The following is a 249,996-nucleotide window of genomic DNA, read 5'->3' as shown; positions in this document are numbered from 1 at the left end:
GGTAGGGATTTTATCTGTCTTATTTAATCATAAATTAAAATGTGTTAGTATGTCCCAAATGAGATACATTTATATACTAAAAAGTTATTTGTGTTAATATGCAAATCAAATTTAACAAGGTGCCCTGTATTTTAGCTGGTAACCCTACTTGACCCCCATGGTCTCACATCTTGGGAACATGGTCCCATGAGAATGAAGCTGGCAGGTGAAGGGGAGAGAGAGAATGTACAGGGATTTGCCGAGGGCCACATAGATGTTAGGAACAGAGCAGGTTCTACACGTAGCTTCACCTGACTCCCAGTCCAGTCTCTGTCCCCTGTACTCGCCCTCTGACCTACTGAGAATCCCCATAGAGCACAGATCTCCCAAAGTCACCCGCTTTTCACCATCCCCACTGCCAGTGAACACCGTCACTTGGGGTTGCAGAAGCACTCACCTGCCATCTTGCAACAGCCTTGGACTGTGTCTCCTGCCTCCAGTTCCCCCTTCCTTCCCTCTCTTCTTCATGAGGCCACCGCCAGGGCCAGCTTTCAAAAACACAGATCTGATATCAGGCTTTGGGAAGTCCTTCCTGGGTGGATGCCTGACCTCAGCTTTGTGGTGTGGCCCTATTTATCCCTTCCCCTCCTTGACCTCCGCATTCTTGCTGGGCCTCTCTGGCCTCCTTTGCACTCGCTCTTTCATCAGGTGATGTACCCTTCCCCAGTCCCCTAAGTCACTCTTCTTTTTTTTTTTTTTTTTAAGATTTTATTTATTTATTCATAGACACAGAGAGAGAGGCAGAGACACAGGGAGAAGCAGGCTCCATGCAGGGAGCCCGACGCGGGACTCAATCCCAGGTATCCAGGATCACACCCCAGGCCGCAGGCAGCGCCAAACCGCTGCGCCACCGGGGCTGCCCCTAAGTCATTCTTCAAGTCCCAGTGACACTTCCTCCATGAAGCCTTCCTTGCTTGGTTCAGGTGCTCCTCCCTTGTGTACCTCCAGCTCGGGTCCTTCCCCCACTCTGTTGAAGTCGCATCTTCACTTGGGGGTCTCCTCCACTGAGTTAGCTCCATGAGGACAGGGGCTGTGTCTGCCTATTTGCGCTGCACCCCTAGAGCCTGCAGGGTGTCCTACATGGCTGGGGCTCAGTGAAAAGCCAGGGAGTCAGTGAGGGTGCCCCCAGGACATTACGTCTTATCACAGTAAGCGCCAAGCTCAATTTGCTGGCACACAGTAGGCCCCAGTACATAGCTGTTGAATGGATGCCGGATGAATGAATGAAGGAATAAACAACATAGCTCAACTCCTCTCCCCTTCTCCCCCCTACCAGACGCACACTGGATTGTTCACCTCTCTGCTTTGCAGTCTCTTGCAGAATAAAAGGGATCTCAACTCCTGGTTTGAATACCATGAGGTTTTGAGAAAAAAAAAAAATTGTGCTCTTTCAACAAGAAGAGTTGCAGGCATCGAAGCCTCTTTTCTTGGCAAAGGGAGGAGGGAGAGAAGGGGCCTCAGCCCAGTTTCTGGATGCCCTTAATTGGCCCTGAACTGACTAATAAAGTGTGAAATTGGCTTCATCCTGCACCACATCTCCCCAGCCAGCGTGTCCCCGCAGCATGTCCCTGCGCTCCGGCGGATGCGGCGCTGTCTCCGGCCCCTGCGTCCCCGGCAGGCAGGCAGGCGGGTCACGCCGCCCACGCCGCCCCACGGCCCAGCGCTCTGCAGAGCCCGAGGCTGCTTGGCCCCGGGCCCGGGGAGGCTTTCAAAGCCAGAAGCATTCGATGTGGCGCGTCTGACGCACCTTCCAAGCCAGCCCCCGGCCTCTCCTGTCCTGATTTGCTCCTCGGGCACTGGCTTCTAAGGCAGCTGCGGGGGCTGGAGGGGGGACACTGCATTAGGTGAGCTCCCCGTAACCCCCCTGCCCCCATTGCATCAAATGCAGGGCTGGAGAATCGCAGCCAAAGGGACCTCAGAGAGCAATGAAATTGGGGAGCTCAGGGGAGCCCCTGGGTGCCTTAGAGGCTGCTTGGGGGCATAACCCGAGGCTTCTAAACCCCCTCCTTCCGCTAGGACCCGGCTATTTTCGGGTCAATCTTGTTTATTGGCTCCTGTTTAAGAGTTCCTAGGAAGAAAGGGGTTCCATGGCTCTAATAAGTCCTAAAACCGACAATCTATCCAGCCGTCATTTGCAAACCTGCCTGTGAATCCAAATCAAGTGGGTGACTTGGTCAGAAATACAGATTCTGAGCCTTGTAGGGTGTTTGCTCATGCGGCATCCATCTGTCTTCCCCCTAGGAAAGCCCATGTGCCATCTTAGAGAGCCATCCCAGCCCCAACATGCAATCCTGTGTCATTTAGGTGGAGATCCCCCCTGGGTCTCCAGGGGTGAGCATGTTCCCCAAGCTTGGCCAATCACAGACAGTGGTCAGCCCAGGGCCAAAGCTTGGCTGCAGGGGCAGCATCAGGCTTTTGGCAGAGCTGCAGGGGAAGAGATGCTCTCTTTTCTCAGAGGCCCTAGGCTGTGGCTGTCAGCTTGGAACTGCTAGCTAAGAATAAAGCCAACACAGAGACAGACCATGATGACAAGGGTTCAGAGAGACATAGACACATCCACATTCCTTGTGACACGTTATGAGCACCTGGATCCAGCCATCTCTGAAGTTTATCTCCCTGGACTTTTCAGATACATGAGCCAATACCCCCCCCCCTTTTTTTTAAGATTTTATTTATTTATTCATGAGACACACACACACACACACACACACACACACACACACACACAGAGGCAGAGATACAGGCAGAGGGAGAAGCAGGCTCCATGCAGGGAGCCTAATATGGGACTCGATACCGGGACCCCAGGATCACACCCTGAGCTGAAGGCAGACACTCAACTGCTGAGCTACCCAGAGTTCCCCAATGCCCTTTTTTATTTTTTTTTGCTTTAGCCAGTTTGAGTTGGAGTTTCTGCTACTTGCAAGTGAGAGTCCTGACCGCTACATAGGTCCCCATCTCAGATATACTGAATCATGAGCTCCATGGATGGATTCCCAGAATCCAGATTTTTCAAAACACTTCTAAGGGAATTCTGATAAAGTGTCACCACCTTATAAATCATTGTTTGGACATCATTGAGATCCTGGTCCTGTGATGCACAGATAAAAGTGATCCTTCCATAAGTAGCCATTGTCATTGTATGTCAGAATGGTATATGTGGTCTCAACCTTCACCACAGCTCTGTGACGAACATGTCATTCTTCCCATTTTACAGATGAAAACACTGAGGCCAAGCGAGGTAAGTGTAAGTGTCCAAGGGCACACAGCTGGTCAGTAATGGATCTGGGAGTGTGAGTCTCTGAAGTTCATCCTCTTTCCAGGATTCTACTGAATAGTTATTCAGCTTGCCTAGAGCCTCAATAGCTGATGTTGAAAATGTCCTCTCTCTTCAGAGACTCTCTCAATAAGCAAAGCCTATTTGAGTCACTTAGTGTGCTATGGCTACAATAAGAGAGGACGCCAATGCGACTGACTTCAACAGTAAGGGAAATTTATTTAAAGATTTTACTTATTTATTCATAAGAGACTTAGAGAGAGAGGCAGACACATAGGCAGAGGGAGAAGCAGGCTCTGTGCAGGGAGCCCGACGTGGGACTCGATCCCAGGACCCTGGGATCACACTCTGAGGCAGACGCTCAACCACTGAGCCACCCAGGTGCCCAACAGTAAAAGAAATTTATACTACATTCTAAGATGTCCCAAAGTAGGATGTATCCAGGGTTGGTTAATTCAGGGACTCGGTGTCATAATTAAGAACTCGGTTCTTTGCATTTTTCTGCTCTGTCCTCTTTGGATATCAGCTGTCCTTCAGGCTGGCTTTCTTCTTGGTTATGAGATAGCTGCTACACTTCAAGACATGACAATGCCCAGGGCACCTGGGTGGCTCAGTCAGCTAAGCATCTGCCTTGGGTTCAGGTTATTATCTCAGAGTCTTGGAATCCAGCCTCACCTCCCGCTCCCTGCTCAGCAGGGAGTCTGATTGTCCCTCTGCCCCTTCCCAGCTTGTTCTCTCTCTCTCTCTCTCTCTCAAACAAATAAAGTGGTCAAAAAAAGAAAAATATATATGACAATGCCCAGCATAGGTAGATGGTCTGTTTCTTCCTGTTGTAGGTCCTTTCACCTGTGAAAAAACTGGTTCCCCATAGACCCCTTGTATCATTGGTCAGAATTCTATCACATGTTTATATCTAGTCCAGTGGGTGGCAAAAGGGGTAGGAGCATCATGATGGGTGTGGACCAATCACGATTCAACCTGAGGCTGGGCCCAGTGGACCCCTGAACAATAGGGGGCTCTTGAAGAAGGACGGAAAAAGACAAAGGGTATTGGGCATTGTCTGCCACACCAACACACACAATTCCTCTCCTGCTCCCTGAGTCTCCCTCCCTGATTCTAAGCCTGGAATACTCCAGGGTCCTCCAGAAGCGTCTCTCTTTTCATTAGGCGTGATCTTGCAGGAACATCCATTTTCAAAGTTCAAAATCCTCCATGTGGTTTCCTGGTCCATTTTCCAGTCATTTCCCACAGCCAATAAGATGTCCTGAGGAAACACAGGACTTTCCCTCCAACATCCAGAGCTGCTCTACCTGGCTTTACTTCCCTTGACTTCCACCAGTTGGCCCGGTTGCTGGGACCACGGATTTGGCATGCATGCTGGTGGGCAAGGGCTTTGGCCTGCCCATCCCTTATTTCCCCTGCTTCTCATTACATGCATATTGTTCCTTAGGGACCCACCCTCTCCCACTCTCAAACCATGGGGCATAGGCAACACTGATCCTCATGTCAACCCCAGCTCTTAGAAAGCCTCTTCCCTGCATCCCGGGGCAGGAGATTCAGGCCTGTCCAATCACTGTGTTCAATGCCTCCTGCCACAGGACTTGATTTAGGATGGACAATAGCCCCAGTCTGCCCCATGAGAGTCAACTCCTGGGCCTTGGGCTCCAACTCTTGAGGGGAGAGAGATTTTATTTCTACCAGGGTTGTTGAGCTGCAAGCTTTCAGCAACCATTATGCAACTTTCCAGGGAAAAGCTGATCTGAGAATGAAGCTAACACCAGGCCAAGAGACCCTGAGCTGCTGGATCCAGCTGGGCCTGGTGCCAGACAACCCTCCACATCTCACTTTCTTTTCTTGGTCAACCTGGTCTCAGTGGGCATTCTGTCCCTTGTAATAAAAAAACAACTAATATAGCATGTGTTTTTGAAAAGTTGAACTGTGCTCATCTTTGGCTGAGTCATGTGTGTGTAAAAGGGAGTAATGGGAGATGAAGTTGGGAAATTTGACCAGAGGTGCATGGGACGGCGCCTTGAAGACACTGTGATGGGCCACCCAGTCCCTGTGACTACTGGGGGATGCAGGATCTCCTGAGGCTAGGTGATCCCAGGATCACCCAGACTAAGCTTTGCCCTCGGGATTAGGTTAATATTTCTGCAGCTGCTGATAAAGTAGGATTCTTTTTTAAAAAATATTTTATTTATTTATTCATGAGAGACACACAGAGAAAGGCAGAGACACAGGCAGAGGGAGAAGCAGGCTCCATTCAAGTTGCCCAATGCAGGACTCGATCCCGGGTCTCCAGGATCGCACCTGGGCTGCAGGCGGCGCTAAACCACTGCGCCATCCCCGCCCCCAGGCTGCCCTAAAGTAGGATTCTTGATCCGCAGCAGGACTCATCCTCCAGGCACACTTTCACCAGGGGACACTTGGGAGAATTCTGTGTGTTTCTCATGAAGAAAGGAACTGCTGAGGATTATCAGCTGCTCCTGGGGGCCAGGGATGATGAGGGTAAGGAGAAAACCAGTTCAACTGATGAGAAGGTCTGGGGATGCCCCCAATTGTGTCCACATCTCTGTTAAATTCCCTGGAATAAGACATGGGCTGGTCAGGGTAGAGGAAAGGACATCTCCTTCCTCTTTCTACTAGACCTACTTCTATTAATTCAGCCTGAGATTGTATTCACTTTGGTGACAGCACATTATGCTTTGTATTTAAATGGACATCATATGCTGCTACTATGTTATATCCCATCAGTTACCTCAAGTCCTCCAAACTCTCCCACCTGTGGACAACTCCACCCTCAGCTCCAGGAATTGGGGCACCTGGGTGGCTCAGTCAGTTAAGCGTCTGCCTTCGACTCAGGTCATGATCTCAGGGTCTTGGGATCGAGCCCCATGTCCAGGCTTTCTGCTCAGCAGGAGTCTGCTTCTCCCTCTCCCCCTGCCTGCCACTCTGTCTGCTTGTGATCTCTCTCTGTCAAAAACATTTAAAAATCTTAAAAAAAAAAAAAAAGACTCCATGAATCAAAAATCTTGCCCTCCTGGTGAGGTGGGGTGCCAGTGCTCTATGACCATCTGCAGGAGCCTGGAAACACAGTCAATAGTACTATAGCCTCAGCCCCAGATGTGGTCCCTACTCCCTAAAGAAAGTACTTTCTTGGGACACCTGGGTCTCAGTGCTTGAGCGTCTGCCTTCAGCTCAGGGTGTGATCCCGGGGTCCTAGAATTGAGTCCCACCTCAGGCTCCCTGCAAGGAGCCTGCTTATCCCTCTGCCTGTGTCTCTGCCTCTCTCTGTGTGTCTCTCAAGGATAAATAAATAAAATCTTAAAAAGAAAGAAAGAAAAAAGAAAGCACTTGCTTGATCAAGGCACATTCCATTTGGCTGATCCTGCAACAGTTTCTCAGGGGGCTTTGGGGAAGGGAAAAGACATCTCTCACAGGGCTATGGCCCCTCTGTGACACACAGGCCTGGACATCCAGTGTTGGAACTCTTTGTTTATACAGAGATACTTAAATACAACTGGTTTATTTCCCCAGGTATACCAATAGTGTGCTTGGGTAGCTGGATTGGAGCCCATTTCCAGGCTCAGCTACACACTGTCCCTAGAGGCAGCAGCCCCAAGCTCTTGCCCTTTCTAGGCTCACTGGAGGGTAGCTCTTTGTTTGTAGCAGAGCCTGGAAACTAGGAAACCCTTTCCCTCCCCCGTTTCACTAAGGGAAGTTGCCTCTCCCCCTGACTGTTTTGGGCAGGTGTGATTCTTGGCTTCCTCCTCCTACCCTTGGCCTCCTCCAGTTAAAGACAAAGGGTTCACTCCCCTGGGCGAATCAGTGGGGAACATGTCATCTAAAATGCTTTTTCCAGGGATGCTGGAGTGGCTCAGTGGTTGAGTATCTGCCTTTAGCTCACGGTGTGATCCTCGAGTCCCACATCGGGCTCTCTGCATGGAGCCTGCTTCTCTCTCTGCCTATGTCTCTGCCTCTCTCTGTGTCTCTCATGAATAAATAAAATCTTAAAAAAAAATAATAATAATAAAATGCTTTTTCTGGGACGCCTGGGTGGCTCAGCAGTTGAGCATCTGCCTTTGGCTCAGGGCGTGATCCCAGAGTCTCAGGATCGAGTCTCCCATCGGGCTTCCTGCGTGGAGCCTGCTTCTCCCCCTGCCTGTGTCTCTGCCTCTCTTTCTGTGTGTCTTTCATGAATATATAAACTAAATCTATAAATAAATAAATAAATAAATAAATAAATTGCTCTTTCTATGGACTTTGGCTCTGATGGGGGCAGGGGAATAGTTTCTAGTCACTCTCTTAGGGCAGTGGCGATGCTGAGGTCACTGGTCGCATCCACTGTCCTGATGAAAGGCAATGGCTGCTTTTCCTACTTGCTGCTTCTTGGCCTTCGGAGTTCCCTGAATTTCTGCTAACCCAAATCTGCTCTTCTAGTCTCTCAACTGTGTACGCTTCCATTGGCCTGAGCCCCAAGAGCTCTTGTCCTCTAAATTCTGGTGCTTATGCTGAGAACCCCGTTTGATACAACCCCCAAGGATGGACTATCTCTTTCCCTCTCTCACTTCCAAGACTCGCCCCAATTCCTTCCTCAGAGGATAATCTGGGTCCTCCAGGGCAGGCCCCCACTTTGCCTCATATTTATCCTCGTAGAAAAAGTAAACAAACACAAAAGAATATGCTCCCCAAATGTTGTCGCTAGTAGTGCAGGGTGGTGATGACTGGAGGACTTCATTCTCCCCTTTCAGCTCATCTCCTGAAAGATTGCTTCCTATTTACATTTATGGTTTTCATCATAACAACAATACTCGTGTGTGTTTGTTCGATTGCAATTAGAGAACCCGAGACACTGAGCAAAGGGCAGTGAAGCCCTTCCTCGTGCTGAAGGAGTGAGCCCTGTCCCTGCATGGGTGCCCTTGAGTGGGGGACACAGTCATTGTTTGGCACTGCCACCTCTTATCACCCCACTGGTATGGGTGGATTTATGGACAGAGCCCAGGACTGATATTCCGTTGCCCTTGTTGTACACATGACTCAGGACTGGTCCTCGTCCGCTTTGGCCTCCAGGTCACCCCACATAAACAAGGAGAGATTGGGACTAAGTGACTAGCTGTGCTGTTCAGTTCTGGGGCCTTTTTAAAGGTCATTGCCTGGTGGAAGCAGCACCCAGGAGAGCCACTGGAATCCCACTCTGGGCAAGAAGGCACTTTAGATGTCCTGTCTCCTGTCCTTGAGCTGGCAAACACCCACCTCCAACTAGCTTAAGTGAAAAAGAATCGATTGGCTCATGTAGCTGAAGCATTTAGGTCCAGAGTTGGGCTTGGCTGGATCCAGAGGGGAAGAGGGTATCAGGGCAACTGGTCTCTATTGGTCTCTTCTTTTTTTTTTTTTTTAAAGATTTTTTTTAAGGATTTTATTTATGTATGTATGTATCTATTTATTTTAAAGATTTTATTTATTTATTCATGAGAGACACACAGGGAGAGGCAGAGACATAGGCAGAGGGAGAAGCAGGCTCCCTGCAAGGAGCCCAATGCGGGACTCGATCCATGGACCAGGAATCATGCCCTGAGCCAAAGGCAGATGCTCAACCACTGAGCCACCCAGATGTCCCTTAAGATTTTATTCAATTGTTTGTTTTAGAGAAAGAGCTCCAGCACCTAAGTGAGAGGGCGAGAGAGAGAGTCGGAAGCAGACCCCTGCTGAGTATAGAGCCAAACGTGGGGCTTGATCCCACAACCCTGGGATCTTGACCTGAGCCAAAGGCAGACACTCAATTGACTGAGCCACCCAGACACCCCTCTATCGGTCTTTTCTGCTGTTTCCTGCTTTGTCATCAGACAGTCTCTTCCCCTGCAAAAGCGAGATGCAAAAGCCCCAGGCTTACCTCTTGCCAGCCTAGTGCCTCTTCCCCAGCATTCCAGCAAAAGTCACAGGGCTAACTGTCACTGGACTCTATTAAGTGACATGCCCATAGCTGAACCACGATTCCCTGGAGCCAGGGCATAGATTCTGTTGATTGGCTGGATTTGGTCATGTTCCTGCTCCAAATGTTAGGTAGCAAGCAAGGTGAATACCATTCACATCTATGGTCTAAGCGGTGAAGAGTGGGAGGGTAATTCACTAAAGACAAGTCAGGGGAGGAAAGAATGCTGGGAAGGAAAAGACCTCCAGAGGCCCACTCAGGCTCATCTAGAGCAGCTGTTATCAAAGTGTGCCCCTTCCCTCCAAGACTGGCAGCATCAACAACACATGGAAACCTGCTAGAGATGCAAATTCTCCAGACCTATGGGACAGATGGCACCCAGCCCTCCAGGGGATTTGGAGGCATGCTGAAGTTTGAAGATCCCTCATATAGACCAGAAGATCTTGCACCTGATTTCAATTAGAATTACCTAGAGAGTTTTATTTTTTTTAAGATTTTATTTATTTATTCATGAGACACACACACAGAGATGCAGAGACACAGGCAGAGGGAGAAGCAGGCTCCATGCAAAGAGCCGGATGTGGGACTCGATCCCAGATCCTGGGATCATGCCCTGAGCCTAAGGCAGGTGCTCAACTGCGTCCCTCAAAGGAACTCTTGTTCTCAGCTCCTTCTAACTTCTGTAGCGGTGATAAAAGAGGATGTGGACAGTCCCTCTGCTATGAATGGTAGTTTATTAAAGCCGTGAGTCGGGCATGTGACAACTCAAGCCAAACCAAGTGAAACAACAATGTGCAGGAGACATGTGACCCAACCAACTGCATGGAGTCTGAACTGTGGCTTCCCTGTATGTGATAAATTAATCTCTACCATGGTCCCCCTCTTACCCAGATCTCCCCCTCCCCCAGGCGGACTGATTCACCCAAGAGGGAAAGAACTGGAAGGAAAAATGACAGGCACAGTTTACTGAGAGCTTATTGTATGCCAGCAATGAGTTTGGCTCATCGAAATCTGACATAACCCTGTGAGGTAGGTAATATTAACTGTCAGAGAAGAAGACACCGAGGATCAAAGGGTAGAGTAAGTAGACCTGAGAGGCTGAGCTGGGATTTGAATTCAGGACGGTCTGGTTTGACAACCAGGGCCCTAATCCCGACTCTGCTGCCTTCTAGGAGAAGCCATGGTGTCCAGTTAGGAATAGAGGAGCTTGGGACAGGGTTTAGAGGGGAACCCTCAGATTCCACAGGTTTTGAAGAAAGACCACTGAGCTGGAATGAAAATCTGAGTTGCACTCACAGTTCCCCCACTGATTAGCTGTGGAACCTGGAGCAAGCCACTTCCCTCCATCTCCTAGTCTGTACAGTGGGATGGCTTTAGCTGACCCCTGAGGGGTTTTTGTTGGTTGGATTTTTTTGTTTTTTTTTTTTTTTTTGGTTCCGTTTGGATGATGGTATCGGAAAGTATCCAGCAGAAGAACCTGCTTCCCAGGATCCTAAGACCTATTTTGAAACACACTCCTGTGCTCCAAGCTGGCCAGGTGTTCAAGTCATTCTGCTGGTTACTAAAGAATTTCTCCCTAGACCAGCCCAGGACTTCTGATTTCTTTAAGGCCTGGAGGACAACACAGCTCTGAGAGAAGCTCAGCATGCACAGTGAGATCTTGAAGAACTGAGACACTGTGAATTCTGTGGATCTCAGAACACACCTTAGGGGCCCCTGGGTAACTCAGTAGGTTAAGCATCTGCCTTCGGCTCAGACTGCGATCCTGGATCTGGGATGGAGTCCCGCATCGGGCTCCCTGCAGAGACCCTGCTTCTCCCTCTGCCTGTGTCTCTGCCTCTCTCTGTGTGTCTCTCATGAACAAATAAATAAATCTTAAAAAAAAAAAAACAGTTTCTGCCTTCAGCTCAGGTCATGATCCCGGGGTCCTGGGATCCAGTCCTACATTGGGCCACCCGCTCAGTGGGGAACCCGCTTCTCACTTTGCCACCCCCTGCTCGTGCTCTCTGTTGCTATCTCTGTCTCCATCTCTGTCTCTCTCAAATAAATAAATAAAATCTTTAAAAAAAAAAAAAAAAAAGAACACACTTTAGTCATGTAAAAACCACAGTGCCTAACTCGCATTTATCACCCGCTGCTGCTCTCAGCTCCATGCTGGGCAGCATGGAAGACACAGAGACAAAAGGGGTGGCCCCTAGCACCAAAGAGAACAGCCATGTGTTAGGATAAGGCGCCTAGTCAACTTGACACTGATGAAGGAACTGCAAATGTAAGGAAAAGGCTTTTGGCACCAATGAAAGGGCTAAAATCCAGGGCTGGCATGCGGTAGTGAAATGAATATTCTCATACACCATTGGTGGAGTGTAAATTGGTGGAGCTTTTGCAGAGGGTAATTCATAAAATCTTCAAGAATTTTAAATGTGTATAGCCCTTAATCCAGCAATTTGGCTTCTTTTCTTTAAAAGATTTTATTTATTTATTTATTTATTTATTTATTTATTTATTTGAGAGAGAGAAAGAGAGCATGAGCAAGGGGAGGGGCAGACAGAGAAGCAGACTCCTTGCTGAACAGGGAGCCCAACATGAGGCTTGATCCCAGTATGCAGATCTCAATCCCAGGACCCTGGGATCATGACCTAAGCCCAAGGCAGACGCTCAATCGACTAAGCCACCGAGGTGCCCCAACAATTTTACTTCTAAGACTGTCCTCAAGAAATGTGTCCTCTGTGCACAACAAGAATCTTCATTGCTTTGTTGTTTGTAATGGTAAAAAGTTAAAAACAGCCCAGTTAGCCATCAAAGGGAATGGCTGAACAGGACTCCAGCTGTGCTTAGCAATACTATGTAGCATTTAAAAAGCACAAGGATCTGTATGTAATCACATGGGGAAAAGTCCAAGATCTAGAAATGAATTTTTTAGAAAATATATTTGGCTAAAAACACATATGCCCCACAATGAGATCCTGCTTTACAACCATAATGGGGGGGGGGGGGGGAAACAGATAATGACAAATGTTAGCAAGGCTATGGAGAAATTAGAACCCTCATACATTGACCCTGGGAATATAAATGGCGCGACCACTTTGGAAAACATACTGACACTTCCTCCAATGGTTAAACATAGAGTTGCCATAAGACCCAGCGATTCCACTCCTAGATATATAACCAAGAGGAATGGAACGATGTGTTCACACAACAGCCCGTGCACAGATGTTCTTAGCAGCATTATTCACAATAGTCAAAAAAGTGGAAACCACCCAAATGTCCATGAGCTGATGGATACATGAGCCATACAGTAGAATGGCACTCTGCAGTAAGAAGCGATGAAGTCCTGACACCTGCTTAGGGCAGAGATGAACCTGGAAAACTTCATGCTGAGTGAAACAGGCTTTTCACAGAGACCACAGATTGTATGGTTCTCTATAAATATCCAAAATAGGCAGAGAGACAGAGAATAGATTAGTAGTTGCCTATAGCTCAGGGGAGTTATGAGGGATGGGGATGATCGCTAAGGAGTGAGGGGTTTCTCCCAAAGTAATGGCAGTGCTCTAAAATCGACCGTGTTGCCATGTCACAGCTCTGCAGATACCCCTTTTTAAATTTTTTTTTATTTTTTAATATATTTTTAAAGATTTTATTTATTTATTCATGAGAGACAGAGAGAGAGAGAGGCAGAGACACAGGCAGAGGGAGAAGCAGGCTCCATGCAGGGAGCCTGACATGGGACTCAATCCCAGGTCTCCAGGATCACACCCCAGGCTGAAGGCGGCACACCGGGGCTGCCCCCCCACCTTTTAAAAAAGATTTTATTCATTTATTTGACACACACACACACACACACACACAGAGAACACGAGTGAGCAGAAGTAGGCAGAGCAACAAGTAAAGGGAGAGGGAGAAACAGGCTCCCCACTGAGCAGAGAGCCTGACTTGGCGCTGGATCCCAGGACTGGGGGATCATGACCTGAGCTGAAGGCAGATGCTCAGCTGGCTGAGCCACCCAGGTGTCCCTAAAGGCTATTTAATTGTATACTTAAAAATGGATAAGTTGTATGGTATGTGAATTAGATCTCAATAGAGCTCAAAACGCACACACACACACACTCTCACACACACATGAACAAGTGATTGGCTAAGGAAACTGTGCTAAATACATTATCATGGAATAAAATGTAATATGCCAAAGGCAAAAGTGGATAAGTTCTGCATGGAGCACTGTATGACATGATCTCTAGGACATAGCACAAAATGAGAACATTAAGGTATAAGACAATGTGTATAGTGTGGTCTCCTCACATAAATAAGAAAGAGGGCAAAGAATGTTGGGGCATATTTGTTTTTTACGTGAGGAGGCCAGGGTTGGCATCCAACAGTCCAAGGGCCAAATCCAGCCTGCTTCCTGTCTTAGCATCCCCAGCGAGCTAAGACTGGTATTTAGATTCTTAAATGTTTGAAAAGCAACCAAAAGAAGAATAGTATTTCATCACATGTGAAGGTGATATAAAATTCACAATTTCCACGGCTTTAAATAAAGTTTTATTGGCACACAGCCACACTCATTCATTTACGTATTGTCTACGGCTGCATTCTCGGGTACAGTGGCAGAGTTGATTAGTTGTGACAGAGACCATAAGCCCACAGAGCCTAAAGTATTTATGATCCGGCCCTTCACAGACAAGTTTTACTGACTTCTCTCCCAGCTTATCTGGAAGCTGGTGACTTCGGCGACTGTTCTGGGAGGGCATGGAGCAGCTGGGAGATGGAGTAAAAGGGAGTCTTCACCGTGTACTCTTTGGGATTTATTGTTGTAATTGTCAACCAAGCAAAAGCTATACATTTCTGCATGTGAACATATTGGGAAGTGCGTATGTAGGACATATTTTACAGCTATGCACCAAATGAGTAACTGATGGTACTTTGAGGGAGGACCTGTCTGGGAAAAGTCAATTGGCCTCAGTAGTAAATATATTGTTGGAACATTTTACAAAGAGAATCACTTCGTGCATAACTTGTGCAATTAAAAATGAAGGATGCACACTTTTTAGAGCTGTGCACCCTGCGAGGTTGTGGGCTAGGCCTGTCTGGGGATTCACTATAGCTCCTGGTATGGGGTGGGGCCCATTCTAGGTGATAATCTAGTTACCAAATGAATACAATTGCCCCAGAGATGTGTATCTGGAGTGAAGGCGTACGCTTAGAGGAGGAATGCAGAGTTGAGAAGGTTCTAGGGTGGGGGTGGAGGTGGCCCAGGAAGAAGGGAGGGGAAAGTCCAGAGTAACTGAGCATAATCCCTGATGCCCTCCTAGCCCAAGGCCGTGGCTTCCCAGGGTCTTCAGCATGCTGGTTGAGGAGTCCTAGCCTCTGGAGAGCTGGGGGCATTTTAGCATCTCTCCTCTTCCCCCTCCTGATAAGGTCCCTCAATTGTTGTCCTTCACCACCTCTCTTGAAGGACATTGGAGAAATCCAGCTGGGGACTCGTGCATACCAGCTGCACCTGCTGCTCCCTAGAATTGCGTCTTCAGCAAGCACCATCTGTGGTGTAGCCACTCTGAGAGGCGAGGCTCCTCCTACCTGCCTTCCAGGGCTGCAAGAATCCCGGCCCAAGGACCAAGCCTGTGATGGCTGTGGCACCATGACAAGGATGCTCAGGTGCCCAGGTGCTTGGCTCCAGGGACAGCTGGTGACAGGGATGTCTCACACGGACTCTTGTACTTGTCCTCATGCCTTCCTCCAGAATCAAGGCCCCTTTTTTTTTTATTTTTATTTTTTTCAAATTTTTTTTTAAATTTTTATTTATTTATGATAGTCACACACACACAGAGAGAGAGAGAGAGAGAGAGAGAGAGAGAGGCAGAGACACAGGTAGAGGGAGAAGCAGGCTCCATGCACCGGGAGCCTGACATGGGATTCGATCCTGGGTCTCCAGGATCGTGCCCTGGGCCAAAGGCAGGCGCCAAACCGCTGCGCCACCCAGGGATCCCAAGGCCCCTATTTTATTATTTTTTTTAAAGATTTCATTTATTCATGAGAGACACAGAGAGAGAGAGAGAGAGAGAGAGAGGCAGAAACACAGGCTGAGGGAGGAGCAAGCTCCATGCATGGAGCCCGACGTGGGACTCGATCCTGGGTCTCCAGGATCATGCCCGGGCTAAAGGGTGCGCTAAACCTCTGAGCCACTGGGGCTGCCCAAGGCCCCTATTTTACTCCGAGGACTCCTTATGCTCAATCCAGGTAGTTTGGATACCTGATTGGATACATGATACAGGCCTGGCCAACCAGAACATCCCATTGCTCTGGTCACAGTGATTGGTTCACTGGTGTGCGTGTGATCCAAGGCAGGCCTCCGGATGTTTGCCGGAGCTGGAGCTGCCATAGAAGAGATGCTGTGTCTCTCTTGGGGTTGCCACTTGCACAGCGACGCTGGGAGCTGCTGGTTGACTTTTCTCCATGACCAGAGCATGTGTGCCTGAGAACAAAGCTAAGACAGAAAGGAGGCAAGCCGAGCACTGGAGACAGATTGATGACATTACTTAAAATGAATTCATTGACCTTCCATGCTTTTCAGTTGAATGAATCAAAAAATCCTTTTTTTCGCTTAGGCTGGTTTGTAGTGGCAAGGATCGAGACTGCTACCTGAAGTTGGCGGAGCCAAGATTCCTACCAGGTTCTCCGAACACTTAATGGAGAATTGCACTTACCCCCTGGCTGCCATGCGCTTGGACCCTCTGTCAAGGCTTCCCCAGCTGCCCCCAGGTTGTTGGCTCCTCTGGCCCCTGGCTCACCCTCCTCTCTGGGTAACATGTTGGTGTGCCTAGGCCTCTTGACTTTCCCTAGGCACCAGCCCGCTCCTGGGGGTGTGTTGAGTGCTAGATCCCAGCCCCTGATTACCCAGGCCTGCTGCCCTTCACCCCCACGCCCATTTGTGAGTGAAATGGGATCCAAGACAGGACGGTTTTTGTTCTTCAAGCATTTCCTGCATGCCAGACTCTGTGCCAAGTGCCTTGCACGCATAATCTCAACTACTCCTCTCGATAACCCTAATGGGTAGGTTTTATGATTATTGTTCTCCTTTTTTTTTTAAGTTTTTTTTTTTTTTTTAGTAATTTCTACACTCAATATGGGGCTCAAACTCATGACCCCAAGATCGAGCATGCAGAGCTGCATGCTGTTCTGACTGAGCGAGCCAGGCACCCTGTTACTCTCCTCTTTAAGAAGAGGAAGTAGTGGCTTAGGGAGATGATGGAAGTGACCTAAGGTCAAACAGCTGAGCCACATGAAGTGGAGGCAAGACCAGGACTGAACCATGGAGGGCACTGACCCCAGAGCTGCGCTCTTGACCACTGCACCTGTACTTCTAATCTGAGTGAGGCAGTGGGGTCACCTGGACACCGGTGCCCATCCCAGGGCCACCCTACCCTGAAAGAGGACGGTGCGGGCCTGGGATGGGATCTGGAGAGCACCTCTTTAACAAATGGCCCAGAGGACGCTGATGCATGAGGTACCCAGGACCTCACCCTGAGAGTAACCACCGTCTCCCCATCAAGGTCTTTGGCCCTAGAAAGAAGTTTGGCATTGCCAGGCCTATTCTGGCTGGAGCTAAAGCTCTGCCCTAGCTTAGGAATGATTACAATGTGAGACCAACTTCTTTGCTGACAGAAGGAAGAGAAAGATCAAGGGTGTGTGGGATGAGCAACTCATGCCCCGGAGGAAAACAAAAAATTAAAGAAAGCATCATGCTGCTCTTCAGGGGTGGGTGTGAGGCTATGGGCTTTAAGAAAGAGACAGATAAGCCACAGCCTGGAGAAAATTCAAATTCTATGGCTTTCTTAATTTCCCCCCGCAAAAGAAATGGCTCTCACTGCTCTTAGTGGTGACATTCAACGTTCTTAACAAAGCTTAAAGCCCTATATGAACTGGTCGTGTACTCTTGACACCCAGCTTTAGGCACACTGTTCCCTGTTCCTGGAAGGCTGTCTCTCCCTTCCTCTCCTTTGCTTAACAAGCTTCTACTCATCTTCAGGTCCCAAATTTGGTTGCATTTCCTCTGGGAAGTCTTCTCTGACCACCAAATCTAGCTTACATGTCTCCTTGACAGTTCTCTTGGCTCCCTATGGTATTTCATGATCTTACCCTCATATTGTATTTTATGTGTCATCTCCCCTCCACTAGACTATGTGGTTCCTGAAGGAAAGGCTATATCTATTGTTGTCTATCATGGCCTCAGCATCAGACACACAACGGTGCATTAAAGGAAAAAATAAGTGGATGAAGGTGTGGGTTCCTAGCTGGCTCAGTCGATAGAGCATGCAACTCTTGATCTCAGCGTTGTGAGTTCGAGCCCCACGTTGAGTGTAGAGATACTTAAAAACATAAAATCTTGGGACTCCAGGGTGGCTCAGTAGTTAAGTGCCTCCCTTTGGCCCAGGGCGTGATCCTGGAGTCTTCAGGCTCCCTGGTGGAGCCCGCTTCTCCCTTTGCCTGTGTCTCTGCCTCTCTCTCTGTATCTCTCATGAATAAATAAAATCTTAAAAAAAAACTTTAGAGAATGAAGGTGTAATGAAATCTAGAGAAAGCTCAAAGCAGTTACTGCAGTAATCATCTTGGCCACTAGATGGCAAGCCGCCATGACATCTCCATTGAGCTGGGCTGGGAGCGGGGGTAAGAGTGAAGGCTGAGCCAGTAGATCCGGTGAGGCCAGACCTCCCGGCGGGACCTCCAATCTCCTTCAGACTAACAGCTGGAGACCTTTGCAAGCCCTTTGTACCTTTGGTGGTCTTTGCTCAGGTATTTGCATTACTCCCCAATTCCATCAAGGGTTACGCTTCGAATGCCTTTTCCAATTCTCTCCAGTTTCTTCTCTTGCTTACCAAAGAGTTGTTTTTTCTTGTCAGTGTGGTTGCTGGTGATTTCTTAAAATAGTTTTGTAAATTGTTGTTTAAAGTTACCACTTAAAGAAGAAGGTGAACTTTCTCACTGTTAGGATCTGAGCCCCACCTGATCCAATCTTCCACTCAATAGTTTATCCACAACTTCTCTTTCCTGGCTTAAGGACCAGCATGAGCTTATATATTTCTCTTACTCTTCCCTTCTATCACCAGCACAAATTGGCTTATTTTTCAAGGAACCATATTTTACAGAAAGTCAAAGATTTGTTTGTTTGTTTGTTTGTTTGTTTGTTTGTTTTGGGTGGTGGGAGGATTACCTCCTGAGAATTGCAGGATACCTGGCAAGTGACAACAACAAAGCAATGTTGAAATGTAGCTGCTGGACAGCAGGCTCGGCTCATTTACTGGCTGTTAATATTTCCAGGATACCAGGCCCCGTTGCTGAGATTTAAATTTGGGCTCAGCAAAATGCCGCACCTGTACTTGCCATGAGCATTCTGGCTCACTCAAATAATTAAAACTAAGAATTTAAACTGAATGATATCAAGAATCCAGAGTACCAAGCTGATGAGTACCTGGTCTGACCATAAGCCCCAACAGTCCCACACTGTTATAATGGTGGCATCAGGGGAGCCCGGGTGGCTCAGTTGGTTGAGTATGTGCCTTCAGCTCAGGTCATGATCCCAGAGTCCCTGGATGGAGCCTGGCTTGGGGCTCCCTGCTCATTGGGGAGTCCAGAGGGGTGACTGCTCCTCCCTCTGCTCTCACCCTGCTCCTCTTTCTGCCCTCACCCTGCTCTTCTCTCTCCCTCTCTCAAATAAACAGAATCTTTATTCTTTTTTTAATTTTCATTTATTTATTTATTCATGAGAGACACACAGAGAGGCAGAGACACAGGCAGAGGGAGAAGCAGGCTCCATGCAGGGAGCACAATGTGGGACTTGTCTCCAGGATCACACCCCAGGCTGCAAGCAGCACTAAACTGCTGAGCCACCTGGGCCGCCCTAAACAGAATCTTTAAAAAACAAATAATGGTGGCATCCTTTGGAGAATTTTTTTCTTCTATAAGGTAATGAAAACCTCAAGTTGGCAGAAATTTGCTAACTTGGAGACTTGCAGAAGTCAGGAATTAGGTATTGGCATAATGGGGTTAATTCCAGACTAACCTATTGATGTTCACATGACTGTATTAACCTCTCTGTCTTTGCTTCCTTATCTCTCCAGTGGAGGCAGCAAGACGGCCAGGTCTGCCCCATGAGGTGGGGTTCGAGCCTCCTCTTTGTATGTGTATTTGACTTGGAGCTGGTTCCAGGCCTATAGCCGCAGTAAACAGTTACAGAGGCCTCCTGTAATCTTGCTTTGCCCTGCTCCCCGGCCAATGCCAGTCTCTGCCCATTACAAACTTCATATCTGAACAGTTTGGGAATTATTTGGAAACGGCCTTATTTGTACTTTCTACAATCCAGCTAGAATGACAGCCATAAAGATTGCTTTCTGGTTCCTTGAGTTGTTGATTGAAGGGTGTGGGAAACAAAAGCTGAGTTAGTCAAGGGCTTTTCCCCAAGGTTGCTGCAAGCAACATAGGGGTAGTGGGGGCCAGGTGAGGGCCCGGGACTCCTGGGAACCCAGATGATGCCTCTGCCCTCTCCTGGCTGTTTCCACGTAGTGTGTATGTGTGTGTGTGTGTGTGTGTGTGTGTGAGTGTGTGTGTACTGGGGGTAGATATGAATTATGCAGTCACAATCCTTGCTGAGTGATGTTGTCATAAGCTGCCACAAAAATGGATTCAGTGCTGGTGGGGAGAGGGGGATGGAACAGAACAAATGAGAGCCAGTCCCTGGCCTCAGACAGCCTATAGTCGAGAATGCAGAATGTTAGTAAACAAACAAAAGATGGTAATATAAAGCAAGGTTCCTTGTAATCCTAATGTTAACTAAGTTCCTGTGTCTTTTTTTAAAAATATTTTATTTATTTATTCATGAGAGATACAGAGAGAGAGAGAGGCAGAGACACAGGCAGAGGGAGAGGCAGGCCCCATGCAGGGAGCCCGATGTGGGACTCCATCCCAGGACCCCAGGATCACGCTCTGGGCCGAAGGCAGGCACCAAACCACTGAGCCACCAGGCATCCCTTTCCTGTGTCTTTTGAGATTAAATCAAATTAGCTGGAGTTCTAGCCCTCCTCTATGGGAAGTGTGATGCCCTCTCTGAGTTTCCACAAGCTCCCAGGGACCTCTATCCTCCCTATGTCCCCATGCCCTGGGTTCCTGCTCTTTCTGAGGCTGGCCTTTTTTATTTATTTATTTATTTATTTTGATATTTAAAAAAATTATTTATTGAGAGATAGAGAAAGTTTGAGAGAGAGCCAGCCAGAGCAGCGGGGAAGGGCAGAGGGGCAGAGGGAGAGGAGAAGCAGGCTCCCCACTGAGCAGGGAGCCTATGTGAGGCTCCATTCCAGGACTCTGAGATCATGACCTGAGCTGAAGGCAGATGCTTAACCGACTGAGCCACCCAGGTACCCCTCTGCAGCTGTTTTGGTTCCAGGCAATTAAAGCTGTCTTTCCTTGTTTTGCCCCCAGAACTCTCCCTCCAGAGGTTTGAGCGCAGCCCCATATACCGATGCCTTGGTGTGTGTGGTCAGTAAGGCAAGCAACAGTAATGTAGATGCTGGCCAGCTCTGGGCCTGGAGGCCTTTGGACCACAAAGCCCTAAGACCTCCTCTCCGGACACCACCTTCAGGACCTTGGAACTCCATTTGAGTGCTCTGCCCCTTTGCTCTTGGAGTCCACTTTTCTGCCCCTGTGGGCTCCCCCAGGAGTGCAGTTTTCCTCACCGTATCACTTGAGGCAAGGGGATTCCCCACTCTCACTTGTACCTACCTCCTTGCACATTCAAAGGTTCATTAACGTGGTGTGCCAAGGACACACCATCTGCCTTTTGGATTCTATACCATGTACAGCTAGTATTTATTCTCTCCAAGCCAAGTACTTTTTTGAAAGAGTCTTTCTTAGGATCTCACCTTTATTTCAAAGAAAAAACAGAAGAAAAGCTGTGCGATTTCAGCCTATTGTTTCTTCTCCCACCAGCCTCTCCAAAGAAGTAATCAGTTTATTTTTTTTTAATTTTATTTATTTATGAGAGACACAGAGAGAGAGAGAAAGAAAGGGAGGCAGAGACACAGGCAGAGGGAGAAGCAGGCTCCATGCAGGGAGCCCGACGTGGGACTCAATCCTGGGTCTCCAGGATCACACCCTGGGCTGAAGGCAGTGCTAAACCACTGAGCCACCCGGGCTGCCCGAAGTAAACAGTTTAAAGATTTATTTTTCCACTGTTGGGGGCCACGCTTCCCCCTTAGAAACACAGAAGCCATTACAGTGAGCTTGAGTCTTAAATTGTTTTCTCACTCAGTTCCATTTATAACATGTCCCATTCATTCATTCAACCATGACACAGATGTTGTAGGGGTTCAACTGGAGGGAGCTCTGCTGGGCTGGAGCAATCAGGGATGACTTCACGGAAGAGGCGGGAACCGATCTGGAACCTCAAAGCAGGGAGAGACAGAATTTGGTTAGAGGAGGACAGAGGGCGGGACAGGTGGAAAGTGGGAGCGGGGACTGGTGTGCAGGGAATCAATAAGCCTCCACGCAATCCACAGGCGCTTCTGAGGCTCCGCGCGGTTCTGGTCCCGTGCTGGGCCCTGCAGCAACAGACACGGACGATTCCAACCCAGTGTGAGGGATGGGAGAAACACAGGGCTGTCAAGGCCTGGGGTCGGGGTGGGGGTCAGGGTGCTACCTCAAGGGAGAGGAGGAGAGACTGCCCAGGGACAGTAGCATTTACCCGGAGACAGGAAGAATGAGTGGGTGACAGTGAGCGGCTGCAGCGGCTTCACGTACACTGTTTACGCTGCTGCAGTCAAGGGAGAGCCTGGTAAGAAAGTGAGGCAGCCCAACATGGTGAGACCCTAGGGCTGGAGCTGGAAGGAGTGAGGAGTGAGTCTGGGGGGGCGGGGGGCCGGGAGCCTGAGGGCTGTGTGGGGACAGCCCGGAAGTGGCAGGATCCAGATTGGATCTGGGCTCTGGAAGGCACCTGGGTGTGGAGGCTAGATAGAGGGGGGCCAAGTGGGAAGCGGGGGGAGTGCTCAGGAGGGGCTGCTGCACTGCATGGAGCTAAGGGTAGGCGCCTGTGAAGGCAGCCGGTGGGTGAGAGGAGGGACCCTGTGCTAGGGTCCAAGTGGGCAGCAGTGGAGCTCAGGACCTCATGCTGAGGAGGGACCCTGTGCTAGGGTCCAAGTGGGCAGCAGTGGAGCTCAGGACCTCATGCTGAGGAGGCCGAGACAAGAGGCCCTGCAAAGGAGGGCCTCTGAGACACATGGGGGGCTGCGGGGGTGGGGCTCTGGGGAACCGACCTGTGGGTGGCCCAGGGTGAGGCCTCTGCTCTGTACCCACAGGTTTGTTTGTTTTTTTTTCCCCAAGAGCAAAATAAGCCCTCCTGAGGGGCTGCTGCCTCCAAGAGAGGTGGGGCATGATTCTCACAGCCAGAAAGTTCACTTTCTCAGTTCTGCTTCAGTCCTTCCAGGAGAAAGCCTCGCTGGGAACTAGGCTGCCTTTACCACCTCTGCCGCTGCCACTCTCCCTTTTTACAAAGAGAGATCAGGCCTCAGGCGCAGAGCCTTCAGCGGGAGACGCGTCTAGCCGGGGTTTGAGAGCATTTCCTTGCCTTTATTTTCATGGCTGCTTTCCATTTATGGTAAGTGAAACCAGATTTCCAATTAGGGCAGTGAAACCAAGTTTCGCTTTCAAGCAGAAGCATTTAAGCTAAAGGGAAAAGATGGGCCACCTATAAAGTATCCTGCTAATGGTCTGGGTGGTATAGGCATCTGGCAGGACTCGGCAGGCGGGAGGTCGGGAAACTGTGATGGGCAAGAGAGCACTAGGGTTGGAGTCCTTCAGCTGTGCCCGAGTGCTGCCCAGCAAATGACCGGCTCTGCTCCCCAGAGTGGGGGGAACAGCCTCTGCCCTCCTGCCGGTCGTCGTCAGGACTGGTTGGCATCGTGGACGAGAAAGCAGCTTCGGGACTCTTGAGGTACAGCCAGTGAGGGACGAAGGCGGTCCCCGTCCCCATCCTCCTGCTGGGTCACGGCTGTGCAGGTACAGGTGGGATTAGAAGCCCAGCCCTGGGGAGACTAGTGTCATTTTATTCCAGGGACTTCTTTGGTTCTTCGAAGAAATTTTGCTCTTGAAAAACAAATCTCTCCGAAGATAAAATATTTAAGATAAGTTGCCCAAACACTACCAAGGTAGACTTTGCACTCCCGAAGTCATGTCAAAAATCAAGCCAAGCCATAGGGAGGTTTTGGACGTGAAGCGGTCGCCAGTGTCAACTCCGCACAGCTCCCGGGCACCGAGGGCAGGGTGACCTGGGCATGGGTCAGCAAGGGGAAGCGGTCCCTCTGCGGCTGGGGAATCGCCGTTGTTGCAAGACTCAGCACTCCGTGCCCCCTGGCTTGGGGGCTTCCTCTTACACACTTTCGGTCTTGGTGGCAGTGGGTGGTTTGTGGGTGTTCTCCTGCCCACCCCCCAAGCCCTGGTGGCCAGGAGCTGGACTGGGCACTGGGCGTCGCCAGATCCAAAAATGGGATTTCCCTCCGAGCACTTAGTCTCCATAATTTAATTCTCGGTGTTTCCTGGTTGAGTAGCGTCACTCACTAGGAGGTCAGCTGGAAGAGGACAGAGCCTTGTTCTCACCTGAGTTCCCAGTGCCTTTCAGGGCCCAGCACTGCCTAAGTAAGTGTCAGAGTAAATGGGAAGGGTCAGAAATGTGTGCTTCCTCACTAGGTCCCACAAAGACTAGTTAGAGCATCCTGAGTAATACAGAGCTGGGAGCAGATTAGGAATTGGTCTTTTCTTGCCCCAGTGACCTCATCATTTATAAAAGGGGTGGAAGAAAGAATTCGTTTAAAATGAAAACTTAAAAAAATAAATAAATAAAATGAAAACTTAGGGGCACCTGAGTGGCACAGTGGATTAAGCATCTACTTTTAGCTCAGGCCATGATCCCCGGGTCCTGGGATGGAGCCCCACTTCAGGCTCCCTGCTCAGTGGGGAATCTGCTTCTCCCCCTCCCTGTGCTGTTCCCCCTGCTTGTGCTCTCTGGCTCTCTCTCTATATATTGAATCAATAAATACAGTCTTTAAAAATAAAAAAATAAAATAAAATGAAATGAAAATTCAGGGGCCCCTGACTGGCTCAGTTGGAAGAGCATGCAATTCTTGATCTCGGGGCTGTGGGTTTGAGCCCCACAGTGGGTGTAGAGATGGCTAAAAAATAACTAGACTAAAAAAAAAGTCAAAATAAATAAAGTGAAAATGTAAAGAATTGACACTTGTTCTGAGTTCAGAATCTAAAGCCATATTTTAGGAGCACTGGTGTGCTTTTATGAACCACCTAAGTCACAGAAGTGTTCCTGTTGTAGTGGAATCTGGGAAGAAGAGGGTTTTGAGTGGTTCCATGGGACGATGGGGCTGGAGAGGGGGAGTTTGCCCTCTTTCACTTGGAGGAGGTAACTTGACTAAATGCTGGCTGACTGGAGCCTGACTGATTTTCATACCAAACCACCCACCGCTTTGCTCTCGACCTATGTTCAAATCCTGGTTCTGCCACTTGGTGGCCATGGGACCTTAGACGAGTCATTTTGCTTCCTTAAACTTTGGTTTTCTCATCTGTGAAATGGGGATAATGATAGTACCTATATTATGGGGCTGTTATTGGGATTAAATGAATGAATGAGTGTGAAGCCATTAGAACAGTGGCCAGCTCCCACATAGTAGGTGCTCAATACATGTCAGCTTTAATAATCAGTTCCCCGGTTTTCCCTTTCTGTGATAGAGTGAGCTCAGTTCCAAGAACCTAAAAGCCCTGTAAATTATTCTGAGGAACGCCACCCCCCCCTCCATGAACTACATTCACTAGGAAACAAAACACACACAATGATGAGAAAATTTTCAAGGGACAAATGTTGTCATCAGTGAGTTGGAGTCTTTCCTCCTACACAGTCTTGGCAACCTTTGTAAAAGATGCATGGTGTCTCTTCATCAGCCCCAAGCTCCATAACATTCGAGGCTTTCTTGACGTCAAGTGCAGGTGACTTCTGCTTCTCCTCAGCAGGCAAGCTGAAGAAGTTTCCAGAAACTTAGTAGCTATAGCTCTGTTTTTTTAAAAAAAAGTCGATGAATTAGAAGTAAATCACCGATTTATAATTATTGCCTGACAGCAAGGATCATACTTTTTAAAAAAGGATTTATTTATTTATTTATTTATTTATTTATTTATTTATTTATTTATGATAGAGAGAGAGAGAGAGAACGAGAGAGAGAGAGAGAGAGGCAGAAACACAGGCAGAGGGAGAAGCAAGCTCCATGCAGGGACCCCGACACGGGACTCGATCCCGGGACTCGATCCCGGGACTCCAGGATCGCGCCCTGGGCCAAAGGCAAGGGGCTAAACCGCTGAGCCACTCAGGGATCCCCAAGGATTATACTTTGAAATGTAATATGCTGATTGTGACCATTTGCAGTGAAATCAGCTTATACACCATACATTTTTATGTCCCTAAATTAATAAAATGATTTTTGACCTAAAAAGGGATGGTACATATTTTGGTTTCCCCTTTCATTTTCATCCATCCCACCCCATCTCTTACAAACGCAGCAGAATGCTTTCCCCACAGTGTCAGTATTAGAGGAAATTGTAATTTCTACACTAGAAGACTTCCCATTTCCCCTGAGATTTGTTCCCCACGACCACCCACACATAGGCCTGTCTCCCGTCTAAAACTCAGCTTCTGGCTGGGGAAACCAGGAGAAACCAAAGTCCCAGTATGTGAGGACATTGAGGATCTAGTTTGGGGATCTTCTAGGAATGAGCTCTAACTATGTCCCTGTTAGAGGCACTAGTTATTCTCCTGAACCTACCAACTGGTCTCTCTAGGAGAAGGGGAAAGGGCTTGGTACACATGCCTCCCTCCCTTTCTGCCTGTCTAAAAGACCAAGGCTTACTGTGAAAATGAGTTCTAGAATTTGAATTTCCTGTGTATATCCTACAATATCAATCTCTACTCTATAGCGGAGGAAACAGTAAGTGGCATCCTGCATGGGATTACACTGTAGAGGCCATTCCTTCAAAAGCATTTTACTTTCTTTTGTTCTCAGCACCTGCTCCATGCCAGGCACTGACAACATAATGGCAAGCAAGACCCATCTGTGTTTTTCTGGAGCATGGGCATCCTTATCTGTATAATGGGAATAACAATCATGTAATAATGACTCGGCCCTTCTGAGGGGGTTGTATGGGGATTAGAGGAGCTAATGGATGTGAAAGTGCTTTATAAAATATTAAAGCCTCCTATAAATACAAGAATGACCAGGTATAGCATGAAAGAAGGAGGCTCGGTTTTCTGCACTATTTCCTTCATGATAATAAAACAACCACCACCAATTTTGCAGCACCCACTATGTGCCAGCCGTTTTACTTCAAGACCACCCAGTCATCCCAACAACCCCACTGGCAGCTGAACAACTTCCTACAGGGGCAGCGCACCTTGCCCTAGGTCATAGGCAAGTATGTGGCGGAGCCAGGCTGGAGCCAGCTCAACCAGATGGTTTCCCTTTTGCCAGACCCTCCATGGGGCAGGGCCTGGGTATCCAGGAAAGAAGGGTCAACGGAAGACCAAAGGTTGAATAGAGAAAGAAGAGGTAGGTGCATTTCCCCGTGGATCACACAGACAAAGCTGAGGCCCAGGGGCTCCAGGGAAGTTCTCAGAAAAGAGACAGGAACTAGCAACCAGGGACAATGACTTAAGGGTTTTTTAAGTTTCTAAACCACTATGACTTCCCCTTATTAGTTCTTACATTATTCAGGCCTTTTGCCTATGGGAAAGAGCAATGAGATGTATCCTTCGGTCTATTCATATTTATTAAGCACCTACTCTGGTGCCAGGCAGGCCCAGGAGACGGGCCAGGGACATCTCTTTAGAGGCAGGAAGAAAGGGGTGCTGTTGACGAGTCCTGTTCCATACCAACTGTGGTTGAGGACGAGAAGCCCAACGGACCAAGAACGCAGGGGTAGCTGGAACAACAAAAAGTCTCTAGGGTCATCAGGAAAGAAGAAAAGGGGAACACAGGGACATGGGGCTGAGCTGGTCCTGAGATGGATTGGAGCAAGAAAGGAGAGGACTTGGCCCTGTCCCTACAGGAGGCGGTCACAGCGCTGAGTTCAGGGCCTGGGCTGGGCTGTGTCCTCCCTGGCCCTCCAGGCCCTGGAGTTCCTCTTCCTCCTCCCTCCTCCCTCCCCCTGCTTCAGAGAGGCCCACCCGCATTCTTGGGGAATCATAGGCTAAAAATAAAGTCACCACCAGACTCTGGGTCCAGGGAAAAGGTTCAACAGGAGTCCTGTGGACAGCAGGTTGGGGCTGGTCCAGCAGATGGAAGGGAGGACAGCTACAGGTCCTGAGACCCCCATCTGGTGATGCGAATAATCCCGCCCACCCCCAAGCTGGCCCTTTGGGAGCCAGGCCTTTTACCCTTCAGCTCCGTGACCTTCTATGGCTGGGGCTATTTGATCCCAAGCAATGTCACTGTGCCTGCCGGAGAGAGATAGAACATGAGGCAAAAAATAGCTTCACCCCCTTGCAATATTCCTACCCATAACGGGACAGGGTGAGTCTTTATCAGTCCAAAGGCACACTCCCACTGAAGCAAAGGTGCTTTTCTGGGAAGGCAAACCCCGTGACTCCTCAGCCCAGAGAGGACTCCGTGGGGTTCTCATTACTGACGGCATAGTTGGAATCCTTTGGATGGGAGTCTGGCTTTAGGGCAGACCGCAGAGATGGGAGTGGGCTGATGTCAACCAGCAACACCAATCTGTCATCTAAGGAGCCTTGGTGGGTCTTAGCTGTCCTTTACCCTCCAGCCTGTGTTACTAACAAATGTTAAGGCCACTCCCAAAATATACTTGATGTATTCAAGGAATGTCATTCCAACCAAGTCATTGCCTGGATTTTTGTGAACAGGAATCCAGAGGCTGGAAGACCCTCCCTGGCTCTGTGTTAATTTTATATGTGACTATAAAGAGACTACAGCTCCAGGGTCAGGCACCCTGGAGTCTCTAATGATATTAATAACAGCACAAGCTACCGTGAACCAAACACTGCTGCAGTGCCACGTATTGTGATCACAGCTTTACGTGGATTACCTTGTTAAACCCTTGTATGTTGCTGTTTCACACCCATTCGGCAAGTGGGAAAAATGAGACATGGAGAGATTAAGTTGTTTTCCCATTTTCGCACACATCATGAGCTCCTAGGAGCCCAGGTCTGGTGAGTCTACATCACTCTGACTTCAGAGAGTTCTGTTTCACATGCAGGGAGATGGAAAAGGAGGCCACAAAGCCAGTGGCAAAAGTCCCCAAAACATTTTGGAGAGCTGCCATCATGTCCTGTCCACTGTGGTGACCCCAGCACCACCAGTCCCCACAATACACGCGATTGGGGATGCCATTCCCTCTGCCTCAAATGCACTTCCCTCCCCACTGACTCTGGCCGGGCTCCTGCTCACCTGCAGGTCTCAGCTTCATCCCTGTTCTCAGGGAAGCTGGACTGGCCAGCTGTGTTCTCACCACACCATGTACCTCTGTTTACTAGGCTTCAGCACAGATGCTGAGGAATACGCACGCAATGGAGTCATTTGCGGCTAGTTGCTCTCTCTGACTAGAATGGAAGCTCCAGGAGGGCAGGAACTGTGTGGGTCTTGTTCACCAAGGTATTTCTATGACTCAGCACAGACCCTGGCTTAGGTGAGTTGCTCAGGAGGTATTTTGGAATGAGGAAGCAAGGAACAGGCCAATGAATGATTTATTGAGTGTTGACTAAATGACCCCAAACAGTGATTGCAAATGGAGCTAGCTGAGCTGGAAATAATGGCAGCCCAGACACACACACACACACACACACACACACACACACACACACGCACACACGGTGGGAGGGTGAGCTGTGGGCAACAGGCTGCCACGAGACACAGAGCTTCGTTGGGGGTGGTGTCAGAGAAGGACAGGGTGGGCCTGGAGGATCCTTAATGAACCAGATCACTGGAAGACTCTGTCCAGTTGTGAAATGCTTTGACTTGATGTGAGGATGGGCTGGCGTCCTGGATGTTAACCTTTCAAGGTCATTCTCCCCGAGGCCCTCCTTGTTTCCTTGAACAATCAATCAGAGTACATCCCACCATATGGGTTCTGAACCTTGTGAGGAAACAACTGTATAAAATTGCTTTGAAATGGTTCTGGTGGAAGCTTCTGTCAGTGGTTAATTCTGGAAGGTGGGATTCCTGAGGGCTTTTGCTTCTACACACATTTCTGTAATGATTGAATTCTTCCTCCCTCCGCCCCCCCTTCCTTCCTTCCTTTCCAACAGAAATGTGTTAGCTTTGTGTGCAGAGCAACAAAGCCAGGTTACTTAGGATGCTTTCAAATATTTAGGGGGTGGAAGGTGGCTCCTCTTTAAGAAGTTTTTGGTTGCAGAGAATGAGGAAAAAGGAGGGAGGAGGGACTGGCAGTGAGTGGCTGGGTTAGAATGACAGTATCATTGATCACTATTTTTTTCTCATTTTTAAAATTCACCTTAAGTAAAATTGACTTTCAGGTACATTTCTATGAATTTTAGCCTATGTGTAGATTGGTGTAACCACCAAGTCAATCAGGATACAAATCAGGTCCATGAGCCCAAAACCCACCTGGAGGTGCCCCTCTGTAGACCTACAACTCCTGCCCCCTACACACACACACACACACACACACATACACTGATCTGTTCTCCATTGCTCTGGCTTTGTCTTTTCAAGAATGGGAAATGGGATCCCGTAGCATGGAACCTGCTGAGACGGGCTAATTTCCCATTCATTCAGTTGTTGTGTGCATTGATCGTTTGCACCTTTTTCCTTTCTTCTGAGTAGCTTTCTAAGAGAATGGACTAACCACAGTTTGTTTACCCGTTCACCCCTTGAAGGACATCTGCGTTGCTTCTAGTTGGGGGGTGATTATAAATAGAGCTGCTACACACATTTGTGTGCAGGTTTCATATGAACCTAAGTTTTCATTTCTCTAGGGTAACCGCCTAGGAATGGGGTTGCTGGGGTTGCTGAGTCATATAGTGAGTGTAGGGTTAGCTTTTTTTTTTTTTTTTTTTTTATAGGCTTAGCTTTGTAAAAAACTGCCAAACTGTTTTCCAGAGTGCCTGTATCACTTCACATTCCCTCCAGCCATGCGTGAGGATTATGGTTTCTCCAAATCTTGCTAACACTTGGTACTGTCAGGTTTTTTTTAAGCCACTCTAATAAATGTGCAGTGGTGTCTCAGCATGGTTTTGTTTTCCATTTCTCTGATAGCTAATGCTGGTGAATATCTTCTTACGTGCTTATTTGCCATTGTATATCCTCTTTGGTGAAATATCTGGTCGAGTCTTTGGTCCATTTCCTAACTGGGTTGTTATTTTCTTACTGTTGAGTTTTGAGAGTTCTCTTTATATTCGGAATATAAGCCTTCTGTCAGATACGTGATTTGCAAATATTTTCTTCCAGACTGTAACTTGTCTGTTCATTCTCTTAACAGTGTTTCTCACAGAACAAACTTTTCCAATTAAAAACAAATTCTTCTTGGAGTAGGGTTAACATACAGTGCGATATTAACTTCAGGTGTACAACATCGTGTTTCAACAACTCTATACAATACTCAGTGCTCACCATTGCCACCATACGGCATTATTTCAATATTATTGGCTATATTCCCTGTGCTGTACTTTTTATCCTTGTGGCTTGTTTATATTATTTTTTAAAGATATTTATTTATTCATGAAAAACAGAGAGAGAGAGACAGAGGGAGAAGCAGGCTCCATGCAGGGAGCCCGATGTGGGACTCGATCCTGGGTCTCTAGGATCATGCCCTGGGGTGAAGGCGGTGCTAAACCGCTGAGCCACCCGGACTGCCTTGTTTGTATCATAAAAAAAAAGTTTGTACCTCTTAATTTCCTTTCTAATTTTGATGAAAATTTGACCAATTTTTTCTTTTATCGATTGTATGTTCGACTTTTCGCCTAACATTATCATATTTTCTTAACATTCTCATTTTCGGGATCACTCACTTTCTTTATGCCGGCCTGAGAAGCCCACATTGCTTAACCCACTTAATCCTCACTGTGATCCTATGAGGTTGGCACTATTTTTATATAACCTTATATTACAGATGAAGAAACTGAGGCAACAGAGAGCTTAAATAATTTGCCTAAGGGTCACCAGCAGAACTGGGATTCCGATGAAGGTTTCCAGGACTTCAGAACCCACCCTGCTCACCACTTGGATCAGATTGAAATTCTGCCTGTGGAATGTCTCATTGGAACATCATCAGAGCAAGGAAACCAGTAACATTTGCTCCTACTTGTCATTCAGTTCTTAGCTTAAATGTCACCTCCTGAGGGAGATCTTCCTTGGCCACTCCATCTAAAATAGGCTCTCTCCCCACGTGCCCTCTTCTCCCTCACTCTCTCTCTTAACTGAGAATGAGTATCTTCAAGGCACATCCCATTATCTCTAATGTGTTAATTTTCTTCAATTATGTGTTTTCCTCTACATAATTTGTTTCTTTCTCAATAGAAGGTCAGCTAGGTGAGAGCAAGGACCTTATCTTTTCTCTGTTATATCTCTAACTTTTAGCCTAGAGTCTGGCACAGAGTGAGTGCTCACCAAATACTTGCTAGAGGATGTTAGTGGATAGATAAATGGATGGATGGATGGATGGATGGATGGATGGATGGATGGATGGATAGATGGATGGATGGATGGACTATCTCAGTGGGGGAATTTGGTTTCTCAAGGAGAGAAATGCAACCTTGGAACAAATCAGGTTCTGACTAGAAGAAATCGAAAGGCATCTTCCGTATGAACACACTTGTTTGTGTGTATAGACAATATGTAGAGCATTTGCTTTAAAAAAAATAGAATATATATGTGTACATGCTAGTACATACCTAGATTATCTCCGGAAAGATACAAAAGAAACTGGTATAGGGCTGGGTGGTCAGGACACCAGAGACAGAACGAGGTTCACTTTTCACTAATATACTCTGTTTTTATTTTATTTTTTTACCATGTGCATGTATTCCATATCCAGAACATATGTCTCATTTTAGAATAATCACACAATCAGATTTCTTTCCCCTGGAAGTTCGGGCAGCAGAGCAAGTCAAGAGGTTAATCAGAGGAGGTTGTTCCGAAGACAATTAACACCTTTTCTCCAACCAGAAGCTTAATTGTAGGAGCTGAAGCAAGGTAAGTGTTAAAGCAGAAAAGATTTCATGAGAGTAGACAGGCAGGCAACATTTATTGAGTCATTATCAATGAGCAAGGCTTATTAATTAGTTTTTTTTTTTTTATAAAATATGTACCTATCATGGGGTGCTGGGCAGCTCAGTCAGTTAGCCATCTGACTCTTGAGCTCAGCTTAGGTCTTTTTTTTTTTTTTTTTTTTTTTTTTCAGCTTAGGTCTTGATCTCATGGTTGTGAGTTTGAGCCCTGCTGGGCATGGACCCTACTTATAAGAAAAAAAAATGTGTGGTCATTGAGACAACTCAAATTTAAAAACATATCTGAAGCAAAACTAACACCCCCCAGTCCAACTTCTTTGACACACTGTAATTAGAAATTTGATTTTCCTACTTTTCTTTGCTTAAACAAGTATTCAAGGTGATTTGGAGATGCTTATTCTGTTTTCCATGAAATTAGGCATTATTCATTCACATCCTTTTTTGGCTTCCCACGGTTTAGAGAGAATTGTAATTTGGCACACATGAACCTACTTCATTGATTTTAATAGCTACATAATATGCAACTATATTGGTGCAATCAGGGTGTTTCTAAGTTCTTGTTATACAAGAATGTTGTGGTGTCTATTCTTGTGTATTTCACTATGTATTATTGTTTTCATTTCTGAAAATTGTCGCTTTTTTTTGGGGGGAGGGTAGGCTCCATACCCAATGTGGGGCTTGAACTCACAACCCTGAGATCAAGAGTTGCATGCTCTACCAACTGAGCCAGCCAGGCACCCCACATGTTTATTTATTGTCATAAAATTTTTCAAATTTTTTCCTAAAAGGTGTAATTTTTTTTACAATGGGTATGGTAGTGTTGGTTTTCCTCTGCCTTCATCAGCCATGAATGTTACCAATATTTTTCCTGTTTGCTAGGATTAGGAGATCTATGGGGGCTGATTATTGAATTTTCATTTCCCTGCTTAGACATATGTGTGTTGACCATCTTAATTTCTTCTTCTGTGCACTGTTTGTGATCTTTGCCCATTTTCCCATTGGGTCATCTGTATTTTTCCAGTTTATTTGTTGGAGCATGTTCACGCTAGGGATGGTAAGTCTTTGTTATATGAAGTTTAAATATTTTCTCCCACACTCTCATTTATCTTTTGGCCTCATTTGTGATGGCTTTTGTTATACAGAAGTTAACATTTTTTCCTGTGATCAGATCTTTCTATTTTTTCCTTCCCAGTTATTAATAACCACAGATGTTTCCATAACCCAGTGGTTTTCGTACCGTACTCCTGACCTTCGGGGTCCGTGGGGATGAACGGATGTCAGGGGGTGGGGTGAGCAGGGCTGCTGGCCTTGAGGCGCTTGCCACTGTTCCTTCCCCTGTTGTCATTGATCGTTCACATGCTACCACCAATACTGCAGTAGAGAAGGGCTGGAGGTATTGGGCAAAATATTGAACTTCCCTGGGCCTGAGTTTAATATCCTGAGGATTTAAAAAAAATTTATTTATTCATGAGAGACACAGAGAAAGAAGTAGAGACATAGGGAGAGGGAGAAGCAGACTCTGTGGGGAGCCTATGTGGGACTTTCCCAGGACCACGGATCATGACCCGAGACAAAGACAGACGCTCAGCCACTGAGCCACCCAGGCATCCTAATATCCTGAGGATTTAAACAGTGCCTGCCCCCACCGTGGTGTTGAGACTCCAGTGAACTGACCCATGGAAAGCCACTGCTTAACTAGCACTTACCATGTGCCCACGAGTGTGCTAGGCAATGTACATACCTATGTTGTCACCCCATCCTTATGAGCCATCTGAGAGGCCAGCAGGATTATCTTGGTCTCGCAGAGGAGAAAACTGAGGCCCAGGAACTCAAGTTACTTGCCTAAAGGCACAAGAGTAGCAAGTAATTGAGCCAAGATTTGCACCTTGGTTTCTAGGAGACTTCAAGGTCCTGAGTCTTCTCTTACCTACTCTCTACCACATAGATGTTACCTACTCTGTTCCTGCCCAGTGCTGGGCATTGGGGAGTCCAGCGGTGAATATGACAGTATCATTCTCTTGTTGCTGGCAGTCTACTGGGTGAGGTAGTTGTGAACAACTAGACAACTTCAAATTGTGGGTCCCTGCACTTATGAGCTTTGCGGTGAGAGACAATATGGTGGTGGCTCTTCTTGACTGAGGGATCAGAAGAGGCCTTTCTGAGAGAACTCTACTTGCCCTAAGACATAAAGAATGAGGGATCCCTGGGTGGCGCAGCGGTTTGGCGCCTGCCTTTGGCCCAGGGCGCGATCCTGGAGACCCGGGATCGAGTCCCACGTCGGGCTCCCGGTGCATGGAGCCTGTTTCTCCCTCTGCCTGTGTCTCTGCCTCTCTCTCTCTCTCTCTGTGACTATCATGAATAAATAAATAAAATCTTTAAAAAAAAAAAAAGACATAAAGAATGAGTAAGAGCTGGCCAGTTGCAAACTGCACCCCATCAATTGGGTGGGCTCCTTGGCAGGCTCCAAGCATGAGTAGAAGGTCAATATGGTGGGAAAGCAATCTGTGCCAGGTCTGGGGTAGAAAGAGGGAGAGGTCAGGGCATGCCAGAGCATGTGAGGCCTCTGTGGGTTGAGATGAAAAGCTTGGAGTTTATTCTGAAGGCATTGGAAAGTCATGGAAGTTCTAAGAGAGGAAATGCTACAATGTGACTGTGCTTTAAAACACCGTTCTGTAGACATGTGTGCACTCTGTGATAAAGTAGGTCTACTCCTAGGTAGGTAGGTACCCAACAGAAGTGCATGCTTATAGGCACCGGAGACAAAAATATGGACAAGCGCACTCTTCGTCATAGCTGCAAATTATAAACCACTGAAATGCCTCCCATACTTGACTGAATAAATATTGATGTAGTTAGACGATGGAATATTATATGGCAACGAAAAGGAACACATTAGAACGGTACGTAATGAATGCTGTGGATGTGTCTGACAAAAGCAGTGATACAGGAATTGAGGCAGCTATAAAATAGTACACGTGGTATTAACCCATGTATATAGAGCTCAGAAGCAGGCAAAACTAATCTGGGGTTAGAAGTCAGAGGAGTGGTTATCCTGGAGAGGAAACAGGGGTTTCCAGGGTGCTGCTTGTGTTCTGCTTTCGAGCCGGGTACCGGTTACACAGGTGTGTTCAGTTCATCAAGCTTAACACTTAGGATTTGTGCGCGACTCTGCACGTATGTTCCACTCTGGCCAGTCTGTGGGTGTTGAACTTGGAAAGAGGCAGGTGCGGTCTGGGGGAGATGAGGTAGGCCTATTGCAGCAGGATCCAGGTGAGTGACAATTGGTCTGGAGGGGTGGTGGTGGCAATGGAGATTTGAGAATGGGTTGGAGACACACACTGGAGAGGAAGCCACGGCACTGGTGATACTAGAGATATATGGATGTACAGTACGATTTCTTTCTTTCTTTTTAAAGATTTTATTTATTTATTCATGAGAGAGAGAGGCAGAGACACAGGCAGAGGGAGAAGCAGGCCCCATGCAGGGAGCCCAACACGGGACTCTATCCTGGGTCCCCAGGATCAGGCCCTGGGCTGAAGGCGGCGCTAAACCGCTGAGCCACCCGGGCCGCCCTACAGTACGATTTCATTTGGACAAAGAAAAGATCTTCTGCTGCTTAGGAGAATGTCTTTTTTACAAAGCACATTCAGTTTCCTTATCTCATTCCACTTAACTTCATGACAAAAATTCTTCAAAAAAAATTTTTTATTTGAGTATAGTTGACACATAATGTTACATTAGTTGCAGATGTACAACACAGTGATTTAACTTCTCTATATGTTATGCTACGCTCACCACAAGTGTAGCTACCATCTGTCACCACAGGACGCTGTTACAATATCATTGACTGTATTCCCAATGCTGTGCCTTTTATTCCCCCTAAAGCCTTATCTGTATATGAGGCATGGCGGGGGGCTGGGTGGGCGGAATGTTTCTTTGTGTAGAAAGCAGAGATATATTCACGTGTATGCTGCTACATGAACGTGCTATGTTTATATATTATAAGAGTGGGCCCTGGACTATGAGGCTGGCTGACCCGCAGAGGGCATCCGCTGTGTTGGAATGGCTGGTTGAGGTTCTGGATTTGGCTCTCAGTGCAGGGGAACTGAGCTAAGAGGTCTAGGACCCAAGTGTGTGTAGAGAGAAGCTTTCAGAGAGCCTTTGGCCCCTGGGACAGGCCACAGTGCAGAAACATGGGCCCTGATACCATTTGATTCCATCTGTCCCTGCCTCCCCCTGAAGAACATGGATCACATCTTGCCCCTCCTGTACCTTCCAAAACTCCCCATTACGCTCAGGCTGGAGTTCTTGGGCTAGCCAGGCAGAAGCCCTTACCATTTCTGCAGCCTCATCTTTCACTTTTTTTTAAAATCAGATTCTCCATGTTCCAGACACAAGGGGCTCTCTTTCCTCCTGCTGAATGCTCTACGTTCTCTCCTATTTCCAGGTTTTAGTGCCATCTGTTTCCTCTGCCTGGGAAACTTGGTCCCTCTCGTTCACTCTTCATCAGGCTGAGCACTACACATCCTTCACGTATCAGCTTCATCGACTGTTTTCAGGAAGGCTTCCCCATTGTCTGAACAGGATGAACCCTGAACTGTTCACCTTAGGCAATCCAGCACTGCCGGATGCGACCTTCGCTGCCCCTCGTGGTAGGTCTCATTCAGTGTCTTGCCTTAGCCACCAGGCTGTGAGCTCCAGGAACTGAGTTCCGTGCTCAGCACAGGGACAGTTGAAGGACTTATCCCACGCCCTCCCAGACCGAGGACTGTGCCCTGCTCCCTGGCAGCAGATGTCAGACATGTCCTCACAGCCATGTTCTTCCCTTGCCTTCTGGGATAAACTCGAGACCCAGCCAATGACTGCGAAACTGGGCATCCTTCATTCATACCCCCAAACCCAGTGTCCACTGTGCACTCAGGGACTTATCCTTGTGCTTACAAAATCCTCTGAAAATGCTCATGACCATGACTGACCCACACCTACTTTTGTCAACAGAATGCTTGGACATAGTTTATAAGCAGATTAAAGCCCCAACCTGGACCCAACCCCTTGCAAGAAACATTTGAAGGTCAAACCCCCTGGGGCCAGCTCAAGCTGAAATAATGTAAAACCATGAAGGCATCCAACAACAAGTTGGATAATGACTCTGGAAGAGGCAATGGTCATAGAGCATGAAGGCAGTAAAACACTGTGTCACAAAGCCTTAAGGGTATGAGTACCCTTTGTTTTAGCAATTGCACCTCTAGGGGTTTATTATAATAAAATGCTGCATGGAACAGAGATGAATTTATGAGATATCTACTACAGTGTTGCTTATCATAGTGGAAAATGGAAATAATCTAGATAGCCAACAACAGGAGATTTGTTAAAAGCAAAAATTCAGACAGTTCCCTGCCACCATTAAAAATGATGTTGTACCTGTTACGTTACTGACATGGAATTATGTCTATGACACATGTGTGTGTCAAGAGCTCTTCAGTGACAAGTGACAGACTCTATCTCAAAATAGAAAAAAACAAAGGGAGGATTTATTGGTTTATGGAATCCAATGGAGAGTTGGACCATCGAGGTTCAGAAAGGACCATGGTGTGACCAAACCTTAAAAACAACTGGGAAAAAAAAAAAAACTGGAATGTAGGACTGAGACAGCTCCAGGATTCCCCCTCTGTCTGCTATGTTTGCCTCTCCCCATCTCCAGACTCACTTTCTCACTGCAGACCAGAGGGGGAAATAAGTTTGCAGCACAGGAAAGAGGCTGCTGGAAGCTGTCTTAGCCCCAAATTAATATATTTTTTTTAATTTTAAAAAGAGTTTATTTATTTATTCATGAGAGATACAGACACAGGCAGAGGGAGAAACAGGCTCCCTTTAGGGAGCCCGATGTGGGACTGGATCCCAGGACCCTGGGATCGTGACCTGAGCCAAAGGCAGACGCTCAACCACTGAGCCACCCAGGTGCCCCTCCACAAAGAAAGTATTTTTTAAAGATTTTATTTATTTATTTGAGAGAGAGAGATTAGGGGGAACAGCAGGTAGAGGGAAAAGGAGAGACAGACTCCTTGCTGACCAGAGAGCCCGACACAGGGCTTGAACCCAGGACCCTGAGATCATGACCCGAGCTGAAGGCAGACACTTAACCAACTGAGCCACCCAGGTGCCCCATAACTGTTTTTTTTCTTTTTAAGTAGTTCCATGTCCACTGTGGACCCCAACAGGGGACCCAAATTCATAGCCCTGAGATCAAGACCTGAGCCAAACCCAAAAAAATCTTAAGCAAGAAGTATATTGGCCACCTTATAGGTCGAGGATCCAAACCAGAACCAGCCAACTGTGGGCAGGGTACCTTGGCACTGTGGTTGACCCAGCTGGGGTCAAGACCTGCCTCTGGATCAATCAACTAAGACCAGGGAAGGGGGCTCCTTGATTTAACAGGAGAGCTCCAGAATTAAACAGGGGCTAGGAGTGGTTCCTAGGAAAGACAACTGGCCAATAATCTCAGTTATCCTCTACCTAGTGTTCAAGGAAATGAGTATACAGACTGGAAGCACAGTGAGGCCTCATTTCTGTAAAAATGATGGGGGGAGGCAATAGGAGAAAAATCCTGAAAGGTATTCTAAAGTATTGGAAGTGATTTTCTTGCAGCTGTGCTGTTTTCTACAACAGACTCAATGATTTGTGAGATTAAAAAACTTTTTTTCAATTTAAATTTAATTAGATTAAAATATTTTTAAGAGTTTTTATTTATTTATTTGAGTGAGAGTGAGAGACAGAGAGCATAGAGGGAGAGGGAGCATCAGACTCCCCAATCTGGGGCTAGATCCCAGGACCCTGAGATCATGACCCGAGGTGAAGGCAGATGCTTAACTGACTGAGCCACCCAGGTGCCCCTAAGATTAAAAATTTTAAGAGAGGAAAAACAATTTTTTTAAGAGATAAAAGCCATATTGACTCCATGAGTATTCAGAATGTTGACTCAATCTTCCCTTCGTTTCCCCTTCAGCCAGCCCATGTTGGATTTGAAACACAAACAGGTCTGTGACCTGCAGACCTCACTTGTTCTCCAGTCACCCATCCATCCAACTAATGGGTATTGACAGAGGCCCCCAGTAAGTGCCAGGCAGCAGTGCATCCTGGAGATTCAGTGACAAGTAAGGGCCAGACTCTGCCCTGGAGGAGCTCCCAGTCTGGAGGAAGAAACAGAAGAATGCATATCAGTTATGTTTTAAAGAAGCTCAAAACAGAAGTGTGAACAGCATGCCAGGAAAATATAGACCAAAGAGCAACACCTTCTGATTATGGGGATCTTGAAAGGTGGTTTGAGGCACTGAGGTCTTGGGGTGTATGCAAAGGTACAAGGTTCACCAGCAGTTGGCAGGTAGCCGGGTGTGGCAGGGAGTCTGAGGGGACAGGCAAGAACTCCATTCTCAAAGCATTTAGTGAGCATCTATCATGTGCCCGGCTTTTGCCTAAGGGCTTACTGATCAAATAGGAAAAGCATTTGGAATTCAATTCCAGAGGACCTTGAATTCTAACTTTTTTCCTATAAAACAAAACTGAAATTAAAATGTGGGTTTGGGCAGCTCGGGTGGCTCAGAGGTTTAGCGCCGCCTTCAGCCCAGGGCATGATCCTGGGGTCCTGGGATCGAGTCCCACGTCGGGCTCCCTGCATGGAGCCTGCTTCTCCCTCTGCCTGTGTCTCTGCCTCTCTCTGTGTCTCTCATGAATAAATAAATAAAATCTTTTAAAAATAATACAAATAAAAAATAAAATGTGGGCTTATTGGGGCGCCTGGGTGACTCAGTTTATTAAGCATCTGACTTCAGCTCAAGTTGTGATCCTGGGGATCCTGGGATTGAACCCCATGTGGTATCGAACTCCAAGCCTGCTGGTCCCTTTCCCTCTCCTGCTCCCCTCTCCCCATTTGTGTGCACTCTCTCTTTCTCTCTCAACTAAATAAAAATCTTAAAAATGTGGGCTTGTCACTTATCTCCCAGGAAGGACAAAGATCTCACACACCCTGGGCCCTCTTGAGTATCTTTAGCTTGTGCATCTCCACATTAGGAGAGGAACAATGCACCTCCACATGTTGGGGGTGATGTGGTGAGGGTTTCCCCACACCCTGCTTCCTGGATTTGTAATTACATCCAAGTGCCAGGGATGTTGGAACACAACATTTGGGGAATTCTCCCAGAAAATGTTACAGAAGCTGAGCTGTGTTCAGAAGGTCCTGGCTGGGCTTTGTGGTAGAGGCCTAGAGTCACCACCATGGCACTACTCTCCCAGCTTTGGGTCTCTGGAGGGGCTCTGGGAAAGGGGGATCACTGTCTCTGAAGTGTCTTTCATGCACTAAGCCGAATGACCTTGGCCTGAATCGCTGAGGGTTATGTAAGATTAGGTAGCCACTTAGTCAAAAATAGCTCTCATGCTGACTCCAGCCTACAGAACAGCATCCAAGTGAAGGGGGTACAGATGGGCCAGAGCTGGGTGAGCACAGGGAAAGTCCCTTCCTGATCCTTACCACTGGAAAATCGTTGGAGAGCGTCAGATGGAACCTCAGAGCTCTGATGGGTGATGCCCCACGCTTGTCTGTCTGGCAGCAGCCATGTGGCTGTTTTGCTGAAGCACAGAAACCAAGGGACCACACAGAAATTCAGTGCAAACATTAGAGTAATTTGAGTAAGAGAGTACAGTAGGTACAGTAGATAGAAGAGCAGTGAACTAAGAGTCTTCAGATCTGCTACGACCACCAGCACCCTAGAGGCATTTTTGTTTATTCATTCAACAAACAGTTACTGAGCAGTCCCTATGTGCCAGAGACGGTGCTGGCAGTGGAGACACAGAAGCAAGGACCGGGGTCGTTCCTACTCCCATGGAGCTTCAGTTTGCGGTTAAATCGTCTTGTCCCCCATCCTACTGAGAACTAGTATTTTCTGAGAGCTTCCCTGTGCCGGGTGCTACCCAAGGCATTGCCCTTCCCATGAACACAGTGCCTGGCTGCAGGTTGCTCATGGTCTAGAGGAATAAACAGACAAATAACAGACAAAACAACAACAATAAAACGCAAAGTATCTTTATGACAATTCTGAGAAAGATTGTCCTTCCAGATAAGAGCCCTTCCAGATCTAAGAGGAGGACCCCTCTGTTGAATGAATGGGACTGTTCTATCTTCTTTCAGGGTTCTTCCAATGAAGGAGCATGCCAGGACCCCCGTACTCTCCCCTGGAAGTGACACCAGGGCGCACGCTTGAGGTAGAGGCACCTCTTCCACTGCTATGCACAGTAGGTGTTGGTCTGATACTTTTTGGAGGACGATTTGGCAACAGTAATCACACATTTAGAGGTATGGCTCTCCTTCCACCTAATAAGTCCACTTCTGGGAACTTATCCAAAGGAAATAATTGAGTAAGTGCACAAAGATGTACATTATAATGAAGCTCACAACCTCCTTATTTATGATAGTTAAAAATTTGGAAAAACTATGATAGTCAATATTAAGGGATTATTGGAACAAATTGTAGTATAGCTGTAAAATGTGGTAAAATGAGTCGGTGGCCCTCTATGCCACAGACATGGAAATATGGCCATATGTGAAGTTTAAAAAGTTGGGTGCAAAGAAATCAGACCCTTGTGCACTGTTGGAGAGAATAGGAAATGGTACAGCCCCTGTGGAAGACAGTGTGGCATATCCTTAAAATATAAAAAATAGAATTGCCATGTGATCCAACAATCTCACTTCTAGGTGTATACCCAAAAGAAATACGACCAAGTTCTCAAAGAGATATTTGTATCCTCCAGTTTATAGCAGCATTATTTTTAATAGATGAAACATGGAAACAACATGTATCTGTTGACAGGTGAGTGGATAAGCAAATGTGGTGTGTATACAGAATAGAACATTATCTGGCCTTAAAAAGGAAGGAAATTGTGACATGTGTTACAACATGGATGAACCTTGAGGACATTACACTAAAAGAAATAAGTCAGTTACAAAAAGACAAGTACTGTGTGATTCCACTTATGCGAGTCACTTAGAATAGTCAAATCATAAAGATAGAAAATAGAATGGTGGTTGCCAGGGGCTGTGGGGAGGGGAGAATGAGGAGTTACTGTTTAATGGACCTAGAGCTCCAATTTAACAAGATGAAAAGAGTTCTGGAGATAAATTGCAGTGGTGGTAGCACATTATGAATGTATTTAAGGCCACTGAGCTGTACACTTAAAAATGGTTAACATGGTAAATTTTACATTATTTTACCATAATAAAAAGTTAGAAACAAATGGGTACAATAGCACTGAAAAAGAATAAAATACTTAGGAATAAATTTAACCGCGGAGATGCAATATACTAAAACTACAAAACATTACTGAAAGAAATTAAAGAAGATCTAAAATTGCAGACACACACGTTCATGGGCTTGAGACTTAATACTGTTAAGGTAAGGGACGCCTGGGTGGCTCAGTCAGTTAACTGTACAACTCCTAAAAACAAACAAACAAACAAACCTGTACAACTCTTGATTTTGGCTGAGGTCATGATCTTAGGGTCATTGAGATTGAGTCCCTGATCTCAGGGTCAGCTCCATACTCAACTTGGAGTCTGCCTGAGATTCCCTCTCCCTCTCCCTCTGTCCTTCCCACAGATCACGTGCAAATGCTCAATCTCTCTAAGATAAATACATAATAAAATAAAATCTAAAAAAAAATGTTAAGATGACAATAATTCCCGAAGCAATTGCATATTTAATGCAATCCCCACAAAAATCTCAAAACCCCACAAATTCCACTTTTCAGAAATAGGAAAACCAATTCTGAAATTTATGTGGAATTGCAAGAAATCCCAAATTGCCAAAACAATCTTGAAAAAGAAAACTAAGTGTGAATTCTCACACTTTCTGATTTCAAGGCTTGCCATACAACCACAGTAATCAAAATAGTGTGGTATTGCATAAGGATGGTCTTACATATAGATCAGTGGAATAGAGTAGAGAGCCCAGAAATAAACCTACGTATCTTTGACAATGGGTTTTCAATAAAGATGCTAAAGCCATTCAATAGGAAAAGAATAATCTCTTTAATAAGTGGTGCTGGGCCAACTGGATATCTTCCATGTAAAGAATGAAGTTAGACCCTTACCTCACACCACATGAAAAATAAACTCAAAACATATAAGTCCTGAATATAAGAGGTAAAACTATAAGAAGAAAACACATTAAAAAAAAAAAAAAGAAAACATAGGTGTAAGTCTATGACCTCGAGCACAAGTGACAAAAGAAAAACAACACAGATAAATTGGACTTCATCAAAATAAAAATCTTTTATGCATCAAAGGAGACAACCAAGAAAGTGAAAAGAAACCCACAGAATGGCAGAAAACATATGCAAATCATATATGTGATGAAGGTCTTGTATCCAGACTATATAAAGAAGTTGTACAAGTGAACAACAGAAAAGCAAACAACACAATTTTTTAAATTGGCAAAGGACTTGAATAGATATTTCTCCAAAGAATATATGCAAATGGCCAACAAACACATGGAAAATGCTCAGTGTCATTAGTCATTAAGAAAATGTAAATCAAGACCAAAATGAGATGCCACTTCATATACACTAGGATGGCTAGAAAACAAACAAGGAAACAAACAAGTGGAAAATAACAAATCTTAAGAAAGATGTGGGGAAATTGGATTTTTTATACATTGCTGGTAGGAATGTAAAACAATGCAGCCACTGTAGAAAGTAGTTCTGTATTTTCTCAATAAATTAAACATAGAATGACCATTCGACCCAGCAATTCTACTTTTAAGTGTAAACCTACAAAAAATCGAAAATAGATGTTCAAACAAAAATGTACACATGTGTGTTCATAGCAGCACTATTCACAATAGCCAAAGGAAGATATAACCTAAATGTCCCTCAACTGATCACTGGATAAACAAAGTATGGTATATCCATTCAATGGAATATTATTTGGCCATAAAAGGGAATGAAGGTACTGATAGAAGCTGCAACATGGATGAACCTTGGAAATATTATGCTAAATGAAAGAAGCCAGACACAAAAGACTACCTATTGGGATGCCTGGGTGGCTTAGCAGTTGAGCGTCTGCCTTTGGCTCAGGGCGTGATCCCGTGGTCCTGGGATTGAGTCCCACATTGGGCTCCCTGCAGGGAGCCTGCTTCTCCCTCTGCCTGTGTCCCGGCCTCTCTCTTTTTCTGTGTCTCTCATGAATAAATATATAAAATCTTTAAAAAAGACCACCTATTATATAATTTCATTTATATGAAATACCTAGAATAAGCAAATCCATAAAGATAGAAAGCAGATTAACAGTTATTAGAGGCCAGGAGAGGGGAATAAGGGGTGACTCCTTGATGGGTACAGAGTTTCCTTTTGGGGCAATGAAAATGTTCTGGAAATAGGTAGTGCTCATGGCTATACAATGCTGTGAATGTACTAGGTGCCACTGAATTGTACACTTGAAAATGGTTAAAATGGTAAAAAAAAAAAAAAAAAAAAAGGAAAAAAGAAAAAAAACAAAAAAAGGTGTGCCTTCCTGAAAAATAACTGGAAGAACAGACACTAAAATGTTCGCAATGATGATTTCCGGGTAATAGTTAAGAGTGACTTTTCTCTCTCTCTCTCTCTCTCTTTTTAAACTTACTGATCATTTTACAATTAAGCATGTTTTGTGTTAGTAATCAGAGTGAATAAAAGCCACAATAAATTGTTTCATTTTAGAAAGCAAGAAGACAAGGAAGGGAAAAAGGAGGAGTGGAAGAGAAGGACAGAGGAGAGGGAGAGAAGGAAGGAGGGAGAGAACAAAGAAGGAAGGAAGAAAGAAGGGGGAGGAGAGAAAGAAGGCAGGAGCCCTTGAACCACCTCCCTCCTTGTCTCTCCCATCTACCTGGGGCTGCAGGCCTTGCTAAAGGTGTTGGGAGTTGTCAGGCTTTCTGGTTAGACACCCAGAAGGACACTTCAGGTCAATAGGGGTGAGGTAACAGCTAGTAGAACTCTTTACGTGTGCTATAGAAAGATTCCCCCAGAGGAGCAATTGGGTGGCTCACTGGTTGAGCATCTATCTGCCTTTGGTTCAGGTCGTGATCCTGGGACCCTGGCCCGCATCAGCCTCCTGATGGAGAGCCTGCTTCTCCCTCTGCCTGTGTCTCTGCCTCTCTCTCTGTGTCTCTCACGAATAAATAAACAAAATCTTTAAAAAGAAAGAAAGAAAGAAGAAAGAAAGAAAGAAAGAAAGAAAGAAAGAAAGAAAGAAAGAAAGAAAGAAAGAAAGAAAGAAAGAAAGAATCCCCAAGATATATTGTGTAAGAAGCAAGGTTTAGAACATAGTACTCCAATTACTGTAAACACACACACACACACACAATCACTAAAGAATGTAAACACATATATTTGCAAATGCAAAGATACTCCCTGCCAAGATGAATTAAAACAAAACAAAACAAAACAAAACAGTAAAAACCAGTTTTTCTCAGAGAGGGGGACTGGGTGGGGCATATAGGTGGCTCAGTCACTGAAGCATCTGACTCTTGATTTCGGCTCAGGTCATGATCTCAAGCGTGGTGAAATCCAGCCCTGCGGGTGAGATCAAGCCCTACATTGGGCTCTGTGCTCAGCAGGGACTCTACTTGAGTTCTCTCCCTCTGCCCCTCGCTCTCCCTCCCCCCCCCCAGCTTGTGAGAGCTCTCTCTAGAAATAAATAAAATACTATAAAAAAGAGGGGAAGGGGATGGGGGCTGACTTTTTCACTATGTGTACCTTTCCATTGCTGTACCTTTTGAATTTGGTGGCATGTACTTTAAAAGATATATACTTATTATTTCTTGAATACTTGCTTTGCATCATAAAAACAGTTTCTGGGGCACCTGGATAGCACAGTTGGTTAAGCCCTGGACTCTTGGTTTCAGTGCAGGTAGTGATCTCAGGGCCAGGAGATCAAGTCCCACGTCTGGCTCTGGGCTCAGTGTGGAGTCTGCTTAAGTTTCTCTCTCCTAAAAAAAAAAAAAAAAAAAAAAAAAAGACTCTCCTTAGCCCAGATGTCCATCGACAGATGAATGGATAAAGAAGATGTGTATATCTACAATGGAATACTACTCAGCCATCAAAAAAACCCCTGAAATCTTGCCATTTGCCATGATGTGGATGGAACTAGAGGGTATTATACTAAGGGAAATAAGTCAATCAGAGAAAGATAATCACCATATGATCTCATTCATATGTGGAATTTAAGAAACAAAACAGAGGAGCATAGGGGAAGATAGGAAAAAATAAAACAAGATGAAATCAGAGAGGGAGACAAACCATAAGACTCTTAATTATAGGAAACAAACTGAGGGTTGCTAGAGGGGAGGGTGGGGAGGGTGGGGTAACTGGCTGACGGGCATTAAGGAGGACATGTGATGTAATGAGCACTGGGTATTATATAAGACTGATGAATTACTGACCTCTACTCTGAAACCAATAATACACTGTACATTAATTAATTGAATTTAAATAAAATTAAACAAAAAAGAAAACAGTAAAAAAAAGGCTCTCTCCTTCTCCCTCTGCCCCTCCCCCCATTTGGTCTTTCCCTCTCTCTAAAATAAATACATCTTTAAAAAAAATAAATAAAATAAAAAATAAAATAAAGTTTCTGACATAAAAAGATATTCAGGTAAGAAAAGGTTGTTTCTGCCTTATTTTGTATTTATCAAAGTAACAATTAAATTTACTTAACATAAGTAAGGCAGGTATTCCTAAACATTCAAACAACACAGGAAGGTTTAAGCAGAACACTCCTAGCTTACTTACAAAGGGAAAGTATATTTAAAAATAAAATGTATTTTAAAATAGATGTATCAGAAAAATAGTCATTTTCTTTCTTTTCTTTTTTTTTTTTACTTCTCTTTTTCTTTTTGTCCAGATTTTCTATAATGACATCTATTATTTTATTTTGGAACAGATCTGTAATTAACCAAGTTCTTGAACATAAAGCCATGGGCTTTAGGCAGCCAGTAAAGCAGAGCTGGCCTGACCTTGACCTCCTGGCAGCCCCAGACCCTTCCCTTTGGCCCTGCTCTCTGCAGTTTCCTTGGCCCAAACTCTGGGCCCTGCCTCTCCTGCTGCCCTCAGATGGCCTGTCCTGGCTGCCAAGCCGTTCACTCTGTCCCTCATCTTCATCTTCCTTAGCTCTCCGGACTTCCTGGTGGAACCAGGGCATGGCAGAGGGCAGGGTGCTTCTGGATTATTCTCTGGGTGGGGGGGGCGGGGCATGGGGGCTGTTTTGAAAGTGTTTTGTCCACCAAGCACAGTGTTTTCACTTTGATAGTATGTTAGAGTTTTCAAAAGAATTTTTTATTCTTCCTTATGATAGGTTGAGCAAAAATTGTCCATTTTTTAACAGTGGGTCAGTGGGTGTGCATATGTTGGGGGGAGAACTGATGGAGACGGAGAAGTGGGCGGGCCCTGGGACCATCCTCTCTGCCCCCCCACCCCCAGTGCTATGGCCATGATGGGGAAAACTTGATGTCTGCCTGCCCATTCCCACCTTGCAAAAGACAGAGGAAAGCAAATAGCCCCCAGCCTCCTTGTCCCCAGATATGTCATTGAAAAATCTTCCTGGGCTGCCCCATGGTCTGGACCAAAGGTTTCGAAGCTTTCTCCTGGGACTTGTTTTCTGAGCCTTACCCCTGCTTGGCTTTTCTGACCTACTGTTCCCTGCACACTTCTGAGGTAATGCTAGGTCAGACCAAAGTGGGCCAGTCAGAAACTTCCAGGCTTCTCTGGTGGCAGCTCTTGCAAGGTCTTTTTTACCCTGGATAACTCCTCTATTGCCTAAAATCCTTCCATTTGAGAACCACCTTCAGGCATTCTCAATTCTAAATACCTATTTAAGAACAAACAGAAGGTTCATTTTTCCTCTGAATTATAAAAATATGTAATTGTGTAAAATAGAAAAAGGTAGAACCTTCCCCACCAAAAGTCACAAAATAGCCACACACCCAGTACCTAAAGAGAACCACTGTAGTATTTTGGAGTACTTCTTTGAAGCCTTTAAAAATAAACCTCTGAGTCACAATTATTATTATTATTATTGCTTTATATAGTTGTGATCATTCCATATATAACTTTGATTCTTTTTAACACAAACCATTTCAACGGAAGCATTTTTTTTCATGTTGCTATAAATCCTGGCTCTACAGTGCTATTGGAAATATAATTTTGGACATATTATTAATCTGTCTGTGCCCCAATTTCTTTACCTGCAAAATGGGGATGATACCAATATTTACCTTGCAGGGCTCCTGCAAGGATTCAATGAGACAATGCAGGTTAAAAATCTCTGCTAACAGGGAAATGCAATAAATGTTAGCAATTCATCTATTGCTAGTGTAGATGGTTGATTTCACTTTTCAACGATCATGAATAATGCTATGATGAACACCTCTGTGTCTGGAGCCACGTCCACATTGAGGATTAATTCCTTAGGAAAGATTCCTAGAAATGGAATTGTTAGATCAAAGGGTGAAGACATTCTTAAAGTTCCTATACAGATTGTTATTGACACTCCTGCTGGAAGAGAAAGAATCCTGGTTTGATTTACTCTTCAATTATTTATTTGTTTGTTTATTTCCAGCTTTCTTGAGATACAATCGACCCATAAGTGTAAAGTTTACAATGCGATGCTTTGATACACTTATATATTGCAAAATATTTCCCGCAATATGGTTAGTTAACACATCATCTACCTCACTTAATTACCATTTTGTTGTTGTTATGGAGAATCCTGGTTTTAGGTGTGCATCTCTCCTATGCAGGAGAGGCCATAGAGCCCCCATCCTCTACCCCAGCACACACAGCTTTAGTGGGCGTGAGTTTAGAAGCCTTCTCTCTCTGAACAAACCTGCCTGCAAGTCTGATAAGACATCTTGGCATCATACAGGGACCTGGGAAGATAACCCTCAGTTGTACTCTTTGAAAAACTGGGGCAAGGATCTTGCCCAAGGTGTGGTGAGGAATAATCAATGGCTGATGGCTGGACTGGACTTTTGTCCTCCTGGTCATAAAAGACCTTTGATTTGCTTGGCCACTTTTGAGTTTCTCAGGAAAAGTGATAACACTAGGCCAAAGTTCATGCCAGTTGGTCAGACTGTCTCCCTCCAGCACCCACAAGGCTGGGGTGAGTGAGGAAGGAATGCAGTCCCATGAGAGCTGGGCCAGGTTCATTGGGGTAGGGGTCATCAGGGTTAGGAGACGCTTCCCCATTGATCCTCCCACACATCACACCACAGGAAATATCTCCATGCTTTGTCAGTCTACCACCTACCTCTGACACAACTGAAGGAGGTCGGTTTGATATACAGTAGACAGAAGACTTAGGATGAGATGAGGCTCAGCCCTGATATGAGGGGACTGGTCAAAGCCACATTTGTTCCTCCTTCCAATACCATCCAGTCACCCACCATTCTGCAGAATGACGGAATCAGCTGTGTGTAGGCACAGCTGGGAAGCCAGACTAGAGGAGAAGAGAGCTATCACACGGGACTTTTGATCGTGGTGAACAATGTAATTCTCCCCTCCATGGCCCACAAAGTCTTCAGTAAAATATACAGGGCCTGGCAGTGCTTTTGGGATCAAGTGTGTTTTTGAAGGGTGAAATGGAATACAGAAACTAGCTTTGATCTATACCCATGAGTATCCAGCCACATCTGAATGTCATAAGATAGGAGAAACAAAAAAAAATTTTTTAAAGATTTTATTTATTTATTCATGAGAGACACACAGAGAGAGGCAGAGACATAGGCAGAGGAAGAAGCAGGCTCCCTGCAGGGAGCTCAATGCAGAACTCAATCCTCAGACTTGGGATCATGCGCTAAGTAGAAGGAAGATGCTCAACCACTGAGCCACCAAGGTGCCCCAGAAGAAAATTTAACGACATAGAAAAATGTTTGCAATATGTTGTTAAAGAAAATTATTGGGTGCAGAAGGAAATGTGCAATTGCAATCCCATTTTGGTCAAAATAGAGAAACATCTGTTTTGTCAAAATGTGAGATTAAAGAATATTTATTTATACATATATATGTTTAATTATTCATGCTTTTAAAAATATTTATTTATTTATTCATTCATTCATTCATTCATGAGAGACAGAGAGAGAGAGAGGCAGAGACATAGGCAGAGGGAGAAGCAGGCTCCCCAGGAGGAGGCCGATGTGGGACTTGATCCGGATCCCAGGATCACGCACTGAGCCAAAGGCAGATGCTCAACCACTGAGCCACCTAGGCATCCCTAATTATTCATGTTTCATATTTTCTCTAATAAACATGTATTAGTTGTAATGTTGAAAATGTGAAATGTTTGATAATATGAGCTGTTCTTACTGTGTTTGGTTGGTAAAGAAACGCTAGAAGTGAAGTAACATTGTCAAGGTCAAGCCAAGACTGAGTGGCCCATTGATTCATGGCCAGTTCTGTGACCTTTCCATTTGACTGGAAGGAAACATCACCCCAGTAGTGCCTTGAGTGCTTTGGACACACAGCATCTGAAAGATCTGATAGACTGGACTATTCTCTCTCCCACTCACTCCCTTTTACTGGATTCCAGGGAAAGATCATTGTCTGGAGAGTGTCAGTGGCTATAAGTACATTCTTTCTCCCATTTCAAAGTATGCTCACCAGGTTTTCTTCTGCACTTCAGGTCAGTAACATGACCCTCAAGCTCTTCTGGGCAGAGAATCATGTCAGCAGGATGGGCTGTGAAGCCTCCTGCAGATTGAGCCAGTAATAATCTGTGACTCATATCTGCAGATAACAATTTTCTATAAAGGTGTCTGTTGAGTGAGAGGGACACACAGAGAGACAGAGACAGAGGGGCAGCAGGGCTACATGCCTAGACTTATAACCCTGGGATTGAAGGGACCCTTCCAGATCACCTGTCTCATTGCATGACCTGGAAATTGAGACTTGCATCACACAAGCCAGCAGTAGGGCCAGGGCCAGAAGTAGCTGGCTTTGTTTCCTGAACATGCCATCCTTTGCTGTCCCTGCTCCTCACCACAGTGCACAGGGATGCCACAACTCCTCCCTCGCTGATCTTCCTTCCACCTACAGCTATGTCACTCGGGGCCCTATGAACCATGCTGGGGGATTTGCACGTTAATCTGGTTCAATGAGACAGCACAGAAGGATATTTAGTCGGGAGACTAAAGTGTCAGGCACATGGCAGATGTTCAGTAAATGATGAGTGAATGAATGAAGGAATGAATGGCTCTTAACTCCTGGATTATTGTTCTTTCTACTGTGCATCAGGCGATCCTGACCATAAACCTAAATTCTATAACCCTAAGTACTCCAAGGCCATCTCTTCCGGGCTTGCACCCAACTCAGGAATCCCCTCTACAGCATGCCTGACAGATATCCATTTGGCCTATCTTTGGAATTCTCCAGGGATAGAGTACTTGCTGCTTCAAAAAGCAATCCATATTAACAAGCAACCACCCAAACAGTAGTTCAAAACTCAGCTATATTGAATTTAATTGATGTAAAATAAAATGCACCAACTTAAGTATATAATTTAATGAGTTTGACAAACATATAGTTATGTAACCACCACCACAATGCCTTTTAGAATATTTCTATCATGTGTGCTCGCTTCGGCAGCACATATACTAAAATTGGAATAATGCAGAGAAGATTAGCATGGCCCCTGCACAAGGATGACATGCAGATTCATGAAGAATATATCTATCATGCCAAAAAGTTTGCTTGTTTTCTTTTGTAGCCATTCCGCTCCCACTGCCACCCCTGGTTTCAGCTTCCTGTCATTATATTTTTGCCTTTTCTAGAATTTCATTTAAGTGGAATTACAGTTGACCCTTGAACAACATGGATTTAAAGCGTGAGGGTTCACTTTTTTTGCAGATTTTTTTTCAATAAATACAGCACAGCACCGTAAACATATTTTCTCTTTCGTATGATTTTCTTTTTTTTTTGTATGATTTTCTTAACACTTTCTTTTCTCTAGCTTACTTTGTGTAAGAATATGGTATACAATACACGTAACATATAAAAAATGTGTTAGTTGACTCTTCACGTTATCAGTAAGGCTTCTGATCAACAAAAAGTTGTTAGTAGTTAAGTTTTGGGAAAGTCCAAAGTCATATGCCGATTTTCAACTACACAAAGAATCGGTGTCCTTAACTTTTGCATTGTTCAAGCAACAGCTGTGCACACTGTTGAATCGTTGAGCCTGGCATATCTCACTTAGTACAATGTATTTGAGATTCATCTATGTTGTTGCATGCATCAGTAGTTTGTTCCTTTCTTTCGCTGAATACTATTCCATTGAATGGATGTCACCATCATTTGTTTATTCATTCAATCGGTTTACTCAACCCACCACTTGGGTTGTTTCCAGCCTTTGGTTGTTGTTAACAAAGGTTCTATGATAATTCACATGTGAATCCTTATGTGCACATATTTTGAAAAGTTTCTCTTGCATAAATACTTAGAATGTGATTTCTGGGTCACGCAGGAGGTGTGTGTTTAACTTTTTTTTTTAAGATTTTATTTATTTATTCATGAGAGACACACACACACACACAGAGAGAGAGAGGCAGAGAGAGAGGCAGAGACAGAGGGAGAAGCAGGCTCCATGCAAGGAGCCCGATGTGGGACTCAATCCAGGGTCTCCAGAATCAGGCCCTGGGCTGAAGGCGGCGCTAAACCACTGAGCCACCCGGGTTGCCCTATGTTTAACTTTAAAAAAAAACTGCCGAGCTATTTTCCAAAGTAGTGTCTTGCATCTGTATCATTTTGCACTCCTGTCAATATTGTACAGGGGTTCCAGTTGCTCCACATTGTGGCAAACACTTGGTCAGTTTTTAAAATTGTAGTCATGGGGCCAGCCCTGGTGGCTCAGCAGTTTAGCGCTGCCTTCAGCCCAGGGCCTGATCCTGGGGACCAGGGCTCGAGTCACACGTCAGGCTCCCTGCATGGAGTCTGCTTCTCCCTCTGCCTGTGTCTCTGCCTCTCTCTCTCTCTGTGTCTCTCATGAATAAATAAATAAAATCTTTAAAAAAAAATAAAATTGTAGTCACGGTAGGGAATGTGTAGTGGTATTGCATTGTAATTGCCACTTGTGGTACCCTGATGACTAGTGATACTGAGCATCTTTCCGTGTGCTTGTTTGCCATACGTAGGAAAACTACGCTAGAAAACTGGCCCAAAGTCACTCAAAAGTAGAGCCAGTCTTTGAACTCAAATCTTGGGACTTTAAGTCCCAATACTGGACAGCCTGGGTGGCTCAGTGGTTTAGTGCTGCCTTCAGCCCAGGATGTGATCCTGGGGTCCCGGGATAGAGTCCCGCGTCAGGCTCTCTGCATGGGGCCTGCTTCTCCCTCTGCCTGTGTCTCTGCCTCTCTCTCTCTCTCTCTCTGTGTGTCTCTCATGAATAAATAAATAAAGTCTTAAAAAAGGAAGTAGATGAGATAGGGAATTCAGGAGAACTTCCATCTCAGCTCTGAACTGTCTTCACAGAGATACAGGCATGTTGTCAATCATCCATCACACAATTATTGAGCACCTACTGTGGACCACATGCTGTGCTGGCTCAGGGGATGGGCATGAACCAGACAGACATGGTCTTTGTTTCACGGACCTTACAGAGTCAGGGCAACACATTCACTTCCTTTCTTCGTGGCAACTTATATAAAAAATATGTATCTACCTGTAAAAGAATTGCTGAGTGATTAGGAAACATCAAAACAGATATATGCAAATTGTATATGTTATAGAATTTTATGTTGATGTCTCATTAAGTTGTCTTTCGATTAAGATATATGAACTTATTAAATATTTGATTATTTCACATGGGTTACCTTGGAGGAATTCCAAGTGCTCATCAAGGGACATTAGGATTGCTATTGTCTTTGAAACTGAGAGCCAGAGCACTAGAAAACTGGCCCAAAGTCACTCAAAAGTAGAGCCAATCTTTGAACTCAAATCTTGGGACTTTTAAGTCCCAATACTGGGCAGCCCGGGTGGCTCGGCGGTTTAGCACCGCCTTCAGCCCAGGGTGTGATCCTGGAGTCCTGGAATCGAGTCCCACGTCAGACTCCCTGCATGGAGCCTGCTTCTCCCTCTGCCTGCGTCTCTGCTTCTCTCTCTGTATCTCTCATGAATAAATAAATAAAACCTTTAAAAGAAAAAAAAAGTCCTGATACTGCTTTGAATAGTATCTGAGTACCATTGACGTATTTTTAGTATCCTTTTAGAACTAACATACTAACTATAATCAGTTAAAATTAAGGTCCAAAGGGTTATGGTCTGGGTTATTTTCCAAAATTTTCTAAATATCTATTCGAATTCCTCATTTAGCCTGTGAGGCCACAGAGGTCCAGAGGGAACGGCCACAGAGTGAGTCAGAATCTAAGTCCAGGTCTCCTGACTCCGTATTGTTGTTTTATGTAAGTGCTGCCTCTCTGGGCTCACTTATTTGCTTGGTCTGTCTCTGTTTATTTTATTTACTTATTTTTAAAGATTTTATTTACTTATTTGAGAGAGAGAAAAAAAGAGAGAGACCTCCCCAGCAGAAGGAAGGGCAGAGGGAGAAGCAGGCTCCCACTGAGCAGAAAGCAGAAATGCTTTCTCAACAACATCTGATAGTGTCTTTTCTGTCATGATATTTTCACTCTTCTTTATAAAAAGTATAGACATTCGTTTATTTAAAATTTTACAAAGAACCATCACATGGAAAAAATAAGTAAAGGACCAATCCCAGGACCCCGAGATCATGACCTGAGCCAAAGGCAGATGCTTAACTGACTGAGCCACCCAGATGTCCCAGTCTCTGTTTATTTAGTCCATAAACATTTAAAGCAAAAAAAAAAAAAAAAAAAAAAAAACATTTAAAGCAGTCTGTGCCGCTGTGGGCAGAGGAGTGAGGGAGGGTGGGGAGAGAGCCTCGAGAAACCTAGATTCTAACCTCAACTCTGCCACTTCCAAGCTGAATGACTCTGGCAAGGAACCTAACCTCTGAGGCTCAGTTTCCTCATCTGTGAAATGGGAATAATAATAATAGCACTGACATTAGAGAGTTGCAGAGAGGCTTCAAACTTCACATGCATGGAAAGCCCTCCCTTAGAGCTATGGATTTTACTATTTGTTGAATAAATGAAGGAATACAAGCACTTAGCTCCCTGCTGAGCTCATAACAGCAATGGATAAATTACACAATGGCCAGCTTTTCTATTTAATAATTGCACTGAAATTATTTTTTATGAAGATTGAATTAAGGGAAATTTTAGTAGAGAACATTTTCACTAAAATCAAAATTCAAATACACTGTTTCATTTCTCCATGTTTTCTTCAAACCTTTATCCCCTTTTGGAACTTGCATTTAAAGTGATTTATTATGAAGAACCTGACAACAGCAAAAAAGAAATCCTTAAAGGTACATTTTTATATAAAACCATGACTCCAAACACTAACACTTTTCATTTCTCCACATTGCCTTCAACTTTTATTCAGAAAACGTTTACTTTGTTGGAATCAGAATGGCTCTGTGTCGCTCTTTTTATTACTTTATTTTTGTTTCAAATTACTTAATAAATAAAGTGGTTTGTGAAATTTATGCTGCTGCTTTCTAATGGTTCCATAAGACCCTGCCCGGTAGAGTTCATCTATCAACCTATCTCAACCCCTGTGGGAAATTTTATGATATTGTCATATCTTATATTTCTCAAAATCACTAAATGTGTACTATGTAATGTTTGAGCATCATCACAACCCTTAGATTAAGTATTAAAATTATCCCACTTTACAGATGAGGAAACTGAGGTTCATATAATTTTAATAATGTACCAAAATTCATACAGCTAGCATTTCAGGAATCAGTCACTGTGTAACAAATTGTCCCCAAATGCAGTGGCTAAGGCAACCATATCAGCTTATTTGTTCATGATTCTGCAATGTGGCCAGGGTTTGGTGAGGTTGGCTCATCTCTGCTCCACGTGGTACTGACTGAAGCAGTTTTACTGGAGCTGGAGGATCCAAGATGGGTTTATTCAAATGCCTGGTGTCTCTTCAGGGGAGATGGAAATGGAAGGGAGCTAGCTGGTTTCTCTCTTTGTGGTCACTAGTCCTCCCAGGTCTCTTTGTTTCCATGCGGTTTGTTTGGCAGGTTGGCTGGACTTCTTTATGGGTGTGTGGCTTCTTAGAGGCTGAAAGCAGAAGCTCCAAGGCGTCTTTTTCTTTTTTTATGTTTTATTATTATTTTTTAAAGATTTTATTTATGTATTCATGAGAGACACAGAGAGAGAGAGAAAGAGAAGCACAGACACAGGCAGAGGGAGAAGCAGACTCCACACAGGGAGCCTGACAGGGGCCTCGATCCCAAGTCTCCAGGATCACACCCTGGGCCGAAAGCAAAACTAAACTGCTGAGCCACCCAGGCTGCCCTCCAAGGCATCTTAATGGCTAGGCTGGGAATGGGCACAACACCCTCTCTCTGCTGCATTCTTTTGGTCAAGGCAAGTCACAATGTCAGTCCAGAATCAAGGAGAAGAAAACAGCTCCCACTCCTGCTTGGAGGAGCACCATGCATGCAGAATGGGGGCTGGGGGGGAGGGGGGGACTGCTGGCTGCCATCTTGATAGCTATATTTTATGCATACCCTATGTGCCACAAAAACTGGAGTAAGTAAATTCTCTCCTGAGCCTCAGCTTCCTTATCCATACAACAGGCCTAGCTACTAATTTCAAAGATGTGGATCATCCTTCATTTAACAGCATCCTCCATGTGCCAGGTGCTGTCCTAGGCTCTGGGGGACACTTACAAGTAGACAGGCAATATAATTTCAGAGACTGAATTTAAATCACACAGCGAGAAGGACTCCCTAAGAAAGTGATATTTGGGTCAAGGTGTGAAGAATGGGAGCAAGAGCATAAGGGGAAGTGAGGGTAGAGCATTCTAGGTCAAGGGAACAGCAAATACAAAGGTCTAGAGTCAGGAGATAACACATTACAAGGAATAAAATGGAGCTCATAAGTAGGGTCATGTTCTACAAACTGTGAAGAGCTCCAATAGTAATTATTTTACACAAGAGGGCTTTAAAAGATTCTCAACATTATTATGATCCTTAAGTGATCCTCAAAATGATTCCAAAAACGGTAAGGTGGGGCAGAAAAGTATTATTAATCCTGCTTTACGGAACAAAATATTCTCATGAACTATCTTTGCATATTTTCCCAAAATGGTCCCACTATACTTCTATGCTTAAATTTAATTTCATGTATCACCATTATGTCTTATTACTTTTGATGATGGGAATCTTCTGGGAACTAGAGACATCTTTATAAATTTCTTCCCATTATGATATTTAATTCTGTGGTTAAGTCCTTATGTGTACTGCTTTTGCATCTGTATTCATAAGAGTTATTGCTCAGTAGCTTTCTTATGATGTCTTTGTCTGGTCTTGGTATCAGAGTGATACTGCCCTCATAGAATGAGTTGAGAAGTATTCCTTCCTTTTCTATTTTTTGGAAGAGTTTGTGAAGATTTGGTATGGATTCTTCTTTAAATGTTCGGCAGAATTCACCAGTGAAACCATCTGGGCCTGGGCTTTTCTATGTGGGTAGTTTTTTTATTACTAATTCCAACTCTTTACTTGTTTCAGATCTGTTCAGATGTTTTATTTCTTCTTAAATTAGTTTTAATACTTTGTGTCTTTCCTGGAATTTGATCATTTCACCTGGGTTATAGAATTCCTTGGCGTACAGTTGTTCATAGCATTCACTATAACCCCTTTTATGTCTGTAAGGTAGTAATGTCCCTTCCTTCATATCTTATGTTAATAATTTGAATCTTCTCCCTTTTTTTTTCTAGGTCCATTTAGGTGAAGGTTTGTCTATTTTGTTGGTCTTTTCAAAGAACCAACTATTGGTTGTGATGATTTTCTCTATTGTTCTTTTATTTTGTTAATTTTGGCTCTAAACTTTATTATTTTTGTTTTTCTGCTGGCTTTCAGCTTAGTTTGATTTTCTTTTTCCAGTGTCACAAATCTAAGCCCAGAGGCTTAGATTATGGATTTGAGAACTTCTTTTCTGATAGAGGCATTTAGTGCTTTACATTTCCTTCTCTCTCATGTGCTGTTTTTAACTTCAGGAGTCTGAGGTTCACTCTCACCTTCTCCATTGACCCTGAGAGGTCTAGAGTTAGGAAACCTTTGCTGGGTCCAGATACTGCCACTTGCTAAGTAATCTTGGCAAGTCCTTGCTACTCTTGGGTCTTTGCTGCTGTTGTTTTAAAGACTTTATTTTTTAAGTAATCTCTACACCCAACGTGGGGCTTGAAGTCACAATCCTGACATCAAGAGTTGCATGGTCTACCGACTGAGCCAGCTGGGAGTCCCTGTTTTTCTCATCCTGGACCCACAGCATCTGCAGGGCTCTTCTAGCCTAAATGGTTTAGAGGGCAGGCTCACATTTAGCACATCTTTACAACTTTTTGGAGTGGATATCTGTCATTTCTGTCTACTTCTGACAAAGGCACCTCATTTTCCTTCAGGGAGACCTCTCTGCCCCATATTATATTTAGACCTTTTTGTGTGTGCCCTGGACCCTTCTGGCAGTCTACAGAAAGAAGTCCATGGATTCCTCTTCAGCTGGGTTTTTTTAAAAAAAGGTTTTATTTATTTATTTGAGTGAGTGAGAGAGAGAGAGAGAGTGCACATTAGTGGGGGGAGGGGCAAAGGGAGGGGAGAAGCAGACCCTCTGCTGAGCAGGGAGCCCAACAACCTTGGGATGACCTGGGGCTGAGTATCAGGACTGCGGGATCATGACCTGAGCCGAAGGCATATGCTTAACCAGCTGAGCCACATAGGCACCCCCAGATGGATTTTTTTTAATGCATACTGTAGACTGCTTATGATTTAAAAGAAGTCAATTATATATATTTTAAATTATTTTTTTAAGTAGGCGCCACACCCAGCATCCAATGTGAGGCTTGAACTCATGACCCTGAGATCAAGACCTGAGCTGAAATCAAGGGTTGGACGTTCAATTGATGGAGCCACCCAGTGCCCCTAAAGGAAGTCAATTATATTGAAATAGTTCTCAAAAAAAAAAAAAAAAAGTTCTCAAATGATTAGAAAAACAAACATTTGGCATAGTATTATTTATATATACTTATTTATTTGAGAAAGAGGGAGAGCACAAGCATGAGGTGGAAGGGGCAGAGGCAGAAGGAGAAACAGACTCCTTGGCTGAGCAGGAACCCCATGCAGGCCTCAGTCCCAGCACCCTGAGATTATGATCTGAGCCGAATGTAGAAACTTAACCAACTAAGCCACCCAGACACCCCTATATCCTTCTTTATTAGCACATTAAATAACAAGATCTAGTTGGTCTGATACCTATCATATTTGAAATAGTGATGAACATAAATGAAAGTTTGAGATACTAATGACAACTGTGATGTGGTGTGAAATATTCATACTGGTGACAAAGTTACAGGTACTTTTAATGCTACTGTGATTTGTTTGCTATATTCATAACAGAAGGAAATACTAAATTTCAGTTAGAGGTCAGTAAAACGAAAGATATAATTTTTTCCTATGCAAATTAATGGTCCCTTGTTAAGAAATCTTTGTTTAGAAACAGCTTGACTCCCAGATTCAGATGTAAGCATGTAACCCAGTACCGGCCAATCAGAACAGAGACTGGCTTAGCGATAGGCATTTAAGCCAAACTAATTGAATCAGAGTGAATCTTGGACCTTTGCTGGAAGACTGGGACAGTTTCTTCTGCTGGATTTGCTAAAGAAGATTGGGTCCAGGCCTGGATCAAACACACCTTGCCTTCATCGAGCAGATCCTGCTTTAGAATGAAGCCAACACAGAGAAAAGCAGAGCTGAGAAATGAACACTCACAACTTCCTGGCAACATTCCTCCCATGAATGTGTTAATTACGGAAGCCAATACATTATCTGTTAAAGCTGGTTTGAGTAGGGTTTTCTGTTCATTGAAATCAAAGCGGTCATAACTAATACAGTCCCATAAAGCTCAGCAGAGTGTCTGGCACAAAGTAGGTGGCTCATGAAGGAATGATGAATGAATTTCAAACAATGTGGCAACATGATTAATATTATTTACTAAATTCATCTATACAGATCTGTGTATTAAAAGATGAGGGATCTGGGCAGCCCAGGTGGCTCAGCGGTTTAGCGCCGCCTTCAGCCCAGGGAGTGGTCCTGGAGACCCAGGATCGAGTCCTGTCCCAGGTCAGCCTCCCTGCATGGAGCCTGCCTCCCCCTCTGCCTTTGTCTCTGCCTCTCTCTCTCTCTCTCTGTCTCTCACGAATAAATAAATAAAATCTTTAAAGAAAAAAAAAAAGATGAGGGATCTACTTAAAGTAAGCATTCTTACAGGCTTTAGTTGGCTGAATGAATGAAAGAACTCATCCTTTGCTGTTACTTCCTATTTTTAGTTATTCTTTTAGTTATTTTTATTTTTATTTATTTTTTATTTTTAGTTTTATATATTCTTCAGAGACATAACCAGGGCCATATACCGCCTGGAGAAGACAAATCTACAGTCATGATGGGCCACAGTGACAAATCAAGTCTGTGCCCCACTCACCCTGGGGAATACCATGCAGTGATATAAAGGAATAAGGCAGATCTACATATGCTGATATGGAAGCAGCTCTAGACACATTAAGAAGGAAATTACAAAACAGTAATTACAGGAAGATTCCATTTTCATTAAAAACAAAATCTCCCAAGCAAAACTTTGAGTTTCTCTGTGAACATAGTAAGTGTATAAATCAAAGAAAAAAGTCTCGAAGGCCACTCATGAAACACTAACAGTGGGCACCTCTGGGGAGAGAGTGGTATTGCGTGGGGGTAGTCATAGTCATAGAAATGTCCTTTCTGTTGTTTCCATTTTTTATACAGGGATAATAATTGTGTGTCACTTGTGTAATTTAATTTATAGGGGCTCCCGGGTAGCTCAGTTGGTTAGGCTTCTGACTCTTGATTTTGGCTCAGGTCATGATCTCACGGGGGTGGGGGGTGGGGGGATGGAGCCCGTTGTTGGGCTCTGCTCCCAGCATGGAGTCTGCTTAAGATTCTCTCTCTCCTTTTCCCTCTGCCCTTCCCCGTCCTTCTCTAAAAAAATAAAAAGTAAAAAAATAATAAGTTGTAGTGAAAAAATAATAAAACAACTCTGACAGAACCTGGAATATTCCCTTTTAATCTGTCCCCCACCCCCACCCCGAGATGTCTGTCAGTATTCTGAGGGAAACTGAAGATAGCAGGGCTGTGCCCGTGATACTCTGCTGTGCCCAGGACGCCCCGCTGCGCCCAGGACGCTGTGCCGGTGACGCCCCGCTGCGCCCAGGACGCTCTGCTGCGCCCAGGACGCTTTGCTGCACCCAGGATGCTGTGCCCAGGACGCCTCGCTGTGCCCAGGACGCTCTGCTGCGCCCAGGATGCTGTGCCCATGACACCATGCTCAGGACGCCCTGCTGCGCCCAGGACGCTGTGCCCAGGACGCCCCGCTGTGCCCAGGATGCTGTACCCAGGATGCTCAGCTGCGCCCAGGACGCTGTGCCCAGGATGCTGTACCCAGGATGCTCAGCTGCGCCCAGGACGCTGTGCCCAGGACGCTGTGCTGCGCTCAGGATGCCCCGCTGAGCCCAATATGCTGTGCCCATGACGCCCCACTGCGCCCAGGATGCTGTGCCCATGACGCCCCGCTGCGCCCAGGATGCTGTGCCCAGGACGTTCTGCTGCGCCCAGGACGCTGTGCCCAGGACGCTGTGCTGCGCTCAGGATGCCCCGCAGAGCCCAATATGCTGTGCCCATGACGCCCCACTGCGCCCAGGATGCTGTGCCCATGACGCCCCGCTTCGCCCAGGACGCTGTGCCCAGGACGTTCTGCTGAGCCCAGGACGCTGTGCCCGTGACGCCCCGCTGCGCCCAGGATGCTCTGCTGCGCCTAGGCTGCTGTGCCCATGACACCGTGCTCAGGATGCCCCGCTGTGCCCAGGATGCTGTACCCAGGACGCTCAGCTGCGCCCAGGTGCTGTGCCCATGACTCCTCGCTGCGCCCAGGACGTTCTGCTGCTCCCAGGATGCTGTGCCCATGACACCGCGCTCAGGACGCCCTGCTGCGCCCATGATGCTGTGCCCATGATGCTGTGCCCGTGACGCCCTGCTGTGCCCAGGATGCTGTACCCTGGGCGCTCAGCTGCGCCCAGGACGCCGTGTCCAGGACGCTCCGCTGCACCCAGGATGCTGTGCCCAGGACACCCGGCTGCGCCCAGGATGCTGTGCCCATGACACCGTGCCCAGGAAGCCCCGCTGCGCCCAGGACGCTGTCCCCATGATCTCTGCAGTGACCATGATGCTGTGCCCGTGATGCCACACTGTACCCTCTCTACCTTGTCATGCCTGTGAGGCCGTGCCCTTTCCCTGGAACTCTGTGGTTCTGGCTGCTCCAGGAGCCAAGGAGATTCCACCCATATAAAACCCTCCTGGGGTGGCCTACTGACCTGGATTCTCTTCTCAGTATCCTGACTCCAACTGCCTCTGCTGCCAAACTACACATGGCCCAGATGATTTCTCCCGCAAATGGGAGAGGGAATCCGAGCATCTCACAGTCAGGGCAAAGGCCTCGGGGGAGATGCCCATCCAATAAATGTTTGGGATGGCCAATGCAGTGCAGATGGCCCATTGTGCAGAATGGGAATCTGAGGCTTAGAGTAGGGAAGAGATTCATCCAAATGTGAGTTTAGTGCCAGAGTGAGACTGACCTGGCTCTCAGTGCAGAGCTCATTTTAGGGAGGGTGCTAAAAGTTCCACCATCATGGCTCTCCTTTAGGTAGAGACCTTGTCTCCAAAATGTCCTTGTCACAATGCACATTTGTTACTTAAAGAACACATTCAGCACTCGGCAACCTAGTTTCCCAGAGGAGCTGGTTTTTTAGCGTAGAAAGCAGATAGCAAGTTGCATTTTATTTATTATAAAAACAAAATTGTAGGGACGCCTGGGTGGCTCAGCGGTTTAGCGCCTGCCTTCCACCCAGGGCGTCATCCTGGAGTCCTGGGATTGAGTCTCACATTGGGCTCCCTGTATGGAGTCTGCTTCTCCCTCTGCCTGTGTCTCTGCTTCTCTCTCTGTGTGTCTCTGATGAATAAATAAATAAAGTCTTAAAACAAATAAAATTTTAAAAATTAAAAAAAACAAAATTGTAACAGCACAAATGAAAATGTTAAAATAAATTATTTCTGCCATCCTCATTCTGTTTCATGTGTTTGGATTTCTTATGTCACTCTAACATATGTACATTACATGTGCATTTATGCATAGAGCTATAATCATTTCATAAACATTTTTATAGCCTTGTGTCACTTAATATTATACATTTTCCCTATGTTTTCCACATAGCCTTCTTCTGCCTTCTACAGAGTATTTCATCACGTAAATAAACTGTATTTACATAAGGACATCTTCATTGCTCTTATAAAATATTTCAAACACACAGAAAAGCATAGGAACAATAAACTACACAAGTTAACAAAGATTGACACTTTAAAAATATTTTTGGGACTTTTTTCAAGAAAATAAACCATTTCAGGTACAGTCGGAGTGCTCTTCTGTACAATGGACCCTAATCTCCCAGGACAGGCTACATAACTTGCAAGGCCCAGGACAAAGTGAAAATTCAGGGACTTTTCTTGAAAAATCATGAGTTTTGAGACAGCGACAGCAGAGCATTCAACCAAACATAGGGTCTTTCTAAGCGAGTGGCCCAGTGTGACTGCATGTGTCGTACACCCTGAAGCCAGCCTCGATGCCTTCTCTCCTCTCACTTTCCTAAAAGTGATCTGTGTCTTTGCTGTCCCATGTTTATGCTTTTACTTAGTATACATATATGGACCGACATTATGGAGTATTACTTTCTGTATTTTAAAATATTATCTAGGGATCCCTGGGTGGCTCAGTGGTTTAGTGCTGCCTTCCGCCCAGGGCGTGATCCTGGAGTCCCGGGATCGAGTCCCACGTCAGGCTCCCAGCATGGAGCCTGCTTCTCCCTCTGCCTGTGTCTCTGCCTCTCTCTTCTTCTCTGTGTGTATCTCATGAATGGATAAATAAAATCTTTAAAAAAATATATTATCTAAGTGGCATCATACTACATCCCTAGGCTGCTTGTCTCACTTATTGTTTTTGTGATTAATCTGTGTGGATTCATGAAGGTGTTTTTGATTTTCACTATCGTCTAATACTCCACTATGTGATCTCACCACCATTCTTTTTTTTTTTTTAATTTTAGAGTCTTCTTTTTACCACAATTACCAATGCTGCAGTGAGCATCCTTGGACAGTTAGTTCTTTGTGTATGCGTGAGCTTTTGTCTACTCTCGGTGAGGGGTGTGGGATTGAATGTTCTGGCTTACTCCATGTTGAGGTTATTTCCAGTTTTTTGCTTGGCATCAATCTGTTCCCCTTTACATGTCTCCACTTGGATGACCCACAGACTTACGATACCCCCATTAGGAGACTTCCCTCTGAGTTGCTTCTCCTCTAAGACCCACCATCCACTGAAGTCAGAAACTGGGTGGCCTGTAATTTCCCCACCATTTCCTACCTATGACCAAAGCCTATTGACTCTCAGTCTACAGTCTGGTTTTAGCCCATCCACTCCTTCATATCCCTCTTGTTACTTTCATTGTCTTGGCTCAGGCCCCCAGCTCTGCCTGGGGTCTCCTCCCAGCCTATCCTGTCTCCAGCCTCCCGGTGTGTTAAAGAACTTATTAAACCCTAGTGAATTGCATGTTGACATCTCTTCCCTGCATGTTGTGGAGAGCAGAGGTGTGAGTTATACAAGAGCAAAGACTGTATCATGGTTTCCATTTGTGCAGCCATAGCACAGTGCCTGGCACCTGGCAGCTTCTAAAAATATTTGATAAATCAAAGTATGTAAACATCGTGCTCTAGTTTTCCCATCTTTTGAATCAGATCCCTAGGATAAATTCCCAGAAGGACTATTATTGATGACTTAAGATAATGAACCTAACACTCAAAGTCCTTCGTAAGTGAACTTGATCCACACAAAATTCTAGGTCAGGTAAGATAAGACAAGCCTCGCCAAGGAGTCATTTTCACAAGGTCCCAAAGCCAGTAAGTGACAGAGTGTAAAGAACAGGTCCTTGGGTCTTGCCATCTACTTGCCTTATTTGATAGGGTTCCTAAATTTAGATGGTGCCCTTTAATGTTGGGTGACTGTTGCTTTAAATGCTGCTGTTCTGGTACACACATAACAACCTGGTGGAATTTACACCTCTGCAAAAACAAAACAAATCAAAATAACCCTCACATTTATGAGCCTTTGTTTCAACATCTATCAAATGGGCACAAGGATCTTTTAGCTCTATGGGCAGATGAGGAGGAAGCACTTTTCTATCCCTCCTCTGATCCATCTTTCCCATGATCTGTGCATGGTCATTTACAAGACTAAGGAGGGTGAATGAAAGACAGCCTTTGGGATGCCTGGGCTGCTCAGTGGGTTAAGCGCCTGCTTTTGGCTCAGGTCATGATTCCATCCTCATCCAGTTTCATGTGTTTGGATTTCTCATGTCACTCTAACATATGTACATTACATGTGCATTTATGCATAGAGCTATAATCATTTCATAAACATGTTTATAGCCTTGTTTCACTTAATATACATTTTCCCTATATGTTTTCCACATAGCCTTCTTCTGCCTTCTACAGAGTCCTGGGATTCCAAGATCCTGGGATGGAACCTCATATTGGGCTCCCTGCTCAGTGGGGAGCCTGCTTCTTCCTCTCCCTCTACTCCCCCCACCCCAACTCTTGCTCTCTGTCTCTCTCTCAATAAATAAAAGTCTTAGAAAGAAAGGCAGGTAGCCCTTGCATGTGGGAGAGACAGCAGTAGCTGACAATACCTTGGCTGTTTAATGTCCCTCACCGGCTGACCTAGAAGCCCTTTCTTTAATCACTGTAGCATATGAAAGAGAGGTCTGCTAAATGTAGCCCCAAAATGTACTGCGGGTTCATAGGCTAACCCTTCAGGAAGAAGACGGCATTGACCAACACCAGAAATGCCTTGCTTATGAGGATATTTGAGTGTCAAAGACCCCTCACCCCCAACGCTGAGACCTGAGGATGACACCATCTAGGTGGGGTCTTTCCAAAGGCTCAGCCCTGAGGAGAAGCCACCTGAGCATGACACACACTGGAAGCCCTGGCTTCCAGTCCCAGCTCTGCCACTGAAGGGCTGGGTGGCCTTGGCCGCATTCTCCTACCTGTACAGTGAGGCGGGTAGATAACATGCTCTCTACTGCCCTGCCACCGTTCTAAAGTTCTGCGTTCAATGAAAGGTGGAGATGGCTGTCAGAATTAACAATACAAAGCAAGTGCCTTTTTAGTTCCTCTTGGCTCCAGTTTCTGCCTCCTGGACAGAAACTGGGGAATAGGTGTGTTTCTGACTCCTTGGCCTGGCTTATAGAATCACAGAGTTGTGGGTGGCAGGCAGGAAACCTCAGTGATTATCAAGACCTATGCCCTAGCGCCTTCACTCTTTCAATAAAAGTTCGCCAGGCACTGATCATGAATAGAATATAAGCCGGGATGGCAGCTATTGTGTTCACTGATTTATCCAAGGCACCTAGTGCGGTGGCTGGCTATTAGGTGCTCAGTAAACATTGGTTGAATGATAGGCAGTTTCTTGCAGGAGAGCCATCCAGGGGAGCCTCTTAAATGAAGATTCCTGGGTCCATTGCAGACCTACTGAATTATAATCTCTGGTAACAGAGCCCAGGTGACTGTCATGCTCTCCAGAATTTGAGACATGGTCATAGCATCTGAATAAAGCATTCTTCTATTATCAGAAGGGAGGAAATGCTCATGTTTTTAATTTTGAGCGTTTGTCAGTAGTGACTAATATTCAAATGAAAAAGGTTCATTTTACGGTAGCCATTTCTGTGGAGGCTGGAGGAGTCAGGGCTTTGCCTGGTGTATGCACAAGACAAACTTCCACTAATCTCGGGAGAGGCAGGGCCAATAAAAAGGCAGAGCAGATAGGAGAGAGCCACATGAAGTCCAAGTTTGGCATTATTATTGCCCTTCATTTAGAAGTCATAAAATAAGAAATGTGCCACCGTTCCAGCTTCTTGGGAGTGGTTGACTGGTGTGAGGTTTTTTTTAAAATTCCTTTCAAGATGGGATCCCTGGGTGGCACAGCGGTTTGGCGCCTGCCTTTGGCCCAGGGCGCGATCCTGGAGACCCGGGATCGGGTCCCACGTCGGGCTCCCTGCATGGAGCCTGCTTCTCCCTCTGCCTGTGTCTCTGCCTCTCTCTCTCTCTCTGTGTGTGTGACTATCATAAATAAATAAAAAATTAAAAAAAAAAATTCCTTCCAAGAGTCTATAGCTCGGACCAGGCAGGCTTGGGTTCAAATCTCAGCTGTGTCTCTAACTGCTTATTCTTGGGCTGATCACTCCAATCTCTCCTAAGCTTCAGTTTCCTCTGTTGTCAACTGGACATCAGAATGTCAACTCCTCAGGGCTGTTGGAAATGATCTGAGCTGATACACACTCAGGTGTCTGGCACATGTGCAGTATGGAAAAGCTCAGTTTTGGCTAATATCTATAAATTGCCATCCTATTTGGGCCGGAGGGTTCAGTAGAGGATCCTTTAGCTCTTTTGTTTTAAAGGTAGGGAAACAACCTGACAGAGGGCAAGCGAATTGCACAAGATCACCTAGTGCCTTAGGTCTCTGGAGAGCTTCCATTCTCAATGAAGTACCTCAACTTCCTCCTCAAACCAGAGAGGGTGAAGAGGCTGAGCTCTGTAGGTGGCCTGTGATGAAAGCATTTTGAAATGTGCTTTTGAAAAGAAAATGACATTATCTCAGGTGAGGTACCTTCTCCCGAGTTGCTTGCCAGCCAGAAGCCTATTCTGAGGAAGCGGTGGTGATTGGTGAGGAGGTCCTTGAAGCCGGTTAATTTGCAGCAATTCCTTCAACACTAGAGTTTTAAGGACTAAAGCTGCTTTGGGCGAGCACTGTTGAGGCCTTCCCTGAGAGGCCCTACCTGGTGCTGCAGCTCTGCAAGGCCAAAGCCGGGAGATGGCTGCCCTTGGGGACTCTTCAGGTCTGGCCTTTAAGCTATGAGGGCCTCAACACCAGTCACAGGCTATGTTGGATCTGGTAGGAACATCTCTGGAAAACTGTCCTGCTGGGGTCCATGGGCAGGAGGAGCAAAGCACTTTGTGCTAATGGTGATGACCTTGCTGATAGTGATGACGATGAGGGAGGAGGAACCCTCCTATCTGCCAGGTGCAGGGCCCAGCAATTTGTTTTATGTGCACAGATTCATGCAACCCTCACAAAAACCCTATGGGAAGGAAATGTGGCTCAGAGACATTAAATAAAGGACCAAGGGGCACATTATTTGTGAGCACCAAGATTCAAATCCAGATCTACTGGAATCCAAGGCAGCCAGAAGCCTGTGAGTGCTGGAAGAAAGGAAAAGAAAGTCCTTCAAGGAACATGTATGTTATCCTCATTTTTACAGATGAGGAAACAGAGGACCAGAGTTTAGCTATTTTTCTCATGAGGTCGGGCACTGTGCCAAGCACTTTACATATATTACCTCTTCCATCATCATAACATCTCTATGAAGTAAGTAATTCTATGATCCCCATGATGTAGATGAGGAAATTGAGGCCTGACACTACATGCAGGGGTTCACAATTGGGCAGTCCGACCAGGGGGCCCTTCCTCTGGACTTCTTGAGTTGCCCAATACTGAGACAAGATGTAGCACGGCTGGACCAGGACCCAGGACTCCTGACTCCCAGGCTAGTGCTCCAAGGCTAGATGTAGGCTCTCTGTTGGGATTCATTGTTCCTTAAAAGCGCTCTGGCCTACAGCCCAAAGAGTGAAATCACGCCCTGCGGTTCTGGGAACCTCAGACTGGAGAAGGAAGCTCTTGCTCTGGTGTTCAAGTCTGAGCAGGTGAGCTGAGGACTCTCCCTGTTTCCTCCTCTGGCTGGGAGGGAGCCCACGCAGGGTGGGCAGGGTGGGGCAGCCCTCCAGAGTGCCAGGGGGTGGGGGGGTGGGGGCAGGAGGCAGGCGTGCCCAATGAAACAGGTCTAAATCTTCCCGCCTTTTCGCCTTTATTCAGGCGGTGCCCTCATCTGCTGTCTGGCAAACAAACAGCAGGGCATGATGGTGAGAGTTCAAGGCTGCAGCCTGGGAAGTTTTCTTATGTGTGCAATGTGTGGTGGTGGTGGGGAATCCAAATCCTCTGGTTGGCACATTATTTATTAAGCATCTACTATGTGCCAGGCACCGGAGACATGGCAAATATGAAAAAAAAAAAAAAAGATTCAGCTCTTGGGTCTTAGAGTCTTAGAGTTAAGAAGACACACGAAGATCAAATCTTCCCTGGAACAAACGTAAAATGGCAGCTGTGGCCAGTGTTTTCAAGGAAAGGCCTGCAGAGCTAGGAGAGCCCATGACAGTGGGGCGAGGCGGGGAGAAGGAACCCCCTGACAGTCTGAGGGGCAGTGGGAAAGGACGCGCTGAAGATGTGGTTACTGGGTGAATGAATGGCCACTGGGTAGGAGACACCAGTCTGTGTGTGGAAGCTCCTTGTGAGATGGTTCATGGAAGGACCTGGGAAGCCACGGGGCCTGGGGAAGCCTGCATGAGCCTGGCCACCTTAAGCATTGTGGGCCATGGTAAGAGAAGTCATTCAAGTTTATGGGCAGCGGCGGTGGCGGCGGTGGCGGTGGCGGTGGCGGTGGTGGTAGGGGAGTGAAGGAAAGCTTGAGGGTGATGGCCAAACTTAACAGAATATCGGTCAACGCATCCTTCAAAGAAAAGAAAAACATGCCACCCCCTCCTTGAGCCTGCCCGGATTTCTCCACCTTTGCCCTAAGATATTCCTCTCTCTGGCCTTGGAGCTCAGGTACGGAACCTCGGAACCTCGGGGCCAGTCAGGCCTGAGCTTTGTCTTCCTGCTGCTGAAATGCACCGCGAATTCAAACCAAGTCCTCCGCCTTCCCGGGCCTCAGTTTCCCCAGCAGTGCAGAAGCAGGTTTTCTCAAAGGACCCGCCCAGCGCTAACGCAACGTGATTCGCTCGGGCAGGAGCGGGGGGCTGCCCGCATTGCTGCGCAGGCATCGGGCCCGGGGCTGGGGCAGCGTCACCCGGCCGCGGGCGCTTCCCTCCGGGCCGGGGGGCTGCAGGGGAGCTGCCGGGGAGCACCGCGCAGCCAGACGTGGCGCAGTGAGCGGGGGCGCGACCCCCGGCTCGCGCGGGCCCCGCGCGGCCCCGCCCCCGCAGCCAGCGGCCCTGCGGCAGCCCGGGCCCGAGCTCCGCCCTCCGCCTCCCGCCGGCCTCGCTCCCTCCTCCCGCCTCCCTCGCTCGCTCGCTCGCTCCCTCCCCCCGGCCGGCTCGGCGCTGACTCCGCCGCACGCTGCAGCCGCGGCTGGAAGATGGCGGGGAACGACTGCGGCGCGCTGCTGGACGAAGAGCTCTCCTCCTTCTTCCTCAACTATCTCGCCGACGCGCAGGTACGGCCGGCAGGGGCCGCGGGCCCGGGGCAGGGGTGCTGAGCTGCGGGGGCTGCCGCCGCAGCCGCGGAGGCCGGGAGGCGGCGGTGGGCGCAGCGGGGGGGACGGGGGCTCCGGCTGCAGAGCCCCCCTTCCTTGCGCCCTGCGATGCGCCCTGCCACGGAGGCAGGGGGCCCGAGGCGCCCCCCGTGCAAGCCGGGGCGTGGGGGCGCTACGGCCGCCGGGGAGGGTCTGGCCTCGGTCGCTGGGAGTCCGCACCCCCCTGCCGGCAGAGGTGGGGGTACCGCGTTTCCTCGGGGAGGTGGAGCGGCGCCAAGGTGTGGGGGACCCCTAGGCTGGCCCTGGGAGTCGGAGGCGCGCCCTCGGACTCCCGGCACTTGCTGCCGTACTTTCACGTGGACTTAGGGCCCCGGCTCCGGCGCCTGCCCCCGTCCCCGGAGCGCCTCGGTCCTCGGGTCTCCCGCGCCCCGCGTGCTGCTGCTGGCCCCCCGCGGCTCCCCGGCGGCGCCGGCGGCGCGGAGTTTCCTGCCAGTTGCCGGCTGAGGGCTTAGGGGGCTGCGGGGCACGTGGGCATGCGGGCGGGGACAGCACCTTCCTGGTTTCGCTACCGGCGGAGCCCCTCGGGAGGAAAGCACGGCAGGATGGGGGTGGAAAGACTGTCTGGGGGCGCCTGGGTCCCCCTGCGGCGCGCGGCCCCGGTGCGCGCTCGGCGATGCTGGGGGAAGGGAACGCGAGGCGGCGTCCCGGGCTCTGGCTGCGCCTGGGAGCCCCACCGGCGACACGCGCGTGACAGGAGAGGGTGCTCTGGTGTGCCGGGGCGGGGGGGGGGCTCGAGGGAGCTGGTGACTTGGAGACGGGGCGGGGGGGGGGGTGCTGCCGGGACGAGCCGCCACCGAAAATGCCTGCGCTAGGCGTGCGCGCCCCCCACCCTTCCCTGGCTTTCCCCACCCCATGCCTGTTGCAAGCGTAAAGTTTGGCCCCATAGTTAGGGCTTTCCCTCCCGGCGCCGCGCTGCGGGCAGCCGGGAGGCTGGGGATGCGGCGGAGGCCAGGAGGAGCCCCCGGATGCGGGCGCACGGCTGGGCGCGGAGAGGGGCCGCCGGGCGGAACCGGGCGCGGCTCGCGAGGGCTGGTTTGGTACCTGGAGTCGGAGCGCCGGTGCCGGCTCGCTTTGCATAACACTGGGAGGGAGGGGGGAGGCGGGGGGGCGGGCGGTGGGAGGAGAGAGAGGGAAACTTTGCTTCTCGTTCTAATCTGCCTGTCTTTGGGCGGCAGCAGCTGTCATGGGACCGGGTGGGCGGGGAGAGGCTTGCAAGCTGACTCCGAGCCGTGAGACCGCGACTCGGAGGGGACGCGCCGCCGAGACGCTGGGCTCCGGGCGGCGGCTCCCCAGGCGGCCGGGACGGCGCGGCGTGGCGGGTGCCGCGGAGAGGAGGCCGCCGCGCGCCGGGGAGGGCCGGCCCCGCTCGCCGCAGACAGCCCTGCGCGGGGAGCCGCGGGGCCTCGTGGTCGGTGGCGGGCGTGCCGGGGTGGCTTCGGGGCGGGGGCCGAAGGGCCGGTGGCGGCGTGTGACCGCGCGTTCTTCGGGCCGGGGGCGGGGGCGGGGAGGGTGTGATGAGCGGGCTGCGCGCGCGGGTGTGTGTGAGTGTGTGCACACGCCGCGCGCGCCGGGCGCGTACCTTTACCTCTGACGAAACTGCGGTGGAGCTCCCGCGGCGGTCACCGGCACCGTCGCCAGCCCCGCGCCCACGTCTGCTCGGAAGGCAGATCCCAGCCCCGGTGCCACGGCCGCCCGGCTCCATCCCCCCCGCGCGCCCTCCTCGCACCTCCCCCCTGCACCCCCACCCCCACCCCCATCCCCACCCCCTACCCGGGCCTGCGGGCAGCCCGGGACCCGGGGGACTGGGTGCAGGCGGGACCGAGGTGCCCCTGGGAAAGTTCTGTCCTCGCCCTGGTCTGGGGGTGCCTGAGATTGCCGGAGACTCGGTCAGGGACCCCCTGTAGCGAGAACCCGTCAGTCTGCACCCCGGTTCTTAACTCCATCACTGGGGGTTCTTGGGCTCACCGATAATTCATTATTTGTCCTTCGAGCCGCCCAGCGGGCCTCCCCTGCAGGGATATTTCACCCAGGGATACTAGAAAATTGGGTAATCAGGTGTCAGCAGAAGCAGCACAGTGAAAGTTAATCTGGGACGTTTGCTTTTTTTATTTAACCACGTGACGGGCCGAGGCTCCTGGTGATCTTCGCCGGCCCAACTTGGGAAATGTAATTGATAGGGAAGCTTTGCAGCCACCCCTAGAAGGTTCACAGAGCCCCGCCGGAAGAGGACCTGGGCGGGCCATCGCGTGCCTCCTCATTTTACAGCTGGGGAGAGAGGCTGCGAGGGGTGAGCGGCTTGTCCAGGACCACGCAGCCAGCGGGTGACAGAGCCACCCAGGGCTCCTGACTCCAGGTCCTGTGTGTTACCTCGAAATAGCACTGGACTTGGAGTCAGAAGGCCTGAGTGGAGTCGCCTTCCCCACTCTCTGGCTGGGTGACCCCAGAGCAAGCCATTTTAACTCTCCGAGCCTCCTTTCCTCCATCTGTCAAATGGGGCTGGTGCTGCCGCAAGAGGAGACCGGGTCGAGGTGGTGGGGGTGAGCACTGCTTGCATGCGAGATGTCTGCTTGTTCCTGTGACTACCTCTCCTCCTCCAGTCCCTCCCTGGTCCTCCCCTCCATTTCCCCCTTTGGAAGGGAAGGGGTGGGGAGAGTGAATAAAAAGGTAATTTATTGTCTTTATCCCAAGGACTTGTCTTTGGTGGCTAATCCAGAGTCAGATAGAGGGAGGACTTCTGTTTGGGAGAATTAACTTTTTACCCATTCGGGCCAAAGTTCAGAAATTCTGCAGACCAAAGATTGTGAAAGCTTCTTGGAAAGGTTTGGGGCATGTATTCCAGAGGACTTTGGGTTGGCTTCACCTTTGCCCAGCCTGTGCCCCTTGCCTCCATTGCCCTCACCCACCATTCCTGCATGGCCTTCTCTAGCAGGCCTTCCTTCCCTGGCTTGCCCTGCTTTCTCTCTCTCTCTTCTGGTTTTTGTAGTCGGTGTTATACAACCAAGCAAAAGCAGTTTTTCTGTGTGAGTCCTGTGGCCCAGTAGGATTCTAGAACTAGAGTTGTGCCTTTTATCTTTGTGCCCCCTTGGCACCTGCCACCATGCTGACTGAGTTCCTTTGCTCAGCCCTTGGTCTGGGGGTCCGAAGGTGAATTACAGGGGGGATGGGAGGGGGGGAGCCTCCTAGGCTGGCCCCCAGGACAGCTGGGCAGCAAGCATGGGTAGAGAGGAATGAAGAAAGCTACAGCTGTGGGCCATGACTTGAGCTCCAAAGGCCACACAGTAAGCCCACACTAAATATGGGTTGTTTGAAGTCACTTGGGACATCAATCATAGATGCCCCAAATGTCAGAGTTGGCAGGAACTTTACGGATCATGTGGTCCAATCTCTTATCATTGAAACATAGTTAGTAGTAGAGTTGTTAGAAAAATACTGGCAGGCATAAAGAAAAAATGGAAAGTATGTAATCTTACCCAAAGGTAACCACTGTTAATTTTTATGTATACTTCCAGGCTTTTCTTTCCTATCGATTCCTATGGATTATATCTGTTACACAAAAATGGAGTTTTTCATTATATATTCATTGTAACTTGGAATCATACTGTTGTAATTTGCTTTTCCCCCCCCTTCCAAACAATATGCTGTGATTGTCTTTCCACATCAATAAATATTCTACTTCATGTCTTAATATCCGAATGGTTATATAGTATTTCATTGTGGGTTGAACCAAAATGTATTTAATCAGCCCTTTGTTGTTAGTCATTTAATTTGTTTATAATTTTTGTTGTTGTTCTTGTAAGCCACGCTGAAATGAATGTCTCTGCATATGTCTTCTTTCGTTCATTTAAATTCCTAGAAGTGAAATTACTCTGACAAAGGAACTATGCAGGCGGTTGGTAAACACATTTCTGGAGTGCCTTCTAGGAGGATTGTGCTAATTTACACACTTACCAACATTGTGTGGGAATGCCTGGTTCCCCACAGTCAGATAACTCTTGGTATTTAATTGTTTTTCATTTTTACCAGTCTGTTCATCAATAAATTCTTTTACCCTTTTGTTTTAATGTGCATTTCTTTGATCACTTGGGATGCCCCTCCCCCCCTAATATGATCATGGGCCATTTGGGGTTCTGTTTTGTGAAATTTCATGCTTGTGAATTTGGCCCATTTCTCCATTGGTATCCTGTCCCCTCATTGTTCTAGACCTGGGTCTGAGTACATAGAGGGGGCCCCATCACGCAGAGAATCAGGAAATGGGTTGAACATCTAATGGGTTACTAGGTCTGCAGTGGTGCTGCTTCCACAGTCCGGGAAGCCAGGGCTAACTTCTTCTCCAAGCCAAAGTCCTAGGCATCTGGAGGGGCAGGTGTAGCACAGCCTTGGCTGGGTGCCTCTGTCCACCCTTCACCCGTGCGAGAATAGGGGGAATAACTTATTCACCTGAGCCCAGAAGGGGACAGGTTTGCTGGCTTCGTCTACCAGAGGCGGGGGCTCCGATTTCACTGGGGGCTCCCTGGCTGGTACTAATGATCAGGATGCCCTCGGAACCAGGAAAGGCAGTGGCCTAGCAATGGGGCCCCAGGGGCTCGTATTTCCCCTTCACCTTGGGGCTCTCCTCTCTGCAGCTGGTGCAGGCCAGCCAGAAGCTCCACCATTGCCAGGGGATGAGTCACCCTTTTCCCTCTCTCTCTGGGATAATAGAAGGAATACTGGTTTGAGTCAGAAGCAGCTTTGCAAATGGGGGTTTGGGCTTAGAAGTGAGGTCATAACATGAACATTGCAGTGTTAACAGCTAGCTTCCTCCTGCATCACCCATGACATTTGTGAGAGCATCCTTTAGATGCCATGCACTCTGCCAAGCCTTCTTTTGCATTGTTACATTTTATCCTTGTAAATAGTCTACAATGTGTAGGTGCCATGATTATTACCATTTAACAGATGAGGATTTCACAGTTTCAGAGAACCCACTGGCTTGCTAAACACAGTCTCCCTACTCCACTGCCTTGGACTGAGTAGAAGAACCAGGATCAGAGGCAAGGTTCTCAGACCACATGACTCCAAGTTCGCAAGGCAGGGACTACTCTCTACTTCTGTTCATTGTTTTTCTAGCACCTTGAGCAAATGAAGGCACGATGCATAGAGAGAAGACAACTCCTAAAGCCCTCAGTTTCTCAGTCTCTGAAATGGGGATTGTAGCCCTGACTCAGGATTGAGCGTAAAATAATAAAATGTCTGCAAAATGAGTAGCAGCTTACTGCTCAGGAAACTTGGAATTCTCTTTGGAAGCACTTCAGAAGGGCAGGATTAAGTGTAATGCAAACTCCCCTTCGTGCAGTCTTTTTTATGCAAAAAAAAAAAAAAAAAGGAAGCATAATTCCATGTAATCTTTTTTATGTAAAAAGGGGAAGCATAATTCTTTATGTGAAGGTGAAGGAAACCCAGATAAAGTCATTTGGAAGAGAATGAGCAGGGCCATTTCCTATTTCTCCTCTTAGGTACTCAACTGACACTCAGTTGTTGCAGAATCAATTGGATTGGATTGCCCTTTCTATGCATTTCCTCTTCTGGTCTAGATCTTTGTCCTTTCACTACCGTGGGATTCCTGTAGTTAGCAGATGTGAACGCGGGATTCCTGTAGTTAGCAGATGTCCGTATCTGATGTCACTCCCTTGCTTACACATCACCCATAGCTCCCCAGTACTTTCACATTAGAGCCTAAAGTTGATTCCCAATGTTCAAGAACCTTCAGGTACTTGAAGTCAGAGAGGTAGGCCCCTGACTTTTTTCTGATTTGTCTGCTTTCCCCTGGGGATATGTCCGCTGCAGTGTAGGTCATGAGTCTTCTTCCTGGAAGGGTAGGCTCCTCCTGCTGTTGTCTGTCTCCTTTGCCCCTGTTTCTTCCATTCCTACCACTCATCCTTCCTGACCCAGCTGCCGTGCCACTGTTGTCATGCTGGCTTCTCCCTGCCCTCTGGGCACAGCTGCTCCGTCCCTTGCGTGGGCCACTGCACTCACTTTGAAGGGGGCCTGTCCGCGTTTGCCGTGCTGGCTGTGAGACCTTTGGTGGATCCCATAACTTCTCCACTTGGATCATTTAAAACTGTTGTGAGAAGTCCACGAACACCTAATGACAAATGGATTTATTTATTTTTTTTTTTAAGATTTTATTTATTTATTCATGATAGTCACACAGAGAGAGAGAGAGGCAGAGACACAGGCAGAGGGAGAAGCAGGCTCCATGCAGGGAGCCCGATGTGGGATTCGATCCCGGGTCTCCAGGATCGCTCCCTGGGCCAAAGGCAGGCGCCAAACCGCTGCGCCACCCAGGGATCCCCTGACAAATGGATTTAAAGCGCCTAGCATAGGTGCACCTGGGTGGCTCAGTTGTTGGGCGTCTGCCTTCAGTTCAGATTGTGGGCCCAGGGTCCTGGGATCAAGTCCCGCATCTGGCTCCTTGCAGGGAGCCTGCTTCTCCCTCTGCCTATGTCTCTGCCTCTTTTTCCATGTCTCTCATAAATAGATAAATAAAAATCTTAAAATTAATAAAATGCCTAGCACAATGTGTGCTAGGTAATAAGGACCAAATAAAAGATATTTTAAGTTCCATTAAGTTTAACCACTTAAGAAATCACAGCCTGAAAATTCAGGCTCCATGAGGGCAAGGATCTTGGTCTGTTTCACTCTCCATTTTTCCCACGGGGAATAGACAAGTGCCTAGAACTCAGCCACTCTAAATCCTCACTGAGTGGATGAGTATGCTCGACTGTGAACCTTTTCAGGGCAGACACTGCTCCTCCTTTTGTTATCCGCAGTCTGTGTGTTCCTGAGAAGGGACAGAGTGATACATGCTTGTGAAATGGCCTTGGAATATGCTCCCACAACTCCACCCCCACCACCTAAATGCATTCACAGCCCCCCTGCACTTCAGGCTGCCCCTCAACCTCATCCCCACACCTGCCCTCCAGGGAAAGACTTTCAAGTCAGCTATTGTGCCTCTGCCACTCATGTGGAGGGTACTACCTACTGTCCCCCCCCCCCCCCCCCCCCACGTCTGCGTGCTGTTGTCCCTACCGCTAGGTTGACAATTCTGGGAGGGCAAGAATTGTTATCCTGAACTAGCTTTGTGGTTACCATTTAAGTAGATCTTTGAGCAAAAGAATGTTTTCTGTGATGAGGTGTCAGGGTCTCTGAAGAGGGGTTTGTATTTTAAACATTTTCCTGTGGCAAATGTCCAGCACCTACAGAAGGAGCCAGTCATAGAATGGTATCGTGAATCCCCAAGCTCCCATCACTCAGCTTCAGCCATTTCGGACCCATGCCACTCTTGTTCATCCATCCACACACCACATCATGTCATCCGTGACTATTTCAGTGTGTATTTGTGAAGAGACTTTTTAGTATTAGCACATGGTTTCTCCCAATAACTGTCAGGTTGGTTCTGTTGTCCCCATTTGGTAAGTGCAGAGGGTTAGGTTAGTCCTGTTGGGTCTTGCAGCGTGCGAGGGTCTAACCTGGGATTTGAATGACAACCCCTGAGCTGCTTCCTCTCCTACCATGCTTGAGAGGCTCATTGGAGAAGATCCACTCTCCCCCTCCCTTTTCCAGAAGAGGGTCACTGAGGCAGAGTTGGAGAAGCCATCTAGCTGGAGGAAGCCCAGGTGCCAGACTCTCAGACCCTTTCTTTTCCAGGATCAGGACTTGGGGTGGGGGTATCTCTGCTTTGGGGGATGAGAGACAATGTTGCCCAGGTGACTGGGCTTTGTGGTGGCTGTGGGGATGCTGGGGTGCAGTCCACTACCACTACCACTGGGCAGGCTGCATTTGCTTCCTGCTCTCACAGCTTCTAAACCCCAAAGGTCCCCCACTCCCCTTGCAGGGGAGTGTGTTTCTTCCTTCGGTGCTTTCATTGGGGTTTTCCAGTAAGCAAGTCAGGGGGACCATAGGGTCAGAAACCTGGGTTCACATGGCTGAGAGGAGGCATCTGACTTAAAGCGCAGAGCTGGGCCCGGCACAGGGTCTGTAGGCCCTTGATGGTAGCTAGACTCCTGGGCTCCCACCCTGCCCTTTCTTTCTTTGAAAAAAAATTTCCCCATCTTGCCCATTCTTCAGGGCAGAGACTGATTTGCTGCCCAGGGGTAGGGTAGACCAGAGAGACTTTTATAAATGGGAGGGTAAAGTCATTGATTAATTATCCCCCAAGGCCTGTAATTACTGCTCAGTCTTTTAGGTAAGAAAACAAACATTTGCTCTAATTATTTGTTTAGGTGGCTGAGAGGGCTTTGAGCCCTGGGGTTGGGCTCTGCTTGAGGCAGCCCTGTGGCCTTGGCATGAGGCTTCTTTGTACCTGGGGTGTTGCATTTGGGAAATGGGACTGACAATATAAGCTCCATGGGAAATGGGACTGACAAGATTCTGGTCCTAGCCTGTGATATAGAGGGTTGTAGGACAAGTTGAAATGATGCCTGTAAAGTGCTTAGGAATGTTCAGTCCGTGGGGACCATTGTTAGTAAGAAAACAGACACGTACCATGTAGAGCCTGCCACTTACCTTCCCATTGAGCTCTGGGTCCTTGATCCTGTTGAGGGCCTGTGGTTTCTCTCTCAGAGCATTATGTTTTCTTTTCCCCTGTACTTCTGGGGGAACTGAAGAGGAATCCCATCCAGCCTTAACAAGGACCGCAGTATTGACTTTGAGAAAACCAAATCCAGTTATAGACGCTGCTTGAAGAGAGAAGAAACAGATAGTGGTTAAGAGCTTTAGAGTTCCACCGCAGAGGGTTTAAACCCAGGGGCCTACCATTTACCAGTTGTGTGACCTTGAGCAAGCGGCTTAACCACTCTGACCTCAGTTGTAGAAGCAAGCTCCTGGTATGGCATCCAGGGCCTCGCATCCAATACTGGGCATGACAGTGTTGTGCCCTTCGGATGGCTGTAACAGAGGATGGATAATGCTTGGAGCATTGCCTGACACAGAGCACTCAATAAATAGTAGCCACTATGATGATGACAGTGACGAGGGTGTAAACACCAGCGTAAGACTGAGTTTTCAGGGAGTTGGGAGTGCCACGCAGACCGTCTGACTCAATGCCCTTACCTTGAAGTGAGGAAACAGGCTGGTTTTTAGCAGACCAGCCATTGGCTTCAGATCACCACCTAGCAGAGGCAGGACAGGACTCCTAGCCTCTGTCTGCGTGGGCAAGGCTGGCTCTGGATGGCAGACACTCCACTGTCTGGGACCCACTGTCTGGGAACTCAGCCGGGCGAGCCCTGCGTGTCTGAGATGGATGCTCCCCAGCAGCTCTGCAGCCGTGTTTTTCCCCTGTGCTTGCCTGGCAGAGCACAGCCATTTAGCAGAGGGAAAGCTAGGAGACGTGAGAAACCAGGCCCTGAGCAGTTGCAGCAGCCGGCCCACGAGTGGCTCCCTGAGGTTGCCATGGCAAACAGCCTTGGCAACGTGGCTGCTGGAGCCTTTATTTCTGATCCCAACCTCCTCACAGGAAGTGTGGTACCCGGGACACTGGGGAGGGCCCTGTCTTGGCTCCTTGACACCGAGGATGACCCGGTCTCCGTGCTCTTGGGGATCTCAGGCTGCAGCAGCCACAGCTGAAAACCTCTGCAGGCCTACCCTGCACAGCCTGCTGAAGGGAGCTCCTGGGTATGGCATTTGAGGCCTCAAATGCCTGTCCATCTGTCCGTCTGTATCAGTCTGTTCCTCAAATAGCCTGAGACCATGCAACACTGTATCCCTTGCTGCAGGAACAGAACAATATAATAATTTGAACATGGACTTGGTGCTAGGGGTTCCCAATCTGGCCCCCATTGACTGAGTCAGTCCCCGTGCTAAGTTAGTCACATAAATTATTCACAGTCACATCTAATCTCTGAGGAATCCCATGGAGTAGTCCCTACTCTTCTCTCCGTTTTACAGTTGGGTAGGTTGAGGCTGGCTCCAGAGTCTGTTGTGCTGGTGCCACTCTGCAGTCCTTGCTTCCCTGTACCAGGGAGGCTCTAGAACTGCCATGACGGATCTGCCCTCTCCCCATTCCCCAGCTGCATCCTTCAAAAGGCCCAGCACAAGTGCCACCTCTTCTTATTCCCCCTCTTCTAAGTGGGCCCTTTCTGCCCTGTGACCCCACAGTCCTTTAGAGACCTCTTGTGTGCCCTCCTTGTCTGTGTATTTTGTCACCCTGCTGAATTTATACCCAGACCTCTAACTGGCCCAAAACAAAACAGACAGGGAAGCTGGCTAAAGGGCAGAGCTTTGACCACCCTGTTCAGGACTTTGCACTTGGCAGGCAGTGAGGAGTCAGCAAAGGTTTTCATGAATATTGTTATTAATTACAGTAATCATAGAATTACATTAACAGTTAACATTCAATGACCACTTGGTAATCGTAGAAAACAGCTAACATTCGATGACCACTTACCAGGCACTAGGCTGGGACATTAGCTAGTTGGATCCTCTGCCATCCGGTGAGGTTGGGACAACAACAAACCCAAGGTCAGTGACTTGCCCCTCATCCCTCAGGCAGGTAGTGGCAAGGGCGGGACTTGAACCTAGGTTCTGCACTTGGCCTCAGCTGGAGGGGGGGTGAGTGGGAGTGAATGGGATGTGGGAGAGAAGCCACAGAGTGCAGGGGGCTCTGTGGCATCCCTATAGCTGAGATAAGGGGTGCAGAAGAGGAGTTGCTTTGGGGGAGGATTTGTGTGAGTAGACATCCATTTATTCGGGCGCACCGTGTGCCGGGTTTGTCCCTACCCTTGGCTTTCCCCAGAGCCTTGTTAAATGTAAAACTCTGGTCCCAGCCTGTGATAACTTTTGCTTACATTTTATTCTTTACTGTTCTCCTACCAATTCAGGACCAGAGGTCCCTAAGGAGAAGGACTTCATTGGTCTGGTTCACCATCAGGTCCCCCAGTGCCTTAAGGGTGGCAGGTACACCATAGGCCCCCAGGAAATATTTGTCCACTCACTGTCTGAATGAACAAGTGCTGTTTGATCTTTCAGGAAATTCACCAACCATTTGCTTGGCCCCAAAGGCCTTTTCCCTGCTTGGAACTGTGCTAGGACATGTAGGTGAGGGGAATTGGGAGAAGGGTTGTACCAGTCCCCACAAGGGGCCTATTGCCGTCGTCCCCAAGATAAGCCTTGCACACAAAGAAATCAACGACAAACATTTTTTGGAGCCTCCAGAACTCCCTATCAGAACATGCCTCCAGTGGACAGGTCTTTGTAGAATGTTAAACTACTGCTAGGAATCCAGTCTGTTACAGGGCATTGCTCTGGCCCAACTGGGAAGGGGCTCAGAGCTTTTAGGGTCTAGTGTCTGCAGGGAGGTGCCTGGTCAAATAATTCACACCTTCCAGGGAGATTGAAACCAGCACCTCACACCAGGATTTATGTCCTTTGCCCATCTGTTTATTCTGGAGGGACTGGGATGGCTAGCCTCACTCTAAAGGAAGGAGGAAATGCAGGGAGGTGAAGGACAGAGGACAGACGGAGCACCTGGGGACCAGTGACCACACTCTGTAGCCCAAGAGAATTAACTCGGTATCATATCAATCTTACCTTGCTCAGAATCCACTCAAGACCCTGTTCCACACAAGATCACCCCTTACCCTTCCTGCTTAGGGCCAACTGACTCTTCATTTACACACAATTCTTACAGGTGTGGCCTGTCCTGTCCACACCTCATGACTTGAGTAGCAGTAAGCCAGTTCTATTAGTGTATGTCCATGCAGGCATGGGACGGGGCGGGGGTGGGGTGGTGAGAATCTACCAGAGGCAGAAACACTTGGACCACAGCTCTGCAGGCCACGGGGTCCTTTTCGTCAGGGGCCAAGGAGGCTCCTTGTTGCTGAATATACTATATGCAAGTTACAGAGCTGAGTCATACAGACTGTGCTGTCCCCAAGGAAAGGTACATTTCTGCTCAGTGTTCTCTGTTGGAGGAAGCAAGGAAGAGGGAAATACACTTTGGTGTTACCACCTAAAACAGGAAGTCTATCAAAAGCAGGAAAAGTTCCAAAGTTACCTACAGACTTAACTGACTGTGAGCATCCGTTATTGCTCAGTAACACCAGGTGAGTAAGGAGTGAGTCTAGCCATAAAAGTTTCTTTAGTTTTTAAAAAAGATTTTATTTATTTATTTATTCATGAGAGACACAGACACACACACACACACACACACACAGAGAGAGGCACAGACATAGGCAGAGGGAGAAGCAGGCTCCATGCAGGGAGCCTGATGTGGGACTCGATCTTGGATTCCAGGATCACGCCCTGAGCCGAAGGCAGACACTCCACCACTGAGCCATCCAGGTGTCCCGCCATAAAAGTTTCTTTGAAAGTTAATGCTGTCTCTTATTATGAGATGTTTTTCATATTTTCAGGGCTGCACGGAGAATTAGGAGTATGTTTGGCCTCAAGAAATTGTATGGCCTTGGGGCGCCTGGCTGGTTCAGTCGGTGGGGTGTGCAACTTTTGATCTCAGGGTCGTGAGTTCGAGCCCCACATTGGGTGTAGAGATTACTTAAAAATAAAATCTTAGAAAACAGATTGTGTGGCCTCGTAATTAATGAGAGCAAACTGCCTGGTTCAGATCTTAGCTGTGTGATCCAGGAGTTACGTAGCCTCTCTGTGCTCTCGTTAGCCAGCTCCCAGATGGGAATATGAATGCATCCTGCCTTCCAGGGTTGGTAGAACTAATCAGTGGTTCTCAACCATGAGTGTGTATCAGAATCAACTGTGTAATTAAAAAAAATAATAATTATACGTCTGGGGCTGTCCCAGACTTAGTGAATGAGAATCTTTGAGAGCAAGCCCTTAAGTTTCTATGTTTTTAGAAGGCTCCCTCTCACGACACCCCTTCTTTGGTCCTAAACAATCAGATACTGTTTGTAGAGTGTCTGGCATCCACTCTGTCCTTCCCTCCCCTCTCTGTCCTTTCTGCCATTAGGCCCAGGCCACAGGGTAGCCCTTAGGATACAAATGACCCAAAAGCAGATAGAAACCCCTTTCTAATGGCTGTATAAAGCTGGGTGGCTTCCTTATCTTGCATTTCCACTTATCTTCACATCAATTCTGGGTTGGAGGCAGGAGGAGGGGAGTATTCCCATTTTACAGATCGGGGAGCCTCAGTGGTTCAATAGGATACTGCAGCAAATCAGTTTTCAAATATTGCCTTCATCCCCATATCTGTCTTCCTTGATCCTCAGTAACCTACTCACTCCTGGGCCACTCACGGGGTGGGGAGTTGGGGAGTGGGAAGAAATCATGATTACTTCAAGATGTGGGTAGGTTGAAAGAGGGGGAAAGGAAAGAGCTTGAGGGAATGGGAGCTACCTACAGACCCTCAGATCAGGAAACTTTTGATTTATCAGGATGCTTAAAGATCAGAGAATGTTGGTCATGGTCCCAGGCCTTATGGTAGTTTAGGAGAAGCAATGGGATTTGAACCTACTTCTGATGCCCAGTTCACTGTCCTCCCAGCTCTATGAGCTTCTTCTATAGAGTAGACAGAGTGTAGTTCGAGTGATAATAAAAGTAATCTTTGAGGTAGTGTAGTGAGGCCTTTGCAAGTATTGTTCGCTCTGCCAGGAATTCTCTTCCCAGGCATCATGGCTTGCTGTTCCCTCTCCTCTCCAGATCTGCTGAGACATCATGTCCTCAGAAAGGCCTTCCCTGATCCTCCAGCCCTGATTTCTATCTATCCTAGCACATGTTCTCTCTTCTTTAAGATATGCACCACTCCCAGCTACTTTTGTATTTATGATTTTGTACTCGTTGGTTGCCTGTTGTCCTGTGGGAATGGAAGGCTCCATAAGGCTGGACATCGCCTGTCTAGTTCCCACTGTATCCCCAGGACTTAGCCCAGGGCCCAGCACATGATTGGTACTCACTGAATGTGTCTTGAATGAATGAATAAATGAATGAATGAATGAATTTGCATTAAGCCCTTAATCTGTACCAGCCCCTGTGGTAAGCTCACTTTGATTCTCCCAACAACCCCTGGAGATGAAGCCTCATTCTTCAGGTGAGGGACCTGAGGCTCAGAGGGTGAGTGGTGGGGCTAGGGGATATAGCTCCTTTTTTTTTAAAAGATATTATTTATTTATTCATAAGAGACACACACACACACACACACAGAGGCAAAGACATAGGCAGAGGGAGAAGCAGGCTCCATGCAGGAAGCCTGATGGGGGACTTGATCCTGGGATTCCAGGATCATTCTCTAGGCTGAAGGCAGGCGCTAAACCGCTGAGCCACTCAGGGATCCCCAGGATATAGCTCCTTTGCTGATCAGGCCTCTCCATCTGGGGCCCCACAGATGGGTGTGACCAGCCCCCTGTCCCCTAGGAGTCCTACCCCAGTGTCCCAGTGACCTCCTACCACTTTCTCCCTAGGGTTGGGCAACAGCCCTTCTTTGTCCCGTGGGTACAGTTGAGAGTACCTGCTCAGCAGCACCCCGGGCCTCCACCTTCTCCAGCACTTGCTCTTTGTCCTAGTGGCTGAGGGAGCAGCTGCTTGACTTGAACTTTGTGGATCAGCCACCAGCAGGAGTGTGAGGGTCTCCTGCTTCTGGGTGTGGGTGTGGGCGTGGGGTGGTCTGCAGGCTGTGCAGTGTAGCCCGTGGACCTAGAGGACAGTGGTGGGATCTTGCCAGAGGCTTTTCTCCCTAGAGCCCCAGTTGGCCCAGATTAATGGACCAAGTCATGGGGGAGAGCAGAGTAGGCTCAAGGATGAGATGAAAAGCATGAGAGAGGGAGGAGGGAGATTTAGAATCCACCCCAGAATGAGGAGGAAGGCCTCCTTTGCTCAGATGGCCTCACAGTAAATTTTCAGCGATCTACCTGCAGGACAATAAGAGAGGAGCAGTATCAGCTGCTTCCAGGTGGTAGACTCAGCCTGGGGTTTGGATTTTGAGGGTCAGCAGAAGGCAGACTTGAACAGACGTTAGTTAAGATGAGAAATTTGAGTCAGTCTGGGTCTAGGATCTTTAGCAGCTGAGTGATTTAGAGCATGTTATTTAAACTGCCTGGGCCTCAGTTTCCTTATCTGCAAAATGGGATGAAAGTAAGTATCTCAGTGGGTGGTTGAAATGAGAAGGTAATAGTGTTTGAAGAGAGTGCTGTGCCTGGGTGGTATTATTAATAATAGCAATGACAACGCGACTGCTTGGTTTGATGACAGATTGGTGGAGGATACTGGACGACCCTATGAATTACAGACTGCAGGTTATCATTCGATGCCTCTTTTTCTCTCCATGCAGCAATCACTCCCTCTGTGTGGGAAGCTAGGATCACAGATTTGCATAAGTCCTGCTCCCTGGCCTGGGGAGAACCAAGCTGCAGATGGTCATGGAGGGTGGCCAGTGCAGAGGGAGTGTCCAGACAGTCTGTGTAGCAGACGGAGTGTGGAGGGGTGAGCTGGAGCTGACTGACATGGTGGGGAGGGGCATCCCAGGGAGAGACCAGCCTGTCATAAGGCCCTGGATGTCCTGTGGCTGGTGAATGATCAGTGAGTGACTCGGGGGAGACAGGAGCTCCCTTCCTACCGTTGGAAGATTTGAGCTGGCCAGAGGACTCTTGATGAGGACAAAGAACGTAAGGGATGGTCCAAGTGTCTGGAAGACACCCAATAGGAGCAAGTAGGAAGACACACAAGTAGGATATTTCCAGCCTGGAAAACTAGCGGGAGGCTGCTGGGGGGCATGGGGAGGCCTGAAGAAAGGTGGCTAGGTTTTCTCTGGGCCTCACAGGCAGGTGGACTAGTGGTATCACCCTGTGGTCTGTGCAGGCATGCAGGCCCTAGGCATGGAGCAGAGACACAAGGCTGGGGCATAGCTTCTCACCTGCAGTCCTGACCAGAGGCCTTTGCCTGATAAAGCAGCTATCCCTGTTGTGGTGGGGCCAGGCCCCACACACCCACCAGGTACTTGCGGGGCAGAGAGAAGGTTGGTAACTTTACAGAGTAGACCTTGAATAGATTTAATGATGATAATGATAGGTATTGCCATAGTAATAATTACTGTTACTCTTTTTACAACTTACTGTTATCCCTTTTAGCATACTACTGTGAAATTCTCAGGGTATTTCACATCCATAATCCATGTCCTCAGGAGGATTTTCTTGTCCATTTTACAGATTAAGAACCTGCGGCCAGGGATGTTGAAATGTCTTGCCCAATAAGGTCACCGTTGCAGGCACTTAGCAGGAATGTGGGACTTGTGCCCCCCTCCACCCTGAGGGGAAAGTGGATTTGGAGGGGGCCACAAGACCCACCTGGTCAGGAAAGGATGGTTTTGGAAAGGGCCTCTCAGCGCTTCCTGTCTGTGCCTTGTCTTAGACTGAGTTCCCAGGATTATTTTGAATTCTCCTTGGAGCGGTGATCCCCAGTCTTCTGGGAGTTGCAACATCCTTCCGTGTTAGGATTTTGCAATAGTTGCAACTCCCCCTCAGAAAAGTCTAATTTCCATTGATTCCTCTAAGTTAGAGTTAGGGAAGAGGTTTGTTTATAGAGAAGCTCGTACAGGCGCCTGGGTGGCTCAGTCGGTTGAGGGTCTGACTCTTGATCTCCGCTCAGGTCTTGATCTCAGGGTTGCAAGTTCAAGCCCCAGGTTGGGCTCTACTCTGAGTGTGGAGCCTACTTGGGGGGGGGGGAGAGAGAGAGAGAGAGAGAGAGAGAGAGAGAGAGAGAGAGAGAGAGAAGTTTGTAACTGTACTGGAGATCAGTGCCGTGATGATGGCATTGTACTTGGAACTCTGGGAAGAAGGTCTGGGTTCCATCCCTACCTGTCCCTCTTTGCTCTGTGACTTGGGGACAAGTCTGGCCCCCTTCTGGGCTCTGAGTTTCCCTATCTCTGCCATGCCGTGACTCATTTTCCTACTGTGGGGGCTGTCTTACCAATTCTGCTTGGGGCGGAACTGCCAGGTACTGGAGAGAGAGGGAGAAGGTTTGTTCCTGGAGACAGATGGAGCTAGGCAACCTGTCACATCTTAGGTGGGCAACACGATTTCCCTACATCCAGTGAGCAGAGCCTGTCGCAGGTTCTTAACTTCCCCGGTTGTGTCCCTTTTTCTGGTGACAGGTGCTGACTTCTCTTTGAACTGCAAGTTGGAAGAAATTTATCATGGGATCATGTGTCTTAAATGTGTGGGTTTGGAAGGAGGAGAAGGCAGAGGAGGAGGAGGAACTTTAGGCAAGAGAATCCCCGATTTCCAACCTCCCCAGTGAATCACGGAACACTGGGATAAGTCACTCACGGGGGTGGAAAGATTGGGCGAAAATTAGGAACTTTGGGCCAGGTTTTTTCAAAGGAGCAAATTATTCAAAATCCTCTACCAATAGATTATATCTAAAATTGATTTCTTCCCTTTTTTTTTTCTCTCCACAGTGCTGTTTTATCCATCTTGAATGCTTTTGTGATCTATAAAACTATCTTTGAGCTCTCTCGGTTTCAGTTAAGAAAGATTTTAGCTGGGGAGAGGGAAGGTGCCAGTGAGTTTTGAGATATTGTGGGGGCCGTGGGTGCTCTTTGAGGCTCAGATGGCCATCCTTGGGCCCTGGGCCCTGGGCCCTGGTGTCTTAGACGTAGAGCTCCTGCCGGCTCAACCACAAAGTCTGCAATTATTTAAGGAAAGCTCGCATCAAGTGGAAAAAGAGCGGACCACACTACCCGAACCATGTGGCCAATAGGCAATTCAACACCAGAGCTACCCAACCCCCTCAGGCCCTCACCAGCTGCTGGATTTTGCAGCCCCGTGGATTAGGTGACTGCCTGCCTGACAGGCAGGTCCATGTGCACAGGGTGGGTGCCCGCACAGGCGGCCTGGCTCTGCGTCAGCCCGGGAGACTGGATCTGCCTATATCCAGGGGAAGCTCTGTTCTGAGCCTCACAAAGCAAGTTAATTTAAACCCCCCCCTTTTTTTTAAATAATAAAGGAAACAAAAAGTGATGAGATTTAAAACGATTTACTGTAACTCGGACATTTGTTTAATTGCTCCATAATTTGCTGTTAACCCCAAAAGATTTTGGAGAGATACCTTCCTGCCTTAAATTCCTTTTTTCATTTTATATTTTGTTTGTTGGTTCAACAGATATTTTGTATATTTTAAATGAAAATTAAAATTTCTTCACCAAGAATTTTTTTTAAAGTAATATTTAAAAAATTTCCAATGTTTGGAATTAACTCGTCAGAAAAAAACGAGGTCACTCCCATCTTGTAATCTCTTATCCATAAGAAACAACCAATCTTAGCAGTTTGGTGTGTTTAAATGCCTTTCAACTGAATACGAGATTATCTGTTTTATTTTCATATAAGTTGTATTTTCTCGTTATGAATAGGTGGCAGGTATTAATTTATTGAAATTTGAGAGAATAGAAATAGGCAAAAAAAAAAAAAAAAAAAAGAAAAAGAAAAAGAAAAAGAAAAAGAAAAAGTTATCCCAGCACCCAGAAATAACCAGTCAAAAGCAGTGCTTTTTTTTTTTTTTTTTTCCCTTTAAAGTAACATTGTAGGTTCCACCTGCAGCCAAGCTGCCCTCCTTGGGCACACTTTCCCTGCCTTTCAGCTGGCATTTGTGAGCTGATTTCTGCCTGTGACCTTGAGAGGGAGAGAGCCTCAGCTCCAGGCCTGGTGTAAAACTGCCGCCCACCATGTGACCTCTTTCAGCCTTTCATAAATGGGAACAATCTGTGCATTGCTGTGAAAATGCACATATCATGGATTTCAAAGCTAATTGCAAGTCATAGAGTCATAAACAGATACAAGGCCACCACAGCGACTGCTATTGTTTTAACTCCAGACAGTATCAGGTTTGGACAATCTTTGATTACCTCCAAATATTTCATGTGACCAAGTGCTATTATACTCCAAGATTTGATCACTCTGAGGCTTGGCTCCTCGTTCACACAATGTGTGCGGCATCTGTCTATATATACATTTGTTAACATGAACAGAGCACGATTAACACCCTTGCCGGTAGGAAAGGTATTCCAGCACAGCCTTCCTGATTTAGAATCTATTACTCAGCTGGGCTGTTTGAAGGGTTCACTGATCCCTCTTGTGATTCAAGCTACACTTGGAGCCCACGCAAGGGGAGGAGATGGGTGGGGGTCCCTGGGAGCAGGGCCCCAGGAAGATGCAGCTGCTTGACAGGTTCATTTTGTACTTGACAAGTTTCATTTTCGTTTCAACATACAGCCCTGTTCAACGGGAAACAGACAATAGACCTACTTTTGCATTTCTTTTGAAGAGGTAATACGGGAGCCTCCTTGAGGAAATTGTCAAAGTTACAAATGGAAGTCATCTCTCCCATTTTTGTGTCCCTATCCCCCGAGGAACCCCACTACCAATTTCTAACATGTTCTTCCCAGAGATAAACCATGCAGACACCAGCATATACAGGGTCTTGCTTCCTACCTTCATTTTTTGCACCGATGGTAACAAGCTAAGAACACTGCCGTGCCCTTTGCTTTATTTCACTTCGTAATGTATCCTGATGGTCATTTCATATTAGTACATAAAAAAAAATCTACTTCATTTTTTTGGCTTGATTGAAGTGGTTTAACCAGTTCTCTGTTGAGCGTTTAAATTGTTCCTAATTTAGCGCTGCTGCTAGTCTGCAGTGAACATCTATCTTTGTGTGAGCGTCATTTTGCACACTTGTGTGATGGATGTATGGGAAAAATAACTCCCAGGGGCAGTTGCTCAGTTAAAGGGTGTGTGCGTTTAAAATTTTGATGGCAGTTGCCACATTCCCTTTCATGAAATTTTATCAGTTTTAGATTCCTACAGAGATGAATAAGACATACTTGTTTCCCCCACACCTTCTCCAACACAGCTTGGCTTTAAACTTTTTTGATCTTTGTTAATCTGGTGTGTCTTTGAGTTTTAATTGCAGACTTTCTCTCCTGGTTAAGAGTCACTCGTGTTTCCCCTCCAAAGAACTGCCTATTGTGTTGTTAATTTTTTCCTCCTTGATTTACATGGGTGTGCTTGTTTTCCCTTACTTACCTCACAATACCCCCGGCGTTGTCTTGGGCTCCAACCTCCCTCAGGCAGACTGTTTGGAGGAGAAAGCCCACAGTGCTAGAGTCACAATCCAGATCCTGGTGCTGCTGCCTTCCTGCTGTGTGACCTTGACTGAGTCACTTAAACTCTGAGTCACTGCTTCCCACCTCGTAAGTGAGGATGTTAGTTCAACAGCAGGATGTTGTTGGATGGATGAGATAATCAATGTAAAAGTGTTCTATAAACCGTGGAAAGCTTTAAAAACACAATCTTGCATTAATAGTGACTTAGTTGCAAGTGAGTGCTAGAGTTTAGATTCCTACAACTTTAGAGGCCAGTTGAGTCACCTGGTTAAACTGGTGCGGTAAGGGAGGCACAGAGAGAATGGACCTGCCAGAGTCATAAGGCAGTGGGGTCCTGGGTTGTCATGCGGTTTCCTCAAGAGCATTCTGATTTTTATATTAAATTATTCCAACTTCCACGTGGAAATGCAGTGTGGCCGAACCCCAGGAGGCCATACTTCAGAACTGAAAAATCTCTAGATTGGCTCCCATTTCTGCCAGCTGGGAGTTACTGCCCCTGCACCAGGTGACTTCACCTTTTGGGACCACAATAGCCTTCTCTGTGGAGGGCAGAGGGCTGTGTGTGGAGGGATTGCCGAGACCACAGTGGTGGGGCCCTGCCCGTCTAGCGCCTGATGGGACTTGGTAAATGGTGTCATTATTGTTGTTTGGCTTCGCAGGAGGTGTGGCCGCCGGGGAATCTGGGAGCCAGGCTCTGATGCCAGACACCTGGGGTTCAAGGCCTTGCTTTGCCCTGCCTTGCTGCTTGGGCATCTTACTTCACCTCTCTGAGGTAATCATAGGAGTCCCAGCTGCAACGCTTTGGTTTGAGGAATCAGTGGACTTTGAATACAAAGTGCTTATCACGTAGGAGGCGTTTATAAATAAGTAACGAAAAAAGTACTTTGCTGAAGTGCCTGGATGTGGTGGCAGTGGCCCAGATGTTGGGGTTTAGCAGAAAAGAAGAAGGGTTCCTGGCTTCGGGGAGCTTATGTCCTAGATTCTTATTTATGTTAATTGTTGTTCTCATCATAGTAACGGCAGCGTGGTCTGGTTGGTGTCCCTAGACTCTGCTTGGCCTCTGTCTAGAAGCTCTAGGACACACACTCTGAAGGGACTTGGGGGGTTTTCCCTGTTCCTGTAGACTCTGCAGATGACTTACTTCCTATGAGATGCTCTTTTTCCATAATTATAGGGAACTTGACCCAGCCTGCCACCCTCATCCCCTCACAAGGGCTGGGGGCTGAAGCCTTTTGGTCTAGTGGCTTGTTTGACCAAGACTAGACCTGGCTTCCTGACCCCTCAGCCTGGGTCTCTTTGCTTCATTCATTGTTTGGCCATGGGAAGCTTCCCTCTCATCCAGCCCATATTTAAGTCCATTTCCTTTGTGCCAAACACTGGATTTGGGCCTGGGGACACAGCAGTGAGTCCAGTCCTGCCCACTGGGAGCTGGCATAGGGCGGCAGGAAACAAGATGATTTCTGCTAGTGATGAGCCCTGAGAAGAGAATCAGTAAGAAAGACAAGAACATCCAATGGTGGTGTGTGAGCTACGGTAGAAAGGGTGGTCTGGAAGCCTGTCTGGAATGACATTCATGCTGAGGCTGAGAAATCAGAAAGAGAGCAGGTTTCTGGGAAAAGGTGTTCTAGGCAGTGGGAACAGCAAGAGCAGGGCCTTGTGTGGCAGGGCTTGTCACTCACAGAATGCGCCCACTGCCGGTGCAAACAGCATCCAAGGGGAGGCCCTATAAGCACAACTGGTGTGTTGGAGCATCTTTTCAGAGCAGGCGGTGAATTTGTTATCAATCAGAGTGGGCCCTGCCTGAGGGGATCACTGCGTCTGGTTGGGTGCTGGGTGCTTGAGTGAGCAAATGCATTTTCCACCGTGGCTTGAGCTTCAGTATTTGTTTGGAATGAATAGAATCCACCAGGCCTTCGGCAGGGGCAGAATCAAGGCATTCCTGGATTCCGAGCAGCCCTGGCAGGCCCTCCTAACAGATGAGGACTTCCTTGCCGGCTCACCACCTAATGGTGTCAGCACCCACAGTCACCGTCGGCAAAGTCAATTTCCACTCTTGGATCTGCGATTTAACGCCCGGCTGCACAGAGAGCTGCAGAGAGCTGAGGTCAGGGAGCTAATTGGGTTGCTTCATAAGAGGGAGGTTCTTAGGATTGGAATATCTGGGCCTGGGGCAGGGTCACAATGCAGAGAAACCAGCAAGGCTGGACTGGGGGGGCTGGGCTGGCTGGAGCCACTGGTAACAGAGCTGAAGTGACAGGGATTAATTAGCATGGAGGGTCTGGATGCCCAGGGACGGCACTCCTCTGGGGTTTATGTTCTAGAAAAAAGGCCATGTGGGCAGCCTGGGGTATTTTCTGTGCTGGATTAATCTTTCCTAGCAACAGCCTGGGCAGTGGGGACCTCTTCTTCTTCTCGCGCCCTGAGACCATGACCCCGTCCTGCATCCCACACATGTACTGTCTGTGGTCATCACCAGCTGCTGTTGGGCACAGAGCTACTGCATGATGGCCATGTGAGGGTGTAGCTCGTAAGACTGAAGAGTACTTGGCCAATTCCTATCTATATCTCTGTGGAGTGGACTCTGGCCAGGTAATCCTGCCCTTGTTCTGGGTTAGAATTCACTTATTCATCCATTCATTCATCCATTCGCTTATCCATCTAATCAGCCATACTTTTGTTTCTTTTGTTTATTTATTCCTTATGGAGCCATAGTCCATGGCAGGCTCTGTGTTGGGTGCTAGGGACACAGTCTCAACAGGAAAGCTCTCCACTGTCTTAGAGTTTAGAGTCCACAGGGATAAGAAGAAGGAAGCAGACCTGTGCATTGCACACATCATCATCATCATGGTTACACTTGTCACTGAAGCTGCGTGTCAGTTACTGTTGTGAAATATACCTCAAAAGATAAGCACCTGGCCAAGGGATCCGAATCCATGTGGGATCTCCTTGTGGTCATGTGCCAGGGTAGGTGCTGCCTTTGGGAGCTCATTGCCACAGGATTCAAAGATGACCGCAGGCCAGTTCTGCCCATGTACTCGGGCCTTCCTTCCCGGTTTAACGGTGTCTTGTGTTTCTACTATGAGTTTATATCCTGCTTTTAAAAAAAATTCACCAGATATTTAAGGATTACACATTTTTTTGCACTTGACTTCCAGTTTTTTTTTTTTTTTTTTTTTTTTAATTTTTATTTATTTATGATAGTCACAGAGAGAGAGAGAGAGAGGCAGAGACATAGGCAGAGGGAGAAGCAGGCTCCATGCACCGGCAGCCCGACGTGGGATTCGATCCCGGGTCTCCAGGATCGCGCCCTGGGCCAAAGGCAGGCGCCAAACCACTGCGCCACCCAGGGATCCCCAGTTTTTGTTTTAAAGCAGGTATAAATAAGGAATTGGCCATTAATTTTACGCATTCATAATTCCTTTCATTTACATAAGGGTAACTTCGGCTTTTTAAAATCAATTTTAATTTTATTATTTATTTATTTATTTATTAGAGAGGGAGAGAGAGCGCATGGGCACACATGAGCATGAGTTGGGGGAGGGGCAGAGGGAGAGGGACAAGCAGACTCCCCACTGAGCAAGGAATGGATGCTGGGCTTGAAGCAGGGCTCCATACCAGGGCCCCAGCATCATAACCTGAGCCGAAGGCGGATGCTTAACTAACTGTACCACCCAGGCGCCCTTCCTGCTTTGTTTTTAAAATATAAACCAAAAATGGATGTAAACATTTTTTATTACAAGATAATACAATCTTTATTAAAGAAAATTAAATAAGTAGACACACCCTCCAAAAGGAAATAGAAACCATACCAAATTTCACTATTTAGAAGGGACCACCATGAACCTTTCTTTTTTCTTTCTTCTCTGATACATTTTTCCTTTAAAAAAAAATCAGGGGATCCCTGGGTGGCGCAGCGGTTTGGCACCTGCCTTTGGCCCAGGGCGCGATCCTGGAGACCTGGGATCGAATCCCACATCGGGCATCCCGGTGCATGGAGCCTGCTTCTCCCTCTTCTCTGCCTCTCTCTCTCTCTCTCTCTACCATAAATAAATGAAAATTAAAAAAAAAAAGAAAAAACGTTTAAAAAAAAAATCAGATCCTATTATCTTTGTGACTTTTTCACTTGGTGGTATATTGGATAATGTATTTTTATTAAGGTCTTATTAATCTTTATGAAGGTTTTATAGAAGGTGTTTTCCATGGCCTTACACTTTTAAACTCACCGTTTTGATGACAGCGAGCAAGGTAATGTTCCTCATGGATGGAGCTTGAGATTCTGTTTTGTGGTTTGTTCTCTCATAGCCAGTTAGATTTTACTCACAACTTCAGGCAAGGAATTGAGTTCTGTTTGCCTCGTTATTTCTTTGTTAAAAGGAGAAACCACCGTCTCTCCCCATTGGAGTACATGCTCCGGTGCCTGGAATATGCCAGAACCACAGCTGCTACGGGGGAGCGGGTAAGGAGGGAGGAGGGCCAGGTGGCCAGGAGCTGGACACTGAGCATGAGGTCACCTGCCCTAGGCGGCTGAGCTGGGTTGAACTTGAGCAGCATATAAAGGGAAGTTTAGTGTAAGGATGGAACTCTTCCTCCTCCCCCCCTTTGTCCTCACAAACCAGACCGGGAGGAAGTGCATTTGGTTAAGAATAACCCACATCCGCCACCAGGCATGCTTCCAGCCATGCTTCCAGCCTCAGTGTGGGGCAGCTGCTAGGCTGCTCCTTGGGAATTGGTGAAGGACCTAGCCTCCCAGAGCCCCCCAAACCTCGGACCTCCCACACCTGCTCTGCCCATTGAGGCTCAGAGAGACCAAGCTATCCAAATTAAGCAGTGTGTTAGTGGCAGAGCTGGGATTTGAACCCAGGATTTTCCTACCATATCTTCCATTTTTGACTCCTTCACCCACTGGGATGGCACATCTGTTACATGCCAGGAACGGTCAGGGGACAAAGAATGGGTGCAGTCCTTGCCGAAATAGTGCACAGACCATGCTGGAGATACTGTGATGGTCAAGGACCCAGTAGGGATGTCCACTGGTTCATCCCTTCAGCTTAAGCTGGGCCAGGCCCTGTGCTCAGCTCCATGGACGTAGCTGTGAGCCAGCGGATGGCATCGACCGGCAAACAGCAAACTGTTGGCAGGTTGAGGCTGATGAGCCCAGTGTTGGAAAGAGCACTGTGTAGTTGGCAGAAGGCTCTGGGCTCCAGTCCATGGGAAGAATTGCTGGAGGTGGGACTTAAGCTTGGGGTGCCCTAATGGAGGTGCCCCAGCAGCCAGGGTAGGGCCTTGGCATTGAATGGTAGTCTGTAGTAGCTAGCTAGGTCTGAAGGTTCTGCTGATTGACATGCTGTGTGACTTTAGGCAAGTTGCTTGGCTTTTCTGAACCTTCTATCCTGTTTTAAAAAGGGTGCAGGTGGGCACCTGGGTGGCTCAGATGGTTAAGTATCTGCGTTTGGCTCAGGTCATGATCTCCAGGTCCTGGGATTGGGCCCGCATTGGGCTCTGGCTCAGTGGGGTGTCTGCTTCTCTGTCTGCCTCTGCCTCTCCACACACTTGTGCTCTCTCTCTCTCAAATGAATGAAACCCTTAATAAAAAGGGTGCAAGAATGCAATGATAATCAGTGGACCTCCTGTATCTGCAGCAGCCATGATCATCATCACCAGCTTCTTGGCCGCTGTCCTTCATGGCCGTGGCAGCAGGTGTGCAGAATCTGGGACACACCCGGGACTGCCACTGCTTGTACACTGCGGAGTAAAATCTAAGTAGAGCCCAAATACTATGCAAACATGATAGATGGTATCCTACTAATGATCTCATGTACCTGCTGTATTAATAAGAGCGGGACCGAGGCCTGCTCTGCTTGGCTGCTCCTTGCTATGAGCAGGAGTGGAGTCATTTCTGGAATTAGCCCCAAGGTATAACAGGATTCCATTTGACCTGGTCCCATCAAGCACCCTGAGCATTCCAGGAGAGCCTGCCCATCCTGAAAGTAAAGGTGAAAGAAAAGGCTCCTACCCTGAAGTGGGGAGGGGTTGGGGGCGGGGTAGGTAGGGAGAAGCAGGAAAGCTTCTGGAGTCAGCGTGCTTCCTGCTGCTCTGGTTATTAAAGCAGCAAGAGGTGTCTGGGTGAATTTGTTCAGGGACAGATGCTGGCTGGGCGTCCGGCCCTTTCTCACACTTCACAGCTCTGCTCTGGTCTTGCAGGTCTCAGAGGGGCTGCCTGGGGTCCAGTCTTGCTTCTGTGGCTTATCAGCTCACTGGGCTGTGGGTCCCCACTGTCCTGTCTCCTCATGCATAACCAGGGCAATGCTTGTTGTCCCCGGGGACATCGGTGGACACATGACAGTGGTGCCATCCTCATCAGAGATAACATATGCATAAAGAACAGAGCATAGCACCTTCCCCCATGAGCACTCATGTCTGCTCTCACAACTAGGGCTTTCTTCCTCTCCTCTGCTGTTCCCTCCCTAGCTTGGACTGCCCCGCTCCCCCATCCTCTTCTCTGGCAAGACCCTTGGCTTCCCTGGGTTCCTGTGAGGGGGCCAGGATAAAAGGCAGGGGAGTGACAAGCAGGAGGCAGTGGAGTCCCCTGTGGTGGCCTCTACATGCCTCCCTTCTGATCCTGGCCTGACTCAGACATGGAGGCCCCTCTGAGTGGCTTCCCTGCCTCTTGGGCCCCGGTCTTCACTTTTGTCCTGAGGAAGAATCCAAGGTTCAAAGGAATATTAGATGGTGATGTTAGAGGCATCTCACCCCACATCTTCCCAGGCAGGGTTTTTGGATCTTCTAGCTGCTGCTCGTACACATACAAGGACAAGGTAGGTGCTAACTGTCTCTGGAGGCCCCTTTTTTGTTTGGGGGACACTGTTGGTGATGTGTGGGTGGGTGCTAAGCCAAATGTGTTTCTTCTGTCTGCTTTCGCTCCCCATGGACTCTTTCCGATGCCCCTGGGGTCCCTCCATCTCCCTGGCTCTGTAGCCTCAATCCCTCTGGCGCTTGGCCCTGGTCCTACAGTTCCCACTCTGGGTTCTGGGGGGAGCCACAGTGGAGTAGAGTCGAGAGCTCACCATGCCCCAGGTCCTGGGGTGACTCTTGAACTTTACTTTTTTTCTTCTATTAAAGATAACTCGCTTTGGCTCTCGTGTAGAACAGAAGGTGTCAAACACTTGGTGTGATTTTCTTTTCTCGTTGCAGGGGATGTTGTTGGTCATGAGGGGTGGAGTTTAAGTGTCTTATTGGGGCCCATTGTGCTCTGGGTCCTGAGTGTGAGGATTCTGAGCATGTGAGTGGGAACCAGAAGGCTTTCAGAGACTGTCGATTCCTGGGGCTTTGGCCAGAGGTCCCCCTTCATTCTTCACATCAGAAAGTCAGAACATGAAAAGGTTTACATGTGATTTCATGAATCCTCAATGCCACATACAGACCTGAAATAAGAACTAATATTTGAGTCCTTTCACCTTCATTGTACAGACAGGGAATCTGAGGTCCAGAGGAGCACCCCTATACTTCCATTTACTGGTGGGCTGGAAGAGGGGAGGGAGGAAGGGTGGGAGGAAGCACCAGGGGCCAGGAGACTGGGGATCAGGAGCATAGCCGTGGTGGATCAGCCATGGGATCAGGAGCTCAGCCAGAGGTAGGGCCTGTGGGGTGGGTGCACACAGAGCAGGGTTGGGATGGAGAGGAGCCAGGAGGAAGACCCAGAGGGATGGAGGCTCTGCAGAGGAGGCTGGGACAAACATGGCAGCCAGAGGGAGGTCGGGTGGGAATTGGCTAGAGATGTGCAACCTTTGAATTCGTGGTGGAATCAAGACGGGCTCCAGTACAAAGATGACATGATCCTTAGCCAGTGGAGGTGCCAGACTCAGGGAGACCCAGGCGTTGGGTTGGAAAGGCCTCAGATGCTACTGTTTAGAATTTTCCAGGGGAGGAAGTGAGGCCAGCAAGAGCAGGAGGGTGGGAAGTACATGTGAAACAGGTGAACTCCAGAGTCTCAAAGTGTGGCATGGGTGGTCTGCTGGGTGATTTGGGGTGGCAAGTGCATCAAGTTATTTCATTTCATTTTATTTTATTATTATTTTTTAAGTTATTTCATTTTAATAGCTAAGTACATAAGTGCACATTTGAGAAAATATAGCTAGTACATATAACTTATTGCTAAGGGTAAATCTAAGGAGGAAAAAAAATGAGTGGATTTAAAGATATACCCGGTAAGAAGTAGTAGAGAGGTACAACTCAGGCAGCTGGCATGGGAACCTAGCTCTCTAGTCCCCACTACACTAATGACAGACAGATTTGATCCAGGCTGACCCTTGAGGCCTGAGGATGGGCGCCCCTTTGGACAGAAGGGGAGCCCATCTAAGCTCTCATGCCCCCTCCGTCCCTTCTAGGTGGGCTGCTTCCCAAGAAGAGAAAGAGAGGGAGAAGCAGGCTCCCCCGCTAAGCAGGGAGCTGGATGTGGGGCTCGATCCCAGAACCCTGAGATCATGACCTGAGCCAAAGGCAGATGCCTAACCAACTGGGACACCCAAGCACCCGCCAGCCCCCCGCCCCCCCCCCCCCGGCCTTTTTTTTTTTTTTTTTTTTTTTTTTGGGTGGTTTTTGTATTTTTAGTGACTGAAACAAAAGAGAAGGAGGGACCAGGCAGGTTGGAGCTACTTAGGGACTTTTCTCCAGAACTTGAGCTTAGGCCACTTCCAGCCTGATGGTGCACAATGGGTTCTGACCAAAGATGTGGGTCTTGTCTAGGTTGTCCTTAGCTCTGCGACTAAGAAGATGGGAAGGAGAGTGACACACCTCCTGCCAATCTGTGCCATATGGTGGCTGGAAGAGCTGCCTAGGGCCTGTCCAGTGATGGACTCAGGTCAGTCTCTGCTGTCTGGGCGTGGAAGGCACAGGCTGCCCTCCTGGTGGCGGAGGCACCTGTGGCTGCCACTGGAGAAATAGGAGAAGGTGGAGCTGCTCTGCCCTGGGAGGTCCAGTTGGTTCCCGGGGTGGGGGGGTTATTTTATTTTATTTTTTAAAGATTTCATTTATTTATTGGACAGAGAGAAAGAGAGCACACAAGCAGGGGGAGCAGTAGGCAGAAGGAGAGGAAGAAGCAGGCTCCCAGCCGAGCAGGGATCCCAATGTGGGGTTTGATCTCAGGACCCTGGGATCATGACATGAGCCGAAGGCAGTTGCCCAACTGACTGAGCCACCTAGGTGCCCTTACTTACTTACTTACTTACTTACTTATTTTAAAGATTTTATTTATTTGAGAGAGAATGAGAGCGAGAGATTGTGAGCCTGAGCATGCACATATGGAGGAAGAGGGAGAAGCAGACCTTCCCCCTACCCCCACCCCCAGCAGAGAGCCCGATACTGGGCTCCATCCCAGGACCCTGAGATCATGACCTGAGTGGAAGGCAGACGCTTCACCGACTGAGCCACCCAGGTGCCTGTCCCAGGTTTTTTTTTTTTTTTTTTTTTTAATTAAAAAGATACATTTAGGGCAGCCCCGGTGGCGCAGCGGTTTAGCGCCGCCTGCAGCCTGGGGTTTGATCCTGGGGACCCTGGATCGAGTCCCACATCAGGCTCCCAGCATGGAGCCTGCTTCTCCCTCTGCATGTGCCTCTGCCTCTCTCTCTCTCTCTGTGTGTTTCTCTGAATAAATAAATAAAATCTTAAAAAAAAAAAAAGATACATTTATTACTATTATTTTTTGTTTTTGGCTTGAAAGGGGTTGGTTGAAAGAAGGAGATCAGCTGGAAACTCTAAATCCGTAGGGTTACAGAGGAACCAAGAAGGATGGGCTAAGGTACCTTCACCCAGTTAACTACAGAATACCGAACCTGGCAGAGACTTAATGAATGATCCACTAATCTGTGCACTTAAAGGTGCCACTTATTAAGCTCCTTCTTAATAGGCCAGGCAATTTGATTTCAGTTTCCTTCAGACGTGGCTCTAACGCCCCCTCAGAGAGGCCTTCCTGGGCCGTCCCAGGCACCCCTGACTCAGACACATCACCCTGCTGATCTGCTCTGCTTTGGGATGATGTCTGACTCACTGATGCATTCACTGCTTATTATCTCTCCCCCCCCCCCAGAACAGCAGCTTCAGGGGGTGCTGGGGGAGGGGGCATGAGAAAGTGCGGGGCGGGGGGAGGAGGTGGGAGTGCTGAATGGTGGAATCACAGCTACTGATAGCCAGAATGCAGGCGAGGGAGTTTGCCTCTAGGATCTGATAGAAGGAAACCGAGTCACCTCTTGATTCAAGAGGTAGGGAGGTATTATGGGTGTGCCCTGAGATAATCCAGAAATTTATTTTTAAGGCAAATAAATCCTATGAACAGAAAGGAGGGACAAGCCCTCTTTTTCACCTCTATTTATTAAATAAGAGAAGAGCTCCCTTAGACTAGGGAAAGACAGGCACTCAGGGAGGCCTCACATCAGCCTGTGTCGCTTCCTTTCTGGAAGGCACTGAGGCAGCCTGCTGGCATCTTTGGTAAATAGTAAACCAAACTGCAGGCTGGTGGAGCTGCTTGCCTGGCATCACAGCCTGGAGCCACCCAGAACTGAGGGCAAACCTTCAGGAAAGAGGTGCTCTTTCCTACCTGAAGTCCTTTCTTTAGGAGATACAGGCTATGTGGCTTGTCACTGAACCCCTCTCAGCCTTTAGTTCTTTATTTGCAAAAGTGGCAATAGTAATGCCAGCCTCTATGGGATTATTTTTAGGATTAAACAAGATTAAGCACCTGGCAGTATCTGCCAAGAAATTACTGTATATATTTTAGGCTGTTTTTTTAATAAAGACTTTTAGTTAATGCATGAAGAAATTTAATGATTACTGATCTGAGAGAGAAGAGCAGAACTTTACCTCTGAATCAGACCTTTCCATGAGAGATCTGCCACCTTGTGGCCACTTGCCCAAATTGCAGGTTCAGCGTTTCTTTTTTTTTTTTTTTTTAATTTAAAAATATTTATTATTATTGTTATGATTGTATTTTGTTTTTGGCCTGAAAGGGGTTGGCTGAAAGAAGGAGATCAGCTGGAAAATGTACTTTCATAGGGTTTCAGAGTAACCAAAAAGGATGGGCTAGGGTATATTTGTCTATAGACTACCCGACTGGGCAGTGACTTAATGATCTATTAATCTATATACATAAAGGTACCACTTATCAGGCTGTTTCCTTTTTTTTTTTTTTAAAGATTTTATTTATTTATTCATGAGAGACAGAGCGAGAGAGAGGCACAAACACAGGCAGAGGGAGAAGCAGGCTCCATGCAGAGAACCTGACGTGGGACTCGATCCCGAGTCTCCAGGATCACACCCTGGGCTGAAGGCGGCACTAAACCGCTGAGCCACCCAGGCTGCCCTTAAGTTCTTTCCTTAATAGGCCAGGCAATTTGATTAACACTTTGCACACATCCTTTGTAGTCTGTTCTACATGGCAAGATCCATAGCAGTACCATATTTCAAAAGGGGAAACTGAGGCTCAGAAGTAACCGAGTATCTTGCTTGACGGCACATAGCCCATATATAGCAGAGCTGGTGTTTGAACCAGGCAGTTTGATTCCAAAGCCTGTGTGTGATCTCAACCTTTTTACCGTCTCTCAACCAAGGCCAGGCCAAATACCTGTCGTGCTCCTGGACCCTGGAGAGGTCAGTGGGTTGTGTTCTTGGTTTCTGCCTGCAGCTGACCTAAAGAAACACTGTATAACCCCAGCACCTGGGTGTATGCCCTGTAGTCCTGCCTGTTTGCTTTACAGAGCACCCATCATGAGTTCATTGTATCCCACTGAATGTAGATGATGGAATTCCCTGTTTGGCTACCCCTACCCCCCAATCAGGTGGCTGGTCTCTTTGGGAAGGTGGATTTTCTCTGAGTGCCTCTGAGAGAGAAGCAGGTCTTCTGCTTGTACTTTGAGAACCTGAGTGTAGAACCCACCCACAATCAGTGTGGAGGTGGCAGGAGTGTAAGGAGGAAACAGAACTGGTGTGTTTCTTTCCAAGTCCGTTTTGCTGGTGGTACAGGCCTGGCATAGCTGATGTGAAGATGGGGACCGGTCCCCGCATTGAGTGGGTGGAGAGCTGTCCTGGCAACACCCTGGCCCCCAGCAAGGATATCCTCCTGGGCCAGGGGAGGAAGTCTGCCCCACACTAGGAAACAACAGGCTTCTTTCTGTAAAGTTGGATGCCTCTGCCTGTTTCCCACGCTGGCTTGGCTGGCAGGGCAGGGTGTGGGCTGGGGTGTAAAGTTCATGGCAGTGGGCTGGGACCTGAGGGGGTGTTTGTGCTTAGAGGTTCAAAAGCCCAGGGATGCAATCTTGTACCTCCAGCCTTTCCCCCTGCTTCGGGAGATGTGTCTGGGTGAGGCTGGCTGGAAAGATTCCCTGATAATAAAATAATTGTTTAGAAATGATGGTTTACTCAGGACTCCCAGGGGAAGAGTCTTCTTCCTGCTTTTCCCTCTGAGTCCGTGGACACCAGAAAGCTTTGAGGATGTGTGGAGAGATGGTATGGGGTCTCAGACTTTATCGAGGAGAGAGTCAGATTTTACAACTTCAGGAGCATCTAGAACCTTGTTTTCAAGGTAAAACATCTGGAAATCTAGAACCATCTTAAATCATGAGTTGATGGATATCCTTTGGCCTAACATTCCTTCCCAAAGTAAGAAAGCTTCTCTTAGCATCCCTGGAAAATGCTGTACCCGCTCCTCTGTGCATCTCCAGGGATAGGACATTCATTCCTGTGGGGGGTATCCCATTCCTTTTGGACATCTGACAGCTTAACTGTTCCTTTCACTGAGCTGAACTCTGCTCCCTGGAACTTTCTAGCATTTGTTCACATTCTCCTACATAACAGCTTACATTTCCCCCTTACAAATGATAATCTGAGTGGCTAAAAGAAACTACAGGAGAGGTAAGTTCTCACTGGAACAGGAAGCCCATCGAGGATAGAGGAGTTCACCTTGCTTCTCACAGCTGAGGGACCCCCCCCCCCCCCCGGCCATTTCCTTCTTCTCCTGGGCTTCAGTTTCTGTACTTGCACACTGATTGGGGCACTTATTAGTGTTCTATTGCTGCTCTAACAATTTCTCACAAACCTAATGGCTTAATGCAATACAGATTTTCAGTTTTCCAGGTCTGGGGGTCAAGTCCAGATGGGGTCTCACTGGGCTAAAATCTGGCTGTTGGCAAGGCTATATTCCTTCCTGGAGGTTCGAGGACACAATATATTAGCTTCTAAAGGCTGTCTGAGTTCCTTGGCTTGTGGTCACACTGCTCCACTTGCATCATCACACCTCCCTTCTGTGGCTCTGACCCCTCTCATCTCCCTCTTATAAAGACCCTGTGATTACATCGGACCCACCAGATAATCTGGGATGATCTCCCATCTCAAGATCCTTACCTTAATTCTCTCTGCAAAATCCCTTTTACCATGTAAGGTAACACACTCACAGTTTCAGGAATGAGGATGTGGATGACTTTGAGGGGGATGTTGCTTGCCCTTGGGATGGACTCCATCCTCTCCAGAGCCCCCTCAGCTCTGCGACAGCTCAGCGTTACCACCCCCCGCCCCCCCCACCCCGCCACCGCTGCACCTTTGCTGCCTTCCTCCATCAGGGTTGTGGGAACCCCCTTTTGCAGAGTCTGGCTTCCTAACGGGGAGAAATGCTGAAGTCCAGAAGGTGCCTTCACCAGCTGTCTGATTCCATCCAGTTTCTTATGACTCGAGTGAAAAAAAAAAAGACTGGCTTCTTACCTTCCAGGAAGGCTATTTCCGTTGTCTGGTGGCCCCTCGAGGTACAAAGAAATATGACATTATCTCTGCAGTCCAAAAAAGCTGATCATCCAGTTAGGAGGAGATGTAGGCCCCCACACAAAGTCAAGGCCTTTACGAAGCAGTGTGACTTTGGCAAGGAACCTACTATCTCTGAGTCTCAGTTTCTCCATCTATGACCTGGGAACAGTAGCATCTTCCTTTTCCCCCAAGGGCTGGGTTAGGATAAACATCAGAAGATACTATGGAAATACAAGGGTTTATTGGAATGGCATGAGATCTTTGAATGATAGCAAAACAGTCATGATAAGGACTTAGTGGGTAAATGTGACACATAATTATTGTAGGAGAAGGCTGGCTATGGTTGGGGAGGATGAGGTCTGCTCTGGAAGACATGAGGACCCTGGGCTTTGAAAGATCATCATCATTACCAAATTTTGTGTTCTAGAACCTTGAAGAAATTGGATGACTGGTTTATTGAGGTGAAGGCAAGAGGACAAACAGAGGTCCTGGGCCTGCACTCAGTGTGGTGGCCCCAGCTGTGCGTCCAAGCTCTGTCTGCCTTTTCCCCTGCAGCTGACCACTGCTTAGTCACCCTTGGGGCTGAGAGGGGTTTGCCCACCACTCATGCTGTGAGTTGTACTATGGTTGGTGGACCTGGGGGAGATGTTTGCATGGAGCCGGGAAGCAGGCTCAGCACTATTTAGGCAGGGCATTTGGGGTCTGGAGTTGGGCCAGAGCGATGCCCTCTAAGAAGCAAAGCCCAGAGCGAGGGCCCTGATAGCTCTGGTCTGAAGAGCTATTTAGGGGGCAGGGTTGTGGGCCAAGGCGTGGAGGCAGGAACTAGCTGGGTGTGGTTTTGGGCCCCGAGAGGTCAGATTTTGGGGGTGGGGACGAACCGAGACAAAGGCATGGAGTAACCACCTATTATTATGTTGCACTGTGTACTACATAAATTATAGTAAGAAAAGTGTTTTCTTTCTCCTCTGCCAATTTTGCATAGAAAGACATAGTGAGCTGTATTTCTTTTTCCTTGTTCTTTCTGTTTGCCTATTTGGTAGTGCCATGTGGACAGCCCTGTGCTTACTCTACCTTACAGTCCCTGGTGTGCCAGAGAAAGAGGGACACCCGGCTCTGGGGTAGACTGGGGAGCCCTGGATTTTAGGATTTACCAGTTTCCATGATGTAAAATTTCCCTCCTGTGGCCAATTTCATACTACTGATGTGATGCCACTGACTATTTCTCCAAGCTGGCTCCAGCTTTCATCTGCTTTACATTTTGTTTTAATCTTTCAACAATCCTGTGGACAGGTGCCATCATCCTAGATTTGCAGACAGGCGATGGACTCAGGCGAAGATTTCCAGCCCAGGCCTGTGAGACTCCTAACCTGTGTGGATGCTATACTGAGCCTTTTCCCGTTATGGACTTCATTCTATTCCCCCTCCCTGCCCCCCGTAATTATACTGAAGCTGTAAGCCCCAATATGACTGTATTTGGGGACAGGCCTTTAGTGAGGTCATAACGGTGGGCTCTCTGATAGGGCTGGTATCCTGATAAGAACAGGAGGAGATGCCAGAGAAGAGCCACGCATATATACAGCAGGAAGGCAGCTGTCTGTAAACCAGCCTATTGGCTCTGTGGTCTTGGACTTCTGGCTTCTAGAATTGTGAGAAAAGAAATGTCTGTTGTTTAGGGTCTCCCTCTGCCCCATGCCGTCTGCGGCATTTTGTTATGGCAGCCCTAGCAAACGAATCTGTTCTAATAGTACGGCCCTGAGGCCCCAGGACCATAGCCTGTTATCATCCACTGACTCATCCTGCCAGCTTTTTTTGCAGGCGGCTTGGCCCTATGAGAGGTGCTACGGAATATCTATGCAGCAGGGACCCACTGGGGTTGGCAAGACAGGATGGCTGTCCCCATTCTACAGATAGGGAAACTGAGGTCATCCCTCTGGTCTCTTTCCTGGTAAGTGGTGCTGCCTCTGCCAGACGTCAGGGCAGACAGGGCTTCCCTATCCTAGCCCATCAAGGTCAACAGCAGCTACATAGCGCCCCAGAGGCACAGAGGGTTGCTGGGGCATTTCTCTCTCCCAGTCTACCACAGGGATTCTCAGGGGTTGCGATTCAGTGTCAGAGCCCCTGGGAGCTTTTTAAAAAGTCTACCCTTCTGGGACGCTTGGGTGGCTCAGAGGTTGAGCATCTGCTCAGGTGTGATCCTGGAGTCCCGGGATCAAGTCCCACATTGGGCATGGAGACTGCTTCTCTCTCTGCCTATGTCTCTGCCTCTCTCTCTCATGAATAAATAAATAAAATCTTGAAAAAAAAAAAAAGTCTACCCTTCTGGTCTACTAGTGACTCTGCGAGTTCATCCAGGGTGACTGATGGCCCTGTGTATCTGGAGAATGTGACCAAGAATTGGGGTGGGGGTGGGAATGGGGAGGAAGGGAGAAGGCAGGTCCCAAAGGGGCCAAGAGGAGTCCAGGGTGCGTAGCCTCTGACCCGTGGCCGTGGAGCATGGTCAGGGTGGACACTGTGCACTGGGAGCCAGGAGCCAGCACAGTCAAGGACCAGAGCGGGTGCACGCCAGCCCCACACTGAATGTGGGTGGAGAGCCCTTGGAGGGGCCTCTCTCATCTGCTCTGGCCTGAGGTTGCTACCAGACCCGTGATAAGCAGGCACAGCAGTAAGACTCGATGTTGGGTCAGAGTGTGTTTTAGCAGCTTCAGTGGTGAAGGCCTGTGCCGTGAGCTTGTTGGGCTGGCAAGTATGATAGGTCGCGAGAAGGGTGTTTGGCAGGGACATTGCTGTGATGTGTCGGTGGTGGGTTAGGTGTGGTGGGTCTGCGTCACACCGGCTGTTGAGGTTTGTGCTAACGATGTCACAGTGTTTGGTAAACTGGATCCGGCTGTGGAGGATGTACAGCCGGACGGGGCTTTTGTTGTGTTTCCAGTCACTGAGTGGTAGAGGTGGAGAAGTGGAGGGTGGAGGGGGTCGTCGGTGGGACTGACTGTGACCTTGCGAAGGTGTTGTGGCAGTGTCCCATGTCGACAGTCACACCATGGAGGCATCTGGCTTTTCAGGTAGAGGCACTGGCTGGGGTGCTCTCACAGGATGGTGTTTCCTACTGGGCTGTGGTGCTTGGTGGTTTTGGGGACCAATGCTGGCTGGGCTGGTGCTTTCTCTCTGTAGCTTCTTGGTGTTTGGGGTAACCATGCAGACTTTATTTCATTTTTTTAAAGATTTTATTTATTTATTCATGAGAGACACAGAGAGAGGCAGAGACATAGGCAGAGGAAGAAGCAGGCTCCCTGCGGGGAGCCCAATGCGGGACTCCATCCCAGGACCCCAGGATCACGCCCTGAGCCGAACGCAGATGCTCAACCACCGAGCCACCCAGGCGTCCCAACCACACAGACTTTAGTGGGGTTGAGAATGGAGGTTGCTGTGGTGATGGCTTGTGTAGGCAGATGAGACCTACCTGCCTTTTATTAACAAAACAGCCTCCAGAGGAAACACAGCCGTGCCTGCCAAGCCTGACATCACCAGGGTCCCCTGGTATCCTGTCTGAGTGTCTGCCTGGTGTTTTGGGAGGGCTGGTACATGACTGAACCCTGCAGTTATCTATCTCAGCCATTGATGTCCACCAGAGGGAAGGCTGCTCTGGCTCCTTCTCTGGCTCATGGGCAGGGGTGGGACGAGGCACCATTCTCTCCAAGTGACTGTTGAACTCCTCCTCACTCATCAAAGCCTAACTCCTCTTCCAGGAAACTTCCCTGATTGACTTTCTCTCCACACCCTGGAGTGATCTCTGCCCTTTTGGATTTCTGTTGGCCCTTGCTGTTGGGACCATTCCCAACTTTGCATGTTTCTTCCCTGCAGGACTTAACTCCTTGCTAGAATAAGCACGTATTGAGTACCCAGCATTTGCCAGCACTGGGCAAGTGAACAAGATGGCATCCTGTCTGGGTGGAAGGGGATGAGGTGTGGGGGAAGACTGACAATAATCAAGTATCCTAATCAGTATGTAGTTACACATTGAGCCAGTGCTCTGAAGCTTACACACGTGGTGGTGGGAGGCTGAGCAGCCAGGGAGGTCCACTGAAGTAGCCAGGGCAGGGTGGCTTTTAGCCTCGTTGGAGACTCTTGGTGAGGTGGAAGCAGGTGGAGCAGTGGGGATCTGCCTTCCAGGGAGGGAGCTGGCTGTGAACTTCTGAAGGAGGAGACCTGATGGCCTGACTTGATGGAGAGGCCCTGGGATGGGGTGCCTGTGGCCAGGGCCTGGTATGCCAGGTCCTCCTTCCCCTTCCTGGTGTTTCTCTAGGATGTTGGAGCTCTGTCCCTAGGATCCCACCCAGCCCTGCATGGGGCCCCATGGCAGCTGGTGTGAAAGGGGGTGTCTGCAGGTGTGCCTCAGGTCTCTATCCCGAGCCCTGCCTGTTTTGGCCATTTTAGCAACAGAGCAACCGAGGCCTTTGTCCTGGATTCCCCTCACAGCTCTGACCTATTGCCCTTTGTGTAGAGGTCAGGGGCATCCTCCACCACTCAGTGGGAAGTCCAGGGGTTGGTATCTTGTAGCAGCCACGATGCAGAGAGCCTGGTGAAGCCCCCTGCCTTACTCTGTTGAGATGGCGCCATAGCCTTGCTGCTAACTGGCTGTGGGCACTGAGCCTCAATTTCCCCACCTCCAAAATGGGGCTAAAAATATTACATACTTGTGGGGGGTACATACTTCTTATGAAGTTTAAGTGGGATGACACCAGTAAAGCACTCAGCAGTGGGCGTGGCCCTGAATAAGTAGATTTTGCTACTACTAGCCTTCTCTGGGGTCTGGTCCCAGGATGGCCTGCCTGACCATAGTTATCGTAGCTGGGCATTAAGGGGGGACTTGGGATGATCCTTCTCCCAGCATTGACATTTATTTGTTCATTTGGCTCACAGGCTGCATCCCATATAAACCAGGCCTTTCAGGGTGACAGGTGTTCAGGGATACGCATGACTGAGCACCTGCCCCACGTGTGACCTGACTGCTTGGCTGGGTCTGAACCTTACCCCCTCTCCCCTCTGTCTTTGCCCCGCATTGCATACTCTCCTCTGTAGCTAGGCCCTGTTGGATTGCTCAGAAAATGGCTGCAATCCTCCAGGATCTGCTCAAAGGATGAAGTTGCAGGTTTGAGAGCTGAGGGCTTTTCACCCAGGAGTGGGGTTCTATGCCTAGGTCTCAGAGTCCTTTGGGACACAGGTTCAAGTGTGGATTCCAGGTCCTGTCCCAGCTATTTGCTTGGTCTGCCACTGGGATTGGCCTATGTGTATTCATAAGTCTCTTGTGTGAGTTGCTCTGATAAAGCTGCTGGTCCACAGACTGGTGTTGGAGGCCATGAATCCACATTGAATAGATAGGAAACTGAGGCCTAAGGTGGGAAGTAGGGCCTTGGCCAGGGCCCTAGAGTCTGCAATTGGCAGAGTGGAAACCCCAGTCCAAGACTTGACTCCAAATCCAGTGCTTCTCACTGTCCAGCATAGCCTTTTGGGGGTGGTTCCTCAACTTTCCTGAGCTGGTGTGAGGCTCAGGGCTGTGGCCCAGCTGAGTGATATGTCCCCCAGTCAGAGAGCAGGGTGAGCTGCTGCGGGTAGTGGCAGCTATGGGGTGGGCACCAGTAATGGGACTGGTTACACAGCTTCACCTGGATTGGCCTCCCTTTCCTCCTTCGGTGGGGTGTGTTCATGCACAGCGAGGGGTGTGTGAGGGGTGTGTAAGGGTGTGCAGGGGTGTGTAGGGGTAGTTCCCTGCTGTAGAGGCCTCTTGACAACCTCACGTGGGTGAACTCTCACCCTTCCTTGAGGTTTTATTGCAGAAGCCATAAACCATGGTCAGGGGGAAGGGGCAGAGGCATCTGAGAATGCACTTCTGTGGGGCAGGGACAAAACAGCAAATGGGGGACAGATGGAGTCTCAATTTCTCACCTCTGTTATCATTCTCTGACTTGTTCTGTAACCTCAGATGGTTTCCCTGCCTTCAATTCCTTTTCTTTGAAGGGGCTTAATCATTCTTGTCCTGCCCACTGCCCGGGTTGCTTGGGAGAAGACAGTAGAGTGCAGTCGGAAGAGGCTTCCTGGAAGGGAGAAAATCGGTCTGAGATGTCACACAAGGGGGAACTCCCCTTGCAGCACCCAGGGCAGACAGAACTAATCAATCACCACTGTCTGTCCTCTGAAGCTGGCCAGATTCCTTTGCCAAAACAGGGCTTCAGGCAGTCTTCCCAATCAATTGGAGCTGGCGCTTGAGACAAACATTTTCTAAGAGATCTAGAAAGGGATGCTGAGTCTGCAGCTGGGCCTATCTTGTGTTGAAGGCTTCGGCTAATGATGCCTACTTCTCTTCCTGTCCTAGGATGGGAGCCAGGAAGTACTCAGGGCTGGGTTGCTGTGGCTTTCTGGTCTACATCTGCCTTTGGACCCCTTTCTCCCCCCCCCCCCCCCCCATATCCCCCACTGGTACCTCTCTCCATAGTTGGCACTGAGGGGAGTTGTGGTGCTAGGTGCACGAGGTGGTCTATAAGGAAAGTAAGTCAAGTGAGATAGAAATCAGTTAATAGGGGTGCCTGCATGGCTGAGTCCGTTAAATGTCTGTCTTCCGCTCAGGTTGTGATCTCAGGGTCCTGGGATCGAGCCCCATGTTGGGCTCCCTGCTCAGCAAGGGCGTCTGCTTCTCCCTCTCCCTCTGCCCTTTCCCACCGCTCATGCTCTCTCTCTCTCTAATAAATGAATAAATAAATCTTAAAAATAAATCCATCCATAAATAGAGACTTCTTTCTTCCCCTTCTTAACCTCCTCTTATTGGTCTTTCAACACAACCAAGCTGCCTGAGACCAACATTGCCCCCTCGTGGTCAGCAGCGAGAGCGTGCTCACTGCACCACCCTATCTCCACTGCTCCCTTTCCTTCCCCTGCCAAGCCAGGACCCCACCACTTCACCTCCATCTGTGTTGTTGGCTCCCTTCTCCACTTCTCTAACTCTGCCATGTATCATAGAAAAGACAGTAGAGCAGAGGTGATGAAGGCTATGAAGGGGCACTGGACTGGGAACAAGAGGAGCTGACTGTAGCCTCATTCCCACTCTAGCTTACTTTGTGACCACGGCAAATTCCTGCCCTTTTCTGGGCCTTAGTTTCCCTATCTGCACTATAAAAAAGTTTACTTATGTTCAGCGTTCCCCAAAAGAGGTGCCAAAAGCTTTTTAGGTTGGACAGTTTTTCACTGCACAGGATTGCCCGTGCATTCAGGACATGTAGCTTCCCCGGGCCCCAGATCATCGTGCCAACCTGAAACTCCCAAATACTCCCTAGCAGTGGTACCACCCATGACTGGGTCTTTAGACCTGAGGTTCTTGAGATCATGTTGAGATGGCTGCTGCAGCCTAGGTGCAGTGAATTCACCCAGTGGCCCTGGGAATGGTCCACACGGAGGCCAGACTGGAGAGTCACAGTGGGATGGTGGTCTCAGCATTTGGACCTGCATTTATGTCTGCGCTCGGCCCCTTACAAGCCCTAACAAGTTTGAACAAGACTGGTTCTCAGGTGAGGATGGAAATAACCCAGTAACCTTTTCCCTTTGGCAGCAGGTAGGGTGAGGCATCCTGGGCTGCCTGTGCTCTGCATGCATGCATGTGCGCACACCTGCATGCTCCTGCCCGGCTCCTGCCCCTGACTCCTAACCCACGTGCCACCCTGCTCTTCTGCCCCAGGAACAACCATTTCCGGTGTGTTGCACTTCTTAGTTGGCCAAGAGGGAGGCTGTTAATCCCATGTGCAGGTGTGGGACCTAAGGCTCACAAAAGTGATGTGACTTGTCTTAATGAAGCAGCAAGGTCAGGGCCAGGACTCGGTCTGAATTCATTTTTGTTGCTGTCATTATTGCCAAGGCAGTTTGTGGTTTGTTTCATCTCCTAGTTATCGAGCATTTAGTGTGTGCCCAGGGCTTTAGAGTAATTTCCCCCATCACCTCAAACACACACACGCACGCACGCACGCATACATTCAGGCCACTTTACAGATATGAAAGTCCCAGAATGCATGCCAAGGCCGCCCGGGATTGGCACAGCCAGGATCCGAGGTCACTGCCTCTGTCTCCTCTACCCACGCATACTCTTCCTACCAACTGCCCAAAGCCCCCCACCCCCGGGGCCATTGCCAGGCCACCAGGCTCAGGAGTAAGGCCTGGCCCGAGCTGTGCTGACACCCAGGGATGGGAGGGGGCGTGCTGGGCTCTGTGCCCAGGAATGTGTTGGGAAATTCCACTGCCGTCCCACGCTACCCTCCCACGGGGGAAGGGAAGAGTTAAATGGCTGCCTCGTCCCTTATGGATCACGGAGGCCTCTTCACTCCTTTTACAGCCTGGGTCTCCTCAGGAAACTGCCTGTGGCCCACCCCCTCCCCCTCCATCCTAACTTTTTGCCTTCTTTGGTCCTCTCTCCCTAGGAGGCTGCACTGCCCCACCCCCTCCCAGAGCTCCAGCTTCCCAAGAGGGGAGCACTTGGAAGTAGGGCTTACAGACTCTTCTGAAAGCACACGCACAGTGTCCAGCTGTCCACATGCACCGACTGGCATCCATGGGCTCTCGGCGCATGCCCTGTACCCATCGGGGATGGCATGAGGGAGGCCGCCCCTGAGCCCAGAGCAGGGAGGAGGCCTGTGTTCCTGGCAGGAAGATTTCCGCCTCTCTCAACCCAGCCTACAACTTGGCGGGAGGCAAAGAGGTTTGTGAGGCTTCCTGACTCCACCTGGACCTCCAGGGGCCAGAGAGAACCCTGACAGCAGCTGGGGGGAGGCACAGAGCAGGGCTGTGGGCTCTCTAGGTCAAGGGGATTTTCAAGCCTGTCTCATCGAGACCACCACTGTCTGTCGCTCGTGCCTCCTGCCATCTCACCAAGCAGGCTGTATTTGCACATGCCCAGTCACAGAGCCCTCGCCACCTCCAAGGCTGCCTGGGACCAATCCAGCTTTGGCTGTCCCAGGGCTCTCTTAGGATCAGTGAGCTGCAGCCTCTGCTCCCACCCTGGGCGCTGGCTCAGCTTCATGGGACCTCAGAGAGTGAAGCTTATCCCTCCTACTACAAGTCACAGCCCTTTATCCCCTTCCTCCCAGTCCCCACACACTGACACACAAGACCAGACATCCTGGATCTGTAACAGTCTGTCTGGCTGTGGCTGGCTCATCTCATACAAAACCTGGCATCTGTGACCTCCGTTTCCTTGTTTGAATAAAAGGGAAGCGTGACTATATGATCTCAGGATGTCCTCGTCCCATTTTTCTAGGATTCCATGGAAAGCAATTATCCAGAAGATTCTAGAAACATGACATAGGGAGATGACCTGTGTCCCGTATCTGTGTTTGACAGCAAGTCTGTTCACAGACCAGTTTTTTGAGAACTGCTCCCAACAGGACATGTGTTTGAGTGTCACAGATTGAAGGCCCCCCCCCAGGCCCCTCCTCAGAAGGGTCTTCCCTAGATTTCTGTTGACTACTGGATAGTTTCGGCTTCCTTCTCACAACACTGAAGGCTCATCATGATCTGATCATGGCTTGCCAGGCTCTGAGTACAGCTGTGAGAGAGTCCTGAGTTTTTAGTCCCATCTCAGCTGCCTTTTGGGTGCACAGCACAGACAGATCAGCAAGCGTCTCTGACCTCAGTGGTTGACTCTCCCCATCTTTTAGGAAGGTGTCAGGGTTGCTCAGATCCCATGGGATGAATGCAAGTACCTGGTGCGCCTTAAGGGCCCAGATACCGGAAAGCATCTGGTCTGGGAGAGGAGCTGCCATCTGTGCCCTCAAGGTCAAATATTGGTACCCCTTTTCCCCAGAGTGTCACTGGATCATCTCAGGCACCATGCGTCATTCGTGCTGTATACTGGAAACTGAGGGTACGGTGATGGAAAGACAGGCTCCTGCATTCTTGAGTGTTCTAGAGGCACAGAAATGAGGAAACAAATCAGGAGACAGAATGGGGGCAAGTGGGTGGTCAGGGCATGCACCGAGTCCGCCTTTGTTGCTGTGTCCTGGTAGTTTGGTGCTCTGTGATGTTTGATAAACTGTAGATAGAACCCGCGCCCAGCCCCTCCACGTTGGAGCTCTCCTGTTTCCCTTGGCATTACTAACACCCTCTGGCTGGCAGCAAGGGAGTGACCATTTCCCTGTCCCCAAGCTGAGAGGAGATCTGGGTGAAGGGCCTTGTATCCTGGGTGGAGTGAAAGGGAGGGCCCTGCAGTGAGTGCCTGGGCCGGCAGGTGGAAAGCCCGTGCCTACTACGGAGTTTGGGATTGGGTAAGCAGAGTGGGGAGCAGAGCTGTGTGAGGTTGGAACATTGGCACCCAGGAGGGTGAAGCCCCAAGCACAGATTCTGGTACACGGATGAGCCCTGTGTGGAGTGCAGCTGGAGCCAAGTGTGGCCAGAGGCCTGGCCCCAGGCCTGCAGGGTTCAGATTCTCATCCTGACCCGTCAACAGTTCTCAGTATGACCCAGGTTCATTCGCCTGACCTTGAATTGGGTGCAGGATTTCAAGTCAAACATTACCTAGTGTTTGGTGGGCAGAGTCCAGGACTCGGAGGAAGATATCTGGGTTCCAGTCTGGCTCTCTACCATCTTGCCACCGAAGCTGATAGGACCCCTGTCCCTCATCTGTACATGAGAGGCTTATTAAACTAGGGGTCCCTAAGCCCCGTCTTGCTCTGACAGCTTGTAATTCTGGTTTATTCTAGTTTTGCAGGATGTTGGCAGAGGAGGGTGTTTTGGGGAGAGGGGTGTATAGTATGAAGCACAAAGAATCTCAAAAGCTCATTGATAGTTCTGAGAATTTGAATGTATTAATAGAAGTCTGGGGTCTAGAACTAGGGAGGAGATGGTTCTGTCACCACCATAGGCAAACAGATATGCCCTCAGAGAAAGGAACGAAAAGCAAGATGACTTTAAACCATGTATTCTTCCAAAGGGTAGGGGCTGCAGCAGTGTGCAACCCAGAGGAAACAAGATTCTAAGGAGGGCCTGAGATTTATCTGTGAATATTTGACGTTGGAGAGGGTGGTGCTGGTGAATGGAGGTCATAAGGAGAGGTTCCAGCTCAGGCTAAGGAGGAGCTTCCCAAAAGTCTAGAACTGCCTCCAGATGGAATGAGCTGGCCTGCCTTGGACGGTAGGGTGTTTCCTGCCATGGGAGATAGGAAAGAGCAGGTGGGACAGTCACCTGGCAGGCTGGCTGTCCTTTGTTCTTTGGAGGATCGGACTGGATAATTCCTGCTGGTTCTGGACGGCTGCCATTCTGTGAACCAGGTTCAGGTCCGAGCCTGCTCACTCCTGTAGCATGACCCGGAGATAGTCATTCAACCTCCACGTGCCTCAGTTTACTTCCTGACAAGAGGGAGAATATCTGTGTGCCTCTCAGACTTTTTGTCCAGATCATTTGCAGTGATGGCTGTGGAGTCCTTTGTGTGGGGCCCCCACAGTTGGGAGCAGGAGATGATTGTCATTTTTTTTTTTCCCTCTGCATCATCTGCTTCCACTGTGCTGACACTTTGGGTAGGGGCGTGGGAGAGAGGAACCCCTCTTCTCACAGCTCAAGCTGACTGATCTATAATAGCTGAAATTTTGCCTTTAGGAGTCTAGTCTTTGGGGGCGACAGCGTGAAGGGTCAACAGTGAAGCAGGGATAATGAAACCTGGTGTGAGTGCTGACATGGGCTCTGGCCGAGACAGACATCACCAATCAATCACCACATTCATCCTTCTGATTTTGGTTATGGTCTCATAATCCTTACACACATGATGACAGCTAGTACTGTTAGGATTTAGCCTGTGAGATAAACCCTATTTGCTACTTCTAAATAAAGGAAAATAATTATTAATGCCATTTTTGGTCAGTGCCAAGCAAGTGACTCAGTAAATGCATTAAGGGGAGTGTATGTGCTGGCAGGGAGTGGGGACTGGGGCAGCATTGAGCTAAATTAAATTAGGCTGGGATGGCTTCTTGGTGGAGGTGGTAGTGGGCTAAGTCCAAGAACGGTGAGAATAAGAGAAGAAGGGAGAAGCAGCAAGGGCATTCCAGGCCATTGGCAATGTCAGCAGAAACCCACCTTTCAATTTGTGGCACTGGCAAAGGCCCATTCCCTTTGTGTAATGTAAGGAGCACACGTTCATCTAATATCCTTCAAGCTGTTGAGAAGCTCTAAAAAACATTTCTATAAAGACCAGCATCTCTGACACACACACACACAAACGCATACACATGCATACACACACACACACACACACACACAGAGGCACCCCTCTCCCCAGGCGGTGGGTTCCTAATGAATGCCTTGTTGGTGGCAGCATATTAAAGTGTGATCCAAATGACTCAGAAATCTGGGGGCTGGAAACAGTAAGTACACCAGGATAGTTACTGGGGGAAGAAGCAGGATGTGGGCTGAGTGTGGCTTGGGCTCTACAGATCACCCTGGATTCCCAGCGGCTGGAGTATTTTCCCTGAGGTCAGCACCAGGTTTGGGTCCAGAGCAGCTGAGCTGGGTATCTGGGCCTCGGCATCATTTCAAGGCGCCCTTTCATTCTTGGCCAAGAGAGAGGGGAGGCTGGGTATGGGCAGGGGGGCTGACAGGTTCTCATCTATTTATAGCTGGGATTTGGGGTCACGCGGTCCTGGGTACTGGGATGGCCTGATGCCTGGCTTTGCCAGCCAGTCACAGGGCGGCTGGCCCCAGGGTCCTGCACATTAGCAGGTGCCCTAATGTGAACCCACAAGGCTGGCCTGGGCTCTGGCCAGATGCTCAACATTCCCTCCTGACTCCCAGCAGGCCTCTGGGGGGCTGCCAAGTGCCGGCTGGGATAGAGGTGGGAGCGGGGCAGAACAGAAGGGAAGAAAGGGCTTGTGTGAAGGCAGCTGGTGGGGCTGTCCTGGCCAATGGTTCTGAGCTTGTAGGGTTGACGGAAAGTCAGGGTGCTAAGGGCAGAGGTCCCAGAATGGGTACTAGAATGCCTGGGTCCCAGTGTCAGTGTCACACGGGAATGAGAGAGAGGAGACTGAGAGACCATTGGCCTACTCAGGCCTTCCTCAACCTTAGACATATCTTTTGCCCTCCTACAATACTCGGCACCTCAGAGGCCAGTTAGTTAATTTTCCCTGAGACAAACAGCCACCACCAGGATTGGGGAACTTGTCTTGACTGATCAGCACACCTGCCCCCATTGTGCCCTGTTGGAAACTCCATTAAAGCCGTGTAGAGTTTTTTTGTAAAGAGAGTAGCATGTCGGGCAGCCTGGGTGGCTCAGTGGTTCAGCGCCGCCTTCAGCCCAGGGTGTGGTCCTGGAGACCTGGGATCGAGTCCCACGTCAGGCTCCCTGCATGGAATGGAGCCTGCTTCTCCCTCTGCCTGTGTCTCTGCCTCTCTCTCTGTCTCTGTCTCTCATGAATAAATAAATTAAATCTTAAAAAAAAAATGAGAGAGAGAGTAGCATGTCAGGGTAAAGAGGATTAGTGACCTCAACAATGACTGCATGGGGCTTGGGAGACAGAGTGACCTACGGGAACTCATCCAACCTTTTGGGGTTGTAGGCTCCTCATCTGCGAAATGGGGAGAACTCACCAGGATGCTCTAAGTACCACATAAGAGAGTGCATGGATCTGCTCTGTAGCATCACACAGACAGGGGTACGGTAGCAGTATTCCTACCTGCCGCTCCTGCGCACCTGTGCACATGGCCACTGGCCTGCTCTGGGCGGTACTGGCCTACCTGGGCAAGGTGGGTATGAGAGACCCCCTGCCTTTGCCTGCCTGAGGCTGCCTGTACTGCTCCCCTGCTTGTCCCAAACTCAGCAGGTCCGAAGTAGAGCTCCTTTTACGGTTCACTCCCTGCTCTCCCAGCCCTCCTTAACTTTCCCTTCTTAAGGAGAGCCTGGCTCTCACCAAGTCTGGTCACCAGAACACAGATCACAATAGGTCTAATTCATTTGCTCCTCTTCATTTTATTTCCTTCTGCCCAGACGCCACTGTGTCACATTAGTCTATGGGACAGCCACTCACTGGGCCTCCTCCTGCCACTTTGTACCTATCTCCACATGTCAGCCAGAACACAAATCCGTCATGTCATGCTGTCCTGCAGAAATCCCCCTCCGTGGAGCCCCATGATTTCAGGTAGAGACCAGCCTTAACACATGGTTAGAAGTCTGGCAGGGTCTGGCCCTGATACTTCCCTCTCATCCCTCCTGGTCTCCCCGGACCCTCACTCCAGCCAGCTGAACATCTGTCAGTTCCCTCTCCTTGTGTTTGGATCACCTGGGCCCAGTTCTGGGAGCTTCTCCATCTTACTAGACAGTGGGGACCCCATCTTTCTATTGCCACTGTGTCCCCAGATACATGGCACAGGTTAGCATCGAAATAACTGTTTAGGAAGAAGGAAAGGTGCTTATGTACTCACAGGGCGACAAGGAGTTCTCCAGCCTGATATCCAGGTCGGGAGGTCTGGAGAGAAGCCCCACCCAGGACCACAGGGAGCTGGGTCCCATGTGGGCCTCTTCCTCTGAGGCATCAGTCTCCTTGACAAAGGATTGAACCAGACCCCTCATCAAAGGGCCCTTTTAGTTCTCATGATAGGACGGAAAAAAGGCAGAGCCTAGTGTCTCGGACGTTGCAGCCAGACAGACCCAGGTTCAAATCTTGACTTTTATCAAATGTTGGCCTGGTGATCTCGGGCTTCCTTGACCCTTGGTTTCTCCATCTGTGAAGGAGATGGAGATAATTATTTCTGCAGTCTCAAATGTCAGTGCCTGACACTTAGTACATATGCAGTAAGTGGGGGCCCCTTTCTTTTTAGTTTACAATCTGACAATGGAACGTGGCAGTTCAAATGATTCATTAAGAAAAATTCTCCTCCCCCCCCTTACCTTGTGCTATTTGTAGAGAGGTTGCTGGGCATCTGGTCCTGCCTCTACTCACCAAGATGGTCTCACCTCTGAGATCGCACCCCCCTGCTCTGTACACAGGGCAAGGACATTTTAGTCTCCGGGTGGTACCACCTGAGTGGTCCAGGTGTGTCTGTGGAGGTTAGTGTTGTGACTCGGGAGCTGATGCCACCCCAACCCAGGCGGGTACTAAATGAGGACCAGAGAACAGAATCATTTGGTAACCCTCTGCCCACATCTACAAATTAGCTGCCCAAGGGTCTGGGCCAGGCTTGGCTCAGAGTGAAGGCAAGCCAAGGGAGGGCTGAGCCTGACACCCATTCTTTTTTTTTTTTTTTTTCTAACCTATTTTTGAGAGAGAGAGAGAGAGAAAGCACAAGTGAGAGTGAGGGTCAGAGGGAGAGGGAGAAGCAGGCTCCCTGCTGAGCAGGGAGCCCAACCTGGGGCTCAATCCCTGGTCCCTGGAATCATGACCTGAGCCAAAAGCAGATGCTTAACCGATTGAGCCACCCATTCTTATTTTTATTTATTTATTTAAGAAAATATTTTATTTATTTATTCATGATAGACACAAAGAGAGAGGCAGAGACACAGGCAGAGGGAGAAGCAGGCTCCATGCAGGAAGCCTGACATGGGACTCGATCCCGGGTCTCCAGGATCAGGCCCTGGGCTGAAGGCAGTGCTAAACTTCTGAGCCACCCGGGCTGCCCACGCTGCCCATTCTTAATGAGACGATGCCCCAGCGGCAAGAGCCAAGACCCAGAGAAAGAGGCAGGTATCCGTGCAGGTGCTTTCCAGACACCCTGCCACAGGGGTGGCCTATGTGCAACCACAGTTGCGTGTCTGCTGCAGACTGCCGAAACTGGATGTGGAGGCAGCCGGGGAGGAAGGTCTTAGGTAATAGAAAAGGTGAAGGAGAATTCAGAGGGTCAGAATGGAGATCACCAAACAGCAGTGAATGTCGGCAAAATGAATAGATGCACAAGTGAACAAGTGAATGAATAAGAGTATTATCTCCCTGCCTTTAGAAGCAGAATCTTCTGCTAGGCCTCAGAAGCATAGCCTTAACCTGCTTGGCTCAAGCCTTATCAATTTTATTAGGTGGCTAGAGTAGAGAGAAAAAGTCAGAAGGAAGCCACAGGGTTAAGCTCAGTGATTTTTCAGACTTTTACATCCTATCCAGCATGCATGTTGGAGAGCCCAGGCTTGCTCCCCACGCATGCCCAGGGTAGGTACCAGTTCTGGCATGGCTAGAAGCCACAGTGGCCATGCACTTCCCAGATTTCTTTCTTACCCATACTGAGTATTTAACTATCAGGATTGTTTTGGTTATAGGGACAGAGCACTGACTCAGAGTCACCCTCTAATACAGGAATTTATTTGGTCCCATAAGTGAAAATGTGGGGTTCAGGTTCAGTCGGACCTAAGAGCTCCATCTCTCAACTCTACTTTCCTTTGTGGGTGGGTACCGCTTTCATACAGGTTCTTCCCAGTCAACGGGAAGAATGGCTCCAAGGCTTCTCATGGATCAACATAGCAGCCACAATAGGAGAGGAGCATTTCTTTTCCAAAAGCATCAGCTAATTGTGGGACTGACTCTTGTTGTCTGGATTGGGGGCACATGCTCAGCTCTGAGCCATTGTGATGGCTGGGAAACAAGGGTCGTGGATTGCCCAGGACTAAGGCATGGCACTTCTGGAGCAAGAGTGTGTATATGGGTTCAGCGTCACTGACCTGTGAGACCTAGAATGGGAAGGGACTATTCTCCAGATAGATGGTAGAGTGATAAAAACTCCTTGTGCCCACTGAACAGCTCCTCTTTACATTAAAAACCAAATCATCCTCCAGATTGGGATATTTATTTATTTAACCTTTTCTTTTTTTTAAGATTTTATTTATTTATTCATGAGAGACACAGAGAAAGAGGCAGAGGGAGAAGCAGGTTTCAGCAGGGAGCCCAATGTGGGACTCGATCCTGGGACTCCAGGATCATGTCCTGAGCCAAAGGCAGATAGATGCTCAACCACTGAGTCACCCAGGCATCTCCAGATTGGGATTTTTATTTTTTAATTTTTAAAAGTTTTTAAAGATTTTATTTATGAGAGAGAGAGAGAGAGAGAAGGAGAGAGAGAGAGAGGCAGAGACACAGGCAGAGGGAGAGAAGCAGGCTCCATGCAGGGAGCTCGACGTGGTACTTGATCCTGGGTCCCCAGGATCAGGCCCTGGGCTGAAGGCGGCTCTAAACCGCCAAGCCACCCGGGTTGCCTCCAGATTGGGATTTTTAAATGTGATAATAACGAATTATCTACCGCACCTTTCACCAGCGCCCTTAGCCACACAGAGGAGACCTGCTGACGTGGAAGGCTAAGAGCATCTGCTTCCCCCATGACCTGACATGACTGCCAATCACAAAGGCAAGGCTGTGGGCCCGACTCTAAGCAAGCCATCCATGTTGAGCAGCTTCTTGGATGTGGGGAAAGATGGATGCTGCTGTGACCACATTCTATCCACAGGGACACTATAATCTATGAAAAGGATCTGCCTGCAGGGAGGTTGACATGTGTAGTGATGTGATGGCTGTGGGCACCCTTGTCTCCCAGTCATAACTAGGCTTGGAAATCACCCAACTTTGGCTAGAAGAGTCTGTCCATACAATGGAAGAGTTGGGTTTGATTATCTACCATCTGTGATCCATTGGTAATGACTGTCAAGAGTGCTGTGTAGGAGAGTCCAAAGCTGTGCTCTGGCTCAGCAGGAAGGAGGCCTGTGATTGATTAGCAGTGTCTGCCACGGGTAAAGGCGTTGAAGTGGTGATGCCATTGCTGTATGGTGTTTTTTTTTTTTTTTTTTTTTAAGCTCTCATTGTAGACACGAACCAACAGAACAAATGAGGTCAACATCAAGGCTCAAAGGAGAAACAAATGTAAACGTGGACTTGCCTGGGAAGTGACTAGAGAATTCAGAGACCTATACCGTTGGCTGTGTTTCCTCGTGGAAGTCCTTCTTCCCTGTTGATGTTCACTTTTCTCGTCTGCAAACAGGACAAATGATCCAGTCCTGTGAACCTAGAGGGATTGTTACGAGGATCAGATGAACTGATAAATGTGAAATCATTCCGTCTTGCTTACAATTATAACAGCAAGTGTTAAATAACACTTTTTATGTTCCAGGCACAGTTTTACTTTATCCGCATTTTGTCCCCAAAACAACCCTATGAGATAGTTGCTATTGTTAATCCTCCTTTTAAAGAAGACAGCGCTTAGGCTCAGACATTGAGTCACATATCCACACAGCTGGCTTCGAACCCAGGCAGCCTGGTTCTGGCGGCACTGCGCTGAATCCCTTCATTACGGTGCTTCTCACGTAAAACTGTAGAGAGAACTGCACCTGCAAGGGATTACCTGAAGCAGCACCTCTAATTCCTTCCTTGCTCAGGAAATGTCCCACTAATCCACTCCCTCATTAACACTCACGGAGGTGAAAATGGTCTGCTTTGGTGTGTGTGTCAACGTTTCAGGGCTCAATGACACTTTCCCAAGACTTCATAGGCAGTAAGGAAGGGAAAGTGGTGTAAACCGAGGAGTGGATCCCTGATCCCCAGTCAGACTGCCTGGGTTTACCTCCTGGATCTAGCACTCCCTAGCTGGGCGACCTTGGGCAAGTAATCTAACCTCTCTGAGCCTTGGTTTTCTCATCTGTAAAAGGAGATGATAATCAGATCTGTCATGTGAGACTATTGTGAGGAGTAAATAGGATAACATCAGAGATGTACCTGGGAACATTAAATACTCAGTATGGGTCATGGAGGTAGGGGTGGGAATGTGGGTGCAGAGGCTGAAGGGACCGGAAATGGTGGGCCTGAGCTGCCCCTCTCAGGACTGGGCCAAGGACCAGGGGCTTTCTGCAGCAGTATTTATGATGCTGCCCTGGACAGCCCTGAGCAGATCACTGCCCCCCTAGAGGGAAGCTAGTACCCTCCACCCTCAGCCCCCAGACATGGGGCTTGCTAACCACTGTGGAGTGAGCCTCTGCTCTCACTGGCTCTCCCACTGCAGATAGTTGTCGCACCCTTGGTCCATGTTGCGGCAGCCCTAAACCAGCCAAATCCAGAGCGAGCTAGTCTGCAGCCTGCACTTCCTGGGGACCTTTGAGGCTTAAACAATGTAACATAAGGAGCACCGTCTGAAGCGATTCTGATACTAGGGTGAGGCGTCTGAGAGTATACAAGTGCCCTTGTTTTTGGACCAGATGAAATAAGCAAAGACATAACTGACAGTGCTCATGGATGATTTGCTTTCCTGTAATTCAGTCTGGGTACACTTCCTTCTGTTGGGAGTGGGTCTCAGGAACCCCACTGTGAAATGGGGCCTGGCAATCTATGGGGGGATGTGTGAAGTGTATAGATTCCTACACTGGAGGAGGGTTCCAGACAATGGACAGTCATGGTTCCTTCATCACTTGGGGGCTTGTTTAAAATGTACATTCCTGGGTCTTCCCCAGAGGTGGATTCAGGACCTTTGGGGGGTAGGACCCAGGAAATTGCATTTTTACTGGCTTCTCCAGGAGATTCAGTAGCAGCTGGTTAACTGAACCAAACCTTGCAAATACTGTCTCTTCTTATAAGTATATCCTTTGATTCTCTTCAGCTTCTCCTAGGCTGTCCCCTCTGAGCTACCCCACCTCCAACTCGGGGCAGCTTAAGGCCCTGCCAGCTGCCCAGAGCTCCTACTTTAAGAGTTTCTAGAGATGAACCTCTGCTTGTATGTGAGCTCCTCATCTCTGGAAGTGTGCAAGGAGCTCCTGAGCATGCTTGCTTTGGATCTGGGCTACTGAGCCAACCAAGCACAGAACCTCCTTTGGTGGTGGGAGTCTGTGGTTTCCTTTCCTTTCCTTTCCTTTCCTTTCCTTTCCTTTCCTTTCCTTTCCTTTCCTTTCCTTTTTCCTTTCCTTTTTCCTTTCCTTTTTCCTTTCCTTTTTCCTTTCCTTTTTCCTTTCCTTTTTCCTTTCCTTTTTCCTTTCCTTTTTCCTTTCCTTTTTCCTTTCCTTTTTCCTTTCCTTTTTCCTTTCCTTTTTCCTTTCCTTTCCTTTCCTTTCCTTTCCTTTCCTTTCCTTTCCTTTCCTTTCCTTTCCTTTCCTTTCCTTTCCTTTCCTTTCTTCATGAGAGACACAGGCAGAGGGAGAAGCAGGCTCCATGCAGGGAGCCCGACTTGGGACTCGATCCCGGGTCTCCAGGATCACACCCTGGACTAAAGGCGACTCTAAACCACTGAGCCACCGGAGCTGCCCAAGTCTATGGTTTCATTGCCTGGAGAGGCTCCTCTGTTATAGCAGAAGTCAGTTTCTGTGGATTGGGGGGTGAGGAGAGAATCTCAGAACCGGAAGGTAGCTCTTCGCCCGAGGGGTCCTTTTCTGCCCTCTGCAGACAGAACCTAACCCACAGTGGGCTGAGTGGAGGATACGAGTGGAGTTGCTCTGATGGGACCAGCGGCCAGCAGCCCCCCTTCCCTGGTCAGCAGGCTTCTCCAGATGACTGTACTGAGAGCCTGGGTCTCACTGCTTGTTGTTTTCCTGTGGAAATATAAAAGGGTACATCCGTAAGAGTTTCATTCAACAAAGGTGGGATGTAGGAGCACCTGTGGGACCCTAGGATGCACCCCATAATCCCCTGGTCTTGGGTTTGGGGCCTTCCCAAGGGGGAGTGATGCTAAAGCCATAGAAGGGTGTGAACTGAGCACAGGGTGTTCTCAAGCAAAACTTGGAAGGGCAGCACCCTGAAGACATGGTGCAGGGAACAAAATTGCCCTAGCAGGGCAGGCTGGGAGCAGGGTGGGGTGGTGGAAGGAGGAACAGTATGTACAGAGGAGGGACCATTCAGGGTGTTTGGAAAACGGGGTGGGGAGGGGCAGGGCAGGAGGCTGTAACAGGGCACTGAGCAAGTGGGCTCTGCATGGACAGCCCGTCCCGGAGCCAGCAGGGCTCTTTCAGGTTTCCTGACGGAGACTTCTGATCCCTAGGGAAGAGGGAGGCAGAAGTCTTCCTCCTTGGGGCCTCTTTCAGATGTGGGGCCCTCACTCATCACAGCAGCTCCCCAGAGGTGGGAGACCTCAAAGGCCATGACACTGTCCTGAAGTGGATTCATTCCACTTTGGGGATGGCACTCGGATTCTACGTGTCATTGCGGGAATGCGATTTTTGGAGACCCTGGCATTAAGAAGCTGGGCTCTCTCTTCCTGGCTGGCTGCATGGCTTTTGCCTCCCTGTTTCAACCTTTCTGAGCATGAGAGTTGCCTTCTGCAAAGCAGGAGGATAGTAGTTTTTTTTACCTTGAGGATTGTTGTGAAGTCTGAAGACTATGCCGATGAAGCGGAAGAGAACACAGCCTAGTCGCATAGTCCTTGACTCCTTAAAGCTGTCCCCGTTCTTGGGGGCAGGAGTCCCCTGTGCAGTGCACACTGACAGCCTCTGCATAAATCCCAGCACAGAGGAAATTGCTGTCTTTATTAGGACATTCTTCCTTGTATGGGAAAAAATGTGACTTCCACCCATTGGTCCTGGGATCTGCCCTTGGGGCCCCACAGGAGAGGTCAGTGTATCTTTTCCTGGAACACCTTCAGAGATGTCCAATGACAGTGGCTGGCCACAGCCTTGGGACCTGACATCCTCCACTACTTGACCCAGTCAGGGGCACTGAGGAGTTAGGTCCCTGGGTTTGGTGGTAGGTGTGCCCTCCAGCCCTCTGGACCTCCCTGCCCTCAGGGTCGCTAGTCTGGTGGGCAGAGCTGCTGCTGTTGCTTGCTCTTTCCCCTTCACCTTCCTGAGAACTGGGTGGAGGCAATGGGCAAGCTCTTCGTTGGCAGGGGAGTGGTTTCTGCCTGCCAGGAGGAGCCCCTGACTCATAGGAGATGTTTTCCTGTCAGAAGGGAGAAGTGGTTATATCACAACTCCCAGGGGAAAGACAGAAGGAAGCTGGTTCATCAGAGCATCCTCTGTCATCCCAAAATCCCAGTGTGCTCTTAAAAATAGTGTAAGTGGACCCCTGTTTAGGATGCTCTTGCCCTGTCTCATTTGGTGTCTGTGCTACATATGTTTCTGGGGAGGACAGGTCACACCCTGGTTTCCTCATGCCTCAGACCCACATCATCCAGCAGTCTCTGCCTTCTGGAATCTCGTGCAGAGCTTGTGGAAGCCAAAACCGTTATGACAGAGGCCAGGGACTGTAGCTCCCCAAATGATTCTCCTTCAGAGCCTACTCGTTCTGCTTTTAGATACAGCCTTCAGCTTGGAGATCCGGTTGACCAGTTCGCTGCAGATCAGAAATGGCGCCGAAGCAGAGGAGTGGAATTTGGTGAAGGCTGGCAGGCTCACAGGGGAAGCCGGGGAAGCCCAGACTCCTACTGGCCAGAGGAGCTGCCGGTGGAGGGCAGAGATGTGTTGGAGCAAAGGGCCCCTCTGAGGGGGCAGTGGTGAAGATGATGGCTCCTGGGCTCAGCAAACTAAGGCCCTGAGGGCCAAACCCAGTCAGCTCTGTTTTTGCAAATAAAGTTTTATTGGAAGCCAGCCACACCTACTGGTTTATGCGTTGCCTGTGGCTGCTTTTACACTCCAGCCACAGAGCTGAGTGGTTAACTTTTGAGCTCAAATATTTATTATCTGGCCTTTTACAGTAAGCGCTTGCTGATGATTTGAGCTATGAGGGGAAGAGTTAAAATTCAGCCTCTGTTAGAGCAATACCAGGAGGTGTGAAGTTTCTTGGAAAAGGACTTCCAGACTGGCTGATGGTGGTGTCACTCGCGTGTTGGTGCTTTAATGAATGGGAAAGAGCCATTTTGGTCATTCAGATCATCTGGATTTCACAGAATTACCATTAAGGCTGAGATGGCTGTTGCCTGGTGTCTCGTTTGACTCTTTCACATCCATACAGAGAAACTGAGGCCCAGGGAGGTGAACATATAGTGGCCGCTCTTGCTCTCAGATGGAGGCCAGAGCACTTTGTTCTGATTTGCTGTTTTATGGCACATGCATGTGCATGCATACGCACAAGCAAAAATCTCTAAGCAGCAAAATGGCAGAGATGTGTTTGCCTCTAAAGGGCAGTTGCTTATTTTGTCTCTTCTGTGTCCATTGCCTGAGCATTTGGAGAAGCGGGGCAAGGATTCCTGCCTTGCCCTATATAAGGAGGTTGTTGTCCCAGCCAGCCCCATCCCATGGCAACAGGGCTAAAATGGAAACAGGGAGCTCTGTTTAAGGGCAGCTTCTGCACCACAGCTGCCTCCTGCCTGCTGCGGACGGAGCATTGTCTGCCGGCACCTGTCCTTCCCGTTGGAACCAGATTGGAATGTTGGCTCTGGGGGCTGCAGGCCTCAAGGGGGTCCTTTGTGGAGTTGGGACCCCCAGCTGCGTGCCACCTGTGTGCCCTGCCTTGTGTCCAGGGCCGTGGGGAGTTCACCAGAGGCAGCTTGATGCAGGCTGGGCATCTGAGCCTCAGTTTCCCCCAGTTCTGTCCACAGATTCTTTTTAGTCTGTTGTTCTGCGACTCTGGCACCTGTGCCTCCAGTGGAGAGGCTCCGAAACAAAAAGGGCTTTGTTCTTATTCTAGCTGAGAGGTAAGATACCATGGCTTAGGGGGCCACGTTTCTGGGTTCTCATCCTGGCTCAGTGACTTACTTAGCTGGGTGTCTGCAAGGGAAGTCAGCAAACCTCTCTGGGCCTCAGCTTTCCTCATCGGTAAAATGGGGGTAAGAGGGAGCCTCCCCCATGAGGTCCCTGCAGCTATTTTTTGGTGAAGGCATAGGAGGGGGATTGGACTAATGGTGTCAAGGTCTCTTCCTACCTGGGGTTCTGTGGTTCTAATTCCAGCTCTCTAGCCTCTGGCAGGTGTCCTCACTTTCCCATTGTCGACTGGGGAATTTCCAAGCAGAGGATACTCCGCAGCTCTGGAAACCTGATCGGGGGATTAGAGGCCCGGAAAAGCAATTGAGGAGAAAGGAGCTGTAGGGAGTTTCCCGGGCCCTGCAGGCAAATGTGGGTCCAGGTGTGGGTGCCACATCCCTGCCAGCCAGCTCCCCCGGAGGGGGCAGAGCGCCAGGAGGGCCACGGCTTCTTGAGCAGGATGAGGTCGCAGCATTGTGAGGCCTGGGATACCATCACTTCCGCCCCATCCCTGTGCACTTTTCTGCAGAATCATCCTTCCCTTGTCTTCTGTTTGGGGGATGATTTTTGGAGGGGGATACGGAAGAAGGAAGGAATCTTTTTTTTTTTTTCTTCCCATTTTGAGCAGTATAATACAGTGATTAAGAACTTGGCTTTGGAGTCAGATGGCCCTCAGCCAGCTAAGGAACCTCACTGGGCCTTCTCAGCTCTCCTGGAAAATAGAAATAATAGCAACTGTGAGGATAAAATGACAGAAGGTATGTCAGCTGAGCCCGTTTTCCTGCACAAAATAAGCCCAATCAGTAAAATCTGAAGAGTGCCTACTGTGTGCCAAGATATAGTGGGAAACAAAGCCAGACTCGTTTCTAGGAATCAGGAGCTTCCCTTCTGGTGAGGGTGGACAGATAACAAACACATGACCAGAACGGACAAGATCATCTCGGACAGTGACGTGGATCACGAGGAAGAGAAGACAGAGCCATGTAATGGACAGCATGACGAAGTGGGGGAAGAGTAGCCATCTTATAGAGTGAGCGGTCAGAGAAGGCTTCTTCGAAGAGGTGACATTTGGTCTCAGTGTCAGGAAGGAGCCAGCCATGCAAAAATGGCTTGTGCAGAGGCCCTGGGGCAGTAACCAACTTTTGAGTTCTAATGTATAGAAGAATGCCAGGTTGTGGGGGGTATGGTGAGTGAGCCAGAAAGTGGCCAGAGGGGATGCTGGCAAGGTAGGTGGGGTAGCCATGAGTGTTTGAATTCCATCCTAAGTGCAATAGGAAAGTCTTCAGAGAGTTTTGAGGGGGCAGTGGGGCAGCACGGTCTGATATTTTCTAAAGATGATTTTGGCTACTGGTGGAAGAGACCAGCTTGGGGTGGGGTGGGCAAGTATGGAAGTGGAAGGTAATGCCAGGCAGCCTTGTAAGCGTCTAGAGATGTTGGTAGCACGGGCTAGTATGGAGACAGCGGAGACAGAGAGAGAGTGGACAAGACCAGCCGATGGATTGAGTATGAGAGAGAGAGGTGTGCCAGGGTGTTGCTCCTGAGCAGTTGGGTGAGAGTTTTGCCATTTACTGACATGGGGAAGACTTGAAAGAGCAACTGGCTTGGATGGAAATAGAACTCCATTTGAACATAAGGTTGAGGTGCCAGTAAACCAGCCAAGGGGAGATGTCAAGGGGACAAGATCTGAAAGGGCTCCTTTGCAAGAGTAGCTGAGGACACAGCTAATGTAGAGAAGGAACTGCTTGTTTTGAGCTGAGACAGCCCAAGTGCATATCTAACTGGAGCTTAACCCTCTTCCAGCCCTAAGCTTCTGGATTAGCTTTAAGGGCCTCCCTTACTCATTCGATAGCTTTGCATGACCCACATCGCTCCCCGGGCCCCTCATGGGCTCAAGGCTGCTCCAGCCACTCCCTGAGAGGACTCCTGATGGCATGCAGGTGGAACCTTGGGCCCTGTCGTATGTGGGGACAGAGCCTGAGCCCGCCTGAGCCAGCCAGGCCCTGTGGGAAATGGTTTATAACTGAGCTGCTTAACCTTCACGCCCATGAACCCCAAGGGGTTAGAATATGGGGGAGTGGGTGATCTGTGGATTTGGATAGAAAAAAAAATTATCTCTGACCTCCGGGTGAAAGGTTTTTTTTTTTTTTTTTTTTTTTTTGCCAACCTGTAAGTGAAATTTAGAATTTCTATTCATTAGGAACTTAGATGACAAACTGAAAATATTAGTGGTACCTGTGACTTTGTCACCAGTGGAAGTCACGGATGTTTTCATATCACATTACAGTTATTTCAGTTACCTGGAAATATTTATGCTCATTGCTAGTTTGAAACTAGGGGTAGTTATTGGGGCACCTAGGTGGCTCAGTTGGTTGAGCATCTGACTTTTGATTTCGGCTCCTGTCATGATCTCAGGGCTGTGGGATTGAGCCCTGTGTTGGGCTTCCTGCTGGGTGTGGAGCCTGCTTAGGATTCCTCTCTCTCCCTCTCCCTCTCCTTCTGCCCTTCTCTCCCTCCCTCTCTAAAAAATAAAAAAAAAAAAAAAAAAAAAAGAAATTATGGGTAATTATTATACTTGCTATTAGGTCTTACTATTTATTTGTTTATTTTTAAAGATTTTATTTATTTATTCATGAGAGACACACAGGCAGAGGGAGAAGCAGGCTCCATGCAAGAAGCCCGATGTGGGACTCGATCCCGGGTCTCCAGGATCACACCCTGGGCTGCAGGCCAGGCGGCGCCAAACCACTGCACCACCAGGGCTGCCCTAGGTCTTACTATTTAACATCGTAATAAGGAAGTATGTTCTATTACCGTAGCACAAATTTATTCTTTTTAATATTTTATAAATGTATCTTGATATTATTGCTTTCTTTTATAATGCTGTTATATGCATTTTAAAACATTTTACTTATTTTATGCATTTATAACATTCTGAGAAGTTTATAGGCCTCACGAGATTGCCAGTGGGACCCAGTGACTCAAAAGAGACTGACTCCTGCTTTACAAGCACGATCTTATCACTCTCATTTTATAGATAAAGATGCTAAGTCTCAGAGAGGGTGAGGATCTTGGCCAGGGTCATACAGCTGGTTGAGTGAGGGAGCTTAGATGAAGGCAGACCTTTCTGATTCCAAGGTCAGTGTTCTTGAGAGGCCCATTGCCACCTCCAAAGTAGCCCCTCTGTTAAAACTATGACTGATTTAAACAGAATCCACAGCATAAAAACCATTCCTATTTTATCCGAAAAGATGAATGCAGCTTTTGCATTCCAGTTGCTAGTGTGCCCTTGTTTTTTTTATAATAGAAGAAAGTTTTCTTTGGCAGTGAAATGAGTTAGCTTTCCATTGTGCCAGATCTTAGGGGGTGGGAGTAGAGATCTGAGAAGGGGCACCATGCCTGTCCCATGCATTTGAGTATTTCTCAGCCTACCACTGCATCCCCAATGGATGTGTGATCAGAGACAGAGAAGCTCTGTAGACTCTCATGCTGCCCTGTGGGTTGCTGCCTAGCTCACTGAACAAATGAGAAAAGTGAGGCCTCGGCCATTGGGTGGTCTGCTTATAATCCCAGAGCTCCAACCATTGAAGTCCTAGTTCTTGCTTTTCTTGCTGCTGCTGCAACCTTGGTCCAGTTTCAATAGCACTGACTTAGCTGTGTGATCTCAAGCACCTTATTTACGATTCCTATGACTCTGTTTTCTCATCTGTAAAATGGGCTGGCTGGTTGTTGGACAGTATCAAATGAGATGTCTGTAAAGTGTGTTCGCAGAGGTCCTCAGGCAGGGGCTGGCTACTGAGGAGGGCAGGGACTCCCTTGCTGCCTAAGAGGTGAGATGGGCTCATCACCAAGCTCCCACCAAGGCTGGGAGCCAAGTCTGACATGTGGGTCCAGTCTCAGCTGCAGCTCAGAGCTTCCTAGGTGAGCAATCAGGACTGGTTGACAGGGGACAGACACCCTGCCTCTCATCTTTGTCTCTCTGTCCCTTCCTCAGAGCCTCAGCACCAGACGTGGTGGCTTTATTTCACGCTCCTCTATATTTAATAAGCAGGACCATGACGAGATTCGGTGACCTCAGGGCCCAAATGGACTGTCTGCTGGCATAAGCGGTGCTTGAGTCATTTCCCAGGGATGAGCGCTGGGCAGGTTTCCAGGAGCTGAATTTACCCTCCGATTCTCTGCTTTCCTCTTTGCCTCCCTGCCCCCAAGCTCCATTTTAGAGTTTCCAACTTCCTTGGCTTTGGGAGGCCATGGACCAAGATAGAAAGTGAAACAGTTACTTGTTTGCAGAGGCTGTCCATGCCCCTGCCTTAGCAGAGGCCCCAGGCTCAGTGTGGGGGAGACTGTGGAGGCCCAAGGCCCTGACTCAGGCCCTGGGGCTCCTGCCTGGTGGGGTGCTCCTGTATCTGTATCCACTAGAGGATGTGGGCTCAGTGGCCTATGTGCCTGAGAGATGCAAGCAGAATATGATAGGGATTGAGAGGAGGGACAAGCTGGGGCAATCAGGGCAGGCTTCACAGGGGAGGAAGCATTATGCATTGGACCTTCCTTGGAGGATGGGTTGAAACATGTATATGACCAAATAAAAATGAAACCTTTGAAGAGTGAAGAAGGACTTAAAACAGAAGGTAAATGTTCTCTGACCTCCCTGTCTCCCCAGCCAACTCCTTGTTCCTGTTTCTAAACTGTTAGTATTTTCTTGTGTCCTTCTAGCAACAGTCTATGAATATGTGAACTATGTATCTATTTTTCCATCCATCCATCCATCCATTTTTTTAAATTTTTATTTATTTTTATTTTTATTTTTTACATCCATCCATTTTTTATTAAAAGCACAAACAAGATCCTATAGTGTTAACTTCCCCATTTCACTTAGCGACCCATCTTGGCAATCTTCTCATGGCAGTGCACATGGGGGCAGTTTACTTCAGCTGGTCGTGTGGTCCTTGCGGGTGGCCTGGAAGGTACAGCGAGATGAGAAAACTCAGTGTGTGCAAGGAGCTTTGGCAGAGGTGTGCGGAAAGCAGTATTGCCAAGTGGTCAGAAACCGAGCCTGACCTTCGGATTTGGAAGATCTGGGGTTGAATCCCAGTTGTGGCACTTTCCGGCTGTGTGGCTCTGGGCGAGTTTCTTTACCTCTCTGAGTTTCGATTTCCCCATCTTTCTAGTGGAGCTAATAATGCTTCTCTCTGAGAGTGTTAGAGACTTTGAGTGAAAGCACTTACCACTCACAGAGGCACCTGGCAAACGAGAACAGCCACCCATTTTTGTAGCTGTTGCTGTCACGCATCATATGGGGCAGGGGCAGCCGAGCCCTGTCAGGTAGGGCTAGGTGCATGTTGGGTGTTTCTGAGCGACATTTGGAGAGAGGAGGGCCAACAGATCGATCCGAAGCTTAAAATAGCCTGGAAGTGCAAGAACAACAATAAATAAATGGGTTCCGGATGCTTTTAAATCTTGGCATTTCCTGATCTCAGCTCAGCTGGTCCAGACAGCTTCATCAGCGTTTACTGCTGAGGCCGGCGGCACACGCCTCCCCTGGCCGTGTCCCAAAGCTGCTTTCAAGAAAATCAGATCTAGAAAAGTTTGGATCTCTGGCACTGGGCCAGCGGGTCATGGATGCAGGTTGAAGATCAAGCAGTGTTGGGGTTGGTTCCATGTGTGTGGAAAGTTAAGGCTGAGGGGATGAGGTAAGAGGGATGAGGGGGTGAGGCGGTTGCCCAAGAATGGGGTTATTCATTCACTACCCAACTGTTCATTGAGCACTTACTAGGTGCCAGGTGCCAGGGATATAACAGTGAGCATTATTAAAATGCCCATTCAAAAAAAATGTTTGATTACTAACTGTGGTAAGCCCTAGAAGGCTCAGGACCTCCCGAAGGCCGAGAGAGGGTGCAGTAGGGCTCCTCACGTGGTCTTCGGGGCTCAAGGAAGGCTTCCCCTGAGAAGTAAAGAGTGAGGGACAGATGGAAGAGAGAACTAGGCACAGCTGGTCTATGGGTGGGGATGGCATCCCAGGCAGAGAAAACAGCACATGTAGGGACTCTATGTAGGAAAAGACCCTGGCAAGTGCTGGAGTGAAAAGAAGGCCCGGGGGACCAAAAGTGGAGGTAGGGGTAGGTTAGTACTGGGACAGGTAGGCAGGACCTTCCAGGCCTCAGGAAGGATTTTGGTCTTTATCTGGGAGGAATCGGGCAGGCTGTGTATGAAACAGGGCCCAGGGGGATGAGATCTGCATCTTGACCAGATGGCTGTGGTAGTTCCTGTCCAGAAGCTTGGGGGCGTCTAAAGTGGAAGCAGGAGCCTGTGGCTGCCATTCAGGTGTGAGCTGATGGCAGTGTGGACTGGATCCGTGAAGGACTAACTCTGACTGGGTGGTGAGGAAGCTCCAGCAGCCCAGAGAGGCTGCAGCAGTGCCAGCAGTTGCTTCAGGACTTGTGTAATAGTCTCACAAATGGCCATTGTCTTTTGAGCACTTACTCTGCCCCCAGACGCTCTACAAAGCCCTTCTTCTTAAACCCTCTTAAGAATATTATCCTCTGGTTTACTGAGGCCCAGAGGGGTTAAATCACCCTGCTAAGATCACATAGCTCAGCCCCCCACTGTCCAGCACGGTCCCTGGGTCAGTGTCCTGCAGTCAAGCCTGACCCTTCTCAGGGCTCGGCCCAAGCCCCCTGGCTTCCGTCTGCTTGCTCCAGTGACCTTCGGCGTTGGGTCCCCCTGGCCACAGGACCCGTTCAGAGCTGGCCTGGAAAGGCATTGTTACATGTTGGCCGAGGGGACACAGTATGTGTGGCTCTTGCTCCTCTATCCCTCCCAGCCCGGTAGCTTCTGGCAGTGCTTTTGACAAGCCTGGTTGCAGGACGTGAGCTGAAGCGGCTGCATCTCTGGGTTTCACATGTCGCCTGCCTCTTGGGGATTCAGATGTCTCTGCTGCTTGTTTTTTGTTTGCTTCTTTTGCTTCTTTATTTCCTCTTCTGTCTTCCTTTCCCTCTGCTCCCACCCTGTCCCCATCTGTTACTGCCCTGTGGGGGTCTTTGCTTTGCCTCCCACATGCGCAGGCAGGACTCGGAATGGAAGGAGAGGCCTTCCAGGAAGGAGAGGAAGCAGCGGTTTGGGCTGCTGTTACCTGCGGGGCACCGGGCAAGGCTCTGGCAGGCACCGTCTTACGTAACCCTCACAGCCGTCCCTGGAGGGGTGTGCGTCATTATCTGTCCTCTGCAGACAGGGGATGCTGGGGTTCCAAGGCCTGAAGTGCCGAACCCAGGATCACATGCTACAACCTGAGGCCTCATTTTAAAATGTTTGCATCCCAAACTTAAAAGTGCATATGAATCATCTGGGGTTCTTGTTTAAATGCAGATTCTGATTCAGGAGGTCTGGGATTCAGCATGAGAGCCTGCAGAATTTCGTAGGCTCCAGATGAAGCCGATGCTCTAGGCCTGTGGGCCACACTTTGAATAGCATAGTGAGGAGCTTGCAGATCTTCCCACATGCCCTCCCATGACTCCCGTGCAGACCCAGGCCACCGCGAGCTCCATCCCTCAGTGGCCACCACTCCGTGCAATACGGAAGGGGCATCAGGGGCTTTCCCACCATGCCTGGCACATCATGGGGTGAGCCTGCACATCCCAAAGCCCCAGTTGACTATGTATGGTCTCCAGTGCTGGCTTGTGTTGGAATATAGAGAAACTGAGGCTCAGAGAAGTAGAGGGACTCATTCAAGATTGGACACCAGTAGTGCAGAGAATTCAGGGTTCTGACCCCCAATCAGTGTTGTCTGTTACTGCTTCAACTAGGAGTCTGCCGTCTTGGGGTTGTGAATCCTGCTCCTTTCTTTAGCTTTCTATGTGATTGAAGGCAAATTAGTTCTCTCTGAATTTTAGCTTCCCCCAGGGAAACATGGCTTCACCTTTGCTTTGTTGTGACAATCAGATGGGAGAATGTCTAGTTTACAGCCTGAAGGATTCATATGAGCCCTGAGCCCTTCGGTCCCAGCTGGGTGAGGAAGACTTCACATGGCAGAGAAAAGCAGGTGCTTCAGATGGCGCTTACATGCGGGGATGGCAGGAACTCTGTTCCCCGAGAGGTCTCACTGTCCTGTATTTGAAAGCTTCCCACTTCTTGCCTATTTCCCATAAGGCTTTGGTGATAATCAAACACTGTGAGGTGGTTTCCCTTTCATAGTTTAGGCACCTGTTAACTCCACTGTTAGTGTTTACTAAGGAAGCTCTGCCCTGGCCCGGAAGCCCGTGGCACCCTCTCATGGGATGCAGAAGGGAATGGAAATGTGGGATTTGTCTGGATGCAAATCCATTTTCTGTTCCTAGTTAACACATTTCTACACAAGGCAGGTCCACCTGTGACTGGAAGGAGCCAGTGCCTCAGGCATGGGGGACATGGGTGACAGGGGGCCTGCTAAGTAGGCCTTCTTGGCCTCCTTCCTCCTCTGGCCCTCACTGACCACATGACCAGGGAGGGCCTGCTGGGGCCAAAGAGAATCTGTTTCCCACCAGCTTTATCTGGGAGTCCATGGGTCTGGGTTTCTCATCATCTGACCCACTGGAAAAGAAAAGGCAGGAATTTCCATAAGGGAATAAATGGATATGGAAGGAAACCACCCCCTCCCCACCCCCAGTAAAGGCAGGGATGAGTGTGAGCGAGACTTTGCAGGGATCACAGTAATATGAAGCTTAGATACCAAAACTGCCCTGGGAAATGGGGGTTCTGTCCCTATTACCACCCCCTCCCCCCGTCCCGCCGAGTTTTAGTGAGTACCTACTCTGTGTCAGACACTGTTCCAGGCACTGGGATTCAATAGAGGGCCAAGCCCAGTCCTTCGCCTTTATGTAGCGTCCATTCTAGAGGAGAGACAGATGCCCCCCTGGATTTGTGCTGTGGATAACATTCCCTGTGGCCCAGTGGGTTGGGTGTCAGGAAAGTCCTCTCTCACTGAGACTGAATGTTGGCAACGTGGCCAGTGACCTGGGGAAGTGTCCCAGGTGGAAAGCCCAAGCTAAGAGGGCTTTGTTCCAGGGAGAAGGCGGCCACTATGGCTGTGGCGTGGGGCATGTGGGAAGGTCCAGGAGATGGTTGGGGGGGTGGGGGGCGCAGGCCAGGCCATACTGAGCCTCATAACCTGTTGAGGACTTTGGGTTTTTGTCCATGGCAGTGAGGAGTCAGGGAAGGTTTTTAAATAGGGAAGTGAGTGACTAGCCCTAGTCTTAGCTCTGCTCCCTGCTCCCTGCTCCCTGGTTGATGGTAGGAGAGCCCCTGCTCTCTCGGATGGGGCCTTGGATCCCTCCTCTGCTGGTCTATACCAGCAGCCTGGGACCTAGACTTCCTGAACCCATAAAGAATCTCAAAGGTACTAGCAGGGCTTTGAGAATGTTTCCCCCTCCCCATTATTTCAAGGTCTAGTAGATCAACTTGCACAGAGCAAGGAGAAGAGCCCCCTCCCCTGCCCCAATAGTGTTATTGACAGCTGTAGTCGACCTGAGTAGGGGCAAGAGGGTGTAGCAGCCAAGAGTTTGGTACCTGAGTCTGGATTCTTATTTCTGCTTAGCAAAGTCCTGTTACTTCCCCAAGCCTTACTTTGTCATCTGCAGAATGGGGAAGTACGGCCTTTGCAGGGCTCTCACCTACCACTCAGGTGCTCTTACTGATGGATACCACCTACCTGGGAAGCGGCTTTTAGTCTAAGGGTACAAATTAACCTCCGAAAACCCTTCAGTTGCCTGTGAAATAGTGTGTGTGTGTATAATAAGTATGTACGAGTGTGTGGGTATGGGGAAATCTAGAATTCATGTGCAGAGTATAATGTCACCATATTTCTAATCTCTAAGAAAGAAATAGGAATTTGGCTTCTTATGTGCATGTGTTTTGCCAAGCTCATAATGTTGAATTCACTTAGGTTCAATAGGAGTATGCTGGGTTGCCGCTGTATGGTTTTTAGTTAATAAAAATGGAAAAAACTAATTAATTAACTCCCTCCTAATCTCTCCCACTTCAAAGCCCGGGGCCCTGGTGGGCTGTGGGAGAGATGATGCTGGGGGTTCCCCAGGGAGCCCAGCGTGGGAACCACAGGGCCAGATGGGCTGCGAGGCCCCTCCCTGCTCCCACGCTGTGCAGCAGCGCAGCAGGGGCAGTTGTGGCGTGAGCGTTGCTGAGTCATCTCTCCCTCCGCGGCCGTGTGTGTTGGCTGACAAGCTGAGGCTGGTGTGCTGGTGGCTGAGACCTGGCCTGGGTTCTTGAGGGAGCTGAGTTCGGCTTCTTCCTGCGAGGCTGGGACGGGGGGCGGGGGGAGGATCCTCAGCTACCCACTACCCCTCCACCCACCCAGCGTCCCGGCCCAGCTCCTTAGCACCGCTGCCCTTCCTGGTGGGAGTGCTGCCCAGAGGCTCCCTGGCATGAGGGCAGAGTTGCAGTCAGCGCTGGGCAACACCGGTCTGGAGATGTGAGCTGGCACCTTGCTGGCCTGTGGAGTGTGACATTTCCTCAAATGCCACAGAGGGGCTGCCTGACCTTCACCCCCCTGCCAGGACCCCCTTTCTGCCTCCTTCTGGGTTATTTATAACGGTGCTAACAGGCAAAAGGGCTTCTCGGCTGAGCCCTGGCCCAGCTCTCTGAGAGAGAGCAGCTCTCTCAGGTTCCTGGCAGCTGGGGCAAGAGACACATAAATAGAACCAAAGAACACGGACACTGTAGGACCCCAGAGGATACCTCTAGACAGAGTGTGCTGGCTACTTTTTCTTTTTTTTAAGGTCTCTGGCACTTTTAATATTTATTTTTATTTTGTTGTAGTAAAGTATACATAACATAAAACTGAGCATTTTTTAAAGGGTCCAATTCAGTGGCGTTTGGCCCATTTACAATGTCAAACAAATATCACTGTCACCTATTTCCAGAAATTTCCTGTCATCCCAAAGCCATCTCACATATGAAGACGGCTGGCACATGCTTAGGACCTTCCATCACCCCAAGGAAATTCAGATTTTGAGGAAACCGCACAAACTGAGAGATGATGAGAGAGAGGCCCAGCCAGTTCAGGATTCCCACAACTTGATTAGAATGTCGGCAGTCGCCCCTTTCCGCAGCGTGGAGTGGGCAGATTTCCCAGGGCCCGCTGAAACCCTCTGTCTTTCTTCCCATTCAGGAAAGGGATCAAGACAGGAGGGGATGTCCTGGTTGCAGGGAGAACCTCGATCTGCTCTAATCGCTTTCTTTCCTTTGTTTTTTTTAAAGTTTTAAAAATTATTTGAGAGAGACAGAGAAAAAGAGGGCATGAGTAGGGAGAGGGGCAGAGGAAGAGGGAGCGTCCCAAGCAGACTCCATGCCCTACTTGGGGCTCAATCTCACACCCCTGAGATCATGACCTGAGCTGAAATCAAGAGTCCAATGCTTAACTGACTGTACCACCCAGGTGCCCCTAATCTCTTTCTCTTCTTTAAGCAAGATGTACTCATTTAGCAAACTTCACTCCTTTTAAATAGGGCAAATGTTTTGCAGCTCACCATGGTGCTGAATGCTGCTTCCCACTCGGTTGGACCATTCACTACCTTTGATAAAAGTTTCATAACAGTTCCTTGCACGCAGACAGCACTTCAGTTTTCCCAAAACACGTTTCCATCTAAAACACCACACTGGACAGGCCTGGGATAATCCCACAGCCACCAGAGGGTTACGGATCCCTTTGGAGAGATGTGGAAATGGAGACCAGAGTGACATGATCTTGGACATGATTGGGCTCCCTCCAGTCTTCTGTACATACAGTAACTCACCATCTCGTCCAGACTGGCATTAGGGTGAGGCCAAGGAGACACATGGTTCAGGCACAAAACTAGAGGAGATGCCAAAAAGTCAGTAATCAAGAGAAATCCTATTTTAATGCAATGTTTAAAAATAATTAGTTGGCACCTACATAGCCATGCAGAACAAAAACCAAATCTTTAAATAAAGGCAGGAGCAGTAAGAGTGCCATACAGAGGAGTCACAGAGGTGCCTGAAGCAAAATGAAAAATCAGTACTACTGGCCTGTCTTTATATAGAATTTTGATATTTTGCTCAATGTGGGGGTTTTGCACTAATGTTTTTTTTTCGGAGTGTTGCATTAGGAACAATCTGTCTTGATTAATGAAGTTTTTGGGTGCCCAAAGGGGAGGTGCCTCCCTCACTTCATCCCAACCCTGGCTCCGATTCCCCCTTCCAATTTCGGTGTCCTAGTGTCACAGAGGACCCACCTCCCAGGTCCCCAGGCCTCAGGTCACCATATGCCAAAGCCTCTCAACCACTGCTGAGAGTGGCATTGGCTCTCTGCAGTCTATTTTTGTGCTTGCCCTTCAGCGACTGATAAAATGTTGCTCTGGGTACAGCTGATGTGTTGAAATGGTGAGTGTTCATGTCAGGTGGTTTGTGTGATCGGATATCTTCATTCTTGACCTCGCAGAGGGGCCTGGAACCAGGAAAGCAAAGGAGCTCTTGGTGGTTTTGCCTCCACAGAGATGGATTAAACTTGAAATCGTGATCTGGTCACAGAGGCTACCAGGCACGTCAGCCTCATTTTGGGGCTATATGGGGAAAATCTCCATGCTGTCTTTTTACTTTCATGCACAATTTATGAGGCATGTCCACATTTATCTGATTTTGCTTATTGAGCACCTACTAGGTGCTGAGTATCTGCTTAGTACTAGGGGAGCATAGGTCCTGCTGGTGCAGAGCTACTAGTTAGGGGAGGTGACAGCGCCGAGGTGGGTACATGGAAACTGGGGATGAGCTCTAGAGGGAGCTGGTGGCGGCTGTCTATTCACAACAGGGTGAATAGACTCAGTGCCTCTGAACTGTACACTTAAAAATGGCTAAAATGGTAAATTTTATGTTATGTGTATTTTACCATGATTTTTTTTTTTTTTTTTTTTTTTTAGTTCTGGAAAAAGAAAAGGAGAGGAAGGGATGTCAGGGATCAGAAAGTGGTAATGGAGGGCATGGCAGCAGGGTGACCTTACAATAAGAGGGGAGATGGGCAGCTGCTGCGGGGTGCAGTGGTCAGGAAGGCCCATCTGGGAGAAGCCCTGCATCTGCCACAGGGATGCTAAGAAGCGACCAGCCCCTTGGAGATGCAAGAGGGAGGAGGAGGAGGAGGAGGAGGCCCTCCGGGTGGAGGGAGCGTCAGCACAGAGGCCCCAGGCTGGAAACTCAAGCCGTACGACAGTTCCCTGGGGGAGGCTGGTCTCAGGAGATGCCAAGAGGCTAGGTGATGCCCTGCAACTAGCAAGTGACGAGTCAGGGCCAGCTCTGCCCCTGCAAATCTTAACAACAGATACGTATACACGCTTTGCAATTTACCAAGCACTTTTCCTGCCACTCTTTGAATTCAAGAGCCCTTGAACTCAAGTGTATAAAATGGACTGCAATTGCAGGCAGGCACAATGCGTGGATCACACTGTCCCCAAAACACCTTCGCTCGCTGCCTCGCTCACTCAAGTGGCAGGACATACTCCAGCCTTTTCCTGTTTTAAAGTAAAAAATGCAATACACACCACCTTCCTGGGCCGGGGGCAGCCTGTGCCTTCTGAAAGGCCGCTCTGACAGATGCCAGTGGGGACACCGTGGGGCCAGGGCTTAGCTGCCAAGGGAGGGGCACCTGGGCCCCGCATAGCCACCTGCCAGGGCATCCGAGAGCTGCTCCACCCCAGGTAACCCTGCCTGGGCACAGCTCCAAAAGACTTTGCAGATCTCTGTTGGATAAGGGGCTGCTTGAAGGCAACATGGAGGAAGAAAGGAGATGGCTGTGTAAGATAACACCCACCTCAGGAGACTTTCTGCCTCAGTTTCCTTATCTTCAAAATAAGAGATGAGTCTCTAGAAGTCTCTCTACAGTCTTCCAGCACCACCCGCCCCATACTGTGCTGTGTTTGTAGTCCATCGTAAGGATTTATTTCCTGTGCTGTGCAGGCCACAGACCATGTACAATAGGCATCTTATCTGATGGGAGTGGGGAACAGTAGGTGGGGGTGGCAGGGCATGGTAGGGGCTGGAGAGGGCAATTCTTAAGAAAAGTCAGTGAAAGCGCAAAATCGTGAAACATAATAATGAAGCCATGTGACATGTACATTATTTCCAGTCTTTTGCTCTAGAGCTGTCTGTGGTGCCAGCGCCGAAATCCCAGCTCATCTCCTGCATAGGCCACACCCACAACTGCACCAGGGCTCCCGTTTCCAGATTGGGGATTCATTCCACTAGATCAAGAATTTATAGTAACAAGTGGGTTTGGGAAGAAGCACAGCTGACCCCCAGTATAAACAAGCAATCCAGCCAGTGGGAGTGGCCTTAGGGAGTCCTCCCTGCAGCTCCGGAGCACTGTAGGCATCAGCGAACACTGTTGTCACAGGAGGAGATGGACAGTGTTGGTGAACGTGGGCAGCTGGTTAGGGGAGCTCCATCCTATTGCCCTGCCTACCGTGCAGAGCTGCCTTCACAAGGTCGCTGGTAACTGGTCATCCTTCCTGGTTAGCGGAGTCTGGCCAGCTTGGAGTAGCCCAGTTTGGAGTACTGGAAACCGTTTTGCTCTTTGAGCTGGGGGACTCACTCACCAGACCTGATGACCTTCTGTTGGGTTGCCTTGACACTAAAGCCCTGAATGGGCAGTTGTGTGGCTGGGGCCTTGGGTGCTGCCGAAAAGGGCTGAGCATCACTGAGTTTTGCTCGACAGGCCTGGGGCCTGATGCTTCCACGTGGAAAGGGCCTCATGTTGAGGAGCTGAGGTGCTTTAGCTTTGAGTGTTTTGGTGGGAGAGCCTTTCAATGGCCTGGTTTATCTAAGCTCTGGGTGTTTGTTCTTTTAGGCTGGGCTCAGAACCCCTCAATTATCTACTTATCTTTCCTGGAATTTAACTTTGTGTCTGTGGTTCCTAAGTCCTGTTTCAGGGGATGCTATAAGTATTTCTGTATGGACTAAGCTCAGTTACTCTTCTCACTGTACTCCTAGAAGCCTCTTTAGGAGTTTTGTACTCATTTGGAAGACAGTGGGAAGATTAGATTTTTCTTTTCTTTTCTTTCTTTCTTTTTTTTTTTTTTTTTTTTTTTTGATATAAGAGAGATGAGTTAGTCACAACTTTCTCATTGATAGGTGACAAACTCCAACTGGCATGTAATCTGGAAAGAGAACTTATTCACTCATGTAACTGTGAAGTAAAAAGAACAGACTGACTTCAGGCACAGCTGGACCCAAGTGTTTAAATGATTTTATCAGGTCTCTCTCTCTCTCTCTTTCTCTTTGCTTCTTGGCTCTGCATCCTGCGGGCCGACTTCATTCTGAGGCAGGCTCTCTCCCCAGGCAGTGGCAAAGATGGCTGCCAGCCTCTCCAGAATTAAATTCAACCAGCTGAGCCCCTTTGTCTACGTGCCTCAGCAAAGTCTTGGTGTTCACTCTGAGCCATCCCTGAACCAGGTGAAGTACTTGTGGTCGCTGGATGAGGCATTTTTAATTAGCCAGACTGTGTTTACCTGGACCGTCTGGTTGGCACGCAGAAGCAGCTTCCCCAAGAAAAATCAGCAGGCTGCCACCGTTAGGAGGAGGAATGGGTGGGAGGCCAGCCAAATCACAGAGGTGGGAGGAGAAGAAAACATCTGTAAAATGAAATGCTTTGCAGGGACTTTACGAACATTTACCTTATTTCCTTCTTGGAAGGCAGGTACAGGTACAGAGTCATAGGTCTAGACCAGGCTAGTTCTATCTGATCAGTAGTGGCTCCTGAGGCTCCATGTTGAGCAGGCTTGGGGCTCAGCAGGAAGTATAGTTGTGTTCAGTTAGTGGTGTCCACCATGGTTAGGAAGGTGGGAAAGGTGACCCCACTGCCAGGTACCTGCCACCCTAGCAGATGGCGTGGCTGGTCTGGGCATTCCTGATTGCAATTTAAAAGGGGAAACGTGCCTTAGACCATCAAATGCAACTTCTTGTCAGTGGAGGAGGTTCTGAGCTGGCAGTAGGGTGCCACCCTAAGTACCGTCCTATGCATAGAGTAACCAAGATGGTGGTCAAGAGGTCTGTCAGGCCTGGGTAGGGGCTCTGCTCCTCACCATCCCAGGCAGGCCTGGAAAGAGCCAGTGTAGTCTGGCTGTCAGGGAAAGGTTATGTCTTCAACAGAAACCATGAGTGATGATAACAGTGGGATTGGGGGCTGGTGGAGGTTGAAGGAACACAGGGTTGGAAGGGAAGAGCCAGTAAGGTTTAGTACTAAGGGGATGGGTCAGAAGACATGTTTAAGCGTTGACCCTCTGAGAACCCCGTTTTTCCATCAGTCAAGTGGAGATGCTGACCATCGACCTCTTCCTGCATCTTGGGAAGGTACCAATGAGACCATAGCTGTGAATGTCTCTTGAAAGTCAACTGTAGGTTCTGTATCATTCCATTCATGGGGTGTCCAATGCATGCTAGGCACACATCCCTATATTGCTTTACCTTTGTGAGAACGCTATGAGGTAGGATTCTTTTTATTTTCTCCATTTCGTCAGTAGCAACCAGGTGGCCAAAGTTATGTCCTGACCTCAAAAGGTTAGCATTAAACAGCAAAGCCAGGGCCCAGACCTTTGTGTAGGCCTCTTTCCATTTCATGACAGTCCTTCTCGCTCCACCTTTGTCTTCCCCTTGGTAAATTCATTCATTCATTCACTTATTTATTAAGTGCCAGGTTCTACCTAGATATTTACTGAAAGCCTATATGGATTTCAGAAACTAGATTAGTACAGAATTGCATCGAATGCTTGAGCAAGAGGGGTCTGTCCCTTTGATGTTCTCTTTTCTAGAGAGGGACAGTGAGAACTGGGAGGACAGGTGACTGTGAAGTGCACACGTGGTAAAGGATGCATAGTGAGTATGCACAGCCCCAGAATCCAGGCTCTGTCACTGCAGCCTCCCTTCTTCCCCCTCCTGCTTCCTACCACTCAGTGACTCTGACAGTGTGCTCTAGGCCAAGGACTAAGCTTGACAATTTGCTGATTGCAGTCAGGAAAGTGGAGCCACCAGTTTTTCCTGAAGATGCATTCTTTCTTAAGCAGAGAATCGATTTCCAACAAGATACACAGGCTTCCAATGAAGCCACTTATGTGAATCTGTACAAAACACCATTAATCCACTGCTAGGGCCATTTATCTCCCTGGCTTAGGGCAGCCGCAGCCTTTTCAGATCAGGGATATGATGCTGCTGGAGGAATGGGTACAGAAGGCTCAGCAACCAGAGGGACATCCCATGGCATGGGTGTAAGCAGACCATTGGTGGGGACCAGAGATGGCTGGCCATCTGCATGAGTCCAGTATACAGCACAGTGTTTGTGGCCCCAGACCTGTCCCTGAACTTGCCATGTGACTTGGATCTTTCTCAGCCCTTATCTGAAAACCCCCCGCCTTCCCGCCTGTAAATGGGAATATAAATGGTCTTGAATGCTCCTGTCCACTTTCAGAAGCAGATGCCAGGCAATGGCATAAGCTTTGCAGGGAGCAAAAAGACTTGGCTTTTAATCTCTGCTTCCCTGTTCTGGGACCCTGGGTACTGTGGGTTGAGTTGTGTCTTCTGAAAGAAGATAGGTTTGAGCCCTAACCACACAGCACCTAACCCCCAGCACCTCAGAAAATGACCTGATTTGGAGATAGGGTCTTTACAGAGGTCAGCAGGTTTAAGTGAGGTCATTAGCAAGGACCCTAATCCAGTATGGCTGGTCTCCTTATCAAAAGAGGAAAGATAGGCACCCACAGAGGCAAGACGATGGGAAGGCATATAGGGAGAAGGCCACAAGCCAACAAGAGTGGCCTCAGAAGGAGCCACCCCTGCCAACCGCTTGAGCTCAGGCTTCTAGCTTCCAGACCTGGAAAATAAAACATTCCTGTTGTTTAAGCTCCTGGCCTGTGGTGCTTTGTGATGGCAGCCCTGGCAGGCTGATCTGAGGGCCTGGATCTCCAAGTTCTCTGATGAATAACATGGGGACAATGATACCTGCCCTGCAGGGTTGCTTTAAGAATCAGATGCGAGGACACTTCTAAGGCATGTAGTGCGGCCCTGGCTTTTGGTAAGCAAGCATTTGTTGATGACCATGGATGTGAGTCCTGTGTTGTGCCCTCCAGCTCCGCTAGGGGGCCTGCAGAAGAGCCCGGGATGGAGCAAGGCCTCAAGTCAGACCTTTCAAAGAGAACTGGGTCACCCAAGGCACCCCTTCAAAAAGCCTCTCTAAATATGGAGAAGGCCAGAGAAATTACTATTAATGCAGTTCTTAATGGTTTTTAGCCAGAGAGTGGCCTCAGCCCTAATCGACAAGGCCGCGAAGCTGAGGTTTCTTTATTTTTATGTCCTAGGTACACTTTGAGTATGTTGTGCTGCTGTGGATAATCCATAAGTGCAATAGTCACGGCCATTTAATGCGTGTTTGGTAAAGGAGGCGGCATGGTTTGGATGGGAAGGACACTCACTGGATGACCCCGAGCAAATCCATTAGTCTCCCTGGGCCTCGGTTTCCCTTCCTGTGAAGTGAAGGAGGGAGACCAAGCAGGCCAGGAATTCTGAAGCTTTGTGAGAAGGCCTGGAAGTTACATATACATTTCTTGCATGTGCATGCGTTGCTCAGACATGTTTTATGGGCAACATAAAGGCTATCCACAGCTCTTGTCTGGTTCCCGAAGGGGCCTCTGACTCCCAGATTGTCTGCAGTGACTCTCCTGGACAACCTCTCAGGGCTGCCAATTCCTGGCCAGTCTGGGATTCTGAGACTCTGATTTTAAAGTGGTTTCTAAGCCTCAAGAAGCAGGTCCTACAAATGTGGCTTTGCTGAGTTCCTGGGATGAGAGGGATCGGGGACATAGAAAGAGCTCCCAGAGAGCTCATTGCTAAAGGCTTTGCTGACCGGGGGGACCCCAGCTGCCCAGTACTCATGAGTCTGCTCTGGCCCTCACTGCAGCAGAGTGGGATCTCATAGCCCGCCACCTGTCCCTCTCCTGGATGCTCGACCTGCCTAACCTATCTGCCTGCGCCTCTGTGCTGGCCCCACCCCCATCACACTTGGAGTAAAACCCAAATCCCTTGCAATCCCTCCCTGATCCGGCTTCCACCTGCCTCTCTGGAGGCATCTTCCCCCATCTCCCCCTCGCTCCCCGAGCTGCAGCCTCACTGACCTCTGGTCAGTGCTTTATGCTCTAGCCTTGGCCCACGCTTGGGTCTTGGCCTTGCCGGGCCCTCTGCCTAGAACATTCCTCCCCACATCTTCCACTGCCTGACTCCTTCAAGTCTCAACTCAGAGTCAGCTCTTCCAGGAAGCGTTTCCTGAGCCCCCACTATCCGAGACTTCCCTTCCCTCTGTTACCCTCGCTCAGCACACCTGGCCTGTTTCCTTCAGAGCACCACCACCACCCATAAGGAAGTATTTATGTGTTTTTCCCCTCCTAAGATGCCAACTCGTGAAGGAATAAACTGTCTTACATATCTCGGGGCCCGGCTCATTGTAGCATTTAATAAATGCGGGAGCACACTCACCAGCACGGCTAAAATTAAAATGACTGACACCACTAAGCACTGGGCAGGGTGTGGAACAGTTGGCATTCTCAGCACAGCCGGTGAGCATGTACTATGGCACAACAGTTTTGGAGAATGGTTTTGTAGTTTTTAAAAAGTCACATATGCTGACTCTGTGACCCAGCAGTGCCACTCCATTTACCCAAGGGGGCTAAAGGTGCATGTCCACACGAAGATGTGTACACACATATTGCAGACTTTGTTCACAATAGCCAAAAACTGGAAATAGACCATCTAGCTGCATCCCCACAGTCTGATGGGACAAAGAGGGGAAGGAAGCCCCCGGAGGTGGCTGAGAATCCACCCAAGTGTTTCCTGCAGCCAGGGCAACTGAGTGGTGGTGGCCAGTAGTAGTAGTAGGGTGTTGGGAGGGGCCTGCAGCGATCCCAGGGATGGCCCTGGAGACAGAGGCTCGCAGAGCACCCTGGTGTCTGGTCTGAGAACAGGGGACCAGCCACTTGAGAGAACCTGGCGCTGGTGGTGCCCATGGATACAGAGTTCTCGCAAAACACCAATTAAGACATTTGACCCAAATTCGGATAAAAGCCTTTTTCCTGTGTCAAGTTGAGCTAATAATATACATTTGTTCATAATTTATGAGGCTTAGTAAGTGGGAACAATTAAGGAAAAGGCCTGTGCAAAACCTATTTCTTTTAAGCGTTACATAGGCCTTTTCTTGTTCTCGAAGACAGGTCTACGCTCTCTGACTGCCATGAAACACTTTTTTTTAAAATTATTATTATTTCTTACTTTTATTAGTACTGTTACTACCATTCATGGAGCGTCTCCCAAGCCAGGCTGTAGCATTGCCTTGTTTAATCTTAACTCTGTGAGGCAGGTTTTGTCCCATTCTACAGATGAGGCAGTTGAGCTTCGGAGAGGAGAAGAGCTGTGCCCCAGGTTTCATAGCTGGCACATGGGGATTATGATTCAAGTCTACCAGCCCCCAAGGCCTGTGGTGTATGCCGTTTCTGGGTCAGCCTCCCAGCTCAGGCTGTTTGTCAATCTGCAGGGCAGCCCTTCTACGGGTGGTTGTTCAAAGTGCGAGACCAGGGTCAGAAAGCCGTTGCCTTCTGATGAGTTGGCTTGGAGTTAGGCCTGAGAATCTGCATTGTCTCTAACACGTTCCCAGGTGGTGTTGACCCTGCCGGTCTTGGGACCACACTTTGAGATAGGCTGGGTCAGTCAGGGCTGCCACCATAGTCCTCTGGGCCTCCCCCCAACCCCGTCCACTGCGGACAGGTGGATTTATAGCCTTGTAGACCTTTTCCTGTATGTTTGCTACGTATTATCACACACAGAGAGTTGTATAGTTGGATTTTTCTCTTTACATGCGTGGGATAATATTCTACATGCTATATTCTACAATTTATTTCCACTTGACATGTCTTGGGCATATACCTCTGCCTCATTCTTTTTAGATGCACCGTGGTATTCCATGCTACAGTGATTATGGTTTTATTTACCTATGTCCACGGACAGGTGGTCTTCCACATTTTAGACTTTACACATAGTCCGATAAAATCCCTGAGAACATAAATGAGTATTTCTCCAGAACATCGTCATCCCTCAATAATGTCGGCCATTATTATTACTGGGTTTTGTTTCATTATTAACATTGAATTCCAGAAATCCCCTTTCTGGTGGGGACAGTAATGTACATGAGTATCTATTTACAGCTTCTAATGAAGTTTTCAACACAACAGTTCTGATAAGAGGAAAGAGGTGCTATGGGAAAAGGGCTTTGAGGGATGTGTAGGAGTGCAAAGGAGGAGGGGATGGAGCAGCAGGCAGGATTTGTATTGCCAGGGCCTGGCTTAGCTCCTGGTAGATTCAACCGTTGCAGGAGGGTGAGGCCTACCTTGCCATTCCTTGGTCACGTGGCAAAATCAGGCCTTGACCGAGAGCTGCCAGAGATCCAGGCCGGCAGCACCATGAGTTAAGAGGGTCTGTGCCTGGGTCCAGCCAAGCCCAGCTCTGACTCAACTTCCTTCTTCCTGTCTCTTCAGAGTGGGGTGTCTGGGGAGGAGCAACTCTGCGCAGACTTTCCTGAGCTTGACCTCTCCCAGCTGGACGCCAGTGACTTTGACTCAGCCACCTGCTTTGGGGAGCTGCAGTGGTGCCCAGAGAACTCTGAGACTGAACCCAGCCAGTACAGCCCCGATGACTCCGAGCTCTTCCAGGTATGTCCTCTGAGCCTCCAGGTAGCTCTCTGCTCCTAAAAGCCTGGCTCTGCCCCGTACCACCTTCTTTTGCATTTGCTCATGCAAAAAAGTCTTATCACCCACCAAAGCTCTTGGGACCCTGCCTCTTATCGTGGATCTGCTCTTGATCTTGGGAGTTCTTACCCCTTGCTGGGCCCGTTACCACCCCTGGACAGCGAGGATGGGGAAGAGCTGCTCCTGCTATGCCCCCCAGTCAGAAATGAGCCCCTCCGTGGGCCCGGGTGGCTTAAAACCCCAAGACCCTCCTACCCTCTATTACCTCACTGAATTCTCATCCCTACCCTGTGAGGCAGGCATGATTATAAACCCATTTCATATATGAGGAGACTGAGGCTTGGAGAAGTTAAAAGTCATGTGCCTGGGGCGATTTACCTAGTCAGTAGCTGAGCTAGATGCAAACCCAGTCTGCCTCCCTCCTGAGCCAGGGCTTTGTAACCACGGCTACGCCATATTGGAGATGACTCACATGTATTGAACAACTGCTCTGTGGCAGGACTGTCCCTGTTGTGTCTATTAACTTATTTAATTTTCTTAACAACTCTTAGAGCAAATACAGTTGTCTCCATTTTTCAACTGGAGCCCAGAGATTCTTTAAAAAGAGGCAGTGCCAAGAACTGTGAACATAAGGCCTCTTACCTTATGCGCTCTGCGTCCAGTCTCAGGGCATGTGATGGGTGACATTTCCTTTAAGAAGCCCTCAAGTATGGAATAATAAGTCTGGGATTTGCTTCAACATACAGCAAGCTCTGCTTGCATTTGCGTATGTGGGTGTGGGTGTGTAGGGGAGGGTGTATGGGAAATAAGATTGGCCGTGTTGAAACTGAGTGATGGGTACAATCGGATTTATTATTATTTCCTTGAAATATGCTCCCCTATAAAGACTGGGGGGAGAACCCTTAGTCCCCGTGCCTGTCTGGCAATATAATACTAATAAACAACAATTTAACCTACTATTGTGCCGTGCTCGTATGCCGTGAGCATCATCTCAGATAGTCTCAACAGATTGTAGCATTCCTTCTAGAAATGGAAGCTCCCTCTGTGTGTCAGACACTGTGCTGTCTACAATCTAGAGAGAAAAGTGACCCTAGATCAGTTAACACCAAAACTGTGGTCATGGTGACACGTGCGCAAAAGAAACGCACCAGGTGTGAGAAGGGGATCTAAAGACTGGGTGGTCAGGAAAGACCTCTCTGAGGAGGCCGTGCTTCAGTTGGAGGATGGTTGGAGGAGCCCTGTGAAGCTCAGAGAGCAGAGACCGAGCTTTCCAGGCAGAGGAAGCAGTAAGCGCAAAGTCCGGGAACAGGAAAGCTGGCTATGTTGGAGAACAGAAGAGCTGGCAGGTAGCAGCTAAAGGGATTGTGCCAGAGGGTAGTCGGAAAGGTAGGCAGGGTCCAGATCATGCATGCAGGGTCTCGGGGGCCATGGTAAGGGGTCTAGATTTTTCCTGAGACTATCCTAACCTATAAAGAAAGGACTATTAATAACCATTTTATAGGTGAGGAAAGTGAAATTCAGAGAGGCTAAGTAACCTACGCCAGGTCACACAGCGAGCAAGGGTCAGTGAAGATCTGAGGAAGCCCTGCCCCTCGCTGCTGTACAGCTTCTCTGCCAACCGTATGCAGAGCAGCAGGGCTGGGCTCTGGTTTGGGCTAGGTCCAGGGACCTCCATTCTTTATTTGAACAATAGAGATGAGACCTACACTACGCTGCTTTACCCCCCTCCCCCCCGGGGGTGTGTGTGGCTCACTTCCAGAAAATACCTTCAGGCAGGGAGGGCTGATGAGCAAGAGAGGTTGAGATGGTGCATGGAGAACCCCACCCGAGCTGTACGGGCTCCCTGCTTCCTCAGAAAGGAAGCCAGCCCCTGCCGAGATCCCACTGTGCGCCTGAAATGGCCTTGGACGCCAAGTGAGCCTGTGTGGCCCCCGGGTTCCCAGCCCCACAGACGGAGAGGACCTTGGCCGACCTCTGCCCACCCAGCCCCGCCCCGGTCGTGGTCGGCACACCCCACCTGCCCTCCTAAGCCCAGGCCAGCGCCACCCATTCCCCACAGATGCGCCCCTGTGCGTGTGATGGTGTGGTCAGTGGCTGTCCCCCTGCCACACACACATCCTAAACCCCCTGACCTGGGGTCACGATGGCACCATGCGCTATTATATTCCCGGGCTCTGCGCAGAGCCCCGCACTCTCCCAGGGCTTCATGAATAGCCACCAAGTGGATAATCCCCTTCAAGCTGTCGTGTCGCCTCCTTAGGCAGTCGGTGAGTTACTTCCTCTCCCAGGCGCCATCTGTGTGGCGTGCCCGTCTCCCTGTGCCCCTTGGACGGTGAGCCCCGGGGAGGGCAAACTGCGTCTGGTTAGGCTCTGGGGGCGTCGTACGTGGTGAGGACTCGCTCTCGCTCTCGTGCGTTGAATGAAGAAGCTGATTGTGAAGCTTTCTTTCCTGTCAAGGACCAGACGTCGTGGCCCGTTCCACCGGCCTCAAGCTGGCGTCGTGGCTTCTCCCGCGGCCACAAGCTCAGCTTTCTCATTTGAGCGGCGGGAACCCTGGAGCCACCGCCTGGGTCCGAGCTGTGTTCCCCCAGGCAGATGGCACCATTGCTATGGAAACAGACCTCGAGGCAGCGTGACAGGGTGAACAAGTCCTCGAGGGCAGGGAGGGATGGTGGCCTCGATTTTCTGTCTTCCCAGAGTCCTCAGGCCAGGGCCACAACCATCACCAAGTATTTTTGGAGGAAGCAGGCACCTGGTTGTCAGCTTGCTGTGTGGTCGTGGGCAAGTAGCTCCCTGGGGAAGGAACGTGGTGGATTCAGTCAGTGGTTCTTGGTCTGTTGAGGGGAGGGTCCCCGTCGCAGTTTTCTGATGGAATCTGTGGGCCCACTGCCAGAAAAAAAGGGAGGAAAAAACTGATTTCCTGGGTTTTCTGGAGCCCAGTTGAGCCCCCTGGCTGGAGGGTGGGGGTGGGGATTTCTGAGTGTTCTTCTGGCCCTCGAAGCAGAAATCCTGTTCTCTGTCATTCCTTCAGGCCCCTCCTAGGCCTTCAAAGTGAAGCATTTTCCCTCGGATTTCTTTCTTTTTTTTTTTTTTTAATTTATTTATGATAGTCACAGAGAGAGAGAGAGAGGCGCAGAGACACAGGCAGAGGGAGAAGCAGGCTCCATGCACCGGGAGCCCGACGTGGGATTCGATTCCGGGTCTCCAGGATCGTGCCCTGGGCCAAAGGCAGGCGCCAAACCGCTGCGCCACCCAGGGATCCCTCCCTCGGATTTCTTCAAGTCTTTTTCCTCCTTTTTCCTCCGGCTTGAGTGCAGCTCAGGAAGGCTGGGGTGGGGTTGAGTCTATTAATATCTCTTCCTTCCCTGATTAACTCTCCATTAATTTGCACTCCGCTTCCAAGCAGAGCAGGAGAGCCTGGCCAATGGGCCCAGGAAGAGGAGAGGATGGCGCGGCCCCCCGTGATGTATCATCCTAGGTGCTGACGGACGCCGTGGACGCTGTGGGCAGAGGGGCCTTCCTTCCTGGCAGGGTCAGCGCTTCCAACCCTGTCTGTCTGGCTGTTCCCGAGCTGGAGCAGCCCAGGGTGGGCTGAGGAGAGGGAGGAGGCCTTTTGTTACTCATTTTGTTTTGGCTCAGCCTGTTGGGTGCTTCCTGAGGTCTTTGCCATTTTGTATTCATTTTCACATGGTGCCTGGTACACAGTACATCCTTGACCACCACCCTGACTTGCTGTGTGACCTTGACAAGTTTGTTTCCTGGACTTTCATTTCTCCGCCTCCACAACCCCACCCCTACACCCCCCCCCCCCCCCCCCACCATCACCAGTGACAAATAGATTTCCTCATGAGGAAATGAGGAATGGCAGTTATTGCTTGGAGGGCTCTGTTACAGGTGCTGGTATGGGAGGGGCCTTGGTGATGCAGTCAGTTAAGCATCCAACTCTTGATTTCAGCTCAGGTCATGATCTCAAGAGTTGTGAGATCAAGCCCTGCATTGGGCTCTGCGCTGGGCATGGAGCTGATTGGGATTCTCTCTCTGCCTCTGCAGCTCCCTCTTAAAAAAAAAACACAAAGAAAGAAATATAGAACGATAGATACTGGTGTGGAAAGAACAAGAGCCACAATTGGGTAGTGATATAGGGGGGCAGTGGCACACAGGACCCCATGCTTAACATCATTGGTTACTATGTGATCCCTGAGGGATCCAGCTCTGATGTGTGTGATAATTCATAGTATTACCACTGGACCACTGGCTCTTGTCCCTGTGAGAAAGGGGACTCTTATTTGATCCAGCACTGGTGACATCATTTCTGAATAACTTCCCTCTAGAATCTCTCCCTTGAGGCGCTAGCTAATCTGTTCCAGTGGCCAGAATGCATTGTTTGGTACATTTTTCCTTGTATTTAACAAATCTGCCCAGGTGCCACCTGCCCCAGGCACTGGGCTGGGCTGGGCTTGGGAGCACCCTCCAGTCCAGATCTGGCCTTCCTAAGCAGACAGTGGTGGTGGGGTGGGGGAGTCATGTTTTCCCATTTTACAGAAAAAGCGGCAAGGCTTAGAAGAGGGAACCGATTTGCTGGCAACCACCCTGTGGTGGTGGAGCCCCGTGTTGTCAGCCCCCAGAGTGGTCATTGGGTCCCTGGTTCCAAGGTCTTAGTTAACTCCCTGTCAGGCTAAACAGACCACTCTGGGAATATAGGGGACTCTGGCTTGAGGGTGGTGGTTGTGTGTGTGTGTGGGTGGGGTGGGGGGGCGGGGGGTGGTAGGGGGTGAGAGGAGCAAGCAGTCAAATGAGCCCATCACATTCTTAAGCCAGAGTCCACAGGCCAGGATCTGCCCTTGTGTGTCATTCCCACCCCACCCCCCACCTCTTCCACACACATACTCCCCGGGGCCTGGGTCAGGCCCGACCAGAACCTTCTTTTGACCCTTCTTTTATTTTAGCTCCAATCCAAAAGCTACAAGCACATTTGTTCTCTTCACTCCATGTTCCCCCTCTTTGAGTTACTCAGCTGCCTCACTGGTTGCAAGGCCCGGAACAGATTCAGTGCAGCCAAAAAGGCTGTCACGAGATGCGTATTTCAGATGCACTTCCTGAAGGAAGGATAAACAGCCTGACCTGGGAAAGAGTGCTGGCGGAGGCATCATGTGACAAAAGGCGCCTCCTGCCAGAACAGGCCTGGCAGCCAGGGCTTACTGAACGAAGTGCTTGGCGCCTCACCTGGAAGCTACGTGATTGCCATGCTCCAGGGCCTCTGGGCATGGGGGCCACTGGGCTGGTGTCTGGGGGTGGGCTGGCAATCTATGTGCTGACCCCCGTCATTATAGGTCTTAGACATCGGAAAGGCTCAACTCTTGGCTGATGTGGGCCATGGTGGAGGTCCTGCCTCTGTCCCGGATTTGTTATATGACCCCAGACACCTGGTTCAACCTCCAGGAGCCTCAGTTTCTCCAACTGCAAAACAGAGATTAGAGTAGAACTCCTCTCCTAGAGGTTGTTGTGAGGTTTACCCAAGGCGGTATTCATGAGGCCTGGATGCTCCTCTCCTTGGCCCCCAGTGTTTATCCCAGACTTTGGCTCTATATTTTTTTCTCTGCCTGGGGTCTTTGGTTCTCCACCCTCCGCCTGGTGCCCGCATGCCTTTTGGGCCTCAGTTGAAATGCCAGCTGCTCAGAGCAGTTGTCTGTGACCACCCTAACTTGCTTGTAAATCTTCACCACGTTCTTCTCCATGGCAACTTCCTTTTACTTTCTTCCTAGATTTTCATTCTCTGAAATGATCTCGTTTGTTCCCTTTCATAAGTCTGTTCTCTGCTGGAGAGGAAGCTTCATGAGGGCAGGGGCCACACCTGTCTTGGCAATGCGGTAGGACGAGTGCCCAGACGGTGCCAGGTGCAGAGTAGCCATTTAGTACATGCATGTCAGGGGAGGGAGGGAGGAGAGCCTGCCGTTGCCTCCACCACCACCATCATAGTGGCAATGGTAGTGGCAGGACCGAGCACTTATCATGCAGCAGGCTCCTTTGGTTTGCTAAGCAGCTTATTGTATGTACGTTAGCTGAGATGAGGTTAGGTCCTCAACATTAAGCTCAAGAAGTAGGTACTGTCGTTGCATGAGACAGGTGAAGAGACTAAAACTTGACCAAGGACCCATACCTGAGAAGTGTGGGATCTGAGATGCAACCGCAGCCAGAGCCCAAGCTCCTGACCCCTCCTGAGTGGTGAGCATGGCCAAGGAGCCCACTGGGGAACAGTAGCGGTTTTATTATTGCCATCGTTCTCATTGTCATGGTCAACCCCGAAGCTGCCAGCCTGTACACTGCCTGCCTGGCACCCAGTGTCCTTGGGAGTGGGGGGCTGCAATGGCATGCTGTTCCCAGAGACAGAGGCCAGCTTTGGGGACCAAGGGCTTGTCCCAGGAGTTAGAACAGGAGGTTGTAGTGTGGAGCTGCTGTCCTTGCTACAGGGGACAGCAGGTGTCTTTCAGGTAGATAGCCCTGTGCCCACCCCGATGAGCAGCAGAGCCAGGATTGGGGCTCCTAGGGCAAGGCTACTTCCAGTTTCACCTGCTGCCTGCTCACAGACTCTGTGATTCCTGGAGTCGATAACATATTTCTCAGGCATCTGCCATCCCAGTGATACCGAGAGATCTGAGGGCGGGGGAAGGATGGGAGAAGATTTGGCAAGAGAGTGATGTGGTGCAGCTGCATGTGCAGAGCAGATTTCTACCACGAAGACGTGAAGACGGCTGAGCCCGGGTACTGACTAACTATGTCCCTCTCTGCTCCACCCGCGCTCCTCGTTTCAGATAACTGACAGCGAGAATGAGGCCCTCCTGGCAGCGCTCACCAAGACCCTGGACGACATCCCTGAAGATGACGTGGGTCTGGCTGCCTTCCCGGCCCTGGATGGTGGAGATGCACCATCCTGCACTTCAGCTTCGCCTGCCCCCTCATCCTCACCCCCCAGTCCCAGCCCCTCACTGGAGAGACCCCAGCCCCCGGCACCTGAGGTGGACGACCTCTCACTGGTAAGAACCTATTTCTAGCTGCGGGGATGGTAGTGGCTGGGGCTGTGGTGTCTGCTTGTAGGGGTAGCAGGTGTAGGGGAGCCAGCTCCAGCCCCTGTGGGGGGGATGTCTACGTATCACTGACACATGGCGGGCAGCCTGGACAGGGCATGGAAGTCCCTTCCGGGCCTCCCCTTTCCTTGTGGTACTGCGGGGCTCACCTTGGAGGCTCCACCTGCACTCTGTAGGTCCTTTGGGATTTCATGGATTGACCTTCCTTGTGTGGTAAAACCTCGAAATTACATGTAAACCTCTTTCTAAAGGTTATACAGACACAATGGCAGTAAAAATTCAAGCAGAAAACGTGGGTAGTTAGAAGCAAAAAAAACCACCTCTTTGCCCATCCCACAGTTGAGTTCCTTGGCTGGAGGTAACCATGATTACCAATCTGTTGTGTGACTTTCCTCTTCTACTTTTTTTTTTTTTTTTTTTTTAACACTGCAAAAGGGAGTTGACCTCATAAATGGCTCTGCACCTTTTCTCAATGAACTGTGTGCCTTGAAAACTCAGATGAGCACAGGTAGCTCGGCTCCATCCTTTTTGTTAGCTGCATTGTGTTCTTTTGTAAGGATGGACCATAACTTATTTGACTAGTCCCCTCTTGGTGGAGATTTAGGTCTTTCCACCTCTCCCTGTGACACTGCTGCGGTCAGTGCTTTGGTAGAGGCCTTTGCACATCTAAGTGGATGAGTTGCTAACAGTGGGATTCCTGGGTCTACCGAGACCCGGTATTTCAGTTTAGACAGATATTTCCAGGTTGCCCTCCACAGAGGTCAGACTGGTTAATACCCTCCTCCCCCCCAGCAGAAGTTAAATGTCTGAGTATCTGTGGGATGGGGAAGAATGGGCACATGGCGTTGTATTTTTCTGGGGAGAAGGTCTCCGTGTTTATCAGATTCTCAGAAGAGTCCAGACCTCAAAAAGTTACTGAAAGCAGTTGCTGACTCAGGCAGAGGGAAGCTGGAAGCTGGAAGCTGAGATGTCATGGGGCGTGTGAAGTCCCACCTCACTCATGTATCTTGGGCTCCCTGCCTTGGCACTGGAGAACCTAGGTGCTGATAAGACTCAGCTGGAAAATCAGGGCTTATTGAGCTGGCGAGGGTCTTAGGTCATGGAAGGTTTGAGTGGAAAGGCCCTTGGTAACTCTCAAGTGCAGCTCTGGGGAAACTGAAGCCCAGAGCAAGGAGGGATTCTCCTGTGGTCACACAGCAAGTAGGTATTCTGACTCCTTTTCCAGGATCCTTTTTCTTCTCTCCCACGGCCTGCAAGTTCCCGAGAGTGGTGTGAAACATTTAGTAAGGACCTAGTGTGTGCTGGGCGTGAGAATATGTTCAGTCGTACGTGGTGGCTTCTGCTGACAGGACTCAGACTGGGTTTGAATCCCAGCCCCACCAGTTAGTGCTTGTGTGTCCTTGAGGCCCCTAATCTCTCTGACTCCGCTTCCTGGTCCATAAGGTGGGGTTAATAATAGGGTTTATCTCAAAGGCTGTTAGGAGGAGTACAGCAGATAATGCATGGAGAGCGCTTAGAGCAGTGCCTGGCACATAGAAGTTGCTCAATAAATGCTATCTAAGTAATAGTCCTGGTGGCAGTAGTAATGAGGAATTCTCTGTGGGGGTTCTGGAGAGGCAGAGAGCGACCCCTGCTGGCCACAGGGTGTTTCCCTCCCATGCCTCCGACTGCCTTCATTCCTCCCACACCTGTTGAGCATTTCAGGAAGTGTGCTAGGCACGCAGGTAACAGACTCACCAGCTAGACTTCCAGCACACTGGCAGAGTTCAGAAAGGCCCTGACGAGTGATCCAGATGCCCTGTTCTTAACCTGGAGTCACGGATCCCAGAGAGCCCGTTGGTGGGCTGGCCTCTACATATCTGTGCATCCTTCTGAGCTCAGCAGCTTCTATCATATCTTTCGAGGGACTCCTGAATCAAAAAAGGTTCAGAACCAATCATTTAATGTGCTTGCCACCAATATGCCGATGGAAAAGCCAAGGCCTGAAGAGGGAAAGGACTCATTCAAGGGCTCGTAGTGAGTGGGGCTGAGCTGGGCCAGAACCAGATCCCTTCCCGCCAGCCCAAGAATCTCGTTCTATCCATGTCAGAGAATCACGGACCTGCGTGTGTTGGTTTGGGGTCTAGGTGGGGTGGTGGGAATCCTCTAGCTCCTAGGGGAGTGAGGATTGGCCTTCTCTCTGGCTCACCCCAGCACTCCTTGCTGGGGTGACCTGGAGGGCATATCACTTGAGGAAATACTTGGTGCTGTAGCAAAAAGCCATCCTGCTTCCTGGCTTATTCTCAGTCTTGCTGTCACAGGATCCTTGGTGGGACTTGCAGGTGTACTCAGTTCCCCCGCTCTCTTCTGGGATACACTATGCACCTGTCCTCTGGGTGCAGAAGTGTAAGAGACTCAGCAATTTTTATGGAAAAATTAGAAAAGCCAGACAAGCTTTAGTATAGTATGCTTCCACTTGTGTACAAACAACCAGGTGTGTTGGGGGTGATATGTACATACATTCCTATGTGATTGAATCCCACCTCAGAATGGGGTTGCCAGAAGGTGGTTAATAGTAGTTATCTCTGGGAAGGAGGAAGGGACCTCGGGCAGGAGGGGGACTTGTCCACCCCTTAGTGTCTATAGTGTATATTTTTTTCACTACTTACAAGCATTTCTTTTTAAATTAAAAAAATTAACTTTACACAAAGCAGTATGAATAAGCAAAAAGAACAAAAGGAAAGTCAGTTGGAATCCCATACCAAAGAATCCTTGTGGTACCTGACTTTCCAGATTGTGTGTATGCATGCGCATGTGTATCGCAAGCATATGCAGAGTGTCCCAGTAAGGTGTACGTGGCATATTTTAATGGGAAGACATGACACCAGATCTGTTTGGAATTTCTCAAAGTCACAGATACTCCTCTCGGGTTAGTAACTCTGAAAAGGATTTATATTTTATTGGGATACTTGTGTGTGTCTTACATTGTTAGACAATCTGCTTTCTGTGCTTAATGTAATGGGAAACATTCTAGGTCATTAAATGCCCTCCCTGTGTTCTTCCCATGGTCCTGTGATGACCCAGAGTCAGGGCGTGCTTGGTCCCTAGAAGCTAGCTCTGGGCTTAGGCTTCTCCCCGCCACACACTTCTCCATGTCCCCCAGCGGAGCACAGCCCCAGCTCCCCTCCTCTCTGCTTCTCCCACAGCTGCAGAAACTCCTTCTCGCCACATCCTACCCAGCCTCAAGCTCCGACACCCAGAAGGAAGGCACCACCTGGCGCCAGGCAGGCCTCAGGTCCAGGAATCAGCGGCCTTGTGTCAAGGTATTTGTGTGCACATCCCAAAATCCACCTGGGCTCCCAGGTGGCCTCTAAGGGGGTGCAACCTTCCACTCTTATTAGAGGGTGTCAAGTTCAATCAGCATCTGGTTTCCCTCCATTACCCCTGTAGCTGGTGTGCTTGGTGTTTCTTGAGACCCAGGCTAGTTTGGGGTTCTAGGGAGAGCACTGGGCTTTCTCTTCCACCTCAGTATTGCAGGCACCGTGTTAGAGGATGGGTTAGAACAGGGATGAGAAAGATGTGGCCTGCTCTCAGTGGGCTTATTCTAGTGGGTGACACACTGAAACATAAGCTCCTCACTGGTTGTGGGGACCTCAATAAGGAGTTTGGATTTCTTCTGGGGAAAGAAGCCATTGGAGCAACCAAAGCTCTGTCGTGAACACCAGGGAATGAAGCAAATCCCTTTTCCTCCTTGGGCTCCATCTTCTAAGACTTTCAGAGAGGTTTCGCAGGTGATTTCCTAGCATTCCCGTTACTCAAAGCCCACGCTCAGTCCTTTTCTTTGGTCCCTAGACACTTCTGCAGGGGACTGTTGCACGCAATCCCATGCCCTCAGGGCAGAATCAGGATGTTTTTTTTTTTTTTACACAGTTTTATGGAGGTGTCACTTAAATATCATAAAGGCATTTATTAAAGTATAATTCGGGGATGCCTGGGTGGTTCAGTGGTTCAGTGTCTTGTCTTTGGCTCAGAGTATGATCCCGGAGTCCTAGGATCGGGTTCTGCATCGGGCTCCCTGCATGGAGCCTACTTCTCTCTCTGCCTATGTCTCTGCCTCTCTCTTTCTTTCTGTCTCTGTCTCTCTGTCTCTCATGAATAAGTAAATAAAATCTTTAAAAAATAAAAGTATAATTCGATGATTGTAGTAAATTTACAGAGTTGTGAAGCCATGACTACAATTGAGTTTAGAACATTCCCATCATCCCAGAAATCTCCCCAGCACTCCCACATACACTTCTTCCTTGTTCCCATGCCCAAGCCAACCACCACTAATGTAGATCCTGGTGACACAACTGAAGTGTGTAGTGCAGGAGAGCGGGGTGGTCAGAGCAGGGCTTGGGGAGTGAACCGGGAAGGGGTAAAATCCGTGCCTGGGAGGCCTGTTAGGAGGCTGGTCACTCCTTTGTTCCTTGTCACCTGAGCACTGCCTGGTGCCACGCTGCCCCCAGCCAGTGGCTGTAGGCATGGGGCAGAGTGAAGGGGGCAATGTGGGCCTCATTCCTTACCGTGTCCTCCTTCTCTCTCTAGATGGACAGCACCCAAGACAAGAAGGCCCCCACAGTGCAGTCTCAGGGCCGGAGTTGTACAGAACTGCATAAGCACCTCACGTCAGTGCCATCCTGCCCCCAGACTAAAGCCCGCTCCCCAGACAGGGGCTTGCAGCCACCACCGGCCCTGAGTCCCCCGCTCCCAGCCAAGGAGGATGAGGAAGCTAGTGAGGACTGCCCGAGCCCCCAGCCAGCTCCAGCCTTGCCCCAGGACTCCCCAACACCGGGCAGGGCAGGCCCTGGCACCCAGGTGTCCCGGGAAGACATGCAGGCGATGGTGCAGCTCATTCGCTACATGCACACTTACTGCCTCCCCCAGAGGAAGCTGCCCCCCCAGGCCTCTGAGCCAGCCCCCCAGCCCTGCAGCAGCCCCTCCAAGCAGGTCAAACCCCGGCCCCGGTCCCAACACCCTTCCAAAGGCTCCTGGGCCGAGTTCTCCATCCTGAGGGAACTTCTGGCTCAGGATGTCCTCTGCGATGTCAGCAAACCTTACCGCCTGGCCACACCTGTCTACGCCTCCCTCACGCCCCGCCCCAGGCCCAGGCCCCCCAAAGACAGCCAGGCCTCCCCTGGCCACCCATCCCCTGTGGAGGAGGTGAGGATCACAGCTTCACCCCGGAGCACCGGGCCCAGACCCAGCCTGCGCCCACTGCGGCTTGACGTGAAAGGACACACTGGCCGGACAGCCAGGCTGCAGCGGGAGGAGGAAGAGGAGGAGGAGGATGAAGAGGAGGAAGAGGACGAAAAAGATGAGGAAGAGGAGGAGGAGGAGTGGGGCCGGAAAAGACCAGGTCGAGGCCTGCCATGGACCAAGCTGGGGAGGAAGCTGGAGAGCTCTGTGTGCCCCGTGCGGCGTTCCAGGAGACTGAACCCGGAGCTGGGCCCCTGGCTGGCATTCTCTGATGAGTCTCTGGTCCCTGTGGAGCCCCAGGGAACTCTGCCCTCACTGCGCCTGGCTCCCGAGGCCTACGACGTGGAGGGGGCACTGGGCAGCCCCACAGATGAGGACAGTGGCCAGGACCAGCAGCTCCCACGGGGACCCCAGATCCCGGCTCTGGAGAGCCCCTGTGAGAGTGGGTGTGGGGACACGGATGAGGACCCCAGCTGCCCACGGCTCCCTTCCAGAGGTAGTCGGAGTCGATGGTCTGCAAGAGAGGGGGCAGGGATGGGGCGTGGCATTCCCCACTGCGCTGGGAGCCAGGAGCCCTGTGCTGGGCAAGTCCCTTCCCCTCTCCGGCTCCCGACTTCCCTTTCTGTGCAATGGGCTAGTTGGGCGGCTCTTCAGAAATCACCCACACATCTCTGAGTTTTTCATCATGCGTGGGCCAGGCACCACTTAATGAACACGGAGCGAGATGCCTGCCCTCTTGGGGCTTTTGTGTCAGTGGGGCAGACAGGCAATCACAAAGTAAATAAAAAAGGAAGATAATTACAAATTGTGCTAAGTGCTCTAAAGAAGACGTCCTGGGTGATCATGTGACAAAAGGAGTGAGTCTTAAATCCAGCTCCATAATGATGTTGAATTTTAAATGGTAACAGTAGTGGTGGTGATCATACCGGGTGATCTGTTGTGTACTCGCTGTGCCAGGTGCTGGTCTAAAACTTGACACCACTTAACCCCGGTGATTCTTCACAGGGGGCCTGTGTAGTAGATGCTAGCATAATCTCCATTGTCAGACAGAGAAACTGAGGCACAGAGGTATCGAGTGACCCATTGAGCTAGCGAGTCCTGCGTCCACCTGTTGGGGGAGTACCCTAGGCCCTGGCCTTCCCTGGGGCTCCTCCCCACTCTACTGCACTCTTTGGCCAGAAGGGATCACCCTCATAGCCACTTGCTTTTTCGGAAACCTCCAGTAGTCTGCCCACTGCCAATGTTGCTGAGACCCTGGGAATGAAGGTGGCTTTGAGTTGTTCCTGCCCTTTCCTGAAAATGACAGAGACTTTTGGGTCACATGCCTGAAGGGAGTACTGCTTGGGTTCCAGTGGGGGTTCAGGGTTTCCTCCTGAGGGAAACATATGCTAATGATGCCATGTTGGGGAATCTTATTTTTTTTCTTTTTCATCTTCTTTTCAGACTCTCCCAGGTGCCTCATGCTGGCCTTGTCACAAAGGTAGATTTTTGGAAATCACCGGTTAATTATTCCATGAGTCTTTATCCTGTTGGATATGTGTCTCGGGGGTGGGGGGATGGGTGGTTCCTCAGCCTCTAAGCCTGCCCCTGTCCCCCTGCACCTGCTCTCGCTCTGCCATGTGGGGCCCGCCATAGGTGGGCTCCTTTAGAAGGGAGGTCTCTGCAGGCCCAGGGAAAGTGGGGGAATTAAGGTTTCAGGCCATTTCATAAACTGTACTTTCCAGGACAGGGGAAAGAATTCTTTTCTCCACAGGGGAGAGCTGCAAATGCTGTGTGGCTTTGGGCAAGTCTCCTCCCCACCCTGAGACTTGGGTGCTCCATCTGTAAAATAAGAAGGGTAGTGATGCTTGCCCTGTCCCCCTCCTCCAGCAAATTCCTCCTGTGTCTCCTGCAAGAGGTATATGCTGCTTTGAATTCCTCTAAGCCAGGATGAGGGTTTCCCAGAAATTCTCCCCAGGACCTACCTCTATGGGCAGCAGAACCAGGGTCCGTCGCAGTGTCCCCTTGCCCTCCTTGCATGCTGGGGGAAGTGGAGCCTGCTGCTGATTGGCCTCTTTCTTCTCTGTCCTCCCCACCCCCACCAGTGACACTCCTTTTGGCAGGAAGAGCTTTGAGCAGACGTTGACGGTGGAGCTCTGTGGCACCGCAGGTGAGCCAGGGGCTCAGCTGGTAGGGTGCCCTTGGGGGAGCAGACGTGACTCCTGGCAGCGAGTCCCCTACCCTGAGCAGCCCCTTGGGCAGTTGGGGGTGTACCCCACTGATCCTGCCACTGCTGCACGGGTTGCATGGGGTCTTAGGATACATAGTGAGGGTGTCATAAGGGGGAGAGTCAGCCTTTCATCTGCAAACAATCCGCACATAAGCTGAGGGCAAGGTTAGGAAAGAAAGAGACACTGTCTTCCCCCAAAGGAGCCTGCCATCTTATGGAGGAGACAGACTCACACTATGACTCGTACTAGTCAAAGGATACGCAAGAGCTCTGGGAGCATTGGTACTGGAAGGGGCGGGGTGGGGCAGTGCAGGAGCATGGCCTGGGAAGCTTTGCAAGGCATCCAGAGCAGGGCGCATATGATCTGAGCTTGCGGGAGGAGCAGAAGTTGGGGAGATAGAGACGAAGAGGCGGGAAGGAGATCCCTGGCAGCAGAATCTGCAGGAGCAGAGGCACGTGGGGTGAAAGCACAGGTGCATCTGAGATTGACCACCTGCCGTTGCTGCATAGCAAAGGCAGGGCGGGCAGGAAGGAGCAATCACAGAGGGCCCAGAGGAATGCCAGGCTGAGGCTGTGATCCTGATCCTGTAGGCTTCAGGAGCCCCAGAAAGGAAGAGACCTCAGGCACTTAGCAAGTTCCCTTTGGTGCACTGGGGGGGAGGAGGGAGGCCAAGGGTGGATGCAGGAAGCACCAATGGCACTGTGATGGCCCAGTCCACGAGGGCAGTTGACCTGTGGCACCTCTCAGCTCTGGGGACATCAGAGGCTGTTGAGTGACAGGGTGTAGAGCAGGAGGAGATATCTCAAATGACCTGAAGGTTTTGGCTACCATCACTGGGCTATAGAGGGATGGCAAGTGGATTTCATCACATGCCAGCTCAAGAATTGACTGTGGAGGGGGGGTGGGAGGATGGGTAACTGTCCATTAAGAAGGGCACGTGATGTAGTGAGCACTTGGTGTTATATAAGATTGGTGAATCACTGACCTCTACCTCTGAAACTACTAATAATACATTATATGTTAATTAATTGAATTCAAATTGGAAAAAAGAATTGACCGCAGACTGTGTGAGGAGTCCCAGGCCACATTCAGGCTCGGCTGGCAGTGCAGTGATTGATTAGTGATGCCTGCCATTCATTGGGTTGGGGAAGTAGAGGTACTTGTGCTGCTTATGTGGCATCCCAAACTAGAGTCTCTGTCCCCCTCACCTCTGGTTCTCCTCTTGCTTGGCTAGGACTCACCCCACCCACCACACCTCCCTACAAACCCACAGAGGAGGACCCCTTCAAGCCAGACATCAAACACAGCCCAGGCAAAGACAGAGCTCTCAGTCTCCCCAGCTTGGAGGGCCTCCAGCTTGGGCCCACCACAGCGGCTGCCCCCAAGCTGCCAAAGAAGCACCCAGAACGGAGCGAGCTCCTGTCACACCTGCGGCATGCTACAGCCCAGCCAGCCTCCCAGACGGGTCAGAAGCGCCCCTTCTCCTGTTCCTTTGGAGACCACGATTACTGCCAGGTGCTTAAGCCAGAAGGCGCCCTGCAGAGGAAGGTGCTGAGGTCCTGGGAGCCGTCTGGAGTCCACCTTGAGGACTGCCACCAACAAGGTGCCCCACGGGCTGAGGTGCAGGCCTCTGCCAGGGAGGAAGACAGAAGCTGTGACAGTGGGGGTCCCGCCAAGGACAGCGTGCCCCTGAGAGACCATGAGATCCGTGCCAGCCTCACCAAGCACTTTGGGCTTCTGGAGACTGCCCTGGAGGATGAAGACCTGGCCTCCTGTAAGAGTCCTGAATATGACACGGTCTTTGAGGACAGCAGCAGCAGCAGTGGTGAGAGCAGCTTCCTCCTGGAGGAGGAGGAGGAAGAGGAGGATGAAGAAGAGGACTCAGGGGTCAGCCCCCCTCGCTCTGACCACTGCCCCTACCAGAGCCCACCAAGCAAGGCCAGTCGGCAGCTCTGTTCCCGCAGCCGTTCCAGCTCTGGCTCCTCTTCCTGCCGCTCCCGGTCACCAGCCACCCGAAGGACCTTCAGGTATGGATGGGCAGCCTCGAGAGGGACAGTGGGCAGCTGAGGACCCCAGTTCCTGGGGTGCCAAGGGAGGGAGGAGCCCTGGGGCTGCGTCTCTGTGTGTGGCCTGCGTCCTGGTCAGAGGCCCTGGAGGTGATCTCCCTGGGGGAGCTGTGGGCCGGTTGGAGGCAGGTAAAGCCTGCAGTGAAATGGTCAGGAGTGACGCCAGTCTCTTGGCCCCGGGAGAGGAAGAAAACCCACTTCCTGGCCATTCGCAGCCTTATGTCTAAATGAACTTGTCCCTTTCTCATCTGTGTTTTCTGCTTTTACATTTGTAAATTGGACTCAGTTTAATATATTGGGACATTTGTGACATTTGCATGTGAAAGGAAATTGAGCAGAATTCTGATCTGTATTCTAAAAAAAAAGAACACCTGGACTTAAAGCAGTGATAAGGTTTACTCCCATCTCTTGGGCCTGGCGAGCTGTGCAGGACTTCTAGCAGTTGAGAAGCTGCTTTACCTTCCCGCTGCGATGATGCATCTGAGCCTGTTGGCTCATAGCATCTGGCCCACTGAACTAGTCTGAAAGAAGGAGCTGGTTCAAAAGTCAGTGGGGAGTTAGGCAGAAAGAGTAGGGGTTTGGCGTGTTTTGGTGGAGACCCGTTGCTTCTCTCCCTGATTCATAGCAGGACCCCAGTGAGTCTTCACCTGAGGGAGGCCTGAGGCGGGTCAGCTGGTGCAGGTCGCAAACCCTCCACCTGAGATGCACCTGAGCGACCACTAGATGGTGCTCTGGGGTCCTGAGCAGTGAGTGGCGGCCGCTGGTTACCTGTGGACCACTGGACCTCACCCACCCAGTGTCTGATTCTTTACATCTGGGGGTGGTGGTGGAGAATCTGCATTTCTGACTAGTTCCCAGGTGATGATGATATCACCAGAGAGCCATACTCTCAGACGCAGAATTCAGGTAATTAAAAAAATCTTAGAAAAACTAGGCTTTCTCTTATCTACACAAGTAACTCTTAACTGTTTGACAATCTAATGAAAGCAAACACTCCTCTTCCCTTTAAAAAGTACATAGACCTCCAACTGGCGTTAGGTTTTAGGAGGTTTGTAGACTCTCCGGATACTAATGTTAAGAAGCCCTGGGCTACCTGTTACTCAAAAGAGTTCCCTAGCAATTTCTCGTAAAGCCCTTCTATGTAATAAGCCAGGATGAGGGCTCCATTCTCTATTCCTCGGGGGTCACTGAGCTAAGTGACTTGGCATCCATATTAGGCAGTTTCCTCTACAATGTTTAGTATTTCAGAAGGTACTAAGGTTCTCTTCTTTTTGAAACACCTCCCTCCCTCCCTCCCTCCCTCCCTCCCTCCCTCTAAGGCTGGAGCTGAGGTTTTCTGGCCTCCTTTCCCTCCTGACCAGCTCAGGGCTGTCAGGGTAGGCCCAACTTGCCTGCAGAAAGTTAGGAGCCTCTTTAGAAACTCCCATGGATTCTCCTTTCCCTCTTCTTGGTTTTGGGCCAAGTTCAGGGCTGGCTTTTTCTTCTCACTAGAGAAAAGTAACTGGTTAACTTGGTTCTTGCTCAGCTGGCAAAGTTCAGTGCTTGGTAAACCTGGTGAACTTGTCATCAGTCTTCTCCAGACCCACATCTTTTCACCTGTCCTTCCCGTACCAAACATTGGTCAACAGAAGTGTTTTGAGGGGGTTTAACAACACAAACCAGTCACCCTCAGCTCTGCAGGTGGGGAAACTGCCAATGCTTTGCAAATGGATGATGATACTGTTATTTATAGCACTTTACTTATTTGTTTATTTGTTTGCTGTTTATTATTGGAGAGAGGGTGGAGGAGAGGAAGAGGAAGAGAAAGAAAATCCCAAGCAGGCTCCATGCCCGGTGTGGAGCCGATGCAGAGCTCTATTTCATGACCCTGGGATCATAACCTGAGCGAAAATCAAGAGTTGGATGCTGCTTAACCAACTGAACCACCCAGATGCCCCCTGTTATTTATAGTGCTTTAACGTTTGCAAGTCACATCCCCTTCTATTACTGTATTTAGCTTCCCAGATGCACTTAGAGGACAATCTGCTTTTTTTTTTTTTTTTTTTTTTTTAAGATTTTATTTATTTATTCATGAGAGAGAGAGGCAGAGACATAGGCAGAGGGAGAAGCAGGCTCCCTGCGGGGAGCCCAATGCGGGACTCCATCCCAGGACCCTGGGATTATGACCTGAGCCAAAGGCAGATGTTCAACCACTAAGCCACCCAGGTGCACTGAGGGCATATTTGCTTTTTGTCCCCATTTTAGAGATGAGGGAGCAGAGGCTGTAAGAGGTTCAATTGAAAAGCAAGCAAGCAATTAACTGAGCAGGTCTTGAGCTCAGCATTTTGTGTTCTGTACCTCACAAATGGCCAAAGAGGTGGTACAGTCAGTTTTCCCTGTCTTCCAGTCAAAGAATTGAAGCTAAGGGGATATCAGTAACTAGCCCAAGGTCACCCAGCAGGGCATCGAATGCAGGCCGTCTGACCGGAGAGCCGATGTTTTGTCATCTGTACTGAATTTCCCAGGGATGCAGACAGTCTGTGCAGAGCCAGGATGCCCTGCAGACCGCACATGCCATGCTCCTTCCACTCCAGCAGCCTGGCTCTCTGGAGGAGGAAGAGGCAGCATGCAGACAGGCAAGAGGACATGAGCGTGGGGCACCCACGAGTGTCCTCAGACTGTGCACCTGAGCTGATGAGCCCAATAGCCGGACGGGACATGGGGGCTGTGATGGCCGGGATTGCCTCTTGGCTGGGCATCAGCCACTAGAGAGTGGTGGGTCTAGGATCAGCACCCCTCCTGCTAGCTGTGCCTCCCCCGCGTTCTGGCTTTAGGCAAATCCCATACTGAATCTGAGCTTCAGGGTTTTCCTTTGGAAAATGGGGAAGCATAAGGCCTCGTGGGTTGCTTTCCCCCCCATCAGATCACATGCAGTAATGAAGCAAAAGGACCTTTCCACCCCTCATGGCATAAAGAGGCAGAAGGGTGCTGATTAGGGACATGGTGGTTTCCAGGAATCCAGTCAAGGAAGCTGGCAAAGGCACATGTTGGATGGTGCAGAGCCGCACACAACCCTGGGCTGTCGCTGCTAAGGGGGACGCTGGCTTTCCGTGGGCGCCAGTCCTGCTACTTCTGCCCTCATGAGCAATTTTGATAGAAGCGTCCCTTGCTTCCTAGAGCAACTCCACCCGCCCACCCACCCTGCTGTGGTCCCTCCTGAGAGTGAGTGCCTCTGCTTTGCTTGTTCACTGACAGATGTGAGAGCAGAGGGCCGTGTTCAGACAGAACGCCAAGCGTCCGGCACGCCAGGAAGCGGCGGGAAAAGGCCATTGTAAGTGACCTGGGGCCCCGGAGCCCGGAGTGAATGGGGAAGAACAGGGGCAGCAGGACATGCCAAGGCTTCAGAGGCCCGAAGCCCTTTGTGGCTGGCTGTGGCCTGCAGAAGATAATTACGTTTCTTTGACTTAAAAAGGCACAAGGGTCACCAAAGGGCATCAGAGGTGGCATCGTGCAAAGTGCGGCTGAGGGACTGGCTGTGAGGCGTGTAGTCGGTAGTGATTTTAGTGCTGAGCATCACAGGCTCGATAGAGCTGAGAGCACAGGCCGTGGGGCGGGGGGTGGGGGGGCAGGGAGCAGAGCTAGGCCAACCAGGCCACAAAGCAGCCCTGCTACTACCTCCTGTGTGACCTTGGGCAGGTCTCCCAGCTTCCCTGAGCCTCAGTTTACTCATCCATACACCAGGGAGTTGGGCCTGTCCTTCCTAAGGGTCCCCTGGCTCGATCAGGGCTAAGGGACCAGGAGAGCCTGCTCCTTGCTTCCCACTGACCTTGTTGACCCTCCTCCAGAGTTAGTCTCTGGGCCTCGGCTGTGCTAGGAGGCTGCAGAGGAGAGCCAGAGCCAGCCGCTCCATGTCACTAGAAAGAAGGGAAGGGAAAGTATTCAGACAGAGGCACAGAAAGACAGACTTGCACTTGATTGCTTTTCCACCATGAGGGTGCTTCAGGGCAGAGACGTGGACGGACACATGAGGTGTGTGTACCCCAGAGGTCCACAGCTGTCTGCAAGCAGGTGCTTAGAACCACGGGCTGTGCCTGGAGCGTCTTCTTGGAATCCACATGTGACCATGCAGCGGTTGTGATGTGCCTGGCGTGGACGAGATGGACCAGGCCCCTGTTTTCATGGCTGGGGCAGAAGGGAGACGTACAACAGACTTATAAACAAGGAATAAACACTATAATCAGAGATGGGGAGAGGCGCGGTGGAATTAATCACGTCAGACTCGAGTCTCTGAGAGAAATAGTTGTGTTTTGATGGTTGGCGAGGATGTATTTATAGGGTAGTCTGGGAAGGGCATCTGCAAAGAGCTAGATGCTGATGGATGAAAGGAGCCACCATGAAGTTTCAGGAGGATGTGGAACAGAGGCAGGAAAGAACCTTATCAGGTTAAGGAGCTGCCAGGAGCCTGGGAGGAGGGTGTTTCTTCACTGAGCAGAATCCAGAACCTAGGGCGGAGCCCTGCTGGGTCCCTGGGCCTTGGTTTCCTCCCTGCCCCTCTGTGAGAGGAGAATGGGATGGCTCCAGAGTCCCTGGCCTTACCCTAAGCCTGTCCAAACCAGAGCTGTCTGTATTACCCACAAGAGTGCAGGTTTCCAGGAACGCAGCTGGAGTTTACCTAGCGGGTCAAAGCAACTCTTCCACTAGCAGTGGCTTTAACTGGATCCAGTCACGGATGGTAGAGGAAGAGGAGGGGACATTTCAGCCTGGGTTTCTCCCCACCCCTCCCTCTGCTGGGCAATTCTGGGGGCCCACAACACAGCACCCAGCTCACCAGAAGTGACCTCTTAGTCCTCGTGTCCGCACGCTGCCCTGGCAAAGCTGAGGGTGATGGTGATTCCGAGCCCTCTGCCCGGGGTCCTACTGCCTTCCTCCCAGCCCACTGTGACCCTCACAATGACCCGGTTCCCCATCCTTGCCCATTACCATCTTGGCAACTTGCCTTTGTATCACAGCCTCCCCCAACTACCAAAAAAAAGCCCCAGACTCAGAACACAAATACGGTACACAGTTATATTAATACTGATGAACCCTCTTGTCTCGTCCCTTCTCTGCTCATTTCCTTAAGTGAGCATTGGCTTCCTTTGGAAGCCACATCCCAACCCGACACTCGGCGGCCCCCTCCTCCAAGGCAAGTCTTTTGGGAGAGGGATTGTCCTCGTCCTCTCTCTGACTCCAGCCGCAGGTGGTGTCACCTGCTCAGCCAGGCAGCACGGGCTGAGGATGAGGACTCCGTAGGAGCCCACCATCAAAGAGGTCCCAGGAAGCCAGGCAGTGACTGGGTCTCTCCATGTCTCCCTTCTGGAGCAGGGCGAAGGCCGTGTGGTGTACGTTCGAAATCTCTCCAGTGACATGAGCTCCCGAGAGCTGAAGAGGCGCTTTGAAGTATTTGGTGAGATCGTGGAGTGCCAGGTGCTGACAAGAAGCAAGAGGTGAGTCGAGTCGAGCTATTTGCAGAGGAGGGCAGGGAGGGGGGGCAGAAGTCCCGATCCAGGGCTGGCTACACAGAAGATGCCAGAGAAGATTTGTAGAACACATATCTGAGGAAATCCACAGCCTGGACCTGGAGAGCTAGGCCCCAGAGAAGGTCCAGTAACAATTGTGTGGCCCAGCAATAAGCAGCAAACAGCTGCTAATGGTTTGCTAAGTGCAAATTCCTGTGCATTCTCTTAAATTTGTTTGATTTTTGTTTTTTAAAGATTTTATTTATTTGACAGAGAGCACAAGTAGACAGAGTGGCAGGTAGAGGGGGAAGCAGGCTCCCCACTAAGCAGAGATTCCAATGTGGGGCTCAATCCCAGGACACTGGGATCGAGACCTGAACTGAATGCAGACACTTAACCAACTGAACAATCCAGGTGCCCCTCTCTTAAACTTTCTAACATACCTGTGACCTGTGCACTCATTCTATTGCTCTCCCTTTCGTGGAAGTTGACGCAAGTTAAGTAAGCAGCTAGTTAGTAGCAGAGCCAAATCTATAGCCTACATGTCTGCTTCAGGTTTTCTACCCTGGAACTGGCCCAGGGCGGCAGACAGCCCCTGGGGCTTAAGGACACGATTGTACTAGAACCTCACTGCCCTGCAAGAGCCCCTGCTTCACATCCCTCCATTCCTCTGGAGCAGCCAGTTTCACACCACTGATTCTGCTGTGCTGATTCTTGATTTTTTTCCTCACTTACTTGGGGAAGCAGCATTCAGAAGTCAGGGTATCTGCAAGAAGAATAGGTTGCATGTAAATGCACAACTTAGATGTCAAAACTTTGTCAGTTTTGAGGTCATTCTGAAGTATCTCCCATTATATTTGCCAACTAAATTATTAAGGCTTTTAAATTCTAATTTAATAATTTTAAAGAGCTTCAATGACAAAATAGTTTCTATATAGGAATCATTACATGCTTCGTATCCATTAAGGTGGCTACCGAATATCACAAGCATTGGCAAGGGTATAGAGAAATTAGAACCCTCTTGCACTTTGATGGGAATGCAAACTGGTGCAGCCACCATGGAAAGTGGTGTGGAGGTTCTTCCAAAAATTAAATATAGAATTACTAGGTGATCCAGCAATCCGACTGCTGGGTATAAACTTAAAAGAATTGAAAGCAAGATCTCAAAGAGATCTTTGCACGCCCATGTGTATAGGAGCTTTATTCACGATAACCCAAGAAGTGGAAACAACCCAAGTATTCCATCGACTCATGAACGGATAAGCAAAATGTATATACACATACAATGGAATGTATTATTCAGCCTTAGAAAGGAAGGAAATCCTGTCACATGCTACAAGCATGGATGAACCTTGATAATCATGGATAACCTAATGATTATGCTACATGAAATCAGTAGCCACAGAAAGAGAAATGTTGAACGCCTCCACTTACATGGGGTATCTGGAGTAGTCTAATTCCTGGAAACAGCAGGCCGACAGGGAGGAGATCCGTTCACAGCAGTGTGGCCCAGTGTTGGTGAGCCCGTCCTGAGCAGTCGGGGGACTCCAGCTTGTCTCTGTGCTGAGGAGTATAGGTAGCAGAGGGACGGAGCAGCCAGGAGTCTCTTTCTTGCTGTTTGTGGAGCTGAAGAGCTGAGGGAAGAGCTGACCTTCGGACCCTCTCGCCTCAGCATCCTTCTCAAACAGGCTGCCCCCAGCTCTAAGTTTCCTCCTACTGGGGAAAGGGGGGAGTGTTCCTCACAGTTCCAGCCACGAGCTGGATGAATTCTTTGAGGTTCTGCTGTGGGCCAAAGGCTCATCCTTGAACGAGTCATTGTGAACACTTGGCACCGTTGTCAGAGGAGGGGGAATGGATGCTGAGCAGGGCAAGCTCAGAGATGTCTACCATCAAGGACGAGATGCGTAGCGAATACCAGCTGCGTTAGGGAAGGGGGAAGGCCGCATTAGCAGCCAAGGAAGTGGTGGCTGAGGCTGGCTTTGAAGGAGGCAGGAGGGGTAGGGTGGGGGCATAGGTATGGCAAACAGGCTTTCTTGGGGGGAGGTCTGAATTCGAAAACTTGCCCTGCCCCTTGCCTTTGGGCAAATTCTGAACTCCACAGAGCCTATTTCCTTATCCCTGAGGGGGAGAAAATGCCAGAAGCCACTCACCCAGCGGTCTGAAGAGTGAGGCACTCTGGCAAACATTCTGTGAATCACCTGCTCTTACTGTTACTGCACAGTAGAGGTCAGCCTAGCAGTTGCCATCATCTGTATTTGGGGGGCCATGGACATGGTTAGTGGTTCTAACCACTGAGCAGTGTGGTTCTCTGCTCGTCGCCGACTAATGGGTGGCCTGAGAGTGTAGACCAAGCTGGCTCAGTAACACGCTCCCCCTGGCGTCTCCCCACAGAGGTGAGAAGTATGGCTTCATCACCTACCGGTGTTCTGAGCACGCTGCCCTGTCTCTGAGGAACGGCGCTGCCCTGCGGAAACGCCACGAGCCCTCCTTCCAGCTGAGCTACGGAGGGCTCCAGCACTTCTGCTGGCCCAGACACACTGACTATGGTAAGTACATAAGGCCCCGGCACATTCCAGCGAGGCCTAAACCCCCTCTGGACCCAGCTTCCACTCTAACGCTCTAATGTGCCACTGGTACAACCTTGCAGCTGGGAGGCCGCCATCTGGTTTTCCTTCTGGTCTCTGGCCCATCTTGTCCTGTCTCAAGACTGATACCAAGAGAGAGATTCGGGCCCCCCGGGGCCCCTTGGAAGGTCCAGTCTTGTGTTCACAGCCAGTTGGCAGAACCATGATTACTGCCTCTGACCTCACAGGGCCAGTGGCTGCCCTGCTGCCCTCCGGGGCATTCTGTGGTGGCCCCAACAGCTAGCAGACAGCCTTGTCCATTAATGGGCCACAGTGAAATAATATTGTCACCATGCCCTCCCCATTTGGGGACGAGTTGGTGAAGAAGGACAATTTAGGAGAGAATTATCTGTGGAGGAGAGTCCGACACAGCCTCCCGAAGTACTGGGCTGAGTGCGAGGAGACACAGGACGGCTCCGGGCCAGACACTGTTCCACCTGACTTTCTGTCCACGCATGAGGTCTGGTTCCATATCTACATAGGGAGGGCATCCTAGCTTTGTTGGCCACCTTATGCGACTTCTGCAGTGGTTTACTAGTGGGCAAGAAGCTCTTAGGGAAATAGATTTACAGGATAATCAGAACCAGAAGAGATCTCTGGGGTGCTCTAGTTGGGGCCACCATGTTCTAGAAACAAGGCCACCCTGAGACGTTGATGACAGGGCTGAGGTGTCACGGTAGGCCGGCGGAGGTCACGCGTGCTGTCTAGTGCTGTGAGGCCGTGGGCCACATGCCCTCCGTGGGCCTGGCCCTGGTGGCAGATTTTCTGATGGTCGAGCCTTTCTGAGTTGCTCACTGCCTTCCCCCTCTCCTTGACTCCCCCGCCCCCTGCCCAGATTCCAATTCAGAAGAGGCCCTTCCTGCATCAGTGAAAACCAAGTACGAAGCCATGGATTTTGACAGCTTACTGAAGGAGGCCCAGCAGAGCCTGCATTGATAACAGCCTTAACCTTCGAGGAATACCTCAATACCTCAGACAAGGCCCTTCCAATATGTTTACGTTTTCAAAGAAATTAAGTCTATGAGAAGGAGAGAGAGCGAGCGCGTGAGAGAACACACGTGAGAGAGAGAGAGACTTGAAACTGCTGTCCTTTTAAAAAAAAAAAATCAATGTTTACATTGAACAAAGCTGCTTCTGTCTGTGAGTTTCCATGGTGTTAATGTTCCACTGCCACATTAGTGTCCTCGCTTCCGGCGGGTGGCCCCGGGTGCGCCTCCAAGTGCTGGGTCAGTCACCCATCTCCCCTTTCTTCCCGAGAACTTCCCCTCGTAGACGTGCAGCCGTGTTCACCATAACATTTCTTGTCTATAGTATGTGATGATGAAATTGTTACTCGTGAATAGAATCAGGATTATAAACTCATTTTTAATTGAAGAAAAAAAAGTATATCCTTAAAATAATGTATTTATGGCTCAGATGTACTGTGCCTGGGATTATTGTATCGCTTCCTTGATTTTTTAACTATGCACTGTCGTGAGGTGTTTGCCACTGAGCTGCTCTGCTCCCTCTGCCAGAATGCCCTCGAGGTGCTGGGCAGCTGGTGGGTTGGTCCCCAGGGAAGTGTGGCCTGCAGCCACACCTGGGAGCAGTGGAGAGAGGTTCTGGGACCTTCCTGCCTAGCTCTGCCCCATTGCTCACTGAGCACGTGCGGGTCCAGTTATGGTTGGAGCCCCCATCTGGTGCCAGCTTGTGCTCAGGGCTTGTGCCTGGCCTGGAGTGCTCATATCCTATCCTGGCCAGCCTTGTATGGAAGGTGGGGCAAACTGCATTGCTCTTGTTTTTCCAGGGGAGGCGGGCAGTGGTCCCAAGAGGTGAGATGACTTGCTCGAAGTCCCACGGCCAGTGAAAGGGCAGAGCAGTGACCCAGCTGAGGTCTCCTGATTCCTGGGCCCCTGCTTGTGCAGTAGCTGGGGTAAAGGTACACAGCTCCAGGGACTGGTAGAGGTGAGGGCAGCTACGCTGGGCCACAGGCAAGAAGCCTGTGGGGTTACTCTGAGGGGTAAGTCAACAGCTGACTCACCAGCATTAGGCAAGTTTAGGCTCAGGCATGTGTCTTAATCCAGAGGGTTCTGTGGATATCTACACCTGTGGACATGCCATCAGAGCTTCAGTGACACACCTGGAGAGGCACAGGCAGGTGATCTGGGAGCAATCATCCCTTTGGGGCCAGCCATCAACCCATCCTACTCCTACTAGCTTGTCTTTCCCTTGTCTTCACTTGTAAAGCCGTTTTGGTGGCATGGGGCGAGGGGAGCAGGAAGGGCATGTGAGGGCCAGGGGTGGATAAGACAGTCTCCAAGGTCCTTGCCAACTTTGACAACATTCTAATTGGGCTTTACTTTAAAATTTCTGTTCTTGAGTGATGTCAAACCGTGTCCACCTTGGATGTTCTGCAGGTGCCTTCGGGGCCATTCGTGAGGGAAAGCATGGCCAGGCAGGGTATGAGCTTGTTACTTCTGCTTCAGACAGAGCGGCTCCACCTTAATCTGGTTCATATGTCAGGGTTCCTTGGGAAATGTTTGTATTAAAAAGAAAAGAGAAAGAGTCCTGCTTGCTTTCAAAATGTTTGAAATTAACCCATTAAAACTAAAAGAAGCTAATTTAATCTATTGCGATTGCCAGGCTTAGAAATTTGAGACTTGGTAGTTGATTATCATTATTTTTATCAGATTAATCATTTGATAAAATGATTATTTTAATTGATCATCAAATGCCTTAGTAGGTATGCTGAGCCAATGAGCTTGTCCTGAGAGGTGAACATACTCCAAGCCTGCGGAGAAGGCTGGAGGAAACGGGCTTTAGAAGGAATAGTGAATTTGAGCTCCTGTGTATCAAGTCACTTGACCTCCCTGGGCCCCAACTTCCTTTTCTGAAAGGACTGAGAGGGAGACGTAGGCAAGTCGATCCCTAAGGTCCCAGCCCTCTCTGAATCTAACCTTCTGCCTTCTGCAAAAGTGGTATCTAGCTCAAGATGGCAAATACATGGCACATGTGCCACTAGTCCCACATCCTTGGCCAGTGGCAGACATAACTAATCGACCACAGTACTCACGTTCTTTGAGCTTGGTCATACTTTTAGAACTCTCAACACAGTGCTCTGGGCAGCCATTACTAACATCAGAGTTTAACCTATTTGACATCCTGGTCTGATCTTTGAAAGGCTCCCAATTCTACAGAACCAAATGGTGACTGGGTTTCATGCTGGCTCATCCCTGTCTCTCATGTCCTGATCTAAGAGAGAAAATTCCCCGAAAGCGATTCATTGGCACAGGACTCCCAATAATACTGTGACACACAACCCCCACTTGGGTGGCGGGTGGAGCAAGTGGAATAGCAGATGTGAAATGTTTGAGGGAGGTGGGGTTTATGAGGATAAACCCAAGAAAAGGACTTTCCACAGCACAGACCTGAACGTTGTAAATTCCTTTTATAGCTCTTCACTGCCTAGCATACAGTAGGCACATAATAAATGGTTATGGAATGCAATAGAATAGAATTTAAATCTGTCTGCTGCCTCCCCTAAGTCCTGATTTGACCAAGGAGTACACTGAGGTTTCATCCTGTGGAAGCCAATGGGAAGGAACTCCAGAGTCTGGAGAGCTGGGTTGAGTCTTGGCTCCACCAAGGACTTTGTGACCTTGCTAAATCCTCGCCCTCCCCTCCGCACCAGAAGGAGTTGGACTAGAGGTTCTCTAAGCCCCTGCTACTTGCTTCTTCTTTGCTCACCCTAGGCCAGAGCTTCTACCCTGGGCAGGTGGTACCAGAGGGTAAAGAAATACCAGGTTGTAGTGGAAGACCAGTCTCTCCCTCCCCTCTTCTGGGTCAGCTGAGGCTGCCCATCCACTTCGGATTAATACAGGGCACTTGAAGTCACTTATATACTGCCCCTTGAGCAGAGCAGAGATCTGAGCATGGCACTGGGAGGTAACGTGCCTAAGGTCAGGGCTGGCTGTGGTGGGAGAGGAAGCCTGCCAAGACCGCCAAGCAGTTTCTGCTTGCCATCCCATCCATAAAAGGCTACAAGTTCTAAAATTGACCAAGCCTGCAGACAACCTCTATCTGGAAGACTCATTCGGTGCTGTGTATTATTAACCAAGGAGACTCCAAGGTCTCTCCAGGAAAACTTGTCCACCTTGGTCTCTTGCCCACCATATTAAGGAGTAAACCCAGAGGGAGCAGCGGCCACTGGCAACCATCTCATTGTAGCTCTGTCCTAGTATTTGCTCTGGATGATGTTTACATGTGATTGCCATAAAAGCTTACTGTAGACTGTGTTGACAGCCGCCCGTGTGGGGCGGGTTGTACTGTCCGTCTCTGTGCCGTGCTGGTGTTTCCAGAAATGTCCGATCCAACCGCTAAGTGGAATTCATCTCCTTCCTCAGTCGGTACCAGGCTGAATCAGAATCCTCATTCTTGGGGGTTCTGGTTGCCTAAGGAAAATGCATCAAAGAGGTAAAGAATATGAGTGGATGGAGTGCAGAGAAAGCCGACCACCCCCCCGCCCCGCCCCCCATTAGCCCACCACATCTTGCTCCCAAGCCAGGAAACTGTTTTGAGTCAAAGAGCCACAAGTCAGGTGTCTGCATCTGCTGTGAGGCCTTGCAGTGTTGGCATGTTGACCGTGCTCAGGGGAGAGGCAGGGCTTCGGGGGCTTCGGGGGGCAGGGGGAGGAAGGGAGGAGCGCTCGGAGCTGCAAACACTCAGTACCCAAGTCCTGATGCAGGAAGAGATGCATAAAGCCTATGCTCTTAGAGGTTTTGAGCGTGGTCTCTTCCGGGCAGATGCGGCACGCGTGCCGAGGCCCCCGTGCAAGCGGTGAGGGGGCGGCAGGGAGGGCACTGACACGTCGTCCTCCTGCGTGGGCTGGGGAGGACCTCCTGCCAGGCCTGGGCTTCTGTTGAAATCACAGCTGAGCCTCCAGCTTGAGGGAGGGGCTGTCCCAGCTGTGAAGCAGAACCAACCCTAGACACTCGGTTGATCTAACTCCCTGACGTCAAAACCGCAGTGTTTTCTTAGCGTTTGGGATCTAGCAATTCCCCTCCAATAGGACGAAGGGAAGAAATTGGATGTACGGTAGCAAATAAAGTGAACCTCATGGTTTTGTTGGCCAAAGAAGAGGGACCCCCTCACCCCTTCCCACTAGGGCAGAAGGAGAGCAGTTAGTGCTTGTGTGCAATATGTTGGAGCTGGCCCCCGAGTCCCGGGGGGGCATATGCCCACATAGGTGGGCTCCGGGGCTGTCTGCTGAGTCCGGAGGTACAGGGTAAATGGAGGGAGAGCTCGGGAGCTGGGAAACCCACAGAAATGTTCTTGGCCTGAAACAGATGGCGGGGTGCGGGGAGGACCCGTGGGAGGCGGCTGCAGGACGTCCAGGAGGCAGGCAGAGGCTGACTTTGCATTGAAGCAATAAAAGCACTTTGAGAAAACCACACTGCAGCCCGGCTCCATGTTTCTACCCCGCAGATTCGGGTCTCCCTGGGCTGTGTGAGGGACTCTCCTAGGCCCTGGGCGGGGGTCGGGAGCGGGGCTGGTGGGAGAGGGCAGAGCCAGGCCTAGAGTGAGCCCTCGGCCCGCCTTCTTGTCGGAGGCCCCAGTTTAGATCTTGGTACCGATTGTTCGTGGATGGATTAAACAGTCAAAGCAGCCCAGCCGACGGAAACGGGTTTCCAGAGCAAGTCACGTAACTATATAAGCCATCTCAGTGAGAGACCCGATGTTTCTCACTTGCTGTGTGATCTGGGACCTCTGTTCCCTCCACTAATGAAGGAGAACATTGGGCAGAATGAGCACCAGGGTCCCTTTCGAGCCCAATAGGCTCAGGTTCCCACCCTGGAGCCCCGGGCGTGGGTCACTAACCTGTGAAACCGATCCCATCCTCTGGCTGCGCCCAGCTCGAGGCCTGGGTGAGAGGGTTCTCCGCAAGGTAACCAACCAGCAGCAGATTCAAGCCCACCCGGTCCTGGCCGAGCTACCTTGTGTGCAGGCCAGCTCCCCAGGACAGATCTAAGCCATAGTTTCTCATGGGGATGGTGAGAAGTTCGACCCCAGCTTGGCCAGGTGGCGGTTTCGAATCTCACATTAGCCTCATCATCGACCCCACCGAACAGCTTTTAATCCGAATGTTGTGATGACCGCTTGGCTGTTTGTCTCTTGCTCTCAGACGATACTAGCAATACACTCTCTCCCCCCCGCCCCCCCAAAACAGCTTAACTTAGGCACTTTTCCATACATTTCCTCCAAATGATTGTAACACCTCTGGGGCAACAGGGAGGCATTGATCACACCACATATATCTAGGGCAGCTTTTTGCTTTTTGTTTCTGTAATAATACAGCAGCGGTGGCTGAGGCTTTGAGATCCCGGAGGACAGGTTTGCAGGTATTCCGTGTCCTCAGAACACCTTGCACATTTGGAAGCAGCATAGACATCCGACTCCCCGGACTGGGCCAATTGGAAAATCCGGTTTTGTTAGGTGGTCCGTCCCTGGGCAGAGCAACACCTCAAAGCCTTGTTTCTATAGCTGAACCCCCTCTGTGCTGTCTTGTCAAAGGATCCTGCAAGGAAGCCTAGCGGAGCCGCCTCTTGCGCGGGGCCGCCTGGCGCCCGGGGGGGGGGCTTGGGAAGGGATTGGTCAGCTTCCGCCTCAGCACTTTGCCTTATCAACGTCTGGTCGCCCTCTAGTGGCCAAGGACTGTCTCCACCAGCTACCCAGAAGGAAGGCAAAGACATCCTTTCGGCCACCTTGCTGCCCCAACACCCATTCGGGGAATTACATGTCATGGCTTGAGTGAACCGTCTTCTGTGTGTAGAGCCCAATGTAACACCAGTCAGAAGACTCCAGAAGCAACCACTAAGTAGACTCTTGCACAGACTTGAGAAGCACACTAGTTATCCTGTGGGCAGAGGAGACAGGAGTGGGCCCCGGGGAGGGGGTGGGGGTTACTCTAACTGCAATACTAGCAGCTCAGCTGCTGATCTTGTTAAGTGAACCTCTGCTGGGGGGCCCGCACTGTACCCTTGGGGCAGGCAAAGAGGCTGGGTGTGAGGATTCTGGGGGCGGGGTGGGGGTGCTTGGGGGCAGGGGGCCTGGCCATGGCCTTTGATACGGTCCACTGAAGAGCCAAACAGGTTTTTTGGTTTGTTTTTTTGTATTTTGTATTTTTAAAATGTTGTCAAGTGTTTTTATGTTAGGAATAAAAAGTCATAAACTCTTCCCAACTTCGTTTCTTGAGGGGTGTTCTGATTCCGATGGAAACAGGTTGGAAATCTCAAGGGGTGTGTGGTCAGTGGAACGGGGAGGCGGACCACTTGAATTTCCAGATGGTTCCTGGGGGGAAGGTGACCATCCGGAAGGCTGGCTCAGTGCAGCCTGCTGGGAAATTCACGCCCACCCCCTTGTGCCACGGTATTAGCATTGGCTTTGAGCTTTGAGCACAGCTTCCTCCAGAGGCAGGTGCTAAGGTTGAAACCGACACAAGATCCCTCTCCCCAACCCCAGGTTTTAAAGAGACGGTGTCTGTAGCTAGCCTTAATCGACTGGGCGAGGTGGTCCCTATGGTCCCTTCCAGCATTTCCAAATCTTGGACTCAAATCTTTTTCTCTTGGTGTGACCGTGCAGCCTAGAGAATTCTGAGCAATAGGGAGCCAGGGCTTTCCCCGGCTCTGTGACAGGGTCAAACCAGGGAATGGCTAAACTTGTTAGGTTTGGGCATCCCCAGGGGTACTACTGTAGGGGGCATTATTGATTGGGAAGCTCAACAAGGTAACTACAGCCTGGGGTGCGTGAGCGCAAGGCTGTGTATGTGTGTGCGTGCGTGCGTGTGTGTGCGTGTGTGCCTGTGTGTGTGTGTATTTGTCTGCTCATGTGCACGCCTGTGTGTGTATGTGTGGAATTACATTGATGCATTTCTTGAGAAAGGTGCAAGAATTTCACCTACACAGAGGGACACATCTGCTTTGTTATTTATAATAGAAAGCTAAATTTTAATTTTTTAAAGGACACTGCTAATGATTGAGAATCGAGTTTTTAGTTTTGCTATTTTTTTTAATTGGTAGAGGATTTTTATATATTTTTTCCATTTTGTTGGGTTGTGTCCTTATTTATATAAATACTTTATCTGTAAGAGGCAAGGAAGAGACCTTCTTTGCTTTTAATTATTGTGGTTGTCATCGTCCCTATTTTATTTCTGGTGTGATTTATCTGTCTTACCTTCTAAATGAGAAACCGTTTTCCTGTATTTGTACATTGTCAGATTCTATAGTTTCATAGATAATTTAACCAAATTGCTCTATGTATTATTATTCTGTGAGTATAAAGTTCTATTTTAATGTCTGTAAATACTTCAAAACTGGCTTCTTTTCTCAGACTCCCACTGTGGGGTTATTGTTTACATCACAAAAACTGTAGAATCTCTATGCTCATGTACTGTAAATAGTGAAGTGATCTGCTTATAAATAAACTTAACAAATACACTATGGAGATTAAAAAGAAAATACCACCCACAGCCCCGTTTAGACGTGTCTTTATTTGCGCTCCTGGAGGGGACACCCTGCCCACTAAATGGGAAAAGGATTCTGGTTTCGGGGTCACTTTCCCAGAGAAGACCCTGGTCAGGGTGTGCCCCGCAGCCTGCCAAACGCTCTGAGCTCACATTGCCTTCTGTGACAGCACATTTCACGGTGATTGTGAGCCATAGCCTCTCACGACAGCCATTCCATGACCAGCTTTTGGCCATGACTTTTAGAAAAGCTCTCCCACTTTCTGCACAAGGACTTCCTTGTTTGACTATGACTCCTTTTTCACACGAGCACACTAAATAAACATGCCAGAAGCGATATTTTGACATGTTTTCAAAGCAAAAACCCTCACCAACTGACAACTACAAAACACTTTCGGGTGGAAAAAAAAGAGAGAGAAGAAAAAGAAAAAAGAAATCACACAAAAAACTCATTTCTGGCCAGGGGATGTGCAGAACAGGCTTGAATTGTGTGCTGCATTTGGGTGACTTCGCAGTGTTTTCCTTTGCTCACTTGCTCCCAGCAAGAGCGGTCAAGACATGACTCTCCAGCCTGGATGATGTATGTGTTGTTTCCTTGGTTTCAAGCTCTCTTGGGTTTAGCCTTTGTTTTGCCTTAAAGCTGCTTTTGCTTTATTTTCTAAGTGCAGTTGGAGTGCAAGAGACCCACGGATCGCCATGTGCCCCCGAAGGGTTGAAACATTGGGGAAGAAATCCTAGATACACAAGAACAAGTGCACTAAGCCGTTCCACTTTATGTTCTGTGCACACTGTTTGTAAGTTGTTGATTTCCTACGGAAACTAGCTCTCATTTTCAGGTGATTTATTTTCTCAATCTGGAAATGGTCTAGACTTTGCAGTTGGAAAGGCGCACACCATGATATTTTCCGTTCAGATGAGTGAGGATGTTTCCGCTGGGCAGCAGGGTACAAGTTACTCTTTCAGAGGTTATCCAGGTGACTGATTGCTCAGTATCTGTCGCCCTCTTACTCGATGGTAAAGTCCAGGAAAGCAGGGCTGCTTCTCCATTCATGGCAGGATGCCCGGCCCTATTGCTCGGGAATTCCTGAATGGATGAGTGAGTGGATCCTATCCGTGGCCTGATGACTGTACACGGCGAGGGAGGCAGCCAAGCCACAGAGTCACAGAAATAATCCCTTCAAAAATACATTCAATGGTGTGAGAGCTTTAGAGGCTCAAGACCTGTGTTTGAGACCCAACTCTGCCACTTGGATATTGTGCAAACTTGCACAAGCCACCTCTTTGGCCCCTGGTTTCCCCGAGTATGCCAGATGATCTGCTTAGATGAACTCAGAGGTCCCTTCCGTTCTAAAACAGCTGATTCTCAGAAGCAGTATGGTGCAGGGGAAATGGTGACAAGCCAGGAGCCTGGTGTCAGGCTGTTTGGCTTTGAGTCTTGACTCCACCACTTACCAGCTGGGTGTCCAAGGGCAGGTTTCTTACCTTCTCTGAGTCTCCTCATCATGTGATAAATGAGGCTAGTGATAGTTTCTACCTCGTAGGGCTGTGAAGATGAAATTTAAGATCGTGAACAGTACCCCGGACATCATGGGAGACAATCGACATAAGCTGCTATCCTCATGCACCGTCTTGTGGGTGCTAACCACAGCGCTGTGCGAGGCATGGTGAGGATTGTGACTCTCATTTGACAGATGGGGAAGGCTGAGGGCTGGGGAAAGCAGGGGGAACTTGCCCAAGGAATGGAGCCAGGACCAGCATCTGTATGTTCCTGAGTGACACATACCTCTCCTCTTTACCCTGCCACTTAACCACTACATGTGGCGTGCTTAGGGACATGTCTCTGTTTAAAGACTACTGCTCTGAGATTGTCAGTTTGGGGAGGGCTGAAGAATCTAACCTAAGAGTTAAAAGAGGAGGGTTCGAGACCCAGCTCTCTAATGACATCATGACCTGCAAACCTGGGCAGGCTCATGCGTCAGGAGCTGGGATTGATCTGCTGTGGAAGTCCTAGGGACATGTGCAAAGTATGCTGCGTTCTCTGGGACTTCAGGGATCTGATTCTTGGGGGCAGCCAGGGAACTGTGCCATGAACTTGGCCCAGCTTGTCCTCTTATGGGCCTTCAATTTCCTCATTTATGTAAAAAGGAAGGTTAGAGGAGATCCTGGTTTATAGTTTGGAGAAACCCTCTGGTCCCCTCCTCCAAGCAAATGCTCTAATACATTAGCATCTGCTTTAAGACAGTCTCTCTGGGAGGAAGGAAAGTTCTAGAGCTACCGGCCACCGGGGACAGAGGAGAAAGACACCACCACAAGGAGCCAAATGGGTAAATCCAGAATATGGGGCAACAGACACTGTTTCTGCAACAAATCACTGGCAAAGGAAAAAGAGGAGGGAGCGCTTTTGTAGATTGAAAGAGGCTTAAGAGACATAGCAATTAAAGTGTGACCTTTGGGTCAGATTCAAGCAAACCAACTAATTAGGACACTTTGGCGACATAGGGGGTGAGACCACGAAGGACAGGTATCCCCAGCTGACCTCCCCAGAAAGCAGCCTCTGCAGGAGTCTTGGTCTGCAGGCTGTTTATTAAGGCATGCCCATGGGACCAACTCCTGGGGAAGGGAAGGCAGTAGAAATGGGCAGAGGAAGAAGCTGAGCTGTGATGGAGCTCCGGTGACAGCCGTGGTGACCCCATGAGGAATCCTTGAGTGAGAAGGGCCCTTTGGAGTTGTCTTGTGCAGGGAGCCAAGGTGGCCAGGCCTTAACCCCTTGGCATGGGTCTGTCATTGTGTGTAGGACATCCCGGGAAAGGGCATGGCCGTGGGCAAAGTGTCTCCCCACAGCTGAGGTCATCTCTGAGGGCTGTGGGACACCACTGGGTGCTGCAGGGACCACAGGTCCTTTACTCTTTAAGAAATGTCTGTCCAGCTCATCACCGCATCTACCACAACTGGATTTGGTGTTCATTGCCTGCATGTGATAATGATGTGGTTCTATGAGAAAACACCCAGATGTTTTTAAAGATGTGTCATGAAGCAGTGAAATGGTATGTCTGGAATGTGCTTGTACATACATCAGCTAAAGGGCACCTGGCTGGTTCCTTTGGGGAAGAGCATGTGACTCTTGATCTTGGGGTTATGAGTTCAAGCCCCATGTTGTGTGTAGAGGTTACTTCAATCAATAAATACACTTAAAAAAAGAAAAAAGACCATCAATTTAATAAAGAAAATACTTCACTTCAGCTAAGAAAAAAATGCGAAAGAAATGTAAAAGAATGGATGAAGCAAATGGGGCAAAACCCTGATATTGGAATCTGGGTGATGAGGAGGAGGGATTCACTGAACAATTCTCTACTTTTGAGGATGCTAGACAATTGTTATAAGAAAACATAAAATGGAAGTATAAGAGTGAAAATGATTCTAAGCAAGCAGATGAACTTGGCCTTAATTAAATGTTTAATTGATGTCTATTAAAGCTAGAATGTTGGTTTTAGCTCAGTAAAAAGTATTCAAAACTGAAAAAATGTTCAAAAACCACTAGATGAAAGTAAGCTAAATTCTCTCCCAGCTTTCAAATCCGATTACTATTTTACTTCACAAGCAGGGTTTTGGTTTTCTGCTGGCTTGGGTGGTCTCTTTCCAGGAAGGGTGGTACCATTCGGTGCAGCTGATGCCAGGCAGCGTTACTGGATGCAGCAGGACTTGGATGCAGGTGCGCCCCCGGCCGGGCTGGGGTTGCCCCCCGGCTGATCTCCTGCCGCCCCTGCAATCAGATAGGAAAGAGACCCCACTAGGTGAGAGGAAACTACCATGCGCTTCCCCTTTGCCCAGGTTTAGACCAAGTTGCAAACTAAGGGGCTTTCTGAGGCTCACAGATAATCACACATGCAGAAGGCAAGCCAACTGTAAGGAGAATCAGAGAAATCAAGAATGAGAAGTAGAATAAGAGCAGCAAAATCATGACAATAAATGGCAACTGGCACTTGGTACTTCTGGGATGCAACAGGGAGTGGTGGAGACTGTGGCAAACTGGAGAGATCCTCTGTCTTATCTAAAGGGGGCAGTTGCCACTCAGCTCCAGCTAACTGTTCTGCAGAAATGCAGACTGGTATGGCCAAATAGTGATCTTTTAAAAAAGAAATACTGCAAATCTGGATTTTTCAAAAAATCTGAAATATCCCAATTTTATTTTACTTTATTTCTTAAAGGTAAATTTATTTGAGAGAGAGAATGTGTGTGTGTACAAGCCGGGGAGGGGGAAAAGGGCAGAGGGAGAAGGAGAGGGAGAAGCAGGCCCCCCACTAAGCAGGGAGCCTGATGCTGGGTTTGATCCTAGGACCCTGGGCTTATGACCTGAGCCAAAGGTAGATGCTTAACTGACTGAGCCACCCAGGTGCCCCTGAAATATCCCAATTTTAAAACATGGACAGCAAATTCACCTTAAAAGAATACAGTCCAAACAAAAGATATCTGCAGGCTACAAGACCTGCCACAAGCCCAAAAGATAATTTGCAAATTAGAAAAAGATGCATCTTCCTTAGGACACTTTACTGCCATTTCTGGAAAATTGTAATAACCATACAAATCTATGATAAAGGGGGTTCCTGGTTGGCTCAGTAGGTTAAGCCTCCAACTCTTGGTTTCAGCTCAGGTTGTGATCTCAGAGTCATGAGCTCAAGCCCCACGGCAGGCTCAGTGCTGAGTCTGTTTGAGAATCTTTCACTCCCTCTCCCTTGGCCTCTCCTCCCCACTCATGCTCTCTCTTTCCCCCCTCTCTTTAAAATACAATAAATAAATCTCTAAGATAGCCCAAACCTATGATGACTGTAATGTACAGGACACCTCCTGGAGCTGTGCAAAAAGCACAACTTGCAAAATGTAAACGGTAGCTCCACATTTGCAGCCACCCGTTTAGAATCACCCCATGATGGCCAGGGCGTCACTAGAGTCATGACAGCGTCCGTGTTAAGAGCACGGCGGAGGGGCAGGTGTGCAGAGGAGGGCCCTGAGAGTGAGGCCTGGACCACAAGTCATGTCCTATGAGAGAACTGGACTCACTCAACCAGTCAAAGAAATGACCTGAGGGAGGGAAAGCGTGTGTCAGTTGGGAAGAGCTGGAGCAAGCAAATCCCATTTGATTCCTGGAGGCAGGACTACGGCCACTAGGTGGAGGTTTCAACCAGGAGGATTGCAGGTCACGGAAGAGCTTTCTAATAGTGGTACTGAATGAGGATGTCACGTGTGGTAGTGAGCGCTCCATCACTGGTAGTGTGCAAGCAAAGGCTCACGATGGTATAGAGGGCATTCAAACATCAAATGAAAGGCCAGAAATACGACCCCTCAAATTCCTTCAAAGAACAATTCTAGCTTTTCTCCTTTGCCCCTGGGGAGGGCCCTCTGCACAGCCTTGGAATTGGAATCCGGCCTACACTGGTTGGGGGACAGTCGGAGGTCCTGGCTGGGAGATTCAATCTTGGGAACGAGGCCTTGCCACGGACTGTGTCACCTGGCCATGGTGCTTCATCTCGGCGACCTCAGTGCCCTCATATGCAGAACGAGGGAAGCCCGGATGGGACCACACGCATGAGGCTCTGAGACCAGGCCAGGCACGCTGTGAGTGTCATGTGTGGGGACGGGCTGCGTGTCGCCCCTGCCCACGACCCACAGACCTTGCTTGGCTGTCTGCTGCTTCTGCTTCTCCTCCTCCAGGGCCTTCATCTTGGTGTCGTACTCATCGGCGAGCGCCTTCCACTCCTTGCGGTTGTTGGTGATCCCATCCAGCATGGGAGTGATCTCCTCGTGGAAACGGGAGAATTCCTGGAAGAGAGCGAGCCTCTGGGGCAGGGGCCACGCGCCAGGGTCCGGGGCCAGGGAGACACAGCAGTGAACGGCCTGGGGCGGCGGGTGTCCCATCACCCAGTGGTCCCTGTGTGTTGACCCTCCTGTGGCAGCCTGGCCTTCAGGATGAAGGGAGTGAGGCCTTCACTCGGCTTCTGAACCCCTCCTGAGTCGCTCCCCTCGCCCTTGCACCATTTTGAACCCTCTGGGTAAGTAGAGTCCCCAGTGAGAAGCTCCCGAAGCCTCTCTTCCACATCTCACTCCATCCTAAGGACTCCCTTTGCCGGTCTCCCCCAGGGGCTGTGACCTTGGAGAGGGCAGGGACAGGGGCGCCTTGCTCACTGGGGTGGGCCCGGCTCAGCACAGTGTCTGGGGCATAAAGATACCGGGAAGTATTTGCTGAGTGAGACTGGGATTCATGAAGGGGATTCTTGAGGTCTCTTAACTCCAGGAATAAAAATAATGCCTTTGAGCACAGCACATAATTGATAAAGCGCTTCATCTCCTTTGATCCCCAGAAACTCCTGGGAGGTGGGAAAACAGGATGCACCCCTCCTACTTTCACAGGGGAGAAAATCCAGCAGGCAGGCTGCTGGGATAGATTGGCTCACGGTGAGAAGGGCAAATCCAGGGCCCGCTGCCGAGTTCCAGCCGGAGCCGGTGGTGCTCTGAGCTGCCTGGGTTTGGATCCAGCTCTGCCACAAGCCGTGTGACCTACAGAGCTCAGCCCCAGCCATAAAGTCAGCACAGGGTAACACCTACCTCACAGGGCTGTGAGAGCGCACTTAGGGCACTCAGCCTCGCCTACCTGGTTTAATAACCTTGCTGATGATAGTGGGGATCACGGTTACTCAGAGGACCCCCATTAGCCACAGTATATTGGAGAGGCACTTGTCCCTAGCACAGCAGAAAGAGCCCCGGACTAGGGATCAGGTGCCCTGGCTCTAGTCCTGGTGCATGGCTGACTCCTGTGATGCTGGCCCTGTCATTTCTCACGTCTGGCCTCTGCCTCCTCGTGTTACACATGACCAAAATAAAAATAACAAATGGGAGGCAGATGGTAGCACAAATCACATGGAGTTGGGAGCAGTGGGTTTTCTCTGAGCAAGAGCTCAAAAATATTCCACATTATCTTTTGACAATTGGGTACCTTGACCTATCACATTTCCACCAGCTAGGGAGGTTAGGAGAGTGTATGTCTGATAGAGCTCCCCCTTTCCTGTCTGGAACCATGCTTAGTCATCTGTCCCTATGGTGTTGAGCAACTAGAGTGTGTGAAGCTCCAGGCTCTGGCCTAGGCAGATAGTCACTCAAGACCCCATTGTTTTGTCCTGAGGACCAAATGCCTTTGCAGAGGAGAAGCTCTTTGTAAACTATCACCCACTGGTCACTAGTCAGGGTTTATTATTCCTGATGGTGTTCGGGAATTTCCGGTTTCTCAAAGCTATCTCATCGGGCCTGAGGAAGCAAAGGACCTACCTTGTAGACAAAGGTGCAAACAAAGTCAATGAAGCCGACTTGAAGCTTGGGGAGTTCATCTGCCTTGTTCCTGTCCATCATGGGCTGTCATGGCAGAGAAAGAGTTAGCTGTACTGGGCTCCTCCTGGCATGATGCATTAAAAGGGACCCACCCTACCTATGAAGCATTCTTGTTAAATAAAACAAAACAAAACAAAACAGAACAAAACAAAACAGAACAAAACAAAACACCCAACTAAACCTGAACTCCTCAAGTTTCCAGATCTGACTAGTGGTTTGCTGGAAACAATCAGCAAATAAAGGAACATATTAAATAACACCATGTAGGTGCCATCAACTGAATCCAGAATGTGGGAAACTATACAACAGTTGCGGGTTGAAGACCCACAGTCTTCAACAAATAAAATACATGGCATATTAAAAACAACAACAACAACAACAACCAGAAAACTGCTATGTGTTAAAAGAGGCTCAAGAGACCTAACAACCAGAGGGAGTGTGATGCTTGACTGGATCCTGATTTGAGCATATCTCCCTAATTATTTCTCTCATTTGATGAGGGAAAATGAACAGAGGTTGACGGTTATATGATTTTAAAGAATTACTAATTTTGTGAGCATCACAGTGGTACTGGGAGGGGGTACGCACACATGCCTCGTGTTTTTCTTATCTCTTAGAGACCCATACAACTGAAGTATTTATGGAAAAAATGATAACATCTGGAATTTTCTTTAAAATACTTCAACCAAAAGATAGGAAAATGCCTGGGGGTGGAGGGATAGATAAAACAAGAATGGCTGACCGTCACTAGGGATTGTGGTTGAACCTGGCTGATGGGTCTCTAGAGTTTGTTCACTCATCCCTCTACTGTTAAAACGTGGAAAAGAAAGACAAGAGATCCCAATCCGTGGCCCCCTGCTACTCAAGTTGGGATGCTCCCTGCATGCTTGCATTCAGACTGGCACACCGCTCACTGCCTGTCCCTCTCAGCCCCTGCCCAAGCCCCACACAGGGGGCCCCGCCTCCTCGGCACTGCCACAGGCTTCACCGTCCCTATAGTCCCTATCTCCATCAGTGGCTCTGTCCCCAGGATGTCTCTCCCTCTTATCCCACCTCTGCTTCCTAGCCCTGCCCTGGCTCAGGACCTTAGTGAATCTCGCTTCCTGGGCTCCCCAGCTCGGGTGGGGAGCCGACTGACTCTCCCAGCCAAGCTTCTTCAATGTTGATGGGTGTTCAGCTTGCCAAGGTCTTCCCCTGTACACTCTACTGTCACAGCAGGGCCTGGAGAGGTGGCCCCCTAGCCTGTTGGAACTGAGAGGAAATCTGTTTTTGTGTCCTCTTGTCAACCTCTACCTAGCTGAGTGAGCCAAGGATACGTACCCAAACTTTAGGAGGGCTTATTATATAGGAGGGCACACATTTGCTGAGCCTACCTCCAGAGTTTCTGCTTAGGAAAGTCTAGGGTAGGGCCTGTGAATTTGCATCTCTAATATGTCCCCAAGTAATGAGGTTGATGGTAGCCTGGGGACGATACTTTGAGAATCAGTGCAACAGGAAAAGGTTGTCTCTATGGTAAGATCACATGCACCTATGTCAGGGGTCATGATCGCACAAGCTCAACATCAGGCTGACATCCCCCCCCTACTCACAATGGGATTCTGCTGCAGCACTGTGCGCTCCAGGTCACCTTGTTCCCAGAATTCGGCAGCAACCAGTAGAGCTACCTGCAATAGGCAGACCCCCCCCCAACACGCCCCAAAGAGTCAAGCCCCAGCGCCGGTCCTCCAACCCCTGCTCCCACCCTTCCTGGGTTTCCAGCTCAGTGAAAACTTAAACCCCACCCCTGCCTCGCCACCCCCTTTGTTGTCATCACTGGAGAGGCACTAAAGTGCTTTCCATGTCTTGGCAGATGAGACGAAGGTGGTCTGCCTCTGGAGCTGGGAGTCCAAGCCGCATTGGCTGCTGTCATGATGCCAGGACTCCCCTCCTCTCAGGTCAGGAGGGCTCCATACCTTACTCTGCACCTCCCAGGGCTTGGTGATGGCTGAGAGATCACAGGCGGTCATCATCATGGCCCTGCACACAAGGACATCCATCAGCCTGGAGCTAATTAAGGCCGCAAGTGCTGGTTAACTCCAACCGTCTCTCCTGTCTCCGCACCGCATTGCGAGGAGGAGGCCACTGCTGCATTGCCTTTGGAGCGCAGGCTTTGAAGTCAGTGGTTAAAATCCTGCCTCTGCCAATGACTAGCAGTTTGGCATGGGGCAATTAAACCAACCTCTGTAAGCCTCAGTTTCCTTATCTGTAATAATAGTGGTACTTTCCTCATCAGACGGGTGCTAGTTTAAGTGAGATCATGTGTGTAAAAATCATAGCACAGGGTCTGGACATAGTATGTGCCCAATAAATACTGGTGATAATCATTAACATACATCGGGTTTTTTTTTTTTCCATCGGGTTTTTATTATGGGGACACGCACTGCTCTAGGCACTTTGAAACATCGATTTCATTTCAGTCTCAGCACCTCTCTGGAGTTTTTGCTCTCTTGTCTAGTGGAGACCAATGTTTCTCAGGCTTTATCTCATCATCCTCCACCTTCCACGTCAAACAGCCTCTATGCACATTTTTTTCTGTAATCACTCCACCAGGAAACCTTAAGACCATAGCCATGCTGTATATCTGTCTGGAGGGCCACAGGTCACTGTAATACATAAAGTTTTTTGCCTCTCCTCCAAGAACTACTTTTTGCCTGGGGTGGTGGCTGATATCGCCTCCATTGAAAATGCACCATATAAGAAGTACCCCGTTAGTCATTTTAGGAAGCCTTGCATTAAGAAGTAGAAGGAAGAATTAGGAATAGAAGGGATTAAGACATGAACTCTGAAAGCAGTTTTGCAACAACAGGAAGAAGGTAAGACAGGTATTATTACCTAGATCCGTACAATATAAGACAGACAAGAAGGGACGTGGACAAATAATTGGGGGGGGGGTGGAATCTGAGAAGGTGTTTCAGAGATGGGGGTGCCGTGGCATCCACATCCAGGATGGGAACGCAGGAGCATGTGGTGGGGACATGACATTCCAAGCTGGGAAATGGAAACTGTATCTGATAAGCCATGGAGAGCTACTGAAGGTTGAAGGCCTGGTCATGACCTCTTTAGAGCTGTGCTGCAGGCCAGCAGGTTGGCAGCACCTGGAGGATCGAGCAGAAAGGAGAGGGTGGGAAGGAAGGAGGGGATTGCTGCAGTGATTCAGGCAGGAGGGCAGGAGGGCCTGACCTGCCGCAGTGTCTGCTGGTCAGACCACCTTGCTGGGGTCTGCGGGATTTGGTGAAACTCGGTGAGGCAGGTGGGCAGGGGCTGGGGAAATGGGAGAGTTGGAGAAGGCTGGGGGTCTTGCTATTTGGACAATTTTACAATTAACCAGGTGTATCTGGCATAATTCATATCAGCTGGTCTGGGAAGCCTTCAGAATAACTCATGGAACAAATGGGCAGTTGCCAGAGGAGAGGGGGCTGGGGGGCTGGGAAAAATGGGGGAAGAAGAGTGGGAGAGACAGGTTTCCAGTTATGAGATGAGTAAGTCAAGAGGTTGAAAGGCATAGCCTAGGGAATACAGTCAGTAATTTGTCACAGTGTCGTGTGGTGGCAGATGGGAGCTACACTTGTGGGGAGTGATGCATAACCTCCAGACTTGTCCAATCACTATGTTGTACACCTGAAACCAATGTAACACTGTGTGTCAACAGTACTTCAATAAAGAGTTATTCATGAAATTCTAACAGGTTTGGTGATCTTTCATTAAGTAAACCCTCAAAAATTCGTAGGATTCTTTAAGTAAATAAGCTTTCAGAAATGCATACATTTCCTTTGAAACAACTATAGCTTTGTAATAGCTTCAAAACACGTGCCCTATGCTTAATATCAAGTGTCATAGACACGTTACCATCAAATACACTAAGCAAGTGAATGTCCGGCTGTGCACACAAGAGTCCCTGGTTCCTTATTACCCATCAGTGTCCACATTTTCAGTCCACAGCTAGGCGTGGCTTCAGGAGAACACTGGATGTTTACTTTCTTTGGCTGGAGAGTTCATGTGAAAATCATTCCCACTGTAGGGGAAACACACCCAGGTGTTTTATAGACAGAGATTGTGTGCCTGGGAATGGGGGAGCAGGGAAGTGAGGACTTCAGGGTGCCAGGAAAGCAAATCCAAAGCCTCATGCCCTAAAGACAAGGCATTGCATTCATGTCAGCACCACCTCCTTAAGTGCTGTGGGGCAAAGGTGCTATGCTAGGTATCGGGCATTCAGAGAGGCTGGCAGAGAGCTCACAGTCACTCAGAGAACAGAGAGCAAAAAGCTGTTTTCACAATATGCTCAGTGAGATGGCAGAAAGAAGTACAAGGTGTAAGAGAAAAACAATTATGTAGCTCGGGGATATGCAAGAGATGACAGGGCTGCATAGGAGTTCTCCAAGAGAGGATACAGTAAGCAGAGATGCAGTGGAGTTGCGCAGGATTGCCATAGGGCAGAGGGTCATCCAGGAGGTGACTGTGGGGAGCCTTCATCTATCTACCCTGCACCCATCAGTGTTCCTGCTCTCAGACAGCTTACACATACATTGGTGGGGGGGTCACATATTTACCACACAGATGAGTGTAAGCATGTAAACAACTGCTCTGAAGGAAAGGAATTCGATTCTAGGAGAATAGGTCTGAAATGTCAGGGAGAACTCCCTCCTGCAAGTGACCTGTGAGCTGATGTCTGCAGGCAGTGTAGCTGTAAATTTTGTAAAGAAGTGGATGGGGAGACACAATCCTGGCAGAGACAACATCTATTGCAAAGGCCCTGGTGGAAGGAAGCCTGGCACATTCAAAGAGCTAGAAGGTGAGAGGAGCTCAAGAAGCAGCAGGAAAGGGGGTAAGATGAGGCCCAAGAGACACAAAGGCAGGCCCACAGAGCCTGGACCATGGCGGGGGAACGTATTCATACCAAGAACAACAGGAAAAGCCACTGAAGAAGAGTTGGAACAGAAGGGTGAAACCATCAGATTTGTGTTTTCCAGGGTCACTGTGGCTTTAGTGTGGAGGGGACGGGAACACCAGCAGGGAGCCCAGCCAGGAAGCCATTGCAGGACCAGGACAAGTATCCAGATAAACAAGGCATTGAAGGAGTAAACTCAACAGGGCGTGGGGACAGATGAGACATGCAAAGTCAGGAAGAGGGAGGTGTCAGGATGGGGGAGGGCAAAAGACAATAGGGTTACCAGGCAGACAAGAGCACAAGTCATGAAGACTTTAGATGTGGAGACATGTGAATCTTAGCTGCTCTGGGTGAGCAAGGGGCATCCAGGGGAGGAGGGCACGGAGCTGAGTGGGAGGACATGCAGGGCTTTGGAATCAGAGCAACTAGGGGTCTGCTGTTCTCCTTACTTCCTGTGTCCAGGACAAGTGACTTAGTGTCTTTGAGCCTCTGTTCCTTTGTAAAAGGAGATCATCATATTAGCTTGGATCACGAAATTCTGACTTTGTGGGTCAAAACCAACACAAAGTCAGCAATTTCACACAGGTTTGATGTAATACATGCCGTCCCCTGGGCTACTGTGACTGTCACATACAACGGCCCTGTGAGTGCACACATTGTCCTCATCTTCATTATCATCACCTTCATCACATTAAGCAGGGTTGCCCAGGTGCACAGGGCTGGGCCGCTGGCAGCAAGCAGGGCTCCTGCTCACCTGGCCCATCCTCAAGGCAAATGTCTCGAAAGGATGTGCGGCTCAGTGGCACTTCTCTCTGCCCCCTGGCTGGCCCTGCAAGCACCCCAGCCAACCCGGCCTGGCATTCAGACACTTCTGGAATTGCACCTGGCCTGGAGGGTGCGGCCTGCGGGGGAGGGCCTACAGAAGCCTGAGAAAGCTGGAGGCGTGCAGGAGAGGGGGAGGGTGACTCCAGTCACTGATGCTCCCGTAATGTATGTGTGACACCAGGTAAGTCACATTGTCTCTCTGGTCCTCAGTCTCTCGTTTATAAAACACTAGACCAGGAGCTTGAAAACTTTCTCTATAAAGGGACAGATGGTAAATAGCTTCGGTTCTACAGACCACGTGGGTTCTATTTCAACTACTCAACTCTGGCATCGTGGTGTGAAAGCAGCCAGAGGCAAGTAAAGGCAGAGCACCCAGGATACTTTTAGGGGCCCATGAAAATGTTTGAATTTTAATTTCTTTTCAGGTCAGAAGAAAACAATCATATAATAATGACAAAGATGTAAGAGTGAATTCAGCCCACATTATATTTGTCTTTATACCAGCACAGTCATAAAATACCATTTTTTTAAAAATTTATTTTAATAGAGGAAGAAGCCACAGAGGCCAAAGTGCCTAGGACCCACCGAAGTCATAATGTGGCCCTGTGTAGAAAAATAAAATGTTACTTATGGGTACTGAAATTCAAATTTCTTAAACTTTTTATTTGTCAGGAAATATTCCTCTTTTGATTCTCCCCCTACAAACATTTAAAACTGTAATAGGCATTTTAGCTCATGAGAGGTACAAAAACAGGTGGCAGGCCTTACACCCCAGAGCTAGAGGGTCCCAGAGCCCTTCCAATTCATGGTCTGGTCAGACTGTGAGGAATGAAACTGGAAATTAAGTGGAGACATGAGGGATTTCAGGAAGAACGGGCAGTCACACCCTCAATCTAGAGTTACTTTCACACCTCAGCCCAATATAAATATACAATGTAGGGTGACCTAGAAACTAGCTGTGCAGCCAGTGAAAATCAGTGGGTTTAGGATGTGTCAGGGGTTTAGGTGTGACCTTAGACTAGAGGGGGTTCACTGACAGGAGCCCTCCAAGTTAATCGAAGCACTGGGGTGGCAGCGGGGGGGAGGGGTTGGGGGGGGCGGTGTTTTCTCCCTCACAACAACCAATTCTGACATCAACTTCATGTCCTGCGATTCAATTCTGACACGACCTGTCAGACTCCACGGGTATAAGAGCTCAGTCTCCACAAGCAAAACCCTCACATCAGAGGGCAGTCACAAATATCAGGTCCTTGGGTTACCCACACTTTTGCCCAACGTGGCCACAAAGTCAAGGATTCCCACAAACACCACCTTTGGATTCAAAATTTTGCAGGGACAGCTCACACAACTCAGGGGAACTCTTTACTAACATTTACCAGTTTATTATAGAGGATATGCTTCAGGAATAGCCAATGGACAAGAGGTATGGGAGAAGGTATGGGGTGGAGGTGGGGTGCATACAGAGTTTCTACACCCTCTTTGGACATGTCACCCTCCCAGCACCTCCTTGTGTTCCCCAACGCGGCAGCCCTTCGCATTCTGTTGTTTAGAGGTTTCTGCAGAGTTTTTTTTTTTTTTTTTTTTATCATGTAAGCATGATTGATTAAATCATTGGCCATTGGTGACCAACTCAGTTTCCAGCCACTCTGTTCTGCCCAGAGATTGGGTGTGGGGCTGAAACTGCCAAGCTTCTAGTCATGGCTTAGTCTTCCTGGGGATCAGCCCCCATCCTGCAGTCCTCCAGAGTCACCTCATTAGAACAAAAGACACTCCTATCACTCCTACAGCTCAGAACATTCCAAAAGAGTTTAGAGCTCCGGGTCTGGGAACTGTACAAAGACCTAACACATACATCTTATGAAAGTCCAGGAAGCTCCCGACACCACTACATACTGTGAAGAAGCCTGCTCAGCCCCCACGATAATCCATCAGGTAGAGTTAGGAGGTAGGATCCTTCATGTTCTTTGAGCAGATGAGGAAACCGAGGCACAGAGAGGGAAATAACCTGCTCAAGGTCACACCAAGCAGTAAGTGAGAGAGAGCTGGGACTTGAACCCAGGCTGCCTGGTGTGGAAGCCCTTCATTGTGTAACAGGAGGAGCCACGCGGGAAGCTCTAATTTTATGTCACCGATGGATCTCAAGACTGCTTGATGGCAGTGGTGTTCATGCAGGGACTATCTTTTGCCCCTAGGGGATATTTGGCAATATTTCCCCCCAGAGATATTTTTGATTGTCACAGCTAAAGAGGAGGCTGCTACTGGCATCTTGTAGGGAGAGACCAGAGATGCTGTTAAACATCCTACAATGCACAGGACAGCTCTCGACAACACAGAGTTGTCCCCAGATGTCAACAGCATTAACACTAACCTTGAGGTTGAGAAACTCTGCTTTACAGGTTTTCAGATGAGAAACGCTTACTCTTTTATGTGTTTTTAAGTTGACATCTTGACAATTTCATCATAAGCTTAAATATTTGCAAAGGAGCTAATGCAAAGCATATTGTAAATATTGGCATTTTATTTTATTTATTATTTAAAGATTTTTTTATTTTTATTTTATTTATTTGACAGAGAGAGAGAGAGAGAGAATGCGCACAAGCAGCGGGGAGGAGTAGAGGGAGAAGCAGACTCCCCGCTGAGCAGGGAACCCCAATGCAGGACTTGATCCCAGGACCCTGGGATCATGAGCTGAGCCAAAGGCAATGTTTAATCAACTGAGCCACCCAGGCATCCAATTGATACTGGCATTTTTAAAATGAAATTGTTACATCATTCTTCATATACACAGAAATCTAAATGGCATAGCAGTTTCATGCCAACCATCAGCCATTCATCCATTTAAAAATCTGACTCTTCTTTTTTAGATGCAAGTAATTAGAAGCCTTGGGAATGGAAGTTTTGTTACAGCAATGTCACTCAATTCTTTCAATTCTTCCAAATTAGCTGTTAAAAAGTATACTCTGATCATTAGTCTGAATGATCTATCAGCTGACAATTCAATTAGGTTCTCCTTCAATTTTGTTTAAAGCAAACCTTAGAAATCACTCACTTCCTCAATCTCTGGGAAGCATGCCATAAAGATTTTCCCATTAATTACACCCCTGACACTTTCTCTGCAGCATTCTGGTTAAGCCAAGATACTCAGAATGGGTGAGATCAATTAAAACATTATTAATTTAATATATTTTCCAGCGTTATATTTTTTACAAAGTGCTTTTATCCTAGAACAAGTTTTAACTGTTTTCATCAAAACTTTGAAGCTGCAGACTTGACTCATTTCATCTACAGAAATGTTTGCTATATAATATCATTGGACATGCCTGTCTGTTACTGTCCACTAGAGCAAGCAGATCAGACATATTTTTGTCAGAAAGATTCTGATTTTATTTGCCAACTTAAATAAGCATGTTAGAATGCATCCCAGTGTCATCCATCTTACTTTTTCTTTTCAATTCTAAGAAAGATAGAGGTAGGTAAATCGATTAGTTATGTAGGTAGAACAGATACATGATGATAGATAGATAGATAGATAGATAGATAGATAGATAGATAGATAGATATAGAGAGATAATGATAGATGATTGATAGAAGATAAATGATAAATAGATAGATAAGAGAAAGTGGCACAGATTAAATCAGTGCTGCTGTCATCAGAACTTATTTTGATGCCCCCTTTGCCCTGATATCTGCAGGACATCCCTGGACAGTGGTACATTCTCTGAAGGAAGTAATATTGTTAAATAAAAGCTGCCTTAGCTCCTGCTGCCCCACTGTACAATTCAGAACAGAATTCTCCTTCTCTAATGCCTTGTTTTGCATTATAAATATAGAGAGAGAGACTGAGAGAGAGACAGAGACAGAGACAGACAGGGAAGGCCTGAGTTTGACTTTATTTTGTAAGGAGGAAGAAGAGTAAGGGAACTAACTTACAATGCTTCACTCGTGTGCTATCTCAGAAAGATAATATTTAGAAAGAGAACACTGACTCCCTTGAGGCCATCGATGCCCATGTATTTCTTGGAAGGCTTTGGGCTGGGAGTGGGAGTAGGAGAGGTAGGGTACGTGTACCTCAGTTTGAAGACTTCCAATTAAAACTACCTTGGCTTTTGCAGTGATTGAAGTCCTGCCTGTGGCCTTTTTTTTTTTTTTTAAATTAAACATTGTATTTTGGAAATCCTATCATTCTCTGTAGAGTCTGTATAACATCCCGTTGTATGAAAATACTGGCATGTAGTTAACCCGTTCTCCAATCCATGGATATGTGTTTTCATCTTTTTGATGATTACGAATACTGCTGCATTGAAGAGCTGTGTTCAAAGGTGCACACAGTTGGCACGCAAGGGGGACAGTACCCGGCGGGGGGGAATCCTGCACGGGGAACTGCTGGGTCAGGGTGTGGGTGGTTACAGTTGGACAGGAGTGGCCCTCCACAGAGGCTGCATCTATTTACCTGCCCACGGCCATGGACGGGATTGCCTGCAGCACAGTGTGCTTGCAAACGTCTTCATCTTGGCTGACACGAAGGACAAAAACATATCTTGTTCTAGTTTTATTTTGCATTTCTCTGATTTTGAGTAAGGCCATCCTGTTTTCATATGTTTACTTTCCTCTGTAATTCCTTTTCTGGGAAATGTCTGGGGGAAATGAGTGTTTGGCCGACTTTTCTATTGGATTAGTCTTTTTCTTGAATTGTATTAACACTTTATTTACTAAGGAAATGGGCTCTTTTTCTGCCAAAAGTTCTGTTGGATATATTGCCCCAGCTTCCCCCCTGCATTCTGACTTCAGCTATGTGTTTTTACACGTGTTGGGCAGAAATCCCTAATTTTTATGTCGTTAAATTTATCAATCTATTTACGACTTTTGAATTTTATGTCACACTTAGAAATGCTCACTCTGAAATTATTCTTTTTAATTCTACCATGCCCCTTTGCCTCTCTTCCCTTTTTTTTTTTTTTAGCTTGTTTTCTCATCATTTTAAAATCCTTGGTTCATCTGGAACTTATTTTGCTACAGGAGTGAGATAGCGATCCAGCTTTGCGATCACCTACAGTCTCATGCTCTATATAATTGGTCTTTGTTTTTGGTTCCTGGAACAAAGCTTCTCAAACCCTTGGAGTTTCCTGAGTGATAGGAATGCCCTTCATGGAAAGCCCACTATGGGTTTATGTTAATGGCCATGATTTAGTGCGAGGTCCCTAAATAGGCTCAAGGTGGGACTGGACACCAGAAAGTCCAAGCAAATAGAGGAACTTTCAGCTCCACCTATCAACCTTTGTGAAAGGAGGGGGCCTGCAGCTTAAGCTCTGTAAAACTCAAACAATGGCAATTTGATGAGCTTCCAGGTTGGTGAAGTGTCCACTTGCAAGGAGGGTGGAGCACTCTAGTACCATAGGGATGCAAGCTCTTGTGCCAGCCATCCCCTTCTGAACCTCACTCTATGTATCTCTTCATCTGGCTATTCTTCTGCAGCCTTTATAATTACTATCCTCTATAATCAACTGGTAAATATTAGTAAATAAATGTTTCTCTGAGTTCTGTGAGTTGCTCTAGCAAATGAATAGAAACCAAAGGATGGGGTCATGGGAACCTGCAATTTGTAGCCAGGGGGTCAGAAGCAGAAGTGGTAACCTTGACTTGCAATTGATGTCTGCGGTGGGGCAGTCTTGTGGGACTAGCCCTTAACCTGTGGGTTCTAATGCTACCTCCATTTAGACAGTGTCAGAATTGAGTTAATCTGTAGAACACCCAGTCTGGGTCCACCAAGAAATGGAGAAAAAAAAAAAACCCACTAGACTACCTTACCATCCCAACATCATTTATGAACTTATCCCCTTCTTCACTACTATATAATCCACTTTTTAAAAGTTTTATTTATTTAGGTAATCTCTACACCCCATGTGGGGCTCAAACACATAACCCTGAGATCAAGAGTCTCATGCTGTTCTGACTGAATCAGCCAGGCACTTATAAAATCCACTCTTGGGGGATCCCTGGGTGGCTCAGTGGTTTAGCACCTACCTTTGGCCCAAGCTGTGATCCTGGAGTCCCGGGATCGAGTCCCGTGTCAGGCTCCCTGCATGGAGCCTGCTTCTCCCTCTGCCTGTGTCTCTGCCTCTCTGTCTCTCTCTATGTCTATCATGAATAAATAAATAAAATCTTAAAAAAAAATCCACTCTTAACACAGGCATAGTCTTTCCAGTCTGCCCCACTGACCTGTCCTACTAATGTCTAGGACTGAACTGCCTTTAGTTCTGTTTTTTCCTATCATTACTCTTGTATTTCAGGATTTTCTGACTCTTCTTGCTTACTTATTTCTTATAAGAATTTTAGCATTGCTTCCTGATGATCCCAAAAAGAATGTCAATATTTTCCTTGGAATCACCTTAAATGAATAATTAATTAGGGAGAATAAACAACATTTAATATTAAGTGCCTCTATCCAAGAATAAGATGTGCTTCCCGCTTGATCAATTTTTCTGCTGCACAGTTTGAAATCAGGCAGCTAGCTGGGAGCAGCCACAGCCTCAGCGTGCCCCCGTATTCAGTGGTGACAGGTCACACAGCTCCTCAAGATCAGGGGATCTGCCTGGCTGGACAACTGCAAGGCCCAGGGAAGGAAAGCCTGCCATTGGTCCCTCTCCCCTGAGCCCATCCCAGCAGCCACCCCTTCTCTGTTGCAGGAACTCGCAACATTTGTGATTTAATCAAGCCTCATCTCCACAGAAGCATCTGGAGATAAAACCTGATAACTTCCTTGGGAACTGGGTCAAGCTTTATCTTCCCTTACCATCAATACCTAGGACTCATCACAGGGGAACCAGGGGACCATTTGGCTTGGGCCATATAGTCAGAAAAGGCCTCAGATTTACACTTCTCACCCCATCATCATTTGAGGTGAATCATGGGGCACATGAGGGAACCAAAAGAAGATAGTCATTAAAAACTGAAATGGGGAGGCGCCTGGGTAGCTCAGTTGATAAAGTGTCTGTCTTTGGCTCAGGTCATGGTCTCAGGGTCCTGGGAATCCAGCCCCATGTTGGGCTCCCTGCTCAGCAAGGAGCCTGCTTCTCCCTCTCCAACTCCCCCTGCTTGTGCTCTCTCTCTCTCTGTCAAATAAATAAATAAATAAAATCATTTTAAAAACCCCAAAACACTTAACTGTGACTCCCATTATCAGGCCTCTTGCCAACAAGGGACTATAAATTTAATATAAATCATGTACCTGATTTGTGACTAGAAGAGCTATATAGTAGGACATTGCCATATATAAAGGTATGCTAAAAAAATTAAGCCTACATATTTTGAGTGATACACAGATATCACTCAAATCATAATTGGCATAATGCTTTGTGTTTTATCAACACGTTTAAAGTTACATTACTTTACCACCAAAATTCTGAATCTTATGAAAGCAACACTTCAAGTATTGTCCTTTTCGTTACAGAGAAATAAAACAGTAATATATTATCTTGTATTTTAGTGTTAAATTCAAAATTAAACATATACCATAATTTCTGCAACTCCATTTGGGCATAACTTTATTGTTTTCAGATATTGGAGGACTCCAAAACGGCAAGTGTCCCAGAGCTCTCTTGAGGGCACTAAGGCCTGTGTGCAGCATCTCACCTCAGGACCCTGGGCTTAGGAAAATCAGGGTTAAAGCCCTGTCTTACTCACATAACAATTTCCTTCCGTGTCTGCTCCAGCATCATGTACTGTGTCCACTCCTGCTGAGTTTCATATGTTTTAGACTGATCCACGATCTTTTGGAACATTGTCCTCTTCCTGCAAAACATACCAGGTTATTAAAGAAGCTCATCTTAGAGTAAGGCAACACCCGGGCTTCTAACTTTGCCTGTTTCAGACAGAGGTTTCTGAAAACAACATAATTAACAAAACAAGGTGGAAAGAACCAAGGCCTGGGAGTGAAGACCTAGGTTCTAACCCAGACTCTGTCACCACTGTGTTACCTGCTATTACTGAGCAAATCTCTTCCCCTGCATTCCAGCGTCTCATGGATACAATGGGGGTGAGACTGTCTAACTTCCAGGATCTTACTGAGAGTTACTGTTCTGTGGTACAAGTGTTGTGCCAGAACATATTAAATCAATTGGATCTATGGCGTTTGTTATTATTACAGTCATTGTTATTGTTATTGTTATTGTTGTTCTTAAAATGAAAAGAAATACCAACTTGAAATACAGGGCGAGGTCTGTGGCAATGATTGCTATGTCCATCATGTGGATGGCGTGCTCGTGCTGCCTGCGATTGAGGTTTTGAAAGATATTCAGGCTCTAAAGAGAAAACCGTAGAAGAGATGTGAGAAGTGATGCTGGTAGGATAGCCATGCAGCTACTGATGATGACCTCTGACCTCTGATGGTCATCATGATGGGAGAGGCTGCCAGGGCCAGCGGGAAGAGCCCTGTGGGGCCACATTCAAGCTTCTTGTGAGAAGCCCCCACCCATCCTACCTCATCTCGCAGCAACGTTTTGCCGAACTCCAAGTGGTGTCTTTCCAAGATGGAGGACCCATGGAGCTTGGCCAGTGGGTTCTGGGACCTGAATGGGAAACACACACACACACACACACACACGCACACGCACACACACACACACACACGAGTCGGCATGGAATGACCAAGATAGAAGTTAAAAATATCATCCTCACCCAGTCCTGCCCCCTTCTAGTTCTGTAGGCAGAAAGGCTGAAGGCCAGAAATAAGGAGTTTGTCACATGGTAAGAGTGGGAAATAAGACTAGATGTCAGGCCTCTTGACTCTCAGGCTTTAGTTTTCTCCACAGCTGATTCCGAGCCTCTCTAGGCTCATGGACTCCTTAGAGAGGCTGTTGAATAATGTGTACCCAAAAGGCACAAACGCACACAATGCCACATGCAATTTTAGAGATTTATGGGTTCCCCGTAGTCATCCATTGGACATTGGCCCTGGGTCATACTTTAAAGACCAAGCCCTAGATATGATATTTGAATCTCAGGAGAAGCCGCTGAATTCCCACAAGCCATGTGTTTATCCATGTCTTTATTCAATAAATATTGTGGAATGCTTACTATGTGCCAAGCACTGAGCTCAATACTTAGCTTCCCACAAGATAAGCATGACCTCTAGTCTCAGCAGCATGTACTAGGGCTTGTTTATGACCTATAGACTGTGGGCCCTGGGCAGAGCCTCAGTTTCTTCCTCCATAATGTAACACTAGTCCCTGCTCTACCCAGCCTACAATGTGGTCATAAGGTCCACTAAATTCAAGGACCATGTTTCAGAGGCTGTCTGGAATATAAGCTATGTGAGGACAGGGACTGTGTCTGTTTTGCTACCATGGTACCTCCTTTGCCTAGCATAGGGCCTACAACACTTATAGAAAACATTACAAATATGAGGTGAATGAATGAGCCAGTATCAGTTACTAACATTTGGCTTAATTTCATTCAGCAGGTAGAAAGGGAGAGTGGGAGGGACCCTACTCCATATATTGCTGTTATAGCAAATTACCACAAAGTTAATGGCTTAAAGTAGTAAAGATTTATTATCTTATAGCTCTGGAGTTCAGAGTCTAAAATGGGTCTACAGAGCTGCTTTCCTTCTGGAGGCACTAAGGGACAATCCGTTCCCTTTGCTCTTAGCTTCTAGAGGCCATCTATATTCCTTGGCTTGTGGCCCATCCTTCATCTTCAAACCCAATGGTATAGCATCCTCTCTTGTCTCTGACCTCCCATCTCCCTCTTATAAGGACCTTTCTAACTACATGGATAATCCAGGATATTTCAAGATCTTTAATCAGATCTGCAAAGTCCCTTTGAATAGAAGGCAACATATTCCCAGGCCCCAGGAATGGGGGCATCGATATATTTGGATATATTTGGAAGTCATTATTCTGTCTATCACAGGAGTTTACTAAGAGCCACAGAGCAGGAGGAAGTAGGAAGCTATGGACAGTGGGACTTCCCCTTGGCCAGTGACTCTCTGTCTGAGAGTCTTTAGATCTGGGTAATGAATCATGGGAGCAGGAGGTAGAGAGAGGGGACCATGAGGGCTGACTCACTTCATCTGGTAGAGATTGTTGGTGCCTCTGTGGTCAATGTCATGGCAGAAGGCAGCGGTGACCATGGCCAAGGCCTCTAGGTCTGTGAAGTATCGCTTCAGCTTTCCGGTCTGGAAGAGCAATCAGAGGTGCCACTCACTCCTTTCTTGAAGGGTTGGAAGCAAACAGGTGTGAGGGGGAGGGCCTGGCACTTGGAAACACAGGTCTGACCTTGGCTCTATCCCTGGCACAATAAATAGCATGGCCAGATGTTTGCCTGAGACTTGGGGTTTTTCAGGGATATGGGATTTTCCGTACTAGAACTGGAACAGTTCCAGGCAAATGGAGATGGTTGGTCACCCTACTCCTGAGTGACCTTAACTGGTCCCGTCTCCCTCTGGGCCTCAGTATCCCAGTCTGCACCCTGGAGGTAGTAGGCACTGGACTAAATGACTGTTGAGAAATTGTAGCTGCCAGGTTTTAGGATCTGGAGGGTTTTTGAATATGCCCAGAGTGGCAAAGCAATCTCTCCAAACTGGTCTATTGGTTTAAGCACAGCCCAGAAGAATCTTTCCCTAAGTCTCTTTCAAATACTTCTTGTTTATGCTGAGTGTTAGAGAACAGGGTGGGGAAGACCTCTGAAGAGGTGATGCTGATTCTGTGAGTCAAAGAAATCAAGTCTCAGTGCTGTCACTGTCGTCTTCTGTGGTGGCCTGGCCAATATTCCTGCCTTGATGTCCTAGTGCCTATCCCACCCAACCATTCCAGACATGGGGGAAGAAATGAGGATGAGGCGCACTGGACAAGGCCAGAGATTTGCATCATGATCTGGATAGGAAACACTTTTAAAGAAATATGAATCTCTGAACCCTCGGAGCTGAAAAGACTGACACAAATACACATGTCCACCCAAGGACATCATGGTAGTGTTCCCAACAGTGAAAGATCAACAACAACCCCTGTGTCTAATAATAATAGGGGGCTGGGCAAAGAAATTATGGTGTATTCGAACAATACCGAATACTATGTGGCCATGAAATGATACCATGGATAAGCCTTGAAAACCATCACATTGAGTGAAATAAATCAGACACAGAAGGCTAATCCCGTAGGAGACTACTTATATCAGGTCCTTACAATAGTCAAATTCACAGAGACAAAAAGGGAAAAGTGGTCCCCAGGGCTGGGGAGAGGGAAGTGGGGAATCGTTGTTTAATGGGACAGAGTTTCTATTTGGAAAGATGAGAACGTTCCAGGGGAGGATAGTAGAAATGGCTGCATAACATTGGGAATGTCCTTAATACCATCGACTGAACTGTACACCTAAGAACGGTTAAAATGGTAAGTCTTCTGTGATGTATATTTTACCACAATAAAAAATGAAACGAAGAATGTGACTGATACAGTTTTTCAAACGAAGAAAGCATGTTCTAGAATATTATTATTCAGTAGGTTATAAACAAAATAAACTCTGTGTGCGTATGTAAAAATAGGTCTTGATGCTTCCAGAAGATAACTTGGAAGGAGTTGTGCCATGGTTATCTAAATAACTGCACTGGGGTGGGGGGTAGCCTGTGGCCTTTTATCACTTTTTATTGTATACAATTCTCTGTGCTTGGGATCCATGTATGCTAAGCATGTACTCCTCTTGCATCATGTTCTTCAAAGCTGCTGCTGCCCGGAGGAGGTGCAGAGGCCTGTGGTGTGGCAGGGGCCCCAGCCCCCCGCGCTCCCACCATACCACCAGCAAGGAGAACATGGTCTGCCCCACGTTGAAGCCGTGCCGCCAGTTGTGGTAGGTGATCCTGCGGTAGCCCTTGCTCAGCGAGTACATGAAGCGCACCAGGGCCTGCGAACACAGGCAGGGGAGTGAGGCCTGGGGCCTTGTGTCCAGGGGAGGCCCTCCCGCCGCCCCACTGGGCCCGAGGGGTGGGGAGCAACAGCTGCGGTAACCCTAACGCTGTGAGTGTACTTTGCAAACTGCTAAGTACCAGCAAAATGGGCCTTGTTATGAAACGTGGTGGGTGTGAGTCACTCCACTCAACCCACTAATGGAGCTTCCTAACTGCCCCAGAGAGCTACAGGGGAGGAAAACAAAGGGGGTCTTGAAATCCGTGGTTCTCAAACTTGAGTGCCCATCAGAAGCACCCAACGGGTTGGATAAAACACACAATTTCTAATTCATTAGAGCCAGGAGAATGCGTTCACAAGGGAGAATCTGTGCTTCTTTTCTTTTTCTGGAAAAAAGATTTTATTTGAAACAGAACACAGGCAAGGAGGAGGGTCAGATGGAGAGGTTCACAGATCCCCGCTGAGCAGGGAGCCACCATGTGGGGCTCAATCCCAGGACCCTGAGATCATGACTGTGCCACCCAGGCGCCCCAAATTTGTGCTTCTGATACATTCTCAGCTAGCACTTTGAGAACTGCTGCTTTAATCAAACAAGTCTGGGAAATTCTGAGCTTAACACTCCCCCCAACCAGCCCTACCTTCCTGTCCCTCCAGGCACACTGAAGGAGTCCTGCAGAGGAAACGTCCTGTTTAAACTGATGTCACCCACGTTTCCCACCCTTGTTTGACTATAGGTTCCTATATATACCCAGCCTTCAGAACTCCGCGTCTCACAACCCACCTCGAGAAGCCAATGCACCCCAAATGCCACCATTCAGAGGAACTGTGTGTCTCTTTTCTGATAAATGACTCATCTGTGCAACATGACTAATGCTTTGTATCCTCAAAGCTGAGGGCGCGCTGTTTGCAGATGGAGTTAAAAAAAAAAAAAAAAAGGCAAGAAAAAGAAAAAGGGAAATTGAAGAGGCTTATTTCGACCTTACCTCCTGAGGAATGTGAAATTTATCCACCACTTTGAGCTCATAGTACATCTGTATCCCACATTTCACCAGCTCCAGTTCGGTCAGGGGCAAGTCGCTGAAGTGGAATTTATTGATTTCATATTTCTCTGCATCTGGCAGCTCTCCTTGCTGTGTAAGGAAGGGAGCCCAGTGGTCGGAGCGCACGAAGTGTTTGTGGGTCTCTCCCCCGCAGCCCCCAGCCCTGTCCCCATCCCAGGCCGGCTGGGAGGATCAGAGCAGGGTGGCAAGGGTCGGATTTTGCAGGGGCAGCCCTCCGCCCCGCACACGCTCGGGGCCACCCTGCCCTATTCCGGGCCAGGGCCAGGGCCCTTCTGCCCTGCTCACCAGGATCTCAGCGAGTTCCTCTTCCTCGCACTCCCACGGCTCCTTCCCATACACCTCTCTGGTTTTCTGTCAGGGCCCAAGGTAGCAGACAGAGAGAAGAAAAAAATTGGTTACTCTATCTGAGGTCTAGAGATACCTCCACTTTTCCATTTCCATTCTCTTCCTCCCTCCTAAGCACTTGCAGCGGGGCCACGAGCTCAGAGAGGCTGCCCTTCACCATTTGTTGACCGGCAAATTCAAAGCCCTGGGCTTTGGGGTTGTGGGGACCTGCGTCCAAGTTCGAGCTCTGCCACTTATTCTCAGTGCTACTGAATGCCTTCGATCCTCCATTTCCTCATCTGTAAAATGGGGATAATAAATACTTAACTGGTGAATTCAGGTTAGATTTACGCCAATTCATTTTGAAAACACATGTGTACAGCTAAATGAAATAAAGCACGTAAGGCCCTTAGTGCGGTGCTTGGCACATAACATAGTAAGTACTAGAATTAAATAATGTTGTTGCTGATATTGTTATTATTACTGACCAGGAGTCAGAAGGTCTTGCTCATGGTCCTGGTTCTTCCTCTTACTTACTGTGTGACTTGGGGCAAGTTTCTTCCTTCCCTGGGCCTCCGGCACCATGCATGAGCCAGCGGAGGGGGGGACATGGAGCCAGTTACTTGTTTCTGATTTCTTGACCCAGAGTATAGTCTACTCACTTTTCAGGGGTTCACTGGGGCTATCCTTCCATAAGGTCCCCATATCCCTCATTTGGCTGAAATCACAGACTGGCACAAGCAAATCGTGAGTCAATTCATCCAAACTCGATGATTTGTCCTTTGAATTTATCAGTTATTGGGATGAAATGATAAAAATTGTTGTGATAGCTTCCCAGCTTAAGAAATCACTTGTGAAAACACTGGCCTGTATTGTCTCGACTTGTGAGGTCTATAAGCAAGGTCTGGGGAGCTCAGCTGGGCGTCTTAACCAATGCCATTTGGCTAACTCAATTTACTGTTAAGATTATGGTCTCTTTTAGAACAAAATCCCAGGAATGATGAGTCCCTAACTGCCACATATCTTTGAAAGTACCTCATCCAGTAACCTACCCTAGGTAGGACTCTTCTTTATAGCATTCCTGACAAATGATCATCCAGCCTCTACTTGGATACCTCTCTTGACAGGGTGCTCACTCCCTCATGAGGCAGCCCATTCATAAAAGTGGTAGAGAATTTGCACATTATCCTGATAAAGCTTAAGTGAGACCTATTTAATGAGCTGGGTGATTAGGGGTCAAGTTACTTCCCCTTTCTGGACCTCAGTTTATTCATATCTACAATGGGAATAGAAATCCTCACCCTACCCACCCTAGTGCACTGTTGCGAGCATCAAACAATATCCTAAGTATGAAATAAACTGTAAGCTCTATAAACTGTAAAGTGATGAAATTATGTGAGGACTCCCTACTAACATCTAATTCCTTCTGTCATACTTCTTTGTTCACCAAACTCCTCTGATCTGATTGGGTTTCTAAGTAAGCTGACCTCATGGAGGGAGACTCTGAGAAACCGACCATTGTCCACTGGGCTGTCAGATAGAGCTTCCTCTCAGAGTAGGTGCTGTGGTTGGATGACTCCATCTCTACTACCTAAGTCAGCCCTCACTCAGCACAGTGGAAAATGGAGTTTCTAGAGATATTAAGCCAAAATTTGGCCCCCACTGAGGTGGCTTGCTAGATACGGCTGTCGCCAAGCCACACAGATCAGCCATTATGTAGGACTCTCTGGTACTTGTACAGATCAGCCATTATGTAGGACTCTCTGGTACACCCATCCATCCATCCATTTGTTCGATGTGAGGGGCCCGGGCATCCCTATGCAAGTCTAGTCCACCTGTCTCTGCCCTCATGGAGCTTCTGTATTGCTCTGGCCACATCTCCAGGGTGCAGTCCCTGCTAGAGCAGAAACAATACAATTTTACCCACCAGGATTTTCTGGATCTCTTCATTGTCACACTTCACGTGGTATTTTACCATGTCCTGGAAAATATCCTTCCTGTTTTCAAGTCTGTTCATTGACTCGTAAGTATCAGGATTTAAGACGGACCAGCCCAGGAATTGAGCCAAAGACTGAAAGGAAGGAGAAGAATAATCAGAAGCAGAACATCCAGGCTTTATCATGCCTCTGCGACTCAGGGCAAGACTCTAGGATTCCATTTCCTCAGCTATAAGACAGGTTTGATCAGCTAGGTGCTGCCCTCTTCCAAGAGATGTTGTGAGGATGAACAGAAAACAATGGATGCGAATGTACTTTAAAATAAAGTGCCAACACACATAAAGCATCGTTCTTATGTGTAGTAACTCCACTCAAGGGGAATGTGTTGTGTCCATGTGTGGACAGGAGGCATATGGGAACTTTATACTTTCTGCTCATTTTTGCAAAGGTAAAGTTTATTAATTAAAATTTGTTGTAAAGGGAAGGTGGATTTTTCTGACAACACATGGAGTGCAGAAGTGCAAGCAAAGAAAGCCATTGAGGCTGAGTTAGGGTAGTGTCTACAAGGTGAGCTCCCCTCCCCTCCACAAGTGAATGCCCCCAGCACACTTGCAACAAGCCGACTCCACAACCCAGTGGCAAAGGCCTCCTCCCAAACCATACCTCCATGAGGGTCTCATCCATTTCATCAAAGGGTTTTCCATCTTTGCGATTGTAAAACGTGGCCACCCCAACAATTTCCTCCTTCTTGTTCACAATTGGCATAGAAAGGACATTCTTAATCATCCATCCAGACTCATCCAGAGGCTCTTTCTACAAGAGAAGCCAGAGTAGGTTACAAATCTGATATTGTTCAGGAGGACCTTTCATTCAGAAGTCTGGATAGAACTGGCCCTAGAAATAGCAGTCAGGGAAGGACAAGGGAAGGATAATTCCATCTGCTCGTTATCAACAACATGAGCAACAACAGAGGAAAGTAAAGATAATCACAGTCCAGAGGGGTTCCGATGAGTTTAAATAGCATATAGTTCACGGGCCTCTGTGCGTCAAAGCTTTCAGACTTTCTGCCACACCAGCTATTTAGGTCTCTTTAAAAAGTGCCTATGCTTTCCAGGTAATATCTACAAAATGAGACCTGCAAAATAACTAGGGCTTCTGTGGGTAGGTGGTAAACAAGGCTATGAAATCCAATTGTAGCTATGTCAACAAAACCTTTGGCTTTATGACCGGCTCCCTGCTTTGTTTTTCACCTGTCTGTTCTGGCAACAGGTAAAAGGAATCTGGACTGTTTCACCTGCTTCTGATCGTTCACAGTGTCTCTCACAATCACTTATGGATGTGCTTAAGCAAGCCATCATTATAGTTCTTGTTTGTTTGTTTGTCTCTTGATATGACTTCCTGTGCTACTTTTGGCATGTTATTTTTTTCTGTTGCCCTCAATTGTCTCATCCACAGATGGGGATGGGAGCAAGAAGGTGTCCCTCATGGAACAAATGAGACAAGGGAGGTGAAATTTCTCCATCAGTGGTAAAGTGCCCCTTGGTGAGTCATTTCCTGTCTGTTTGAGCTTCTCACTTTTATAATTTATAACATGGAGATGACCCGACTAGGTCACTTCTAGACTCTTTTCCCATGAACTCGTAAAATATTAAACATTTTTCAATGTGCAAAGAACTAAGCTAGAAACTGAAAAAACCCAGGCAAAATAAGGCACAAAGGTTGTCCTCAGGTTGCTCATAATCTAGAAGGTAAGCGAGCAATGACATTGCCTGTGGGGAGTTTGTTAGGGTTCTTGGGGAGCCAGAGGAGGGAAGGAAATCAAGGAAGCCTTCCTGTACTCGGAGAGTCTTCCAATTCAAAAGTTCTAAGATTTTTAAGGCGGTGAAATGATGATGATGGTTTCGGGAAAACTGGAAGTCAGCAGCTGGTGGGAAAGTGACTCTAGTAGGATACAGATTACAGTCTAAAGAGCAAAGGGCTGTTGGTCAGGGAACAGGAGTTCCAGGTCTGCCTTCCCCCCAAGTCTCTACCTAACCTTCAGGGAATCCCTTCCTTCTGAAGGCCATGATAAGGAAACAGGTTTTATTGAAAGTGAAACGAGAAAGCATTAAAGATTTTTAAGCAGAAAAGTTACTTGATGCAGCCTGAGTTTTGAAAAATTATGCAGGCTACTTGGTAGAGGATGAGTTGGAGGAAGAAGTCTAGAATCTAAAAACGAGATCAGATTTGTTATCTTAATGTGGGTAAACTGAATTAATTGGCTAGAGACCAGGTTCTGTATGGTGATAATCCGGTTAGCAGCTCTCAGCAACGATTTGGGCTTGTCACCTCGCTAGGATCAAAATCCCAACACAAGACCTACAGCTTTAACTTTGGAAGGATATTCTCACTTAACTCTCTCATCACGTTCTTCAAGGGGTGAAAAAGTAACTCACTAATTTTTCTAGGAGTCATTTTTATTTTCTTTTTAATTATTTCCTGATTACTAATAATGATTTATTTTTCTTCCATTTAGCATGCTAAACTCAACAAATATTGATAGGGCACCTGGAGCTGAAAATGTTAACAAAGATAAGGCCCAACCGTTGACCAAAAGAAGCTGATATTTTGCTGAGAGGAATTAATCTGAGAGCAAGGAAGGGTAATAAAAGATAAAGTAAAGAGACTATAGTAGGAGGAACTAATTCCCTGGCAAGGCCCTCTAGGCCATGTGTCATCTGGCCTTGGTTTACTTCTCTGGAATCCCCTCCTGACACTCTCCACTATGTCTCTCACTCAGAGTAATTGGTCTAATCTAGGTCTTACCAACAAACTCTCTCTTTCCTACAATCTTCTCTCCTTTCTTTGCTGCCCAAATATAATTTCTCAGGGATACATTCTTTGATTTCTTCCACATTAAGTTAAGTTCCCAGAGAGATTCCTCTTCTCTCCCTCTGTCCTTCTCTGACCTGCACACCAGGGCTTTCTCCCCATACAATCATGAGCCCCCTAGAGACAGAGATGATGTCTGTCTGGTCCACCATTGCAGCCAATGTAGCACTGTGTCAATTCCTGGCCCAGAAGATGCCCTCCATAAATATTTGTTAAAAAGATGCACAAAATCAAATGGAGTGTTAAACAATATTCCGTGAAATTCCCAAGGAGACAGAAATTATTTTAGCCAGAGGAAACAATAAAGCTTCATCAAAGTTTCATAGCAATTTGAGGTTATATGGAAGGGCAGAGAGTATTTGGGCAGGATGTGATGGTTTGGGGGTGGGGGAACAGCATAGCTAAAGGTCCTGAGTCCAGAAAGCAAAGTGTGTGAATATTAAAACCAAATAGGACCTTGGAATTTACCAAAGTAACTCCCTCCCCACTTTCATAGGCACATGACTTTTTTCCATCCATGTTTTCAGTTTGTTGAAACTGTTTCCCAATAAATAGATGGATTTTAATGTATTCTAACCCTCTTTGGGGGGAAAAACATCAGATGACTAAGAGAACAAACAAATTATGACTTACCTGGAATGCAAAAAAGTCCTCTGCAGGTGCATTCATGATGTTGCAAATCTGAAAGCCGTGAAGAGGAATAATGGAGCCATGATTAGATTCTATAGCATACCCAGTAAGCCCTGCGTGCTATCTTCAGAAATGCTACGTCCTTGCCCAAGGCGTTCACATTCTTTCATCAGGTAGACATGCTCGAGATGGTTTTCAATGATTAACTGAGGCTGCTGGACAGAAAAGCTACCTTATAAACAGTGTTTCTTGCCATTTGCTTGGCTCCAAGCTTTGAAAAAATGAAGGCGACAATTTGTCATTTTTTTTTAAATTTTTTTTTTATTTATTTATGATAGTCACAGAGAGAGAGAGGCAGAGACATAGGCAGAGGCAGAAGCAGGCTCCATGCACCAGGAGCCTGATGTGGGATTCGATCCCGGGTCTCCAGGATCGCGCCCTGGGCCAAAGGCAGGCGCCAAACCGCTGCGCCACCCAGGGATCCCCAATTTGTCATTTTTAATAGCTGTATTATAGTATCTCATTTTTGATGTCTCTCTTGTTGAATATTTGAGTTGTATCCAATTTTGGTATTATTAGTGCAAGTAAGGCTACTTTAAGCATCTTTAAGGCAATTACATTTAGGTTTGGTATTGTTTGTTTGTAAGGAAGGAGTTTTTTCTTGGGGTATAAACACCAAAGTAGGATGAGAAAAAAAATTGTAGCTTTGGTTTTATATTGCCAGATTCCTCTTCTAAGCATTGAACCAATTTACCCTACCATACATATGAGACTTAACCTGATCCCTCCAGAGCCCTGCATGGGGTTATGGTATACAGTTGCATAGCATGTGTACTGCACAAAAGCGTTTCACTGAAGGGCTGACTGGGAGTTGAAATCCAGCCTGCTCTTGACTTGCAAGGCCATGCACCTAGTCTTTCTCTTTTTGCCCGCTGAGAAGGGGTACTTTTTTCTAGCTCTCAAAAAGGCACCATCTGGGCTTGAAGTAACCCTGCCTGTCCCATTGGCCCTGACCATACTGTGGTCTCAGGGGGTCAGCTGTTTTTGCTCCTGTTCCAAAACTGCTTACCCCTTGTACATCTCTCTGGCCTCTGTTTAGACCAATTCCATTAGTTGCCACTATTCCCTCCTGATCTCCGACCTCTCCAAGGGCTCTTTCCCCTCAGCCGTGAGCTTGCTAGAGTGTCTCCCATCCTTGAAAATGAAATCCTCCCTTGAACCAAACATGGTCCCATAGGAACCGTCCAGGCTTTCTCCTCTTTTTTTCTTTTGTGATTCTCTTCCTCCTCATTACCCATCCATATCTCACAGACCACACACAGGTTTCTACCTCCACCTTACCACCAAATCTGCTTTCATTGGGGCCACCGATGATCTAATTGCCAAACTCAATAGTGTTTTCAGTTCTTATCTCGCTAGATCATTTTTACTATCTATTTCCTTGGTTTTCGTGACACTACTCCCTCCTGGGACTCCTAAGACCTCTGAACCCTCCTTCTGTTCCTTTCTCACACACTCCATTTTCTCCATCCAATCTTTAAATGCTGACATCCAACAGTATCCCACCCCAGGTCCCTCTCACCTTCCCTGGTGACTTCATCCACACACATAGTTTCAAGTAACATCTATCCTGATGTCTTCCAAAACCCCATCTCTGTCCCTCCTCTCTTTCCACAACTTCAGAGTCATCTCTTTGGCTGCCTACTGGACATTTGCTGCTGAAAAAATGTCTCAGTGTCACCTTGTCTGAAGCTGACCTCCTCATCTCACATCCAAATTTGATGTCAGCACTACTTATCCAACCAGAAGCCTGAAACTGGCTCTGACTCTTCTCTCCCTCCCTCTCTGCTCAAAATCACAAAGTCCTGCCAGTTTTACCCTCCTGATATTAAATCTGATCCCCAATCTCCCTCTCTCCATCTTGTCTCTGTCAGACTTGTGTGAGTGTCAAATGAGCAAATGTATTTACTGCATGCCTCATAGGTACTCAATGGCTGTTAACCATGGATAGTACTAGTCACTGCCTATGCCTTTGATGAGATGCTCATCTTCTCCTGCTTGTAAGGATGTACTTTTTGCTCTGCCTCTTAATCCCTTCAGATCTCTCAGTTATCTTTTTAAAATGAAAATTGGCTATGCCAATCTCTTGCTTAAAAACTCACTGCCTATAGAATAAAGTCCTACCCCCATGACCTGGCATCCAAGGCCACTGCTATCTGGCACTCCCCTCCCCCTCAAGCCTCATCTCTTGACATCTTCCTGTCTCAAACCTAATATTCCAACAACACTGGACCGCACATATCATGCCGTTCAAACTTCCAGGCCTGTGTTTGTGCATATTGTCGCCTCTACCTGAGATCCCCTTTCCTGCTCCCACCTGCCTAGTGCCTATTTATTTTAAAACTCAACTCAAACAAACACTCTAGGAAGTGAAGCCTGGTTTAGATGCCTCCTACTCTGTGTTCCTAGAATATACCGTGTATATCTCTATTATGTCCTTAGCACATAGGAGTATAAGAATCTGTTTAAAACATCTCCCCATGTGATCATGAACTTCAGAACAGAAACCGTATCTGATGCATCTATCTTTCTATCCCCAGAGCCAATTACAGTGCTTGGTACATAGAAAATGTTCAATAAATAAACTTCTTGTTATGTGAGCAGGATTGAGTAGTGTGTGCCTGAAAAAGGATAAAAGGGTAATCAGACTCAAATATGGGGGTGATGTGCAGCTAACAGACAAGACCCTTCTCTCTAGGGTCTTGTTTACTTCATTTTTTACCCTGAGTGAGTGGGGCATAGTGGGAGGTAGGGCATTTAAACTCTGCTGTAGGTGGTATAGTTGGAAATGTGGCAGGGATGAGGGCTAGGGAGTGGCAACTAGGTCTCTAGAATGAGAGGCTGGGACTTGGTGTGTGATGAGCCTGGAAGACCAGTCTGCCATGCTTTTGTCCCCGACATATGAGTAGGTATCTTTAGTTGTCAGTGAGACTAAGCACCTTCCCATCTAAGGATTAACATCTCTGTGTATTTCAGATTTCCTCAAATGTCAATTCTCTGTTCATGTCCTTGGACCAAGGGTCAAGCAAGTTGAGAAATGAGAGAGAATCAAGTTTTTAGAGACCCATGCTTCCCATCGTGTTTCCCATTCTCTCGATCTGAAATCCTTTCACTCTTCCACTGGATTCAAGCTTCAAAGTTGTATTACTTACCAGGCCATTCTGGGCAACATAAGTGGGCAGACCACTTACTAAAGCCCAATGATCAGGAGGTGGATTCCTGTAAAGGCCAAAGACAACTGGTCACTTTTGCTGTAGGGACAGTTGGACTAAAATCTTGAATCTGGGTCTTTGCCCCCCTCTACTCTCTTGTGGCTCTCAGCTCCTGCTTACATCCACGGGGCCTTAATAAGCCCCAGATCTTGTTTAAGCAGCTTACTGTCTCAAATTTAGACATGGAAAAAAGACACGATGAATACAGTATTTTATGGCAGCACACTGAGTTTGATTACCCAAGAAAAGGTACAACATTCATTCAGCAGATTGTCTTGACTATTGGGCAAAAACAGGCACCATCGTTTCCTTCCAATAGTACTTACACAGAGCAAGGTAGCTTAATTCCATAGAGAGAGTGAGGAAACTCATCTGTGGTGAACTCCTACCATGTACCGAGCACTAAGCTGGGTGCTTTACATATCTATTTACCTCCCACAACAATATAACCATTTTCGGTATTATTATCTTTCTTTTACGGTAAGATTATACTTGTTTGCTGTGAGAAAAGATATAAATGTGGAAAAATGCATCAAGATCTTCATGAATCGTTCGAAAGTGAACATCTATTAAACTACACCCAGGTTGAGAACAGCCTTGTCAGCACCTTGGAGACTCCTGACCTGTCCCTGCCAATGGCAGTCCTCTCCCTAACTCCAAAGGTAACCAGTGTTCTGACATGATGATAAGTTACAGTCTTGTTTGACTACTTAAGTATCCTTTCCAGTACCCTCTAGTTTAATTTTATCTGTTTTTCCGTTTCATTTGGGTGGAATCATAGAGTGTATGTGATTTCATTTGGTCTCTTTTTCATGCTGCTGTCATTCATTTGTTTTACTGACTTACATTTTTTCCTTGTAAAACTATAGCACAACATATCCATTCAATTATTGATGGCATCTCCCCCAGTTTAAGGCTAATATAACCAATGATGTTACGCACAGTCTGGTATATCTGCTCTCCATTCTATGTGATACGTACTCAGGAGTAGAAATATTGAGATGTACATCTTCTAAGATGTACATATTTTCAACTTTACTAGGTAAAACCAAACTATTTTCAGAAGTGGTTGTTTCTAGTATAGTAGAGCCTACTCTAGAGTATACAATAGTATATTTGAGTTTTCTTTTGCTCCATGTCTCTGCTGATACTTGGTTATTTACAGACATTCTTTTTAGAAAGTTAAGAAAACTCTCTATGGAGATAAGTATTTCATGTTTCTCTAAATGTAGCAAACTGTACTGACTGATGTTTCTTTTTCTTTTTCTTTTTTTTTTTCTGACTGATGTTTCTTATGTTAAACCAGCCCTGCATTATTGGAATAAACCCAACTGAGTCACCACATATAATCCTTTCTAGTTATTACTTGCTAAAATTTAAAAAAATAATGAATTTTTTATTCAATGAATTTTTAATTGAAGTACAGTTACACACATTAGTTTCAGGTGTACAGCATAGTGATTTGACAACCCTATACATTATCCTATGCTCACCACAAGAGTTGCTACCATCTGTCACCATACAATACTATTACGATACCCTTAACTGTATTTCCTATGCTGTACCTTTTATCCCTGTGATTTATTCATTTCTTTCTTTTTTTAATTTTTAATTTTTAATTTATTCATGATAATCACAGAGAGAGAGACAGAGGCAGAGACACAGGCAGAGGGAGAAGCAGGCTCCATGCACCAGGAGCCCGACGTGGGATACGGGTCTCCAGGATCGCGCCCTGGGCCAAAGGCAGGCGCCAAACCGCAGCGCCACCCAGGGATCCCAATTTACTCATTTCTAATTTGCTAAAATTTATTTAGAATATTTGCATCTATGTTCACAAGTGATCGGAATATTCCTTTTTTATACAACCCTTGTTGGATTTTGTTACCAAGTTTATACCAAGCATTTCTTTTTCTGTCCTCTTGGATAATTTGCATGAGAATTGCATTATTTCTTCCTTTAATATTTCCTAGAACTCACCCCTGGAGACATCTGAGCCTACAGTCCTTGTGGGAAGGTTTTGATTTATTTTATTGCTGTAAGACTATTACAGTTTTCTATTTCTTCTCAATTTGTGTTTAGTAAGTTTTATTTTTCCAGGGATTTGCCTAGCTCATCTAGATTTAAATTATTTTTCACAAAATATCCTCTTATCTTTTTACTGTTTGTGCCATTGAAGCTACCCCCATTTTCTTTTTTATAAAATTTATTTATTTATGATAGTCACACACAGAGAGAGACAGAGAGAGAGAGAGAGAGGCAGAGACACAGGTAGAGGGAGAAGCAGGCTCCATGCAGGGAGCCCGACGTGGGATTCCATCCCGGGTCTCCAGGATCGCGCCCTGTGCCAAAGGCAGGCGCCAAACCGCTGCGCCACCCAGGGATCCCTACCCCCATTTTCATTTCTGATATAACTCATTTGATTTTCTATTTTTCTTGCTTAGTCTTGTCAGAAATTTGTCAATTGTGTTAGTCTGTTCAAGGAACCAACTTTTGGCATTTGTCCATCATTTGTATTTTTCTATGTTATTAATTTCTGGGCTTGCTTCTTTTCTGCTTATCCTTTCCTTTGGGTTTATTTTTCTGCTAGTTTGTTGTTGATTTCTTAAGATGATGTTGTAGATAGCATCTGTCTGCCCCTCCAGATCCACTCTCAAACCTGTTCCTTCCTGTGCCAGGAGGGACTACATCAACAGAGCTTTTGGCCTTCTAGGTTCTAGTTGGGTTTGGCCCAGTGGGGGGACGTGGCCAAAGACTAGAGGAAGACAGAACAGCGAGCTGAGGTTATTTATTTGTTTTTATTTGTCCCCCCTGGCAAGGTCGCTTTGGGCTCACTCTGTTCCCTGACTAAAAGGCAATGCTTCTCTCAAGGTGGCCTGTTCTGCATGACCCCTTCTTTCTTCAGGTTTTAGAAATCTCTCTTCGGGTCCAGGAGTGGTTATAACAGCATCACTACTAGTACCTTCTCTTGTGGTTTTCTTCCTTCATCCACCCACACCTCTGTAATTTTCCCTTTGTATATAAACCCTCCTCAAATTATCCTAGTTTGAACACCTACCATCTGTTGGCACCTTGACAGATACAGGTGGGTACATCATTCATTACTTTTTCAGGTTTTAATCTTTTCTGATATGTATATTTGAGGCTGTAAGTCTCACCTTAAGCATGATTTCACTGCATCACATAGGTTTTGATATGTAGTATCTTTTTGTTATTTTTCAGTTCAGAATATTACTAATTTCCACTGATTTATTCTTTTACGCATGAGTTTTTTGGGCAGTGACTCCTTTTTTGTTCTTTCAGAAGCATATTTTTGGGACCCCTGAGTGGCTCAGCGGTTGATCGTCTGCCTTCAGCTCAGGGCGTGATCCTGGAGTTCTGAGATGGAGTCCCACATCGGGCTCTTTGCATGGAGCCTGCTTCTTTCTCTGCCTATGTCTCTGCCTCTTTCTCTGTGTCTCTCATGAATAAATAATAAATCTTTTTTAAAGGTATTTTCTAGCTTCATGGTTGCATATGAAGATTACTCTAATCAGTTTGTTATTGGTTTCCAGAATACTTTCATTGTGACCAAGAGACATTCCATGTATTATTTCAATCTTTTGAAATATATAAATATATGGCCCATTTTATCACCAGTTCTTGTTAAGTGTCACATATATGCTTGAAAAGACCGAGTGTCCTCTAGCTTGGAGAATGTGGTGTGATGTTCTCTCCATACCGATTAGATTAAGTTTAATTGTGTTATTAAAATATCCTATATTCTGTTTTAGTCTGTCCCTCCTATCAATTAGCAAATATGGATTTGCTTTTATCTTCTTATATTACTATCAGCTTTTGCTTTTTCTCTTTTTGAGGCCATGTTAATAAGTGTATACAAATTTAGAATTATAATATCTTCCTGTAATAGCCAGGTGAATTAACCCCTTTATCATTAAGAAGTGACTACATCTCTACTTGTTCTCTTTGTCATATTGTCTATTTTATCTGATATTAATATAGTTATATTAATTTTTTCTATTAGCATTTGTATAGTATATATTTGTTTCATTCTTTTACTGTTAACCTTTCTGTATTCTTTTCTTTTAGATGGGTTTCTAATAAACAGGATGTACAATATTTTTTTATACCTAGAAAGCCAACTGTTCCTTGACAGACCATTTCATACATGCAACTAGAAAGATAGAATGCTGCAGTTAATCAGTAACACAATGCTTTTTTTGAACTTGTATTATTACTTTATTAATATCAATAGAACTCTTTTAGAGTTTAGAAATAGATTTTTATATTTCACACCTTTTCCTATCTTTTTGTGCTTTTCAAAGCAACTTTTTGTTTCAGTGCTACATTATAGAATATAATTTCAAGTTATTTATTTTTTAAAAAAAGAGTTATTTATTTACTTTAGAGAGAGAGAGAGAAAGCACAGAGGGGAGGGGCAGAAAGAGAGAGAGAGTTTTAAGTAGACTCTGAGCTGAGCACAAAGCCCCATGTGGGGGTCAATCTCATGATCCTGAGATCACGACCTGAGCTGAAACCAAGAGTTGAACACTTAACTGACTGTGCCACCCAGGCACCCCTCTTTAAATTACTTTATATGGTAACTAAATTAAACATGGGTACAAACAACAGTGCACATAACTCAACTGAAGTCCTAGCAATATGAACTGTCATTGCCAAGTTCACGCATAGACAGGCAGCAACACCTACATCATGACTGCCATCTGGCTGACAGAAATTATATAGTGTCATTGATTCTATTCCAGAAATGTCAAAAAGTAGAAGAGTATGCATCTTAAAATCAATGAAATGTGAAAGACTTCTTTCTTTTCCAGTCTGGCAATCTTTATCATTTAACTAGAACATTTAGTTGATTGACATTTAAAGTAATTATTGATATATTTTGGTTTAAATACCACCTTAATGTGTACTTTTTATTTTTTTCATCTGTTCTATGTTCTCTCTAAACCTATTTTGTCTTCTCTTGGTTTGGTTAACCATTTATTTACTGTTCTGTTTTCCCCTCTCTGAGTTCAGATGGCATATACTTTAGCAGTCATTTAGGATAGTTGTGAATATTCTGGCTCTCACTCTTGGCCTGTGGGATGGTTGCATTCTCTATCTACTTGAGGTTAGGTGCAGCCCTATACTAACTCTGGTCAATGAAACATGAGAGGAAGTGAAGAGCACCACCTCCAGAGGGATGTTTAAGAGCCAGTGTGTGTTTTGTTGTGTTCTTGCTTCCCTTTGGCAAGTTAGTTAACCTCGAAAGGTTAGTTAACCTCGAAAGGTGGTTGCTCTATCAGCTGTGATCCCTACCTGCCTACAGTCCATACAAGATACTCCAGCCACACCCCAACCCGCAATTAACATGGAGAGGGAGGATAGATAAATTTCTACTGTTCATACCACTAAGGTCTTTTTTCTTTTTTTAAAGATTTTATTTATTTATTCATGAGACACACACACACACAGAGAGAGAGAGAGAGAGAGGGGGGCAGAGACACAGGCAGAGGGAGAAGCAGGCTCTATGCAGGGAGCCTGATGTGGGACTCAATCCCAGGTCTCCAGGATCACGCCCTGGGGCTGAAGGCAGCGCTAAACTGCTGAGCCACCCGGGCTGCCCATACCACTAAGGTCTTAAGGGTTTGTTGCCATAATACAGCCTGGCCTGCTTTGGCTGACACAAAAATTACTATCAGTGACAGGGTGCCACCATAACAAAGAATCTAAAATAGGTGACACCACTTAGGATGGTCTGTGTGGAAGGTAGCAAAGTGAGTGTTAGCAGAAGTTAGGAGGACACAATGTTTGAGCACAGGTGGTAAAACACTGGGGGAAACTGTGATCTGTGGTAACAGATAATGAGTTTAATAAACTTTTATCCCTAGAAAAGAAGTTAGAATGGTTAAAGGGTATGCCTTTGACAAGGTTAAAGGTTAAAAAAAAAAAAACATGGGGTGCCTCAGTGGCTCAGTTAAGCATCTGACTCTTGATCTCAGCTCAGGTCTTGATCTCAGGATTGTGAGTTAAAGGGCTGCATTGGGTTCCACGCTGGCTCTGGAGCCTATGCAAAAAGTAAAGAAAAGAAAGAGAAAGAAAGAAAAGAAAGAAAAGAAAAAGAAAGAAAGAAAGAAAGAAAGAGGAAGAAAGAAGAAAGAAAAGAAAGAAAGAAAGAAAGAAAGAAAGAAAGAAAGAAAGAAAGAAAGAAAGAAAGGGAAAGAAAGAAAGAAAGGGAAAGAAAGAAGAAAGAGGAAGAAAGAGGAAGGAAGGAAGGGGTAAGCTTAGAAAATCAGTTTTCATACAAACAGGAATGAACAGAGAGAACCCAGAAACTCAGGCCCTTGAAGCAACTTCTCAACCCCAACCAGTTACAGATAAATTTGTGAACTGCGTTGTCTGTGCGATGGATTATTATCATTCAGTCTGGTGATGACCAAGATTAACTCCCATTGTGGCCTCTCATACTCACTGTTTGAGGAGCAAGGTGACCAACAGTAAATCCCAGAGTCTGACTTTGGCCTGGAGGTGTCTACGATTCAGTTAAGAAAGTGAGCCAATTTCAAGACAGAACTGTGGGTGTGCCTCTTAGCACGCAGAGAGGATTCAAATAAATAATAAGGCAGCTAGGTTTCTGCCAGTGATCTACTGACCAAAAATGGATAAGCTTATACTAAAGAAGGTTCTTAACTGTTAGATTCTTAAAATGGCCTTGAGTTCTTACCATGTACAGGGAGGTAGAAGCCTCACTCTCTAGGAAGTTCTTTCCTTTCATTATCCTCCATGGTCAGTAGGAAGAGGACAACAGAGAATGAGCTTTCCCTGTGCCAGCTTCTTGCCTTTGCCTCACCTCCCTGACCAGGCTCCAGATCTGCCTCCACAGAAAACCATTGGAAAACCCTGATCAGATCCCACGGTCTCTTTCTGTAGATGGAGAATTGAGGCCTGGGGCCAGAACTCCCAGCAGCTGACTCAAAATCCAGCCTCTTTTCCCAACCTGTATGGTCTTTCTTCCACACTGTCTCCTTACTGCTCTCCCTGCCTCTAACTAAATGTGTGGCCTTCTTGGGTGTTGATCTTGGAATGAGTATTTGTGGACATTGATAACATGCTTACAATTCTACAGGTTTTGAGAAGAAACTTACGGGATTACTTTGATGTCTTCTTTGCCGTGTAGGATATAGTCAATGACCTTGTAAAAGTTGATTTCCTGGCAAAAGAAATAAAAAATACATAACTCGAGAGCCAGATCCCTCTTTCCCAGATCCCAGAACTTCAGCATGAGTGTGTTCATGAGACAAGGCTTGTTCTCTACCGTGTACCCTGTGGTTTTCCAGAAACACCAGCCTGGCCCTCTCAGGGCGTATCCCGGCTGCCTCTGGAGCTCACTGTCCTCAGCTGACTCACAATTCAGCGTGCTTAACCTTCAAAGCAGCTCACGGGGGCCAGGCAGGAGCTAGGATCTGGGAAAGAGGGGTAGGAAGTGTTCCAAGGGGAGCTGGGGGGTGAGTACAAGGAGACAGAGAGAAAGACTGCTTTCTGGAGTTGAGGGAGAGAGGGAGGTGGAAAGGAGACTCCTGTCCCATTCAGAGTTGTGGTCAACTCAGCCATCCCAGCAGGGCTCAGCTTCATGGTCACCACCCCCTTTTCTCCTTGTCTCCCATCACTCAGCTACTCTCTGCTCTGTCAGTTCTTCCAGACCTGTCTTCCCCATCTTACTTCATGCCTCCCAACCCACTTTCCATCTCTCCTACCTCCTTGCACCATGAAAACTCCCATCCTTTAAAGTAGATCTGTTCAGTTACATGACTTCCTAACATGTAGTACGATATTGGCAGGTGGCTCCTTTCCCCTAACCCTCCAGGGAAAAGTCTATTGCCTTATTAGATCCTCTGAACACCCAGCTATGATGGGCAGGTTAGAAACCATCTTACAAATGGGAAAAATGAAACCCAGAGAGAGGAAGAGACTCATTTATAGTAGACAGTGAGCCAAAAGCAAAGCCCCTGAGTCCTATACTCAGGGTTCTTTCTGTGACGCTACTGAAGGTTAATCTTATGTTAATCAAAGATAGTGTTTTACTCTCTGCATCCACTCTCACCCAGAAGAAAGTTATTTGAAAGATGGGCCCCAGACTGAGACTGCCGGCAAACTATCAGGTGTCATTCCATGCTGACATAAAAACAGAAACTGAGAGTCGGTGTTTAGAAACTTGTATAGCAGTCTGACTGAGTTAGCTTAGGCCTGCTGAAACTAATAAAAAAAAGGGGTAAGGGATTTACATTTTGTATGTCTTTGAAATTTTTTATTTTTCTAGTTATATATTACCACATTTTAAAAAGTATCAGTCCAAAATGGATTGGAAATTAAAACAAAACTGTTCCTTGAGGGCAGTATTTTGAGAAGTATTGCTCTAGAGATTTATTTATTTATTTTTTATTTATTCATGAGAGACACACTCAGTGAGGCAGAGACATAGGCAGAGGGAGAAGCAGATGCCTTTCAGGGAGCCCAATATGGGACTTGATCCCAGGACCCCGAGATCATGACCTAAGCCACTGAGCCACCCAGGTGCCCTGCTCTAGAGATTTAAATGTAGATACTTGAGCTCCATCCTGGTCTCCTCAGAGACCTCAACAAAAAGAAATTCCTGATCCAGCCAAAGGTGTCTGAAAGCCCATTTGGTAGACAGGTGATCATGACCTTCTTCAGGCTTCAGAGGGAGAAGCTCTGCTTCTCCTGACTAGCAGCCACTGAAAAGACCCATGCTCTAGCCTTGGTTCTACTATGTGCACTCTTGGGGGCTCAGTTTCCCCAGTCGGAAAACCAGCGGTGTGTGTTTGTTCCAGCTGCCACAGTGGAGGCAGAGCTGGGCAAGGAGATCCAGCATTTCTCTTTGCTACCTCTCACTGCCTTTCCTGTCCTTCTACCTTCCTCATTAGTCGCTGCTGGCCAAGGCAACCGCTGTAGAAGTGGAAGGGTCTAAAGACACTCAGAACATTTTATTTTATTATTTTTTAAAGATTTTATTTATTTATTCATGAGAGAGAGAGAGAGAGAGAGAGAGAGACAAGCAGAGGGAGAAGCAGGCTCCATGCAGGGAGCCCGACATGGGACTGGATCCTGAGACTCCAGGGTCAAGCCCTGAGCCGAAGACAGGTGCTCAACCACTGAGCCACCCAGGGGTCCCCAGTCAGAACATTTTAAAACCTAAACTAGATAATCCCCAAAGTTCTTCCCAGCTATGCTTCTAAGATTGTGGTTGGATGGTTAGTCAAATCCCTCGTAGATTAAAATGCGTATCTCCTTTGACCCAGCCATTCCATAATTGGTAATGAACCCTAGAGACACCCTTCTAAATGTGGGTCAAAGCATCGTTTGCCCCATCCAGGCGTCTCAGCCAGACTGCTTTCCGAAGTCTGGAGACAATGTAATGTTGCCATTAGGAGAGTGGCCAACTGGCTGCGTGCCGTGCATGTCTCCAGAACAAGGTAGCTGTATCTGGGCTGATAAGGGAAGATGCCAAAATATCGTCAGGCTAGGAAATAAGGCACAAAACAGAAGCATCCCATTTATTGAGGGTTGGGCTGGGGGTAGAATTCTAGGATTATCTGGGCATCTGTGGACATTTCTGGAAGGATAGGCTGCTCACACTGGCTGCCTTCGGGGAGGCTGGATTTCTGTGGTGCGTCATTTTGTATAGTATGAGCTTTTCACTTGCTCATGAATCACTTTTTCAATAGATGTAAACGGATTGCACTAAGGACAGTTTTTAAAGTGAGGTTCTACCCTATAGGCAGTTCCTGAAAACAAAAATGGCAACGTTATCTGCTGAGACTTGGGTATAGCTAAGTGCCCCCTGTGGGGAAAAGGAGGCTGATTTCTAGAACCTTCTCGACCTTCAGGTCGTTGTTTCAGGCCATCTGTCCTTGAACTTGGGGTGCTCCTTGAAGTGGGCTGCTGGCTCCCTGGCCCCCCTCCCCCAGGCTGCCCTCTCCAGGGGTCTGTACGAGACTCCTTTAGAAAGGTTAGAAATTGATTTTTTTTTTCTGAAGCCCACAGGAGAATAAATTTGCTTTCACAGAAAGCAACAAAAAGATCAGTGTGCTTGAGGTAAATAGGGCTTTTTCCACACACTGCAGCTCAGCCAAGTTGCCTTTAAAGCCATATTCGTGTTAAGAATTCACCAGCCTTTGGAAAGTCAAAACTGAGCCATCAATGGGCACCTTTGTTACCTTCCACCTGAGCAGCTAAGGCTATAACACAAGAGGCTTTGAAAGAGCTTAAAATATAGCCAGAGCGAAATTATCCTGCATGAAAATATACCAGTTTTTAAACGAGTGCTGTTTTGGTGTTTTGTTTGTTTGTTTGTTTTCCACAAAGCATCATTAGCTTGTATAACTTTTTAATAATAAAACACACACATGTATAATGTTTTATTTTTAAAAGGAGATGAAGTGAGGTGTAGCTGCCGTTGGAGATCTTTAGACTCAAGATTTGGGGAGGTTAATTGGTCATAGTCCAGACAAAAGCTATATTTCTCACATGAATGTGGCAGGTAAAGCATGAGGCCATTAGAAGGCCAGAGGGAGTGCTAAAAAGCACAACTGTAATGATTTAGCAGAAAGAAAAGCAGCTTGCCTTTGAATTTGTGCAAATAAACTGACCCCTCATAACCTCAATCTCTTCAACTGTGAAATGGAGATCATGAGGATACTTCCTTTATGAACTTGTTGAGGAGAGTAAATAATATAATCCGGGTAAAGTGCCAGCAGATAATGAGATTCAACCCCAGTAGCCATGATGATTGTTTGCCTATTATGTGTCTGTGTGTGGTGTGCTTTAGCTACCATGGTCCTGCCAGGCCATCTCGACTACCCAGGCGTTACAGATGAGGAAGGTGAGGTTTAGAGAGGTTGCCCAAGGCCACACAACTGGCTGATGGAGCAGGGATCTCTGGAACTGAGGCTGGTTCTTTCCAAGCCCAGTCTTTCTAAAAGATCTACTTTGGGTCAGTCCTTTTCTACTGGATTTGGGCCCCAGCTCAGGCCTATGTGTGTGTCCTCCCTAGCTGTGTCTTGGACCTACAACTGACTTTGGAGACAAGTTTGGTGACAGTACCTCATAGTTGGGTACATCGAGGACCAAAAGGATTATTTGACCAAGTTCACCCTACAGGTCAGCAACCAACCAAAACCACAGTCCTTTGCCTCCTGGCCTTTTCCATCACAACCTAATGCATCATACGCTTGCAAGGACTGAGCCCTTGCTACCTGAGGTGTGGAAGAGTTTCTGGAAAGGAAAGTCTTAACCATAAATGTGCTAGTCACCTTGGGGAATGCCAAACTTCTTGAACTGATCAAACGATTGGCAGCATTTCTTGGACTAGTGCTGTGAGAATATGTTCTGTTCGGCTCCATCTTGAAGATTGGGGTGCTGGAGGATGAAGAGCCAGATAATTCAGAGCCCAGCATGGCTCTGGCCATCATGGAGTTGGAGATGACCTCTGACCTCAGGACTCAGCTCAGAGAGCTGAATATTAAAAACAGCCTAGGAAATTGAAGTTAACTGAAGTTGGTGGTGTCTGAAAGCAATGGTGAACTCTATTCCAGTCCTCAACATCTAAATTTCCAGAAGATACAAACCCAGCTCTTATATGAATTAGAAAGCTCAGTGGTAACATGTCAACTATACTGACAGAAAAGGCTGTGCTTAAAAAGAAAAGTGTCCCCAAGTTGCTTTCCAGCAGCAGCACATGATGCAGTACTTGAAGACTCAGTCTTCCCAGTTATGAAATCATGGAATTGTGTGGGTGGAACAGTGGTTTGAAGCAGAACAAGAGCAGGTTAAAAAAGATACTTTGGATGAAGCACAGCAGATGATATGGATTTCCAGAGTGAAATCTTTCCTGGTGAGTACATGAAGCTCACAGGCAAGGGTGTTAATTTCAATGCCTTTGAGTTTGAATTAAGATAAAGTCCATTATACACACACATACTTGCACACCCATGCACATTTTAATTTGGGGCAGGGTTACCGTTGGCTGGGGGAATCAGGCCTCCTACCAGAAAATCGCTACACAATTTCAGATAGGCTAAAAGATCTTTTGGGACAAGCACCAGACTCAAACTCAATTCTGGGGGTGACTCTGCTGCTTACTTGTACTATATGGTCTCAACTAAGGTCAACCAGTTATTCCACAGGTGCCCTAGGCTATTTGAGTGACACATCCGGTTACCTTGCCTCATCTCCTCTCCACAGATACCATTTCAGCTTCTCTAAGGTGTTTGTTTATGCCTCATCTTTTAAAATAAAGCACTGGGGTGCACCTGGGTGGCTCAGTTGATTAAGTGCCTCTCTCTCTCTCAAATAAATGAATAAACCTTAAATAAAATAAAATAAAATAAAATAAAATAAAATAGCAATGCTATAAAAGCAGAGGTCACAAACTCCAGTGCCTGGAGAGGTCTGATAGGAACATAAATGAGAGTGGGGCCTGGGGGGCAGGGGTACACAAGGGGAGTGGTGGGGGCTTTGACAAGCTAGAGAGCTCAGGCCAGGTTCCAAGGAGGTAGCTGTCACTCGGCTCCCATCAAATTTACCCTGTGGGAGAACCTGGCTAGCTCAGTCAGCAAACCATGTGACTCTTAATCTTGGGGTTGTAAGTTTAAGCCTCATGTTGGGTGTAGAGAGTACTTAAAAATAAAATTAAAAAAAAATTTACCCTGTGGGACTGTGGGTCCGAGGAAATAAATCTTGGTGTTTTTTTTTTTTTTTAATGTTAAGCTACAAATTCAAAAAAATTAAAGTAAAAAGAAAGTATTTTTAAAATTTTTAAAAAAGATTTTATTTACTTATTCAGAGAGACACAGAAAGAGAGAGGCAGAGACATAGGCAGAGGGAGAAGCAGACTCCATGCAAAGAGCCCAATGTGGGACTCGATTCCGGAACTCCAGGATCACATTCTGAGCCAAAAGCAGATGCTCAACTGCTGAGCTACCCAGGCATCCCAAAGAAAGCATTTTAAATGTATGCAGCCAAATAGGTTTATCTATTGGCTGGAATTGATGTTCTAGCTATCAATTTATACAGTCTCAATTAGATATTAAGGTTATTTCCAGCTCTAATTGTCTGCAATTCTAAACATTTGCTGGGTGAATTTTTGAGCAGATAGCTTGACCTCTCTGGGGCTATTTTCTTATCTGTGGAATGAGGATATTAATTATTCCTTAGTCTATCCCACCAAGTTATTATGAAACTCTAGCAAGATATTAAAAATACCTTGCAAATTATAAGGCGTGGCAATTATGAACAATTATTAAAACTTCAAGGGAAATGACCCAACCCAGAGAAGATAAATAAGTGAAAAAGGAAATGTCAGCAAGGTCTACAGTGCCTTACATTTGTATTTCAATAAACATTAGATCATACTGAGCAGGCCAGAGAGAGACCTACCCTTCCATCCGGAGTCCTGGGACCAGAATAGGGTGGAGCCTCCCCCATCAGGACTGGCCACACATCAAAAAATTCCTAGGAATGAGAAAGACAATAATTACAGTCTTGAAAATAGGTCAGGGAAAAAAGATTAAGAAAAGAAGACCCACCTATATGAGTCACCTATCACTGAAATTTGGAAGGTGGGAAAAGTTCATTGAAAACTAAGCTTGGAAGGGATGCAAAGTTCATTAGTGTCAGAGGATGTTGGTCATGTTTGTGCTTCAAGATATTGTTGAACTAAGCATGTCTAATCATTAAGCAATAAGTAAGAGCTGAGTTGGAGCACCTTAATGCTCTCCATGCTGTGGAAGTCAACATGAGAAAGAAATTGGGCTCTCTATGTCTAAAAAGTTGCTAAGCATGCTAAGCATGTGACCAAAGGTTTAGTTAAAATGATGTCCTCTGCAGGATCATTTATAGTTGTGGAAAGTTAAGAACAACCTAAGTGTCCAGTAAGAGGGGACTTATGAAACAATTATGGCACCTCTATTAACTAATGCTACAGATGTCTATATGTTGATTAAAAAGGTGTCCTTGCTGCATTGATGAGTGAATAATGTGAGGTAACAAAAAATATAGATCATGTAACTTCAATGCTTAATTACACATAGAAAATCCTCTCAAAGAATTCACAACAAAGCATCATAACTAGTTTTCTCTGGGTAGTCGCAGTGAGACTCTATTTAGCAATTTTTCTGTAATAAAATTAATTGCTTTTGAAATCAGGAAAAAAAAAATATCTTGCCTAAATAAGAAAGAATCCCTGGGTGGCGCAGCGGTTTAGCGCCTGCCTTTGGCCCAAGGCGTGATCCTGGAGATCCGGGATCGAATCCCACGTCAGGCTCCCGGTGCATGGAGCCTGCTTCTCCCTCTGCCTATGTCTCTGCCTCTCTCTCTCTCTCACTGTGTGCCTATCATAAATAAATAAAAATTTAAAAAAAAATAAATAAATAAATAAGAAAGAAAAAACAATGGTGCCAAAAATGGACAGACCTGTAGCTGTGCTCCAACAAGAAAAATGACACCCATAAAACAACTGGCAAAGGAACAGATAGGGAAGAGAGAAAGGGCCAGCTAAGGCACCGCATGGACACACAGCCTCAGAAAAAACTGGGACACTGCACAAGCTCTTCCTTGCCACTTGTCTGCTGGTTTTCCTGGGCCTGGCACAGGAGACCTCCATGCTTCACTGCCCTCTCTGTTCATTCATCTGTTCCTGCTTAGGTACAGTGATCTGTTAGTGTTGGGTCATCATAGATAGGATGCTAAGCCCTTCTGCTTTTGGCCTCTTTCTCATTTGAACACAGTGTGTTACTATTCTAATATCATCCAGAGCACAAGCAGAAGAAAGTCATCATGAAATTCAAACTCTTTGTCCTCAACCTTCTGCCCAGTTGGACTCTTTGTCTTGACTACACAACAGGAAGAAATTAAATTCTGGGTGAAAATGTGAGGAGGGAGTCTACGTAAGCCCCACAACATGTTTGCTGCTAGATGCACAGAGACAAATAAGGCAGAGTTCATGCCCTGGGGGAACCTGCTATCTCTTGGAGGAGACAATCAAGTACTCAAGTAAATATATCAGGTAGACAGGGTAAGAACCAAAACAGGAATGGAAAAAGAACAAAAATGTTAGAGGAGCCCAGAAGAAAGGCAAATACATCAGGCTGACAGCCTTTGTGTCAAACACTGAGTGGGTTTGAAGATTGCCCCAGAGAGAAGCAGAGGGGTTGGGCAGAGAGTGGGGCGTATTCAGGCTTGTCTTCCTCATTCTCAATCTCTCTCCTTTCTTTTATTTCTAAACAGCTTTATTGACATGTAATTCACATGCCATATAATTCACCCAGTTGAAATATACAAGTCAGTGGTTTTATTGACTTCTTTCATAATGTCAATAGCTCAGATAAGAGCTTAGCTACCTGAGGGGGCAAGTCGTTAGAATGATTATGTGCAGGCCAGCCCACTTCTAATTGCTAGATTGTTCCATATTTGGGGGATGACTAAGTCAGAATATTCTTGTTTAAATGTGACTTTCCTTTTTGAGAGAGAGTTCAGGAGAAACAGAATACAACCACACACAGTAGCCCACACCTGGAGCCAGATCCTTTAGGGTGTGAGCACCTTTTGAGTTCAACTATTCAGAAATTCTTTTGATTAAGAAAGAACAATTCATTTGTATTAATTTATTCATTTGCTACTTCCTGAAGGTGTGTCAAAGGACTTATTGCTGGACTAGGCAATATTTAGCAAAGTATTTGGTTCATAAGTATGCAGAAGTCAAATGGATATCTACACTAGAATCAGAGGTTCCCTAAAATCAGTAGATAGCCCACCTGCACCAAAAATCACATACAGAACTATTTTAAAAATCAGAATAATAGACCCATGAGTATATGGAAATGTGGTATATGATAACATGGCATATAAAAATGGTAGCATTTTAAAACAGTGGAGAAAGGGTAGACTATTCTCTAACTGGAGAAAAATGAGTGAGGGACAACATTTACCCCTACCTCAAACCATACACATTCATAATTTCAAGATGAATGAAAGATTAAAATATATTAATCAAAGCATACCAGATTATTTCAGATTATCTTTATAATATTAATGTTGGGGAAGTCCTTCTTAACAGAATCCAAAACTCAAGTGTCCCATATATATGGTTACTTGATTGATGACAGAGGTACATTAGAGAAAGATGATATTTTCAAGAGGACAGTGGAGAAAGAATGGTCTTTTCAGTAAGTGGTGCTGGGTCAATTGGATCTCCATTTGGAAAAAAGTTAATATTGACCCTACTGCACACTGTACATTTAAAAAATTCCAGGTAGATCATAGAGCTACATGTGAAAGTTAAAACAATGAAATTTTAGAGTTAACATAGATGAGTATCTTTATTCCCTTGGGGCCAGAAAAGATTTCTTAAATAGGCCACAAAAGTCAATAACCATTAAAAAAAAAAAGATTGATAAATTGAACTACATTATAATTCAGAATTTACATTCATCAAAACATACTATTAAGAGAATGAAAACACAGAGTGGGAGAAGATATTTAGAATGTGTGTATTCCACAGAAAACCCATTTCTAGAATGTATAAAGAATGCCTACAAAGCCTAAGATTAAAAAGGACAAAAGAATTTTCAAAATGGAGAGAGACTGGAATAGGTACTTCTTTTGAAGATATCCATGTGGTCAATAAACAAGAAAAAGTGTTCAACCTCATCAGTCATTAGGGGGGTTCATGTTAATACCCAATGAGATAATACCCACATGCCCACCAATATGGCTAAGATTAATAAGACTGGAGATAACGACATGTTGGGAGGAAACCCTCATACATTGCTAGGGAGAGTGTAAAATAATTTTGAAAATCAGATGGGCAGTATCTGTTAAAACTAATACCCAGAAATTCTACTCCTAGGTAAACATCTAACAGAAATGGGTACAACTGTGTAGCAAAAGATATGTACTACAATGTTCATAATAGCACTTGATGGGATGAGCACTGGGTGTTATTCTATATGTTGGCAAATTGAACACCAATAAAAAATAAATTTATAAAATTAAAAAAATATAGCAATATTCATAATAGCCCAAACCTGAAAACTCAAATGCCCATCAAGAGTAGAATGAATAAATACTTTGAGGATTATTCCTATAATGCAACATCCCATAAGAATGAAAATGAATGAAATAATTCTATGTGGAACAATAAAGATGGATCTTACAACCAAAATGTTGAGCAAAAGGAGCTAGATACAAAAGAATATGTATTTGTATGATTCTGTATACAGGAGGTTGAAAAACAGGCAAAACTAACATGGCATTAAAGGTGAGTGATAAGGAAGTTCTATGCAGGGTGAAAGCCAGAAAGAAGTTGCCAACTTCAGGAATTCTCAGAAAATGCCCTCGAAGGTGGGTATAAACCTTCCCCATGGTTTGTTGAGCTCACGGCCTACCTGAGACTTCTTTAATGAAGTCATTAAAGGCCATAGTGGTCACTTTTAGGGAGGAGGGTATGGAAGTTAATGGAAACGGGTAGGCAAGGGGCTTCTGAGGTATTAGTAATGTTCTATCTCTTAATCTTGTGGTTACATGAGGAGACTCTCTGTACAATTCATTGACCTATTCACCTATAATTAGTGCTCGTCTCAGTATATATGTTATATTTCAACATAAAGGCTTATTAAAAAGAATCCACATGTACTAATGTGGTAAGATGTTCACAAGCATTAAGTTTAAGAAAAAAAAAGCAAACTATCAGGAAATGTGATCCAGCATTTATCAAACATTTCCTCAGAAGAATCTGAATCAAGTCTGGGAACCTCTGGACTAGACCCAAAGTCTTTTCCAACTCCAGATTCTGCAATTCATTGAATCATCAAACTAAATATTTGGAGGGTCTGCATTGGTCTGTGCACCACACTCAGCACACAGCCCTACAAAAATGAAACTGACAGGAATCGTGGATCATGGCTCTTTAGGATAACTAGAGATCACAAATCTAGATAACTCTGGAACTCTATTTCAAGGCAGAAAATGATTAGCTGCAGGAAGCAGAGACAGGTAGAGAAAGGAAAATGGGGAAACTGGGTTGAAAACCTGGCTGAAAAATATTGCAGGGGCTGTATAAGTCTCTGAATCCTTAGCTTCTACAGATCTGCCCCCTGAGTGTCCAGAGGGCCAGTTCCAATCATTTGCCTCCACTTCAACTGCCCGGGTGAGCTGGAGGCTTGACAAACCATGGAGAAGGTTTGGGTACAATTCTAATTCGTGAAGTTGGCAACTTTCTTCTTTCTGGTTTTCACCCTATGTAGAACCTCTTTATCACTCCCCGTCACCATCTCCTCAAGCTTTCTTTTGCCACGGACCAGGGAAGACCAGGTTGTTTTCACTCACTCATGCCCTGGTCAACTTTTCCTCTTTAAAGTTTGGTGCATCACTCTTCAGTATAAAAGACTTCAATGTGAAGACCTTTTTGCAACTAGCCACATCCTCCCTGCCTCTTCCCTATGAACTGAATGTGCAACACAAGTCTAGGCTCCACTGTATATTTAACCTGTTCTTGGAGATGTCTGTTTCTAAAGCCCTCTCACCTTCTGCTTGGTCATGTCTAAGAGTCCCACAGAATATCTGTCACAGTTGAGGAAGGCCCGGACTGTGTACAGGGCCTTGTGGAACTGCCTCTCGATGTCCGTAAGCTCTTCAAAGACTTTGCTCCCAGACCACAGCAGTATCTTAACAAAGTACAAAAACATAGTCAAAGTTTTTGAGACACAAAGCAGTGGTTCACAATAACCCCAAGACAGAGACAGGATAATTATCCCCATTTTACAGATGGAGAAACTGAAGTCCAGAGAGCTGAAATATTGGATCCAACTCTTTCCATTTCTTTTGTTTCACAGATTGTTTGATAAGAATAATAATAACAAATATTGATTGAACGTAAGTGTTCTACATGCATTATCTCATTTACTATTGATAATAATAATAATAATAAGCCTCATTTTTCAAATGGGAGAGACTGAAGCTTAGACAGGGGAAGTGGTCGTAGGGTCTTAGGGCTTGTAAATGGTTTAATAACTTAATCTAAGTTGCCTGACTTGAAAACTGTGCATATAATAATTCTGGGATACAGCTTTAGTGTCCACCTTACTAACACTAGGGATGTTGGGCAGACACTCTAGGACGGTTCCCAGGCACTTTTATCACCACAGCCTTTCCAGCCTGACCACATCAATGCTTCAGTAAAAAGACATGGTCAGTCCATTCCCTTGAACCAAGCCCCTTACCTGGCCACGCCGAGTCTCGCAATTGTGTAGGTAACTCAGGTGGTATACCTTCATGATTAGGTTTGCAAAATTGAGGTACTTGAGAAGAATCTGGAAATCAAACAGCACGAGGGGAAATAGGTGAGAAGAAGAAATTCCTCCTCTGGCCACTTCTACCTTCAGCAAATATTTGAATACTTTAAAAGCATCAGAGGCAATTTTCACAGATGGATCGTGGAATGCTGACTCATAAAATGTTGCATTGTTAGAATGTAAAACTCATAGAATGTAGAATGTCAATGTTCACAGGATGTATTAATAAAAAATCAGTATTATTTATTGAGTTTGCAGTCCCTGTGATAAGTCATTTAGGTATGTTATCTTATCTGATCATCACAAGTACCCCAAGAGATGGATGTAAAACTAGGCCCATTTTACAGATAAGAAAACTGAGGTTTAGGGGTGCCTGGCTGGCTCAGTTGGTAGAGCACCTGACTCTTGAGCTCAGGATCCTGAGTTCAAGCCCCATGTTGGGAGTGGAACCTACTTAAAGGAAAAACAAAAACAAAAACAAACAAAAACCCCCTGAGGTTTAAAGAAATTAAGTAACTTGCCCAAATCAAACAGCTAGGTATTTGCAGAGCCAGGACAATTATCTCTACTCCTAGCTCCGGACCCCAACATCCTAACCATTACCCTGTCCTGCCTCCCTCAGAAAGCATCAGATTAACCCCCTTATCTTACAGATGGGGAAACCAAGGCCAGGTCAAGTAACAAGGCTCGGAGAACTTCACAAATTGGGAGAATGTGCTAGCGTGGCCACCCCAGCAGTTTCTGAAGCATTCTTACCTCTTCATCTCTCTTGGTGAAGTGGGGCTCGTCCACTTTATTCACAGCCATGATTACTGCCACTACGTCCTTCCCATTCATTATGGGGGAAGCCAAGATGTTCTTGGTCTGGTACTCAGTGAGGGTGTCCACAAAGTCACAGAAATGCTCATCCTGAAGGAAGACAGAGACAGGCATGGGTGGCTGGAGGAAGAGCAAAGATAGTAAACCAGCCCAGAGCCCCATGTGCCCATGGTAGGAGGTGGGAGGAAGGGTATCACTATTATCTTGTTGACAAGAGAGTTAAGATATTTCCATATACTTCTTTCAGCAAGAGTAAAGCCATCAGGGGTGATTTCTGCCCTGGAAGCCTCCAATTTCCAGTAGGAGAAAGTCTGAGATACAACTTACTAAGGACTGTGAAGGGGATACGATCAAAGCCCTGTGGAAACCTGAGGATGGGGAGACTGATTTTGCCTGGGGAGTGAGGGCTAGAGGAGGTTCTCTTGAGTGTATGGCAGTTAGCCAAAATAGAAACTTGAGTGAGAAAAAGACTTTAGTGAGTATAATAATCACCACTGCTAGCAGGTATCACGTGTGGTGCTTTATGTGCATCAACTCACTTTAATCCTATGAGATGGGGGCTGCTAGTAGCCCATTCTCTACAAAGGGAAACTGAGACTCAAGCAGGTTAACATGACATACTCTGTGTGTTTGTGTGTGTGTGTGTGTGTGTGTGTATGTGTGTGTGTGACTCCAGAACCTGCCCTCAGCTCTGCTGTCTTTAAGGGAAGCCTCTGTGAGGTTAGACCTGCATTTTGGTCATCGAACAAAAGAATTTGGTACTGGGGCATCTGGGTGGCCCAGTCACTTAAGTTCTGCTTCGGCTCAAGTCATAATCCCAGGGTCCTGGGATCAGCCCTTGCATCAGGCTTCCTGCTCAGCCAGGAGCCTGCTTCTCCCTCTCCCTCTGCAGCTTACTCTGCTCCTTCCCCTGCTTGTGCTCTTTCTCCCTCTTTCTCTCTCTCTCTGTCAAATAAATAAATAAAATCTTTAAAAAAAAAAGAGAGAATTTGGCACTTCCAGCTTGTTGAGCAATTCTAGCACAGCATGGTCTGTCCAATGGGTATCCCTATTCTGCAGATCTTCATGGAAGCCCCATTGTATGGCAGGCCTTGTGCTGAGTGCTGGGGATACTAAGGTTCAGGCCAGCTCACAGTCAAATCAATAATAGTAATACAGGACACAGGGCTTGGCTCAAAGCTGTGAGAGTACAGAGAAGTACACATCCCGACTCCCCCCACCCCTAAAGCAGCCTGGGAGGCCAGCACAGGGCAGTGGTCAGAAAGAAGAGACAGAGCATGAATTGTCTTAAATCCAAAAGAATCCACCTTTCAGTTTCTTGGTAGCACTATGAATTTTCCCGACCATAGGCCTTGCTTGGTACACAAGCCAGCCCAGATATGCACAGTTCATGCTGTTCTGAGAAAGGACGTGTATTTCACAGAGCTGATTCACATAGCTTTTCTAGGATTGGGTGTGCAGAACCTTTCCCACAATTGAGAAATTCAGAGCGTAATGCTCTGCATCTTTGGCTTTCTTCCAGTTGGAGTGGGATTAGACAGGCAACAGCCGTGTTGTCAGTGAAGATGTCTCAAACCAGGTTAAGAGTACAGTAATTAAGAGACACCTGTAGGGCTCTGCTTGAATTAGCATCAGAAGATTAAGCAAAATCTCTAAAGAGGCATTAGCCATGAAGGGTTTTCCATGTCTTTCTCTAAGGACACTGATAAATCCCTAAACACAGGCCTGGGTGGGACATGCGCAGATTCATTTCACGAAGTCAGCTCAGTCTGCAATATTCACTTCTATCAAGGAAAGCAACACTTAAGCCTTACCTACATCTGAAACAGATGTTACTAAGCCACCAGAACCCTCTTTCCCACTGAGAATTCCAGAACTCTCTCACAAATAACACAGCTGCCGACTGACTGGTGTTTGCACAATCATTGCCATCCTTGTATTTTCAGCATAGAAAGTGCTCTACACAATCATGTCACAGAACCTCAGATTATCAGAAGCAGAGGGGGCCTTAGCAGCCATTTAGCTCAAACTGTTTATTTTAAGGTCTGGGAATCAGATGCCCAGCTTAGGGAAAACCCAGAGTCATTCACTCATTCAGTTAGTTAGCATTCGTGGAGTACGTTTATGCTGGACACTGATCTAGACTCTGAGGTTACAGCAGCAAACAAGGGAGTGAACCACACTGAGGGCTGATGTTTCAGGGGAGCCAGGTGGATGAAACGCATTCCAAGCAGGGAGCACAGAGAATGCAAAGGCCAGGAGAGGGCAGTGAGTTGACCCATCTGAGAAACAGAAAGACCAGCATAGCTGAAGCACAGCGAGGGAGAGGCAGAGTGGAGGGCTAGGAAGTCTGACAGGTGGTCAGGGGCCCCATGCGGCTGAGCCTTGGAGGCCACTGTAAAGAGTTTAAATTCTATTCCAATGCAGCATCTTCCAATGAGAAGATGGCTTCTCATTCCTGAAAACCCCAATTCCTCTTTTCAAACCTTCATGGGGCCAAGCTCCATTGTGTCCCATGTGAGATCTTGTTTATGGAGCAATAGTGATGTATGCAGCCCCAAGCCTGACGACTTAATCTATTATCTCATTAACTCACACATCAGCGCTGTCACATAGAACCATCACATAGACAGCTCCCTTGCTGGTAAGCGGGACAGCCATTCATTCACTGGTTTATATACTGATACACTGACTCATTCATTCATTCATTCATTCATTCATTCATTCATTCTTGCTGAGCATAGGCTCTGTGAGAAGTATTGGATATGCCAAGACCAATAAGAAAGAAGGGGTTGTCCTCACTGGGTTCTTCCAGGATACTGGGAACATCATGCAAAACTTGAACCCACAGTTCAAACCATAACATGAAGGATGTCCCCACAGGATGGGTGACGGGGAGAGAGGGACTTGTTCTCTTGGGCTTCGGGGGGTCAATTTGTACATTATCAGTAGTTTGAAGATTCTCTGAGCCTTGGTTTGCCCTTTGGTAAAATCAGAGTGTTGGAGTGGGTCCTCCTTGAGGTTTTCTCCTAGTCTAGAATGCTGGGTTCTGGGTCCCCCATGCAAGGAAGGACAATAGCTGTGAGAGTCTCTGGAAATGTGCTCTCAGGTTCAGTCTTGAGAAATGGGAATGGTCGTGTGTTGGAAAAACTCCCTATTCTCCTTTCGTCTCACACGAGTAACACACTCATGCCACTCTAACACCAGATATGTAGGTGTCTCTCCCACACCGACCAGTTATCTGACCCCAGCTGACTGTCCAACAATTCAGTTCAGTTTTGACCCCATCTATCTGGAGTCAGCATCTCACCCCACAGGTTGAGTTCAATCCCACAAGACTGCCCCCATTGGCATTTCACATCCCAATTATAAGTCCCAGTTTGTCACCTATGCTTCTGACTGGCTGGGTATAGCAGTGTCCCAAGACCCCCTCCTTGGGTTTGATAATTTGCCAGAACAGCTCATGGAATGCAGGGAAATACTTATGTTTACAGGTTTATTGTATGATAAAGGAAGGACAGAATAAAAGATATAGACAAGCTTTCATATGAAGAGATATATAAGGTGAGATCCAGAAGGCCCTTGAGAGCAGGCACTTCTGTCCCCTAGAGTTGAGGTGTGCCACCCTCCTGGCACATGCATGTGTTCACCAACCCAGAAACTCTCTGATGTTTCAGATTTTTATGGAGGCTTTATCACACCTGCATGATTGATTATTAGCTCCATTTCCAGCCCATCCCCTTGTTGTCAGAGAATGGGGAGGTGGGCTGAGGGTTCCAAGTTTCTAATCATGACTTGATCTTTCTGGTGACTGGCTTCATCCAGGAGCCCAAAAGTCACCTCATTAGAACAAAAAAACCATCTAATATATTGGAAATTCTAAGGAATTTAGAAGCTCTGTGTCAGATGCTCCTATTACTCAGGAAATGATAAGAGTCTCAGGAGCTCTGTGTCAGGAACCAGGACAAAGACCAAATAAATACTTCTTTTTATAAATCTCAATATCATAGCCAACTGGGTAAGGACCATCATTTATTAATTTACACAATAATCTGTAATGAGTACCCACTCTGTTCCAGGCCCTGGACTAGAATCTGGGGACCAGTGGTGAATAAACCAGACAGGAATAGGCAGGCCTTGTGGGCTTTCCTAAGGAGAAATGTTGAAGAATAAAACACACAAATATTGAAGGGCTAGCGGGGTTGCCAGATTTAACAAATAAACACAAGATGTCTAGTTAAATTTGAATTTCAAGTAAATACTTTTTAAACTGCAAGTATATCCTAAATATTGCATGGGACATATTTATACTGAAATATTGTTCTTTGTTTATCTAAAATTCAAATTTTACTGAGAATCCCATATTTCATCTGGCAACCCTAATGGCAAGTCTTCCTGAAGAGATCCCAAGTTTAAGCAGGAATTTGCTAGGACATGGGGAGTTATATTACAACCCTGGGGAGATTCTTCATTCATCGTTTCACATTTCAAAAATCCAGTGATTGTAACCATGCCCCAAGTTTTTTGAGGGTGCTGAAGGCTATCACTTTTTTATGTTGCAGGATCAACCCAGACCTGAGTCTATACCATCTTCCTTCTCCTCCACCCAGCCTCCAGTCACTCTCCAGAGTCCCGAACAGAGCAAGATTTCTCTAGAAGGGAACAAACACAGGCAAATAGTAGGTACCAAGGCTTACTATCCTGGATGAACTTCACCCTCAGGCCTGAGTCACCAACCAGGGAGACTGACCGAGGCTTGAAAGCTTCCAGGTAAGTGCAGACATTACTTCCAGAGTGAACTTTGGTCTTGAGCAGGAAATATTGGGTGATCCCTTAGCACAGGGGCTCAGCAAACTCTTGCACTAGAGTACGTTAGCATCAGAGCACCAGCCTAAATGCTCAGTCCTTCAACACCAGAATCTACAGAAACTGTCAGCACCTCTCTTCTGTTTTTCCCACTGAAAGCTCCAGAAGGGCGGGACTGGATTCTTCTCCAAATCCCACCACAGACCCAGTACAGCATCCATCCCTTAGAATAGATCCTTAGCAACAACAAAATAATAATAATAATAACAACAAGGAGCAGGAGCTGCCAATAGGAGCCACTACAACGTGCCAAGAACTTTGCTAGATGAGAAATCTTTCTCTCCTTTGATCCTACAACAACACTGTACAGTAGGTATTCTCACCCCATTTTATAAATTAGGAAGTGAGCCTAGACGGCTCAACAATATGCCAAGGCACTGGTCTAAGAAAGTTACAGAGTCATGATTCACACCCAGATGTGACCTCAAGGCTTAACCTCTTAATTCTCTGCCATATGAATTGAAATGACCACTGGTAAACAGCACCTAGTTCAATGCCCTCATTTTACAGATAAGGAAGAAGGATAGAATAGCAGAGCAGTGGAAAATGTGGGCACAAGGCCAGAGTGCCTGGGTTCAAATACCTGCTCCACCACTTTCTGTCAGAGAGGCTCTGGGCAAGTTATTAACCTTTCTGGGTTTTTGCTTCACCATCTGTGAAACAGGGATAATCAGTTATGTCATAAGACTGGTGGTCCATGTTGGCTACAATTCAAGTCCAGAGAGAGTTGAAGGGACAACAGATTCCAGTCCCATTGAAAGCCTCCTGGAGGCAGAACCATCCTCCCTCCTCCCCCCGCTCTTGGATGTCCAAGGGGAAACAAGGGACAGATGAACCCCATGGAAGATCCAGCCCAGTGTATTTCAAAGAAAACTATCTCCCATGGAGGTTGAAGTCTGTGCTTTTTATCTTGCCAAGGAACCCAAGTCCAAAAAATAACTTGTTTGAATTCCTGGATTTGTGGATGTGAAGTCCTGGCTCTGCCCTAACTCGTTGGTCACTTTGGACAAGTCCCTTCTCAAGCTCTCCTGACTCTAGACTCCTCAACCATTAAATAAGGCAGTTGGATGAGATAATCTCTGAAGCTTCCTCTCTCCCCTCTTAACCTTATGACCCCTAATATGAAATAAGGCCAGAGGTAAGGTGAGCAAAGTCACAAAATGTCCAGGCTGCATCTTGGAAATTCCTGAACACAGGCTCCTGGTTTGGTCAGTGCTGCTCACCAGGTTTGGGCCCTGCTTTCATAGAGCAAACATTTTGGGCACAACAGGAGTTAAAGGAATTAAGTATAATTACTTGATGGTACATTTTTTAATGCCAAGTGTTTACCGAGCCTCTGCTTTGTGCCAGACATTTGCTGGGATAAAGTGGAGAATAAGACAGGCATGGTCCCTGGCCCCCAGGCTTATTATGATATATGATTTTAGGAAGGAAACTGTAACAGAGGGGTCTGGGAGGGCCTCCTGGAAGAAGTGACCTTTAAGTTGAGATCCAGAGGATAAGTAGGAGTTGGGCCAGGGGTAGAGAGCCATGTGGAGAGCTGTATGAAGTGCTTTGTCCTGGTGATCAAAGAGGTCTTTATCAGAGCTGCCAGCAGAATCCCACAGAACACTAGACTCAGAAACAAAAGTCAAGTGCTTAACCAAGTGGCACTGTTAACATTTCCAGTGATGAGACAGACATCCATCATACGTCTCCTAACGAAATGCACAAAGATAACCACAATATCACCTCTACAATACTCCTGAGAGAAACATGCAACCTGAATCTAATCATGAAGACACAAAGCCCAAATGGAAGGACATTTCCACAAAGTATTTGGCCTGTACCCTTCAAAAACATCAGCATTGTGGAAAACAAGACAGACCAAGGAACTGTTTCAGATTTGAGAGGACCAAAGAGATAGTGCTATCTGGGGGTAATTGAGGCAACTGGCAAAAACTGAATCGGGACTATTTATTTGAAAATAGTAGCGCATCAATGCTACATTTCCTGAATTTGATCACTGCACTGCAGAGACGGTAAAAAAAATGTCCTTGTTTTGGAAATACACAGCATGTTGTCTGCTATGGACTCCCAAATGGGTCAGAAAAATGGAGCAATAAAGCAAATGTGGCAAGGAATGAACTTGGATGAAAGACATATAGTTGTCTGTACTATTTTTAAGCTCTTCTGTTAGGTTTGGATTTTTTTCCAAATAAAATTGTATAAATAAATAAATTAAGAGAAGCACCAAACTTTCACCATCCCAGCATTGATGGCCAGCAGCTCTCTCTCCTCACTTGAACCCGCCCAGGACCCCAGGAAATAATGCCTCCCTGCGCCCCTTCTCATTGGGGAAGAGGGTACCTCTTCTGTGTTGACGACGTTGGCGATCTTTTTAGAGTGGGCAACGTGACCCACCACACCCATGTCCAGGGGGAACACAATCTCTGAGTCGGGCGCCACCAGGCATTCCTCAAGGACAGCATCCTTGTGGACATTGAAGAGCCGGGTGGCTAGCTCTGCGATGCCATTTCGGACCCTGTACATGAACAGGCTCATGCGATCTGCCTGAAGGAGGAAGCACAGCTTCTTCATGACATTGAAGATGCATCTCTCGGCCTGCAAATTCTCCTGGAAGTCTCGCAGGAGGTCAAAGATGATTTCACTCTCCTCCACACTGCTCAGCGAGTGGTAGTTGCTGAAGTCCACCGCTGCCTCCTTGGCCCCCAGCATGTCTGAGATGACCTTGGCCCGGTAGCGGAGGTTGTAGTACTGTTTGGCAAAGATAATATTCGAGTCCAGGAACTTCTCCACCTGCTCTGCTGTCACCTCACCCATGACTGGAATCCCGCTGGCTACTTCCCAGGAGAGCCTAAAGCTGGCCTGCCCAGGGAAGGTCTATAGCTGGGGGCAAGACAGAGTCAGGAGGTGTTTTGTTCCCACCTGGGCTTCTGTGGGATGTGGCCACTACGGCGGTAGAGGTGAGGCACAGAGCTCGGGCTCAGGAGATTAAATTATTAATATTTCCTGAGAACAAGGATTATGAGGATCAAGAGGGTTCCAGATGCTGCCAGGCCCCAGACGGGAGAAGGTGAGCATTTCCTTTTCACCTTGGCCTAACAGCTGAGAAGGGATTTCTAGACAGAGCAGGAGGTGGGCAAAACAAAAACCAGGGGCAGCCCGGGTGGCTCAGTGGTTTAGTGCCACCTTCAGCCCAGGGCCTGATCCTGGGGACCTGGGATCGAGTCCCCCATTAGGCTCCCTGCATGGGGCCTGCTTCTCCCTCTGCTTGTGTCTCTGCTTCTCTCTCTCTCTCTTTGTGTGTCTCTCATGAATAAGTAAATAAAATCTTAAAACAAAAAACAAAAAACCACCCCAAGGCAGAGGGCAGCACAGGACCAACTGCTACTAACGGAGGTGTGTTTTCTCTGCCCTGCAGGGTGTTTTTCTTCAGTGTTTGACACAGAAGCCTACCTATGCTGTTGAGATTCGTTCAGCTTCTCCTGGAGAATTGGAAGACCTAACGACCCTGGGCCTGCTTTCTACTGGAATGGCCAGAGCCGAGAGCAACTGCCCACCCAGCCCCCAGCCCCCCTGGCTGTCACCCCTACCCTTCTGTGCCCCCTTTCCCAGGGCCCCCGCAGTCCAGCTTCACTGCGCTGGCTCGCTAATCCGCCTGCTTCCCTGTGTTCGGTGCGGCTCTGGCACTTAATGGGCCCCGATTTCAGAATCTGCATCAAAGCCTTTCCCAGCTTTAGATTTCAACGACCCTTTAACTGTAGAATTCGAGGTGCCCTCATAAAAATAACGCCATTCATACTTTTTCTTTCATTACAAAACACATGTTCACTGCAGAAAATACGCAAAGAAGATCATTAAAGTCCCCCATAATCTTGCTACTCAGAGGTAACCTCTAGTGAGCATTTTTGTTTCTGTCCTTTCTGTAGAGTCTTACCTTTAAAATCTATTTCCCTTGACTGCATCTCCCCCCCACCCCCACCCCCACCCCCTATCTTTCTCTTGATACTTTAATGTGGTTTTTCTGGATACGATCTGTACCTTTTGGGATTGTCAGTCAGAAATGCACACGAGAGTCTAAATGCTATCGGCTCTTTTTGAATCTTGAAAACACCAGAATCTTCATTGAAGTACCCTCCAGGACAATAGGGGAGGAGGAGAACATTTTCTTTCTGTACTTTTGTTTCCGTGAATATACATGTGAGAGCCTGGTGTCTCTGTCTTGTAAACACTGTGGAATGCAGGCTAATAGACTTTTTTAAAAAAAGATATTTATTTATTTATTTATGTATTTATTTATTTATTTATTTATTTATGACAGCGAGAGAGAGAGAGAGAGAGAGAGAGAGAGAGAGAGGCAGAGACACAGGCAGAGGGAGAAGCAGGCTCCATGCAGGGAGCCCGATGTGGGACTCGGTCCCAGATCACACCCTGGGCCAAAGGCAGAGACACTCAACTGCTGAGCCACTCACCTCAGGCATCGCAAGACCAATGGACTCTTGCTGGCACTCTGAACTTTGCAAATGAACTTTAATGGAGAGTAGATTACTTCCTTTATTGTAGTGTGTAGTAAATTCTTAGAGTATTGTGCCCATTTAGCCCTGTGTACACAGGTGACCGCTCAGTCTGGCAGGCCACTCAGCAACCTGAATTTCTGCAAACATTCCCACCATAAATAACCTGAGCCCTCTGCCTGCAATGCTCTTCCACAGCTCTGCATACAAGCTCCTTCTCAACCTCCAGGTCTCTGCTCAAGTTAGTCATTTCTAGTGATCTTATTCCAAGTACAGCCCTCCTCAGGTTCTTTCTGTTATATCATACTATTTATCTCTTCTATTTAATTTATTACTGTTAGAAATTATCTTGTTTGTGTTTCATTTCTTTGTCAATTGATTGTCTTCACATCTATACTGTGAGTTCTATGAGGTGGGGACCTGCCAGGGCTGATTCCCTAGGCCTTGCAATGCTGCCTGGCACATTCTTGATGCTCAGTAAAAAACTGTTTTATTTTTATTTTATTTTTTAAAAAGATTTAATTTTTTATTCATGAGAGACACAAAAAGAGAGAGAGAGGCAGAGACACAGGCAGAGAGAGAAGCAGGCTCCATGCAGGGAGCCTGACTTGGGACTCCCCAGGTCTCTAGGATCATGCCTGGGGCTGCAGGCAGTGCTAAGCTGCTGAGCCACCCGGGCTGCCCCCAAAATTGTTTTTTTTTTTTTAAGATTTTATTTATTTATTCTTGAGAGACAGACAGAGAGAGAGAGAGTGAGAGAGAGAGGCAGAGACACAGGCAGAGGGAGAAGCAGGCTCCATGCAGGGAGCCCAACGTGGGACTCGATCCCAGGTCTCCAGGATCACTCTGTAGGCCCAAGGCAGTGCTAAACCGCTGAGCCACCAGGGCTGTCCCCCAAAATTGTTTTAATTGTAAGTCTGGAATGGTTAATTTTAGATGCCAACTTGACGGGGTAAGGGCTATCCAGATAGCTGGTAAAACATAATTCTCAGTGTGTCTAGGAGGATGTTTTTACAAGAGATTGGCACTTGAATCAGTAAGCTAAGTAGATCTCTCTCACCAGTACAGGTGGGCATCACCCAATCAGTAGAAGGCCTGACTAGAACAGAAGGTGGAGGAAGGGAGAATGTGCCCTCTGCCTGAACTGGGACATCTATCTTCTACTGCCCATGGATATTGGCACCCCTGGTTCTCAGATTCAGACTAGGACTTCCACCTTTGATCCTTGGTTCTCAGGCCTTTGGACACAGACTGAATTATACCAATGGCTTTCCTGGTTCTCCAGTTTGCAGATAGCAGATTGTGGGACTTCTCCATAACCACGTGAGCCAATTCTCTAGAGAAACCTGACTCATACAAAATAAAAATTCCTATATATTCTTGAGTATGATTTGGAAAAGACAAGAAGACACAAAGGAAAAATACTGAAATTAAACATAATTCCAGATATTACCATTGCAATATTTTTGGATATTTTTAAATATATGGAATATATATATTCTTTTGGAAGATATTAAAATATGTATTTTAAAGATTTAGGCATAAAAGTAAAAAATATATACATAGTATCAATCTTGACACTTTCAACATTTTGGGCCTAGTAACTCTTTGCTCTAGAGACTGTCTTACATATTGTAGGATGTTTAGCAGCATCCCTGGCCTCCACCTACTAGACACCTTCTAGTCACCTGACCTCC

At 47.8% G+C, this 249,996-nt stretch overlaps 2 protein-coding genes, 1 long non-coding RNA gene and 1 other non-coding gene across 19 annotated transcripts; 3 read left to right on the top strand and 1 right to left on the bottom strand.

Moving 5' to 3' along the window:
• The first annotated feature begins 17,921 nt into the window (after positions 1-17,921).
• On the top strand, positions 17,922-63,838 carry LOC140632488 (uncharacterized). Of its 14 annotated transcripts, XR_012030088.1 has the most exons (7): positions 22,888-23,276; positions 26,630-26,878; positions 31,419-32,500; positions 36,983-37,187; positions 41,714-42,392; positions 61,066-61,346; positions 61,814-63,838. It is a non-coding gene; the product is annotated as an uncharacterized lncRNA (long non-coding RNA). The 14 variants fall into 14 exon arrangements; XR_012030076.1 differs by lacking the exons at positions 41,714-42,392; positions 61,066-61,346; positions 61,814-63,838 and adding an exon at positions 28,825-28,976 and having other exon boundaries at positions 22,889-23,276; positions 36,983-37,962; XR_012030087.1 differs by lacking the exons at positions 41,714-42,392; positions 61,066-61,346; positions 61,814-63,838 and adding an exon at positions 39,539-40,114 and having other exon boundaries at positions 22,893-23,276.
• On the top strand, positions 52,179-52,285 carry LOC140632845 (U6 spliceosomal RNA). The gene has a single exon (XR_012030513.1). It is a non-coding gene; the product is annotated as a U6 spliceosomal RNA (small nuclear RNA).
• Positions 63,839-70,988: 7,150 nt separating the features above from the next.
• Positions 70,989-177,666, top strand: PPARGC1B (PPARG coactivator 1 beta). 3 transcript variants are annotated; one of them, XM_072824557.1, is made up of 12 exons: positions 70,989-71,145; positions 150,239-150,412; positions 157,258-157,479; positions 160,716-160,832; positions 162,097-163,243; positions 164,191-164,227; positions 164,832-164,896; positions 166,192-166,984; positions 170,258-170,333; positions 172,367-172,488; positions 174,892-175,046; positions 175,960-177,666. In XM_072824557.1, exons 1-12 carry the CDS (start codon positions 71,068-71,070, stop codon positions 176,058-176,060), a joined length of 3,087 nt encoding a protein of 1,028 aa, XP_072680658.1. In that variant the 5' UTR covers positions 70,989-71,067; the 3' UTR covers positions 176,061-177,666. The 3 variants fall into 3 exon arrangements, 2 of the variants coding, with proteins under 2 accessions (XP_072680658.1, XP_072680657.1); XM_072824556.1 differs by having other exon boundaries at positions 172,364-172,488; XR_012030074.1 differs by lacking the exon at positions 170,258-170,333 and having other exon boundaries at positions 175,960-176,251.
• Positions 177,667-186,814: 9,148 nt separating this feature from the next.
• PDE6A (phosphodiesterase 6A) lies at positions 186,815-246,620 on the bottom strand. Its single transcript, XM_072824555.1, has 22 exons — positions 246,132-246,620; positions 238,854-239,006; positions 238,026-238,115; positions 237,330-237,470; positions 232,186-232,260; positions 225,876-225,940; positions 218,674-218,740; positions 215,465-215,512; positions 212,624-212,773; positions 211,951-212,094; positions 209,985-210,050; positions 209,622-209,768; positions 208,529-208,636; positions 206,809-206,918; positions 205,221-205,308; positions 204,941-205,041; positions 204,425-204,532; positions 192,948-193,011; positions 192,585-192,659; positions 190,936-191,019; positions 189,288-189,435; positions 186,815-187,381 (listed from the first exon to the last, which is right to left on the bottom strand). Exons 1-22 carry the CDS (start codon positions 246,603-246,605, stop codon positions 187,302-187,304), a joined length of 2,586 nt encoding a protein of 861 aa, XP_072680656.1. The 5' UTR covers positions 246,606-246,620; the 3' UTR covers positions 186,815-187,301.
• Positions 246,621-249,996: the final 3,376 nt, after the last annotated feature.

This window comes from Canis lupus, chromosome 4 (assembly GCF_048164855.1).
Source record: "Canis lupus baileyi chromosome 4, mCanLup2.hap1, whole genome shotgun sequence".
NCBI classification, from domain to species: domain Eukaryota; kingdom Metazoa; phylum Chordata; class Mammalia; order Carnivora; family Canidae; genus Canis; species Canis lupus.
This window is presented reverse-complemented; position numbering and strand designations above follow the sequence as displayed.

What these genes read in the sequence shown, in the direction of transcription:
- PDE6A (XM_072824555.1), bottom strand. Translation starts at nt 246,605, where the DNA reads ATGGGTGAGGTGACAGCAGAGCAGGTGGAGAAGTTCCTGGACTCGAAT. An exon ending in GCGAGACTCGGCGTGGCCAG is followed by an intron (nt 237,471 to 238,025) that starts GTAAGGGGCTTG and finishes TACTTTGTTAAG; the next exon opens with ATACTGCTGTGGTCTGGGAG. An exon ending in ATGTTGCCCAGAATGGCCTG is followed by an intron (nt 215,513 to 218,673) that starts GTAAGTAATACA and finishes CACGGCTTTCAG; the next exon opens with ATTTGCAACATCATGAATGC.
- PPARGC1B (XM_072824556.1), top strand. Translation starts at nt 71,068, where the DNA reads ATGGCGGGGAACGACTGCGGCGCGCTGCTGGACGAAGAGCTCTCCTCC. An exon ending in ATGCTGGCCTTGTCACAAAG is followed by an intron (nt 164,228 to 164,831) that starts GTAGATTTTTGG and finishes CACCCCCACCAG; the next exon opens with TGACACTCCTTTTGGCAGGA. An exon ending in GGAGCTCTGTGGCACCGCAG is followed by an intron (nt 164,897 to 166,191) that starts GTGAGCCAGGGG and finishes TTGCTTGGCTAG; the next exon opens with GACTCACCCCACCCACCACA.